The following is a 262,557-nucleotide window of genomic DNA, read 5'->3' on the forward strand; positions in this document are numbered from 1 at the left end:
ATAGAGGGGGAAATCACAACCTATCATAGCAGCTGGCAACAATATCCCTGCAGATGCTGTGAGAATGTGATGCCACTTTCTACAGATGAAAAACCTGCAAATTAGTCTTCAGTTAGAGAAGAATGACCAGAAGTGATTGGGGATGAGGTACAGAACAGCCTGTAGACCTCCACTGAGGGCTGTGGATTGGTGCCTTGAAATGAGAAGAAACAGGGGATTCTTTTTTTTAGTCTGTGGATGTAATTGCAATGCCAAATCTCCTTTAGATTCCTAGAGAACAAGAACAGGATTGATCCAGGTGGTAAGTGACTGGCATTATAATTGGAGTATTTTTTCAAAGAGCAAAAGCAATGGGATTGTAAATTTGCAAATAAGAACTTTGCTGCAAATAATCCAACTCAAATTCAAAGTAAATTCCCCAACCCTTACCTAGAACTTTAGCAAATTGAAAGAGATGCATCTAGTTATTTCTTTGGTAGTCTTTGAAATGAATACCCAAGCACATCATGAGCATTTTTCAGGGGCTCAAGAGTCTTGGTAAATATTCTGTAAGCCGTGGAAATTCAGTATTATTCCTGGTCACAATCATCCCAGATGTTACACATCCAACTCTCATTCTCAGGTACATAGTAAAAATAAAAGGAAAAGCATCCTTCTATTTATGAAAATAAGGGCAAAGAAGGTAACTGCTCTGACAGACTATCATTTCAAAGATGGCAGGCCGAATAGTTTTCCAGTGAAGAAAAGTGCATTAAAATGGCAAATAATGGCAGTGTGAATTGATCATATTCTGATTTCCCCACACTCAGCTAAACTTGAATTCCACTTCATTCACAATTTCAGAGGAAAACTGAGAGATATAACCTCTGTGGTAGTTAGTGGCAACTTTCTATGCAATTGGAAATGTATTCACTGTTAAAATATTGAGTCACTAAGCCTTACAACTGCATTCCAAAAGTCTGCCAGGGACATTTCAATCAAGGGTGTGCGAATGGGACAGCCAAGACCATTTCAGCTAAAAAGCTTCTTACAGAATTATGTTGGTGAGCATGGTGCCCTCTAAATGACCTCACATGTGGCCACGGGATTAAGTCGTGGGGAAACCTACTCATAGTGGATTCGTTTCCGAAAAACAACAAAAAAAGAAAGGAAAGAAGGAAGGAAGAAAAAGAATAACTCTCAAGTTCCCAGAAAGAATGCTAAATTACCCCATCTCCCAATGGAATGATTCACTTTCATTTCTGATATGAGTAATTCCTATTGACCCCCATGGTGTTATCCTTTTTTGCTGTTCATGCAGTATTTTCTTCAATCTCTCAGATCAAAGATTGGTCAATAAAAATCATCTCTGCTTTTGAGAGGAGCAAACAAACAGTACCCAGTCCTAAGATAATTGTAAGTTTTCACTAGAAAAAGTATTCTCCTGTGCTGTTATTAAATTGCTAATGGAAAAGGTGGGGAAATAACAAAGTGTTTTCTATTCAGTGATTCCATTTAAAACATACTGGGTTTTCCAAGTCAAAAACATATTTCTTCCTACGCTGATTTTTTGTTGTTTATTTTTCCTGCTTCTTCCTAAAAATTTTAAATGAATTTTGAATCAGTGAAAGATCTCTTACCAATGACCCTGAACACTGAAGTCCAATTTTTCTGCCGAAAAAAAATTACATGGAGGTGTCATTTTGAAAAAAGAACATCAATATAAATGACAGCCTCAATATGAACTGCCCTTTGCAATAAAGGAAACATGCCTCAATCCCAAACGAAAAGGACAACTTCTTTGGTGAAAGTGTAGACCAGTTGTTTTCTCTATTAAAGTTTGGTCAACTTTGCTAAGTGTAAGTAGTAAGTTTCAATATTAGGTGGAATAACATCTACTTTTTTATAACAATTAGTTGTAACTAGATCCCCATTCCCTGACTTAATAAACAATGTATAAAATCCACTCCTGGGAAGTCATGATTCTTCTTGGATGGTAGGTAAACTGGCAAAGTACAAGGGCATAGTTTGCCAAACCCATCATTTTTCACATTTTATTTCAATGTCTTGGTTGCTTCTTCTTAGAGAAACATAGCCTTTTCTGCTACATTTCTACGTTTGTTTACATATTTGAAAAGCAAAAAAAAAAAAAAAAAAGAATTTACTCTTAGAAGGAATCCTATGAGCACAGAGACAGAGGGAGGGCATGATAATTCTCCAGGGAATACCATTGTGTTGAGAACAGCTTATAGAAACTGGTCAAGTGCACTAGGGACCTCAAAGCAACAGCTCCTAGGATATTTTTGCTCAAGGCCAGAAAAGCAACAAGGGTTCTGCTTCTTGTTTCACTGTTATCTCTTACTCTCTACTTGAAGCTGCATCTAAAGACCTGAGAAGAGGTATCTGGCTGGCCTAATAGGGCTGACTAAAACTTTCCCTTCCCCACTGTTTATCCCAATTTCGGCGAGTCCTATAAAAATCCCCCAGACTAGGACCTCAGTGTTATGCATCCTGGCACTAAGCCTGCTATGCAGGAGCTCTGTCGTTTCTCCCTTGAACCTATAATAAACTTCTTTCTAAACTGGCCTCTGTGACCACTGAATTTTATTTTGAGACAAGAACTGAAAACTTCAGAGCAATGCTTAGAGCAGAGTTGGTGGATGTTAAGATTTTCGGGACCCTAGGTTCTCCCACTAAGTTCATCAAGAGCCAATAAAAAAGCTCCATCAAACTCAGACACCCCCAATCTCCTATATCAAATTGGAGGAAAGTAACATTCAAATTCAGTGTTATTGTAGAAAAGGCCAGTTATTGGCAATAGCTATTATAAATATTCCCAGATATTCTATAGAATGTCTCAGAAGAAAAGAAGTAATTGAAGTAATAAAAATCTATTAGTCTATTAACTCTATAGTATATTAAATAGATATTTATAAAGATCAGTTCCCAAAGATGCAATACAATCTCTACCCAGCTTTACATTTTACATATTTAACTTTCCATGAAAAATGATATTACTTCTGATTCTTATTTCATATACTCATTTTCAATAACATTTTAGTGTTACATAATAGTGTTACCTATTATTTTATAGGGCTATGAGAAAGTCGAATGAAGGGCTGGTAAGAAGCCCAGGGACTTGAGGGCTTGTACATTTATGATGAGTTGAGTCTGAGTCCTGCCAGAAACCCACATGAAAATTCAGATGTGTCAGTGCACTTCTCTGGCCCAGTGCTAGAGAGACAGAGGATGACAGCCCACTGGAGTTCACTCACTGGTCACTGCAGCCTTTCCACAAGCTTCAGACTCAGTGACAGACACTTCTCCAAAAAACAAAGACTCAAAGTTGACAAATTATTAAGGAAAGCATCAGCAGTCTACATATTCACACAGACATGTGTTTAGACACCCAAAGACATAAATAGCATACACTTACCCACAATTTATTAAATGAGAATATACTTTTTAAAAATAGCCAGAGGAGTTAGATTCTCAACCCTCTCCACACTCAGGAATTATCTTTACTTACCTGAAAATTGAGAAAATAATTCATTAAATATTCTCCATTCTTTATTTAACTACTTTTATTTTTTTTTTTTACAGTCCAGTCATTACCCCTCTCCTGGTCTGCCCTCCCACAGTTCCTCATCCTACTCCTCCTCCTCCCACCCCCATCTCCAAGACAATGTCCCCGTACCAGGCTAGAAACCATGATGTTTAACATAAATATAATTGAGAGGGCTTTGAACTATGTGAGACTTGAGTTTTAAAAATATCCCAGATTCATGACATATTTTTACATATTTCTTATATTTGCTGAGTTTTTGGGTTCCTTTTTCCATAAAATTGGAACTTCAAAGCATGTTTCTTCATGGTATTAGTAGAAATTAGTGGTGCACATGAAATTCCAAGATTATTCCAGGCTTAAGGTAAGCTCTTTAAACTGATTGCTTACTACCGTCAGGCCTGTTGTGAGTGCTTTTCCCATAGCTACGCTTTTGAACTTCAAGTTAATCTATGAAGTAGACATTAAACAACCATATTTACCCAGAACCAACAGAGAGTTTGAGTGTTCCAATCTAATAAGTGGCAGAGGCAGGTTTGGAAGACAGAATGTCAAGGGCTTGACCTCTTGATCATCATACAATATTGCCCCGTTAGTTAACAATGACATCCAACTTGTCAGCTATTTGTGCTAACGTGTATAGCCCTGTTGAATAGAAAGTACTTGAGGTTTGCACCCTCTTAGCTAAGGGTCAAAGGCTGGTTTGGGCCTTCTCTATTGACAGGCACATGGGCAGGCCACTCAGTGTCTTTTATCCCTTTGTTTTAATATGAGTAACTACCTCTAAATGCTACAGAGAAAATCATGAAAATAATATATGTGAATAAATTACATGAAGGTGGTATTTTAGTGGGACATGTACTGTGAAAAAAAAATATCACATTTTGACTCAGACTTCAGATTGCTTCAAGACCACAAAACACATGCACAGTTTGCAGGCTGACATCCAACACAGAGTCCTTCAGATGCTTCCAAAGACATCTGAGCTATGCCACCTTAAACAATCAAAGCTTAGTATTGCTACTTATACTTTATTTGATTACAAAGAATGAATTTTATAAAATATAAAAACTTAAGAATACTTAAAACTTTTTAACTTTGTGGTCTCTATGTTCTAGTCAAAGCTCAGATATTTGATGAACTTAAATGGTCCCATCAAATGTTAAAACATTTGGAGATGTCCATTAATTTCAAAGTAACTTCATCTGTGAAAATATAGACAAACAATACATTTTAAGTTTTCGCATTGTTTAGGTAAAGAATTCCTATACAAAATGTTGGATGGATAGAAATATTTGTCTATTGTAATTCACTAATTTGGCCTGATCATAGAGCTACAAATCACCTATCAGAAGCAATCACTATGGATATATCTCAAGATACATATTGCAGGTACTTCTCTAGAAGAGAAGAGAGATAGAGATAAAGTCAAACAGAGAGACAAAGACAGAAATGAAAAGGGGAAAAGGAGGGGAGAGAGAAAAAGAAAGGGAGAGAGAGATACAGGAGCATAGTTAAGGATTCTATAAGTCTAAATAACTGGCCCTCAAGACTAAGGCTGTAGAGCAGACCCAAACTATCTTGGGCTATGTTCAGTGGCTTTGAAAGCCATACATTCTGCCTACCTGTGCTGTCCTAACGTCTTTGTGTCTATCAATACTTTGTGATATATTCTTAACAGACCACTTGTGTTCATCAAACCAAAAGCTAAGAATGCTATCGGGCAGCCTTTGAAAGGCACAGGGGCAGGGAATTGTTCCTGCTTTGCACTGCCTTCCTCTCTGTGGTCAGCAGCAGTGTATTTTGAAATTACTTGAATTTACGACTTTCTTTTTTCTGTAGGGAAGACAAACCTTATGTAATCACATCTACAGTCAATTACAGTATATGGAAAAGCATGGATCTATGTTTCAGGACCATGGTTGCTCATGTTTAGCACCAGGAAAAAAAACCTTTATTTCTTTTTTGAGATGAGAAATATGCTCTGTATCAACACACTCTCCTCAGTCAGCCAAGGATTCCTTCAAAACACTTGTGAACATTGTTTGAGGCCCTGTGGAAACTCCTTTAGAAAAATCATATCCAATATATAACAAAATCTAATAATGCAGGAAAGTACAGGGAATATTTTAACATACCTTGCAACTTTCAAACATTTTCAATACTTTCATTTCAATGTATGAACAAGACTCTTCAAGTTATGCTTTGAAAAATATGATTTTCTGACTATAAAACTGACACATACTTTACTACAGAAATATTGGTTCATACTGAAAATGAAAAGAAAGCAAAATATCTAATCCAGAATCTGGGTTGAATACCTTAATTAGTAATTGGTAGACTTTCTTAAAATGATATTTGCTCAACACTTAAAAATATTGAAGTAATTTGTAGGTTCTAGGTGTGAAATATAGCTAAATAGTCCTTCAGATAACTGAAACTGAATGTTGATAGGAACGTGCACAGTAAACACTGAGCTCTTGAGGGGAACAAAGACTCTATAAGGAAATTGTTTGGAGTCATTTGTATCATATTTAAGAAAAGAATTTGGCAGCCAGGCAGTTGTGGCACATGTCTTTAATCTCAGCACTTGGGAGGCAGAAGCAGGCAGATTTCTGAGTCCAAGACCAGTCTGGTCTACAGAGTAAGTTCCAGGACAGCCATAGCTATACAGAGAAACCCTGTCTCAAAAAGAGAAAGAAAGAAAGAAAGAAAGAAAGAAAGAAAGAAAGAAAGAAAGAAAGAAAGAAAGAAAGAAAGAAAGAAAGAAAGAAAGAAAGAAAGAAAGAAAGAAAGAAAAAGACTTTGGCTATTTTTTCCCTGGGTCCTGAAAGCTCTAGTGGGGATGAATTGAAACATGATTGACTCATTTATCTGGTAGAGAAAATTTCAGGACAGCATCAGAGTGAGGCTGTGGCATGGTTATTAATGAGTACTGTTTTAAGTCCAGACAGTGAGACATCAGAAGAGAAAGCAGAGCAAAATGATATGAAGAGCATAGAGTTTAACAAGGACACACCAGGGCTGTCCTGGCCAGTTTTCTGTCAACTTGATACAAGCTAGAGTTATCTGAGAGGAGGGTACCTCAACTAAGAAAATACCTTCCTAAGATCAGGCTGTAGGAAACCCTATAGGGCATTTTCTTAATTAATGATTGAAGGACAAGGGCCAAGCCCATTGTGGGTGGTGCCAACCCTGGGGTGGTGGTCCTGGGTTCTATAAAAAAGCAGACTGAACAAGCCAGAGGGAGCAAAGACACTAAGTATCACTCCTCCATGGCCTCTCCATCAGCTCCTGCCTCCAGGTTCATGACATTGAGTTTCTGTTCTGATTTCCTTTGTTCGTGACCTGTGACCTGGAAGCCCGAGTAGACTAAATCCACTCTTCCCCCAGTTGCTTTGGTCATGGAGTTTCATCACAGAAATGGTAACCCTAAAACAAGAGCAAACAAGGAGGGCACAAAGAACTTGTAATTATCAGATAGTACCTCTATTGAAGCAAAACCATATACTTTCCACAGAAACAACAGAAAGGGGACCTTGTTGACTAGACCCCTCCCACCTACTGTTCCAGGGTACAGATCTGATCTTTTCATTTAAAACCAATGTATTTTGGGCACACTCCTGGGGAAGTGTTTGCCCTGGTTCAGCGGCTCAAACATCCAACAGAAGCTGTAGCAATGGTCCAAGTATGTTACATCTTGAACTATTAGCAGAATATACTATCATCTAATATGGCACTAATTATGCAAGCATGCATAGTGAAGAATAAAAGCATATAACTAAGCTTGTGCCCCCCAAAAAAGCTTATACCATGGAAGTTTACACCAAAATTCCAGCTTGAAACTAATGAAGCCTGCCAATTGGTAGGGATGCTAATAATCTCTACAGAGTCCTATAAATCCAGTGCACAGGGCAGTGAGGGTGAAGCCACTCCACAGAGGAAACCCTAGGGTGTTGGCAATTTCCAAGTCTGATTTCTCCTCAAAGGGCCAAGTTTCTTTCATTTTGGACCTGAAAATTTTCATCCTGCCATTTTGATATGGGAAGTTTCTAACCTTTTTTTTTTTCTTGTTCAGATTTTTTTCAGGGGACCTCAGTTTAGAGTTTGCCTTTTGTTTCAGAAAAGACTTTAGGCTTATTCACCAGTGTCCGGACTGTTAGGAATTTGTGAATTCTAGCAGTTGGAGTAAAAGAATATTCAGAGATGCCTGTGAAACATGGGGCAATGGGCGAACCATTATAGTCTGTATATGAAATATCTTTCACAGATTAAAGTTTGAAAACCTCTTCTGCAGCTCTTGGCTTTGGAGCTCTGTTTTTTGGAGAGTGTGGGGCCCAACTGATGGAAGCAAGTGGAACATTGTCATTGGGCCTCTCAAGGCTGTAGTCTGTTTAACTTCCCATCTCTTTCTGTATTTCCTGGTCCAACACCATGATGTGACTGAGCTTCCACACTGCCACCTAACAACAAAATGGCGCTCTCTACCTTGTCCTGAAATCCCTTCATACTACATGCCTGGATAAACTCTTCCTCCTTTAAACTGATTTTGTCATATATTTTTGTACAGTACAGAGAAAAGTAACAATGATGTCTTCATAAGGTTAGTGGGGTGTTACAAGAAGCACCAACAAGGATGATTAACTCTTTATTGCTTCAACCAGACATTAAAAACAGAATGGAGTACAATTAGAGTTGTGTCTATATTAAATATTACATAAATTGTAAAAGAGGACTGTCCCCAAAATTATAAGAATAATGGCTCTCAAGCTGTGTGCAAAGCTAACTTTTTACTGCTCTTTGATTTAATTCAAAGTTTTCAAATGAGATTAGCAACTTAAAACTGGGCTTCAGACAGGTGTGTAGGCATTTCCTGGGAGAGCTCATGCCTGGGGCCAGGCCCAGATGGTTGTCAGTGATCCTGGTCAGCACTAAAACTCCAGCTGCATGAGAAGGAAACCAGAGTACAATTTATACTACATAGCAAATAAAGTAATCAGGAAGGGGATTCATTTCTAAATGTGCATGGGCCAAAAATAAAAAAATAAAATAAAAACAACCTAGCAGCCTAGGATGACGTCCCCCTGAGGCAGGTGATTGAATCTATGCATCATCAATTGGTTTCTGAACTAGCTCTGCTCTCTAAGCCAACATAATTACATCCTGTTCTGTCTAGAATCAACAGCTGTGGGTAAAATGACCCCTGAAGTCCCAATTGTGGTAATGTAGAAGCTGGTATTGACTCCCTTCAGTACAACCACAGACTTGGTGATTGACACCTTGTGTCAGCAGGTGTCATTCTTGAACCCTTAGACAAGAAGGACTGCTAAGAAATGCTGAAGATTTCCATCAGGTAGCTAGCTAAAGGCATTAAGACACTACTGCAGTTGTTTTCAACCTGTGGGTCATGACCCCTTTGGAAGAATCAAATAACCCATTCACAGGGGTAAACTAAGACCAACGGAAAATATAGACATTTACATTAAGACTCATAATAGTATCAAAATTAGTTATGAAGTACTAATGGTTAGGGTCATCACAACATGAGGAACTATATTAAAGGGCCACAGCATTAGGAAGGTTGATAGGCACTGATCTAGAGCGTATTTGAAGCACTGTGGGATATTGTATTGATTGTAAACTGACACCATTTTTTAAGTTGTAATTTTTATACAAGATATATAGACTCAGAGATCTTAAACACTTTCACAAGTAGTTCAGTCTTAATGGCTCTGATCAAATTAAGTAAAACTCTAATTTTGAATTAATCTTAAATCTCTAAAATGGCATCCAGTGAGTTTTATTTTAATCATATATATTGTAAGATTGGATAAGTTATCCTCTATGCAGATGGTGACTTTTAATCAGTGCCGATCCCTATCCTGAACACCACTTCTGATAATAGCTCACAGTCTTGGAAATGTGCTATGGGAGCAAGTCTGAAAGAGAGACTGGATGGTTTTCTAAATCTAACATGAGGTACTGAAAAATAGCAAATTGTGATGAGCTGATAGGAATTTCAGAGGCCTTTATTCTTTTGAAGAAGGGAAGCTTGGACATTAGAGGTATGTGTGGCTTAGACCAAACAGTTAACTTGGGGTCAGAAATCTGAAACAACTCTGCTACAGACCCTTTTACAGACCCCTCAACTTTCCTGGATATGATTTAACAGCTTCAGGTTTTTCCTTTGTGAATCAGTGGGTGACTTCTCTTGTTTCATTCTACAACTGACGGTGTGATTACTCACGGAGAGAAATCAGTTTTTGGTCTCTCAGGAATCCACCCCACTTTTAAACTTAGATCATTGCAAGCAGTTACATCTGAGTATAGTTATAGGATATATTTTAAATAAATTTTTGTGCTTTATGACATTGATCACTAACCCTTTGAAAGACTGAATATTGTCTAAATAGATTTTTTAGTAGAGTTCCTATTAATTATAGAAATAATTCATTTAACTATTCACACTTTTCAGTGAACTCTAGGCTTTGTCTGTGGCACTGATTTCTCATTGTTGTACTACCTTAAGCTAAACAAGCAAATTGGTCCCATGATATGAGTGGTAAGAGAGGAATAAAGATTCCCGATTAGTAAAATAAATATCCCAGATAAAAAGAATGAAAGCCAAATATATAATCAGGTACTTAAAATATTCTATTACCTGTTCAACCACAAAATGCAGCTCCCTCAATTACTAACAGAGTCCATCCATTAGCTCAACAATTACATTAATGGAAGCCTGATTTAAGGCATATGAATGCTTAATGACTTATTTGTGTGTGTGTGTGTGTGTGTGTCTGTGTCTGTGTGTGTGTGTATATATATATATATATGTATATATATATATATATATATCATATGATATGAGTGCCTATATATGCCATCAGTAAATGGTACCTAAAATTTTTTATTTTATATTTTTTTCCAAAAGAAATAGAAGCAACCCATGAGAGGATATCAAGGTTTATTTTTTAAACAAAGCACTCAGATACTAAAAAACTGAATTCTTCATAAAGAAAATAGGTTGTTCACTCCTAAAATTGCCTCTAATGTTAGCTGAATATTAATAAAATCCATAAACCATTAGTACATTATAGCTGCTTTGTTCTGAATTACATAGACCTTTTATGTTTATTCCTCAGTGAAAATGCATAAAAAAATGAAATCTACTCTAATTGTACTCTCTGAAGATAGCTGGTAAAATCATTTCTAGCAGCTATAAATCAATTGTAGTATTAAAATGACCTGCCAGGTGCATCTTCTGGGTATCAGACTAATTAAGGGAATGTATTAATTGCAACTATTCATCAACACCACCAACGTAGTTAGGTAACCCTTACGATGAATCTTCTTACCGTATTCTAGCAATAAAACTGCACTTTTATAAAATGCAAAGAAAAAAAGGGAGAGAGGGGAAAGCTGGAAGAATGCTTTTTGCTTCTGATTCACAAAGGTCTGGCACAATAGAAAGGTATCACATGGAGAGATTATAAAATTCTTGATCTCACCCTCATACTGTTTCTAGTATACTTTGTTTGGTAAAGTAATTATATTTCTTAATAAATTCTAGGCTTTCTGAAACCTGATTATTTCATACCTTTTTATTAAATACCAATGCATCCCCATCTTTAGCCATATACATTATAAATAGATATGTATATATCCATAATATTGTGAGTAAAGCACTGTACTGACTTGTGTGTGTGTGTATGTCTCCTTCCATGATAAAAGACAATTAAGCTGTAATTGTAATTAGCATCAAAAGAATGTCAGAAAAATGTAGGTTTTGATCTTAACTAGTAAAGTGAGTAGGCTTCTGAAATTAATTTCAAATGACAGTCATATCATTATTACATTTTTCATTTCTCAATGGAAAAAGGAAATGTAAAACCTTGGAAATTATTACAATGCATCAACTGTTTTTCCTCCATCTTTGCAATCCAAATTCTTGGGAAGCAGTAAGGGGCTCACTCATTCAATAGTCAACATTGATTTCCTCAATAATTCACTTTTTTTCCTTATGATAGGAGTTTTTTATACCTTTTTCAAATTTGGCTCTCTTCAATGTACTAAATAATATGAGTCACAAGATGACAGATTCTAAGCAAAAGAAACATTTTTTTTTCAGATGTGTATAAATCACTGGGAGATTCTAAATGGCCCTGATTTCCTGAATAACCAGTCACTCAAACTGGGTGTGAGCCCCTAAAGATGTGGCTCCCTTCAGACAGGACCCTGACAAACTGCCCTCCAAAAACATCTAATGTTAATATTATTCCAAGTGCCTAAGATGGGCCATAGTTGGGGTTTTAAAAAGCAAGCCTTGGTACCTGTAGGCGACCTGGTCTCCCTGTGCTGTGGATAGAGAACAGTTAAATCACTGGAGAAAGGCAAAAAGCAATGTTCTGAACAACACTAAGAAAGAGGGGCAGCCATTCCCACACCATTGCCCCAACAGGAAATGCATGTTTTCAATTGGTCCTGACCACTCAACCTTGAGATAAGCTTATTTTTCCCTGTATGCTTCGGGTTTTGAAGTAAGAAAAGAAACTTGTATCTTTGACAGTCTTCTTAAGGGTAAACAGCTCTATTTTATTCATAAAACAAGCACATGGGAGATAAGAAACTCATGGACTGTGCTTGGAACTTTGGTTTGTGTGAGTAAAGTCTTTAACACAGCCATGGAGAAGAACAGTTAGAACCTGCACATAGGGACCTGTAGCTGTGAATTCATACCTGTTCTCCATTACACAAGTATCTAAGACAGAGACACAGAAAGGAATTGACCTCACAATCTCAGAGCCACTGGTCCACAGTCTCTGTCTGGAGAGCAATCACTGCAAATGGAAGCAGATTTCTCTCAGCTTTCCTGCTTTCCCCAGGCAGCTATGAGGCATGTGCAAAGATCTTTTAAGAGTTCATCAATCATATACATGGCAGAGGATGGCCTTGTTGGACATCAGTGGAAGGCATGGCCCTTGGGCCTGAGGGAATTCAATGCTCCAGTGTAGGGGAATGCCAGGGCAGCAAGGCATGAGTGGGTAGGTGGGTAGGCAGGTGAGCGAGCACACCCAGAGGAAGGGGAGTGGGATAGGGTGTTTCTGGAAGAGAGACCTGGAAAGTGGATAACATTTGCAATGTAAATAAAGAAAATATCCAATTTTTTAAAAGTGCTCTCTCTCTCTCTCTCTCTCTCTCTCTCTCTCTCTCTCTCTCTCTCTCTCTCCTCTCTCTCTCTCTCTCTCTCACACACACACACACACACACACACACACACACAAAGTCCACCAACACTCTGAAGTTTGAAGAGTGTGCAGAACTCTGATCTTAGTTTGTTAAAGGAAATATTTAAGGCCGTTGATCTCTAGTGGCATACAAAACCACAGAGAAAAACAAAAATAGAACAAAACTAAATCTCCTGCTCAGGATCCTGGAGTGTTTCATTTGGATTGAACTCTCAAAGTTGGTTCAGAAGAGTGAAATTCACAATCTCAACGTCAGGAGCATGTTATTACTGACCTGTCACCATGCCAGGAACCAGGTTCAGGAGCTTGAAAATGAATCCCATTCTGTTTCACCCTCGTCACCATCTCAGATGAAGGAACCGATGATACTCTGCAGAAATGATAATTTTCACAAAATTCCGAAACTCTACAGTGAACAAGGAATGGAATCCAAATCTGTTTGATGGTCAGCCAGTGTCCTTTACCAGTAAGCCCTGGGTTTCAGATATCCCCCGTGGGGTCTGGAACTGACTGAGCTCATCAGGAGTAAACATGCTCAGCTCAAACTAGTCTGGCTGTACTGTGGTGATTTGGTTAGCTGTGCTCTGCCCACCCTATGCTGTGAGTTGTCTGAGCTTCCTTGGTATTTCTAGGAATGCATTCTTCATGCCAAAAATTTCAAACTTTTATGCCTCTCCAAGGTGTAGCCGGGAAAACTGACATTCCCCTTAAACAAAAGTTAAAATTCCCTGTAAATGCCATGTTCTATCAGGTCTTTGTTTACGCACTTGGGTATTTATTTCATGTAATTTTAGGGATAATGTATTCTCTTTCACTAAAACAAGGGATTAAAAAAGAAAATATTAACAATCATCAAATGTTGTTCTACAATAATCTTGATATCAATAAAAACACCTCTTTCTCTTCCAAAGGTCCTGGAATAGCTAATATTGATGAACTAAAAATCAAACCAGAATATATGAAACTATCCCTATGAAAGCTATAGATACCTCATGTATACTATGGATACTTCAGTACAACAACCCTGACTAAGGTTTCACATTCACATTAAAGAAACAATGGAATGCATTGTTCAGAGAACTTCCCAAACGTGACCTCAATTCACATATTGATACTAATCTTGAAGGACAGAGGAGAGTGGGGGGGAATAAACACAAGACCATTTCAAGCTGAGAAGTGTGTTTGTATGTTGCCTTTAAAAAAAAATACGGGGCTATTGTTTAGATTTCCCTTTTCTTGACAAACTGAAAAAGAGAAAACAATCTTGCCTTCACCATCCCTGCATCTTCATAGACAATATTTCTGTGTGCACTATGCAAAAAAGAAGCAGACTCAATTCAGAAAATGCTTATAAACTATTCAGTTTTACCAGTCTGCTCTATTTCTTGACAACTTAGAATTCTCTATGCTGGGAATAATTAAGTCACTCAAGCTGACATTTTGCATGGCTCTTCATCTCTCTGTGTACACATCAAAGACACAATTATCTCTGACAACATTCAGGCTTATAAATATATTTACTATGTCTCTTCGTTTACCTTTGACACAGTGCCCATCATCCATTATTGTTTCCAAATTCACCCACAGTCAGTCCTATCCTTCACTTCGATGATGTGAAATGGTTTTGTTTTGATTCTTTCAGATATGTCTACCATTCCATGCTCCACTCCATCCTATAGGTAAAGGAATTTCTTTGCCTTATATTGATCCTTCAGTTCTATATAAAGGCTCTTGGACCATAATCCTCTGACATTCAGACTTCAGTTCCAAAGGGAAGTGGAGTTTTAAACCACACCTTTTAGAGGATGCTTTCCCTGGGCTTATCAGGAAAGAGCTCCTTGCTCACCGCCACCACCGTCCCTTGCACACAGCTCTATTTTACAATGTGTTGCCATCCAAAGAGCATTGGTACATTATGTGATGCCTCATTAACCGTGAGCTCCCTGAGTGCAGGAAGCATGGTTTATAAATCTTTTCAATCCAACCCCTTCTACCTTGCTTGGCATAAAGTGGCACTAATTAAATGTTTGTTGAGTAAATGGTCACCATTGTGTATGTCCACTTTTCCCCTCCCCCCAGTCCTGTCTAGGGAGTCCTGTTAAAAGTCCCAACTGATTTAAAGTAAATGTCTTGGCTCCAACTTAGAATCTCTCTCTCTCTCTCTCTCTCTCTCTCTCCCTCTCTCTCTCTCTCATATGGAGTAAGACCCTTTTAAAGTGCTGGTCAGTCTTTTCCTTGTATTTTTTCTTAAAGATCCTTAATCAGACTAATTTCATATGTCTTACTGCAGTTCTAGTCGGGGATAATGACGATTGCAATGATAAAGAAGATCAGCAGAAAGTCTACAATAGTAATTTATTTTCTTTTTACACTTATTTATAATATTAGTGTGTATGTGTGTATCTGTGTGTATGTGTGAGTGCGTGTGTGTGTGTGTGTGTGTGTGTGTGTGTGTGTGTGTGTGTGTGTATGTGTGTGTATACACTATACACTTCAACTTGCCCGGGAGATTAGAAGAAAAGTCACAGGAGTCAATTCTGTCCTTCCCACCATGTAGTTCCCAGGCACAGAACTCAGGTCTTTGGGCATGGCAGGAAATGCCTCTCCCTGCTAAGTCACCACACTGGTTCTTCAGTACTCATTTCTTTATATCTACCATCACTTGTTCTTTACAACAGTTTGGATGAAATAATTGAGGCGAGGACCACTGATAATCTGTGAGCTTCAACCTTTTCCATCACTGTCCAGAAAGCAGTGTTGTGTTGAAGAGAACACAGGGTGTGGGGACTTCAGAGTCTGATAGGTCTCATTTTAACTTCTATTTGACCTTTATAACTTACAGGACTACTTATGGACTCTGGATTTCAATGTTCTAACATTGTGTAAGTGACAAGAAATCCAAGTTTTTCATGTAGCCCCTCCATTGCTTTCTACAGTCATGAATGTGTGCCTTTGTTAAGGGAGGTGTTGGTAACAGTGTGTCTGCCCTCTAGAGTTTCTATGCCCAGTTGAAGGAAGAAAAGTTTGTGTTTCATCACCACCAGACTTCCAGGTATCACCTAAGCATCTTATTTATTATATAAACACCAATATAATGGCTTCTATTTTGTCTTCTTCTGAACAATCACTCTATCTAAAATTTTTTTTTTAAATTAGTGAATGAACTGTTGGAATTCTAAGTCTTGGAACTGACGGTCTAATTGGAATTATTACTAATACCTACCCCCAAAATAAGCTAAGCTGAAGCTGAAGAGATGGCTCAGCAGTTAAGAACCCTGGTTGCTTTTGAAAGAGACCTGAGTTCAGTTCATTGCCTTCTATAGGTCCTGTTTCAGGGCATACAATGGTAACTTTGGCCTCTGCAGGCACCAGACACACGTGTGGTACACAGGCATACACACAAGCAAAACAGCCATAGACCTAAAATAAAATTTTAAAATAAAGTAATTAAATAAGCTAAGAGTGGTAGAATTGTACTACATCAAATAATAAACTTTTCTAGATGAAGTGAGCAAAAAGTGTTCAAAACTAAAGGCGCTGCTTCCGTTTCCCAAGGAAGGGGTGGGTGGCTTTACCAGGCTCAGAACATCGAAAATGGTTTTCTAATGGAACATTTTAGTATATACCTGGATGATCGTTCTTCCTCTCATGGGTAGATTTGACAACTTCAATTTCTTAATGTAGCTGTTAGAAACCCACGTTCATCACACTCCTGCCTCTATGTTTAGTTAAAGCCCTTCACAGCCTTAAAATGGGAACCAAATGTCTCCTGTCAAGAACGAGTCTTAGCACATAGTAATATAACCAAATGTTACAATTTATCTTTTGACTGCCCTGGAATTTTCCTGTCAGGGTGCTATTTCTAACTGGGTAGGTGCCATTCCTTAGGGTTTGCCTCTGACAGACCTAGAAATTATTGATCTGCCATTGCCCTGCTGTGACTGTGTGAATGGCGTTCAGTGACACCTCTGGCTAGGAAAGGAGTTAGAGGCCCTCAAGCTGCCCCAATATTCCCATCATGTTGAGGTCTCTTCAAGTTCACTAATGCCTCCAAAAGAAGTTCATACAACAGAAACTGGACTGAAAAGGCTGGACAGAGAAGAGATGCAGTTAGTACTTAAGGGTAAAACCAATAAAGTATTTTCGAGAAAACAGGAAAGCCTCCCTTACTGCTCCCGGGCACCCTTGCCAGCATGGCTGGCTTGCACAGCACCGGCTCCCCTGCAGCCCTTTATCCCGAGGTCTTCTCAAAGGGCTAGTGAGCCATAAGCAACAGCACAACAGGGAGTACTTATGTCAAGCCCTATACCCGTTCCTGCACACTGAAAAATGAGGTGTGGCTAAGGAGACTCGGTTGGCTAGGCTCTACATACCTTATCTGCACACTCCCTAGAACTGTTTTTCTATTACGGACCTGATTGTGTAGCAACAACAATAAATGAAAATATGCTGAAAGATGAGAGTCTTGAGTCATAATGGAAATTACAGGCACATAAAGTAACAGCAAAGTGCCTACATGGCCATTTGACTCGGAGCACAGATGTTCTCCCCAGAGGAGCGGCAGCGTCTAGGGTCCAAGTCCTCCTCCTCTTAGCTATGGAGCTGAGAGCTTACAGGAGAAAATCCTGAAAAAAAAAACCTTTTCTTTCCATCTTTCTTTGTTTCTCTCTCTCTCTCTCTCTCTCTCTCTCTCTCTCTCTCTCTCTCTCTCTCTCTCTCTCTCTCTCTGGTGTGTGTGTGTGTCTGTGTCTGTGTGTCTGTGTGTGTCTTCCTCTTCCTCTCTCCTCTCTCTGTCTTTGTCTTTTTTCCCTCTCTTCTCCTCATTCTCTGTCTCTCTCTCCCTCTCTGTCTCTCTTTTTCTCTCCCTCTTCCTCTCTCCTCTGTGTGTGCGTCTTTTTCTCCCTCTTCCTCTCTCCTCCTCTCTCCCCCCTCTGTCTCTCTGTCTCTCTTGTTCCCTCTATTCTCACTCTGTCTCTCTCTGTATCTGTCTCTGTCTCTCTCCCTCTCTCTTTCTCTCCCTCTTCCTCTCTCCTCTTCTCTCTCTCTCTCTCTCTCTCTCTCTCTCTCTCTCTCTCTTTCTCTCCCTCCCTCTCTCCCTCTCTCCCTCGCTCCTTCTATTTTGTTTAAAAGACAACTTATGCTATAGAGTACAGGCTAACTGAACTCACATCTTCTGCCTCAGTCCCCAAGGGCTAGAATGACCAATGTGTACCCAAACACGCAGCCAAAGCGAGGGAACCCTTGAGGCTTAGCTTTCTTGTAGTGACTATGTGACACCTCTTTAACAAGGGTACACAATATGCCTCAGATGCTGTCCACCAAAAAAGTCAGTACAACTTGAGGACATGCCCCTGACAACATGGTGCAAATAGTTGAATATCTTTCATGTGACACCTACACTATCAAACCCCATGGAGAGATTAGATGTGTTGAATTGTTTTCTAGTTTCAAATAGGTAAAGTCAAGGTAAATTCTGACCACCTTCAGAAAATAACAGGGAAAGAATTTCTGCAGTAATCTTAAGCTCCATTCTGAAATACAAAAGATGAGATTTTATGGGGGTGATGATTCTATGACCAATGTATCTGAAGAATTCTCTTTTGCCCTGGGACATATAAGGAAATAAAGTGTTGACATCCATTATGCCTGGAATGTACTTCTGTGTACTAGTCTATAAATGACAGGTTGAAAATCAGTGTTTGTTCATCTGAGACAGTAAATCTTGTGGATCTCAGGAAATTCTTAGGCCACCCATTTTTATTCTCTTTTATAAACTTATCTCCATTCTATTGTATTGCCAAACCAATATGCTAAAGTCAAGTCAAACTTGGACTATACCAAGTGATACTGAGAACTATTATTCTTAATATCAACAGTAGACTTTCTACCAGGGTTATCTTTAGAGTTTGCAATCTATGAAACAGCTCATTTAAAGTTCTGAAACCTAAAAAGCTATATCCTTATACTAGATAATGCTAGTCAAGCTTAAACTATATGCTATTTTTATTCTAAGACTTATATGTCTTTGGAGATAGTGGAACACTAATTTTAAATTTTATTTATTTTTGTTGAGAGAGAGAGAGAGAGAGAGATAGATAGATAGATAGAGAGAGAGAGAGAGAGAGAGAGAGAGAGCTGAGTATCACAGCTTAAGTCACTGTGCATATCTGTATTCTAAAATTCTACCCAGTGTTCATTAGGTAGTACAATCTCTGCTTTATCCATGGTTAGAAGGTGAGACTGAGTTATCCTGGTCTCCAAAAGCCTTCCATGGAGTGCAATGATTCCTCAAGTTGTTGGTGGTGTTTTTTTTTTTTCCTAGCCCACCGAACCTAAAATACTTAGTGGCTTTTAGCACCAGTTGGTGAATTTAAAATGCTTTGAAGAGCTGGGGATGCGGCTCAGTGGTTTAACAGAGACAGGTGCCAGGCCCTGACGTTCAAGCATCAGCAGTGTAAAAACAAAATAAAAATAGCAAAGCAAGATGCCTTGGGTGTTTAGTTTCCATTCGTAAACTAAACAGAAAGAAATTCCTCGTTCCTTTTCTCTTCTTACACCTTCTGACAATCATGCCTTTGTCCTCTCTCTCTCCTTCTTATCCTCCTCACCTTTCTCCTACCTGCTTCCCTCTCTTGATCCAAGGGACAAAACCCAGCCCTCTCCTCTCTATACCTTAAAGTAATTTGGAACAGAAGCAAAGGCCCTGGAATCCTTGGTAATCCGCCCCAGATCCAGCCACTGAGCACTGGTTAGGCTCCAGTACAGCCGACAGTCTTCTCGGGCAGCTACCTTAGAAATTGAAAAACCTGTTAGAGTATCAGCAGGATAACATGAGCCCTGAAACAAAAATCATACAAATAGAAAAGAAAATGTCCTTTCAGTGCTAAGTTAAGGTTGGAAAGGAAACGGGCTCTGGGTGATCTCTATTGATGAGCCTCGAAGTGCCTGGCGCTTAAAGGACTGGTTATTTTGCCTGCCTTTCTGGTGTCATTAAGCCTCTGCCCTACAGGCCAAACAGCTTACTTGACTGCACACAGCCTCCCGTTTGAGAGTGAATAGCAAACCTGAGATAATGCATATTTGAGAGAAGAAACTCAGCCATAGAACAGCCTAGCCCAACAAGGGCGGCCACTTTGTGTGAGAGACGGCTCCTCAGGCACATCCGTTACCACTTTGCCTTCTTCCCTTTCCTGACACAAATGCCCTTGGGGGGTGGGGGGAGGAAGCTGTGAGTCCTTGCCCTTCCCCCTCTAGGACATGGATCCTGCTGTCTCCTGAATGATTTTCTTTTCCCAGTTCATTCTCTCTTTTCCATCTCTTCCTTTCCCAAATGGCACCATGCCAAACGGTTAGACATTCACATTTTTTAAGAAAAAAAAAAAATACAAATGTGATGTGCCAGGCAAATATTTCTGCTAAGAAAAAGTTTACAATAACGTCTCTCTTATGGGTGGAGATCACCTTGGAAATTATTCCCATGCTCAATGTTTTCCCTGCTACTGGTGCACAGGATATTTTAAAGCAGATTTTTTTTTCTATCATAGTTTTCCAGCATTAAGGGCTTCTAACATGATAAAAGTAGTGCATCCTGAGAATTAAAGTCACGCCAGGACTGTTCTTCTTGTCTCCTTGGTACCTTTTAATCTTTGTTTCTCACCCAGTTCTCACCCTTCACACCAGTTCCTTGCCTTTCAGTTTTCAAGTCGCCCCTCCCCACATTTCTAAGCTTCCAAACTAAGATGCCCTCTTTTCTATCTGAGCACCTCTTGCCTCCTTATAGGCACACCATCTTGTCTTTCTATTTCCAGCTATTCTTCACCCAGACTCGTCCTCTGGTCCCAGCACAACCAAACTCTGCAAGACTGGGACACAGATCAGGAGCAGGAAATTTAACAATGGCAAAGCTGTGACAAGTTAATTCAACTCCTGCTGTTAAATTAACCAGCGTTCCAGCCGAGTTAACGCGTCACCCAGTTTCAAAAGGTTAAGCTCCAAGCTTAATCTTATTCATCATTATGAACTCTTCAAATTGGCTGAAATATTTAAAATTCAGTGAAATGAAAGGATTGCAGGAAACATTTAAGAGCCAACTGCCCAGTCTTCAAAAAAAATGGAGAAATAATCTACAAAGATTAGCAAAAGAAGGTTTCTGAATGGGTGAACGGAGCCACCCGAGAACCAGGTTAGAGTGAACAATGAAGGGCACCGAGGACAAGGACATCTTATCTACCCACTATCGAGGAGAGATTCTGGCGTTAGGAAGAAATTTAATAGAACACCCTGAAAACGCTAGTCCTCTCTCATCATAAGCAACAGACCAAAGCTGAATGCTAATGAAATGAACGTGTTCAGTGATACCCATTGTGCCTCCTGGATTTCAGACACAGACGGAAGGTGGGTCACAGGGCGCTTCTCACTCCAGAGTCTCGAGTATGCTCTGCTCTGGGTTTTATGACCATAGAGGACACATGGGAGTCTTGAAAAAAGAAGCCTGTGATTCAGCAAATACCACTAGAGGCAGTGAACCCTAACATTTCTTTTCCTTCCATTTTATTTTAGTGTTTAGGTTTTATGTTTTTTTGTTTTTTTCTGTTACAGGTTCTGTCACAACAACGCTATATAATCAAGGATGACCTTGAACTTCTGATCCTTCTGCTCTGCTTCAACCTCCCAAAAACTGATAGAAGGTGGAAACCACAATGTCTGGTTTCATGTAATGCTGCGGATTTCATCTCGAGATCTGTGCATGCTGGGAAAACACTCACATCGTGCAGCTCAGCATGTAAATTTTCTTTTTTACTCAGCAGTCTTTGGTAGCCTTGATATAGGATGATTCTACTATTGTCTCTCTAACATGCCTGTTGGCACACATCCCTTGAGACTTTGGAATGGTGTAATAATTGGGGATGCTGGGGATGGATGCTCTTCTTGAAAGTCTACCTCAACCTCTCATTCCATCCTGGACCCATTTACAATGTTCTCCACATGTGCATGAGCTCTGGCTTCCATACAAACAACAGGCCTCTGGCAAACTGAGTCTCATGACCAAGTCTCTTTCCTCTCCTGCTGGCAAATTAATGTGTGTTTTTCCAAACTCCTTCATGTTCCACCTCCTTCTCTGAAGCCTGTTATCCTCGGGGTGTCTTTAATCACATTTCACATATTTTCCTTTGAAAGAGGTTGTTTTAGGTTTTATGCCATTGCTTTGTCAATTGTATACTTTGTGTATTTTACTGTAGGATAGGTATCTGTTGTAGGGCAAAGACTAAGCCTATTTTTATTACATACTCTGCATGTCTAGAAGAATATTGCTGCAATTTTGTACATGTCTAGAAATCCTAATAAATAAAAACAGGTCCATGAGCATCCGTATGCCCTCTACATTAATATATAATTTATCTTTGTGCCAGATTTACCTAATTCTCTTCTCCCTCCCTCTCTCCTTTCATCCGTCTCTCCTTTTCCCTCTCCCTTTTTCTCTCCTCGTTACTTTGTCTCTGTCTTAGTCTCTCTCGGATTTCTCTTTCTGTCTTTCTATCTCTGTGTGAATGTGTATCTCATAGATTCATAAGAAAATACTTTCTGATTCATGTGCTATATAACCTATTATTTGTTCCTTCTAATTACGTTGGCAGAAATTCTCAATATGTAGTTAAAGAATAATGAAGAAAATGAACATCCAGTCTTGACTCTGGCAGGCAGACCTTTCATGTCTACATATTAAACAAAATACTGAAATGGTTCTCATTTAATAATAATAATAATAGTAATAGTAATATTTACAACACCCTCACCCATCCAGACTTCATGTCTGTAACATGATATGGTTAGTTTCTCAAGGAGAGCAGTTATTCACATCTTCCTCAAATCTGTACCTGCCTTGAGTAAAATGAGGCTCAGGTAAAGCTGTATGACTTCTGAAGCAGGGTCAATAAGAGCCTTTGAGTTAGCTCTTTATGGTACCCACATAAGTATACACACTGCTAAACTGAAAACAGGCTGGAAGAAGCTCAGACCCAATAGAGTGGATGTTCATGGGTATTCTGGTAGTGATCCTGAGTCCAGCCTTGACCCATCTTAGTACAGTTGCCAAGCATTTGAGAACAAATCACAACAATGCCTCTAACACACAGCCTCTGGCCACCCCTTGCCATTTTACTCCCCAGGAGAGGTCCAGAAATAAAATGTCCATGACAAGCTATCAATACTAAGAAGTCCTGAGCCACAGCACTGGGTATATAAGAAAATAAAATAATATTGATGTGCTTGCTAAATCAGAAAGATTAGAGTTTGCAAAGGGGCTTCAAAGTTTCCATGAAACATATGTTTTTATTTTCCTCCTTGGATAAGTAATATGTTGACTCTGTGGATAGATTTCTTAACATCAAGTCAGTTTTGCATTTATGAATAAATCTTAGTCACAACATATTAGGTTAGTCTAGATTCTGTTTGCTACCATTTCATCTGGAGTGTTTGCACCCACAGTTGCCAGTGACACAGGACTTTGGTGATTTTCTGGTTTTCCAGATTCAACGTTGGACTTGTTTCATATGAAGACCTATATACTACTCTGGCTTTACCTAATCCACTTATGTTTCCTGGGATATTTTCAAGTATTTCTTAGGATTATTGTTTGAGGGAGACACAAATGTGTGAGCCTGATGCTTTTCCCCAGAAGATGCATTGACTATTTAAAGACATTTTAAAATAATCTAATCCTATTAAAATAAAATTTGATGACATATCTATCTGGGAAATTAGCCATTCTAACACAATGATGAAATTCATACATGAGTGAGAATGGCGAATTTCCCAGATAGATATAAACACCAACTTTGCTCACTCTCCCTTCTCCTTTTTACACTTTTAATTTGATGTTTTCCTTTGTCTAATTCTTGTCACTGCGTTCATAGGATCTCAAAGACTGACATGTTGTGTTTCCATTCTCTTCATTTTTTTAATCCTTTTTCTGTTTGATCTAAGACTCATTGTTTCAACATCAGCTTTAGCAGATCTCAAACAATGGTTATAAAGTGTGTAATTAGCTGCATATTTATATGCATGTTTATTTCATTTGACCACAGAATTCCTGTGTATCTTCTGTTTTATAAAACTTACTGGCATTTGTATAGTTTCTTTATTTTCTTTATTTATTTGTTTGGGATATATAGTCAGATTTAATGCATAGTTAAAGTTTATGTGCACCTACAAAAATGATATTTTCTTAATTTTAAAGAATCTTGACTTATAGAATACTGAAAAATTAAGTAGAATAATCTGTGCTAAAAATTCTATACATACATATATATTTATTTTATATTAAAATGGATTTGTATAGCATACTTAAGAACTCACTCATAGTGACTTATATGTGTGGTCTGTAGAAAGTATGCTATTTGGCACCTAGTGTTGTATAACAGTTCCCTCTGAGACTAAAAGATTCCATCGTATAGGGAAGCTCCTTGAACAGAATGGTACTCTACTCAAAACAGCTTCAGGAAGTACCTGACACTGACCAAATTCACTAGGCCCCTCTCAGAATAAACAAACAAAGCTAAGAGTGGCTTTCAAACAAGACAAATTGCAAAGAAGATGCTCAGATCCAGTCAAAATGCTAAAGAAGACTCTGAACCCAAACCAGCTTCCTAGAAGGAGCATAAACCCCCTGAGTTGCCTAGAAGAGGTTTGGACTAACTGAGACACCAGGAGAGCTGGTCTCCAACCTGTTGAACTACATGCAGGGCATTCATTGTGCTCTAGGTTCTGAACTTTCCTGAACTGTCACACCTCCTGGGATAGGTCTTGGTAATATAGCAGTCTCTGAATCATTTATACCCCTGTAAGTACCTCTCACTCATATTCCTATAAGTAACCCCTTAGCTATATCTCTGCAAGTAACCTCTCAGCCATATTCCTAAAAGTAACCCCCACCTACATTTATTCAGTAAACCCGATAAATTGGTTCACCATCTTGGACTTTGGTGTTATACTTGCTTTGGTCTGTTGTAGGCTCTCTGCGAACGTGGACGTGTGAAACATCTCCACTGAAAGAGGTTTGTCACCCAACATGCATGCAATCATTGTAGTTACACGTGCAAATTGTAGCTTCTGGTTTCATAAAAGTTCTTTCAGTTCTTGTTTAATGGTTTGAATCTTGAATATAAGGTCGGTTGTAAAGGCCACACAATCCAGTTATATTGGCTTTGTGGATTGACTACAACCCTGAATAATGAGTCACAGAATTTCAGAATATCCTTCGACAATTTCTAAAATACTTCTCATAATTACTTAGCCCCTATTAACATCAGTAATTTCTAAGAAAGGATTAACAAGTGTTAATTCCCTATATGCTGTAGTCATGTATGATCTCTGGGCAGATAGACTTATCTAGCTATCTCATGGAACCACATATGCTCTCATGTTAGAAGCAGAGCAAATGGCATGTTCACAATCAAAGCCCCACTGGGCTCACATAGGTGCAGCCCTTACATGGCACCCATAACCTTAGCTGTGGTTGAAGTCAGAAGAGGAACAGAAAAGATCAACAGTAGGGCACTAAGGTTTCTTTTCTATTTTCCCCTCTTTTTATTAGTTGCTTTTTTTATTTACATTTCAAATGTTATCCCTTTTCCTGGTTTCCCCTCCTAAAACCTCCTAGCCCCTCCTTCTCCCCTTCCCCCTACTCACCAAATGACCCATTCCAGCTTCCCTGTCCTAGTATTCCCCTATACTGGGGCATCGAGCCTTCTCAGGATCAAGGGCCTCTCCTCCCTTTGAGGTCCAATAAGGTCATCCTCTGCTACATATGCAGCTGGAACCATGGGTCCCTCCATGTGTACTCTTTGGTTGGTGATTTAGTCCCTGGGAGCTCTAAGGTTTCAATACATAATATACTGTCAAGAATTTCTGTAGTACAGTGACAATCATGTTTGTGTCACATAATCTACTGCTAACTCTCATTAGTAGACCTGAACCACTATATTAAAGTTATATCACTTGCATACACTGGGATTTTTCTTTCCAATTCAATCTAAAAATATTTTTCCAGATCTGGAGATATATTTTAATCAACTTTTGTTTTATTTATTTTGATGTACTTATTTTCATGTCCACTTTCTTGGAAATGTGGACCATCCTTTTTAATATTGGCAATGTATAAAATTCACAGTTGAACATTTTATTCTTTGTGTTACCTCTGTATCAACAACAAGAGTTTTGTTCAATTTTGTTTGTGTGTCTTTTTGTTTTGTCTCTCCAACTAGTACTTGGTTGCTTCAATTCCAGACTTGCCCTAGCTCTAATATTATCTCAAGATTGACTCAGCTTCTGTTCCTTTATTTTCTAAGCTAATTCTTTAATGACTGCAGATGTCAGCTGTGGTCATTACCTTCCCACAATAAGTTACAGTCCTCTTCCAAAGTTAAATAAAGCGTGAGTGGTATGGTTTGAGTCATATAGTTCCCCCATCCCAATCCATTGTTCATTTCCTCTTTGATGATTTTTTACTTTTGTGGAGGTTCTGGTCTAGTTTCTTACTCTGAATGTCTTTTTTATTTCTATGTTCTTTGTTTACATTCCAAATGTTTTCCCCTTTCCTGGTTCCCCCCTCCCTATAAGTCCCATAAACCCTCTTCCCTCCTCCGATTCCCCAATCAACCCCCTCCTGCTTCCCTGTCATGGCATTCCCCTACATTGCTGCATCAAGCCTTTCCAGGACCAGGGGCCTCTCCTTCCTTCTTCTTGGGAATTATTTGACATGTGAATTGTGTCTTGGGTATTCAGAGCTTCTAGGCTAATATCCACTTATCATTGACTGAATTCCATGTGTGTTCTTTTGTGATTGGGTTACCTCACTTAGGATGATATTTTCCAGTTCCAACCATTTGCCTGAGAATTCGTTGTTTTTAATTGCTGAGTAGTATTCCATTGTGTAAATATACCACATTTGCTGAATCCATTCCTCCATTGAGGGATATCTGGGTTCTTTCCAGCTTCTGGCTATTATAAATAAGGCTGCTATGAACATAGTGGAGCATGTGTCCTTATTGTAAGCCGGGGAATGCTCTGGGTATATGCCCAGGAGTGCTATAACAGGGTCCTCCGGAAGTGTCCTATTACTTGGCTACAAATTGCCATTTTCTCTCCTTGCTGCTTCTATCCATGAACATTGGCCATGTCTCCTCCTCCCCTCTTACTGCACAGTCTCTGCAGGATTATATTATCAAAGACCTGAAGTTTTAGATTGCTTTGAAGGAAGCTTAAAAACCCAGTATGACTAGCAAGCACTTTATCAGTGAATGGAAAAATTTGTGAGTAAAGGATTATCTAACTTAGAAATGATACTAGGACTCAAAATTAATAAAAGGAATTAAATAAAAATAGTATAGAGTATGTTCTTATATATTAATATTTAGTTTCTACTGATGCAATTTCTCTGAGGTTATAATGTAAGGTATATATTATTACTCCTACTGTGTAGAATTATAGTTTTAAATATTCTATCAATACAATGACCTTATATATTTTAGACAAGGTATCTACATTTTAAAATATAGCATCTAAACTACAATTTTTAAAAGGTGTATTTCTTTCCTTTTATATGTTTTTATTTTTTATTTATTTTTTATTAGATATTTGCTTTATTTACATTTCAAACGTTAACCTCTTTCCATGTCACTCCACCGAAAACCCCCTATCCCATCTCTTCTCCCCTTGCTCAGCCCCCCTCCCTGCCCAGTTTCCTGACTTGCATTCCCCTATTCTGGGGAATCAAGCCTTCACAGGACTAATGACTTCTCTTCTCATTGATGTCTGAAATGGTCATCTTCTGCTACATATGTAGCGGGAGCCTCCACATGTACTCTTTGGTTGGTTGTTTAGTCCCTGAGAGAGCTGGGAGTACTGATTGGTACATATTATTATTCCTCCTGTAGGGCTGCAAACCTCTTCAGCTCCTTGGGTGCTTTCTCTAGCTGCTCCACAGGGGACCCTATTCTCATTCTATTGGTTGGCTGTGAACCATGGGTGTTTTGATCCCCTTTCCAATAAAGATCAAAGTATCCACACTTAGGTCTTCCTTCATCTTGAGCTTCATGTTGTCTGTGAGTTGTATCTTGAATATTCTGAGCTTTTGGGCTAATATCCACTTATTAGTGATTGCATACCATGTGTGTTCTTTTGTGATTGGGGTACCTCACTCAGGATGATATTTTCTAGCTCTATCCATTTGCCTAAGAATTTCATGAAGTCATTGTTTTTAATAGCTGAGTAGTATTCCATTGTGTAAATGTACTACATTTTCTGTATCCATTCTTCTGTTGAGGGGCATCTGGGTTCTTTCCAGCTTCTGGCTACTACTATAAATAAGGTTGCTATGAACATAGTGGAGCCTGTGTCCTTATTACATAGTGGAGCATTTTCTGGGTATACACCCAGGAGTGGTATAGCTGTGTCCACAGATAGTACTATGTCCAGTTTTCTGAGGAACCACCAGATTGATTGCCAAAGTGGTTTTTACCAGCTTGCAATCCTCTGAGTGCCTCCAAAACAAAACTGGAAAGAGCATACACTAACATCTTAACAGCACAGCTGAAGGCTCTAGAACAAAAATATATCCAAGAGGAGAACATGGAAGGAAATAATCAAACTCAGGACTGAAATCAACAAAGTAGAAAAAAAAAAAAAAAACTATACAAAGAATCAACCAAACCAGGAGCTGGTTCTTTGAAAAAAAAAAACCCAACAAGATAGATGAACCTTTATCCAAACTAACCAGAGGGCACAAAGACAGTATCCAAATCAGCAAAATCAGAAATGAACATGGAGGCATATCAGCAGATCATGAGGAAATCCAAAAAATCATCAGATACTACAACAAAAGCCTATACTCGACAAAAGTGGAAAATCTAGAGGAAATGGACAATTTTCTAGACAGATAGTAGGTACCAAAGTAAAGTCAGGATCAGATAAATTTTCTAAACAATCTCATAACCCCTAAAGAAATAGAAGCAGTCATTAATAATCTCCCAACCAAAAAAAGCTCAGGACTAGATGGGCTAAATGCAGAGTCCTTTTATATTTTTTAAAGCAGAGGACAAGCATAGATGCCCTGTGGATGTGTCCTGGGTAGTGTTGCTAAAGACTTACAGTTCCCACCCTGGATCTCTCCTTTAACATGTGCCAACAACACTCCTTTCTTTCATTTTCAAGACTCTGTATCTACAAGTGCTCTTTCCTTATAGACTTGTTTCATTCTTGATTTCTTAGTAAAATATCACTCATTCCCGCAATGGTTTCTTATTGTTTTTCATTTGGAATATGTTCCATATCTGATTTCACAAAAAATCACTGTACTAGACAGACATCAGTACCTGAACCTTGAACATTTTAGGAATGAATCTGCTTTAGTCATAAAGAAAGTAAAGGTAGGGATAGTCAGTCCAAAAGCTTTTCACACCAGGGTGCTTCATCCTCTGCACAATGGGAACAGTGAAGTCCAGCTTACATATTATAGCTACTTTAAAATAAGTGATCCTTATGATTAAAATTACTGGCAGGGAACTTATTTAAAATAACATACTATGTAACAAATATAGGCACAAAACCATACAGTGTGGAAATATTTAATTATTATTTCTTGTGGGGGAAAAACAGTTCAACTCTACCCTTGAAAACAAGGGCACAGATAGTTCTAGTGACTCTAAGTCTAATGTCAATGGTAACAGTGACATTTCTCAGGATCATTATTATGAAGTTTCTTGCCCACATTATGTAAAACATTGTCATTTCTCCTATTCCAAACGATGTCCCTTAAGCAAACGTGACTGATCATTTTTGGGTTTTTTGGTTTTCACTTTGTTTTTGCTTTATCTGATGGAAAACGTTTGAGATCCATAACTGTAAAAGTGTGCTGTAGATCTAAGGGAAGCAACACTTAGAAGAAAGCTCCATGTGGTGTAAAACTAACATAGCATCAAATGACCAATGACATGGGTGTACCACACCCAGGAAGGGAAGGACTTATGCCATAATTTTTAAATATCATCTTGAAGAAGGCATCCAGAACTTATGCTATGATTTTTAAATATCTTCTTGAAGAAGGCATCCAAAAAGCCCCAATACTTCTCCTGTCTTCACTTGCAAATGCCAATAGCTATGGAAATCACAGGAACCTGGAAAGGAGAGTAACAGTAAACAATGACACAAGACCCTGGGTTCACTTCAAGAATGAACAATGTTTATCCCACTGGTATTTATATACTGTTTAGGTAGTTAACAGAGATAGCACTGAAATAGAGATTTATCAAACATCATCTGTGATCCCTTTATCTGAGTTCTTCCTTCTGCACTTTCCTACCCTAGTGGCCTTGTTTGGCCTCATTGGGCAAAGTAGTTTTTATTTCATGCCTGCAGTTTTCTGAGGTTACAGGGTCACATCAGGAGTTGTGCTTATAAAAGGAATTGCATACCAGCTGGACCCCAATATGTATCCCTCCATAGTACCAGAGTCCCAGGCACACATAAGACCAAGCCCAGCCTTTTAAATGAATGCTGGAATCTGAACTCAGGTCATCATGTTGTAGCAGCAAGTGTTCTTAACCTGCTGAATTACTCCTCCAAACTTGATGCAAACACTGAGAAATAAAAGGGCACATAGGTCCTAATTCTTAAGAAAGATCTGCTCATAGTGGGATACATTCTAGTTCAATTCTTAGTAATATCCTTAACTATTTAGACTAAATTATGTGGATACCATAGACATAATATCCCATTTTTACAACTGTGGAAATCAAGATGCTTACTGAGATTATAAAATAGACACAATATTAATAGAAAGCCTCTGTTCATTTTGTTTTAAAGTTATATTTTCTCAAGGAATAAGGCTATATTTTTCTTAGGGCTTGTTTCAGATTATAAGAGAGGATTTTTTCCATTAAAAAAAAAATGAGTCCTCATTGGTAACCAAAATTTCAGGCTTAGAAATGTTTCAATTTACTGCAAGACAATTCTGTTGATGGATAGGAGACAGATTACTTCAGTTTGTTGAGAAGTAGATCAACAATTCCTCTCTTGATCCTCTCCTCTCAGTGAAGTACTCCTACATTCACTAGTTTGGATCTGGATAAACCCCGGCTATTCTATTAGGATATATTGGAAATGGTCCCAGATCAGTTTCTAGCCCAAGGCCTTGGAAGACTGCATCTTTAATGCCTTGCCTCTCAGATAACTTTGAGCTCTTATGTTGAGTCCTTCAACTCTGAGACCTGGATGCTAACACACAGGTAATATATTCAAGGTATTAAGAAGGGGCAAGCCAGTCAGCCACCTCTGCTTAGGCACCAGATGTGTTTGTGAAGTATCTTAATCCTCCCATCCATTCCATTCACTATCAAATTGCATTGTTTGATATTACATAAAGAAATATAGTCTGGCTAAGTCCATACAAGATCATGAGATATAGTAAATCACCTACAGTCTTAAGTTTCTGAGTTTTGGAGTGATTTCTTTTGTAACAAATAACCAGGGTAGAGTTTGACACTGGAAAGTAAATGTTTATGGTAACAAAGTTTCTAAAAACCAAAGCATTGTTAAGACTATATGTAAGTGACGCTGGCAGAACCAATGTGTGAATCCAGGAATGAATCTCAGAGACTGTTAAGCATTAAGAGCCTAAGGAAATATTAGAGGCCAATAAAAAGACCCATCAAATTATGTACAGAGGCCAGCTAACAAAACTATTGTTTATTGTTCTAAAGGACTGGAACAGCAAACTTTGTTTCTGAAATCATGATAAGGAGATTTCAAGGCAGAGATTCTTCTATCTGCTGGTGACAAAAATGAAAGATAAGAGACCAAAAGAAGAGGGAAATCCTTCTGTGTCTGCAGCATAATGTAGAGGAAATAGGAAGAGCTCAGGACAGACAGTCTTTCCTAACCAACAAAAACTGCTACCTGTAAGAAATAGCCTCAGAGAAAAGATCAAATTCATGGCCCGCTCCGTAACGCATGGGTTAGAAGGAAAGATGAAGTAGAGGGCGAAAGTGTAAAACCCTTTTCACAACCTCAGAGAGACCAAAGTCTGTGCTTCATGGGTCCTTTCATCTGGACAAAATGACTACTAAGGACAAAAGGCCTTCTTAGACAAACCCTGTCCTCTCTTTAAAAATATTTGGCTTCTGAAATTTTTAGTGCATTATTCTGGGTTCACAGAGTACCCCAGGTGAAGGAGAAGCATTTTGAAGGAATTGCTTGCTGTCTACAGAAATAGATTATAAACTAATGCACATCAAGATCACAGTACTTTTAAAAGAACTAAACAAGTAGGATGGAAAACAGTCATACTGTGAAATGAGACAGATGTGCTAGGGATTTTTTTTTAAACTGTTCCTGTAGTCAAAAATTAAATCTGAAATAATTATGTGGCTCCAATAATGGGCTGGTTTTTACCAAAATGAAAAGTATGTTCAATATCAAAACCAAGAACTAAAAAGTTGAATCAAATGGACCTAGAGAATCACTGCCAAGCAGCAGTGTTGGCCTCTCAATCATTTAAATAGTTGCCTGTTTGACCTGGTTAGCTTTAGCTGTCAATGTGACATATCCTAGACTCATGAGAAGAGAGCTTCAGTTGAGGAATTGCCTAGATCAGTTTGGCCTGTGGGCCAATCTGTGGATTGATATAGGGCTGACCAGTCTATTCTGGTTAGCACCATTTCCTAGGTAGGTAATCCAACCATATAAAAACAAGCTGAGTAAAACCATGTTAATAAGCCAGTAACCAGGACTTTCTATGGTTCCTGCTACACCTCTTTGGCTACTCAGAAAGTTTCTCATTTGAAGGCCATATTGAGTGGGCTAGGAAAGAGGCCTGCTTTCAAGTTCTTGTAAATTCCAGCCCTGACGTCCTTCAGTGAGGGACTTTGACCTGGAGTCATAAACTAAACTAAACTAAACCTGTCCTTCCCAAGATTTTGATCACCACAACAGAAAGGAACCAGAACAATATGCCTTGACTAGATTTCAGAATTGCCATTAATCAGAAATTATTTAGAGTTATGTACCACTTCTAGATCTTAACATTTTTCCATTATCTTTTCCATATAGATCCATGATCCCAAAAGGGGAAGGATTTGATGAAGGCATCCCATTTAAGATTGAGTTCTCCAAACTCTCTCTCTCTCTCTCTCTCTCTCTCTCTCTCTCTCTCTCTCTCTCTCTCTCTCTCTCTCTCTCTCTCTCTCTCTCTCTCTCTCTCTCTCTCTCTCTTTGCATATTATCCAGTTGTGGGTCTCTGTGTTAATTCCTATCTACTCCAAGAACACTCTGATGAGGACTGGGCAACACAATAGGATAACACATATGAGCTCCTAGAGAAGGTGGCAGGATGCACAAAACCAGAACAAGCACAAAACGCACAAAATCTACTACTGAGAAGAGGAAGTGGACACAAAGTCCCACAGCTAACCAAGATGCAGTCTTTAACTGATACTTCCTGAGAAGAGAAAAGCAGGACTCACCAATGGACCACCTTGCCCAGTGTGGTTGGGCAACACAAAATGAACTCCATGGTTCTTTGGTAAGCTTGTTTCATTCTGGTTTTGTTTTTTGTTTTTATTTTGGTATGTTTTTTATTGGTTTTTTTTTTTTCTGTTTCTTTGTTTGTTTTGACTTTCAATTTGGAGCATTTTGCTTAAGAAACAAAGACAGAGAATGAGAACATGAAATTGAGCAAGCATGGACATGGTAGGGGTCTGAGATGAGTCATGGAGGAAAATCATGATTAACATATATTAAATGGAAAAGTTTGGATTAAATATGGCTGCACATTCTTTAAATCCTTGTCACTGAGTGGACCTGTCCATTTTCTCCTTGTGTCTACTACTGTGTTCACTGAAACAATTCAATTGAAGGGACACTAGAACTATTTTGACTTGATAGGTTTCTGCAATTCAATAAAGACCATCTATAAGAAAAACCACAGTAAGCACTGTAGCTATTAATAAAAGATAAAATACTTTTCTCCTAATACTGGGCACAATGCCGACAATATCCATCTTGTACTTCTATGCAAACTCTAAATGTTTTAACTGCTATAATTATATATGTATTTATATATATTAAAATTCAAACATAATTTATATAAAGAAAACTGTCAAAGTATGTGGGAGGCAGGTTGGAACCAACCAGTAAGTGTATAAACTTCCCAAGATATAATGTCAAAAATTGCAGAATGATTAAATTGTTAGAAATTGTGGAATAATATAATTTGTAAATATCAAATCATTTAAAAAGTCTATACATTGAGTAAAAGAATATCCAAATCATTCCAAAATGAAGTAGAATGGACCAGATTGCTCAACAATTAGTAGCATGCACTGTTCCTAAAGAGGGTGCACATTCAATTTCCACCATTTGTGTAGGATGGCTCACAACCAACTCTCTAGGTACATGCACCTGAAAGCACACACACAGATATGCACACGAGCGCAAGCACAGATTCACACACACACACACACACACACATACACATACACACACACAATTAAATGTAAAAATAAGATTAAAAATATTTTAAAACAAAATTAAAACTTCTAAAAGAATTCTGTATATATGTCTAAATAAAGTAACAGATTGTACACCTTCCACTAAAGCAATCTCCAAGTTTTGGACTTATGTAGAATTCTTTAAGGAAAAAAAAGGCAAGTAAAAACAGATAAAAGAAATATAAGAAAACTCTGCTGACCTTCAGTTAGCAATAAATTCATAAATACAGTACCAAATTCATGGGTCTAAAAGGGACAGAAAGGCATAGCCTGCGGGTCAGTAATGGAGCCCAGCATTGTACTAGCACCCAGGTTCCATACTCAACACCTCAAAATGTGAGAGAAGGGTGGGAAAATGGAGGGGTAGAAGACAGAAGGATGAAAAAAGTAAATATTCTCTGTGTTCATGTCCTAAAAACATATACTTTCATTCTGATCATGAGAAGAACATTAGCAAAGACACACCGTATGCTGCATGTGATGAGTGCTATGCAACACTGTCAAGGTCATGGCCAAGAAGGAAGACTGAGGATCCACCAGTTATAGCTCAGTGTCATGTGGTTTCCTGTAAGGGATCCTGCAACAGAAAAAAAAATGACATTGAGAAACAGCCAAGGAATCAGGATAAATGTGCATTCAATAATAAAATTGCATATTTAATGACAATATGCCAATAGTATTTTATTAACTGCAACAAAGGTTACACTCTATTTTCTGAGACTAAGATAAGAAAAACTGAGTGTGGAGTTTATGGGAACATCTGCACTATGCTCTCAATAATTCAGAAATCTAAAATTCCTCTAAGTAGAAAGGCAATTTTTTAAGAGAGTGAGTTTAGAATATTTATGGAATGAGATTTATATGTTAATACAGTTATTAGCTATAATAGTTAATACTTGGATTGGTGTCTTGTGAAGAATACACAGAACGATAAAGTATAGTTTTAGAAATGCACTAATACTAATATAGTCAATTGATTTTAAGCAAAAATAATAAAAAATTCAAATATAAGAGATGTTTCCAACATATGGAGATGGAAAATATGGACATGCATGCATATGAGATGAACTATGATCTTTATCTCTCACTGATGTTAACTTACAGTGTAGGATGGATCATCTTGGTTGTTAACTTGACAAACCTGAGAAGAATCCCCCAGTCTCAATTGAACCGGTTCCATCAGATTGCCCTCAGCACACGTTTATGGATCATTTTCTTGATTCCTAGTTGAGCTGGAAGGCCCAGCCCACTATCTACACTCCCAGCCCTAGGCAGGTGGACCTGGGCTATATAAGAAAGTCAGAAGAGCAAATCAGTAGGCAGCACTCTCTGCTTGAGTTTCTGTCTCCACGTTCCTGCCTTGGCTTCTCCTGACGATGGACTATAAAGTGTAATATGAATTAAACCCTTTTGTCCCTTCCTTCCTTCCTTCCTTCCTTCCTTCCTTCCTTCCTTCCTTCCTTCCTTCCTTCCTTCCTTCTTTCTTTCCTTCCTTCCTCAAGTTGATTTGGTTAGTGTTTCATTAAAGCCATAGAGAAGTAAAATAGAAAAAGTGAATTGTAGATCTAAATATATAACCTATAGGATAATAAAAAAAAACATGTGTATATAAATGTAGACTGATGTTGGAATGTGTAAAAGACCTTATATTTAGAGAAAAAAGATGTCAAATGCTAAAAATTAAATAATAAATATATGAGTGTTCCCTTCATTATTCTTAATTTTTCTATAGGTCTGAAATTCAAAACTTAGCATTTAGGGAGGTAAAATTATGTTCTGAATTGCCTGGAATAACAAAATTTGAGAATATTCTGGCTATAGAAGAAAGACAAAAAAAAAACAAAAAAACAAAAACAAAAAACAAAAGCAAAAAAAAAAAAAGAAGAAAGCTGAAAAAAAGCAGTAAACAAGAGACTAGAGTAAGGTAAACAAGGAACTAAGAGTCATAAATTTAACACCCTAAGGGTCATTAGTGGCTTAGATAAAAGTAGTTTCATGCAATACATAAAAAAATGGAAGGATTCGACTGTGGTGGGAGGGTACAGATTATGCATCTGTTCATTTCTATTCTTTCAGTGGCGAGTTAAAGGTCTTTACGTGAAGCTTAGTCCAGGGAAATTTGAATTTGCATAATGTCCATGGTTGTACACAAATTATTGTTATTATACAGCAGCATCGCATTAAGTGCCTTTCTCTGAGAGAAATTAAAAGTATGCTCACTCAAAGTGCTGTGCAGAAATCATGAGCACAGATTTATTCTTAGTCACTTAAAACAACTCAGCCACCCTTCAGCTGCTCGTGAAATGAGCCTCATTTTCAAAGAAAGTGAATCCTTCATATGCGCATGCACACACACACACACACACACACATGTTTGTTAGAATATGAGTGTTTAAAGGCATTGTGAGGCCGGGAGCCAGATGCCAATGAGTTAATAATATGTAGTTCTACTCTGGAAGATCCAAAGACTGAGGACAGAAAGAATATAGAAAACAGGGCAGTAGTTTGTTGGAGTACAGTGTTAATATAGAAATAATCTAAAGTCCATTGTTGGGAATTTCATGAACTGCATATATGTTCTGCCTCTCAGTTGTGAATTTATGAAATCTCAAAAACTTAGCACACCTATTAGAAAGGATTTTACTATATGCAAATTAAACTGAGTATTTTAAAGCAGTGGTAACTATGGAAGCCTGACTTCTGACACTGCCTGGTTTGGAAAGTACGTGACCATGTGATGACGAAAGTGGCCTTGACTGGTTCTCAAAGTAGAAATCCCCAACTGTTCTGCCACAAACAGGACACAAGTGCGTCAAGACATTTATCTTGTTCAGGCCCAGAGCTAATCTGGCAGGCCCTGGATCCAGCACTCCCGAAGTAAGAGCGTCAATTAGAAGCAACCTTAACAGTTGGCCCATAGGATTGAAGTACATATTGTCACTTGGGTTCACAATGGTGAGTCACCAGAGCACCATCATAGGACTCTTCATTCTGAAAGTTCCTGACTGTGGAGGGCTGTAGTGAGGATTGGAATACCTGCTCACTTATCACTTCGAAATCTTGTCACGACAACAGAAGAATGCACCGGTCTTAATTCCTGTGAACAAATAACAGTATTCTCAACCTTCCTAATTCTGTGACCCTTTAATACAATTCCTCAAGCCATGGTGACACCAAACCATAAAATTATTTTCATTGCTACCCCGTAACTGTAATTTTGCTACAGTTATGAATTGTAAAGTAAATACCTGTGTTTTCTAATAGTCCTTGCGACAGAATTACTAGACCCCAGCACAGTTACAACTTACAGTATGAGAACCACTGGCATAAGAGATGCAATATGACAAAGCATGAAGTGTCCAATACTATCTGTGTTTGGAGAATATAAATAGCCCTAAAATACCTTCATGATGTAATAAGGAAATTAAAAAGTCAACAAACTTAGCATTTTATTCAGTAGCTATATATGAGAGATTGAGGAATAAAATATAATTTAGCATAAATGAAAGGAAGAAATAAATTAAAATACATTTTAAGAAGAAATAAATTTAATATATTTTAAAATAAAATAGATACTGAGGATTTTGCTTGCACACAAATGAATACGCAATTAAGATAGAATTCAAATAGAAGTAAAACATTAGGTAGAGTTACTACAACAAATAAATACAAAATTTTCAAAAACAGATTTCTAAGTATGTTTAATCACTAAAATGGAGCCAAGACCTTAAAATGTAAATAAATTATTAATCTCCAAATAAATGAGAAAGGGGATCCACAGTTGAACTCAAATTCCTGTTCTACTAGGACATCTGGTAAGAGAAGGCAATTTTCATCTTTTCTTTATTTCCCAAGTATTGAGGTCAACATCTTGCTCTTGAAATCAAAACTAAAGCACTGAACTTTTTTTGGCAAAGCTGTAATCTCAAATCAGCTTCTGTTACTATTATTAATGAATTCTGAATTTGGGTTTTGCAAGCCTCCTACCCCAACAAACTGTAATGGCAGCTGAAGGCTAATATATTGTTTTCATTTTTAAACAAAATTTGTATCCAGTCAAGGACTCTATCTCACAGTCTGTTAAAAGAAAAGAAAGCTAGAGCTTTGGTGTAGAGAATACATTGTGAGCATTATAAAGTAAACAAGATTGCAGAGGCTTGAGGATTGCATGTGACCATGAACCCCAGGAACTGTCAAATGAGTCTGTTCAAAGAGCCTGTCCCCACATCCTGGCCTATCACTTAACTGCTCCCAGCAACTGAGAAGCAGAACTGTCAGATGACAAGACGTGTTGAAATACAAACGCCTTCTGAAACCCAGGTTGCGTTTTTGCCAGATCTAAGTAGTTTTCACAACTCTGACAAAGTAAGAAGAAAGTTATTTTTTCTGTAAACAATGAAAATGTAAAGGAGAGATACCACTACACTCGCCCTATGCACATGCTGACAGACAAGCCCCCACTTGTCATCAAGGCAGCGGGTACAGGACAAACAAGACAGAAACTGCTTGTACAAAGTCTGTCCGGTGACTGTTAAGGGGTGAGGTAAGATGTCACTTTTCCTAATGAGACAGGAATGAAGGATGGAAGAGCAACATTAGAGACAGAAAAACAGTGATATTGTTGGAGCACAAAATCTCCGGTCCTTATTTCCTTTTGTCCTTTTTAAAGACTTGAAAACTTAATGGCAAATTTCAAAATTATCAAGGACAATAACATGCTACTTTAGAGACAGACAGAAGAAGATACCTCACTGACCGTAGGTCTCAAATCAGGAGTACAAAACCCATGGCAAAGCAATGTCAATCTAGGAGAAAAACTCACCTCTTGTGCTGGCTGGTTTTGTGTGTCAACTTGACACGGGCTGGAGTTATCACAGAGAAAGGAGCTTCAGTTGGGGAAGTGCCTCCATGGGACCCAGCTGTGGGGCATTTTCTCGGTTTAATGATCAAGGGGAGAGGGCCCCTTGTGGGTGGTGCCATCTCTGGGCTGGTATTCTTGGGTTCTAAAAGGGAGTAGGCTGAACAAGACAGGGGAAGCAAGCCAGTAAGAAACATCCCTCCATGGCCTCTGCATCAGCTCCTGCTTCCTGACCTGCTTGAGTTCCAGTCCTGACTTCCTTTGGTGATGAACAGCAATGTGAAAGTGTAAGCTGAATAAACCCTTTCCTCTCCAACTTGCTTCTTGGTCATGATGTTTGTGCAGGAATAGAAACCCTGACTAAGACATCTCTTAAAGCAATTACAGGTGACCTAAGAGTCATTCTGAGGAATATTTCGGGGCATGAAGGATTTCAGCCGTGGTTGCAACAGCATGCACCAGACAAGGTTTATGTACGTACAGTTCTTTCCTGTGAAGGAGAATTGTGCCAGAAAAGATGCTGTCAACACCTGGATGCTATCTCTCAGGTAGCTCTAGCAGTGTGAAGAGTCTGGGCTGGGTCCAGAGAAATCAGGAAAGGAAAATGTATCAGAAGCTTAGAATCAGGATAGGTGAACAGAGTTGGATTTAATTTTTTATCAAATATGTAATTTGTATATGTACTAAGTATAAATTGCAATTAGAACAAAAATCAATAGGAGTGTATCCATTCATCACATGCAGAAGAAGACCATTTTAAAGTGGACTTTGTCCATAAGTTGACATGTAAGTTCATCATAAGATATGATTCATCCACACTCTACTTAAGGACAATACTAAATAAGGGGCTATAATTTTAGTGATCATAGAATGAAATCATCAAATACAGACATGTAGCAAATACAGATGTCTAATTTCTAAGTCAAGGAATAATATGGATGTACTTACTAACCAAACAATTTCTAAGCATGGAATACATGTCAGCTCCTAGGATAGATGTGACAAGCACACACTGACAGGAAAACCACATTCTCATTCACATACTCAACAGAAAAGGCCAGCAAAGACCATGGTCTTGGAAACAGAAGAATTCACTATGGTTGGAAATAAAATATTAGAACTTCCTTTAGTGTCTTTTACCCTATAAGTAATAAAGCCTTGAAGATATTCCAATATGGAATATGCAAATTGGCATTGATGTCGTCACTGAGCCCAAATGTGAGTCCAACACGTTGCTGTCTAGTTCATCATGATGTGCTCATGCAACAGTGACAGTTCAATAAGACAAGTAGCCTTTGATCCTGTTAGAACTGTTGTAATTTAAGTGCAGCCGTTTAGCAGATTGAGGGCTTTAATGAAATTCACTCACCCCTTGTGAAAAAGAAAATTTAAAAGACTTTTGCAAAAAAGCTCATATAGAGAATGCAGTTCTCTGAATGCAGGTACACCTGAGCCATTGCTGGTGCTGTTAGTTCTTGGGGACCAAAACACTTGGGAGTTAGAACGACAATAACAATTTCATCAGTGCTGAATAGTCATGTCACTTTTACCTAAATATTCCAGTCAATGATGGTTTAATATTGTCTATAAGATACATATTTAAATCCAATAAGAAATTGTATTGCACTAAAATCTATTCAACACATTTCAATTCAACCCTAATCATTCCATTTCGATTCCTATGACTGGCTAAGTTTCATAATATATCATAGTCATAGTTGGTTACATTTGTATTTTAATACAAGTACATGATTTATACATAATGTTACATACATTAGAATGTAAACTAATAAAAGCATTTTACTTTATGTCATGCGCCATCAAAAACATTTGCAAGTCATTGATCTGCGAGATATAAATTTTTGAAATAATTTCATGAAACTAATATCAAGAATCAAGAATATATTAAAAGGGATTTTTGAACATTTGAAAAGAAATGTGCATACAATAAAAAATGCAGTGGTCATTAGAAAGCAGTGATATTTCCTGAAAATATGACACACCTGAATTCAATATCTTTGAAATGAATTTCTCAACTTCTAGAACATAGAAAATATTATTCTACACTAAGCAAAATGCAGGATGTGATGGAAGTTGCAAAATTCAGGAGACACTTCAGATACCATCAGACTGTGGTTTTTGCCTACTTTATGAATGAGATCCACAATCAGCCAGTTCTCCCATCATTCATCAAGACACAGTTGATACCTTCCCTTCCTTCCTGCTGCTGCCAATCCCATCACCATTGCCACCATGCCCTCACTAGGCTTGGCTCACTCTCCTTTTCCTGGCTTCCACTACTCAACTTTCACACTCAAACACCAAGTCTGTGCTTGAATCTAAAAACAACTTCAGCTGAATTACCCACAGCAACTACTCTACTTTTTCTTTACACTCACAAGCAAGTGGTCCCTATTAGCACCCAAAATGGTCTTCAATTTTGTAGTTTGATCCTCATTCTTTCTTCTTAGTCATTGCTTCACACTTTTACATATTTTAGGCCATGAATAATTTCTCTTCCATCTTTGCTATATTGTCATAACCTTGTTTCCCGGTTAAGTAAGATAATTGAATTAATAACAGCCAACCACCTGCGCCTATAGCCATAAACCCTATTTACTTGTATGACCAGATGAAGCATGTCCAAAGCACCTAAATAGGATCTATTGAAATTAGGAAGATATGAAAAGGTCGCTTATAAACACTGCGAGAGACCTGAGTTCTACAGAACAGAACACTGACCCTAGAAGTGGTATAGCTTGTTCCAATTTTAGTATATGTGCTGCCGAAGCGAGCACAGTGGTATAGTTTGAGTATGGTTATTTCCCTGATGTCTCCAGGAATGGTTAATTTATTGTGTCAACTTGGTGAAGCCACAAGGCACTCAAACATTTTCTGGGCAGGTCTGTAATGGTGTCTCTAAGAGAGATGACTGCTCGGGTCTGGAACTAACTGATGCTTGCTCTCCTCCCCGTGCAGGTGGGCCTTGAACAGTCTGTTCAATGCTTGCCTGAAAGGATGGATTAGAAAGCATTCTCTTCCTCTGCTTAACCGCTTTCCAGCTCGAATCCTGATCTTCAGGCTTCGGTTGTCAGCTTCACTCTTGGCTCTCTTGGTTCTACAGCCTTTCGCTTGTACATCTCAGACACAATTCCCAACCTCCATAATTATGAAAATCAATGTCAGAGAATGATTGCAGAGATGACAGACAGACACACAGACAGATCCATAACCAGTTCTTCTGCTCAGTTAGCATTCATGCATTCACATGACTCCCTAAGCCCCCATTCCCATTGGACAGTGTTTTGAGGACCAAGTGACACCAGTGTTTGCAGTAGGTTGCTTTTCATGAGAGGAATTTTGAATGTGGGGAACCTGAATATTTTATAATGGGTGGTAAAAGCAAACTCCCCTGACCTTCCTTCAGAAGGAGACATTTTCTTTATTATACTGAACAGTAAGCAAACCTGTCTTCTCTCCAAAGGGAGACAGATACTATCTAATATCAGATGTTCTCTGCTGTACAAACATCCCTGGAAAATAGTCCAGTGCAAAAGGGCAATGAGTGGCGGCTCTCAAGACAAACAGAGATTGGTGAAATATATGGAGAATTATCTCCTGACATGGCTGACCCCTTCTACCTGCACATATGCCTTAAGACTCTCTACTCAAAAATCTGTTCTTAGGAATTCTCCCTCTCTTACCTGGAGCCTGTATTCTTAATAGACTCATCTTTATTTACATACATTTCCCCATCTCACAAAAAGAAGAAAATCAAAAGGTTTCTTTTACTTCTCATCACCATCCTACCTCTTTTGTGGCAAATCTCATGAGCATAAAGACCATCTGTATAATGCACTGGCCCGCAATCTTTCTTCTCCCACTCATTTCAGAACTCATTTTACTTGAGCCTCTCTTTCCTGTCTCTCTAACAAACTCTAGTTATCAAAGACCACTGCCAATGAGTGCTAAGGAAAAGTGTCCTCTTTCCGACTTCACAGAGTACTGTGGGCATGCCCTGTCTTCAAACCATGAAAGGAGTGAGCTAGTCTTAAGTAGTCTAGTGTTTCATAAGAGCGGTAACATTCCTCAAGACCTAATGACCTTTGAAAAGGCTCAGTTTCCTGGGTAGAGAGATGGTTCAGTGGTTAAGAGTACTTGTTCCCCTATCATGAGGACTGTAGTTTGAATCCCAGCACCTACATCAGATAGCTCACTGATACCTGGTTCCATGAGATCTGGTGTGCTTGCTTGGCCTCCACTGGTCCCAAATACATATATGTATGGATACCCATACATTTACAATTACCTTGGAGGTTAGAATTTCAAAATATGAATTAGGAGTTGATATAAGGATCCAAACCATAGGAATCACAAACAACTTTTATGTAGCCAAAACTCTATGGTTCATTGAGTTCTTACTTTGATCTATCAGCCACATTTGATGAATGATGTTCTTTATCTCTTTTGACCCTATGATTCACCAAACTCTCTAGAAATAATTTCTACCACACGGTCACTACTCTTTCCACAGTCACTTGAGTCTTCATTCTGAGCTCCACATCCTCATTCTAACCTGCGAATGGTGAAGGGTACCTGAGCCTCATGGATCTGTTTTCTGACGATACTCATTTTCTGATAGTTCATCTGGCTTCCTTGTTGTAAATAGCATCTAGTATCTGCTATTGACTCAAAAGATATATTTATCATCCTATCTCTGTTCTATACCATGCCATTTGTTGTAGAAAACAGTAATATCTTGTCCACAATCATACAGCATGTTGTAGAAGGCTTAGACATATGATTTCCTTATTTTTGGCCCATTGTTCTTGCATTTAAAGCTTCCTCATCTAACTTTGAAAAGTTACTTGATATATGGCTTTTTTTTTCAGGATTTCCATGTATATATTTAAGACAAAGAGTCCTGTTTTGTTTTCTTTAACTAAGTAAAATATCTATTGTATATGTCTATCTAATATTCTAATATTTCTAGTTTGCTTTTTTACCCGTGCCAGAATAGACTTCTAAAACTTATAAAATATTCTGGGCTTGACTCTTAGGATCAACTGACATCCTTTATTTCATTTTTCCTCAGTCTCCACTCATCTCCAGAAGGTACCTTCAGACATAAATTTCCATCCATGAGGATGTTTTTCCTGTTCCTGATTTTAAAGACTCTGGTGCATTTTAAGCCATTCAAATTGGATGATTTAAATAGAAAGTCAAAATCTGCAGTAAATCCCCTTGCTCAAGTAACCTAAATAATTTCATAATCAAACCATGTTTATATTTAAGAACCTCCATTTGTGTCTAAATATCACTTTTTTGTTCATATATTCATTTAGTCATTAGAGCTGAAGAACAGTCCTATGTTTGCATGTTTATATTATTAATGTATCAAGTTAGCACAGTATGCAAAGTGTAATTTTCTCTAAATTTTGAGTGACTTAATATGCTCGCCTGCATAAAATACAACCACATTCCAAACTCGGAGCTTAAAACGTTTCTCAGATTTTCTACTAATCTCAGAACATGAATATATCAAAAAATGCAACACAAATCCTAAAGAAGTTGCACGGCGATTTCACTTGACTCCAGAGACACGGGATGTGGACCACATACATCTTTTTAAGTAAATGAGGAAAAGGAATCTAGATCATAACGTTTCCCATTTGTTGTCTCAATAACGATGACGAAAAGGAGGGGAGCAGCCATCCATTCCTTGGACATGTTAGCTCAACAAAACACACTATACTGAGGTGCGCCGTGGCTCCCTGTAAATCTCACCAATTTTTCCAGCCTTTCTGGGTCCCCTGATATTTCTTTTGCACCTGTACCCCCCCAAAGCCCCCTCCACATGCCTTTCCCCCTCCCCTTCTTCTTCCTTTCCCTCTCTTCTAATTAGGCTGGCTCTTTTTTCCATCCATTCTTGTTCTAAATAGATCAGCTTGGTCTAGCTGGCTGCTAACGCCTCTCTTCTACCTTATCTTTTTTTAGGCACAATGCCAGCTCTGCTTTTCTTGTGATTTGTGAAAGTCTTTCTTTCCTCTGTCCCTGCCCAGGCCTCCTACCCCCTGCCTAAGCTTTTCCTTTCTCCTCTATTATCTAGTATGCTCTCTGTTATATTTCTAGCCCTTAAAGTTCACAGGGCTCCTAAGAAAGGAAAGCTACAGCTGTGGAGAAACAACAGAAGTTTGCCCAAAAACCAGTCCTGGTGATTTGTATCTAGTTTACTGTGGTGCTTCTAGGCAACAGCTTAGTAGCTCAGAAGTCAGGGGAAAAAACCCTCTAAACCTCAAGCAAAATTCCTCAAGAAACCACTTGTAATCTGTTTCCTCTAAAGTCTCATGGGTCTTCTCCAATTTCCAGCATCCATATGATAAAACAAGACATATTTAGATTTTCCCTTGTCTGCCGTAGAACTACCTGGTTGCACGTAACTCACAATAAAAATACAATTCCAAATGCATCCCGTCCCATCTTGAACTGCAAGTTGTAATTAGGAGAAAGAACTGTATTTTATTTGAATGAGATGTTTGTAATCATTTCTAGACATGGGGAAAGGTACTCAAATGCCTACTGTTTAAGCATAGTGACTTGCAGAGATTCTTACAAACAAGATATTCCCAGAGGAGAATTCTGCAACAGAAGAGTCAGTTTGGATTTCTACATTTGACCCATTCCTTTCTTTGATTTTCAGCAATCTGAATAACTTAATTGTTCCATTCTTGATTGTTGTTATGTATTTTTGTGTTTCTATTACATCTTTTATGTTTATTTTTATGGCTGGGTTAGTCGCATAGAAGCATTTTCTTTACAGTGCAAACATAAGATGCCAGGTGACTTTGCCTCAATACTGATCAGCATTGTTGCTTCCATTGCACAGAAAATTAATTTCTTCATGTGACTTGAAAGCAGCATGAAAATATTCAAACCTTAATAGGGAAATTGCCCATCACAAACTTAATTGGATCCCACCTCCCTTCTGAATTCCAAATGCATCTGCAATATTCTACTCTCCTTCTGACCTGCAGAGGAAACAAAAATCTTCCTGATTATAACTGGGAATGTTTTTAGTCTGATACTTGCAAAATCAAAATTACAAAAAAGAAGGAAGAGGAGGAGGTGGTGGTGGGGAGGAGGAGGAGGAGGAGGAGGAGGAGGAGGAGGAGGAGGAGAAGAAGAAGAAGAAGAAGAAGAAGAAGAAGAAGAAGAAGAAGAAGAAGAAGAAGAAGAAGAAGAAGAAGAAGAAGAAGAAGAAGAAAAGAAACAAAATGAATAAAGCAAACAAAAATGGCCAATCACAGTGACACAGAGAATGCCAAACTGAGCAGCCTTCTTGCTCTAGCCAGGAGTCATCATTACAGAGACTGTGAAGTGAACCAAACTTTTCAGACAAGTACTTTCAGTAAACTACACTTGAATTAGTCTTATAAGACAGGACGGATACAGAAAATATGTGAATTCAAATTAGAATACAGGGCAGTGAAAACTGAACAGAACAGAGAATAAAGAAACAGAGAAAACAAACTATAGGAGCCCTGCTGTCTAAAACCCAAAATAGTAAAAATCTATATTTCAAGAATTTGTTGAAGGGAAATATCGCCAGGATGAAGAAGGAGGTGCCTTAACGCTGGAGAGCTTCTGCACAGCTATATTTTGCCCCGTGAAATTCTGTGAAAACTGCGCTGTACCAGTAATATTTAATTGTAGCATAAAAATTCAAACATCATTTACTTGATATAGAATAGGGATAGTATGTAAATTAAGTAAGTTTCTATTCATGTCTTCTTACTCACATCTGTTGGCAGTTTAAATAGTTTTAGTGTCATTAATTGTTATAAAAGTGCAAGATTTGCTGTATGCTTGCCACTTAGGACCAAAGGCACAAAAGTCTAATTGAACTAAGTAATTAGTAATTTGTCATTTCCTATTGTCAGCAATTACTTTCCATTAGAAATCCTCACTGAAAATTCTAATTTGAAGTGAGCTTTGCATTTTATTGCTGTCCATCCAAATTAGTTTAAAATTGACAGCTCCATTTTCATTTAAAAAATTTAAGGATATTAAATATGCTTGAAGAAGCTGGGCAGAGAAGTGCATGTACTGCCTGCATCCACACGCTAATGAACGTGTGCGCATACACAGACACACATACTCACACACGCAAACACATATATACAAACACACACATACAGAGATAGAGCTAACGCCTTTTATTTCCAAAGAAGGAAGTTGCTCTAGAAGCCCTCACATTCTCTGTGCCTCCGGAACACTACAGATTTCGGGTTTTTTACATCCGCTCACAGCCCCCAGCTGAGCTGCCCTATCTCACCTGCTTGCAGAGGGCAAGGGAACGGCGTACTATTAGGCTTCTTTCTGGGGTCCCAGTCTCCCTCTGGGACAGGGCTGTTGAACGGTTTTTCATTTGTTCTTTCTTCATGCTCCACTGGCCAATCAACACTCCCTTCCTTCAGTTCTGAGCACTGTGTAGAGCTAAGGGGGAACTTACATCAGCCCTCAAAAGTAACGCCAAGCAGGTGATTTATCATTAGCGTCTGCCCACTGATTTGCTTTCAACTAAGGGTGACTCAGTGAGCCCGGATGATGGTGGGTGTCTTTGGAAAGGTTAGAGCCACGTGTGTTCTCTCGATGGTCTTCCTCAGCTAACACAGACACCAATTTTCTTTAAAGTCCAGCTGCGTTTCTTGAATAAGTAAATCAGGTGTCTGTCCAGGTGGCAAAAATTTTAAAGGAAGAAGTGAAATATACATGTTTCCTGCTCATCCCATTATCAACGATACAGCAGGTATTTAATTAAGAGGCTTGCAGAAATATCCATGTACACAAAGGCCCACACCCTTCGGTGAAACAGAATTTACTTGAAAAAACCATATTCAGGTATTTATTATAAAGTTGTTCATGTCCATATAGAACAGATCACAATTATTTTCCTAGTGTTAAAATTACATTAAAAGGGAAAAACAATGAAATTTCACAATTACATTTCTAATAAGTCATTAGTTGGAGTAGTGTTGACTGTCTATGTTAATTTAAATAATCTGGCTTGCTAATTTATGTTTACCTAAATCACATAAATGTTAAAAATGACTCATAACCCTGGAAACTGTCAGAAATTTCTCTTCTCTGTACTGTAGTTATTAATCTTAGTTCACGCACTTTATTTTCTCAGAACTACTCTTACATAGTGACTCCTTTGTTAACAGACCAGCTATATCACACATCTGTAACATTTAAATGAACATTGATTAATGCTAACTTACCATCAAAACTAATGTAGAAGCAAATTTTGCTTTCTTGAGCATTGAAAGCCCTTATCTTGCCCATTTTGTTGCAGAATCTCCAGTACATCTTAAATACCTGCCTGTAAATAATATTTCCCACAAATCTTCAAAATGCACAGAAAACTCTAGAAAGAAAAATGATACCAGTCTCATTATAATTTGACTTTACTTGTAATAATCTAATGTGTGTCCTGTTTGCTTTGGTCACTGTGCTAACAGTCAAGATCAAGTCTTCCCATAGGATCTACTGAAATGAATTTGAAAAATTTTCATTGTTCTGCTGCAAGACTTTCTCACATAAATCCAGGATTAACCATAATATCTCAGTTTGACATAAACTTCGATTATTCAAATTATAAAATTGTTGCCCCCTCCCCCATACGTCACATGTCAATACACCCACCTAGTTCTAAAGCAATGGGATTCATAGAAGAAAAATAAGCCACAGATTCTAATTCCTTTCATTCTAAAATTGTATGTAACTGCCAATAAGGCACTGAAGAGAAGAGAGAATTAAATTAAAAGTTCAATAAACACTGATCAATATGCTTGTAAATACCAAGTCTATAAAAATGATCTTCCCTTTAGATGCAATTCTATCACATGAACACATTCCATGTTTTGAAAATTGGGCTGATCACTTTGAAATCTACTTAAATTTATTTCTAATAGGAATAAGCCAGAAACCTAGGAAGACTGCTAGGGAGGACAGAGGTAAGAGAGAGAGAGAGAGAGAGAGAGAGAGAGAGAGAGAGAGAGAGAGAGAGAAGCCTGGTTTGTCAAACTGTCGTTGCCTCCTGCTTCAGCATTAGCTCACAATCAGCTGAATAAAGAACTCATCTGTGTCTGAGGTGTAAATAAATCACAGGCCTCAGTTACTTCACCACTGGCTGTTTGTCATTGAGGAAAATAATGGTTAATCAATGTCTAATCAATGAAGATGTGTAACATATTAGTTTGCAGTCCTTCATCATCCTATTTTCTTCAATTGCCTGGGGGTTTGTGTTCAGTACTTACACAATCGATTACAATTGAGAGTGATCACTCAGCTCATGTTGAGAGCTGTCAGCTGTGCTTTCTAAGAGGCAGCTTTACCCTGGCGTTTAATATGAGATGCTAATATTTAGCTGCAGCTGACAAGCCGGGTTCCATGGTGGAAGGTTTTATGAGAAGCGCTTAAGTAACTAATTGTATCACTACATGTCACTTGATGAAACTAAACTTTTCCTGACTTCACAATAATCATAAGCATTACTGGCTTGCTGTGGAAAATTAAGGGAAATAGCCGCCTGCTTGAGTCTGATCATGCCTGCAGGGAAGGTCTACGAAAGGCAACTACCAATGATGCCTTTATAAATAACTACGGGGGCCTGGCGGAGGGGACCAGATTCTTCCATTTTCATAGAAAACAACATTTTTCAACATAAGAATCCTTTACAAGTATCTTTCAACTCTCCTTCGTCTTTTAAACACCACAGCCTGTCTGCACATTTAAATAATAATAATGAAAAAAATTGCATGTGACTTTAAATTAAAACAAAGATGTTAATTGTCAGATGCACCCATTTTCCTCCCCCCTTGCAAAAGGGCGTCCCCAGTGTGCTTATGCAGAGGGGAGGGGTCTTAAAAGGTAGAGGAAGGGGCAGTATCTTGATCATACCAACAAATTGTTCAAGCCGTGAAGCCTTAGCTTGAATTACTGTTTGGGAGATCTGTTTTGGAAGTTTTGCTGATGACAATCATAGAGACCAGTGTCACAAACTAATAACAATATAGTGTTTCACTCGTTTCACACCAAGCCTTTTTGAATCTTGATAGTACTGATTTAAAAGAACAAGTTTAGCTACCTTTTTGTTAGTATCAGTGCTAAGAGCGCCCTCTAGTGCCCAATTCTTTACAACACCCTGGACAGGAGAATGAGCCGTTTGCGCGCAGTTGAAGCTCATTGACACTTGCTTTAGAGCCAACATTAAGGAACTTTAAAACGTATATCTATCATTGCAAATGACCTAAATGTGCTCTTAAACTTAGAAATGCTTTAATATCATCCTGTGACCAACCGTACCAGAAAATTGTTAAGTGATCTGCATTTTTTTAAAGTTATAATAGAGCATTAATTTTATTACAGTATTACTACAATGGTACATTGTCAAATTTTATGGATATTTCGGGATATATTTTCATTGTCTGAATTTCTGGAATACCCGGGGAAATATTAACCAATGACAGCATCTTAAGGAGGAAGGTCATTGTCCATTTGGTACCTTAATGTACAAGGAGTGTGGAATTTACATTGTTTCCAGTAACAGTGGGAGAGAAATAAAACCCTTTATCTTGCATCCAAATGTTTAATGAATATCATACGGTTTAATAAAGAACCAATTGTAAAGGCAATCAAAGAGCAGCCCATCAAGTGATGCATTTATCACTTTTGATTTCACTTGATTGAAATAAAGACAAACCCCATTTGACTAAAATAAGCCTGACCCCAAGGGGAAAAATAAGAGAATCAGAAAGGAAATACACAATGCAATGAATTTGGTTGCATTTTGATGGAGAATCTTAAAGAAGAGAGCAGCGGGCACAGGGCACAGAGAAGGTACGCATTCCATCTTAAATGAGGAGTGTTATCTTCCTGGGTTGGTGGGCTAATTGTGCAATGAAGGAATCAGAAACCACAAATTTATACTAAGACTTTATACAGCTATAAACTAGGTTCGTCACTGAAACACAATTTAACTCATCTAGCCTAAGGAAGAATAAAAGAGGAAGAAAAATCAGTCTTCAAATGAAGCAAAGCTGTCAGACTCAGGAAATCTTGAGCTTAGAGACATTAGAAGGAAGTAATAAAAAAACCAAGTGGCTACAGGTACCCACCAGATCCAGGAGAGAGATGTGGCCCACCAAAATGCTAGGATTTCATCAACATACATTTTCCTACTTTACACCCAAATTTCCTCAAGGGAAAAAAAAAAAACAGTCCCTATCTCTACATCCTGAGGTGTCCCCCAAAGTTTACTAGATTATTTCTTATATATCTTTCTAGAAAGCAATCAAAAGATAATAAATATTATTCATTTATAAATGGTCATTCTCTAGGGAAGTCAACCATTCTGCATTGTCTCACACAGAATTAGATCAAGCACTGAAAAAATCATTGGTCAATATTTCCTAGGGATTTCTCTTTTTCCTATCAGACAAGCCGTGAGCTGGATATCTGATAAGTTAGCTCGCATAGCATATCTGTGAGCTAATACTTACAGTCATCTTAAATGACATTTTTATACCATCAGTCGTTCTGAAATCAAGCACAAACACTAAAAAAGGCAAACCAACAAAGGGGTATGTAAAAGATCTTCATCTGCCTTGGTACCAACCCCAGGGGAAGCGAGCTCACCCCATGGACATTTGCACTTTGATACACCCGCTGTGATAACGATGAAAAGTTAATGGAGTCTTATCTACATCAACCTGATGATCATAGACTTTGTTATTTTTTTTTATTATTTTTAAGGAAGGGATTTGTGCTGCATGAATATGAAGGCGTATATTCGCAGAATTTCTTAGATTTACGAGTACAGGCGCTACAAAGCCTTCTCCTCTCTGAGTAGATGAAGTGAGTTCCATGCAGTTACCATGTAGGGGTCTTTCAAATGAGACCACAAAATGGCAAATGGTTCCCCTTCTGTGTGGACATTAAAGATGCCTGAACCATTTCCAGAGGAGCAAGGTTTTACGACCGCGCTGCTGTGTGAGTTCCTGGGACCTACCTTCAAGTCTAGCAGGCAGTGTCTCTCCACAGGCTGCTTAGTGCTTCAGATAACCTGAAAAGTTCAATATATTTACCAAATTTATTTTAAAAATGTTCTACTGATGGTTCTGAAAAATCTTTTTAGGACAAAAAGCAAACAAAAGGTCTCTTTAGGTAAACTTATATGAAATCCAACTTGCTTCCAAAATATTCGATTATCCCTTTTTGAACATAAATGCCTCGCTATTAATTCTATTTTGAAAAACAAAAACAAACCAATATGTAATAAAAAAATCTTATAATCCATGATTCATGCTTTCCGATACAGGTAATGTAAAATAAATGATATAATCTACAAAACAATGACAAATGAGAGACTTGGGAAAGGTTATGGTTTGACAAGGTAACATTTTTGAGATCTGGACACCGATCAAATTGATGCACGTATTGGTGATGCGGCACTCCCTGACAGTAAAGTCTTTACAGTGTCTACAACATATAGAAGAGCCCATTGTGATTGCTTAATGTCAGCTTTTGTTCATAAGCTCTTTCATAACACTGAAACCAGGAAAATGATTTAAAGCAGTCCAATTTGTCTATTTACCTTAATCTTTAACTATTCCCATACGTCTGGCTACATGATGTATGACTCTTCATAAACCAATTTTTCAAAGATGTATACGACAGGAAAAAAGGCAGGCTCCTAACCTTTTATGTGTTGAACTTTATAAAGCTCTAGAAAACAAAATGCTTTCAGCTTTCAGAAAAGGGGGGAAAGTGTATTGGGAAGAAAACGGTTATTTTCGTTTTCCTTCTAATTTTTTTTTTATTTTAGCAAATATTTACAATCAGTAAAAGAAAAATGAGTAATTTCTAGGTGAGAAGGCGATTTCTGCTGTCCCACCCAAATACATTTTTGAATTTTTAAAAAAGAAGGTGTTTCAAAGCAATATAATTTAAAATGAATGTCTATAAATTAAAACCTTAAGTTTGTATGAGTCCACAGCCAAGGTGTGAGTGCTGAGCTAGGAATGAAACCAGACTGCGAGGCTGAGTAGATTGGAGGGAGTACAGATTAGAAGCTCTTCGATCTAAAGAACCTAAATCTTTATTTTTTTCTGTTATAAAGGAGGGGGGGTAATCAAAGAATTCATTCATTTTTGTCTACTTAAAACTGAATGCTCTGATATTTAAATCACACCATAGCCAGACTGAGTTATGCAAGCCTGTACTCCCAGGTTGCTCATGAAGCTGAGGCAGAAGGATTGCCTCCGACACTACCTAAGTCATTTAGTGAGACCCTGTCTGGAAGCAAAACATTTTGAAAAGTCTAAGGGTGTAGCTCTTTGCTACAGACATGACTTACATGAACAAGACCCTAGATACAATGCCCAGCACTAAGAAACCGCAATTAAACGGCATTTAGATTAATGCTTAATTAACTAACACTATTGTAAAGAGTTTGAAACGAAGAAGAATATATCTCTTTATGCATGAATGTAGCACATATTTGCAGGGCAGGCACCTATTGTGTGCTTGAAGCTGGATAAACAACTCTAAACAAGATAAAGTCACGCCCTCTCCTCTTGGAGCCTATATAATTTTAACTGAAAATTCAGCTTTAGGACAATTACTACCAGGTTACAATTATGAGCTAGTCAACAAGCAATTTTTTCCCCTCGTACTTTTAGTCTTTAAACCCTTGCGAGCTCGGTCCTTATGCAAATTTTGTTCTGTACCTTGTGTTATTTTTAAGGTACATTCTAATTTCCCAGCTGGTTTGGCCAAATTAGAAAATGGAGCCTTCGTTCATGAAAAGACACAAAATATTAGAATCCTTGTGATGAATATAGAATGCAGAGTAGACTTAGCAGCTTTCGCGCATCTAATGAGGTGCCTAGTCTAGTTCCTGGCACTTTGCATATGTCCAACACAAATGAGTTCACTATATGCAAGCATCATTGTGTTTACTGCTAATATCCACAATGTTTCTGAGCAGGTTCATATCAGATAAATTATTTTATAGCATAGCATAGTATATCTTAAAATAGAAAAGGGTGCAAGGTGGGAGCGACCCAATGGGATATTAAAGTTACAACTTTTCTGTGTCTATTAGTTAACTCTTATTGTCCCCGAATATATCCTACCACAGACAGATAAATACTATTTTCTCATCTTATGATGGGTCTTAACAGATTATATAATAATTAATGAGCTATGATGCTTAATGCAATTTCCCTAAGAAGTTGCACCTACATGAAAATCACAAAAGAGCAAACCTGTCAGCCAGTATGGAAGATTTTATCATTTACTACCATTCCCAGGCACTGGTGAAGTCTAACATACAAAAACTGCACTTCAAGGACATCATCAGGGCATTGGAGATTTAGCTCAGTGGTAGAGCGCTTACCTAGCAAGTGCAAGGTCCTGGGTTCAGTCCTCAGCTCTGGGGGGAAAAAAGACAAAATAAAAAACATCAACAGATATCTGGGGCTGTGAAATGTGAGTTGAGAAGAACTTGTCTGAAAACTAATTAATAGATTAAAAAAATAAATAAATATCAGAAAGCTGCAGTGTGAAAAGAACATCACTGCAGAATGTTCTATGATTTTTTCCACACTATTAAACCAAATTATCATAAATGTCAAACCAATATCTTAGCATTTGGCTTCTCAAAACAGAGTGGATTTATGTCTCATGTTTCATTCACCAAAGGAAACATTGAAATTACATCTCTCAGTATGCTTGCATGTCTACACAGGAATTATGTACATATATGTAATACTTACTACAGTAATACGATACAGTGATTCTTCATATAAAATCATTTTTCAAGGCAGAGATCTAACATGCACAAAGTCAGGGCCACAGTTTATCAGCTATGAAACCATTTTAATGTGTGTTTGTAATTTATGAGCCTGTAAGGACAAAAGTCACAAGATGTGTCTACTTCCCCAAGCTAAGAGTATTCCAATTTGTGTTGCTTTTTATTGCTGGGAATTCTAATTTTTAGCCTTATTCCAACCGTGGGGTAACAAAGTTGTCCTCTTCAGGTGATTTGGAATAATGATAGAAATCACAGGGCCTAAGAGCTATGCAGTGTGAAATTGATGTGTGTTTTAACTAAGATACGCTGGCAGTTCTCTGAATAAAATACAAAGCAAACACACTTACATGGCATTTGGTAAACTGCTATAATCTCTCTACTTGGAAATCTTAACCCTTATCATTTCTAATGCACTGACAACTATTTTTAAAAATCAGCATAATAAGAAATTTTATCCCTAGTTATGTGCTTATAATTGAATGTTTATTTTGTAGTAATACTTTGGGGAAGTAATATAGATAACATTCATCTATATTTATACAAATATAAATATTAGTTAACTTTAATTCTAATTATTTGGTACCTTTACATATTTTATACAATTATTTTAAAAATTAAAAAATTTTAAAAACACTTCGCCTATAAGAAAATAATTACATTTTGTGATGTAGGTCATTTGAACTAACACAATTAAAATGATTTCAAACACAAAGCAAGTTTGAAATGTTTTCTTAAAATTTGTGTAGTTTTAATCATTCTTTTTAAAACTTCCCATACAGTTGAGAAACTGATTGTGGATCCTGTCTACAATGTAGGGTCAATGCTGTATTGAATTTCCAGACCATTTTCAGACTACCTTCTGGCAATGGAAGCATTTTGACCACTGACACTCCCTATGGGTATATCTGACTATCCTGGTACAATACACCATTCCCCATTATTGAATCTACAACAAACTGCTGTAGGTTATTCATTGATTGAGTGTTTAAGGATATTCTTTAAGAGCAAATAGAGAACTAATCTGTAAGCAATCACATAAAATAAAAAAAATTTCAGCAGAATTCCGACTTCAAAGATGCTTTGAGCTACAGCACTTAATTATGTTCATTCTTTGATTAGACTGTGTCACAGTCAATAAACACATGCAGAACCCTCTGTCTTTATATCACAGGAGATTCCTCTCAGCATTTCATTGTGTCTCCCAGAGATAGCATGAAAGCACCTGCCAAATGTGCTGTGCAAGTTAAGACAGCATTAGCTCCTTTTTAGAATCGGATTTGTTGGCCTGTTTGCAGAGAGTGTTTCTAATTTCTCTAACACACATGAAACTAAATAACAGATGAATTGTTTCCAGTCTGAAGACAGGCAGGCTGGTCAGCCCATGAGTCTTTATTTAAGCATCAGCTCAAAGAACTCTTGCAGGGTCTTCTTAACAATGCAGAATCGGGGAGTATACGTGGCAGCATGGGGGAAAGCGGGCAGCCCTGTGTCCCTTCTGCCAGTGTGTATTTAGGGCAGCTTTCTGCCATGACCTCAGCCCAGCTGCAGTGTGGATGACAGGAGTTCTGAGAGCCAGAGCAAGACACAGTGCTCCTTAAGAGCATCTGCTATCCCTCTTTCTTGAAACCAAGGATGAATGTTCTGCTTTCTTGGAGCAAAAATTATTTGGGTGGGGGGGACGGGAAGCATCTCTGCCATTATCAGAATGGGTTGGTTTTCTTTTCATTTTAATTAAATTGATAGGGTTTGAAATGTTTTAACAAAATAGGGGTTAAGAAATATAAAAAATAAGGTTTTTAGGTTCTATCCTTACCTTTAATAAAAAAGCAATATAGAATGATCTGTGTGTCACAAATACGCAGGCTTTAAAAAGCAGGATAGAAGGAATGTGCACACATCACTGATTTGGGTTTGTTGTTGCATATTTTCCTGCCTTTTGCAAAGTATCTGACTGGTAGTAAGGTCTTATTTGTGTGTTCTTATCTGTTGCAATGAAGTCATTATGAAATCCCTGCTCAGTTGGCACCAAAGAAAATAGAAGCCCAAAATGTTACTAGCAATAAGCATTTTTTAAAAAAACAAAAAACAAAAAACCCACAATCTTTTCTATGTTTTTTTTCTGAAATGCAACTGCAACACGGTTAAATGTTAGTGCTTTTTACTTAATTATTTTCATGTTAATAGCTGCATGGAATACATGAGGAGGAGGGTCTTCATCTGCCTGCCGCCTTCCTAATGCAAGAATCAGTAAAGCCTAACGATCATTCCAATTAGTGGCATGCTTGTGTATTTTGAGAGATCACTGAATGCAGAAGTAGACTTTGCCTAATACAATGTTTCCATAATATTGCTGTTCAAGGAAGTAAATAACCAGGGGATAGAAAACAAATTTTAAACTACAAGGAAAAAAATCAGAAAAGAAAATGTCACGGTCAATGTCACACTACTTGCCTCTCCTGTAAACTTTTTTGAGTTCTACCGATGTGTTAATTAATGACCTAGGTCAGTTATTCTCTGTGAGTGATTCCTCTGCTGAAATCTGTATCTGTGCCTATTCACAAAGGACATTGCGCTATGGGACACAGGCAGAGAAATGGAATTAAGTTGTTTATAAGATCGTGGAGGAAGCATACTGGCTGGAAAACCAAAATATGCAGCTGGTGTAGAGTTGAAGACGAATAGTGTGCTCTGTTCATCCAGAGATCTGCTTCTGATTAATTGTGAAAAACTCTGAAAATGAAAATGAGGAAGAAATGCTATACAAACACTTTTATAATCTTTTGACAACATCATAAAATGTCATCTTATTCTTTTGTAAATTGTAGTTTTGGTTGGTTAGGTTTTGCAATGCATTTAATAGTACTTTCCAGCTTGAAGTGAGGCAGTTACTTCTCTCTCTCTCTGTGTGTGTGTGTGTGTGTGTGTGTGTGTGTGTGTGTGTAAGAGAGAAAGAGAGAAAGAGTGAGAGAGGAATGAGAGTCTGTACACATAATAATTTTATTGTATGCAATTTATTAACTATATGTTTATATTCTTTAAATGAACATATTAATCAATCTGCTCACTGAGAAGGGCATTAAAGAACTATAATAGTTTTAATTGTATAGCTTTGATTCTGTCAGGAAATTTCTTCCTTCAATTAAAGAAAAGTCCAAGCTAAAGGTTAACACATCTGTAGAAATGACCACATCAAACAAAGTTTTACAAAGTCAAGCCACTGCCTTTATCACATTGGGGTATTTACATATATGTATGTGAATTAGTGTCCAGGATGACAACTTTTCCAGGATCAAGAATTTCAGCATGGAAGGGATAGCCTGGCATGTGCTAATCCCTAGGTTCAGTCTCCAGGTTCATAAAAAAAGTTCACCAAGGAGTCCTATGACACATTTTATGAAGGTGAGCATCTGTTTTCATTCACATGAAGAAGCTGTGCTCCACCTGCCATTGCCTAGCTTCTGGCCTATGTCATCAGAGCCTCCTATCACAGCAACCATGAGCCACTGTGTAGGATGCATTGGATTGCAGCAGCATCCAGACTACAGCTGAGCTCAGAGACCTTCCACATAGGCAAAAGGGGCAGGCTCCTCAGGAAAGAACCTCGAGCTGTGTGCTCACCCTACAGGAGAAGCTGAAAATACAACCTATGTCTCCTAACAGTGGGTGCACAGAAGAATCAGCACATGTGCACAACATTGGAAAGACATTTCCTTGACCTCTCACAGAAAGCTATCATTTTTCTCTCTGAAATGCTAAAAACGGTAGCATTTGTATGAAGCGCTTTCAAACTCTGAGCATGCTTAAATTTCATTCAGAGACTAAAGTTCTAGGTGCTATTCTTTCCATTGTGACAATAAGCAGCACATTTTCTTCTCAAATCTACTCTGGACTCAATGCTACCAGACAACCTCCGAGTCAAGTTAGAGCCTTTGGCGGCCATCTTTGATTTGTTGTGGGAATAAACACATTGCCAAATATTACACGATGCATCTCTCAACTGTAAAACAAAATGAAATAAATTCCCAGGTACCAATGTGTAGTTGACATATTTAAAAAGTAAAGGTGCTACAAATACAGAAGTTTCAGAAAATACATTTAGAATAACCCTATAGGCATACAGGGAAGAAGAGAAACCTAATGGAATTACATTCTATGAAAGGAAGAGCAAAACAGAACTTGCCCCTGAAAAAAATTATATATTAACTTGTTTTGAGTCTTCTTAGTTTTATTATGTTTAGACAATTCAGATAATTTCTAATATCCAATCATTTACCTTTATCTACTATTTATGTAGGTTGGTTATATAAAGCTTGAAATAAGTAGGCCCCTGTTCTTCAGTATTACAGCTTAAAGCTGCATATATACACAATTCCTGATGATCTTGTTGGAGACATTTGAATCCAGTGAGGCACTCTGTAACTTTCATCTGGTATACAGACAGTGATCATGCAAGTTGAAAACAGTGAGCAGGATTGTGTGAATCTGTTTGTGAAAAAGAGAGCGTGGTTGAAAGAAAATCATTAACCAGATAAGCTTGAAGCTTAGCAGAGAGAAGCTTGCTAGAAGGTTCCACCGGGGTTTATTTGCTATTGACATATACATGTATTTCCCTCTCAGCTGGAATGACTCCAAAAGGGCTGTCATGGTTGGTTGAGTAAATAATACATGCTTTAAAAAACAATTATAAATCTGTATTCACCTGATGGACTTTGTATTCATTCCAGTCAATTGGGCATATAATACTCGTTTAAAAAATAAGTACATATAATGCATTAAAAACTGCTTAAACGCCCATTTAACCGGAGGGGCCAAAACAGCTCTAAAATGGAGCATGTGATTAACACTAATGGAACTTATGCATATGTAATGAAAGGAGAACCCCAAACCCTTTTAAACGGGGCTGTGACAGGAGAATGACAGCTAGGAAATACTAAGGTTTGAGGCTCCCATTGTTTGTACAGGCATCTCTGCCCTACCATAACCAATAATTCCCACAGTGGTGAATCTTGGGGTCCCAGGCAATCAGTGCCCTGATACTGAAGGTAAAGGAAAGGCAGTAACAGTCTGATATAAGTAATGTGGTACCCTAATTGGATGGCTCCCCCTTGCAAACAGCTATCTACTTCTAAGTCCTGTTGTACATGAAGGTCTTACTCAGGATTACTTTTTATTTTACCAGTGTGTTGGCGGGGTGGCAGTATGGATGTCTGTGTGTTTGGGTGCATGCATGTTTATGTGTGTAGATGAGTGAGTGTGGTGAGTGAGTGTGGTGAGTGTGTATGTGTATATGTGTGTGTGTGTGTATGTGGGTGTTTGTGTGCGTGCGCAAGCATTGGAATATGGAGGATCGAGCTTAGCATCAAGTATCTTCCTCAGTCTTTCTTCAGTTCCCTTTCTCTCACTGCACACAGATAACTAGTTCTAGTTAGTCTATGTAGACAGCTTGCCCTGATGATCTTCTGTATCTGCCTCCTGGTGCTGGAATTGCAAGCAGATACTGCATTTACCTTTCTTTTCCTTCAGTTACAGGGATTTGAGCATCTGTCTGAATATTTTGCCCAGAGAATGCTTTATCCACTGAGTCATTCTCTCTGGAGTAAAAGACTGTGTTTTTAATGTTGTCAAGCAAAAGAAAATCCTGTACAGTTCTCTGAAATATAATCTCAAATTCTTTAAGATTTGGGGTACTTTTTCTTTAAATAAAGCAAAGAATAAAAGCATCAGTCAGCATAAAAACAGACATGATTTTGGATTATTTGTTTTTTGGTTGCAGTTTCAATAAAGTATTCCTTAATGACTTTGTAGCTGATAGAATTTAAGAACTAATTTAAAAATTTACTGGTGACCAAAAGACTTCTCCATTAGCCTGAAACACAGAGTTGAAATTATCAATAGAGATGCTTTGTAGTGAGATTGATTAGTGTGATAGGAATCCACAACTGAAAGCAAGCACATCTGTGGAGTGGACATTACTGCATTCCCTCTCTCTTTGTAGTTCACTTCCTAGAGAAAATATTACTGAGCTATAATGACTGGGTGGTTCTTGATGAGGAAGGGATGAAGAAGAGAGGGGTTCTGATAGGAGCCAAAGCAGAGGATGTCGGTGCACCTTCAGATATGAGAAAGAAGATTCGGGACAATCAATGGGTAGATAGAGGGCATGAGATTCTCAAGACAATATTTCTATGCATTTTATGGATAATTTTCACTCTAGATGTTTTGAATAAGTAAACACTTTACATGATTTTAAAAAGGAAATAGAGAGTACAGAATAATCAAGTGGGTTGATTGGAACAAAATGGAACAGATGAAAACAGACAAGAAACTTTGATACCTTCGAGTGCCATTAACAAAACACACACAAAAAAATGTACATAAAAGGCCCTTAAACATCTTTAAAGGTAGTTCTTGTCTCTGCAAAGCTAGCATGTTCCTTGTACCACTTTTATATTCCCATGAGACAATTGCTGCCTCTCTAACTGCCAGTTGTAGCCTTAACAATAAATCCCTATAAATTGAGCATTGCAAACTCAAGGTCCCAATCTGCTGAGGGTAATAAAATATGGACTACTAGAAAGAGGGCAAGGAAATCTCCTTTCAAACTTTGTGCTGCCTTTCTTGTCCAGGGACAGTACCTTGCTGAAGGGCCATCACCTTCTGCATTTCACTCTAGTCCTAGACATGTGAATTAGATAGATGGTTGGAAGGATAGCTGTGCTTGATTCTCCTTTCATTCTTGCCCCCATGTATCATCATCTAAGTAAAGTTCTGAGCTAGGGCAGTACAGTGTAATGCCCATGTAAATGAAAACAAAGATTGGGGGATGTTTGGTGAGAGGATGTGTAAGCAAGAGTAGGCTGCCAGAAAGTCCTGTTGCACAGGTACGGTGTGAAGCTTACCACGTCTTCTCATTATCCTCATTTTTGTTGTGTGAAAACAGAAATGAACTTGAAAAATTGTGTAACTTGCCCAAACACATACTGAGCATACCTCACACTTTCCAACTGGAAGTCAGAGGTTCGGCTAGAAGTCCATAGCCCTTACCACTATGGAGCATAACGAATACAAGATCTGAAAAGGCAGCAGTAAGATTGCACTAAATGAGCTACAGAGAACCTGGAGGTAAATTGCTAGAGAAAGCTAAAAGGTAGATTGGAAACAGCCAAACAAAGAGGCAGTGGGGACAATTCTTGTGTAGAAAATAACACACACAAAAGACAAGAAGACATGAAAAATTGTAAGGTTAATAATTGCAAAAAAGAGAGAGAGAGAGAGAGAGAGAGAGAGAGATTAAAAAGCTCAATAGAGAACCCTTCAGAAGGAATTTGTATATTATCTTAGGTTTGGAAAAAAACATTAAAGACAGTTAACAAGACAAAAATATAATTCTATTTCTATTATTCAAGTATATCTAACTTCAATGTATAGCAATTTGAAAAGGAAATAATTTAGGTTTTACTAAAAATTTAGTATGTACATCTTTATCTAAAAGAAGTGCCACTTTAGAGGGCTCTGCTTTAGCTGTTAACACTGTTGTTACCATTAAAGCAACAGAAAGAGGATGCTGCCTATGGCTTTGGTAGGTTATGTGGGGACAATACTTAGAGAATAAGTGAATATAGTTAAAGGAAAGAAGGATAGGCTTGAATTCCTCTTTCTAAGTTTTTTTAAAAAAAGGAATTGGGCTCATGCTAATGTCAAAACTCAAAAGAAACAGAGAAAAGGAGAAGACAAGAGAAAATCACAAAGGGTTATGTTGCTCGATGACTTATCACAGGACGTGAATTGAAAAATATGGTTTAAATGATAATTCTGATTTAACAAGCTGATAATGAATATTTTTAAAGGTCTAACAATTCTTCATATTTAAAAATGGCCATTCTACCAAAAGCAATCTACAGATTCAACACAATTTCCATCAAAAGTCTAACACAATTCTTCACAGACATGGAAAGAGCAATTCTCAATTTCATATGAGAATATGGAAAAAAGAAAAAACCAGGGATAGTGAAAACAATCCTTAATAAGGACAAAAGAATTTCTGGAGGAATCACAATCACTGACCTCAAGCTATACTACAGAGCAATAGTAACAAAAACTGGATGTCTTGGTACAGAGATCAACAGGTCGATCAATGAAATAGAACTGAAGACACAGAAATAAACCCACACACTTATGGACACTTGATCTTTGACAATGAAGTCAAAAATATACAATGGAAAAATGAAAACGTCTTCAACACATGATACTGGTCTGTATGTAGAAAAATGAGAATAGATCCATATTTATCACATTGCCAAAAGCTCAAGTCCAAGTGGATTAAGGACTTCAACATAAAACCAGATACACTAAATCTAATAGAAGAGAAAGTGGGAAATAGCCTCGAACTTATTTGCACAGGGGGGAATTTCCTAAACAGAACTCCAATGGCTCAGAATCTAATATCTAACATTGAAAAGTGGGACCTCACGAAACTGAAAAGCTTCTGTAATTCAAAGGACATAGTCAATAGGACAAATCAGCAACCTACAGATTGGGGAAAAAATCTTCACTAACTCTACATCTGATAGAGGGCTGATATCCAAAATATATAAAGAACTCAAGAAGCTAACCTCCAAAACCAAACAACTCAAACAAAATATGGAGTATAGAGCTAAACAGAATTCACAACAGAGGAATCTTGAATGGCCGAAAAACACTTAAAGAAATGTTCAAAGTCCTTAATCATCAGGGAAATGCAAATCAAAACGACCCTGAGATTCTATCTTAAACCAATCAGAATGGCTAAGATCAATTATTCAGGTGACAGCATATGTTATAGAGGATGTGCATTGCTGGTGAGATGGCAAACTGGTACAACCACTCTGGAAATCAATCTGGAGGTTCCTCAGAAAATTGGAAATAGGTCTACCTGAAGATCCAGCTATACTACTCTTGGGCATATACCGAAAAGGTACCTGACCATACCAAAGGGGCATGTGTTCCACTATGTTCACAGCAGCCTTGTGTGTGATAGCCAGAAGCTAGAAACAACCCAGATATCCCACAATAGAAAATGGATACAGAAAATGTGGTTCATCAACACAATGGAATATTATTCAGCTATTAAGAATAAGGACATTAGGACATACTGAGTTTTGCAGGCAAATGGATGGAACTAGAAAATATAATCCTGAGTGAGGTAACTCAGACCCAAAAGAATATGCATGATATGAACTCACTAATAAGTGAATGTTAGCCAAAAAAGTAGAGAGTACCTAGGATACAATCCACAGAACTCAAGAAGTTTACCAAGCAGAAAAGCCCCTGTGAGGATGCTTTGGTCCCCTTGGGAGGGAGAAGAAAACAACCAAGGGAGGCAGAGGGAGGAAGAGACCTGGGTGGAAGAGAGGAGAAGGGTCATTAGATGAAATGCCCAGAAGTGGGGAGAGGGAACTCGTAGAGTCCACTCCAGTAGAAAGACAGGGCATCAAGTATAGAGATTTGGTTGCCATCCCACAGTTAAAACTCTGACCCAAATTTTTTCCTGTCTAAAAGAACTGAAGGGAAAAAAATTTAGAAGAGACTGAGGAAAAGGCAGTCCAGTGAGCAGTCAAATTTGGGATCCATCTCAAGTGGAGGCTCCAAGGCCTGACGCTATCAGTGATGCTATGGTGTGATTACAAACAGGAGCCTACTAGCATGGCTGTCCTCTGAGAGACCCAAAAAGCAACTGACTGAGACAGACACAGATACTTATACCCAACCATTGGACTGAAGTTGGGGACCCCTGGATTGAATTAGGGAAAGGCTGGAAGAAGCTGAGGAGGAGGGTGACCCCATAAGAAGACCAGCAGTCTCAACTGACCTGGACTCTTGAGATCTCTCAGGCACTGAGCCACCAACCAATCAGCATACGGGAGCTGGTATAGGGCTCCTGACACATACACAGCAGAGAACTTCGTGGTCTGGCCTCAGTGGAAGAAGATGCACCTAACCCTGGAGACCCTTGAGGCCCCAGGGAATATGGAAACCTGGCAGGGCAGCATCCACTTGGAAACAGGGAGGAGGAGGTATGTGATGAGTAACTGTGGGAGGGTGGACCTGGGAGGAGCCAACGAATGGACTGTAAAACAATTAAAGAAATAATAATAACAAACACTGAAGCTAAATTATGAATTCTGGATGTTTTATAAAGTAGATTTCCCCTTCTACTCAGAAAATACAAGCTTTTATTTTTGTCTAGATTCATAATCTGACCTTCTCCAGGTTGCCAATGTCTAAGAAATAGCTTCAAGACTGTAGATTAACCTGTATTGGGTGTACTTGACATGAATTTTTAAGAGAAATAGTGTCCTCAAATAAATGATCCCAACACAAATTTAAGATTCAATCAGCATTAATGGTGGTATTAGCAATGATAACTTCAATTATAAGCATAATGCATTTTCCTTTCAGAGATTAATTTATGTAGAGTAGGTACTTGGAGTTTGCCCTGCCAGAGACACTCTTCAAATCTGCTCATGATCAAAGGAGAAGCATTTGTGCTAGCTTGATTTCAGATAAAGGAAAATGTTCTTTAAATTTATGTAAGTCATTTTCCAGAAATAGTTTCTTCAGTCACTAGACAAAAGGGGTGTAAGTTGAAATTAAACCAAATAAGATAAGACATTAATAAAAAGAAATCTATAACATACACCAATCTGCATTTTATATTCTGTTCAATATGTAGATTAAGATAGCTATAAAAATAATGTGCTATACAATAATAAAAATATGCAGTTGTCTTCAGTATTATTTTGTATCATTTTACTTTCTAAAACAAAAATTCTTTGAGCAGATATATTACTAAAATAATAAGGCAATTTTAGGGACACTGACAGCTATTTTTAAATGAAGGTCATGAGTGCTCAAAAATGAAAACAAAAAAATCTGTAGCATTGAAATCATCTAAGATAAAAGCTCCGAAGAGTTGTATTCTCTAAGTAATTTGCAGAAATAAAATTAAATTTTCCTGTGTACTTTGACAAAATGGAATAGAAAGATACATTCTTAAAATGCCCTTTCAAATATGTAGGTTGCTACCTATATGTAATCTGTAAAATTATATTGAGTTAAATAATTAAGAATTCTTTTTCAACCGCAAGGTTCTAGCATGATAGTAATGGCAGGCAACATTTGTTAAGATATTTTTTTCCTGTGCTATACAAAGTATATCTGATCTGTTAAGTCTCTTGGCATAGCTAAAATAACTACACCATTTTTCTCTATGAATAAACAAAGCTTAGAATTCATTCTTCATCTAAATTTACCCAGGTACAGCATGGTAATTAGATTTTGATCCCCAAGGACATGCCTCTCAGTATGATCTTCAGCCTAGCATGCTATCTCTTGCTGCTGTAGTATTTCCTGGTCCATTGGGAATGGGTGAAATCTATGTAGCAGCTTCACAAGAACCTAAGGTGACCTAGTGTCTGTGTGTTTAGATTGAACAAATGTCTTATTGGCAATGCCTTATCTAGTGGTGGAAAAATTATCAAATACTGCCCTGGTTTGGTCATTGAGGTTATGCTAAATGCAATACTTACGCATTTAGTTTCCTGTGCGCAAAACGGCTCTGGACTAAACAGATTCTGTATTAACAGTATTTCTAGTAGTGGTATCTATTACTACATGGACCATCATATAGTTTCTAAAACTAAAAAAATCTTTCATAAAGCCTTGTTCTTAAATATTTGAATATCATAAACATTAAGCAGTTCAACAGATGCTTGTTATAAAGTCAAAAAACCCTTAGTAGGAAGCTCAAAGAAAATAAAAGTCAAAGACAGTCTATGATGACTATGAAACAACCATCTCCTTGGAAAGATTTTTAAAACTCATCATTAAAATGCTAAGTGTATAGACCAGTACAGGAATTTAATGAGAGGTTATGAAAGAATACCATAAACACTGTGTGGTGCTAGGAAAAGAAACAGTGATGTAGACAACACTGAGAAAGCAACAGGAGGCAGGGGAGTGGAAGAGCTTGCTACAGAAGAGTGAGAAGTTCAAATCGCCAATACAAACAGGAAAACCATAAGCACAGTGTGAGCGTTTTAATTCCAGCCTTTCTCCAGGGAGAAGGAAGCAGAGACAGGAGAGTCCCAGGAAGCTCCTGGTCTACACGTCTGGAATACACATCCGAAAAGAAAAGAAAAAAAAAGAACAAACAAAACAAAGAGGTCCTCAGACAAGGTAGAAGGACTAACAGCCACCATGGTGCACCCTTACACACACACACACACACACACACACACACACACACACACACACACCAATATCCAAAGAGAAAAGACAGCAAAGCATTAAGATTTAAACTACAGCTGATGAAAAGGACACAAGAGCTGGAAGGTTGATGGAAGGAAACTTACAGATGAGATTTAAGGTCATAAAATACAGATTTAAGCAAAATAAAATAAAACTTTTTTCATCTGGCGCTTATTTGTTTTTTTTTCTTTTTTTAATATTTCTTTTTTTTTTAATTTTCTATATTCTTTGTTTACATTCCAAATGCTTTCCCCTTCCCAGGTTCCCCCCTCCCCATCGGTCCCATAAGCCCTCTTCCCTCTGCCCATTTCCCAATCACCCCCCTCCCATTTCTCTGTCCCCTACAATGCTTTTCAGAACCAGGGCCCTCTCCTTCCCTCTTCTTGGGTATCATTTGATATGCTAACTGTGTCTTGAGAATTCAGAGCTTCTGGGCTAATTAATATCTACTTGTCAGTGATTGCATTCCTTGTGAAATCTTTTGTGATTGGGTTACCTCACTTAGGATGATATTTTCCAGTTCCAACCATTTGCCTATGAATTCCATGAATTCATTGTTTAATTATTAGGGAAATGCAAATCAAAACTACCCTGAGACTTTACCTCACACCAGTCAGAATGGCTAGGGTTAAAAACTCAGGAGACATTCCTGGGCATATACCCAGAGGATTCCCCAGCATGTAATAAGGATATATGCTCCACTATGTTCATAGCAGCCCTATTTATAATAGCCAGAAGCTGGAAAGAACCCAGGTATACCTCAACATAAAAATGGATGCAAAATGGAGTACTATTCAGCCATTAGAAACAATGAATTCATGAAATTCTTAGGCAAATGGATGGAGCTATATATCATACTAAGTGAGGTAACCCTCATCTCAAAAGATCAATCATGGTATGCACTCACTAATAAGTGGATGTTAGCCTGGAAAACTGGAATACCCAAAACATAATCCACAGATCAAATGAGGTACAAGAAGAATGGAGGAGTGGCCCCTGGTTCTGGAAAGACTCAGTGTAGCAGTATAAGGCAAAGCCAGAACAGGGAAGTGGGAAGGGGTGGGTGGGAGAACAGGGGTAGGGAAGGGGGCTTATGTGACTTTCGGGGAGTGGGGGACCAGAAAAGGGGAAATCATTTGAAATGTAAATAAAAAATATATCGAATAAAAGAAAAGAAAAGAAAAAAAAGACCTCAGGAGACAGCAGGTGTTGGCAAGGATGTGGAGAAAGAGGAATACTCCTACACTGCTGGTGGGATTGTAAGATGGTACAACCACTTTTGAAATTAGTCTGGCAGTTCCTCAGAAATTGGACATGACACTTCCGGAGGACCCTGCTGTACCTTTCCTGGGCATATACCCAGAGGATTCCCTGGCATGCAATAAGGACACATGCTCCATTATGTTCATAGCAGCCTTATTTATAATAGCCAGAAGCTGGAAAGAACCCAGATGTCCCTCAGTGGAGGGAAGGATTCAGAAAATGTGGTATATTTACACAATGGAATACTACACAGCAATCTTGTTTGTTTTTTCGAGACAGGGTTTCTCTGCATAGCCCTGGCTGTCCAGGAACTCACTCTGTAGACCAGGCTGGCCTTGAACTCAGAAATCTGCCTGCCTCTGCCTCCCAAGTGCTGGGATTAAAGGTGTTCACCACCACTGCCTGATCTGATTCTTTTTAATATTTTGATTGGATATTTTCTTTATTTCCATTTCAAATGTTATACCTTTCCCACCCACAAGAAACCCCCTAATCTCATCCTCCATGCCCCTGCTTCTATAAGGGCATTCCACCACCCACCCTCCTACTGCCTCCCCACACTCACATTCCCCTATACTGGGGCATCAAGCCTTCACAGGACCAAGGTTCTTAACTTGGTTTCAGAAGACAAAACAAAACAAAAAAGTCCTAATATGATACACCATTGCTCTAGGCATATTCAGTAAGAAAACTAAAAATCAAACACACACACACACACATAAACATATATATATATATATATATATATATATATATATATATATACATGCTTGTGTGTGTGTATAGGTATGTGGGAGTTCAAACCTCGAGCACCCACAGAAAAGCCAGAAGCATAGCATGAGCATCTGTAATCTCAGCATCCCTCCAGGAATATGGAGGCAGAGACAAGAGAATCCCAAAAAGATTATACATACACATACACATACACACACATACATACATACATACATACATACATACATACATACATACATATGGAATCATAAGTTTTCATTTACCCAGAATTATATATAATACATGTGTGTGAAAATATATATGAATGCATATACAAGTACAGTCTAAATGAAGTTGTGCCACTTGGGATGATGATATCAAATGTTTCTAGTTTAAGTTGAAAGTTTCCTAACCAAAAATTGTAAAATAGAAATATATATATACTTATATACACACATACATATGTGAATGCATCTTTAGATTTTAAAGTAAGCAATACGAATGTGTTCCCTCAGTCATTTTAATGTCACATAGTGGCAAGTTGGGTCTTATATTAAAATTTAATCTTCCTTTTTTCAACAGCTTTTATTGCTTTTTTGTTTTGTGTTTTGCAAAATGCAACAGTTCAATTTGAAACAAAAAGAAAGAAAAAAAAAGAAAAGAAAACAGAGCTTCGATGACTGCTGAAGAGTTTGCGATTAATGCAGGAAGAAATTACCTTGGTTAGCCCTGCCTGTTCTCATTAGTATTTTGAAGTTTGACTTTGCTGAAGAATTTGTGGGAATTTGATGGAAAACCTAACTCAGTACATCAGGTTGTACAGTTTGAATTTTAATTACTAGATTGAAGGAGATGCTAGAAATGACTTCTAAGTGATTATGTTGTTCATGCAGCTGACTAGCTGCAAACCAGGTAAAATATTAATGCATGTGTGAGTCACAGAAATGAAAACCATCATACCTATTTAGATAATGTCAACAAAATAGATAAACACTGTGTTATTCAAAAGCAGTATAAAAGATTTGTTAGTGGAATCCTGCATGGACATGCCATGACTTTTTTCCTAAGAGGAAAATGTTGTGGACAGCTAGTCCAACATTAGCATTATATGGAGGGAAGTCGTGATTGCTCTCAAAGAATATTCTATGAACACTGCCATGTTTAATCAATTAATCATGTAGCTGCTGTTATGTAAAGCTTCTACAAGGTGTGCTATGAATATACACTCACAGTGCTCAAAATCTGAGACAGAGAATAAAGGAAAAACAGCAATGAAGGTTTTCCTCGAAACCTATTTCTTCTTCAAATTGAAACAGAGTAAGGCTAACTGAAAACCTGAACTATGAATGTTCACACATTGGGGGTGTTAACGGAAGCTAGAGTCAACCCTATTTAATATCTAATAACAGTGCTCAGATTTTTACTAGTGGTATAAGTATAAACTATTTACTGAGAACTAATACATGGGAGATATAATCCTAAGTACTTCGTGTAGAGCATTATCATTCCTTACAGAACATCACTGTGGTCTTTAGCTAGAACTGTCTTCTCCAGGAAACATGTGAGATTGTCAGAACGTGAGTTGGAGACATGGTACTATTACTATGTAAGAGGTACATTCCAAGGGCAATGCTAAAATTCCTCAGTGGACATATCAGCCCCAAATATTTATCCAATTGTCATCCTCACTTAACAGACAAGAAGTGTGAAGTTTGAAGCAGAAGTATCCTGCCCCAGCTCTCACTAGAAACAAGTGACTGATCTGGGACTCAGACACAGCACTGTACAGTTCCAAAATCCCAACTCAATTGACACCTCTCTGTAAATTCATTACCTCCCCTATTTATCATCATACGATGTAGCAATCTCAAAACTTTTATTCAGAGATCAGCCTGGGCGGCGGCACCACATCTCCAGGTCCTGCAAGAGACTAGAGGGGCTTCCGGGCGGCCAGCTGGGAGAAGTCGGTGTGCTCCAGTGAATCCAGCATGCCCCAGCGGGAGCCTTCGGGTGCCTGCTTCGGGATCTGAACAGCCTGGGCAGCAGCACCCTGTTTACAGGCAGTGCAGGAGATAAGCTGTGCACCAGAGGCCAACTGGGAAGGGGCAGCTTGCACTGGTGAGTCCAGCGCTGACAAGACAAACTAACACCAGTGAGAACTAGATGGCAAAAGGCAAACGCAGGAACGCCACTAACAGAAATCAAGGCAATATGGCAACATCTGAACCCAACTCTCCTCTACCAACATGGCCTGGATACCCCATCACACCAGTAAAACAAGATTTGGATCTAAAATCACTGGTCATGATGCTGGTACAGGAACACATGAAGGACATACATAAAGAAATTCAGGAGAAAATGGATCAGAAGTTAGAAGCCCTTGCAAGGGAAACACAAAAATCATTGAAAGAAATCCAGGAGAATACAAAAGCCAACAAGGAGGAAACGCAAAAAAACACTTAAAGAAACACAGGAGAACTTTGGTCAACAGGCTGAGGTCATGAAAGAGGAAACACAAAAATCTCTTAAAGAATTACAAGAAAGCACAAACAAGCAAGTGAAGGAGCAAAGCAAAACCATCTAGGATCTAAAATCAGAAATCGAAACAACTAAGAAAACTCAAAGGGAGACAACTTTGGAGATAGAAAGCCTTGGGAAGAAATCAGGGGACAGAGATGCAAATATCAACAACAGAATACAAGAGATAGAAGAAAGAATCTCAGATGCTGAAGATTCCATAGAAACCATGGACTCAACAGTTAAAGAAAATGCAAAATGCAAAAAGCTTGTAACCCAAAATATCCAGGAAATCCAGGACACAATGAGAAGACCAAACCCAAGGATTATAGGCATAGATGAGAGTGAAGATTTACAACTTAAAGGGCCAGCAAATATCTTCAATAAAATTATGGAAGAAAACTTCCCTAACCTAAAGAGAGAGATGCCCATAAATATACAAGAAGCCTACAGAACTCCAAACAGACTGGACCAGAACAGAAATACTTCCTGTCACATAATAATCAAAACACCAAATGTTCTAAACAAAGAAAGAATATTAAAGACAGTAAGAGAAAAAGGCCAAGTAACATATAAAGGAAGACCTATTAGAATCACAGCAGACTTTTCACCTGAGACTATGAAGGCTAGAAGGTCCTGGGCAGATCTCATGCAGACTCTAAGAGAACACAAATGCCAACCAAAACTACTATATCCAGCAAAACTCTCAATCACCGTAGATGGATAAACTAAGATATTTCATGACAAAACCAAGTTTACCCAATATCTGTCCACAAACCCAGCCCTGCAAAGGATAATAGGAGGACAACACCAATACAAGGAGGGAAACTTCACCCTGGAAAAAGCAAGATAGTAACCTTTCATCAAACCCAAAAGAAGTTAAGCAATCAAATTTTTTAAAAAAACGTCAAAAAAGATAGGAAGTAACAATCACTATTCCTTAATATCTCTTAACATCAATGGACTTAATGCCCCAATAAAAAGACACAGACTAACTGACTGGATACGAAAACAGGACCCTACATTTTGCTGCTTACAGGAAACACACCTCAGGATCAAACACAAACACTACCTTAGAGTAAAAGGCTGGAAGAAAATTTTACAAGCAAATGGTCTCAGGAAACAAGCTGGAGTAGCCATTTTAATATCAGATAAAATTGACTTTCAACCCAAAGTCATCAAAAGAGTCTCTGAGAGACACTTCTTGCTGGTCAAAGGAAAAATACAACAAGAAGAACTCTCAATCCTGAACATCTATGCTCCAAATGCAAGGGCACCCTCTTTCGTAAAAGAAACTTTATTAAAGCTCAAAGCACACATTGCACCTAACACAATAATTGTGGGTGACTTTAACACTGCACTTTCCTCAATGGACCGATCAGGAAAACAGAAACTAAACAGGGACACAATGAAACTAATTGAAGCTTTGGACCAATTAGATTTAACAGATATATATATAGAACATTCAATCCTAAAACAAAAGAATATACCTTCTTCTCAGCACCTCATGGCACCTTCTCCAAAATGGACCATATAATTGGTCACAAAACAGACCTCAACAAATATAAGAAGATCGAACTAATCCCATGCCTCCTATCTGATCACTATGGAGTAAAAGTGGTCTTCAATAGCAACAGAAACAACAGAAAACCCACATACACGTGGAAACTGAACAATATTCTACTCAATGATACCTTGGTCAAGGAAGAAATAAAGAAAGAAATTAAAGACTTTTTAGAACACAATGAAAATGAAAACACAACATACCCAAATCTATGGGACACAATGAAAGCAATGCTAAGAGGAAAACTCATAGCCCTGAGTGCCTCCAAAAAGAAAATGGAGAGAGCATACATTACCAGCTTAATGAAACACCTGAAAGCCCTGGAACAAGAAGAAGCTATTTCACCCAGGAGGAGTAGAAGGCAGGAAATCATCAAACTCAGGGCCGAAATCAATCAAGTAGAAACAAAGAGAACCATACAAAAAATCAACAAAACCAGGAGCTGGTTCTTTGAGAAAATCAACAAGATAGATAAACCCTTAGCCAGACTGACCAAAGGGCACAGAGAAAATATCCAAATTAACAAACTTAGAAATGAAAAGGGAGATATAACAACAGAAACTGAGGAAATCCAAAAAATCATCAGATCCTACTACAAGAGCCTGTACTCAACACAACTGGAGAATCTGGAGGAAATGGACAATTTCCTTGACAGATACCAAATACCAAAATTAAATCAGGACCAACTAGACCATCTAAACAGTCCCATAATGCCTAAAGAAATAGAAGGAGTCATAGAAAGTCTTCCAACCAAAAAAAGCAGAGGACCACATGGTTTCAGTGCAGAATTCTATCAGACCTTCAAAGAAGAGTTAACACCAATACTCTTCAAACTATTCCACAAAATAGAAACAGAAGGAACACTACCCAATTCCTTCTATGAAGCCACAATTACGCTGATACCAAAGCCACACAAAGATCCAACAAAGAAAGAGAACTTCAGACCAATTTCCCTTATGAACATCTATGCAAAAATATTCAATAAAATTCTTGCCAACCGAATCAAAGAACACATCAAAACGATCATCCACCATGATCAAGTAGGCTTTATCCCGGGAATGCTGGGTTGGTTCAATATACGGAAATCCATCAATGCAATCCACTACATAAACAAACTCAAAGAACAAAACCACATGGTCATTTCATTGGGATGCTGAAAAAGCATTTGACAAAATTCAGCATCCTTTCATGCTTAAAGTCTTGGAGAGAACAGGAATTCAAGGCGCATACCTAAACATAGTAAAAGCAATATACAGCAAACCAGTAGCCAGCATCAAACTAAATGGAGAGAAACTTGAAGCAATCCCACTGAAATCAGGGACCAGACAAGGCTGCCCCCTTTCTCCTTATCTTTTCAATATTGTACTTGAGGTACTAGCTCGGGCAATTCGACAACATAAGGAGGTCAAAGGGATACAAATTGGAACGGAAGAAGTCAAACTATCATTATTTGCAGACGACATGATAGTCTACCTAAGTGACCCAAAAAACTCCACTAGAGAGCTCCTACAGCTGATAAACAACTTCAGCAAAGTGGCAGGTTATAAAATCAACACAAGCAAATCAGTGGCCTTCCTATACTCAAAGGATAAGCAGGCTGAGAAAGAAATTAGGGAAATGACCCCCTTCACAATAGCCACAAACAGTATAAAGTATCTTGGGGTGACTCTTACCAAATATGTGAAAGATCTGTATGACAAGAACTTCAAGACTCTGAAGAAGGAAATGGAAGAAGACCTCAAAAAATGGGAAAACCTCCCATGCTCATGGATTGGTAGAATCAATATAGTTAAAATGGCCATTTTGCCAAAAGCAATATACAGATTCAATGCAATACCCATCAAAATCCCAACTCAATTCTTCACAGAGTTAGAAAGAGCAATTATCAAATTCATCTGGAACAACAAAAAACCCAGGATAGCTAAAACTATTCTCAGCAACAAAAGAAAATCTGGGGGAATCAGTATCCCTGACCTCAAGCAATACTACAGAGCAATAGTGTTAAAAACTGCATGGTATTGGTACAGTGACAGGCAGGAGGATCAATGGAACAGGACTGAAGATCCAGAAATGAACCCACACACCTATGGCCACTTGATCCTCGACAAAGTGGCTGAAAACATCCAATGGAAAAAAGATAGCCTTTTCAACAAATGGTGCTGGTTCAACTGGAGGTCAGCATGCAGAAGAATGCGAATTGATCCATCCTTGTCTCCTTGTACTAAGCTCAAATCCAAATGGATCAAGGACCTCCACATAAAGCCAGACACTCTGAAGCTAATAGAAAAGAAACTGGGGAAGACCCTTGAGGACATCGGTACAGGGAGAAAGTTTCTGAACAGAACACCAATAGCGTATGCTCTACGAGCAAGAATTGACAAATGGGACCTCATAAAATTACAAAGTTTCTGTTAGGCAAAGGACACCATCAAGAGGACAAATCGGCAACCAACAAATTGGGAAAAGATCTTCACCAATCCTACATCAGATAGAGGGCTAATATCCAATATATATAAAGAACTCAAGAAGTTAGACTCCAGAAAACCAAACAACCCTATTAAAAAAATGGGGTACAGAGTTAAACAAAGAATTCTCACCTGAAGAACTTTGGATGGCGGAGAAACACCTTAAAAAATGCTCAACTTCATTAGTCATTAGGGAAATGCAAATCAAAACAACCCTGAGATTTCATCTTACACCAGTCAGAATGGCTAAGATTAAAAATTCAGGAGACACCATGTGTTGGAGAGGGTGTGGAGAAAGAAGAACACTCCTCCACTGCTGGTGGGGTTGCAAATTGGTACAACCACTCTGGAAATCAGTCTGGCGGTTCCTCCGAAAACTGGGCACCTCACTTCCAGAAGATCCTGCTATACCACTCCTGCGCATATACCCAGAGGATTCCCCACCATGTAATAAGGATACATGCTCTACTATGTTCATAGCAGCCCTATTTATTATTGCCAGATGCTGGAAAGAACCCAGGTATCCCTCAACAAAAGAGTGGATGCAAAAAATGTGGTATATCTACACAATGGAGTACTATTCAGTCATTAGAAACAATGAATTCATGAAATTCTTAGGCAAATGGATGGAGCTAGAGAACATCATTACCTACTAAGTGAGGTAACCCAGACTCAAAAGGTGAATCATGGTATGCACTCACTAATAAGTGGATATTAACCTAGAAAACTGGAATACCCAAAACATAATCCACACATCAAATGAGGTACAAGAAGAAAGGAGGAGTGGCCCCTGGTTCTGGAAAGACTCAGTGAAGCAGTATTCAGCAGAACCAGAACGGGGAAGTGGGAAGGGGTGGGTGGGAGGACAGGGGAAGAGAAGGGGGCTTTCGGGACTTTTGGGGAGTGGGGGGCCTAGAAAAGGGGAAATCATTTGAAATATAAATAAATTATATCGAATAAAAAAATTAAAAAAAAATAAAAAAAATAAAAGAAAGAAAGAAAGACAGAAAGAAAGAAAGAAAGAAAGAAAGAAAGAAAGAAAGAAAGAAAGAAAGAAAGAAAGAACTTTTATTCAGAATTCCTCACATTAGTGTTGGAGCTGACTTTTACCTTATCATTCGCAATTCAGATTCTTACCAGTGTCTCACAAATATCTGTGATTCTCACCATGTGCACTCCAGAAAGGTTACCTAGCTGTGTCCCCACTCCTTTTCTCCCGATTAGAGTTTGCCTCACTAGGACATTTCCCCTTATTCTATTTTTACATCTCAACAAGCAACAGGGAGTTCTCTGGAGAACACCCCTGTTGCTTTTCCTTGTCTCCTCTGTAGAATGGAATTCTGAGTGTCCCAATTACCTTCCAAGAAACACAAGGATTTGCACTCTGTTCTTTCTATGCCACTATAGTATCAGACATTCCACAGGAGAGCCTCTAAAAGTTGACTTGCCCACTCTGTGATAATTAAGGTTTCAAGAAAAGGAGATCCACAACCTAACTTTCTAATATAATGGCTAAGGGCCCAATGAACACCTTTATTTCCTACATGAACCCATAAAGTAACCTAAATAAAAATAGCAACCAACTTGATACAAGATTCTCCACAATCTGAGTATTAGTTTTATACCTGTTACAGAATTAGCAAACTTATCTCCAAACTGGCTGCTTTTTAAACTATAGTATCAGTGGATAGAATGTGTCTTTAAGTGTAGACTTGGAACTAAAACTATAGTTTTCTTCTTCTACATCTCTTTGAGAGTCTTTATTCCTGAAAAGCTAGGATGGACCTTGAGATGTTTGGAGATTCTAGAACAGGGCTAACAACTACTCATATACCTTTGACTGAAGACTGCTCTCCCACTATTCAGGGAAGGTCTTCCTCTTTGGACAAGCAGGGAGCTTCTGGAGGGATGCACAGGAAGCAGTTAGGTTGAACGAGAACACCTGCCTAGCCAATCAGAGCATCTGAATCAATCCTGGTGACCAATGGGGTGAAAGATACCATAGATTCCTGAAAGTGGGTAAAAACCTTGACCTCATCGGTACAGGAGACAACTTCCTGAACAGAACACCAGTGGTTGAGACTCTAAGATTGACAACTGATAATAGGGCCCCATGAGATAGAAAACCTTCTGTAAGGCAAAAGACATTGTCAATAGGACAAAATGACAGCCTACATATTGGGAAAGGAAATTCACCTACCCTACATCTGAAAGAGGGCTAATACCTGAAATTTACAAAGAACTCAAGAAATTAGACACCAACTATCCAAATAAAAATGGGGTACAGGGATAAACAGATAATTCTCAACATAGGAATCTCAAATGACCAAGAAGCACTTAAAGAAATATTCAACGTCTTTAGTCATCAGGGAAATGCAAATCAAAACAACCCTGAAATTCCATCTTATACCTGTCAGAATGGCTAAGATAAAAAACTCAAGGGTTAGCACATGTTAGCAAAGATGTGGAGCACGGGAAATACTCCTCCATTGCTGGTGGGAGTGCAAACTTTTAATCCACATTGGAAATAAATTTCCAAGTTTCTCAGAAATTGAGAATAGTTCTACCTCAAGACTTATATATACTTCCCCTGGACATATACCCAAAATATGATCCACCAAACAACAAGGACACATGCTCCACTATGTTCATAGCAGCCTTATTAATAATAGCCAGAAGATGTAAACAACCCAGATGTTCCTCAATCAAATAATGGATGTAGAAAATGTGGTTCAATTACACAATAATAATACTCAGCTATTAAAAACAAGTACATCATGAAATTTGAAGGCAAATAGATGGAACTAGAAAATATCATCTTGAGTGAGGTAACCCAGACCCAAAAGAATGTGCATAGTATATAATCACTTATAAGTGTATATTAGCCATAAAGTATGGGATAACCATGTAATACTTCACAGACCCAAAGAAGCCAAACAAGAAGGAACACCAGAGAAAGGATGCTCGAATCTCACTTGCAAGGGGAAATAAAATAGTCGTAGGAGGCAGATGAAGGGAGGGAGCTGGACAGGAAAGAGTATGGGGAGGGGAATGGAGCAGCATGCTCAGGGGCAGGTATGGGGAAAGTCAGGAGAGAGGGCCAGAGGGCTGGAAAAATGAATGGAAATCAGCAGCTGGAGGGGATAGGGGCCATCTCTAGGATGTTTTAGAGACCTGGGATGGAGGGTTCCCAGGAGTCTATGGGACTGACCTTAGCTGAAGCTCCTAGAGCTGGGGACATCAATTCTGAAATGGTTACCTTCTGTAGGCAGGCAGGACCCTAGTAGAGGAATAAGGACACCAACCCACCCACAAAACTTTTGACCAAAAATTTGTCCTATCCACATGAAATGCAGGGACAGTGGTGGAGCAGAGAATAAAGGAGTGGCCAGCCAATGACTGCGTCTACTTGAGACCCATCCCATGGGCAAGCACCAATGCCTAACACTATTAATGATCCTCTGCTATGCTTGCAGACAGGAGCCTAGAAAAATTGTCCTCTGAGAGGGTCCCCCGCTCCCTGCAGCTGACAGAAACAGATGTGGATACCTACAACCAAACATTGAACAGAGCTCTGGGAGTCTTAAGGAAGAGTTGAGGGAAGGATTGAAGGCCCAGGGGATAGGAACTCCACAGGAAGATGGACAGAGTCAACTCACTTGGACCTTTGAGGAATCTCAGAGAGTGAACCATCAACAAAAGAATATACAAAGGCTGGACATAGGGCCACTGCACATATGTCTTCATATGGGTCCCCAGCAACTACAGTGGGGGTTGCCCCTAAAACTGTTGCCTGTCTATGGATCCTATTTCCCTAACTGGACTGCCTTGTCTGACCTCAATCAGAGGAGATGTGCCTATCCCTACAGAGACTTGATATACCAGTGTAAGGGGGTGTTCCACCCTGTCAGAGGAGAGAGGAGATGGGGGAGGGGCACAGAAGTAGGAAGGAGGGAGGAAGCAATCAGGATATAAAGTGAATAAATGTATAATGGAAGAAAAAATGAAGTTGGAATAGGAAAGAACATTCAAGAAGGAACAAATGCATAACCTAAGTGAAACCAAACTCAATCAGGTGGATTCTGTTCACAGCATTTGCAGGTTGCTGCCTCTTGACATCTGTCTACATAGCCATGTGTGTTGGATCCTTCCATCCTGGTTGAAACACAACACTGACACACAGTTTCAACTATATACAGCCATACACAAAACAGACAAGTGATCATAACTGAGCACTTGAAATGCTCCAATGACTTCAGGTCCAAACTAACAGATAGCTTCTTTAAACCTCCCTAAGTAATTTCTTTGGATTGCCATAGATTAGAATTATCCACTGGTGAATGCAAGGCCTTCATGTCCACCAATCCAGTTTCTCCTTAGTGATCAGGCGTGAAATGGGAATCCTGTGTCATTCAGAGACTTCAAACTTCCATGAAGAAGGGAAAATGAACACTATCTGAGTTTGCCACACAATGGTATCATCCTTACCTACTTCTCTTTCCACTGTCACATGCCCCTCTTGGCAGGCTGGTTCTACTGCTTGCTTTAATTCCTCCCAGGGGAAGCAGAGGGATGATCATTGGAAAGATCAGAATTGTTCAGAAATTCAGGCATACTTCCCATCATACAGACTCTCAAAGAAAAAACGATTGGAGCCTATCTAGGGAACCACTAGAAGAAGCAGTGTGCCCGGAATCCCAAAGGGGAGCAAGTGAGTGAGACACTGAGTAAGTACCACAAGCTTCCAGATACTTTCTTCATCATCTGCCAACCAACCAAATTTTCAGGAATAAATTATAGTACATTTCCAACAGAAATCAGGTGTTTCTAAAGAATCCGTGTGCCAACTTGACTTAAAATTACTAGTTGTTATTTTCTGCTAACCTGACCCAGCATCTAACCTAAAAACTAAACAACACACACACACACACACAGAGAGAGAGAGAGAGAGAGAGAGAGAGAGAGAGAGAGAGAGAGACAGAGACAGAGACAGAGACAGAGACAGAGAGACAGAGAGATGCATTCAGACACACACATACATGGGAGAGAGGCATGCACACACATACACACACAAACATGCACAGATGCACACCATTTATCCATTTATTCAGCATATTTCTCAGTGTTTAGATAAAATGAAAGCAAACTGGCTAAACCAGGCTACAGCTTGTGCTGCTGAAGCATTCTAGAAGAGTCTCTCCCAGCACATGTCTGCCACATTGCCATAATCATCTAGAACTCACTTATCTTTTCATTTGTCATGTGAAAGCAGGGACTGATGTGCAGGGTTGTTGTAGAAGGTGGACAGGAGTCTTCACATCCAGGGGAACTCATCTGAGGAGCCCCTCTGTCCTCCCCAAAAGCTCATGAGTCCTTGAAGGGTGGAGTACGTGTCCTCAGAGGTGCAAGGAGCATAGATTACCCCACTCCACTGCTTTGCCCAGGGTGTAGTATAATATTAATTAGTCACCTTCTTGATTATTCAGTCAAAATACACCAGACTGAAATAAATTACATTCTTAGCACATATTTCCCACCCCTGGATCAAGTCTTGCAAGGGTTTTCTTTTATTATTTATAAGATCATGTGCTGTCTTCCTGCAGAAAATGAGATGGTCTGCATCGAGGAAAAGGTAAAAGAAATGCAGAGAAATGAAACAATCACATATTCCCTAATGATATTTAAAAATAGAAAACTTGCTACTGTTACATACGGCATGTTCCATCTTTTGAGATTTAATGGCTCTCTTGTGGTTTAATGGAGAATTACTTTCGGTAATTGATTATTAAAATTTAAAATTGCTAACCATCTTCATTATTAGATGAGCGAACATGTTATCCTTGTAATTAAAAAAGCCCGAGACTCCCTTTCATCCTGTTGACAGAGCGGCCAGACTGTCTCCACACTCAGACTTGATGGTTTCGGGCTTCTTGTTTGACAAAAATAGCCAGCCAGTCATTTGATGATGAAAATGCAGAACATCCACAGAGACTGAGCAGAAAACATAATGAACAAAAAAATAAATAAAATAATAAAAAGCCCTACAAGCTAATTAAAGTTTTCAGTCCCGACTCATTAAATGCTATGCATCGCGTATGCGCTATTTCAATGTACTGCACTCAGGTAACAGGGGGCACTGATCTCTTCTCTTCAGCCTCCCTCAGTGTGACCTCAGGAGACAGTCCAGCAGTCCCTCCTCCATGAGCAATAGTGTGTGATATTTCACCTCAGATGTTTACTATTACAAAATTGGTGGCTTCCAAGAACCAGCTCTACAAAGAGGACACAGGAAAACTCCATTGTCATATTGTGTTATATTGCATTTGCACAGAGTATCTTGCATACAGAGATCCCAAGGCTCAAGTCTCCCACTGAGAAAAAGGGAGTACCCCTCCAGTCCTCAAGGAAGTTCACATCCAGAGTTATAGAGACCTGACAACCAGCTTTCCATGCTCTGGGAATAGGGATTTGCCTGTGTAGGAGTCTGCATTTCCTTACAAGTTCTTGTCATGTGAGAATGTCCGTTCTGTGCTGGCAGCACTCAGTGGCTTCCAGAGATTTTATGACTGTCACTGGAAAAGTCTATCCAAAAAGACACCGTAGCCCCTCAGCAGTTAGACAGATGTCAGCCTCTAGGATAGAAAAATCAGCAGTCTTAAAATGTAGAAACATGACTGAAGCAAGAATTTCTGTTCGTGTGGATTAATGCTGGAACCTAAGGAAAGACATATAGCCTCAGCCATTTAGCTCAGGAAACCATTGCTTTGAGTACCGATATCAATGAGTTACTGGTGCTTTTTCTGAGCCAGTGTCACAGGCTGTCCTCTCTGACTCAATCTGGCCATCGCTGATTATTCTCAAACGCGAATCAATATGCTACCCTTAGCCCACGTTCTGAGACTGCAGGATGGGTGGGTAGTGTGATGATCCAGCTGTGGAACTGTGCTCACATGTTTGTCCTCATGTTTATCTTCCAGATTAGATTATGGACCCCACAAGACTGAGAGCAATTGCTTTTGCTATGTTCACTTAGCCATAGCCTCGCCCCTAACGTCGGGCTCACCTGACTTCAGGCTGCGCCCTCACCACATCTTATTTGTTTACAGGATTAAGAATAGACATTTGCCAAGAATGGGGGCTCCTCTCATTAAATATAATCTTAAGCTTAGATTCTACATAAATATAATCTTGAATTGAGGACCTGTTCTGACTAGCGGTAATTTTTCAACCAGAGAATCTTTCCCTCATACTCCAAAGCAAAGAAAATAGCTAATTCTTTCTCCGTGCACGAGATAAAGAAAAGCATCGCGTTAAAGAGTGTCGGGGAGTAATTCTCTCAGCTTTCCACAGCTGTTCTCCATAGTTCCTTTAGATCGCTTTCAACAATTTCACAAAGTCATTAACAAATAAGAAGATGCCTTCCACCTTCCACAGCCTCCCTGCTTTTGATGATGTGGCCGTTTATCTGAATGTAAAATGCCAACCTGCTTTTAAGGCTAGCACATGTTACCCCTCCATAATCACTTTCCTATGCCCAAACATCGTGGCACTCCATCTACTGTAATGAATCACACTTCAGGTGCCACTATTAAATTATATGTGTGCTAATAGCATAATTCCCATTTGATCATTTCCCTACCTTTTGCAGCACCTAGCAGAGTGCTTTTAATGTATAAGAGGTTACAGTATATATTACCTGAATGTTAAATGAACTGGAGAAAATGGCCTCACCCTGGACTTTTATCCGCTTTTCAATTTCCTTCCTTAAATTTAAGTGTGAATGAGAGGAATTAGTCAATACACGTACACCAGTAGCTAAAAGTTTTAAAAATACTTTCTTTGTCATAGAGGATTGGAAAATTCTCTTAGATAAATTCTTCATATTCCCATCCTAGCCAGCCAATGGCTGATGTGTAGTTTCAGTTTCTCAAGCACAAGCACAAGCTCTCTCTCTCTCTCTCTCTCTCTCTCTCTCTCTCTCTGTGTGTGTGTCTGTCTGTCTCTCTGTGTCTGTCTGTCTGTCTGTCTGTCTGTCTCTCTCTCTCTCTCTCTCTCTCTCTCTCTCTCTCTGTGTGTGTGTGTGTGTGTGTGTGTGTGTGTGTGTGTGTGTGTGTGGTTGGACTGTCTCCCTCTCTCTCTTTACTCAGTTCAAAGCACATCTACAAACTAGGCCTCATCACATCCATTACCTTCTCCTGAAGCATCACCTGCCACCTGCCCAGTTTTAATCGTCCCTAAACAGCTGTCCCGATTCATCATTAGACACATCTAATATCTAAAAGCTCTATACTGCAACACCAATGCTCAAAGTCATTCCTATGCACAAACCTTCCAGAAGAGACCCCTGCTCCCCACTCAGTACTACCACCTGTGGAGTCCTACAGACTCTGCCTACTTCAGGACTCCCCTCACACACACACACACACACACACACACACACACACACACACCCTGCCCCATTGGTCTTTCTAACAGTGCTGTACTATGCAAGAAGTGTTCAAGGCTTTTGTACCTCCTAGTTTCTCAGCCCTGATACTGGATTAGAAACTGTTCAACTGTCTCCTTGTCACTAAAATCTTCAGAGATAGATAATATACACTTATATGTTTTCCCTACAACTAGTTGATTCATTTAATTAAGGAAGGCAGATTTTAAATGAAGGAAAAAATGAAACTGTAAACTATTTGCTAAAACAACACTATGTGAGAGGAAAATCCAAGGGTCTATATAATTTGGGTACTAACTATGGGCACATAATTTCAGAATACTATGGTTTCCTCAAAGAAAAATGAAAATACATTATATTTTTATAGTGTAAACAATTTAAGTTTATCCTTGACTAGCTTACAAATAAATAAGACTCAGACTATGGTTATTTTATTTGACTTCCACAATTCCTGGGGATCACCTCTAATCTACTTTTCTAACTGCAGGCCTGGCTACCAACCCAGTGGTGTTCTCCACATGTTTGCTCTTTCTCCATGTGATCATGGTTCCTCTCCCCTCAAGGTGCCATTCTCCTCCTTCTCTTTCTTTCCCTTTCCTGCCGGTCTCTCCTCCTCCAACCAGGTCACTCCTTACCCACTTACCTCTAATCTCTCCAGTAATTGGCTGTAAGCTATTTCTTTTAACCAATAGTTGTAAATCAAGGAAAAGGGTTTGCGCAACAAAAGCTTTTAACCATGAGAAGTCACTGGAAGGCCTCGACCTTCAGGTTTAGCGTTCAGCATTACAATACACAGCAACAGAACAAACCTCAGGCCATTTTATTTTCCTTTCATCTTTTTCATCATCCATTTCTGATAGCACATAGGACAGATTCTTGGGAAGTTGCTAGCAATTGATACAGTTTGCCATTCTAAATTAGATTCTGGGATTGTTTGATTTTTCTATTTTCCTATAAGGAATTGGGCTAGGAAAAGTGGAAGGAAGAGGGGGAGACACTAAGGAAGGAAGAGAGGGACATAAGGAGGGAACCAGAAAGGGAGGGAGGGAGGAAATTAAAAGAAAATAAAACTTGTATTTATGTATTTATGCATTTATTTACACATGCGTGATTGTACAACTCAGAATGAATGAAACCATCATCAAACTGAGAATGTTTTCCCTCAGCTTCTGCTTTTATTTCCATCCTGACTTTTTTCTAGCTCAACCTAGGCTTTGTAATACCCTGTCAGCAGTAAGACTGACAGCACTCTCCTGACACTGAACTCACTCCTAGAAAATATTTCAGTTTCCCCAATTTCTTATAAGGCACCATATTATGGGGTTGAAACTAAAACAATTTGTGTGTGTGTGTGTGTGTGTGTGTGTGTGTGTGTGTGTGCGTGTTTGAAAGAAATATTCTAGTTATAGAAAAATTCCCAAAGAGTAATTTTGTGTATATTAATATGCACAAATTTCTAAACATTGCAATGGATTTGCTAACTTACCTTCATTTTATAGATGAGATATCAAAGATCTTCTGAGATGGAGTATTTTCCCAGTGTACATTATTTGTTAACAACAGAGTTGGCAATAAAACCCACACTGCTTAATAACAAGTCATTTCCCTTCCTCACCTTGATATGCACCTTGCTCATGACTGCCATGTTGGTAGTAACGCTGAAACTCCAACTCATGTCAGTCCCTACTTCCCAGGAAGATAAGATCTAAATCTTGAATCCAAACCATAGCATGAAGACAATCATAATTAATATAAATTCATCCTCTCCCTCTGAGTTATAAGCTTTACCTTCATATGTGCCACCTTATTTTATCCTCAGAAGAGTACTCTGCAAATTGTATGGTAGGAAACATTGCATAAATATTAATGGTAGCATTTAAATAATCCAGCATCTCCCTGGAGGGTGCTCAGGATAAAAAGTCACAGAGGTTTCTTACACATGTGACTGAGATACCACCTCTGCTGGAAACCAGAAAGCTACTGTGGTAGCTTACTTTTACCTATGTAAGTATTTATATGCATATGTGTGATTTTAAATATCTAACTTTTCCTCTTTGTTCTTGTATTTATATTTGGAATCCATGAATGCTCGTCGCTATATTCCATGTGTCAGCAGAGACGAAAGCCATCTCAGGGCTCTGGAAATGGCAGAGAGTGAATAATTAAGATCAGGCATCAAGACATTGACATGTCATTCACGGGTAACACGGAGGGACGGGATGCCAATAGTACTTTCTAAATATGCCACCAAGGGAGGGATTTTCCAGATCCTTAATAAAATTGGCCCCCATACATAATGGATACTACCAGTCAGTACCTGCTTGCCACTGCACAGCTTGTGTCAAAATTACGGAGGGGAGAAAAAAGTAGAAAATGATATTGTCCATTTGCTTATGGAGTAGTCAACTATCAACCCTGTGAAAACTGAAGGGAGTGAGGCAGGGCTTCTGGCCAAAAGCACATCCCTCAAAACTTGTCACATTGCCTGAAATCATCCCATTATTGATTCAGTCCTTTGAGTCATTTTTTAGGTCCTAGTCAAGCATATTAAAATACACACACCTTTAGAAGATGCACATCTTCTCTCAGTTCCTTAATAATTGGTCCCCAAAATAACTGATGGCCATGGAGAGTAAACAAATGGATGCTTTAAAGATTATTATATAAAATAAACAAGTGTATTTCTGTACACAAGATATATTCTTATGTCCATCATACATATCAGAATGTTGACTGGGCCTTTTCCAATTGTTTCCAAATGAGCAGGGACTACATTTGAAAATAACAGACAAAAAAAAATGCCAAATTCCAAAGAGCATCACACCAGGCAAGGCAGACTGGTCCCAGGACTGTTGAAGCATGGTAGCCTTGACAAATGACTAGAGTCTGGTTCTAGAAAGGATGCAGAATGATCCATCATAAAGATGCTAATCTAGTCTACCCTCTTGATAGGAGGAAGCCTCAACTATTTTTTTTAATCATGAATTGTTTTTTTTTAATTTTGAGATTGTAATTACAATTAATTATAACACTTCTCCATTCCCTTTCTCCCTCTACAATCTCTTTTTTTTTGTAGTTTCTTTTTTTTAATTTTTTTTATTCGATATAATTTATTTACATTTCAAATGATTTCCCCTTTTCTACCCCCCCCCACTCCCCGAAAGTCCCGTAAGCCCCCTTCTCTTCCCCTGTCCTCTCAACTATTTTTTAACTGACCGGAGTCCCTGTTTGAACTCCTACATATCTACCGGTAAGCGTTAAGTGCCAATTATGTAATTACATATGCCTTGTTTTTTCTCATTGAAGCAAAATGTATTTGTTTCTGAATAAAATTCCATGTGTATATACTACTTTTTATTTATCCATTCACCTCTTGATGATTGTTCCATATCATAACTAGGCAATAGGGTTTGGGGTGATCTAATATCCTAAAGAACTCATCAACTGGGAAGACCTAACTCTAGCCAACTCAATATAATGAATACATTCCTAAAATCTGTTAGTTATAATATGTGAATACAAGTGAGGTCAAACTATTTAGTGTAAGAATAAGACATAAGGCAGAAAAGGCAGAAATGGCGTTCTAGGAGGGGAAGTTGAGGTGGAGACAGCATGGCTTCACAGTGCTGAGACGGGCAGCGACAGCTGACACCACCAACTGCCCTGTCATCTCTTTGCATTTACTTTTTCTAATTGAAAAAATTATTTTAGTTCAATATATTTTAATCACACTTTTTCTCCTCCCCCAACCTCTCCCAGATCCTCCCTACCTCCCTACCAAACTCCACATCTTCTCTCTTTCTCTCTTAAAAAAAAACAAAAAAACAAATGAATGACCAAACAAAACAAACATAAAAATAAAAATACAAGAAACCCACACCAAAAAACTATAAAAACACAAAAACCTATAAGAAACACAAACACACACACACACACACACACACACACACACCACAAAAACAAGGCCCAATCAAAACAATAAGAGACAAAAAGTCTACAAAGATAAAGTTCCTTTTTTTTTGGTGGGTGGGGGGGCAGAGATCAATAAACTCTTTTTAGACATGGTGCTTACCCTGAAAGTACACACTCAGTGAGATTCCATTTGAAAAAATCTTTTTTCATCTCCCCACAGGTACGAATTGCAGAGAGCTCCTTGTTTGGGAATGGGAACGCATATCCACATCCCCTTCAGAGAGCTTGTTCCAGCATGCCTGACTCAGGCTTCATAACTGTAATTTAAGCGCCTCATGCAAAGAACCTACAGAGGACTGAGGGATTAAAGCAGCCATTGGTGCAACCCGTCAGAGAGCAGAAATTGTTTTGTCTTTTTACATGTGGTAATTTGACCACTAGTACGTAATTTGACCCCAAAATCTCTATGAGTATTATTTTTCTTAAGATTAGAGAAGATACTGGATGGTTTAAACCTACTTGCAATATTTTAGAGAAAAGAAAAGGTGTTTAAAATCCAAAATATAATGGAGCCTAGTATATATTCTTTCTGGCAAACCCACTTCAGTTAAACCACAGTGTGATGACTCTCAGAAAACAGTGCCTTCTCCTTTACAGAGAAGACACTCTATGGCCCCCAAGAGGATAATGCTGTGACCAGGGAGAGATTCCACAAACCAGGACAGAGTGGGGAAAAATTCTATCACTTCCATAAATGTCAATAAACACTGGTCTAGGGGCCATACGATATCCCAATATATTTTCCTATAAAAGCTGTAACCAGAAGGGTCTTAAAATAAAAGTACTGGAGGGAACCCAAAGGTCTAGTGGGGAAGGATAGGCTATTCTGCAGCCTGCACATAACAGTAGAGGAGACTCCTATGCCCCTGAGCCAATTGAATAATCTGTTTCATTGACACAATTATTAAATCATTGATTAGTGTGCTGAGTGGTCCTGTATCAGTTGTCTTTAATGCAGGTGAATTGTAGCTATCGCCAGCTGTTTCTGTGGCAAGTTCTTCAGCTGCACAGGAGCTGGCATCGTGCCCAGATGCAGCCTGGGTGCCCCCACAGCTTCAAAGTGTTTTCTTTCCCCCAGTGAGTGCTTCTCTCTGTCATTACACGGTTTCCCTGCGCTCTCGTCAGTACAACAATAGAATTCATAAAACTGAACTCAGAAACAAAGAGATAACTTATTGGCAAGTAATGAAACACAGAGAGATTGTTCAAGCAGTGTAAATGCAAAAGGGCTTTGAACCAGCTTAAACGATCTACTCCTACCCCATCGCCCCATTGTCAAACATGGCATGAAATAGGCAAGTGCCCAAAACCCCCAAAACGTACACTATCTTTGCCTTAAAGTTTGTTCATCTGTTGCCTCCAGATTTATACTCAATTCTAACTACCGGTTTACCTTTGGCCTACATGTCCAAGTTGTGTCTACTAAGGCTAGCTCAACCCCAAATTTCACTGAGGAATATTTCCCAAATAATGCAGTTTCTACTGAGCTGCCCTTCCCATTCCTTTCAGAATAATTCCATCACTTCTGAGTGATGTGCCAATCACTCAGCTGTAAGATGCTAGGGCAAGTGTGGGAACAGTGAAAAGGCACCATGCTAGTGCACAAATGGTGAGAGGCGCTTCCTCTGATGCCAGAGGAACTCTGGGAAACTTACTCAATGACTTGCATTGATAGACCTATGAAGTCTGCTGCCATCTCTGGTGGAAAGGATGTGGTATAGGTATTGATTATCAGATTCAGGAGGATTCAAAGTCTAGGTCAAAAGCTTGTTGGGTATGCATTTTAGTACCCTGAGACTGAGAGTCTTAATTCCTGTTATTTTATTTGGGGGATGTGTGGTACACGTATGTGGTGCATGCATGTGAATGTAAAGATATGAATGTCTATGGGCAAGCATGTAGATGGCAAAGAGGTGCACTGAGTGACTTCCTATATGACTTGCCGCCTTATTGCTTTGATATAGGGTCTCTCACTGAAACACGGGTTTGCTATTTGTAAGTTGTTTGCTAATCACTGAGCTCTTAGGATATGTCTGCCTTCCCTTAGGATATGTGTGCCCCAGTGTTGGGGGCACAGCCGTTGGGGGACAGAACAACAGGGTAGACCACCTCCCTCAAAACATGAATTAAAAATACAAATCAATACTAATCTCTTCAGTTTGAACATCATTCACTTTGCCTGTCTTGAAATCAAGCTTTTGACTCAATAATACAACATTTCAAAATTTCCAAGTACAGCTCCCTTTGTTCCACTTTCACATAAAAATAGATGAGAAACCTTCAAGATTAAGAAATAGACTGAATAATCACAAGAAGTGCAGACGCTTCAACATAAAGGAGACCTAGGGAAGCATTGACTCTGTCCACGCCCTCATTCTTAAAAATGAAGAGGCTGATGTCAGTAGAGGGGTAGAGCCCAGGAACAAACCAGAGTTCGTTAGCTAAGCACAGATAGCGCTTGCTTTTGTTGTTAGAATAAGGGATTAAATGATTCCAATTCGTGCCATCTCCTTTATTCAGAAAGTTTACCATTCCTCATCTCCTTTTGTCTGTGTAACCATGACAATTACTGGGAATAATATAGTTATCAGTATAAAAATAGCCTCATTAGAACCAACAAGGAGCTCACCAATCAGCTTAGACCTATTGAAGGCCTGATAACCATTTTCCAGCCTTCTAGTTTGCCACGCACACTCTCTCCGGACTCCTCCCTTAGGCTAGTTCTTTCCTTGTCCGAGCTGTCTCTGTCAATCAGTTTGACAGCTGGGATTTACAAGTAGAATCCTGTCTGAGAAAGCTCTGCTCTCAAGCAGGCTCAACTGGATCTTGCCCTGGGATTTGTGACCCACTGCCGCTTTTGAGAACCCCTGATGTCATGTCTAAGGCAAGTGTGAACATTTCCCTCTGTGTATCCAGCAAAGGAGAGAGAAAAACTGGGCATCATTTGAAAATTGACACACTTATTAGCAAGATTCCTTCGGAGAGCATTGATTGGGGTTTGGTTTCTTTGCTGGTAGGCAGTTTTCCCTATCCCTCTGTGATGTTAGAGTATACTGATCTATGCAGCTTTGCACACAGCAGAGAACAGTTAATAAAAGGAAATTTGTGATGTACTCACATTCCTCTCAGAACAAATACAAGCCAGGGAACGTGAAAACTCAGAACTAGAGAAAAGTAGAAAGATCCTATAATGTGGTCACAATCATTGAATAACTTCACTTTGTCTGACCAGTGAAAAGATGTTATACTGAATTCTCTGGTTGAGCTACATGAAGAAATGGGAAGAAATGATGGAACAGAGCTCAACAAATTGTCTCAAAATTAATGTTTTATTTCAAGTTAGACCTGGTTTTAAAAATAAGCAGATGCAGTAGCAAAGCAGATTGGAGAAAAGTCTAGATCTGCCCATGAATAAGAAGTAAATCTGGTCTGGGTCAGATGCAAAGGAAATTCAAAAAATGCAAACAAAATAGGATTTCATAACATAGCACTACTGCAATTGAATATCCCTTATCAGAACAGATCACAGATCTATAGGTAAAATGAAAACCCACAGGACAGCCCCCAAAAGACACCAAAATAGAAGACCATGACTGAGTTAGAGAAAGACCCATGAAAGATAAAATTGAATTGAAACTTCTCCTAGCTAAGCATGTCTGCTCAAAAGATACCTACCATAAAAGGAATGGAAATACAGATACAGATGGGGTGAAAATATTTACAAATCACATTTCTAATAAAAGATTTTTTTTTAGCCCAAACATGAGTAAATCTTATATACTCTTGTGGTAATACAAACAAGTTCAGTAATAATAGTAAGACAAGTATTTCAACTTAAAAGGAGGGAGCAAAATACTTGCAAAGACAGACTACCAGACAGGATGTGAAAATAGGGAAGAAGGGTGTGGTCAGATTTAGAGAAAGGAAAAGGGAAAACAAAATGCCGTTTCAGAACATTCTTTTTTCTCTCTCTATTTTTATTGGTAATTTTATTTGGTTAGATTTCAAATGTGCCAATACCATGCAGTTTTTTTTTAATCTTTTTTTTTATTCGATATATTTTTTATTTACATTTCAAATGATTTCCCCTTTCCTAGCCCCCCTACTCCCAAAAAGTCCCGTAAGCCCCCTTCTCTCCCCCTGTCCTCCCACCCACCCCTTCCCACTTCCCCGTTCTGGTTTTGCTGAATACTGCTTCATGGAGTCTTTCCAGAACATCCCTCAACAGAAGAGTGGATGCAAAAAATGTGGTATATCTACACAATGGAGTACTATTCAGCCATTAGAAACAACAAATTCATGAAATTCTTAGGTAAATGGATGGAGCTCGAGAACATCATACCATGCAGTTTTTAACGCTATTGCTCTGTAGTATTGCTTGAGGTCTGGGATACTAATTCCCTCAGAAGTTCTTTTACTGTGGAGAAATGTTACCTTTTTCCTGGTTTTCTCTCCACAAATCTCCTATCACATCTCCCCTCTCTCCTGCTTCACAGGACCAAGGATCTCCCCTCCCACTGATGTGGACAAGGCTGTCCTCTTCTACATAAACAGCTGGAGGCACGGGTCCCTCCACATGTACTCTTTGGTTGGCAGTTTAATCCCTGAGAGCTCTGGGAGATCTGGTTAGTTGATACTGTTGTTCTTCCTATGGAGTTGCAAACCCCTTGAGCTCCTTCAGTCTTTTCTCCAATTCCTCCATTGGGGTCCTTGTGCTCAGTCTGATGTTTAGTTGAACGTGTCCAAATCTATTAGTCAGGCTCTGGCAGAGCCTCTCTGGAGACAACTGTATCAGGCTCCTGTCAAGAAGCACTTCGTGGCATCTGCAATAGTGCCTGGGTTTGGTGTCTGCAGATGAGATGGATCCCCAGGTGAAGCAATCTCTGGATGACCCTTCCTTCAGTCTCTGTTCCACTCTTTGTAAAGCCGAAAACCAAAGAGCTGGGAGCTCCTGGCATTGTTGAGAATGCCAGCTAAAAGTTTCATCTACTGAAGGAGGAGATGGCAATCTGAAACAGGTCTTGGAAAAAAAAATATCAATTTAAACACCCACTCCCGTATGACCCCAATATTCTACTTCGACATTTCCTCAACAGAAATAAAAATTATCATTACAAAAGCTTGCATTTGAATGCTGATAGTAAAGATATGTTCCTAAAACAGAAAATAACCCAAAAATCAATCAATTAGACAGTTAGTATTTGAATTTTTAAAAAGTGATATTTTTATACAGTAACTGTTAGCCAGCAAGAAACAATAAATTACTAGAACGAAAAAAAAAATTCTTTGCTGGGGTCAAAATATTTTCTTTAAAAACCACATTTCCAATAATCATAACAAGTGAAACAAAGTAGACTGAGCCAATAATAAATAAAATCGTGCACATGCATGGCTTCCTTTATACCAAATCTGAGAAAATGCAAACTCATTGTAGAGATAGACAGCAGATGGCTCATTGTCTGGGGATGGGATGTCCCCTAGAAATAGGGACACAGGAAGAAAGGACTAAAGACACCAGGAACCCTTTCCAAGTGATGGGTAAGTGCCTAATTTGATTGTAGTTACAGGCTTGTAGGGTACACATGTGTTTAATACATCAGATTTCAAAGTTATGAAAAAAAATGAGGTTATCATGACTCTACTGACAGGGTGCCCTGGTGACAACTTGCCACTTTGTGAGGCTATAGGTGAAGGAAAAATCACATATGCAGGAAGGTTGTCCACTTCTTCAACTTGTTCTCATCTTTTCAGACATTACTCACTACTGAGCATTTACTCTGTGACAAATCTTCCCAAGTGTTCCTGTATCCATTGTACAGGTGGGAAAACTGGGGCTGTGAAAAATTAAGTAGAACACCTTCTATCATAACTAATATGTGTCCAAAGAAGCCAGTTTCCACAGTAGGTCATAGCATAGAACTCTGTGGCCCCAGATGAGCTGGACTGGCTGGCTTGTTCAGAAGATAGGAGCAACCTACTAAGTGTAAAGACAGCATAGTCATTTGGACTTCATGAATCTACCACCTGAATGAACTGTGCTGCTCAAAAATAGGGCCTAGAACTCTCAATAAAATGTTTTCTGTTCCAGAACTCTAATAAGAACTTCCCTCTTCAGTGTGCTGACTTAGAAAACTTGCTTCTCCCTGATAACATAATGTAATCATCTGTGAATGTATAAAGAAAAATAGGTGGAGGTTACTAAATACAGAGGTGTGAAACAGGGAAGTGGGCCACAAGCCACTGGGCGTTGACTTGCTTGAGTACCTGTCTGGTATTTTAATGGTACAGAAGCTTCTGGCTGAGGGACAAATGAGTGTTTGTGCCCTAACTCTAGATGACACTTCCATACTAAGGCCCTGGCCCACAGAAGGCTTCCCCAAAACACAGCAGACATTCTAAACATCTGCACCAATTTACCCAGAAGCTAGGAGTGGCCATGAGGAATCTATTCCCTTTGTTTTCATCTTTTGTTCTTCCTCTGTTTTTCAAAATTCTGGCCTGTCCCTCTCACCCTGGATTCTGTATTATTCATGCCAAACAGTCCTGCTAAATAACAGAATTTAGAGGGTCCAATCTGAAACACGGAAACTCAGGTTTGAAAAGAAAAAAAAAGATAATGGCATAAATGATAAATGAAATAAAGATTTTTTTAAAAAGAAATTTTATGGTATTTAATTAATCTACCAGTTTTCCTAGGTTGCTTTCAAGTGAAATGGCTCCTTACCAGTGCCTTTTCAAAAGGTTAGAAGTGAATTCCCTGAGCTACAATCATTAGCATATAGATGTCTCTAAGTGTTAATTTCTGTTTTCACTGAATGAATGTAATTTAAAATGAGGCCCTTTCAAATCAGTTAACTTCGGCCATTTGAGAAAGATAAGAAAAATGGACTCCAGCATGAACCCCCAGCCGAACCTGCTTCTTTCCGGATAAGTATGATCTGCCGCAGCCACGCACTACTTTGGGAAATTACAGATCTGTTCAAAAAGAGAAATTGGGTTTGAGGTGAGCAGGTTAAAAGGACCCCAAACATTTGATTTTGATTTAGCTAATCATGAGAAGGAAATTGAAAATGAATGAAGAAATCAATTTCAAAAAATATGGCAGTTGGATCCGTTTGGAAAACCCAGGGGCATTGTTGATGAAATCCAACAGCTCCAGCTTGGGTTCCCTTCTGCACACTGGCCCATACCATCACTGGGCACCTTTTTGGCTAAAATTTGTCATATAAAGGGAAAATCCCAAATATGGTTAGGACTGTATGAGATGTGTTAAAGGCCCGAGATCTCTTTCTCAGTTTGGGGGTGTGGGGAATGCTGGGAAATAAAGACTTGCAAGTGGGATGTCTTTTTCACACACTCTGGATACCCTACTGCTGAAGAGCAAAGAGCAAAAGAAGATCTCTGGAAGTTCCCTCCCGCTAGTTCTCAGGCACTTACCCATCCAAGAGAACAGAGTCTCCCTAACTTAATCACTTCTCAAGAGGCCCTGCTCCTTAAGACCACCAGGGGCATTTTCAGACTGCAGAATGACATCTCCTCGTCAATTTTAGTAATCCTTTAACAACAAATTTTTGACCCCTGCCACCTTCCTCCAGGAAGCCTCTCCTGTCTACCTAAAGTGACTCCCACTCCAGTGCCTCTATCTCCCCACTTTCCATACTCTGACATTGTCCTTTTCCACGACTGTCCCCTCACAGACAGACATAAGAGCATAGTGAGAGCAGATCCCTCCCATCTCCTTCACAGCCAACCACTCTGCCTAGCACAGGTGGCCCAGCTCTTGACTCCTCAGAGAAAATCAGAAATGTTTTCCTGGTTTAATGAATAAACGAAACGCAAATTCACTAGTTCTAAGTGAGATTTGGTAATAGCATCTAGATCTGATAAGTACATAGAGCCCACTGCTTGTAAAGAACAGAGTAAATGAGAGACGATGAAATCACAGACTCTCCAATGTTATTTGAAAAAACTTAGGAAACATCTTTGTCCCCACATCAAAATTACACACACAGTAGCAAAATAGTAGTTAATATAGGGTATAGATTGGTCTATCACACTCATTTATACTTACCTGTTTACAGGACTACTCCCACGCCTAAATTGGAAGATTTACTAGGAAAGATATCACATCATGCTCAAATTTGGATCCCCCAGAGTCCCTTACATATAACAAAAGCACATTAAATATTCAATTAGCCGTCACCTTCAGCAAAATTCAGACACACTGTCATTTGAGGCCCTTTTCTAAATTGGCTTCATACTCACCATTAACTGAGCCATTAATGGATGACCCTCATAAACACACAAAGCTATTGGCTTGGGGCTCCAAACCAAGTGACTGATTCTCCTAATAGAACTCCAGGAGAGCAGCATCAGTTCATCCACTCATTCTTCATCTGTCAGTGGCTGCTGAGTACTCACCCACACTGTAAGTTCTAGGTAGTAAGGTAAGCGCTGGCTACATGGAGCATCAAAGGACGCCCAGGTTCTTCTTAGACCCAGCAGCCTAAGATAGAGGAAAGTCCATAGCAGTATCAAGTTGATTTCCCCATGCACCCGGTCCAGAGTTTCTTCAGCAATAAGGTCTTACCACAAAGTCTTCATGGGCAGCTAGGGGCAATGACAATGGCCTGTATTGTTTGGGGATTATCTGGGACAATCCTGGCAGACAAATCAAGGAGGGTGTTCATATCTGGCAACCTATGACTCCTAGGAGAAGCAGTTACCCCTGTGCACATGACTTTGATTAAAAGCTTTTTATATAAATACATACTCGTATGTGTGTTTGCACACATATAGCAGGTTTCCATATAGATATAACAACTATTCTTAGTGTTAGCTGTCCCTCTTCCCACCCATCCCTATCCTCCATCCCCCTTCTGCATAAACCTCCCTCTTTCAGAGTATTCTCCTTTTCCTCTTAGTATCACCTATACTCTACTATAAATCTTCCCTTAAGATCTTTCCTCCATCTTGCCACTGATGGTATCATTATAATATGTGAACTGTAAATTAATTTAAAGGTGTGGGGAGATGGCTCAGTCAGTAAGGTATATTTCACATGATCATGAGGACTTGAGTTTTTATCCTTCTACCTCACATAAAAGCCAGGCACAACAGCATACGTTTGTGACCCAAGCTTAGGGATACAGAGATAGGAAGATTCAGAGAGCTCAATAGTCAGCAGGCCCAGTTGACTGAATTCTAGGTTAAGTGAGAACTCTGCCTCACAAAATAAGCATATCTGAACTGGATTTGGAAAGGAAAGTAGACCCTGGATCTGGGAGAGCCTTGCAGGTCACAGTGGTAACTTCCAGTTGTACTCAGTGTAACAGATGGTAGTATAGATGTGGGGCACTCTCCTTGACTGATGTTCAGGAGTGTTCTGGAGTCTCCCCAAACAATGCAGACTAATGTCATCGCTCCTCATTATCCACCAAAACTTTGTGGTATGACCTTATTGCTGAAGAAACTGTGGGCTCAGTCCACAGAGAAATCAAGTTGGTACCGCCTGTGGAGTTCTGTCTGTTTTAGGATCTGGGGTGTAAGAAGGACATTAGCTTCTTTTGATACTTGAAGGATGGTGAATAAATGTTAAAGAGAGTCACACTGTCATCTGCAGAGGATCTGAGGATGTAGATTCTTAGGTGTCCTTCAGCCTCACACAAACATTATGCTATCCCTAGGAAAACCTTTCCTCGTGAAGAGGATGTCCCCCAACACTCTTGGAAAACTCCATGGGAGTCCCTCACATATCTGGGTGTTTGATGACATCATCTTTTATGCTCATCATCACATCTAAGTGCACAGGTACATCACTGCTGGGGGACTTGGATGAATCCCTCCTGCTCTGACATTGGATGCAAGATGAACATCATGGAGTTCTTTATCCTTTGAAAAGTGCTCATTTCTCTTTGGGCTCCCTTGCTTCACATTTATATTTTATTTGTTTAGCTAAGTTTTAGATTTTTAGCTGTCAGGTCATATTTGAAAGGCCGAAACTTCAGACATGCTGTTTCCTACCTCTCTCTGTAGAGCTCAGCTGATTCTCCCAGTTCTTATTGACAAAAATGATGTGGGGCTGCACTTGTGTGCACACAGACATAGCACATACACACTCGGGACGGTGATGAAGGAAACTAAGAGTTTTATAGTTTTGTTTTCCTTTTTTTTTTTTTGAAGGGTAACTAGAATGAAACCTTGAAGGTCACACAGCAACCCTATGGCTCAGATCGCTCATCTACAATAGCGCCTTCCATCTGCTTGAAGATCTATTTAAAGGACTCAATTCTCCCAATGTCCATCCCTCCTTCAGTTCAGAAAACACCAGTACAAAAAAAAAATCTACTCTCTGTGCCCTAAATAATATCCTTGGCAGCTTGCTTTAATGTGTCAGATAAGATGACAAAGGTATCTTTGGAGGATATAGGAGGACCCTATGCTCAGGACAGCACAATTAAAGAAGGGTTACTTCTCTATACCAGAGGCTAAAGTTTCAAGGCTCGTGAAACAAATGTGTCACTAGCTTGACAATTTACTGTACAATCCTCTCATCTTTGTCCCTTCATATCCTGTTTTCTGCAATAAATATGGATTTACCACTAGACCAGCACTAAACGTAGATGATACAAATGATAATTTTATCACAATTAATTTGTATTAAGTAATGTATCTAATGCTTCTCAAATGACATGATGATAAAACAACTATTATTATTTCCATTTTATGGATAACTCAAACCGAGCTTATGAAGTAATTTGTCATAGTGAGGTTTTAAACAACTGTAAGACTTGGGATTTTATATGCAGACTTGTCTCATCCCAAGTCAAAACTGTGAATTCTATATAGTACTTTAAGGGTCTCATGAGTGGGGGAGACATAAAGTAGATTCAATATTCGCTACAGGACAGGGTATGTATAGTGACCTGGTATATGCTCAGAAAAGGTGCACCTGCTGATCCTGTGCTATCAGTGTAACACAGAGTTCATGGTGTTCCACAGATATCCATCTGAGCTTTAGTACCATATTGTCATCTTGGAAAAATCAACTTGTTGTCCCATCATTTCACATTTCCCAGCTATTAAACAAGATTGTAAAGTGCACTTTACCAGGTTAGCCTAAGGACTTCATAAGTTGAGTCCTGCCATACACAGTGTACTAGGTCACTGCTTGGCATGCAGCAAACATGCAGCATGTTTCACTAGTTCTAAGTTTTCAACCAAGAAAGTATAGGAAGTTATCAGTGTAGATGAGGCACGAGGGAAAATGGCACTCCAAAGTAAAGGAACACTTCTGAAGCCAATAATGGAAAGCATGTGACAAAGAAAAGGATCTTGAGAAATTATGTACATAGTCATGTTAGGGGTCTCCTGTGATGAGGCAGGAGGTGTTATTCCAACAGGAAGTAGAGGGAGACAGTTCCATGGCATCAAAATGATCTCATAGGTAACTGTCAGATTAAAAAAGAATTTGTATTGGGTGGTGCCCTCAACACAATGACAGGATACGTCTCTCTTTGCAGTTCTCATGTATACCGAAAACTCTGTACTCTGCTGGAAAAGTGCCACTGCAAGATTTCTTTAAGTCTTTTTTTTTTAATCTACCTGGCCACTGGCAGTTTTTATTACAGAATTCTTAATTAGCTAATGTAAATAGTTGACTTCACAAGTCATCAAGTTCATATATTCCCTAGAAGATAACCTTGAAGTTATGAGTTTTCCCCGGGCCCCCTTTCTTCATGTGGGTCAAATTTCTGCTCATCAAAATTTTTTCTCACCACAATACTGCCAGTTTTGTAATATCACAGTATATAATCAAGCTTGTGGGTGACCATAAGTATCCTTCAGAAATAGTAGTACAGAGGTGCATTTGGGAAATGAAATACAAACACTGGTTAATGCCAAATAGCAACGTTTACCTAACAAACATGCAATACGTGCTTAACATTTTCTCTAGTATCAATTTATTTTTATTTAGTTTTGTTCACTTATGGCTGCACAACTGCATTTAAATAGCAAATTTGCTCCATACCCAAAACATTCATACCCAATCTAAATTCATATATATCTTGTTTTAATTCCACATTGACACATTTATTAGAGATAGATCAAATTCCCTCTATTCTTTCAAAGACTGCCTCTTAGGGAAATCATTTGTTTCCAGGAGTTCCAATCTCTGCAAACATAGGAATTGCCATTGTGCTGTAGATGGCACATTATGTGATTTATAAAGTGCCGCACTGGAACAGAATAATGCCATCCATCAGTATCCAATCAGCAGTGAAGTTGGCAGAGGAAAGTGCGGTGTACAAGAATGCATTGGCACAGACCATTTAAACAGGCGGATTCTCAAGTTGGAACTTGGCAATGGCTTGCGAAACTAATTTATTTGTTATTTGCGGGAAAAGGTTGCCACTTTGAAGCACACTCAAAAGTTTCCAATTTCAGAGCCCTGCAGTCAAACAATGCAACTGGCATTCTCTCTCCTGTGAGAGCATCCTAACACCCCCTCCCACCGTCCACACACCTGATAACATTTCATTTCATTCTCTGCCATGGTTATGATGATTTTTTTGCGCATTCTCTATTTCTGTTTTTAAAATTGAATCCTCTCCAAATTCTTTCCCAATTTTAAACACCACCTGCTCTTCTTGCTACCATACCTCCAACACAGGTTCACATTTCTTGAGCATCCCATAGGTTTGAAAGTGATGTATATATGCCAGTTGTTGCTTAGCATTAGAGGCACTGATTTTTTTTGTCAGATATGTTATTGGAATGCAGACACGTGAAATTTCCATGGGCACCTTTACTCAATGGGGTTGGAATGAAAAGCATTTTGGGGAATCTCCATATATTGCTGAACTTATTCTTCTTTTTAAGTTATTTATTTGTTTTTATGAATGTGGGCATTGTGCCCATGAATGTCTGCACACAGATGCAAGCAGTGCCCATGGAGGACAGAAGAGGGCATCAGATCCCTTGAGACTCGAGATATAGATAGTTGCGAGCAGCTATTTGTGTGCTGGGAATCTAACACAGATCCTCTGGAAGAGCATCTGGTACCCTTAATCACTGAATCATCTCTGCAGCCCTCAGTGTTCTCATAAACTGAATCTTAATCCCATCACAGAGTATAAAGTTTCAAGACTAGCCAATTCTGGAAGAAGAGCAAGGTACAAACAGATCTTGTTTCACCAGAAAAAATTTTTTTATATAGTTTGGTTATTTTATATCATGTGTTCATAGACTACAAAAGACAAGTTGACTCAAATGAGACACTAATGAGAACCCGAAAACAGAATCAGTGATTGCAAATTGGGAAATGGTAAAGAAGGCACTTAACTGTGTCCTCTACAAACGACTTCAGAAATAGCTTCTGAGCAGGGTGTGGTGGCACACACCTTTAATCCGAGGACTGGGGACCAATATTCAATGAACCTGGCAGGAGACGAAATTTAATGTCCTCAGAGAGGACAGTGTGTATAAAGGTGGAAGAGAGGACAGAGAGCACAGAGAGAGCAAGGTACCAAATCTCTAAAAATGTGTTCACAGAACCAGCATTTGACTAGGGGGCAGGAATTAAGGAATGAATAGCATAACTGCAGTTGTTAGTGTAGAACATCAGTGGAAATGTGCAAGGTGCCCCAACCCCAAAACAGCTCATAGATTCTTAGAACTTTTTTCTCAAACTATTCCAATCCAGGGCTGCCATCAGCAAGCAGGTAGCAGGTCTTTGCTAATTTCTTATGTTCAAATGGAAATACAAAAATCGAATACAGGTAATTCCTTCTAATTCCTTCTCTTTATTGGACTCAGTATAAGGAATGAAAACTTGTTCAAATTCTAAGGATGCTTTATACAGATTTTTTTTAATCTTTTAAGGGGATTTTATGTTGTTTATCTTCATTGACGCCTAGGTTTGTGCAATTAAATCTAAAATTAATCTCATTAGGGTGAGTCTCTTTACAAAATTCATTAATCCCCTGCCTTCTGTAATGGATTTGATTCTCTGCTGGCCCAGCTAAACTGTAGTCATCTGTGCTGGCAATTCCCTATGAGAAGTTGCATGGCAGTTATTTTTAAATCAAAGGCAATTTAATGCCAATGTGTACACGTGTTCTGTAACAAGCAAATGTAACCAAGCATGTCTGCTTCTTTATCTTATGTCAAAGGAAATATTTTTAAGCTACTGGGAATTGTAAAATTAACCTGTTCTCAAGCACATTTACCTGTTGGCTTTAACTGTATTAAGTTCAATGCAGCAGCTATAATGAGTGTGTATTAAATTCTGTGTTCGAAATGAAGCTCTCTGGATTAAGTAATCTTACATTGCTATTCATGACTGTAATCCAGAACATAATTATTAGACCCCAAAACTTTTCTACCTTAACTTTGGTAGAAGAGATCCAATATAACTCTCTAGGAATTTTTGTTTCATGCAGTTCATAAAGATTTTGTGAATGTTTCAGACATGTCTTGATGGAAAATTGAAAGAACCCCTTCTTCCTCACTCCTTTTTGACAGAGCAAGAAAGCAGAGGAAAGAGAATCCTTTCTTCTAGAACAGGAGGAGTGGTTCTCCTAGCTGACCTTCATTATTTCATGTGGTTAAGTGTTCACAGCTCTCAAATTTATTGGTACAGCGATCAACACAAACATTCAGGTTGATAATAATGTTCCGGCTTAAAGAGGTCTCTTGAAATTATTTATTATTAAGTTTCATTACTTCCTGCAAATGATCCTGCTGATTAAGACCACCCTTTCAGGCTCACCACACCTAGACTAATCACAACATGACGATGAAATTTGAGCTGACTTGCTTTCCGCAGCACCTATCTCATCAAATCTTTAAGTATAATTTAATGAAATGTCTGTTGATATAACTATAAAAGTGGAAAAACTCATTTATAGAATCAGCCAACCATATCTGAAGTGCATTTGCAATCTTTGACAAGTCAAGGATCACGTAAACATTTTGAATTGTCTTTGTGTTGAAGAGGTAGCTCTGTACTCGGCTCCTTGCAATAACAAACATGGTCTCTCTCTTCTGGGAAACCTGATTCCTCAGACACAGACCTTTAAAAATATATTTTGAAAAGTATCAAGTGATAGGGGCATATAAAATGCTATAGTCTGTATGGATATTCAAAGACCTTGTCCAAATTCTTGTAAATCATTTGTAAAGAACTTTATTCTTGTAAAACACTAAGTGCATGCTATATAAATTAATTACAAATATTATCTTATAATGGAAACTTGAAGGTAACTTCATACACATAGGACAGAGTTTTATTAATACAATTCCTAAGAACAAAAGTATAAACATATACATATATATGGTAAATTCTTTAGAATATGAAAGTTGAAAAGTTGAGATTCTATGAACTCATGAAAGCAATAGTATGAATGAAGTTAAAGGTTTAGACCACTCCCACTAAAATCTGCATAGACAAGACACAAGAGAAGAACATGCAGAGTGCAGTTAGCCTGTTGGAGGTGAAGTTACCCATTTGAAGTCAATACATTTGTGATCTATTTATCTATATGTATAGCATATTTTCATAATTACATATTTATATCTTTATCTCTTCCTTTTTTGTGGACAAAGATCTCGTCTCTTTTTATAGTTCGGTTCCTTAGCACACATGATAGTTCCTGAGATATAAGAAATGATCAGTAAATATCAAATAGATAGATAGATTACAGGAAGAAAAAAGTAGCCATAACCAATTTCAGAAACGACCTTATGCACAAACTTAACATTATTTTCATATATTGCAAAAATGCTACCAAAGGAGAAAAGAAATATTCAAAATTAATTTTTATACTATTTATATTTATTTTATGTGTACGAGTGTTTTGCCAGAATGTATATATGTGCACCACATATATGCCATGTGTAGAGAACAAATAGTGTGACAGATCGTCTGGAACTGGAGTTATAAACACCATAGAGGTGCTAGGAATAGAAACCAGGTCCTATGCAAGAGCAAACAAAGCTCCTAACCACAGAGCCAACATTCCAGCCATCAAAATTATTTTTTTTAATGCTGAGGAAGGATTATGTTCTATTTTTGTATGTTATAGTAGGAGATGTATCTATTATTCAAATCGGACCGTATTTGCCTGCTTATCTTGGCAGACAGCTTGGAGAGACTAGACAGTAGCATATGAAGTGCATTCCTTGTTCAAGAGACCCTTACAGCCTGTTCCAAACATGCTAATTGGACAAAGTACATGTGTCAATGTGTACTCATAAGTGTAAACTTTTGAAAGAACAATTTGCTGTATAAATCTAACTTTCTTTTTCTTGGATGGTTTCAAAGGAAAGGTATATTTTTGTGTTGCTCATTGAAGTACAGTCAGACTATGAATAGCAAAAGAAATGCTGGGTGAAAAAAAAGTCTACTTAAAGGAGAATAGATACATAAAGAGGGCAGGGGAAGCTACCCAGAACAAGTACAGTAAGCAGCAAAAGCATAACCCAGAAGTGTCGCAGAGAACTCAGGCTATTTATGTTTCTGTATTCTTTTTGAGTGTAATATTGGTACTGACTATGAACCAAGGTTCATGTATGCAAGACAAGAGTTCTCCTCCTATAGCCCTACAGCCACCTTAAAAAAAAAACTAGAGAGAAAAAATTAGAATACAAGACACTGAACAAGTTTAGTTAGAATGGACATAATAATCCTGACATGAGTTTAAAGTCTGTGTGGTTACAGCAGTGACCATTTTATCCTTTTAACCAAAAAGTATAAGATGCTTGTTATATTCACAAGGAGAAAAGACAAAGAAAATTACATAGAAAGTAATATTTATTGAAAGAGTTTATTCTATAATTGAGGTCTTCTGATTTGTGTCTATTATCTGGATACATATGACAATTCTTTTTGTAAAAGTAAAATGAAGTGAAGTTATTCATCTCAAGTCAGTGAGATAGTAAGCAGGTTTGGTTACACAATCTTTCTATGCTTGAGATGTAAGGTCTTCTTTTCCCTCTCCTCAATACATATCGACCCCCCCCCTCCCAAGTTCTATACAGCTAAAGTACCTAGAGACCAGATTCCTCTACTGAAAGGCTTTATCAGCCAGGTTTAAAAGAAAAGATAAATTAATTAAGATAATCTTCATTGGGCCACTGAAAATCAGCACATTTGAGCAACTACAAAATGATAGCTTTAAGAAACAATCCTTCTGGACTGGAGAGATTGCCCAGTGGTTAAGAGTACTTCTGCTCTTCCAGAGGTCTTGAGTTCAATTTCCAGCAATCACATGTTGGCTCACAACCAACAAGTTGGAACCTGATGTCCTCTTCTGGAATATAGGTAGACATACAGATAGAGTACTCACATGATAAAATAAATAAATAAATCTAAAAAAATCCTTCGAATATACCAATAAATCCTAATTATTAAAGAAAAGAAAATGAATCATGCCACCAACATGGTTTTTTTGTAAATATAGAATTTTCATTCCTTAGATTTAAAAGCATTTAATAGTTATGTGGTGTCTTAGTCAGGCTTTCTATTCCTGCACAAACATCATGACCAAGAAGCAAGTTGGGGAGGAAAGGGTTTATTCAGTTTACAGTTGCAAATTGCTGTTTATCACCAAAGGATGTCAGGACTGGAACTCAAGCAGGTCAGGAAGCAGAAGCTGATGCAGAGGCCACGGAGGGATGTTTCTTACTGGCTTGCTTCCCCTGGCTTGCTCAGCCTGCTCTTTTATAGAACCCAAGAATACCAGTCCAGAGATGGTACCACCTACAAGGGGCCATCCCTGCTCGATCACTAATTGAGAAAATGCCCACAGTTGGATCTCATGGAAGCACTTCCCCAACTGAAACTCTTTTCTCTGTGATAACCCCAGCCTGTTGTCAAGTTGACACACAAAACCAGCCAGTACATGTGGTTTGCCCATAGTGGCTTTTCCACAAGTCAAATAATGTTATGCCATTAGAACCCATAGCTACTAATGACCTAAAACACCCTTTAGCTTGAAAGCAGTCTGTCATCCCTTGATATTGACTGCAACAGCTCATTTCTTTCTGTAGCAGAAGTAAGGTTAATATACAACTGCATACAAGTTACATCCATATATTAGTAGGAGAAGAGTTGATTGACCCTAGAGCTAAGTTCAGATTGGCCTGGAGTTAGAAGGGTATTAATCATATTCATTTGCTGTTTTTGTTTTGTTCATGATTAAGATTGAGAACATTCCTCCCTGGCTTCAGAGATTAACCAACAAACATTAATGTTCCATCCATTGTGGTAACTAGATAAAATCTTGTGGATCGAGACAGAAAAGGCCCATATCAGAAGGCCCTGGAAGAGACTTAACAGGTACTTTCTGTCCCATAATATCAAACTTGGGTAACAATAATGTTCACACGCACTGCCAGCCCCTAGTGAATGCACTACCTATGGAGGGTATTCAGTGCAATGCCTGGGCCTTAGAAATCATGGCAACAGTATAATCTACTAAACCGATCCCTTTTGAAATCTAAGGTTAATGAATCAGACACCCTGAGGCTTGAAAGCAAGCTTGAGCCCTTCTGTTTTCTTCCTTATTGTATCTGAACAGCACAAATATACTTAGAGAACTGTTTTCTTCAATAAAAAATACCTAATCAAAGAACCAGTATAAGGGCTGAAAACATAGCCAAGAAATCCTTGGCTGGTTATCCCTGCCCTTGTTTTATTTGCACAGTACCACAGGGGAAAGAAACGAGCACCAGTAGTTTAAATGGCTTGTATACTAGGGACAGTGGCAAGACAGGGGTAGAATCTTAACTCCTTCCTACAGAGGAGAGGCAGCCATGGTCTGGAGTTGTATACATTTTAAAACCTAAAAGCTGACATTCAGAGTTTCTTAGGGAGATGTCTTAACTCCATTGTCAGCTAAAATATAGCTGCATTGTAAGCTATGGATATGGTTTCTCAACAGTGGTCTCAATGTGATGGGGACAGTCATGTCTTACTGCTAACAGCACATCAGACCTCTGATTTACAAAATATATTGCAGTCACTGAGATTTTTGAATTAAAGCAAAAGTATACCTTTACAAAATGTACTTAATTAGCCTTCAGATCATTCAGTAGTTAAACATGAAGTTTAAATAACCATTGTGGCATTCAAAAATACACAATTTTCTGGGAAGGAAATCATTTCTTAAAATACCTATAGCTATCTCACACAGTGTCTTAAGACACTATTCTTACTTCTTGACATTTACCCTGATTCTCTCGAAAGACTCATGCTTTCTTACATGCTTTCCAGCTTTTTTATTAATTAGACAAATTACTAGTATTAAAAGACAACATAATAGTTTCAAGAAATAACTTCACAGACTAGCTGCATATTTAATCAACTGCCTCTAAATTTTTAATCATCTGGGTCCAGGTTCTTGTCTTGAAGCTTAACTTGATAACAAACCTACCAACTGGTAGGACTAATTGGCGCAGAGTCAGTCAATAATTTATAAGGAAAGGGAAAAACATATTGGATGTTACGAGGTACAAGACCACCAGCCAGTTAATCCTGAGAGGTAATAGGGAAAACAACAGTTGATTCCACAAATCCATGGCGCGCTGGTGACATCCACTGGCTGTCCACTAGCATCACCTGGATTCTTCGGTATTTTCCTACATGGATTCTTAAAAGAGAACTGGTAGGTTTTATGTGTTGTGTTTTTATGTCTTTCCTTGATGTTAACCATATTTGTACTACCTATATATAGTCATCGCATTTAATAACCAAATGCATCATTTCAAAGCCATAATTCAGTCATAGATGGGAACTGTCCTGTGTAAAGTAGATATGATAAAATTTCCCACTGTTCTGAATTTGAAATAAGAAAACTCCACTGAGCAGAGAAAGTATTTTCCAAGTTACACAATGAACATTGCTTCTTGAGCATCTTAAACTGCTGAGAACTGGGTGGATTTTCTTGTAATATAATTTGGATGGGGGAGACCGATGTGCCAAGAAACATCAGATAAATTAAGATTTGGGAAGTTAAGAAATGGTTCCAGAACTTAGTTTGATTTTTTGAGTGAATCCAAATGATCTGGAAGGCTTTACGCCCCCCCGCCCTGTAAATTTGAGGGCACCACCGCAGAAGTAGAGCAGAATGCTGAGAGAATTTCTCATCTATTTAGTTCACAAAGCACACTTCAGGGAACACTGCATTAACATTGATATTTCTGCCATTACTGCTCCAAGACCAACATCAAACAGATCAGAACACAAATTCCCCATTAAAAACTGCATAGAACAGAGATGCAACTTCATCTGTGGACCAGATTCTTCCATAGTAACATACTTTATATTGTGCAGTTTCCTAAACCTTCGTCACCATATCAATCAAAACTTATTAAAGGGGTTGACGAGATGGCCTAGTAGATAAACTGCTTGCTGCAGAAGTATGGGGATCTGAGCCCCAAGCCCCAGGACCCACATAAAAAAGCCACTGTTGTGATCTGTATCTGCAATGGCACTTGAAGAGCAGAGAAAAGGGGAGAGTTGAGACCAGAGTTTAATAACCAGCTAATCTAGGGAAATCAGTGAACTCCAGGTTCAGTGGGAAACCTTTTTTACACATGAGATGGACAGCTACTGAGGGAGAGAGCCTAACTGTGACCTCAGACTTCCACTGGTATGCACACACATGTGCACCCGCACAGACATGAACATGTGGACACATAAAACCCGCAGACATACACATATGCATAATCATCTAAAACTATTTCCAAATCTTCCAGGCAGTTTGTAAAGCACATATACAACAGGAATCATTTATGACAACTTGTAAAAACAGAACAAGGGTTACAAATGAATTTAGCTTAGCTAGGTGAGGGGAAACTAATCGGAAATGTTGAGGCCACAGTGCCTGGGGCATTCTCATTGTAATACCAGTATTAGCAGTCTTGTGTCTAGAGTTATGAAATTCCAGGTGGATTTGTTTGTTTGTTTGTTTGTTTTGCTACTGTTACCTATTTTTTTTCACTCATGAAGATAATTTTTTGTGTGTAAATTGTTTTAAGTATACACCTTCCAGCTTCCAGGGAGTGGATAGGTATTGAGGAGCCCTTGGTGGGAGTCGTAGCAGCATTCTCTCTATAAATCTAGTGACTAAACTCCCAGTTCTTCAGACATTTCACAGATGATTTTGGCTAATGTGCAGGGCTGTGGAACTTTCACAAAAGCACAGAAGTAACGAATTTATGTTTGTAATTATAGCATGGAGAAAAGGAGAATTTTGAAAGAAGATAAGACACACTAAGGGAAAGTAGTAGAAGAACAGAGTTGTGATGTGAGCAGAGGAAGACTACATTGTTTTCTCTAAAGGAACTGAATATTAGCCCTATAGATTACAACTCCAGATGAGTTACTTTCCTTTATGGTGACTGAAACATTCTAACAGTGTGATGTGCATCAACAAGACATCAATGTCCTTTCAGATGTGCTCAAACAACCTTCAGACTCCCTGCATCTCATTCTTCTGTGCTCAGGATGCCACAGGTAAAGGAAGCCTGAAGAGCTTCCTGTTGAAGCACTTTGTAGTCTTTATCAGATGACGAAAAGCTGGGAGCTAAACTGAATTCGGGAGTTAAAAGCAAGCCCTTGTAACGAAATTCTCCAGCTCCTGTCAGTAATAAAGACTAACTACAACCTAAGGAGAGAAGGTAAATTTCAACTTCATATCTTTCCTTGAGGAGCATACCACACATGTTAGGCAGTCATGACAATTATTTGGAATTAATGAGTCTATGTTTCATAAGAGTCCAGAATGTAAAACTAGACTTGGTGAAAGAATACTAGAAATGTGTGCTTTAGAGAAAACAGTATTAGGTCAAATCTGGTAATGACAAACATAAAATATTGTCGAATTTGGAAAGGTATCGAGAATGTTATCTGAGGGACTGGAGAGATGGCTCAGCAGTTAAGAGCACTAACTACTCTTCCAAAGGTCATGAGTTCAAATCCCAGCAACCACATGGTGGCTCACAACCATCTGTAATGAGATCTGATGCCCTCTTCTGGAGTGTCTGAAGATAGCTACAGTGTAGTTATAATAAACAAACGAACAAACAAATAATTAGGGTGTTATTTGAATAGTATTTTCCTGAACAACGTATTTAACTAATATGAAGAGAAATTTAGATTACTAAAAGTATAATTATTCATTTTTAAACTATAAAAAACGATAAAACAAAATATCTTACCATCTCATGACATTTCTGTTACAGGGGTATCTGGTTCAATTGTTTCTGATACCATGTTCATGAACATGCTGATCCACAGTCAGAGATAAATCTTTCATTCAGGGTCGAAGACATTTTTTCACAGCAGCATAAGCATACACAGGATTATCCATTATCATTATGGCCAGTCCCATTTGCATGGTTTAATTTTTTCACGGTTAGGAATGGTGCCTGTTTCCTGTGCATGTTTTGGGAAGCACTAAGAGGGGCCCTACCCCAACGTAATCTAATCTTGGTTCTTTACATTCCCACACATAGCCTTTCTCTTTCTCTCATAATGAAGCCCAAATCACATTCTATGTTCTATAAGAATCTACGTGATTTAGCATCACCTGTAACTTCTCCTCTGTCATTCTTGTGGGTCCCTCACATACCACGGCTACTGATGCTGGTCTTAATTTATTCCTCAAATATATTTTGCCATCTTTTGCCATAGACCTCCCGCTACAATCCTACAACACCCACCACTCCACTGCTTAGTCTTCGCCCACAGAGTTCTACTATCTCAACAGCCCTCTTTCTCCTTATGGCCCAACTGCTCCGCCATTGTGCCCCAACTCTTTTATTCCTGTCTCCCATCATCATTGTGTGCTCTAATTCTAACCTTCCTGTGAGAAACAAGTTTCCTACATGTCACTATTCCCAATAGCATCTGCCTCAAGAACTTAACATGTCACCTTCCTATGTGAGGAGCTCTTTAGGAAATCAATTTTGTTCCAAGAATTTTGCTGTCCTCTGTTAAAATCACTTATTTTTCATCACCATCAGCAATTATTCCCCTGGTGTCCTTAGTTCATTCTTCATCCCTCATCTCACTCATCGACTCTTTCCCTGTCCCCTCCATACAACTCTCTTTTTATGCCCTGGCCCTTGAGTGGGCTTTTCTCATTACATATATATCATATATGCAATATATCATAAAATACGTTTCAAAGGCTTCTATCTCCCATCATCCTCCCCATTCTCTTCTCCAGATTCGGTCACCATATCAACAACTCCTTTGCTAACTCTGCACCATTAATTCAACTTTAAGATAGATATAGAATGAGTCAACCATTCATTTAATTTTGGAGATGCATAAATAAGAAGATAACGGGATAGATCATATTTATGATGTCTAATAGGTAAAAATAAAACCAAGACTTGAAACATCTTACTATGGTTTTACCTAATGGAGGCAAAAACTTGCTTTGCCTCACAGTGAAATGCCCTAATACAGAAGGAACTGGCTTTCATGTTCTATTTTCCATAAGTCTGTTATGTGTTGTCATAGCCCATGCACTAAAGTTACAAGGAAGCTATTATCATTTGCTGAAAAATTCTTAACTTCTATCTATAGCATGTCTAGGCTGCCAGGCACCATGCTTGAGCCTTCTGATGATATCACTGAGTTCACTATCAGAGGCTTTTGTATCCCCAACTCCTACCAGCCTTCCAATAGCACTGTTATTCAGAGTACAGCACTTAGTCTGTTTTTTAGGACAGACATTTATAACTCAATACTCACCTTTGCATGTCTAAAAGTAACTCTCACATAACAGTCACTCAGGGCATCCAGGAGTGAATGTAGTGAGCACATAAGGCAATGACAGCATCTTATGCTCCTAATTGAGTTTCTGAGAGTACCAAGGGCAATATGAGCATAGACCCATACAGAGGAAGGGCACTCGTATGCAGTTCTGAGCATTGAACAAAGCAGCTGAGGAAAAACTCTTTCAACCTCCCCATCTAGCCTGGTGTTCCCTCCATCTTCACCCTGCCCATGCAGTAAGTTTTCCTTCTGTCTTTCCCCTGTGTCAGTCACTGCTACTTAGAAATGGGATTCAGCTATTGAGAATGCCAAATCCAGTGCAGTAGGTGAAAGCAGTTATCAATTTCTGTAGGATCTGGTAAAAATGGACACAGTCTGAGCTATCCTCCCTGGCCCTACAGAAAGATGGGACTAGCAGTGGCATTCATGACTACATCTAAGATACAGCCTTGATTCAGGTGTAGACCAAGTATTGGGGCACAGCAACACAAAGTGTAATGTATCACTCCTGACATGAAGGGCAAAAGAGAAGTAAGCACCAGAATGGCACCACACAGCTAATAATGCAGTACAAATTCTAAGTATTAAGAGTCCAAATAATTGGCTATGCATTTTACATGAGTGATTATAATTGACAGTCAAGACGACTTGGCGGTGGTGGTGATAAGGGTGATGGAGCTAGTAGTGGAGGTGGTATATTCTACAGAGTTGACAAATATCACTTGGCTAAGGCTTCATAGCTACTCGAAATGGTTTGAAATTCAAACCTATAAAATGTGAAACCTGTACTATCATCTTAGCCCTGGTCCCTACCACCTTGAACATTGAGTGAGGTTGAATTAGAAAGTTTAGAATTCTGTAAACTTAGTTCTTTGCAAAAAAACTGATCGTATGATGTTACAACTACACAAATGTTCATTTATGCTGGTGAAAAACACACATAGAATTTCTGCAATATATTTGAAGGTGATTATTGTGACATGCTCAGTCAAGATTTCAGCTTTTCTTTTATGCAAATACCACACTTGTAGCCCAAGGAACACTGAGGTGGAGACATTACTAGCAATACCCCAGTTATGTGCCTACCTAAATGTCACAGATGGCGAAAGTGGGAGCCAAGACTGGCAAAGATGATGTATCCCAAAGAGTAGGCAGGGAGCTGTCAGTGAATGCTCACCAAATGTTATAGGGACATTCCTCTAAAAGAAAACTATTCTATGCCACTGGTAGTTTAAAAAGTGTGAATCAACCACTGAGCCTCCAGGGAACACAAGATAGAAACACAGCGGACTTACATAAGAAATAGACACTATTCCAGAAGTAGACAAAGCAAGAAACCATACATAAGGGTTTGCAGTAGGGTCATCTCCATGGAGAAGTAGACAGAACCAGCCTGACCAGAATCTGTGTAACCAGCTCATTATCTATTTAATTTACACATTTCATGGCTTTCTATGAAAGCTTTCCAAGAGCTTCACCTGGATGCTGGATGAATCCACAACACCTTGAAACTTAAAAATGAACAGCAATAGGGAGAACATATTTTGAAATAGTGAAGCCAGTTCTGAGAACTGTTCTGTAACATCCTCTCTGCCACAAGAATACTATAATCTGAGGACTAAACATATAAATAAAATGTCTGAAGTTGTTATTGTTGGTCTTCGAAAGTCAGAGGCCATGGAGTACCCCAATTAACAAATAGTAAGCACCACGAAAGGGAGCTAAACCGAAACACCCATCTAGTCTAGTCAAAGAGCTGAGGCCTAGACTCTAACACAAACAAGCAATTAATTTTAAACAGAACACTCCTAATAATTTTTAACTTTTTATCTTGGATATTTAAATATTTCATAATAATGTCCTTATCCTTCAGTGTCAGGAGATACAAAAGAACAGAGAACAGATGGTCTACCCCATCCCTTCCTTTCTGAGAGAGTGGAACACTCTTCAGCAGGTGAACAGACAGAGAAGAATGGAACTGATTTGTCCTCATCCTTTTCCAAAACTGGACACATTAAATGAACAGAGCTAAATCAAAGTGGAAGATAATCCAAAAGTAACTCATATTTTCTAGGAATATATTGAAGTTATCTGACAAGTGGCTATGTCTGGCATCATCAGTTTTAACATCACATTAAATTCATACCCCACCCACACACACACATACACACACACACACACACACACACATTTTCAGAAGGAATAAAAACTAATGACTTCTCTTCACCAATCTTTCCTCAGTAATTCTCTCTGTAGATTATGAGTACAGTCAGAAGCATAGATAATGAAGAGAAATGCAAATTGGCCAACTGATTAGAGTTTAGCATTGTGAACAGTGTACTTTATATCATCTTACATTATCTATTTGTGTACAAAATGAACGAACATGTTCTAACCCAAAACACAAAGGGTTTTATAAATTGGAAATAAATCAGATCTACTTAGACCTGTTTTGGAAGATAAAGAGGAACTGAGAAACTTGAAGAACCTATATCTTTAAGTCTTCATAGAGACTTGTCAGTATTCTTTAACAGAAGAATGGTCTGTTTTAGGTACTTGAGGAGTTAAGTTTGTAATGTTAAAGTAAGCTGGACATTTTAAAATCCAACCAATAATTATTTCTTAGAGATGGCTGATTTTATTAGCATCTTGGGATTATATCCCATGCTCCTTTACCAAAATACATCACTGTTATCTAAGATTAAATTATATACTTCTGAAATATTTTTAAAGAAATCTTTAACTTTCCCACGATGTTGATACAAAGGTCAGTTAGAAAAATGAAAGATATATTAATGTTTGCTGTTGGTTTTGTTTTTCATCATTTCTTTAAGAACAACTATTATCATCCCCACAAAAAGGGAACAAAACTTATAGAAACAGAAAGAAACAAAGTAGAAGGAGGGGGAGAGTGGGAGAGGCTGAAGGAGGAAGGCAAGGGAAAGGAAGAAGAGGAAAGGGAGGGGGAAGAGGAGGCTTCTTTCCAGAAGGTTCTCAAGCTGATGAGGAAGGCTAGTGTCTCAGTTCCTGAAGCTTGCAGACTGATTAGCTACCACAGTGAGAAGCTAAAGGAAGACGTGAAGAGAATGAAATCCTTTACCTGCTCTGATTGGGATAATTGGATATTAGTAAAAGGATCTAGAGTATTCTGCAAACTAGAACACAAGATAAATGTGAAATATTGACCAGCCACAGAACCACAGGTTGTAGGTCATAATTATTAATACATTTAAGTAGCATGGCTGAAGTCAAGTGTTTAAGGGATCTTTGTGAAGCGGTTTATGTCTTTCATTTTTGGCTGTGCTGAGGATCAAACTCAGGATTTCAAGCAGATAGAACCACTTTTTCATTGAGTCAGGGTCTCCCATGAGACCTAGTCTGGATTTGATCTCATCAGCACTGAAGCTATAAGTATGTGCCTGCAACCCTGCATATCCACCCCAGCATCCTTTTGTAATTCATGGTGAGACTAAAGTAAGTGCTTAAAGTTTTACATTTAACAAAACCCCATAGTCGTGTAAAATCACACAAGAACACAAGTCTATTTTTTAATAAGGTTTAATTTTAACTAATAAATTTAAAGTATTGAGTGTAATACGAATCCAAGTTTTCACTAATTTGCAATGTGTGACCTATTTTTTTTTTGTAACCCTCAGGGAAATCTTCTTTTCACCATGACTTGTTTTCAGCCTTGTGATCTCCCTCTCTCTCTCTCTAATCATTCTTCTTTGTATCCTTCTCCTTCCATAGTTTAATGAGTCACATACAGTTTGGCTAAACAGCCATCCTAGCACAGTAATGCTTCAGCTTGCAAGGAAGGACCCCCTTGTTGAGCTGGTAAAACTCCACCAGCTGGATGAGATCTGTGAACTTTGTATGGCCGTCATCAAGGGTATGGAACAGCTCACCTTCATCTTCCACCTTCAAGAGAAGAAGCAACAGACTAATAAAAGGAAATTCCAATGAACAAATAAGCAAAAATATAAAATATAACAAAGAAGAGGATCAACTACTTAGAAGACCAAGTGTAGTCCCTGTGATATTATGTGTTCGTAAGCCTAAATCAACAACTAACTTAGTATATAACACTAAGGACAATGAGAACATCATCATGTCTACGTTCCCTGGCATTACTTACATTCCAAAGTAGCGTCTGCTCTTTGGGTAAGCAATCTGCTTCTTTCTTCTTCATCTTTTTTTTTTTTGGAAGATTTATTTATTTACTTATTTATTTATTTATTTATTTATTTATTTTATATGAGTACACTGTAACTGTCTTCAGACACACCAGAAGAGGGCATCAGATCCCGTTACAGATGGTTGTGAGCCCCCATGTGGTTGCTTGGATTTGTACTCAGGACCTCTGAAAGAGCAGTCAGTGCTCTTAAATGCTGAGCCCTCTCTCCAGCCCCAGGCAGTCTGTTTCTTTCTCAGTTCTCACACTGTTCTGTATAGCTCTGTATAGCACAACTATTGCCTGTGCTCAGAGAGTATTCTGTACTCTTTACTAAGCAGAAAGCTGCGAATGATTTCACTTGATGTTCTTTGATCCTTTTAAATTATTATTAAATTTATATTTGCTAGGGTTGTTGATCATATAATTTTAAAAAAAATCAAAGAATCAGGGAGGACACTTTAGAAAACTATTGGAAAAATCCAGAAAGAGGCATCTAGAAAGAAATTGCTAGCATTCTAGCAGTCGTACAAAACAAATCTCTGCAACTTCACAAGCTACTAGTATGCACTACACACACACACACACACACACAGAGAGAGAGAGAGAGAGAGAGAGAGAGAGAGAGAGAGACAGAAAGAGAGACAGAAAGAGAGACAGAGAGAGACAGAAAGAGAGACAGAGAGAGAAAGAGAGAGAGAGAGATACAGCAGCAATGCAAGAGAAACACGAAAGAGGGCTATGCCAAAGATGTTTCTTAATGTTCTAAGAACAATGTAAATGTGCACCAGCTATACAGCACCCGTGATTTCATCCGGCTAAAAAGAAGTTAGCAGGAAACTTCAACAAAGTCATATATTTTTGAGAGGAGGAAGGAGGCAAAAGCGGTTTTCAAGCACTGCTTTTTCAAAGTCTGTTAGTGACATTCATGGAAGGATTTCTTAGTGGCCTTGTAACAATAGGTGGCATGAGGTCTATACAATATGACTAAATCATATTTCATGGAAAAGGGGGAAATTTAATTTTTTGCAATTCCTGTATTTCTTATATTAATTCAGGTTCATAAAACCATTTCTGCCAAACTTAACTTCGGTCAAAGCACAAGCTTCCAAATTATATTTAATAAAAGGAACAAAAGAAACCCCAAGTTTCCCAAAGCATATGCATTAAGAACATCTCCAATACAAGAACCTGAAGTCACAATTACTTACGGGTATAATTTGAAAGTGTTTTATCTTTTGTCCATGACTCATTGACAGTACAAAAGTTCTGGGGTTACTCTGACTATCCCGTACCAAGAAAACTCTGAAGAGAGAAAAGGAATTCCATTATGTATCTCTGCACACTTAGATTTCATAGAAATAGTTTTATGTAGAAATCAGGAAAGCATACATATAAATGGTATAGCCCTGGCCTCCTTTACCAGGTGGTCAATGGGTAAGATTATCCAACTTGACAAACAACAGGTAATAAACTTACGCTGTAAAACTATCATTATACTAATGGATATAGCAGGGTAAATACACAAATCTTTTGTCAGATTGTGTGATCACGGCTGCCAATATAATGTTAAAATGGCATCAATAATTTCTGTTATGTCCTTTTCTCACTGAAAAACTAGGTACTCTCTCATAACCATTCATCACAAAGAATGGGCATTGCTATTTTAACTGACAGGACATGACAGGCCCCTGAAAGGAGGAACATATTTGGAATTAAATAGGTTTTACCCTTCTTCTGCAGTGGATCCTCTTGTTTTTACCACTATGAACTCATTAGGAAGAAATGAATATGTTCTAGCAAATTAATCTTAAAATTGTTTGTGAAATGTTTAGGTAACAATGTTTTAAGTAAAAGAAATAATCCAAACAATATGCACTTTAACCTTGAAGAGTCCAGTAGAAAACCTTTATAATGTCAGGCTAGACAAGCAAGATGTGACCTAATGGCCTAGGGGAAAAAAGACTACCAGGCAGGGATTCGTATTTCCTGGCAGTGCTGTATAAAACCCGTTTTGTATTAATTATTGGCAAGCACACTGTGTAAATGTCCCTATGCTGACTCCAATACTAATCTCACTGTGCCTGGGCAAAGAGGCAGCCAATGTCTGAGGAAAGCATCCATTTCATGCATACTGTGTGAGGCTCAGAGATTACATCACTGGAGGACAGGACAAAAGGGCATTTCAGTGGTAAAGAACGCTGTAATTCTCTTCCCAAGAAGATCAGCACTACCACCTAGTGGGCTACTTGTCACCATCACATCTTTCCAAAGAAATAAAAAAGAAAAAATGTTTTAAAAAACATACTCGAATGTTATTCTTTATTCTATTATTTTCTGTTTTTAATTAGATATTTTCTTTATTTACATTTCAAATATTATTCCCTTTCCTTGTTTCCCCTCCAAAACCCCCCTACTCCATCCCCCCAACCCCTGATCACCAACACACCCACGCCCGATTCCCTGTCCTGGCATTTCTCTATGCTGGACCATCAAGCCTTGATAGAACCAAGGGCCTCTCCTCCCAGTGATGACTGACAAGGCTATCCTCTGCTACATATGCAGCTGGAGCCATGGGCCCCTCCATGTGTACTCTCTGGTTTGTGGTTTAGTCCCTAGGAGCTCTGGGGGTATTGGTTGGTCAATTATTTTCTTTAATCTATAAACACTTGACTCCAAAATTAAGGAAATTGTAATCTTCTATTATATATTTACTTTTTTCTCTTGGTCTGTTCTCAGTAAGACTGGAGTTCACTAAATTTATAGTCACGAAAGTTGTGCTTCACGTAGAGAGGCATAGCCACATCTCTTCTTAGAGTCTAGTGAAATGTGCAAATATGCATCTTTATCTGAACATCAGCATCAAACAACTCAATGAAATCCCATCACCATTGATTACTTAAATGGATCCTGCTTTCTCCCTTCTTCAAACACCAACACAACCCCCTAATTTGCTCTGCAGTTATGAAAGAAATCTGGCTAGAATTATACAAAGTGGATGTAATATACTAAACAAAACAGAAAAGCCTTCTGATTTGAATGCTCCATAACTCCTTTTAATCCTCCTCTCTTATATTCTATAAGACCCATTAAAAATAATGAGATATCACCAAAAAAGTAATTTTATAGTTGTACACTATTTTACAAAGGGCAATAAAGATATTAAAATATTTATTAAAACAAATAAGGCAAGAATTCAAAATATATAAGAAAAAGCATTTCAATTAATGTATTTTGAACCATACCCAAGAAACCCAATTCAGGACAACCTCATGCTATGAAATCTGTTTGGCATCATACCTATTATATGTGCAAACCAAATTGACATCTCAAACAAACTTGGCTGCCCCCACTCATACATTAGTGTCTGAGATGATAGAATTCACACAAATAAAGTGAATATTAATGCTAACTAGTCGAGGATAAAGTATCCTGTTATTTGGTCATTTTGTGTACAAATATTAAACACCGACAGAATACAATGACAACAAAAGTGCTTCTGCTGTGTGATAAGGCACAGTTATAATTTCATAGCATGTGCTAAGTAATTATCATTCATAGATAGAAAAATTCCAAACATGATCACTCAGACTGCAAATATCAGACTTACCCATCCACAGGCCCCTGCCGAATAATCAGCTGTTGAGCCTCATCTCTAGAAATTCTGTGGTGAAACCACGGCTGGGACCGATGGAGAGCTGGAGGAAGACAAAGGTTTGTCTGACATGATCATGATTTCACTGCATGCAATCCCATCCTATCCCATGGGACTGTATCTAAAGGAACATAGGCAGAGGCAGGAGGATGTCTGTGAGTCTGAGACCAGCCTGGTCTACAGAGGGAGTTCCAGGACAGCCAAAGCGATACCGAGGGAATCTGTCTTGAAAAATCAAAAAAAAAAAAAAAACAAAACAAAAACAAAACAAAACAAAAACCAAGAGGAAGAGGAGGAAGAGGAAGAAGAGAAAGGAGGAGCGATCTGACTGAGAGCAGACATACCCATGTTCACAGCAGAGCTCTGGGAGGGTGCAGTGGGGCTCCCGTGATTCCCTAGGCGTAAACATCCTTTTTTCTGAGCAAGAAAAAAAAAAGTAAAACTCAACTTCTTGGATAAAATGACTCAAATCATGAACATTTGAGAAAAAATGAAGCTACTGGTACCCTCCAAGCGAGTCCTTCCTCAACAGCAACTGAAAGAGCCTCGGTGGGGTTGTCTATGACTCTGCTCTTCTGACCTGAGAAGTCCATTGCTACTAGGGAATTCTCTGATATGCTTCTCTGAAAAATACAAACAATCAAACATAAACATTTGAACTACCAATATATAGTTAGTTCATCATTAAACTTCAATGTTGGACTTGGCCATATGTGTCCATTCTGGGCTAGCATGTGTCAGGAACCCTGTAAGTGCAGGGAAATGATTGCACTAGGTAAAGAATGAAACTCTAGTCAGCACCACTTTAGCACTGGGGCAAACTGCCACAATCTGACTTAATGGTTTTATTTCTCTTACACATTTAATCACAGTAGGACTTTGGGAAGAGTTTTCCACGTGGCACTCATCACAACAAAGCTCTAGGCATAGCTACGTGGACACTCCCCTGTGAAGCAGCAAAGCACCTGAGACCTGTATAACAAGGATCAGTTCTGTTGACTGACAGTGCTCAGGGCAAGAGCCTAAAGAGGAAGCATCAGGATAGATTCTATTGATAGAGGATGCAAAATACATGGTACCATTTCTCGGGTTCTAGTCACCTAGGAACTAAGCACAAGATATTGGGGGATTTGTGAAAGCTAGTTCCATAGAACAGCAAAATGATGATGGGTTGCTAGGCAACATCCAGTCCTGCCTTGGGTGGCCAGGCATCAGTCATTGTCTCCTTTGGAGAAAATAGGCCCCCGTATTTAACAAATCTGGTTTCTCTGATACTTTCTCCAAGCTGGGCCTCTTACAGGATTTCAGATGTGGCCAATCTAAAATTTAAAAGTTAAAAATATACAGAAGAGGTAAAATGGTGATCTCATATCCATTCACTAGTCCAGCGGTTATCTGTCAAGACAACTGAAGGGGATGCTGAATGTATGGACTTGGGAAAAGATTGGAAAGGAGCTAGCTCTTTGTATTTCCTAGGAAGACAGTAAAATGTCTATTGATCCATTACTTCATCTTTCTAAGCATTAAAATTTGCCAATTAAATGTCAAGTGCAACTACTTATGAAATATCCTTTTATTTTATGTGTTTTGTCTGCATGTATGTCTATGCAATACATGTGTAGTGCCTGGGAAGGTTAAAAAAGGAGATTGGATTCCCCAGGACTGGTGTTACAGAGGATTAGTGAGTCATGATGTGGGTGCTAAAAATCAAACCTGGATCCTATGGAAAAGCAGCCAGTGTGCTTAACAGCTGAACCATCTCTCCAGCCTGGAATAGTTTATTTTAAATCTCATAGCTAACCCAAAGTGTAGCTGTTAGTCCACCCATGTTTATGTGCAAATCTGTTCATTACAATGAGCCATTAGTCTGATTTGAAGCCTCTGACTTCTTCACCATCAAAATTGGGACCTCCCCAGGATCCTGTCAGTTATCCTGGTGTTGCCCTGTGTCATGTGGGTCTTACAACTTTGGATCTAAAAAAGATTGCCCTTTCACATGCTCTTGCAGTTCAAAGATTAGGTAGATTTTGGGATGGGCCAACTCAAAGCCCTGGATCTGGGCCTGCGTGGTAGCTGAGTGGGTCAGCCCGCCAGTTCTCCTGCATCTACACCACCAGAGCAAGCTCTCCAGCACTGCCCTGGCTAGCCCACCAAATGTGCAGCTGGAAAGTAGCAAGGCCAGCTCTCCCGGTCTCATGCATTCAGGGCCAGCTCACCCACAGCCACACCAGCAGAATCAGCTCTGCTCTGCTGCCCATTGGAGAAGTGTGGCCCACAAAAGGATATACTGTGGACCACGCCATGTCACAGTACAGCTTCCATGATTAGATGTTTTCTATGCTTTGCTCTAGTTTGTTTTTCTATACTTATTTTCTTTTCTCTTTGCTCTTAGTTCGGAGGTTGCAAGGGCAGAGGACAGATAGGAAGAGAAGGGGAGATAAGTGGAATTAGGGTACATGAGGAGAAACTCACAAAGAATCAATAATTAAAGAAAATAAAACTCACAGCAATGCAAGGTATATATAAGTATATATCCATAGAATTTGTATTCATGTCTTGTTTTTATTCTTAATTTGAAATATACATATTCTTTCCTTAAACATGAATTTTAGCTATTGAAATATGATAGTGTGGGGATTATTAGAAATATCCTTAAAATAAATTCAATTCTGAAGTTTCTGAGAATTCCAGGAAATGGTGATTTATTGTCTCTGAAACTTAAAGAGTATGATATCAAGAATTTAAAAGTACTAAGAACCTTGCACGTTTCACTGTGTGTTATGATTCTAAATCGTATCACTGCTGCTGAATCAAAGTGCCCATGTTTTATAATGGAAAAAAAAAAACTTGAACGCCTTTGTTTTTGAACATCTAAGATTTAGTGCAGCAATTCTGATTTTATTCAGAAAGCAAAATTCAGTAGAATGATAATTCAGATCTAGGCCCCACCAACTTCCTCTGTGGGGAGACATGTGGGAAAGTGGGAGGCTCAGACACAAGCCTGAACCCAGCTGGCACCACAGAACAAGAATGTCCTAAAGATAAAAGGTCATAGTTCCTTTGCTAATATTTTTTAAACATATCCTCTAAAAATAAATCAACTAATGCCTGGATTGTAGTTTCATTTACGGGGTTGGGAGGATTTTTATCTCACAACTACCATTATTATATCTATATAAAATTTTCCATGATAATCTTCAATTTTTTTTCAATGTTTTTCTACATTTTTCTACAACTTTATTGGAAATATTTCCCATGTAAATCTTCAATTATATCATAAAATGTTTCTACTTCCTTTTTCAATTAATTTAGCAGTGTTTTTTATGTCTACCACTTTACTCTTAAATTTTCCATGAAAATTGTAAATTTTAACATGCTTTTCTATATATCTCTTCTATTTTTTCAGAAATATTTTCCATGTAAATCTTCAATTTTATCATAAAATGTTTTACTTCCTTTTTCAATAAAAAACATGCTTTTCAAAAAAATAAAAAAATTAAAAAATAAATGTCTAAAAAAAAAAGTATGTCACCTTTCCTAGCCAAGAATCTCAATCACTCTTTCCTAGTCAAGAGAAATAGTTGTCAAACTCTCTAGTCAAGAGCCTTGCTGCCTTCATAAGTCAGGAAAACGATATAAAAATGTTCGCAAAGGAAATGCCACACGATAGAAGCATTTAAGTTGTTTTCTACTAATTATTAGAGGAATGGAAGTCAAAATGGAGTCATGGTGGTAAAGGCAAGCCGGACTGCACACGGGGCCATTCACGGGGTCATCGGAGAGTACCAAGCCTCTCTGAGGATTCAGCCAACAGACTGTGGTCACGTGTGAACTTCAAACAAAATGTTATCCACGAGAAAAACATTTGGGGTTTCTTTATCACTGCATCACACACCCCTGTTTATTAGCATCTGATATTTTCCCTGCAAAACACGAGAGAGGAGCGGCAGTCTTATTACGGCTCCCCTCTATCCCTGAGACCCACATGCAATCTCCTGTTTGTTGCAGGAGTTTTTATTACTGACAGCTGCTCTTTCCTGGCAGATGCTGTCTCTGTAATCTCTATTTGCTGTCACACTTTAGTTTGCCCTTCTCACCCCGTGATCTTCTGTGCCGGGCTGGGGACCAGTCAGATATGCCTTTGCTTTGCCGACCTTAATGAAAATCATCTACCTGCCTCAACCACAGAGTAACTGGTCTCGATCCTAATGATAGCTTGATCCTTATAATATCTCTATTTCCACACGCCAAGAGAGGTTCTGTACTCTCAAGTTCCTGATAACATAAAAATGATGTTAGGAAAGAGACACAAGTACAATCTTTTTTCTTCTTCTTCTTCCCTGAAATATGCTAGACAAGGATGTGAAACAAGATCCAATGTTCATAATTATCTGGCTAATGCAAGGAGATTACAAGACAAATGGAGGACATTTGTATTTGCTATGGAAACTATGCTGTGGGAAAACAGTATTACAGCAAATGTTTTCCTCTGAATGGCAGGGGGTGGATGAAAAATTAATAGTTTACCTTTAGTGGACAAAGAAAAAGAAGCGGAGCAGAGTTTGACAGACTGGAAAGGTCATTTTCAGCTCAATTTCCTTCACATAGGAAAGCAATGTCGATAACATTCAGAACCGGTTGGATTTCGCAAATATTTGCCTCAAATTCTCACCCATTCTTCTAGAGATGAATGAGCCTTTCCCTCAAGAAATACAGTCCATGATTGTAATAGCTGTGCCTTCTTCCTTCCAAAGAAGAAGGGTTCAGGCACCCACCAGCTTGGGTTTTACAACTCAGACTTTGAAATCAGATCCACCCCTTCCTTAGTGCAGGTTGCATAATGTGTCTGTCACTCTGGGTGCTTAACTCCAAGGCACATAGCAGCCACTGTCCACCACTCCCATTTGAAGGAACTGGATGCATATATAGCCTCCTCATTACAAAGAAGCCGTGGAATTTCTCCTGCCTTGTCATTTCAGCTTATTCCTACAGAGCCACTGGACAGTGGAGATATGATTGCCCTCAAAGACTACAGTAATCCCTTTATCACGCACAGTAGGAAGACAGTGGCTAGCCAAAGCCATGCAGTCAGCTTATGGTAACAGGGCTAACTGACTTGCTGTGTTCTTGTCTAGGGTTCTTTTATTCACCACAAAGTAGGAGGTACGGGGATGGACTTTAGTTTAGAATGTGTAGGTCAGGGTCAGAGTGGAGAATAGAAGGAACACGGGTGAATTAACCCTGTCTCCTCACTTCAGCTAGGGCCCTATCAGCAGCCCTACTTCACATGAATCCTAACTTCACCCTGTAAAGAACCAGGTGTATCTGGCCTCCTGAAATGGCTACTGCTGATTGTCATCTCAGGCCAATGAAGCAGGATAGCTATATGCAGTTTTATAGCTATGATGTTCATTATGGTGTGTGAAATTTTTCATCATTTCTCTTCTCATAATGTATATGTGAGAAAAGCATAGAGCATCCCTTTGGGTGTGTAACTGAGTATTCTCTCCTTTATATGTGACTTCCTCTCAGTAGATCCTGATTGAAAAGCAGCTAAGGTAGGGGACAGATAGGGCCTGGTATCCACTAAACCTCTGATGTTTTCACAATTATGTAGAAAAGTGGGATGAACCATAGGCACCAAAATAAACAAAATGCTCCCACACCTTCTATGTCTCCATCACAGAAATTATGAACCACAAAGATAAAAGTGATAAACACTTCCCTTTCTGATCACAACTCCTGCCTCCTGGACAGGTGTTTCTCACACAGACATCTGTGTGTCCCTCTGTCCCTCTTAGTCTCAAAACCCAACTACAGAATTTGTCCTCCTATACATAGTGATCAATTAGCACTGTAACTAAAATCTCACACATACCTTGACTGCCAGCACTTCCCATATTACACAATTTCAACAGACAAAGGTAACAGTGATCCCCATACTTGAATGTTAATGACAGCGATGAAAATGGAAAGGAGTTTGATTATAACATTTCCTTATGATTAAAAGGACATTAGAAAATAATTGTCTCCAAATGCTTAGTTGCTGTTAACACATTCATCCTAATAACTTCAGTCTCTGAAAGAAATTTGCAGGGATTTAGGGAAGGATTAAGATAATAAAATTCAATATGATATATAGAGAGATAGATAGATTGGAAGATAAAAGTATGCTGACAAACTGTAAAAGCATCCACCTTATAGAAATTGCTATTATAAAATTCATTACATGCTTTAGTCTCTTATTTTAAGGCTCATAAGAATATGATACAAAGACGAAAAGTTTATCTTTCTACAACTTAAGGGAACATAACTACAAAGTTGGAGAGCTTTTCCTCTACGGTCCAATCAGGATCCAGTCAGCACCATTTCATGCTTCCTTCCTAGAGCCAGGCACCTCATCTGCTACCTGACACGTGGGACACGTGTGCCTTCCTTGGCCACAGCCATGAAGAATGTTGTTTAACCTCAATGGAAACACATTATTTCACACTACGTAATTCGTACCACAGGCACGTATGTCTGAATTTTGAATGCACTCAATAACAGGGAGTCCAGCAGCAGAAGGAGCACAATGCAAACTTTATGTGAGAAATATATTTTTGTGTGAATGCACAGGAAATTGAAGTTTTAAAAGAGAGCAGAATGTGTGTATCTGTGTGTCTTTCTGTGTGTATGACTGTGTTTATCTGTAGGCGGCTGCCTGTGTCTGTATGTATCTACAAATGAATATTCAAGATAGAGTTGGAGAAGCAGTTCTTTACTGATGTCATTCATGGCCTCGGTTTTGGCTTCCTGTTTTGTGATTTTTCTGGAAAGCAGCTATTTTTAAGGGCCTAGAACTTAAAAAAAATATCATTATTAAAAAGTCAGAATGGAGGAAAACTTAGATATTTATAATGTACTTTCAGAATTCTAAATAATTCTATCTTATGTGGCAAAAACAAAACTAAATTAATATTGAAAAAATCTATAACTCTACAATCCAAACCAATGGTTTTTAAGTCATAATCCACAAAGTCAAGAAAAATATTCTGCAAACTATCTTATTATTGCCTAATCATCAGATGTCATAATGGCCCAGAATGGCTTACAGAAGTCTTTCAATTCATTTTACTTTAACACATAAAATTATTGGCTTTTGTTGAATGTTTCCTATTTTTCTGTGTTTTATTTTTAATAACATGGACTGAACATATACAATATGCAAAAACAAACCTTCTTTTTCACATAATTTGAGAATATTACAGAATTTCTGTATTTGACCACAAGGCAAAGTGTAAAGACATTATATGTTTAGTGTAATATAGCAGTAAATAATGTATTTATGAAGTCCAGATTCAAAACCTTGTTCCTTACCATGGGTGATATGCTCTGAGAATTGCAGGCGCTTCTACCTTGGTATGGGTGCATATAATTCTGGTACAGCTGCATGCCATACTACAGAACAGACAGAAAAAAACAAAGGTTCTCAAGACATCAATTCATTGAATGTCAACACCTTCATTAGTGATATTATCAATACGACAAAGAACTAAAACATTTTCTTTTTTATGTTTATTCATTTTTCCTTCACACATATATCCCAACCACAGCTTTCCCTGTCCCTACTCCTCCAAGTTCCCCACCATTTCCTCCAAATCTATACCCTCATTTAGCCCCAGAAAAGAGCAGGCCTCCCAGAAACATCTACCAAACACAGCACAAGATACAAGACCAGCCACAAACCCTTACATTAATGCTCATCAAGGAAGCCCAGTAGGATGAAAGGGTCCTGAGAGAAGTGAAATGAGTCAGAGACATGCCCCCCACACACACACACCCGATGTCATAAGTCCCCCAAACACCCAGTCAACAACCATAACACATAATCAGAGGACCTGGTGCAGAGCCATGCAGGCTCCACAGTTGCTGCTCAGTCTCTGTGAGCCCCCAGGAGTGTTGCTAAGTTGATTCCCTGGAACGTTCTCTCCCAGTGTCCAAGACACCTCTGGCTCCCACAAACCCACCTGACTGCTTCCTCCCATTTCATTTTTTCATTGCTGGTCTTAGTACAAACTTGTACAGTCACTATGGAAATCAAAATGGCAGCTCTTCAGAAAATTGGGAATCTGTCTCCCTCAAATCCCAGCTATACCACTCTTGGAAATATAGCCATAGGACACTCCATTCTACCACAAGGACACTTGGTCAAAGATGTGCATAGCAGCTTTACTCCCAATAGCAAGAAACTGGGAACAATACATATATCCCTTAACCAAAGAATGGAGAAAGAAAAGTGTGGAACGTTTATACAATGGTGTATTAGGCAGGTAAAAAAAAATGGCATCATGAAATTTGTAGGCAAATAGATGGAACTAGAAAAAAAATCTGAGTGAGATGACCTAGACCCAGAAAGACAAACATGGTATGTACTCACTTGTAAGTGGATATCAGCTGTAAAGTAAGGAATAATCAAGCTATAAGCCAGAGACCCAGACAGGCTACCAGGGAAGGCTTTGGGGGAAATACAGGGATAATATTCCCTTGAAACAAGTAAGCAACCAAATTTCTGAAACATTAATTTCAGAACCATAAAAAGATACATTTTAAAAGGCAGTGTTTTCACTTAGACCTGAAGCTTTTAGTTTACTTTACCAGAGCAAAGCTCTAAAAGTCACAGTTCGCCTTGGTGCCAAACTGTTGTATAAGCATTTTGACTGATACACTGCCTGGTGATGATGCTGACCTGGGAAAGATACTACCCTTTTGGGGACAGTGATATTTTTAAAATCTTACACATCTTAAATATCACTGAGAAATACATTGAGACACTGCATTGTTGATTAATTAAATTATAAATGTAGTCTTATATGGAAGAACCCTTAATAGTAAATACATTATCCTTCGTAAATAATTATATGTATGCATATGCAGACCTATGTCTGTCCCACTCCCCACTGTGTGTGTGTGTGTGTGTGTGTGAGAGAGAGAGAGAGAGAGAGAGAGAGAGAGAGACAGAGAGAGACAGAGACAGAGAGACAGAGAGACAGAGAAACAGAGAGAGTGTGTGTGTGAGAGAGAGAGAGAGACAGAGAGAGACAGAGAGAGACAGAGAGAGACAGAGACAGAGAGACAGAGAGAGAGAAAGAGAGAGAGAGAGAGAGAGAGAGAGAGAGAGAGAGAGAGAGAGAGAGAGTGTAGTCCAGAAATCAACCATCATTGTCTTTCCTTGAGTACTGTCTTTTCTTCTTCCTTTTAGAAAATGGTCACATTCTGAGAACTTGTGAGGTGGGCACACCTGGCTGAGTAGTAGCCTCGAGCCTGCCTCTGCCTTCCCAGCACTGCTATTACAAATGCATGGCCTTTTGCACGTGGGTTCCGGGGATTCCACGTGTCTAGTGACTTTGGTCCTCCCACTTGTAAAATCGCTTACTTGGTTGAAGTATCTCCCCAGCCCATTTTTAAATTAGGTATTCTTATGACATTTTCTTTTTACTTCACGCATCCAATTTATGGGGAATCACTTGATTTCAGGCAGAGAGGTTCAATTTCCCATAAAATAAAGGACGGCAGTGTCTTTACTTTCAGGAGACAGAATCGTGGAGGATGAACTAAAAGGCTACGGTGGGAAGGTGGGCCAGGATTGTCAGTGTAAGAAGCAAGCATACCAACATGGCTGCTTTCCCCTTGAATTTGCCACTTTGCTAAAGGATAGAAAGCAATGGGACAGACAGCTTAACTAATTTGTTTCCTCACATTCTTCAAATATTAGTATTGCATGGAGTTGCAATAAACCCTGGTTAGGTCCTAGCCAGTGGATTCTAACATAGACCTCCACCTCTTTCCTAGCACCAGTTTATGTCACAGCAATTGCCTCTGAATGGCTCTAGCAGCACCTGAGGCAGCAGTGCTAAGAAACAGTGCGGATCTAGACAGGAAGGCTTAGGCAGGCATGGACTCTATGGACAACAGCATTGGGGAAGCAGATTATACCATCAACTCTAAGCTGAAGATCATCATTTCTCATCTTTTCCACTCTGAAGAGAAGAGTGACCAATGCAATAACTACCTCCTGGAGTAGTTGATGTCCAACCATCAGATACATGATACCTGCCTCTTTGGCTTGGGAAGCCTTGACCTGGCCTCAGCCGGGGCCAGAATATAGCTTGGGTCTCCCTACCTGGCTCAGACCCCTGGGTGGGTTTTCCAGTCTGGGCTACCTTCTAACATATACTTTGCCTGCCTAGGCCAAGCCCTGTGTCTTGCACTGTCACCTACGGGCAAGTGTGGGCTTATGAAACACTTGTCTGCATGCCTACACAAAACTGTTTCCTGAACTGATAGAAGAACTGAGGGTGAGGTGTCATGTCCAATATGGAAACTGGATAGAAAAGTTGAAATCAAAGAATAATACCCCCACAATGAATACTATTTAAACATTCCAGAACAGCTATTTTTCTACTGAAGACTATGTCCTTAAAGTAATTCCCACAAAGTGAATATATTTGGTAATTTAAAAGAAAAAAATTCAGAGAGGAGTAGGAGAATAACTGCTCTCAAGATTTTGATTTTAACATGAATCCAAACCCACACCCATTTTTGAAATCCTCTATGCCGACCACGTTATCCAATTATGTCTCTACTTCTAAAAATTACTTTAAAGTTTGAGTGACATTAATGGGGCCCTAATGAAATTTAACTTGAAGCCAACAATAACTTCATAAACGCAGAGGAGCTTAATTCCTAGATCTGTTCATTTTAGAGAACAGATGGTAACCTCAAACCAACACTTTCACAAGAAACATGCTGCCTGGCCACCTTTTATTTATCAGCCTTGAAAAGCCAGCTACCTACTAATAAGACGGTTTTCTTCAAAGATGTATTGTCCCTAGTCCTGGCAGTGCCTCTGTGCTGCTGGGGGTCTTTAGAAAGCATTTAACTCTGGCCGAGGGGTAGGGCATGGGTCACCTCAACATTTGCCTGTCTCACAGAGGGGCAGATAGGCACCAAACTAGGCTAGAGAGAAGCTGGCCGAGTTCTAATTGATGGGAACGGAAAGAGCTGACATTTAACCAGGATACAGCGCAATACGGAAGCAATGATTCTCTTTTCTAAGCCTCAGATTTTCTATACTTCGTTATATAACTAGAGTAGTTTCCAAAGAAAAAAAAGAACTTTTCCTGTGCAGCTTAGGTCGGTATGCATGTGTGATTTTGCGTGTAGATGAGTACACATGTATAGGTATGCATGTATTTGGAAGCCAGAGGTTCACATCCTAAGTCTTCCTCAATTAGTTTCCATTTTGTTTTTAGACACATCTCTCTCATTTAACCATAAGCTTGTAGATTTGTTAGGCTGGCCAGCCACCACATTCCAGAGACTGTTGTGCCTCTGACTCGGCAGCTATAGAATTGCAAGCATACCACCAGTCAAAATATAGAAACAGCCAAAATGGTCCATCAGAGGATAAACAAATGGCAGTGTAGAGGGCTTCATTTATCATTCCAGTCACAGGGTAGATGGACTCAAAAAGACAGCTCAGATCAGTGGCTACCAAGGCCTGGGAGAAGCTACTTATCGAGAATGCTACCTTCTTTTGAACCTCAATGGAAGTTATGGTTGCATAACATACTGAAACACAAATTGTTCATATTTAGATAACTTGATGAACTCAATGAAAACCTTAAAAACTACAAAATAAAGCTTCTCTCAGCGCCTACCATGACACGATCCAGTTCTCTCTACTCTGCTGTCTTTGCTCCTGTCTCACGCCCATGAAGGGTACCAGGAAAGGGTTAAAGCATTAAAGATAGAAAGAACACCATAACAAAGACAGGAAGGAACACAGGTCCCAGACCCTAGTCCAAGTGTAAACCAAGAGGGAAGTGAGTCAGCTTCCTCTGCCTCTTCTTTTTCTGCCACAGCTGAAAGAAAATGAAGGGCACCGAACATTCCGAACTGGACAAAGGTTTTTTCTAATTTTCATTTCTGAAAGCAGCAAAAGGCTAGTTTTAGTATACACTTAGTTATCTAAATCTTTCTCTGCAAATATATTAAATGATATGAAACATGATAATTAGTATAACATGTGCTATATGATATGATATGATATAATTAATATATACACCTGATTTATACATTGGCAAATCATCCCAGTTCTCAAGTATGAATTATAAAGAATGTATCAGAATATGCTGAAACTTCCATTTTATACGCAAGATTTAAGGACAGTAATAACCCACGCATTTGTGAACCTCACTAGCAATGGAGACTGACTATATGGATGGTCTGTGCACTGTGCCTTTTTCAATGAACACATTTTTTTTTGTAATTTCCACAATTATTACTAACAAAGCAGTATTTTCAGAAGGAAATGGTTGATCATTTTCAATAATGAGAAAATTAAAGCTGCAACAAGTTTACTGACAAAAACACTTTAAAATAAATGTGCTTTTGAAAATTTTTGTTTGCATTTTCATCTCTGTATTTATTTATTGTGTATTTGCGCGTGCATGAGTTCTCATATGCACATGGAGGTAAAAGACAACTTTTTGGGTCTCTGATGTCAAACTCAGGCCATGTTTGGAACAAGTTCCTTTACTTTTGAACCATTTGAATGGCTCCTAAATAGGTGTTTTCAACACAATTTGGAAGACAGCAATCTGTGTCCTCCTTATCATTATCTACCTTTGGAACATTCTAACCCTCCTCAAAAGTTCCATCAACAAATTATACTGACAAGACTTTCATTTCAACATGGTATATAAGATATGCTTCAAAAACATTCAAAATTAAGTAGTACTCTTTAAACTACAAAGCAGTTAATAAAGCAGTCTCTTCTGGAATGGGGTGGGGGGGTCAGTGCTGTTTAAGAGCGCCAACCAGGCTCCAGGGTAAAGCCACACATCTAAAAACACTCACAGAGCAAAAACTGGGCTTTACGGAGGTGGGTGGGCGGGTGGAAGAACACAGCCATGGATTAGAAGGGAAGCAGGGTGGAACCAGGAAGAGTTGGGGGAGGGATGACAAATATGATCAAATGATCAAAAGATGTAGGAAATTCTCAAGGAACACACACACACACACACACACACACACACACAAATAGAATGTAAAGTAATTACAATTAGCAATATCCAAGGGGAATTTTTTTTTCAATACAACTCCCTGTGGGTTTGGGGCAATTTCACAAACATGCGCTAAGTTGTAAACTTAAGAAGTCTTGTCAGTCAGCTACACCCCCTATCTATATGAGACCAACAGCAAAAAGTCACTTCTATAAACAGAATACCTATTTCACACACAAAAGACTCACAGATTAGGGCAGTCATGCTATCCTGTATGTTCATCTCTTGGACTAAAGACAGTGGTGGTTGGTTTTCTTTTTCTCTAACAGCCACACAGATGAGTGGAACATCTTCACATTGGGACGTAGATGGGTCTTTAAACAGTCATAGATGTCAGAGCATTTCACAAGCCCACACCCGTCCTGAGAGATTACCTTAAGCAATCTAATGGCGGTCACCCAGCATGTCCTGCTCTGCTCTTCTGCTGCACAGAGCATTTTCAGGTCCCGGGGCCCTCCTGTTCTGTTAGGCTAGAAGGCCACAGCACATTATTTATTGTTAATGCATATCTCGAAGGTAACACCTGTTGAAATAAAAGCCACTAAAATTCTCCTATACATAAGAGAACTCTCTCTCTTTTTCAAAAGAAATCAAAAGAAACTCAGGCTTACCTAAGCGGATGAGACTTGCCTTACTCATCTATCAAAGCAGTAACCCTGTACCTTTAAGCAGAATCCATAGGGAGTGGGCGCTCCATGTTTTTTTTTGCCTGCCAGTGACATGTAAACATTACTAGTGCTGAATTCACTGAAAAGCTGCAAATGTCGCGGTTCCTTTAAAAAAAAAATACATGTGAACATTAACTTGGATGCACAGTTCCACAATATCTTTTGCATTTCTCATATTGCACAGTTTATACCTTGGCCAAAATAACATGACCTCAAGCAAAATCCCACACCAATGTCACAAAAAAAAAAAAAAAAAAAAAAAAAAAAAAAAAAAAAACAAGAGTTGAGTACAATTTCATTTAAATTGACAAGGGTTTAAATTGACAAGGGGTAGTTTGTTTATTATTTTACTTCTCGTAATAGACAAATTCCTATTTTAGGAATACTGGGCACTACACTTTCAGAGGACCCCACTATACCACTCCTGGGCATATACCCAGAGGATTCCCCAGCATGCAATAAGGACACATGCTCCACTATGTTCATAGCAGTCTCTTTATAATAGCCAGAAGCTGGAAAGAACCCAGATGTCCCTCAAAGGAGGAATGGATACAGAAAGTGTGATATATTTACACAATGGAATACTACTCAGCAATTAAAAACAATGAATTCATGAAATTCTTAGGCAAATGGCTGGAACTGGAAAATATCATCCTAAGTGAGGTAACCCAATCACAAAAGAAGACACATGGAATGCAGTCACTGATAAGTAGATATTAGCCCAGAAGCTCTGAGTATCCAAGACACAATTAACATATCAAATGATTCCCAAGAAGAAGAAAGGAGAGGTCTCTGGTCCTGGGAAGGCTTGATGCAGCATTGTAGTATGCCAGGACAGGGAAGCTGGAGGGGGTTGATGGGGTGGGGGAGAACTGGCAGAGGGAAGAGCGCTTATGGGACATATGGGGATGGTGGAACCAGGAAAGGGGAAATCATTTGGAATGTAAACAAAGAATGGAGAAAATAAAAAAATAAATGGCTGTACGGGGTGGAGGGATAAATACATAATCAATATCCTTTTGTAATTTTTGTAATGATTCTAACTTGTTTTTGAAGAATGAGTGTGATAACTAGAAAGAAAGAAAGAAAGAAAGAAAGAAAGAAAGAAAGAAAGAAAGAAAGAAAGAAAGAAAGAAAGAAAGAAAGTGTTTCTGTCACCTCAGTGTCTAGTGGTCAGTTGTGCCACAGGAGGGAATTTGACTTCTTGAAAAGACAAGGAAAAGAAAGAAAGAAAATCCTGCTTCTTTCAGAGACACCCATCCCTCACACGTGTGTGTGTGTGTGTGTGTGTGTGTGTGTGCTGACAGCTGGCTGTGTGGCCATCTTGTTCCACAAAAGGAGAGAGGCCTGCATGGAAGAGTTCAGGGAAATTACCTGGGATGCAATGTGTCTGATTGTCAGGGTAAAGGGGAATCATGAGCAGCTATTTCTTCTCTAGAAAACCTGAGAGATTTGGAGCTGGCCATAGGAAATTCCTGGGTCATAGTACTCTGTGACAGGTTAATAACTTGGAGAAGTGCTTAATTCTGAGGTTGACTATATAATCAAAACTGGTCAAAATGCATTTGTTCTCCAAAACGTTGAGACAGACTAGCAGTGTGGGCACTGACCCACAGAACCAGTCTCACCTGGAGCTTGTTAGAAAGGGAAAATCTCATTGCCCACATCAAGCCCACTGGTTCAATATCTGCATTTTGACATGATCCCAGTTGATCTCATATACACAGTGTTTAACAGCAGTGCACACACACACACATACACACAAACATGCACACACACACGCGCACGCGCGCGCGCACACACACACACACACACACAGTACATTCAGCAGTGTGAACAACCCTGTCCAAATTGGAAAACATGTTATTATCATTTACCAGTTGTACGCTATTACAACTAAAAAGATGTCATTGTGTGCCGTTGTTCCTAAGCATGGACTTCTTGACTTCTCTGGAAAATAATGCAGAATATTTTTTTTATATTTATTTACTTACTTAGTTTGGGTTTTTAAGACAGGGTCTCTCCATGTAGTCTTAGATATCGTGGAACTCTCTAGGTAGACCAGACTAGCCTCAAATTCACTGAGATCTTCCTGACTCTGCCTCAAAGATCTAGGATTAAAGGCATGTGCAACTATGCCTGGCCAGAATAGACCTTTTTTTTTTTTTTAATAAAACCATTTGTTTAAGAAAAAAATGAGGAATTGAAACATAGAAAGGCTTTCTTACTATTGTGACTTTTTAAACTATAATATATTATTCACTGACAAAAATGGATTTGATAATCAATTTATTGTAAGCGAGGAGAAGGAAAGATGGTACTTAGGGCTTTCACTAACAAGTAATTTACAGCCATACCTCGAAGCCTATAGTGGTGGTTAGTCACTCCCACACAATATTTACTTGACTGGAAGTGAAAGTATTCAACCAAGACCTCCTCATAGGAAAAATAAGACACAAAACCAAGAAACCTGTAGTTTTTCAGGTAGCAGATATATTAAGGTCTAAAAAAAATCAAAATGTTCTTTTGTTCTCAATTTTTTCTTACTAGGCTAATTTAGAATTATCTCCATGTATAAATTACATTGTGTGTTTGGTTCATTTGCGCGTGCATGTGTGTGTGTGTGTGTGTGTGTGTGTAGCACAGTGTGCTTGTGAAGTTCAAAGGAAAACTGGGAGTCAGCTCTTTCCTTCCAGCATGTAAGTTCAAATGATCTTGAACTGTGGTTATTAGACTTAGCAGTGAGTGCTAAGCCAGTTCACCTGCCTAATATGAGGATTAGAGGAATAGTATTTTATCTATCGACAGTCAATATTTAAAATACTGCTACTCCAGGTCTTAAGATAGATTTTCCTGCCTCTGGAGTCCAGTTATATGAAACAGAGTTTTTTTGTTTTGTTTTGTTTTATTTTGTTTTAAGGTATAGGGGATGCAGAAATACCTCAGTGGTTGAGAGTACTTACTACTGTTGTAGAGGACCAGGTTTAGGTTCCCAGCACTCATTCAGCTGCCTAAAACTCTAAGTTCAGGAGACCCGGCACTTCTTCTTACCTCTACAGTGTCCTGCATGGATGTAGTGCACAGACATACACTAATGCACACAATATAACATACACATAAAGTAAAATTAATATTTTTTGAAAAGAAGAAGTGTAAATCACATTAGGTTTCTGAAGCCTTTAATGAGAAAGAACCAAGAAAACTCAGGTTGGAGTGGGAGGAATGGATGCCTTTGATATATGAGTAAGAGCAGTCAGAGTCATAAATTCTGTAGAGTAGACAAGACTTGACGTAAAGCAAATCTGAAGACATATAAAACCTATTATAGCAGATGACAAGGATTCAAACAAATTTCCAGCTCTCGACATCACTTAGGAGAGTAATCATCATAACATTGATATCATAGAGCTAATAGATAGTTCATAACATACCCCAAATACCGTGTCTTACCTTGGATGTGCCTTTAGTAGAAAAATATAAACCAGATCTTCTGAGAAAAAAGTAAGCTTTTTTCCAAGACTTCTTTCCCTGTTCCTTGGCATGTAAGTAGCCATGGATTTCAGGATATGTGCTTGAGCTTAAAAACACCTAGAAGACACATTAGATGTGGTCCTAAACTATGGGAACAATGAGGCCAACAGTCTTTTCCTTATCAGACACAACCATGAAAACTGAAACAGTAGCGGTGGCATTTGCACTGCTCCGAGATTACAACACATGTTTGATGGAACTCAGTCAAAAAGCCTGGCACAAGTTCCAATTTAAGGCTGTTCAGAAATTATACATTCAAATAATCAATAAAATGGGTGAAAACCAACATCACACCTATTTGAATTCATATTTGAAGGTGGACATTATCTAGAGAATTAACTCTAGATGTGTTTCATCTTCTTCTACAGATTCCCATACAAGTATTTGGCCTGTAAATTTCATTTTGTAATGCAGTATACTGTAAGACTGTCATCCTGACTTCAGTCATTAGACAGTTGAATCAAGCTTGCCTCCCTAGTGAGGATAAAGCATGCACTCTATCTTTATCTCCTGTGCCTTGGGTTTAGGTGGGCATAGCAGACTGGAGTTTAAAGGTGAATTTTTATAGCATCGTCTATCCCATGTGGGCTTCAGTAATGTGTTCTTGGCATTGAGTCATAAAGAGGTGGAGTCGCTTTTCCATGCCCTAGAATCTGTATAAGTCTGTCACCCTTAGAATTTGGTTGGAGAAACAAGAAATAACACCAGTTCAAAATGGGCATCCTAGCTTAGTGGTTTCCATGAACTGATTCATAGAAGCTACCTGTCAGATTTTTTTTAAAAAATGTAGTTACCTAAGACCACCATGGGCAAAAGGCCTAACAGAAAAAGTGGAAAAGTCCTGGAGGATGAGACACCATCTAGAGAGACAAAGTTCACTTTGTGTTTCCAAAGCCAGCACCATCCGGCCACTAAGCCAAAGGCATCAGAAATGTGACCCTGGCAGCAAATTCCTCCCCAACTCATACCCCAGAAAATCATTGGTAAGATGGGAGCAGGTACTTTAAGCCATTAAGATTTGGAAGAGTTTGTTACAGAGCAGTAATTAGTAGAGACACTGGGCATGTGATGGTGGGAAAATTGAAAGGGAAAAGGACAGTCATATGTAAGTGGCAATGCCTGGCCCTTATTATGACAGTAAAAACACATTAGTGTCTTCTGAGAGAAAACAGAAATCCCTATGAGATGCAAATGCAAAAATGGAAAAATTTAAAGTAGCAGAAATCATTAACTAAAATGGGGTAAAATATCCTAAAGCCCTATACTACATCCAGGGAAATGCTGAGAGGAGATATTTACATTTTTAAGTAAATCACTAAAAAAATTTTGATGCAATGAGCCATTAATTAATTGATATGCAAAACAGGCAAGTGGGTTCTTAGTTTGAGTGCTTTCCAAGTTATTAAACCAAACCAATTAAATTTTTAAAGAAGAGTCAGAGGGGTCACGCTAGAAAGAGAAGAAACCTTTTAAAAAGTAGAAACATTGCCTCAGTGGAGAGGAGAGGTCAGGGCACATGCTGGACTATCTGATTCTAAAGCCTGTGATTTCCCTTTTTATTATAATTTAACATTAAAGCAAGAGAATCATAGGAGAAGACAATTTAGGATGAAAAACCACAACCACATCACACAAAGCATCCTCTGGCAAGGCTTTAAGGGTCTACACGAGTACTCCAAGGGATCCCTCTATGGACCCTACAGCACGGAAGCTGCTTGTAAAAAAATAATTTCTCTTAAAACTAGTGATATTTATCAAATATTCTGAAGGATAAAAAGTAGAGTATATCCTGTTTTAAAATGCACAGGAAAGAAATCTGTGATAAGCACCTTTGTCTACTGTATAAAAAGGCATGCTATACTGGGCCAGACAACATTACTATTAATTGAATTTGTGAACTCCCAGGTTTAGCTTCCACAGCACTAATGAACCTGTAAAAAACAACTGTGTTTGCCAGATCTGATAATCTATTGAAAATAAAATTACCCAAACAATTGACTGACTGCAGAGATGATGCCTTGGAAAATGACCATCCCAAAGAACAGCCCAAGTGACAGAAAGAAAACCAAACCAAACCAAACAAAACAATAGTCATAAGGTGGATTCTCTGTAGAGCTACAACTGTTTTAGGATTGCTTCTGTTTCCCTCTGTAAGTGCTGGCTCACAGAGTATGTTGAGGTTTTGTATTTTGCTGTTCATTGTAATGAATGCTAAGTGCTGGTCGTCAAGATCTGGAGTCTGCACTTAGCTTCTGGGGACCTGCCCCCAGTAAATTCTGATTGATAAATAAAGATGCCAGCAACTAATTGCTGGGAAGAAGTGCCAATGGCAGCATTTAGTATTCCCAGGCTAGAGACTATGAGGAAGGAACCGGAGGGACAGAGTCACTATAGAAGAAGAAGAATGTGCAGGAGGGAGAAGGAGAGCCGCCATGTAAAAGGATCGAGAGAATGGAGCCGGAGGGCTGCTCGGTTGGGTCAAGAGCAGCCAAGCTGGAACATAGACATTGGTAAATAGTAATTCAGTGTTATCAGTAAGAAAGTGTCTTCTAACAGCCTGGAGGATAGGCAGTTGCCCAGCTATTGTGCTCCTTAAGGCATATTAAAATATAAGTCTGTGTGTGTGTGTGTGTGTGTGTGTGTGTGTGTGTGTGTGTGTGTGTGTGTTTCATTCAGGAGCATAAATGGTCAAAAGAGGGAAGGAGCTCTACACAGGGATTTAAAGGAATGGGTGCATTGCATACACCTACTCTTCCAATCATTTAACTGCTATGCATTTTCTCTCAAATAGCACTGAAGTTATTCATTACAGAAGCTATACTGAGTCTCCACCAGTACCAGGGCCTGCAGTTCACTAGGAAGGTGGAGTTTTCCAAAAGTTGTGTACTTATTAAAAAATAAAATACAAATCACATGCAAGTTTTCTGTGACGGAAAACATCTTTAAATGCTGAAAATTCTTTCCAATGAGGAAGAAAATGTTATTGAATAATTTCATCAATTATTTATTTATCCGATTTTTTTTTATTTTTATCTTCTGGGAAAAATGTATTACATAGGCTACAACATTTCAAACTCTGGTTAAAAAAAAAACTTACAGCAAAAAAATCAGTTTTTATTTTTGTGCTCTTACATATGTTAACGAAAACATTTTACCTGTAGTATCTGTGTAGGGGATCTGTCACCGTTCATTTCAGTTGCAAAAGATACCATCTTCTCTGGAAAGAAATACTGACCAAAGATAAGTTAAATTAATCTCAAACCTAGGCCAGGCAAGTTTCCATGATGACCAATATAGTAACCTAAGCAAAACATCTATAAACCAACATGTCTTAAATCCCTATAAAATTATTTGGAAAATGCCATTTCTAAACCTAAATTAGATGGCCTCTTTATGAACCTTGGTGGCAGCGCGTACAAAGATCAGCAGACGTAGCAATGATATTCATGGAGAAATCTTACCCCTTGAGTTTCAAGAGAGTTTGCTCTCACCTCTTCATTCAGTCCTGCAATCACCCTACCAGGTGCTGCGGGAGTCCTGACCCACTGCACAAAGTCAAGACTCATAGACGTAAGGGGCAAAGGCTGTGTCAAAGGTCATAGCCCAGAACACTGACTAGCCAGGACTTAGCCGAGAAGCTAAAAGGCCACTCATTTCCAACTACTGTTTTTCCAATCGTGTGTAATCATAAAATTCACCCCAGGAAGCTGTTAGAAACCCCAAGCTTCGTTCTCGACTTTTCTGATTCAGTAGGTCTGAATAAGTCTTGAAGTATGTGTGTTTTTAATAAGTTCTGGGGCTCTCCAAAGGTAAAGTTCATGATAAGAAAACTTTGGAAACATGTTTTTTTTACTATATTTCCTCCAGGAGAGGATTTGTCAACAACCATCTACTAACACTACAGTGGGAAAACTCTGCATTGTTGGGACTGAATTGTGTGTTCGAATGTTGAATAGTTAGCTTCTTAACCTGACACCACAGCTGCTCTCCGACTCATCCTGTGTTAATTACAAAACAAGCAGCCCCCACACATCATCACGTCACCCCCAAGTCAAGAACAACTACGCAGATCTACAGAAATGAATGTCAAGCCTTATTTAAGCAAAAATAAATAAGATAAAAATCGTATACTAAGCCATCATAGTTCCTTAAATATAACTTCTAAATGGATGTCTTAATAAAGGCTCTCAGGAAGAATATACTCTTCCTTCAAATCTAATTCTATTTCATTTTTATTAGAACTCTCATTTTCTTTGTCAAAGATCAACCCATTATGTTTCTATTAATAAGTTACAATAAAAGAGAACATAAGAGGTCTTCTAGGGTTTGAAAATATTCTATTATGGTGTGTATCATATATTTTTCATAAAGGATCATTTCAATCCAATTATCCAAAACTTAGTATAAAAATACACCACAGCTGCAGAGACAAAAACAATTTAAAATAATGAGCCCAGAGGCAATTCTGACTTCTCTGGATCTGCAGACTTCATTAGGAGAACATGCTTACTTTCTTTTAAAGAGAACTGTAATGGAGGGAGTGTTTACCGAGGTGGTGTGCTGTGCCTTACCTCATATCTACCTAGTTTAGCAGTTACTGCACTGAAAATAAAATAATTTAAAGAAAGACACATATTAGTCTCAAATGCCTGGCAAAGCTATACTGCTCACAACCATTGCCAATTTACTTTAGAAAATGCCTTATTTTCCTTAATTCTAGGAAATGTACTAAACAGTAATGTTGTGGAAAACACTCAGGGACCAATACAATTCATTTTCTAAAGCAAATACAGAATTTCTTTGACTTTGTGTCTTAAACGACAGGAAAGAAAAGAAATAGTAAATCTCCACATTGATTTTTCCCAATATTTAGAAATTAAATAACCAAGTTCATCTCCATTCAGAGTTTGCCAATAATGTTAAACTGTTTTATCTGTGAATGTAAACTACCGGGCCTCATGTTAGCTCATCGTCGTTAAAATAGGACCTCAGAGCAAAAATTCAAAGCAACTATCTCTGTTTTATTTATAACAATGTTCTTCTGTACATTAAACCAACTGACTCATTTAATTCCATAACTGTTAACAGAGAGTCCACTCACCATTGGGTTCTTAAAAAATTCATATTTGGCGTAATTCTTTCTAAGATACAGCTTATTGTCTTCATCCATCCCCCAGTGAGACAGCACTTCCATCAGCAACTCGTGGTCCTCCACAGTTCTTTCTGTGAGAATATTTCAATGAGTATGTTGACACATAAAAAGTTCAACAGACCAAAGATCAAAATACACACAAATGCATCAGCATGCAAACATAGAAAGCAACTGATGTATCATTCACAATGTATTATTAAACAGCAAGTTTCATCTCAATTCTTAAATATCTATACTAGCAAGGTTTCTGTTCATTTTAGAATTATTACGTTGACTTTTATACCAAAGCAGTCATCTAAAAGGAAAATTACATAAAATATCACAAATGCCATTTTTGCTAATTCTCATGCTCTTTTTATTGCTATGCAAATTACAGTATAAGTTTGATAACAAATCTGAATTAAGACGTGAGAGCTATTCTTCCTTTAACTCATCATGGTGCCAAAATTAAAATATTTGCTCCAGGTTTGAACAATTCACCTCATTAAGAGATGAAGAATTTTGACAGGTTCACTATGCATTTAAGACACATAATCTGGATAGCTGAAGAAATTAAAATAGATGCTTTAAAGAAGAAATTTCCGCTCAAGTGGATACAGTTTTTTTTTACAAAGCTCAATTCCTTATGGCACTTTATACTTTCAAATCTAATTTAAGAAAAATAGATCCTGCATTAACAATGGAGATAATTAAGTAAGGTAGAAAGATACTTAGTAGACAAGAATTTCAGTGAACCAAGCAACAGCAACATTAAAGAATTCAAACATAGCCTGCAAAGTTTCTATTGTAATGCAAACAGTGATAGTGTGTGTGATTGCATAATTTATAATAGCCTAGAATAAACTAGAAACAAACCAGAATAAACTACAAACTACCCATATATTCCTTGACATGAGAATGATTTTAATAAGAGTACACAGTACACATATTCTACAATAATCTCAAACAGAAATCCCTTAGGAACAAAGATGTGTATTGCATCTTTCTTCTCACATAAGCTCCAGTGTAGGAAAAATCCATCCAGGTGGCAAGGAAGTGAGACAAATGGGAAGCAGCAGGGTGAGGTCACAATTCTGTTTATTCATTCATGTAGGCGTTAGTTACTCAGGAACGTGCAGTGTCTGAAAAGTCACCAAGATGTCCCCATGGGAAGTACTGAGCTTTCTTAGTGTATCTTATTTTTCAGTAAAAAGTCAGGAAAATTTAATAATGAAATTGCCAGTGCAGAAAAGAAAGTGCAGAATAGCTAAAAGAGGAATGTGAACTCCTCTGTTTTTATCATGTTCTTAGGTCCTTTTTAAAAAGAAAAAATCAGCATCTCAGAAATTTAACACATAGACATGATTGACCTGTGACATACTACAGGGAACCCTTGTAAGCAATCACACTTAAATTCTTCAGAAAGGACTTCATCTCAATGAATATAGGTGAGTTGTAGTGAGTACTCATTCTGGCCTTAACTGAATCAGATACCTTTGTTTCTGTCTCACTGACAAATTCCTTTCACTTCTTACCTTTCCTAAAATTCAGACATTTGCTTTCTCTTCCCAGACTCCTCTATATGAAGTCACTCTTTTTCCCACATGCACCCAGTTCCCTAAAGGGAAACCTCTGCCTAAAATGGCTTTCCCCAGTGCCAACAGTTCTCCACTTCCTTGAATAGAATTTGTTGAAAGCCATGGTTCACACCTTAATTTTTCAAACCAGTAAGCATGGAATCATTCAATGATTCTCCCTGTGCCATATCTGGCTCTAAGTCCCAAAGATGAGAAAGTAGAGACTCCAGAAGATATTTGTACCTAAAAGCAAAACCAATTCCACACCCATGGGGTGGGTAGTGAAAATATACACAAAATAGAAAATCAACCTTAAAAGAAATGAAGGTATGATGCACACTAAACTAGGAGTAAATTCTAAAGACTCTGGTGCTAAGTGAAATCAGACAGACACAAAAAGACAAATACTATATGACCCATAGAAGGTACCAAGAACACTCTGATCTGCAGTAACAGAGTATAGAGTGGCAGTTTATAAGGCTGGATACAAGTAGGGAAGAGTTTCACTGTGAAAAGAGAGGGTTCTGCGGAGAAATGTTGTTCTATGGGGCTATAGTTCCATGGGGCATATGCTGCATATAATCCCACTAAACTACATAGTTACATTGATTAAGATGGCCAATTTTACTACCTCCATGTAATAGTATGCCTACTATGCTTACAGTTATCTTCCTTTCAAACCTAGAAGTACTCGTTCTTCTAGAATTCTTATTATTGTGACTGTTAATATCATTTTGACCATATTCTTTCAAAGAAATGTAAAGTTACTAGTCCCTTCTGCATCCTTTTCTGTGTCCCACGCTGTGTCCTTTACTCCTGATATTCCCAACTATCAGTTGTGGGATCTCCATGTGCCCCTCAAAAACAACAAACCACCCAAGGCCATTCCCAATATCACCACTGAAATGGACCCCATCTTCTCTCACAGAACCTTTTTACGAATCCCAACTTCCTGTTGCTCTTTGACCTCTCACCTCCAGCCTTGACACTGGTGTCAGGGCAGTTGCCCTAAACCATCTGTACCCATGGGAATCATGCCCAAGAGGCATATCAATTTCTACTTCACATGAGCTAAAACTACAAGATCTGTCCATTACACCTTACCCATTCAGCTCTCCCTTCTAATTTGCCTTCATGGGTTCAGTGCTTCTATTGGACGTGGGAGTTTTGAAATGGACAAAACCAGTTTAAAAAAAACATTCAATCAAATGTGATCCTTTTAAAGATTGCAGTAAACTTAACAGAAAAACATGGAACAAGGAAGACATAATATGCTAAGACATAATGGGCATGAGGGAAAGAGTCCATTTCCAGTGGCTTTACAGAAAAGTGCTTGATTTTCCAGCAAATATGCCAAGGAAATGGCCCGAGCCAAACACATGCAGCAGAGTAAGAAGTGAGCCCCTGGAGAGAGGACAAGGTTGGGATGTTTGAAGCACAGCATCTAATTTACCATAACTGAGGGTGAGTGAGTGACAGGGCCCCACCAGGAGAAGAGCATCTAGAGTTAAAAGAGACAGTAGGAGGTGGGGTTGAAGGCCTGCCCTCCATAGACTTGCAGGACTTATAGGAGACTATATAATGACAGGTCTGAATTGCATCACAAATGCTGTTGAGTGTAGAACTGATTTTTAACACAAAGTCCATTTAGGAGGTTAATTGGAGTTAACCAGGGCAGCGATGATGTAGAGGAGATTAACATGGTAATAGTGGGTTTGCTTAAAAAAAATAAAAGAGGAACGAAGAAGGAGGAGGAGGAGAAGGAGAAGAGAGAGAAGAAGAAGAAGAAGAAGAAGAAGAAGAAGGAGGAGGAGGAGGAGGAGGAGGAGGAGGAGGAGGAGAAGAAGAAGAATAGAGAAACAAAAAAGAAACAAAGAAAGAAAACACAATCTCAATACATTCTGAAGGTCTAAGCAGTGGGATTGGAAGGAATACTCCAAAAGTGTGAAAACGGAAGACGAGTCACGGAAGACAGTGAGCTTCTCTGTCTATACTTGGAAGGATTGTATAGTAAGATGGAACTGGTAAGCTGGGTGACAAGCTGGTGAGACCCAGAGATCAATGAACTACAGTGCAAAGTTGTACTGTTAGCAGTCTCTGAATATTACTGACCTCTCTTTATCTTTCTCACAAACCATAGCTGATGCTTCCAAGCTAAAATGAGTACACGTACTATGTCCTTAGTGTGTTTCTATATTCTTTGTAACTGCCAGGAAATTATTCTGCCAGGGAAAGACATTCAGAGTGACAATAATGATTCCTTTGCTGGCTTTCAGCAACCTGTGTTTCTCCGTAGAGTTCCCTTTCCCTAAAAACAAGGAAGGAGTTTATGCCATGATCTGAATGTATATCAATTCAGAGAGGGAAAAGCAACAGACATTTTCTTGATGGTTAAACTTCAATATATATTTAATCAATCTTTGGCAGATATAATAGATTTTAGAAAGAATCATGGTCCTCTGCTGCCCCATAGAGGGACCTCTCCTTTCATGAGATTGGGGTTAGAGGGAAGACAATAATGAAGGAGAGAGAGTAAAGTCAGACCCTGGATCATGACCAGTGACCCTATCTGACCCCATTGAGAAGTAGGAACACTTTCAGGGTATCAGGTTCCCCAAAAGTTAAAATGTGCTGAGTAGGTTGAACCATTGGCTTGCTTTAAAATACAATCCTCAAGAAGTCATGTATCAAACAGAAGCAAGAGCAATGCAAGCTCACAGCCTCCCGGTATGGAGAAAGGGAGGGAGAGTATTAAGTCCACAGAGGGAAGATGGGAGAGCTAAACAAAGACCCTAGGCTTAAAAGGCCTTATGCTTTTCAGAAAGAAACAAGCGGGAGTTTCCAGGACATGAAGAAAACAGTGAATAAGACAAATACCTTGGTTGAGAATGAAGTGCCCCACCAGGATGCTGAAAAGGTAAATGTGGTCTCAGTTGTCTAATAAGCATTTCAAACCAAATGCAACTCACAAGCAGAATCTGAGTTATTGACTCCAAAAGAACAATCTGGACAACACCCAAACACTGTAAGGTTAAATTCTCTGCTGTTCTGAAGGCAGGAGATACCAGGTCCAAATTTTATTTCAGTTACAGAAATTACAACTCTGCAAGTCGCAATCTGTGAGTATGCTGCTGTATTTAAATTTTATAATACCTCAAGAAGACTGAATAGTCTCCCTAAAGATATCAGGGCCTAACTCCAAAAACCTGCAAATGTTATCGTACATGAGAAAGCATTTGCAGATGTCTAATGACAAACATATGGAGTTGAGAAGTAAAGAGTTAGGCTCTCAGTCCATCTGTAAGCATCCTTGAAACCACAGACAGAAGGGGATTTGAAGCAGAAAGCATAGGGTACCATGCATGTTTACCATATACACATGCAAAACAATTAATTGCTAAATAAGCAATAGGACCACAAGCCAAGAAACATCAGTTGCACTCAGAGCCTAGAAGTATCAAGAGTCAGGTTCCCAGGCTGGAGAGATGACTCAGTGGTTAAGAGCACTGACTGCTCTTCTGAAGGTCCTGAGTTCAAATCCCAGCAACCACATGGTGGCTCACAACCAACCGTAATGAGATCTGACTCCCTCATCTGGAGTGTCTGAAGACAACTACAGTGTACTTAGAGTCAGAGCGAGCAGGGCCTGAGCAAGTGGGCCCTGAGTGAGCAGAGGTCCTGAATTCAATTCCCAGAAACCACATGATGACTCACAACCATCTCTACAGATACAGTGAACTCATATGTATAAGATAAATAAATAAATTTTAAAAAAAGAAAGAATCAGGTTCCCTTAGAGCCCGTTGAAGGAATGTGACCCTCCAGAATTGTAGAAATGCACACCTCCATCTCCATTGGATGGTTCATCAAGTTTCTGGTAGACTGAGCCATCTTGCCTGATCCAAACAGATGACCTCTGTCCTGCAGAGGACTGCTTCTTCCTGCATAAATTTCCTACAATAGGCATGCTCCTTGCACCTCACCTGCTCCTAATTCTATAAACAGGAAAAGGATATGTCACTCTCTCGTTTCCTATAGTTTTATTAACATTTGTTTTACTTTCAAATGTGTCCAGTAAATATTTGCTGCTCTTTTGAAAATACACAATCATGTTCTGAATATAAGGAGAATAAAAATAAAAGTCGGATTTCGAGTTATCCAATTTTAACCTTCCATGAAAGTAGTTTAGGCCATTTGTATGTGGGGTGCATTCAAAGTTAAAGACAAAATTGGTTAGAAAAAAAACCAAGCTGTATTTGAGCAACCACCATGAATAAGAAACTAAAGAATATAGTATGGTGGGTATGGTCACTGAGTAGAATGTAGTCTGTGCTTGTGTTGTCAGAGAGCATGTACACACACACACACACACACACACACACACACATTCACACCCCACAGCCAAGAATATAAATTTGCAAAGAAAAGATAAGCAAAAAAATACTTCAGAAAATCTCACAGATCTATAGTACTAAATATTTCAATAATGCAAACAATAAAATTAGACAAAATATCTTCACAATATTAAGAAAAATGCTATAAAAGGGCAATCAAAGTTTAAGATTATAATTAAGGAAGCAAAATATATTTGTTCTATTCATTTAAAGAAATGATCTGGTTCCAGATCATGTAAACAAAGCCAGTAAAATTCCATGGGGCTGAACCCAGCTATGATCTTTTACCTCATGTACAAGTCTGACAATGAAGTTTTCTCACCATGGAATTTGGCTCTTAAAAATATGCCACATTACATATTCTTTATACATTCATAATTCATCATCTCAACTTAGATGCACTGCTGCGTACCATCCCCCAGTGAATTTCATTCCACTAAGGACTTCAGCTCCAGAGATCTAAATAACCCTGGCACAGACCACTGATGATTAGCTAATCACAGCTTACAGAATTTGTTTTCTTTTAGTGAGATAGCTCACTAAACACAGGTGCGAATAGGCATTACATTCAACAGAAAGATACAAGATACTGAAGCAGAATCCTGAAAGGAAGACAGGTCATGTGTAGAGAACTGGAACCGTTCGGAACACCAGTGTAAAAGCAGAGACACAGCCATATCCATGCTACCAAGACCTAACAATGCAAAGAGACAAACGGTTCCCTGGGCACCTAATGAATTCTTCTCACAGCTGTCCTCCTTCATATTCTAAAGCCAAACCAATTTTAGCCAACTAAATAATCCGTCTAAGTACACCAGATTTGAAATACAAAAAAAAGAACCCATTAATTCTCTAAAATCCCAGAATGAACTCTGACCTTTGAGTCGCCATTCCAGAAACAGTCATAAGTGCTGTTCGTGCAGATCCATCTCTATTGTTTTAAAGGCCTTGTTTTCTGGGGGGTTTTTTGTTTGTTTGTTTGTTTGTTTTTTGTGGTTTTCTTTTTTTGTTGTTTTTTTTTTTTTGTAACTTCACAAAAATCAATTTAAATACTCTGTTAAAATGGTTCTAAAAGTTGACAGTAGTAGCCGTGGTTTGAATCATGAAATGATCCATACTGGCTCATGATCTTCCAGTTGGTGGTGTTATTTTGTGAGACTTTGGAAGTAAGTGTTAGAAAGTGGCACAAAGCTGGAGGAAACAAGTCACTGGAAACAGTAAGGTCATCTTGCCCCTGGTCCCTTTTTGTTTCCCTTCCTTCTCCACATGCTCCTGCAGCCATGACAACCTGCTCACTACATAACAGAAACATGGGAGAAAGTGACCGTGAATGGAACCATCCAGAACCATGAGCCAAAATAAAGGTTTCCTGCTTTAAGTGGATGGTCATTTGGCCAGAGTCACACAAAAGCCATCAACAGGGACACATGTTTAAAAATCATTTTATCCCCAAATGCTATATTGCCCACCTCTTTAAATGCCTAACAAATAAATGGTTACTTATAACATCATCAACAACAACAACTTCCTGAAATTGGAAAGTGGAGCAGCCAGGTACACAGGGAACACCCAAGTGTAAGATCACTTGGGACAGGGCCCACTTGGGCCCCACCTGCATCAGGAGCTGGGCAGCACCACCACAGCCCACTGTGCACCTACCCTGCGGGGGAACATCTGCTCTACAGGAAGTCCCGTGGTTAGCTGGAGTCCCATGTTTAGAGGTGAGGCCACCACCATCTTTGCTGCTGTGACATAACAGACAGGAGCAGACAGGTATGCAGGGAACACCTTAGTATAAGATCACTTATGACAGGGCCTTCCAGGGCCCCACCTGCAATCAGGAGCTGGGCAGTGGCTGCCACTGCCATCTGTGCACCTATCCTGCTGAGGACATCTGCTCTGCAGGGAGAATTGTGGTTAGAGGTGAGGCCACCACCTTCTCTCCTGCAATTGAGTAGGCTGTTAGAGCCAGGAATGCAGAGAACACCCCACCACTTGGGATTACTTGGGACTTGGACCTCCACCAACCTGCAGCCACGAGATAGGCAGCCCCAGAACACTCTGAGCCAGGGGAAAGCCGGTCACCCAGGGGTGCTGAGATAAGCTTGCAGGCACACAGGAGGGTCAAGCACCAGCCAGTGACAGCAGGATCAACTAACACCTGAGATAACCAGATGGCAAAAGGCAAACATAGGAATATTACTAACAGAAATCAAGGCAATATAGCACAATCCGAACCCAATTCTCCTAGGACCGCAAGTCCTGGATACCCCCAACACACCAGAAAAGCAAGTTTAGATTTAAATGCTCATGATGCTGTTAGAAGGCTTCAAGAAGGACATAAATAACTCCCTTAGAGAATACATGAGAACACAAGTAAAAAAGGAGAAGCCCTTAAAGAACTACAGGAAAACACAACAAAACAGGTAAAGGAATTGGACAATACCATCCAAGATCTAAAAATGGAGGTAGAAACAATAAAGATATCACAAAGGGAAACAACTCTGGACTTAGAAAACCTAGGAAGGAAGGCAGGAGTCATGGATCCAAGCATCAACAAAAGAATACACGAGATAGAAGAGAGACTCTCAGATGCAGAAGATACCATAGAAAGCATTGACGCAACAGTCAAAGAAAATGCAAAATTCAAAATCTCCTGACCCAAAACATCCAGGAAATCCAGGACAAAAGGAGAAGACCAAACCTAAGAATTATAGGTATAGAAGAGAATGAAGATTTCCAACATAATAGGACCAGTAAATGTCTTCAACAAAATTATAGAAGAAAACTTCCCTAACCTAAAGAAAGAGATGCCATGAACATAAAAGAAGCCTACAGAACTCCAAATAGATTTGACCAGAAAAGAAATTGCTCCCATCACATAATAATTAAAACACCAAATTTACTAAACAAAGAAAGAATATTAAAAGCAGTAAAGGAAAAAGGTCAAGTAGCATATAAAGGTAGACCTACAAGAATTACACCAGACTTCTCACCAGAGACTATGCAAGCCAGAAGAGCCTGGGCATATGTCATGCAGACCCCAAGGGAACACAAATGCCAACCCAGACTGCTATATACAGCAAATCTCTCAATTACCATAGATAGAGAAACCAAAGTATTCCATGACAAAAACAAATTTACACAGTATCTTTCCACAAATCTAGATCTTCAAAGGATAATAAATAGAAAACACCAACGAAAGTTGGGAAACTACACACTAGAAAAAACAAGAAATTAATCTTCTTTCAACAAACCCAAGATGACGACACAAACATAAAAATTACATCAAATCTGGAAGGAAGCAACAATCACTGTTCCCTAATATCTCTTAACTTCAATGAACTTAATTCCCCAATAAAAAGACATAGACTAACAGACTGGATACATAAACAGGACCCAACATTTTGCTGCATACAGGAAACACATCTCAGTGTCAAAGGCAAAGACTACCTCAGAGTATAAGGCTGGAAAACAGTTTTCCAAGCAAATGGTCCCAGGAAAGAACCTGGAGTAGCCATTCTAATATCCAATAAAATAAACTTTCACCTGAAAGTCATCAAAAATGACATGGAAGGAGACTTTATATTCATCAAAGGAAAAATCTGTCAAGAAGAAATCTCAATTATGAACATCTATGCTCCAAATACAAGGGCACCCTCATTAGTAAAAGAAATTTTACTAAAGCTTAAAGCACACATTGCATCTAACACAATAGTTGTGGGTGACTTCAACACCCCACTCTCCTCAATGGAGATCAGGGAAACACAAAATAAACAGAGACACTGTGAAACTAACAGAAGTTTTGGGCCAAATGGATTCAATAGACATCTATAGAACATTTCATCCTAAATAAAAAGAATACACCTTCTTCTCAGCACCTCATGGTACCTTCTCCAAAATTGACCATATAATTGGTCACAAAACAGAACTCAACAGATATAAGAAGATACTTCCTATAAGATCACTATGGAGTAAAGGTGATCTTCAACAGCAACAAAAACAACAAAAGCCCACATACACATGGAAGCTGAACAATGCTCTACTCAATGATAACTCTGTCAAGGAAGAAATAAGGAAAGAAATCAAAGACTTTTTAGAATTTAATGAAAATGAAGGCACAACATACCCAAATTTATGGGACACAATGAAATCAATGCGAAGAGGAAAACTCATAGCCCCGAGTGCCTCTAAAAAGAAGCTAGAGAGAGCATACACTAGCAGGTTAGGAGCAGACCTGAAAGCTTTAGAACAGAAAGAAGAAGCTAGTTCACCCACGAGGAGTAGAACGTAGGAAATCATCCAACTCAGGGCTGAAATCAACCAAGTAGAAACAAAAAGAAGTATACAAAGAATCAACAAAACCAGGAGCTGGTTCTTTGAGAAAATCAACAAGATAGATAAACCTTTAGCCAGACTAACTTGAGGGCACAGAGACAGTATCCTAATTAACAAAATCAGAAATGAAAAGGGAGATACAACAGAAACTGAGGAAAATCAAAAAATCATCATATCCTACTACAAAAGCCTATACTCAGCAGAATTGGAAAATCTGCATGAAATAAACAATTTACAAGACAGATACAAAAAACATAGTTAAATCTGGATCAGATATACCATCTAAATATTCCCATAACCCCTAAAGAAATAGAAGTGGTCATTGACAGTCTCCCAACCTAAATAAATAAATAAATAAATAAATAAATAAATAAATAAATAAAAATTAAAAAAATAAAAAAGCACAAGACCAGATGATTTTAGTGTAGTATTCTATAAGACCTTCAACAAGACCTAACACCAATATCCATCAAACTATTCCACAAAATAGAAACAGAAGGAACACTACCCAACACATCCTATGAAGCCACAATTTTGCTGATACCAAAACCACACAAAGATCCAACAAAGAAAGAGAACTTCAGACCAATTTCCCTTATGAATATCGATGCAAAAATATTTAATAAAATTCTTGCCAACTGAATCCAAGAACTCATCAAAACGATCATTTACCATGATCAAGTAGGCTTCATTGCAGGGATGCATGGATGGTTCAATATATGAAAATCCATCAATGTAATCCACTACATTGGATTTTCAATGTAAACAAACTAAAGGGAAAAAACCACATGGTCATTTCATTAGATGCTGAAAACTCATTTGACAAAATTCAGCATCCTTTCATGTTAAAAGTCTTGTAAAGAAAAGGAATTCAAGGCCCATACCTAAACATAGTAAAAGCAATATACAGCAAACCAGTAGCCAACATCAAACTAAATGGAGAGAAACTTGAAGCAATCCCACTAAAATCAGGGACTAGACAAGGCTGCCCTCTCTCCATACAAGTACTGTATTTATTTAATACAGTACTTGAAGTTGTAGCTAGAGCAATTAGACAACAAAAGGAGGTCAAAGGGATACAACTTGGAAAGGAAGAAGTCAAATTATCACTATTTGCAGATGATATGCTAGTATACTTAAGTGACCAAAAAAAAAAAATCCATCAGAGAACTCCTACAGCTGATAAACAACTTCAGCAAAGTGGTCAGATATGAGATTACCTCAAGCAAATCAGTACCCTTCCTATATTCCAAGGATAAACAGGCTGAGGAAGAAATTAGGTAAATGACACCCTTCACAATAGCCACAAAAAATATAAAGTATCTTGGTGTGACTCTAACCAAACAAGTGAAAGATCCTTTTGACAAGAACTTCAAATCTCTGAAGAAAGAAATCGAAGAAGACCTCAGAAGATGGAAAAATCTTGCATGCTTGTGAATTGGCAGGATTAATATAGTAAAAATGGCCATCTTGCCAAAAGCAATATACAAATTCAATGCAGTCCCCATCAAAATCCCAACTCAATTCTTCACAGAGTTAGTGCAATTCTCAAATTCATCTGGAATAACAAAAAAATTCAGGAGAGATAAAACTATTCTCAATAGTAAAAGAATTTCTGGAGGAATCAGTATTTCAGACCTCAAACAGTATAAGTAGAGCAAAAGTGTTAAAAACTGCATGGTATTGGTACAGTGACAGGCAGGCAGAGCAATGGAATAGAATTGAAGACCCTGAAATCAACCCGAATACCTACAGTCACTTGATCTTTGACAAAGGAACTAAAACCATCCAGTGGGAAAAAAGATAGCCTTTTCAACAAATGGTGCTGGTTCTACTGACAGCTAGCATTCAGAAGAATGCAAATGGATCCATTCTTATCTCCTTAAACTAAGCTCAAGTCCAAGTGGATCAAGGACTTCCACATAAAACCAAATACACTGAAACTAATAGTAAAGACCTAGGGAAGACCCTTGAGCACATGGGCACAGGGGAAAATTTCCTGAATAGAACACCAATAGCTTATGCTCTAAGATCAAGAATTGACAAATGCGACAAATTACAAAGTTTCTCTAAGGCAAGAGGCACTATCAATAGGACAAAAAAGACAAAGAACAAATTGGGAAAAGATCTTTACCAACCCTACATCTGATAGAGGGTTAACATCCAATATATATAAAGAACTCAAGAAGTTAGACTCCAGAAAGCCAAATAGCCCTATTAAAAATGGGGTACAGAGCTAAACAAAGAATTTTCACCTAAGGAATATCAAATGGCTGAGAAGCACCTACAGAACTGTTTAATAGCCTGGCAGTGGTGGCACACTGTAATCCCAGCACTCTGGGAGGCAGAGGCAGGCAGATTTCTGAGTTCGAGGCCAGCCTGGTCTACAGAGTGAGTTCCAGGACAGCCAGAACTATACAGAGAAATCCTGTCTCAAAAAACCAAATCCAAAAAAAAGAAAAGAAAGAAAGAAAGAAAGAAAGAAAGAAATAAAGAAAGAAAGAAAGAAAGAAAGAAAGAAAGAAAGAAAGAAAGAAAGAAAGAAAGAGAGAGAGAAAGAAAGAAAGAAAGAAAAATATTTAATAGTCATCAGGGAAATGCAAATCAAAATAACCCTAAGATTTCACCTCACATCAGTCAGAATGGCTAAGATCAAAAACTCAGGAGACAGCAGGTACTGGCAAGGATGTGAAAAAAGTGAAGGAACACTCCTCCACTGCTGGTGGGGTTTCAAGCTGGTACAGCCACTCTGGAAATCAGTCTGGTGGTTCCTCAGAAAACTGGGCATGATACTACTGGAGGACCCCATTATGATATACCCAGAAGATTTCCTGGCATACAATTAGGACACATGCTCCACTATGTTCATAGCAGCCTTATTTATAATGGCCAGAAGCTGGAAAGAGCCCAGATGTCCCTCAACGGAGGAATGGATACAGAAAATGTGGTATATTTACACTATGGAATACTATTCAGCTATCAAAAACAATGAACTCATGAAATTCTTAGGCAAATGGGTGGAACTGGAAAATATCATCCCTAGTGAGGTAAGCCAATCACAAAAGAACACACATGGTAGGCACTCACTGATAAGTGGATAAGTGGATGATAAGCCCAGAAACTCAGAATATCCAAGACACAATTCACATATCAAATGATGCCCAAGTCGAAAGGAGAGGTCCCTGGTCCTGCAAAGCCTAGATGCAGCAGTGTAGGGGACTGCCAGGACAGGGAAGCGGGAGGGGGTTGATTGGGGAACAGGGGGAGGGGAGAGGGCTTATGGGACTTTCGGGGAGGGGGGAACCAGAAAAGGGGAAATCATTGGAAATGTAAATAAAGAATATATTTAATAAAAAAAAAGCAAAAAAAGAAAGAAATTGGAAAGTGAATTGTAATCACCAAACATCACTCATATGTAAGTTAAAAAAAAAAAAACAGCAGAAATGCCTCCTTATTTCAGAATAGCCAGTAATAATGTGAAAGGGGAAGAAAAAAATCTTCAAAGAGTTTTAAATGTTTACAACAAAAATGAGAACTTCGTGTTGTTCTACATTTTATTTTTGTTTCTAACTTATCTGCAGGATCTTGCAGGAAGAAAAAAATGTTACCAAGTAATTCTGTTTTCTGCTTAATTTTTTGGAACTTTTTCTTTAAGAGAAAAAGAAGAAAAGTGTCTTCTGAAACTGTTGATTTAAGTTCAAAGTCTTTTAAGAAACTTCAATCCGCCAAGAATGGAAGAGCTCACCTGTGACCTTCTGCCTGGATTTGTTCCCTGAATCCACTAAAAGCGATGCATTTGGGCTCAAATAGAAGCTGAGCCCCTGTTCTTCTCATCACTTGATAAGAGAAGAAACAACGTGCCTTTTACCTCTAATGCACCCAGAAACAGTCTTCCTACACCATTGTTACAGAAAACTCCAGGCCACAACTGTCCCTCATACTTCCCAGAGCTGGATTGAAACCACCTATATTTTGCCAATCTTATTTCCAGATCAAAATGAACAGCCTCTGACCAAGCAAAACAAAACCTAAATCTGAGAAGAATAAACTGGAACTCAATTTCTTTCTTTTTTCTTTCTTTTCTTTTCTTTTGTTTTTTTTTTTTTGTTGTTGTTGTTGTTGTTGTTGTTGCTGTTTCTGTGTTTTGTTTGGGGGGGGTTGGACCTTGATTTCTAAAGGACTTCTTAACCCAAGAATGCTACTTAAGACCACCAAGAATCCCCCAGAAAATCCCCAGTCATATTAACTCCCTAAGGAAAATCAGTATTAAGGCTCTTTATCTAAAAGGTTCACAGGCCTTTAAATTCAAGTTTCAACAAATCAAAATAATCTGTACATTAATTCACACCCACAATGGCAACTTATACCCACATACAGACTCATCTTTCTTTCAAGGGTTGTATGCATGCTATCTCCAGTGGACCAGGAAAGCATATGGAGCAGTTACTAACAGGCAACCTCGGGAGGTAGGAGGTTGGGGGACCCTCCAGAATGTAATGGAAGGTAAGAGACTCTCAGGACTCAAAGGAAGGGACCTTAGATGAAATGTCCAACAATGGGGAGAGGGAACTTGTAGAGCCCACCTCCAGGGTTGCCATCCACTGTCAAAATTCTGACCCATAATTGTTCCTGTCTGAAAGAACTGCAAGAACAGAAATGGAGAGAAGGCTGAGGAAAAGAAGGTCCAGAAGAGACAAGCCCAAAGTGGGATCCAGCTCAAGGAGGCCGCAAGGCCTGGCACTATTACTGAGGCTATGGAGAGCTCACAAACCGGGACCTATCGTGACTACCCTTTGTCGTGCTGTAAGACCCAACAAACAAATCTGAGTCAGATGGAGATATTAACACCCAAACAATGGACAGAAGCCGGTGGCCCCTGTGATTGAATTAGGGGAAAAAATGGAAGAAGCTGAGGAGGAGGGCAACCCTGTAGGAGGACCAGCAGTCTCAATCAACCTGGACCCTGGAGATTGCTCAGACACTGAACCACCAATCAGGCAGCATATACCAGCTGCTATGAGGCCCCCATCACATATACAGGAGAGGACTGCTAGGTCTGGGTTCAGTCAGAAGATGCACCTAACCCTCAAGAGACTGGAGACCCCAGGGAAGTTAGAGGTGTGGTCTGGTGGGGATTAGGGGTGGTCATAGAGACAGGGGGTGGGGAGGAGGTATGGGATGGGGAACAGTCAGAGGGTGGACCAGGAGGGGAATAAAATCTGAAATGTTGAAAAAAATTAAATAAAATTAAAAAAAAAACCCTATCAAGTCCACACCCAGATGGATAAACTTGGTGCACAATCGGGAGAGGGCCAGCTGTAAGGTTACCGTAATACCTGAAGTGGGAGACAGCAGGAATTCAGACAGCTCTGGGAACCTGTCAAAGAACCCGGATGCAGTTTTATTCTCATGCTGTCCCTACTTTTTTCCAGTAAAATATTTTTACATTTGGGGACTGTACATACCAGCAAGACACCACATCTGACAGCACAGGGCATCAAGGTGCATGATGCTATATAGGTCCAGAACATGTCGGGTAACAAGGGTAGTTAGAACTCTGAAAACTGCTAACTTATAAACAGCACAGAAAGCACATCTGCAAATGCTGAGCCTCTTTTGTTTGAAACAAAAGGGGGAAAATGTTCAGTCTTAGAGCAGGTAGCAGGAAGCAGCCCACACGCCACAACTCCTCCTGGCTTCGAGAGATGGTGTGGACATGACTGCACATTGTAAAATGGTTTCATTAAAAGCCTCTGATCATTCACTCTGCTTACTAAAGCCACTCCACAGTGGTCTCCACAATGGAAGCCTCGGCCGCTATAGCAACGATACTAAAACACAATTAATCCTTCCTATTCCTGAAGACGGTGTAGGTATGTGCTCGAGGTATTATATTAATTGCTGCTGCCTTCCACCACAGCTTCAATTAGGAATCCAAATGTGAGACAAACAAGGATCCCATTAAGTTCCAGAGGAATTGAAACTGATGCCACACCCAACACACACACACACACACACACACACCAACTCCACTGTGGCAGCAGAGCAGAGTGCTCCATCTGGGGAACTATAGTGACATCCAGTGGCTGTCAAGGAAAGTACAGAGCTGGACTATTACAGTATGGTGATACAGTGATGTTTTAAACTTGGTGTCTGTAAATCGGCATTATCAGAACCCTGTCATACTATACTTCACTACTGGACAATTCAAAGACAAGATGAGAACATGTGCTTGATCTCAATGATTTAGCCAATTAAAAATTTCAGGAATATGTGTGTGTGTGTGTGTGTGTGTGTGTGTGTGTGTATGTGTATTGGGCACAGGATATTGAGGCATGGGCCTTGGGGTGGTGAAGCCATCCCAGCAACACGCAGTACACTCCTTTCTTTGTGGTGTAGCTTTTTTGTCCCCAGGATGAGTTTCTGTTCCTTGTGAGCAAAGCTCTTTTGCCCCTGGCATGCGGTGGGTCTCTCTGTAGCTGTTTCCTGCCAAGAGCAGAAACCGAGCGAGCACCCAGTCTCAGTGCAGCCAATCAGCAGCTGCAGAGACAAATACTCACCCCCTGCCTCACAATGGTGCCCCAGACAATGTTAAATGTTAGAGAAAGGATTGGGGAAGCAGGTGGTAGGCCACCCTGAGTCTGGATAAAAACCTAAAGCCCTATAGACTCAGTGGTCCCCAGCTCTGTCTTTTAATCCTTTAACTGACAGAAAAAGAAACCACTAGTGAGCTGGTGCCAGAATGAAACATTGATACTGGGTTCAAAGTTTAAAAAAAAATAGCTATCTATGAATAGCTGCTGGAGGGTTCAGGAGAGGCAACCAGTGGAGGGGGAGATTTCCTGATTTACAAGTAAAAGGAGAGGCCTAAAAACTCCACAGAGCACATTTCCATGGGCTAAAACAGTTTATTCAACTGAATACAAGTTAACAGCCTCGCTAAAACAACACACAAACTCAAGTGTGCAGGAAGACACCTGTAATCCCAGGCCTGGGGGTGCCGAGGGAGGATGATAGCAAATTTGGAGCTAGGCTGGGTTAAATAGTCAAGCTGATGGAGTAGGCAGAAAACATCTCTAGAGTTTTAAAATGCTAGTAGAAGTCATCTCAATGTTGCAAAACTATTTACATTTAATTTTGAATTTCTGTTTCTCAGTTATGTAAAGGAAGCTGATTATTCCTGTGTTTAAAAATATTTTTCACGATAGGGAACGCCTATTCTTGGTTCAGGGCTTGCCTAGTGGGCACTAGGTCCTGGTTTCTGAAATAGAATCATAGCCTTTCTCTCATGCGTGTGTGTGTGTGTGTGTGTGTGTGTGTGTGTAATGAGAAATACCACCTACTTCCTTTTATAGCCTATTCAGGGACTAAACACAAACTCCTTGCACCAACCATGGTTAGATGCAGGGAACACTGATAAGTGTCTCCAATGCAAATATGACCAATAAACACTTGCCTGCATCCGATGCTGAGGAAGACCACAGGCAACATCCCCAAAGACTATTCCAACCTCTTTATCTATTGCCAAATCAGTAAGTGCTCAAGTAAAATTAGTGTTTACAACAATTTTGCTTGGATATGTAACCTGGGTAATAATAAAGCTGAAAGACAGTCAATGCAGTGAAAGTCTTAAAGAAAATGTCTTTCTCATAGCCTTCAACCTGACATGTTACTCATCATTAGGAGATGATGTTCAGGTATTATGACTTTATGTCAGTAAGATCTAGAAAATGCATGAAGTCAGGAAGAAGCACATTCATAACAATGCCTAAAACTTTAAATCTAGCGTGGGGCTCATGATTATTTCTTTTTTTATTTATTCAATATATTTTTTATTTACATTTCAAATGATTTCCCCTTTTCTGGCTCCCCACTCCCCGAAAATCACATAAACCCCCTTCCCTCCCCCTATTCCCCCATCCACCCCTTCCCACTTCCCTGTTCTGGTATTCCCCTATACTGCTGCACTGAGTCTTTCCAGGACCAGGGGCCACTCCTCCATTCCTTTTGGACATCAATTAAGATGTGGATTATGTTAGGTATTCCACATTTCTAGGCTAATATGCACTTATCAGTGAGTGCATACCATGATTGATCTTTTGAGACTGGATTGCCTCACTTAGTATGATGCTCTCCAGATCCATCCATTTGTCTAAGAATTTCATGAATTCATTGTTTCTGATGGCTGAATAGTACTCCATTGTGTAGATATACCACATTTTTTGTATCCATTCCTCCGTTGAGGGACACCTTGGTTCTTTCCAGCTTCTGGCTATTACAAACATAGTGGGCTGCTATGAACATAGTGGAGCATGTGTCCTTATTGCATGCCAGGGAATCCTCTGGGTATATGCCCAGGAGTGGTATAGCAGGGTCCTCCGGAGGTGTCATGCCCAGATTTCTGAGGAACCGCCAGACTGATTTCAAAAGTGGTTGTACCATCTTGCAATCCAAAATATTAAAATAGAGCCTTTGAAATAATAGTGAGCCTCACAATTATTTCAAAGGCTCTATTTTAAGATTTTGTATTCAAAAGTGCATTTCATTCCTTACTATAAATACTCGGCAGGTTTTCTGTACGCACGGTGCCTTTGTTTACAGAATAGATTTATTTCTGAATTTTGAAGCTTTTTCTCAGACATAAATTATATTGACTAAAATCCAAATTTTTCACAGTACTAAAAGATGAAAGAAAAAAGATAATGTGTAAGATATACCCAGATGAATAGATAATGAAAATATTTGGAATATGGCAACTATCTACTGGGAATTAACCTTCTTGGAAATTAATTATCAGGAGTAGAAGTTAAGCTCATCATAAGTGGCAATGGAAAATGCCATTATTTAGTGGAGGCAGAAGATGCCACTGGCAACTCTAGCCCACCTTCAGAATTCAGGTATCCTCAGAGGGTATTTTGTTTCATACTCCATTGTCACAATGATCAAAACCAGGATGCAATAATATAGGTATCTGTCCCCAGGGGTCTTCAGGACACACTCTGTCTGTGTCAGTGTGCTGTATAGCAGTTTCTTCCAAACTGAAATATCCCCTTCTGGAGAGGGGTTCTGGAAACTCAGGAAATAAACAACTCACAAGTCTGGGGAAGTTCTTGAAACCTTCAAGACTCACAACCTACCCATAACCCATACCTTGCCCCAAGTTCCAGTAAGCAGTAAGCAACTGAGGGGAGCCTGAGCAGCGAGGATAACAGAGAGACTGACCAGCTTAGCTGCCTGGACCAGACTCTCTGATCTGCCAAGTTCCTTGCAAGCCACAGAGAGGATGCCATGCTATGCAGCTTTTCCATTATGCATCTGACCACACTTCTGCCCCTGTAAGTAACCTTCACCCATACTTCAGTGAGTAAGCACAACTCTTTAGACCTCCAAGTGTAGCTTTGACGGAATGGATACTTTGTCTATGGCCAGCTCCCTTTCTTGGATAAGGAGAAACTTGTGAATGTCTACCACAGGAAAAGTCACACAACAGTGTATGTGTATAAGCATACCGCATACATATGGAAGTGAGAGTAGGGAATCAATCTGTCAGGATTTTTGCTTGTCTGTTTGTTTAATTTTACTAACGGTTATGTTACTGAGCCATCTCCCCAACCCCAGAATCTTTTCAATGCAAGTCAACCAAGGACCTCTGTTGTCTTCATCATATTTCTCAATTCTGTCATGAGGAAAGGGCAGAGCTTTCATCAGAACTGGACCTGGCTTTGGAATGCTTCTTTGGCAAATAAACCCCAGAACAAATGAAGTAAAGGTAAAATTTTATGCTTCAGTGATTATATCAGAAAGGGAAAACTGTCCTGAGTATTATAAAACTCTCCTACAGTTCTCTAAATTAAACATTGGAAGTAACTTGGATGTCAATCTTAAGCTAAGAGAAATCATTTTGATGATAGTTTAGTGACTTAGTTAGGGTTTTACTGCTGTGAACAGACACTATGACCAATGCAAGTTTTATAAAAGACAACATTTAATTGGGGCTGGCTTACAGGCTCAGAGGTTCAGTCCATTGTCATCAAGGCAGAAACATGGCAGCATCAAGGCAGATATGGTGCAGGAGAAGCTGAGAGTTCTACATCTTCATCTGAAGGCTGCTAATGGAAGATTGACTTCCAGGCAACTAGGGTGAGGGTCTTAAGCCCACACCCACAGTGACACACCTACTCCAACAAGGCCACACCTCCTAATAGGGTCACTTCTTGGGCCAATCATATGATCAAAAGAGAAGCAATCTGTGGCACCTTGAACATCTTCCCTCAAAAATCCCGAGATCTGAAACGGCAGCCCTGCTTCAGGTGATATAGGAGGCCCCAAACATTACTGGGCCAAAACCAGGGGACTCAACATAGACAGAAGAGAAGTAGGGTAACTGGCAGAACACGATGATCAGAATAATGTACCTTCAAGCCAAGGGATGCGGGTAGACGTTGAGAAGCTGAGAAGAAGCAGGGAGTGGAAAGGAGAATATTCTATCCTAGAGTTGTCTCCAGGGGAAGCATGCAAACCCTGATTTCAACCAAAAGAATTGCTTTCATGCGTCCAGAAGTATGAAACGATAAACTGAATTCTTTTAAGCAACCAACTTCATGGTAACTTGTCATGGCAACTCTATGAAGCTAACACAAAATTGAATGAATAAAATAACTCATCATAACTCACTCCTTCCTTCCTCGTCTACTTAAACACAAAAGCATTCCTTCCCACCTTAGCACCTATAAGAAGAAGAAAGTAGGAAATAAAATTGTGGCCAAAACCTGTTTTCACTCTAGGGGGCCACTAAATCATTAATATTTAATTAAAAGAAGAAATGCATCTGACTAAATATTTGAAAAAAGATTACTATTTTAAAATCTTGGATATAAAAATGCTATTTATTTCTCTAAGAATAGAAGAATTAGCGCATACACACCCAACCAACTCACAAGGAGACCAAACAAAATCTCTTTCAACTGACTTCTTTAAAGGCTTTCCTATTTTTATATTTACCTATGAAACTTAACCCCATGTTTTGGTTCCAAAATCGATGTATCTCCATCATGGCTTAAATGGTCTTTTATTAGTACCATCATGATTTAAATAGAGATGACAAATTAACAGCATTTCTGCCTTTCTTACTATTTTGTATCTTCTTTGTCCACAAACTAATGGCCCTAAATAAAACTAGGACTGGACTCAACATAATTTGTCTGTTTATCTACATGGGAAGAAAGTCTTCGCCATGTGGCAGGTTGTGTATCCAGCAGGAAACCCATTAGACAGACAACCTGTGTTCTTACCTGCACCTGGGTTAGACAGGTGCTCAAAAAGGGTCCAGCTGTTGTCGTCAACATAGTGGTTCTTCAGGATCAAGAGCTGACAAACATCGCGGGCTGTGATGTCACTGGGCACCTCTAATGCCCTGCTGGTTTCATCCTCGCTGTAAACTTTAATCACCTGTGTTTGTGAGAAACAACAGAATGAGCTAAGATATTCATGCTTATTGTCTTGGTTAGTCATTTTATGATAAAACACCTGTCAAAAGCAACTTGAAGAATGATGGGTTTATTTTTGGTCCAAAGTCCCAAGAGATTTGCACTATCTTGGTGGGATGTCATGACAACAGGAGCTGGAAGCAGCTGGTCACACTGCATCCTCACTCAGGAAGCATAGAAAAAGAGAGGGGAGGGAGGGAGGGAGGGAGGGAGGGACGGAGAGGAATGCTCATGCCCAATGCACATCTTCTTAGTAACTCAATTCAGGGTTCACACAGCCTGTGGAATAGTGTCATTCACTTTTGCATGGATCTTACCATGCCAATCGTCACATCCTTAATAATTCTTCTGATATATCAAAACTTGTTTCCAAGGTGATTCTAAACATTCTTAAAAAACAAAACAAACAAAAACAGCCTTTCAAATGCTGAAATTACAAAGTTACTATACTCAACTCAAGATTCCTCTCCTTTTAAATGATTAATAATATTCCATTATGACTATACACACACATACACACACACACACACACACACACACGCACACACACACATGCACATACATACATACATATATACAGCACGGTTTTTTTTTTCACTTCTGTTCCCATCAATAGGACACAGGCAGTTTCCATATCATTGCATCATTACAGCATGAAAGAAACTACAAATTTCTATAAGAGAGAGTGATTTCAGCTCCTTTGAGTATATGTCCACTGGGTCATGTGGCAGTTCTGTGTTTAATTTCTTTAGAAACAGTGCCATTTTTCATAATGCTTATTAATATGCACTTCTTCCTGCATCAGAATGGAGGCCTTTCTCCCTATGTCTATATCATCTCCAGAGCAACGCGACGGCTTCTGGTTTCTGGAGATGCCGCCTAAAAGAGTTTTTGATATCTATTTTTCATTGCTCTGTGCCTTCCCACACATCTATTAGCTGACCGTGTGTCTCTAGAGACTTCGTGCAGTTCATTTCTAACTCTGATTGCTTCCTTCTATTGAGTTGCAAAAAATAGATAGGTAGTGGTGGCACACTACTTTAATCCCAGCACTCAGGAGACAGGGGCAGGTTGATCTTTGAGTTCAAAGCCAGCATGGTCTACAGAGTGGGTTTTAGAATAGCTAAGATTACACAGAGAAACCCTGCCTTGACAAAAGAACAACAGTGAAGAAAGAAAGAGAGACAGAGACAGAGAGACAAAGAGACAGAGAGACAGAGGGGGAAAGGAAGGGGAGGGGAGGGAGAGAAAGGGGAACAGAGGGGAAGAAAAGGGGGTAGGGGAAAGAGAGAGACCATATAAAGTATATGGCTTTCAAATATTTTCTATTCTATAGGTACAGTTTTTATTAGCTGTTCCACTCAAACATCCTTCTTATAAGTCATCGAATGTGTTGACTGGCATGGATTCTCTGTATAATCCTTTGTGTGTTTCATTTTCCTACATGTTGACAGAATGCTGTGCATCCATACCTTTCTTAGTACCAAAGTCTCTTTATTCAACAACTTCTATCCCTTCTGTATCATCTAAACTAAGTTCTTCAATCACGACTCTTTCATTTCTTTACCTTTCTGGTCTATTAAAGCTATGAGCCTCTTATCAATATTCTACATTTGCATATTCAGATTTTGTAAATAAGCCAAGAAATTTGGGTTATTCTACATTAAAATATGACCATGAAACCCAGAATACAATCAGACTATCTAGAAAGATATTCCCAGTTCAGGTTCAGAGGCTTGGGCAAGGGCTGGCTACAGATGTTTATATCCTTCATCCCTTTTCTCTCTTCCCATCAGTGCGGCCATGGAATTGCATTTTAGTCAGCAGAACACAAGCCTGTGCAACAGTGAGCCTCCCGATCTGTCCCATAAAATTCTACCACAAGCCCTGACTGTCTTTCATCACCCTCCCATGGAATGAAAACAACTACACAGGCCTTGAGGATAGGAAGGCCATGGGCCGAAGGAGTCCTTGTCTCTAAATGACCTCAAGGACAATGCCCCACTAGGAGTATCCATGTGATCAAGAAGCAATTTACACTGTGAACACTCTGTGAATCGGAAGTGAGATATTAGCACACAGAAGGTCCAACTTGGGTAACATAATATTTGCCAGGTTGTACTCTGCATTAGAATTCCCAGGATCAATTATTATCTGTATTAAGTTAATAAGATAAGCAGGCACATGGAAATGGAGCAACAATATAGGTGGGAAAACATACCAAAGTGAAAAGCAGAAAATGCAGTACAGAAAATATTCCTATCACAGGAATATTCACATCCACACATGGCCAGTAATTCAAACAAATGCAGTAGAGAACATAGGCCAGTGCTGTCCCATCATTTTTTAAAGTACACACTTTATTATATCACAGTGAGGTAAGTTCTCTCTCCCAGTAGAGAGGTGACATAAGAAGAAAAAGTATTCTGTGTATTAATGGGAGGATATTTATTGAAAGGATTAAAAGACTCCTTCCTTTGACCCAACAATTTCACATCAAAGCCAAAGTTGTCAAATATTTTTTTTGCTAACATTAGAAAATGGCTTTTAGGAATTGACGTGGTCAACAAAGCATTATTCATAATTCTAGTGGTATGTGTTCAATAATAAAACTATAGTATCTGCACAGAATAAACCATTTTTGTGAGCCTTGAAAACATTATTTGAAAAGATTATATAAGAATTTTTAGAACCAGGCATAGTAGGCCAGGGATGTAATCCCAGGACGTGAGAGGTATAGACAGGATGGTCCAGAATGCAAGGCCAGCTTTGGATACAAAGTGTGCTTGAGGCCAGCATGAGCTAAGAGAGACAGAGAGACAAAAAGAGAAAGACAGAGACAGAGAGACGGAAACAGAGAGACAAAGAGACAGGTGGAGATATAGATGGAGAGAAAGAGGCCGAGAGAGTCAGAGATAGACAGTGAGTAATTAAAACATTTGTAGGACACAATGTAAGCTTCCTTCACCTTGGATCCCAGCCTCTTACCCCTCTTCTTGGCGTTTTGTCACTTCTTTTTGAAGCACTCTCTTGCCCATCACCAGATATCTTTTCAATATGACAACTCCCCTCTCTAGCTCAGTGATGTTGGGCTAGAGTTCTGGCACTGGCTTTAATGGAACTCTATAACCTTGCAAGCCAGGCATTTTGAAATCAACTATGACAAAAGTAGTTATTCAGAGACCAGTACTATAAGAACTCATTCAACAATCTTTGTATGGAATCTCTTTTCTTCAGAGCTATGGATGAGGAGGTGTAGACCAGAGCTGTTACTGATCACAAAGACACTGGCTTTGGGCAGATGCAACCCATATGAAGGAAGCACATGACAATATGCTAAATGTTTGTGCCCAACCCAATTCAAATGTTGTAATCCTAATGTCCGAGTGATGAGTTGACCTGTGCTATGGCCTTGGGGAAGGGAGTGATCAGACTAGGATTTTGGCTCTCCAGGATGCAATTAAGATTTGATGGAATGGATGGCTTTATGATCCTAGGCTGGCTGTAATCCCAGGACGGGAGAGGTATAGACTGGATGGTCCAGAATGAAAGGCCAGCTTTGGATACAAAGTGTGTTTGAGGCCAGCATGAGCTAAGAGAGACAGAGAGACAGAAAGAGAAGGACATAGACAGAGAAACAGAGACAGAAGCAGAGAAACCAAGAGACAGGTGGAGATATAGATGGAGAGACATATCCCTGCAAGCCATCGTTCTTGTCAGATATGAAGCTCCACCTGGAATTCTCATCTGTGTTCACACACACACACACACACACACACACACACACACACACACACACACAAACTTATTTTGGAAAATCCCTACTTATGTTTCACCTGAATTCCAATGAACTCCTTTTCAGAAGGTTATTTGAATGCTCAGGGCTTTGTGGTATGTCCTCTCACCTGTTCTAGCAAACATCCCCCCTGCCTGGGAAAGTTTTCTATTTATTCACCGTTTACACTTGTACCACTACAACCTAGCGTAAGTCATCCTGGCTTAATCAAGCCCTGCTGAGCAGATTCATCCATTGCAAGCCCAGGAGCATTCTGCACAGTAAATATTCGATGTACTTTCCTGGCATCCAATTTGAAACTATTTTCCACTATTGTAAATATAATTGCTTAAAAATGTCTCTGTTCAGCAAAGTTGCATGTACATACAACTTTTCACTGGGGAAAAATATTCCAAGTACGAACTGATTCAATATGGCAGTCTTGAGATACAAAGCTGATGTACGAAAGCATGTGTTCAAAGCCAGTCGAGATTGTCACTGAACTTTCCTTCTTATCATCTGGTTTTTAGCAGCCCCATATATGATTTTTGTGTCATCTCATCGGGTCATGTTATCTAACTAGGCTGTTGTTCATAAGGGCATGCCTCCTACATCTAGGTCTGGAGTAGGTCAGGGCTGACTTTCTAAGGATGCTCCCACTGCTCCCCATGCTGCCATGCTTACAGTGGACTGGATCAAACTCTGGAGGGTGTTCCTGCCAGCATCCATTAGAGTACAACCACTGGCTGAGCACCAGTGCACCTGATTCAGTGGAGCAATGGCGTGTCCTGGAGATCCAGGAAGGGTGACTGAGGATGGATGAGCCCTCTCAACCTCCTGACTACCCCATGTGTTTTCTTACAGCAAATTCTCATCACCTGCGTCAGAGAAGCCTGCTTCTCATTTTCCAACTCCATCTATGATTTCAAAGAAACTATGAAAATGCAAAAGTGAGAGACTCGAGGGAGCTATGCTAGATTGAAAATAAGGGCAAGGGAAGTCCAGAGCGGGCAAAGGGCTGAGAAGAGAAAATGTTAATAACCCATCCTGGAAACGCCATTGCTTTGCGCAACCTGCATTGTGACAGATTTTAAAGATTGCAACGTGTAAGCTAAGAGCCTCATTATTTTATTACATATTATCAATTGTATCTATCACTAGCACATAGGTGCCAGAAAATTAAATTTCAGGAGCAATATCAACAGAAATTTCCCTGGAACAAGGCTTTAAAATGAATTTTAAATTTCATTTTAAATTAAAATTCCAGTTGAAATTTATGGAATAAGTGTTAATTGGTTTTAATAAAAAACAAATACTTTGGTTTGAACTCCATTTCAAAGACAGATTTTGCAAAAACTGTATTTTAATGTTGATGTTTTTCAAATACACACTTTGTGCATAGGTATTTATGTGCATATATGTATGTGTGTGGTTTGTGTGGACACATGTATATATGTATGTGTGCATTCCTATGTACAAGGTGTATGCATGTAAGGTGTGTGCTGTGTGACCTATGTGTAGTATGTGTTTGTGTGTGTATGTGTGTGTTTTTGTATGTACATATACAGGGTGTATGTTGGTGTATGTGTATATATGTTTGGGTAGTGTGTATGCAGAGTGGCTTGTGTGTGTGTGTATGTGTGTGTGTGTCTGTGTCTGTGTGTCTGTGTGTGTGTGTGTATGTGAGACCAGATTTCACCTAGGTTAGGCTTCCTCTGCAGCACATCCCTAGGGTCTCTGGAACCCACTTGCTTATAGAAAAATTTTTTATGTCACTAGTGCAGAGAGGCTGTTGAGAATTCTGTTCTATGTCTACTTATCTCCTTTAAATACGTGACGACAGAAAAGATAATGTAAGCTTCAGCTCTCAAGTGGAGTTAGGCCTCTTGCAAAGAGCATTAGTACACTAAAACCTTCCTATCTAAGAAAAGGAAATCAGTTCCTTGCAGAAGACATGGGACTGATGTGTGCAGACCTCAAGCTGGGACTGTTAAGGATCGTGGGAAAACAAACAGCACGCTGCCCTTCAGGACCCTTAGAATGGAATATCAGTGTCCTGTTTCCGTTGCAGCCTGCAAGATAAAAGGGGCTGGGCGTTTGAATGATCACACTACTTAATAACGGTATATATCCATTTCTAGTTAAGTCCCCCGAATTCCCAGCTTGCTTTATAGCGTGAAGAAAATAGGATGAAAAGACTAATACCATTTGAAACTGTACACCAAAAGAAATTCTGCTTGAATCCAAAGAATGGGAACAGACTTTGCTTCCCAATGGATTAGACAGTTGAGTAACAAGAGAAACACTGATGGGGTCTGTTTGCAGCATCTCCCTAGCATAAACAGACTGGCCAAAGCATGCCACCGTATACACAATGGCATGATGGGAAATCCCTCCCTGTGGATGGATGATTGACAAACTGAACTGTCTCTGCCTTAGGAGCACTTTTCAGCTTCACATCTGTTCTAACAGTGCACCCTTGAAGCAGAACCACTGATTACAGTCTGGAGGGTCGGTGAGTGTATCCATTTACAGGGATAGACCTGAATGTCTTTAGACTCTTGATCCTGCAACTCCTGTTCTTCCACACAACGTGAGTAGCAGAAAGAGATTTCAAAATCCACCTATTTTTTTCTTTTTAAATAAAAGACACAACAATAGAGAGGAAACAAAAAAAAAAAAAAAAAAACTTGGTTAGCCTCAGACAAACATGTGAGGGCCTTATAACCTCTAGACTTAAAGACAAAATACTTCAACTATAAGCCGAAGGTTGTGTCTCAAAGAACCAAAATAAAAAGAGGCTGAGAGTGAGGGCAATATGCACTTCCATGCTCTCAGAGAACTCTGGATTTCTGTGGAATCGCTTGGAATTTGATTCTAAGAGAAGACTATTATATGGAGAAGCCCAGGAAGATAGAGCAGACACTAAGCAAGGCCTCTCTCTCTCTCTCTCTCTCTCTCTCTCTCCTTCCCTCCCTCCCTCCCTCCCTTTCTCTCTCTCCCCACAGCTGACCACACCAATGGATGCTAAGGGTATCCCCAGTTCTTCCCAAACTGGATGCACTCAAGAGCACAGGGGCTGAGTCAGGATTGTCCAGTGAGTATTTGCCAAGGACTCTCCAACCTGCCACTGTGGGGAACTGATAAATGCCCCACAGTCTTGCCCTCACTGCCCTCAGCTTCTTCAGCGGATAATGGAGAGAACACAGCTTGTCACCGTGGGGAAGTGTATTATGAGATGGATCATTAAAACCAAAAACATATAGAATGGAGTGAGAGAAAGAAAAAAGAGCAAACATAGAGCGTGACTGGACCCCACTTGCTCCTGTGCTGAAGTGCCTAGTTGAGGAAAATCTGAGCTTGATTAATATTAACTAGTAGTGAATTCAAAATAATGTGACAAACATTTTAAATGGATCCTACTGCAATTACAATTATAAAAATGTTTAAGTTTCATTATTTAATCCTGTGTACCCATCCTTTTTTTTTTTTTTTTTTTTTTGATTTTTTTTTTCCGAGACAAGGTTTCTCTGTATAGCCCTGGCTGTCCTGGAACTCACTCTGTAGACCAGGCTGGCCTCTAACTCAGAAATCCACCTGCCTCTACCTCCCAGAGTGCTGGGATCACAGGTGTGCACCACCTCCGCCCAGCCATTATTTCTATTCATAAGGTCTAATTACCAGAAGATTAAAGTTAAGACGGAAAGTCCACAGAAGCGTTCGCTGAACTTGGACCCAAAGTAGAGCTTATTTTGTTTCTATAACTCTTCCAAAGTTATCACCAACAAAAGAAAGATTGTAAAACATTTTCTGATGCTTCAAGATTTCTTGCTGCTTTTTTTTTTAACAGATAGCAAATGTACTTAAATCATACGAATATTTTTATAGCAAGGTCAGAGCAGCCTTGGTTCTCCACATTCTTCTAAATAAGGAATGCTTTGGCCGGAGATAAGAGGAGACAGTGTAGGGATTTTGAATTAAACAAGCCCGTGTGTTTGCTTAAGGGGATGGAAAATAATGTGTTCATTAGTTCTTATTCCATATCTCTGCTTTTCAAACAATGAATCTCAACAACAACTCTGCTCCAGCAGCCCCCAGTAACTGGAGCAAAACTGCTGCTTCCGTGCCCTTTCTGTACTTTTTCTAGGTGTGAAATACTGAGAGTAAAGGAGGACGTAGCTTTGAGACACCGCATAACCAAGTCTTAAATTTGAAAGAAATATTCAACGATCATTATGCCTGAGCAGAAACTATGCATTTTTAACACGAAAATGTCACTAATGTTACTTTCAGGAACTGACACAACAAAGGCCATTGCTTATCCCTAGTCTGCTTTTTAACTTCATTCCACACAGCCTGCTCCTTCCTCCCTGATCTCACCACCACCACCCTCCCGCTCGCTCGCCCTCAGTTTCTTACAAGTACCTAGCTCCTTCCAGAACACAGTAACCTTTGACATAGTGCACTTACTACTGGTACTGTCTGACTGAACTATCTCCCTGAAACGTGCTTTCCTTCCCTAAAGTCTCAGATACACCATTATTTCTATGAGGGAGATTTCAATGCTTTTCCAGCTTAAGGCCAAAATGTCTATTCTACATGTGGCGTACTTGTGCCATCAAATTCCAAAGCCATCGCTACCCAGAACACCACACAACATCGGTCATAGCTGCTTTCCGTGTTCTCTCCAGGAGCCAGCAGAACACGAGGCTCACAAAGGACAAACGAAGCAGTTATTCTATGGTGAATGGAGTCATTGTCTACAACCCCATGTGAGACGTTAGGGATCCCACAGCAACACTATTGAGCTCTCAAGTTTGAAACCACACATGCAGACCAAAGAAAAAAATATTAGCAAGTTTTCATAGAATTTCTCAACTCAACAAAGCCTGATCTGGGACTTAAAGTGGCCTGTTGTCATAGTAGAGGTTATGTAAAAAGTTAAAACACATAGGGAAAAACCTGGGCAAAGCAAACATGAGAAAAGCTATGAAGGAAAGAAAGCAAATAATAACAATAACAACAACGATAATAATAAGACTGAGCTTGCTTTAGCAGAACTAGTGACATCACAGTTGCCAGCAGACCAAGGAGAAGGGTGGTCTATCCCAGTCATGCTGAGCACCTGTTTCCCTTTGGACCACTAAAATGGAGAACAAAGTCTACCACACCCAAACTACAAAACACCTCTCAAAACTATTTGGGAATACAGTAATAAGGTTTAAAAGAGAAGCTTTGCATGGTTCTGCTCAATAGGGACAAGAGAATAGACCGCTCAAGAGCTGATGGTAGTAGAACCATCACGGAAAGGGGGAATAGCTACTAATAGCGGATCTGCCCCAGATCTCCTTTTCTCACATTTGGAAGATCAGGGTTTAAGTAGTCAGGTCCCTCAAATTCCTAGTAACCCACGGACTTTAACTTCATCCCTAATGTTATTTTTAAGACTCCCTAATGTTAATTTTACTTTTAAGACTACAGAATGGAAGGCTGCCAAGCTTTCTGTGTAGGAGCCTTGGCTAAGCAGTCATTTGCTTGCTGTTCTGCTTAATTTTGATAGTTATAAAGAGTGTCTCACCAAAGAGAACAAACTCAAGACTCAAGAACCTGAGTAGCCAGGGTCTAGTTCTGCATACTAGGCCCAGAATGCAATAAGAAAAGTTTTAGAACATTTCAAATTAGTTTGCATTCCTGCACTGAGCAAAAGCAGCTCCACAAAGCCTCACTAGTGGGCATATCTTAAAACTGACCTGGAAAGAGATTCCAAACGGCCTCATGTGAAAATCCAGCTTATCTATATAGGCTTCCGCCCAAAGCTGACCCCACATACATATGGGGTATGCATGCACGTGCGTGTGCACGCACACACACACATAGACTTCCATCCTAAGCTACGCCCCCATACATATATGCACATGCATGCACAAATGCACACACACATACATACACACCGAGAGAGAGAGAGAGAGAGAGAGAGAGAGAGAGAGAGAGAGAGAGAGACTACATTTCTGTGCATTTGAATCCAATGTGTATTATTAGAGGGTCAAGTCAAAAATACCATGCTAAGTTCCCAATGACTTCATCCAAGACTTGCCTCTCAATAGTCAGTGTTTTAATACACATGTAATCATTTAGGGTTGATTCCTCTTTACAAGATGCCAACCTTCCCAAATGCTAACACTTACCCACACTTAAGGCAGAAACCACTGGTTAGGCTTACATTGGGCACAATGTTATCCTGGTGTCTCCTTTCAGTTTTTAAGTAATCATTTATTCCCAGATTAAGGACTATCCATGTCTAAGCGAAAAGGTGCAAATCAGTTCATACAGTGAGAAAGAAGGACAAATGGAGAGGGGTGGAGGGGAAGACATGTAGAGATAAGGAGACAAACAAGAAGAATGCCGATGTGGTACATATGACAGCATCACGTGTGTGGAGACAAACGGGATCCTCCAGCCATGCATTGTTAGGAACCATTTGTCTTCATTGATTTTTGAAGTTTTTTCCCATAATTTAATCTATTGGAAACTCACATGAATCTTACTATAAAAGGTCTTTTGGAGTTCAGTTGGAGATGTGTTGAATGACATTATTATATACTATATAGTGCCAAACAGCAGATGGAATATGCTATGTGCAGTCTCTCTGTGATATTTACGTGTTACTCTATAGACTTTAAATTGCACTCCCCCCCCCCCCCGAAAAAATCTCTTTCCAAATCCTAACTTGTCCATACTTTGACAGTTCTAGGGGACAACCAATTTATATCCAGGCTTTAATTCTGTTTCTTTTAAAGGTTCCCATGTATTAGTGTGAAAAGTGGCTGTGCATATTCCTATTTTAAAAAAAAAATTACAGTGTTGTCAGAATAATAATATAATTAAAATTAGCAGAAGTCAAGCTAAACAACTGACAAACACCCTCATCTTAGAAAGGAGGAAGTCAAGGCTAGGGAAGACACGACTTGCTCAAGTTCTACCTCCCTGACAGAACCATGGAACCTGTGTAGGCTCCCCCTGGACACTGTCTGAATTCCTCCCCTACAGCTAGTCCAGTGTCCATGCCTTTTTAAGCTGCGACTGCTTCGTGACACATTCTATAAAAGTATTAGTGAGCTAAGCATTACACCAGAATATATAAATGAGATATATGTCACAAAGCACCCAGCTTTTGAATGCCAAAGAATGGTTTGCTTTTTTCATCCTTTTCTGAGTGTGATGAAGCATGCAACTATAGAAACAGCCAGCAGAGGGAGTCTTTATTCTGAGTTGGTACAAATACAGACCCCCAAAAACGTTTCTCCGTCTGGGGCAATGGCTCAGCTTGTTGCTAAGTCTGCACACTTAAATGAAATCCTTGGGAACATACCGTGGATACCTTCAGAGAGGAAGGAAAGAATTGGCTCCCCCAAGTTATTCGTTGACCTCCTCAAAGATGCCCACACTACCCGCAACACACATAGACAGTAAATAAATAAATGTAAAACAAAAAAGCAAATATATATCTTGAAAGCTACAACCAAAAGATTGTTAATTGCATGAAGTTCCTTCTTGAAGTATTTATAATCTTGTATCAAAGTATAATTTTTTTTAGTTCTTAAACATTTGAACATTTAAGATTAGTTGCTTCTATATTAAGATTGAGAAATGTCCTCTGAGCACATATATAGGCATGTATACACATGTGTGTGAGAGAGAGAGAGAAAATATTTCTAAGATCCTGTGATTTAGAATACTGATAGCAAAATTTCTCGCTGATGGATTTAATTGACTTCAAATACTACTGTCGATATTTTCCAAAATATAGAGGCATAGGACTGATCATGGGGCCACAATCACTTTCTGACAATGTTATGATTGCCAACATAATATTTCAATTTCTTTTTTGGAACTGTATGAAGACTGAGCATTTTTAATACCCTACCAGGGTGGAAATCTTTATATATTCAGAGGGAGGCAGTATCTGAAATTGTCAAAAGTCCTACTTCTTTCCTTGCCAACAAGAGATTATTATTTTTAAATTCTGGCTCAGGGGACTGGTGTGCAGCCAAAAGAGCCAGCCCTTCAGACTGTCCCAAGCAGGAGTCTGAGACCGCCCATCACTCCAGCTATTTTTAATCAGCTGTGAGCGCCAGGCATGAACCAGGCATTGTGGTTTACAAAATAACGTGAGGCTTGGTGCCTGTTCCCATGGAGTTACAGCCCAGGTGTCCACAGTGCTGGGAATACTGGAATTTGATCTGGGTCAGACTGGTGGTGACCATCAACAGATCATCCTCTAAATCTCTGACTTCTCACACTTCAAAACGTATGAAGAGCTAACAGCACTCAGTGTTATGTGTTTCATAGCAATCGGATTGTGAATTTTAAAGGAAATTAATCTACCATGACCGGGTGCCATGACATCCTTATAGCCCCAGTGTATTCTCAGGGTAGCTTAGTCACTGGCTTAGAAGGAAGGCTGAGGACACAGCAAGGAACACTAAGTCAGGGAGTAAAAGTAGATTGGAAAAAGAGGTGACAAGTGTCCCACGTGAAGCATACAGGTAAGAGAAGAACGTAACACAGCTGCTCTGTGGAGCAGGGCATGCAGTGTGTGTTCAGGCTGTTATTCTGTAGAGCAGGCCCAGGCAGTGTGTGTCCAACCTGTTCTATAGAGCAGGGCATGCAGTGTGTGTCCAGGCTGCTCTGTGGAACACGGCCATGCACAGGGCGTTCCATGAAGCAGGGGGTACAGTGTCCTCTAGAATGCTGTGCAGAGCAGGGTGTATAGTATGTGTGCCCAGGCTGTTGCCACGAGAAGCATGGCTGTGTGGTATGTGTTGCACACCTTGGGCGTGCAGCTCGTGTGCCCCCATTGTGCTGTGACAGTTGTCTTTCTGGGAAGACGGGTCTAGCTTACAGCCTTGCATTCGGCCATGTATTAATAGGAGCTTTGAGGATGACCTTTCTCCAACCAATCTTCCTCACCCAAAATGGGTTCAACCAGAAGCCTTGTGAGGTTCTTGTGAAGACTAAAAAGAATCTGGACTCAGTGCTAAGCAGATCACAGCTCCTTTGATTTTTTTTTTCTCCTTTGATTTCTACTGGTCTATGGGGATGGCAGAACGTCTTCCATTTGCCAAAAGCCACAAGTTGTAACTGGATAAAGATAATAAAAAGGCCTGGGACTATGGCTTTGAACCCTAAGGGCTAAAGCTCTAAGAAGAATAAAGAGAAACAACATTGAGAAATACCAATTGTAGGTCAGTAATCTTGATTTCACAAAAAAAAAAAAATATTTATGCACAAATAATAGTAATTTCCATCTGAGTAGGCCTTGTTTAAAGTGCTTGAGTGGAAAGTGTATTGGATTTTGTTTCATCTCTCTCTTTCTCCCCCTCTCTCCTCTCTCTCTCTCTCTCTCTCTCTCTCTCTCTCTCTCCTTTCTCTCTCTCTCTTCTCCACCCCACCCCTGGCTCTGGAATATTGCAAACACAATGAGCTATCCTAAAAAAAAAAAAAAGAAAGAAAGGATCCCTCTGTAAACATGGAATTCATTTATATTTCATTAATATACAGAGCCTGTGGGCAATTCTATTCAGTGCCTTTGGTACACATGATTTTTCCTGGTGACAACATGCAGCTTCACAGAAATCTTTAAATGTAGGAGTAGTTCATATTTGGGCTTTCAAATTAAGAATGCTCAGCTTGCCTAGACTATGAAGGCTCTCATCTGCTTGGAGGAGAAGGAGAGGGGGAATGGGAAAAGGATTGTGGGTGGGAGAGAGTGGCAAGGATGGCTACAGTTACATGTTCTCATGTTTGGGTCTTCTTTTCTGTTCTATTTATCTTCATGTCTGTTTCTGTGCCAGTGCCTTACTGGCTTTGTTACAACAGCTCTGTAACAGATCTTGAAATACAAAATGATGATCCTTCCAGCATTGTTCTTTTTGCTCAGGATTGCTTTGGAGTCTTTGTTATTAATATGCCTTTTAGGATGGTTTTGCATTTCTGTGAAGAATATTGTATTCTGGTAGTATTGCACTGAATCCGTAAATTACTTTTGGTGATGTATAGTCCCGACTGATCAGGAACATCGCAAAAAAAAAAAAAAAAAAGGTTCAGAAAGATTGTAAGAGCCAAAGGACCAGGATATCTGCTGTGAGACAGTGACATCTATATATAAAAAAGAAATTGTACCCACACAATGTCAACAATCTGATCGTCTAAATAAGTCCTAAACAATCTCACCACCAGTTAACAAGCCAAAACAGATGGGGCGGGAGGATCTCAGGTCTTTATCTCTCGATGAAGAGCTATAGAAAATTAATGACTTCTGAAAAAAGGTAGAAAACCCCAATATGGTAGTCCAATACCAAATGGTCAGCCCTGTACATATAAACACTACTAAATTGTTCAACAAGATGTATTTATTCATGTATGTGTATGTATGTCTGTATGACAATAATAATTAAAGAAAAAGAGTCCATGAAGTTGAGAGGGAACAGGAGAGAAGGGAGGATATATTAGGGGTAAGAGGAAGGGAGGGAGGGAAAATGATGTAAATACACTATACACTATGAAATTATTAAATTTAATTTCAAAAGCATCCTGATGTTACTGATGTAGTGTGTTGAGCTTCAGAAGTGTGCTTTGAATTTGGTTACCCACAGGGTCCAGGCACAGCCAGTATAAGCTTAAGCTCCTGTTTGTTCCTAAATCTCGCATTAACATGAGCTAGCACTGGCCAGCTAGCCTGCCTGCCTGCCTGCCTGCCGTGTGCATCTATCCTCAGTGCCAAGACTATGAGCAGGATGCCCGGGGATTCACATTTATCACTCCATAAAAGGGAAGAGGACCCACATCAGGGAGCATATTATAAGCGAGAGAGAATTTGGTTGCCCGAGGACATTGCAGCACTGCAGGACTGATTTTTACCACAAAGCTAAGAAAGCAAATCCCTCTGTTTGATCCATGTCTTTGTTCCTTTCTCATTACTTAAAGCTAAATTATGCTTATCAGGAGCAAAATTCTAAATTAAAATTGCAAGATAAAATATGAAACCTGAATTGCAACAGAAAGAATTCTGAAAACAAATGGTGAAAAAAAAAAAACAAGAAAAAACAAAAGACAATAAGCAAAACACACAGAGAAAATAAACTCTAAAAATTTCAGAAGCATGGGATAAATACACATTTTTGGGTACTAAGATTTCAGTATTGTAAAAGGCAACAGTAAAATGATGTCACAGGATATGGTTTCTAAGTAACATCAAATCCCTACCTTTTCATTCAGAATTAAGACACTGAAGAGAAAAGCAAAGAGAAATTTTAGAGAACTAGAATAAGTCTACAGTTTGAGCAGAAACTTAAGACAATAGCATTTGTGAAAGAAAGCAGCAGGCACTGCAGACCACAGAGCCAACCTGGGAGCTAGAACACAGAGCCCTTGGGGTTAAGTCATCTCAAATGGGAGGGGCAAAGGCTCCCTTGTAGGCTGTTGTGAAGTTAACTCCAGGGCCAGCCAGGCCTGGGCATGTGTTTACTGAGCAACTATGAGTCCACTCTGAACTTTCTGGGAAAAACAACAATATGATAATATGTAATCACATAAATGCCTGGCTGTATGAGAAATGTGCTCAGGGCATGATACTGTCTTGTATCAATGTAGAATTCCAACTTACTAACAACCTTGGGTCATAAGAAAAAGTATATTGTATAAATTGGGTTTTTTCCATCCTCTTTCATTTCTGAAATTACTTTAGTAGGAATCTGTGCTTCTTATGAATGTTTTCTACAAAGGGAGAATGGATAAAAATGCAAAATTATTTGCAAGCATAATCTGACAAGCAGTATGAATCAAACAGAGGCATCAAATTGCAGAAATAAAATATGGTGTTAGGTCTTCTAATCTTGCAGACATTTCATATTTTATTTATTTTACACATCATAACATTCAACTGTTAATTCTGTGACCTTAAAATGTTCTTTTTGGTGTAATTAATATGCCAGGCTAGAGTTTCAGTTCAGGTGTCCTACTCTACCCTGTGTGTGTGTGTGTGTGTGTGTGTGTGTGTGTGTGTGCCCCGTCTCTCTCCTCTCTCTTACATACATAGGGAGACAGACACACAGACAGACAGAGAAAGGGGTACAACAGCCACTTTCTATATAAAACATATTCTACACTAGAACATTTAGAAGTTGATGGATGTGCAGAGAAAAATGAAAGAATTTGCCTTCACTAAACCCAGAGCTGAGGTTAATGCTAACTGTACACACCATAAGCCAATTTCATTTACAGATTGGCTTCAGGACATAACACACACCTAGGAAAAACACCATGGAACTCACCAAGCCTGGATTCTATTTCTAGTGTTGTCATTGACCTTCTGGGTGACCTTGCAGAAGATACTCGACATCCAAGAGGCTCAGACAAGGGAAGGGAAAATGAAGGAGGCAGAGCAGGGAGAAGGGGGAAGAACAACCCAGTAGATAATCTGGAAAAAAATGCTAAGGTGAAAGATCCAGAGATCTGATGAAACATTAAAATTTTGACTTACTGAAATCAATGATCTTCAATCATTACAGAATCAGAGAAAGTCAGTTTTCTCTTCAGTCTACTAGACAGAATTTACCAGACCTCTCTCAGGCTCAGCTCTGTGTAAATAATTACTTTTCAAATTCAGCCACTAATCACTCCAACAGAATCCCAGGGCCACATCAGAAGGACACAGTGACTGATAAGAGCCCCTTCCTCAGGCGCCTTTGAGCATTTTCAGAAATGTCCCTGCCCTTTTGAACGATAGGGATTCCAGCTGCTCAACTGTCTGGCAAGGACCGCTCATCCAGACCTTGAGCTCTATGCAAAATGTGTGAGCAGAGCCTTCTGGGAAAGAGGAGAAATTGTACTCCCTGGCAATACTCTAAAGTGTTTGTGTTAATTTGGAAGGTCTGTTGGGGAGGTGGTGCTAAAAACCAAATTGAGACTTAATGAAACACAAGCTAAGTGCAAAATCATCTAAAATTTTAGGACATGTGAAAAAATGGCGATTATAAAAAAATTATTATATCTTCAAAGAAGAAACAAAAAAAAACCCAAAAAAACAGTAATTTTGTGACCATCACAGGTGGATGACTTTTAGTTCAAAAAGTGGAATTTTCTAAAATTTTTTAAGGAAATTTAAAGAAACAAAAAAATTAAATAAGGTTTTTCAAACCAATTGAGTAAACAAATAGATCCTTTGTGGGTAAAGTAGCAGTACAAATGGCATAAATATGTTCAGAAAACAAGGGTATACTAGGTTGTGTGTGTATACACTCACAGAACTGGCCTTTGGGAACCTTTATGTACAATGCTATAATGGCAATCTGATAAGATATTTATTACAAAGAAAGCAGAAGAAATTACAGCTTTCTGAATCCACCTTGTTTTTTGCTTGCGTAGACTGTGTTTGAAATTGTTTTCCAGCCACGTTTTGCTCCGACCTATTGTACCTTTGCTACTCGGTCGAGGTCCTTGAAAATGGTGGCATGTTTTTGCATTGTTCCATACTAGCTGCTGAAAAACTGGGCAGCTTAAAATCTCAGCTAGAACCGAGGCAATGTGAAATCTACCCTTAGGGTCACAGACTACCATCCCCCCAATCCTGCCCCAGACATCAACTACCTATACCTCAGATGTCCCCCCACAGGTCAGAATGGGAACCAGGGTGATGTGCCAACATGACTCTGACAGTAAGAGAGTCCAGACAGTAAGCAACCAATCCCATTAACGGGCCATAAAACAAAGTACAGGGTAGAAGTTTGGTGATCCTGTGCAGTACCGTTAACTGGGTAAAGAAGTCAAACAGAACAGGATTGGGTAAACATTAGCGTGCTGTTCCCATATGCCTCTCCCTCAGAGAAGCACCACGGCCATTAAATTTAAGTGAAGATAAAGATTCAAGATCAGAGCAAACTGTTTTAATTTGCTTAAAGCAAGAGAAAGGCATGAAGGAAAATAAAGAATAATAAAGAACACACATTGACCACAGTGAAGCCACACCAGTACCAAGTAAGGTGGACTTAGCAACTAGTAACTGACTGACTGAAAAAATACGCTGAAAGAAAAAATTAAAAGTAGCAACAACAACAACAATTACAACCACAAAGAAAAACCTATTTTCTTTCTTTTTTTTAAAAAAAATTTTTTTTGTTTGTTCAATCTGTTCTGTTTCAAGTAAGTTAAAACATGACCTTTGGCTTAATGGAATCCACTAATAGTTAACAGTTAACTTTTAAAGGATTGAGTAGAGAAACACTACACTGTCTTGTGTCACTAGACCCACTCGGAAAGGTTATTTTTGCAGTAACATGTCTCCAGGACTTCATTCCTCAGGACACAACTGTGGTTCTGAAAGTTTGGAGCATCTAGTTGTACTGGCAAGAGAAGCTTACTGTAGCTACATTGCAGTGTACAGATACAGTCTTACCAAATGAAATGTCCCAAATTAAACATGAAAGCAATCTTCAAAAAAAAACTACTATTTTCATACATGGGCTTCACTAGATTAATAATTAATAGAAATCCCTTTCCTAGGAGAATGTAATGGGAAAAAGTTTCTTGAGCAAACAGAAACTCCATAGAAATGGGTCAACACACATGAAGATAATTAATTGAACTTTTACATAGTTCTCCCAACAGTGACGAGGTGGTTGCGTTATAAGTTACAAAGAAGTCGCCCCTTCACAAATGGAAAACACAGTAGGAGGCAGATTTCCTGCTGAACTAAAGGCAGAAATGCCTGAATTTACAGAAGACAAGAATGAAAGGGAGAAGCTCACTGTGTGCACGGTGTCACATCGGACGGTAACTGAGAGCAGCGGCTTTTACATAGAGGTATTTTTACCACGGAGATGTTCTGGCAGCATTTTTTCCTGACTTTGAGTCCAATAATATGTCTTTTTAAAGTACCTCCAGCCTCAACGTGTTCCACTCTTTTCTCACAGTTATGCAAGCTTCAAAGTTGTTAGTATATACACAGTAACAGAAAAATAAAGGCAGGAAAAAATTGCAAGGTTGGAAGAAGCAAAGCAAGGCACCTACCCTCTTCTGCAGAACGATTGGTGTTATTGCAGGCAGGGTGACCCTTCTTGCACTCAAACTCATGCTTGTCCTTCTAGAATGATCCCTCTCAGAGATCACAGACGAAATGAAAGGAGCCCTTGATGGTTACCCCTCGGGAATCTCAAGGCTCAGTGCAAAGAAACTCTAGGGAAGTAATAAATGTCACCCTGCTTCTGCGATCCCAGGCTACCCAAAGCCAATTAAGGATGGCTGCGGACAGGACAGGGCTGCAGCCAATCACAGCTCTCAGAACCCCGCCTTTGTCCTTGGAGACTCATTCGGATACTTTTGTTTATGATATTTAAAGAACCAGATTAACAGGCATCTAGTTCCCTTCATTTTTTTTTTCCAAAACAGTGCAATTCAATGCCATCTTTGTTGACTAAGCAGCTGTTTCGCTAAAGTGTTCAACACAAGGCAGAGGAGAAACTCTGAACATTATTTACATACACTACATTAGTTATATATGTTAAAGTATATCAGTCTGTAAGTGAACCAAATTTACTTATGCTACTCACAAAATTCATAAATGCCTCAACTGTAACATCAGGTATGAGGGAAACCCTCGCTTAAATCAGGCAAAGCATTTTAATTTATGCCATGAGTTTCAATGCTAGATTTAACATAAGCGATGTATATCACGTCCTATGCAGCTAAAATATTTCTACCATGAAACTTCCAGCCATTCTCGAGGTCATATCCTATTGCCTATTAAGCACAAATCTGGCAATCAATATAAATAATGTTAAACAGAAAAAGAATTCATGATGTCTGCTCTGATCTTCACACATTTGGAAAAAACAGAGGTTTGCATAACTTAGCATACTTCAGCATATTAAAACACTTTTTAAAAAACAGCTGCTGCTCAAAGTGATCTTAAACCTTTAGTGACTTTTTTTGCAATTTTTTTTTAAATAGCTGTCGTTTTTATTCTGGTATTTTAGGGGTTAGAGAAAGTTGGCGAGTAAAACACAAAACGAAAAGACTAATCCTTAACCAGGAAGTTTCGAATGAAGAATGAAACACTCAAAAATATCCCCCTCCCCAAAAAAAGGAAGTAAGAAGGAAGGAAGGAAGAAGAGAGAGAGAGCAAAAGAAAGAAAGAAAGAAAAAAAGAAAGAAAGAAAGAAAGAAGGAAGGAAGGAAGGAAGGAAGGAAGGAAGGAAGGAAGGAAGGAAGGAAGGAAGGAAAGAAAGAAAGAAAGAAAGAAAGAAAGAAAGAAAGAAAGAAAGAAAGAAAGAAAGAAAGAAAGAAAGAAAGAAAGAAAGAAAGAAAGAAAGAAAGAAAGAAAGAAACAAAGATTGCATATAAAACCTAAACTGAGTTGTCACAATGATAAAATCAGTCTGGATTCTCCCACTGATGAAGCCTGCTGCACCATGGTGTTTCTCAGCAGTGACCCACAGATCAGACACTGCCCCCAGTGCAGAGGTTCTGTCCTCTGCAGAGAGTGGCATGACAACCACATCAACAGGACAGATGGGACAGAGATGGCTATGCAGACACACACCTTTTATGTTACCATGCCAACTGCATCCACAGGGGGAATGCCTCACTGCCTCGCCTGAGTCTGATTTCTGCACAGGCTAAGTTCATATTCCTCGAAAGGACTCCCTACTCCAAATTCCAAAGCCCAGTGTCTCCTCAGTTCAGCGTCTAGGAGAAGGGTCATTAAGTGTGCTTAAGGTAGGTAATCTCAGACAGGTTTAGTTTGGGATTATCAGTTTTATCCTTATCTAGTCAGGTTTATCATGCTAAAAGCTATCAGCATATATTCACTATGCAAGGTAGTGGTTTCATGATAATCTTTACATTCAGTTATATCCTATACATTTACCACATTCAGCCTCATGAGGCTCACCTGTCTCCCACTCTTTCCCACTAGACTCTTCTTCCTCTCAAATACCCCACTTCTAATTTCATGACATTATTCATTGTACATATGTGCATATGTATGATTACATACATACGATGGCACTTGTGTAGTGGTTAAAAAACAGCTTGTAGAAATCAGTTGTCTTCTGCGGCTGACGGAGTGGGTCCCAGGAATTGAACTCAGAACCTCAGGCCTGGAGGAAGTACATTTGCCCCCACTTCAAACCCTCAAGGTGTGTGTGTGTGAGTGTATGTGTGTGTGTGTGTATAAGAGAGAAAGACAGACAGATGACAGACAGAGAGAAAGAAAGAAAGAAAGAAAGAAAGAAAGAAAGAAAGAAAGAAAGAAAGAAAGAGTCTTTTTTAAAGAAAATTACTAACAAAATTACTACAGCGAGAGACTACCATCTGTGAAATAAAAGGTTCTTATATAATCTTAAGCTAATATTGACAAAGCCTTCAGCATATACATAACTTCAAGAATATTAACCATTTTATACCTTGCTGCCTACTCAGTTTCAGTGTAAATAGTATATAGTATTATTTTTAGTGTTAAATATCTTAACAGTGTTTCATCAAAACCAAAATTATTTATTTCACTATATCACTTAAGAAAATAACATATTGTGTGTTAACATTGTTAGATATTAGGTATATTATTAAATAATTATGTATGTTATTAAATAATAAATAATAAATAGTAAATATTTAATTAGATATATTATTAAATAATAAATAATAAATTAAATAAGACATTGCATGCCCACATTGCTAGATAATAGGAATATTATTAAATATTAGGCATATTGTTAAATATAAATACCTAACTATTAAATTAAGTATAAGATTAAATAATCTTACTCAGACATCTGATTACAGAGACAATCTGACTCAGACATCAGCTGATATACAGACATCAGCTTTTAAATTAAACATTGTCCTCTCAAGTACCAGAGAGGCACCAAGGGAGAAGAAACTGCATAGTAGGATAAAGCAGACTCTGAGAAGGAAGCCACATTTGCCTTCAGAAATTAAGAGAAAAGAGCGCAGAGCTTGAGTACGGATGTGAATGTCTCAGTCTCACTTGCAGGTTTGAAGTCTGGGTACCTTCGGGCTAGCATTGCTTCGCATCACACCCTTGAGCATGCTAAACAATAATGCGACTCCTTTATGTTAAGACAGAATCTAGGTCTTGACTTTACCAATGTCCAACATATCAACCCTGTATGGATTTTTAAAATCATTTGACAGAGAGCTAATTGCTCAAGTGTGAGTGACAGACCCCATCTTTGGAACACGTGGAAATCACAGTTTCTAAATATTCAGTGAAAAATAAAAGGCATTTTGCAACTCTGTGATGCTAGAAAGGTGACTGTCTCTGAAAAGTTAAACATACAAATACTTTTTGCTATCCAACATACTAAAAGAAACTCAGATGGCATGCAGACTTAAGCCAGGTAATGTCCATTGTCAGTAATCTCCTTTAGGTGCCTAGGTTGAGTGTGTTCCATCGGGATTTTTTAGTTATTTTAGACATAGGTTAAATTTTAACTTTGGCGAACTCTTTTTATCAGTATGAATTTCCAACGATTTTTATTATTCACTACCCTGTCACCTGAACTTTAAAGTCTTCACAGGCTATAGGTTAGGACCCATGACTGATGCTTTCAGAAATGTACTGAAGATCAACGAATCCGGGCTTGTATTTACACTCAAAAGAGACCATGACTAAGTGTTGAGGAAACCCTTCTACAATTCTTCTTAGAGGCAGAGTGGCCACTTATCTTCACAATTGCAATTTTGACTTGCAAAGATTTTCCTATTATAACAGGGTCAATGGGCATCATGCAATAGCCCTGTATATTTTCTTATTAATATTTTGGCAGAGCATGAGAAATTTTTTCCATACAAAATATATCAGATTAGGGTTGTAGCACAGCAGTAGGGTACTTGTTTAGCATGGGTAAAACTTTAGCTTCAATCCTTCTGCCCCCCCGCCCCCGTACTTTCAAAAATAATGCACATATCAATGTTTCAACTGAAAATATCAAAACAATTACTACCAAGGTTATTAATATTAATAGTCAGTATGTTTTGGGTACTATGCTACCTTTAATATTTAAGTGTCCCTCCTATAAGGTAGCACTGGTTATTCATTGGGAAAAAATAAGCTGGAAAAATAGCAGATAGGAAACCATGTCAGAGATGAGTACACACTTAATTAAGCCAGTTTTTGAGTTCTGCAAGCCCGTGTGCCAATAAGCCAGAACAGAACCCCACCTGGACCTCTCCAAGAGACCCAGACTGCCACTGTGCATGTTCATTCCCATTCTGAACTACATAACTCAATACAGATTAGCAAAAGTAATACTCGTCATACAACAATTGCTTCTGATGGACTTATTCATCCCTTTCATTAACTTGCTTAGTAAGTACTAAGCCCTATTTTTACTGTGGCCCTTACTATATGTAAAGAAAGGGCTACATGGCTTTCGACGGGAAACTTAAAGTTGATCAAATCCTAAGCATCATTTGCCAATGGAACTGACAAGTGAGCAAGTAGTCACAATAGTTCAAGGGGCATGTGGGCAGAGCAGGATGCTTGCGGAGTCTCAGCTAACCTGTAGTATGTCCAAGCACACACTTTCTCCCTCTATACACTCAACAGCAACAGCTGCTCCCAGAACTCCACACAGTCTGCACCCCACCTCTGTCCATGGGTTCATTACGTCACCAACCCTCACAAATCTCTCACAGCCTGAGCAAAGGCACACACTTTCCAAAAGTTTCCTTTTTCATACATGCAATAAGGGTCTCTCCAATTGTATAGCACAAATTGTCTCAGAGCCAAGTGGTGTGGTGTATGAGGGAAAATTGCCATGTGTCAGCTCCTCATGAATCTGTTAGGAATTATAGATATTTTATTTCATTCTAATAAGTCTGCAAAGAAGATATTATTTAATCCCATTTCACAGATTCAAATCTTATCTGGCCTCTCTACACTGGTCTTTAGCACAAGCTAGTTCATTGACGTTCAGCTCATGTCTCCTATGTATGTGTGCTTCATTCATGATGAATACAGCTACACAAAAAGAGGGACATGTCTAGCTTCTAACTATTCCAGTCTACAGAGTGTCTATCCACAAGGCAACAGCTGTAAGGAAGGAAAGTACTTTTTCTTTACCAAGTCCTACATGTACCTCTTAGCCGAATAAGGTCTTGGTCTTACTTACCCAAGACAGATTTCTCTGTCCCTTCATGTTTTTTTTTTAATTCAATGTGTTACTGTGCTACCCACCTGAGGGAAAATATTCCGTGTCCAGATGCATTGTCTCTCTCAAAAACCCAAGTCAAAGTTCACTCCACCAGAAAGTCATCCTTCCATCTAAGTCATAGAGGTTATTGTTTTGTGCATTTTTATACCTACTTCTTGTATTTGGGCCTGTGCTTAACAGTGTATTGGTTATATAACTTATACATTCTTTCATAATCTGTAGACAGTTCTGCCTAAGGAAACTACAATACTTATTGGTGGGGCTCAGGCTCTAATTCTCCCTGCTCTTTCCAGAATTTCCAGCAGAGTACTCTCTTGTGCACAGTAGATGATACCTTCATGTAGAAACAATGGGGAAAAAAATCACTCTCAGCACAAAGTCAAGCCTCCCTTCTTAACTAATGGCTAATTCTGAATAAAAACACACCTGGTTACATGACTTTGGAAATTTTGATGGTTTTGTTTTTTAAGACAGGGTCTTACTTTGTAGCTCTGACTGGCTTGGCACTCACTATGTAGACCAGGCTAACCTCTAACTCACAGAAATACTCCTGATTCTACCTCCTGAGGGCTGAAGTTTCTTTGATTTCTGAGGCTTTGGATGTCCACTGGTATGAATGGTAAATCTTCACAGTGTTCCAAAAACACAAGTTTCAGAATCAGATTGTTAGAGCAGTCAGTGTGCATCACCTCTGGCTTGGTATGAAAAGTCAGAACCTCTGGTTCTATCTGCTTCTGTTCTGTGAAGGTACACTCCTGCTCAGGCCCATGATATGATGTCACATCATACCTGATGAGCCCAGTGTTACCCTTAATGCTTTTCTCTCTTCACTCTTTGAAAATGCCTAGAACGTTTCACCAGTCTAACCACTCATGGGAATTTCTTCTTAAAAGAAGTTACTGAGTGACTCATGAACCCTCAGGACAACAGGAATCACAGTGTGTACTTAATCTAATTATCTGAAAATGCCTCCACCTGCTCTATGAGTGTTGATCCATTATCCCTTCCTGTCAAGGAGGTATATTGTCTCAAGATGGGTAAGTGAGGGAGGGGGAACCATTTAAACAATGGATTTAGTTCTCTAACTGGCTGCAAATAAAGTACAAAAAACTTAAAGCCGTGAAATATTAGATAAGTCCCCCAAATGGCAAAGGATTCAAGACTGAATGTAACTCCTCATGAAAAACATACACAGCTGTTCAAGAAAAGTTTGACAAAATAGGAGGTAAGGCAGTGAGAAGAGGCATGCTATACCATGAAGAGTACAGTTCTCATCTGTAGCATGATGACATACAGTAAGGTATAGATTTTATTTTCGTGTGGGAGATGATCTTTATTTTTATCTAAGAATGCTATATAGTAAGATTAATGACATAAAATAATCTAACAAAAAAGTGAAAATTGCCAGCTTAGAAAAAGGCAAACTTTCAGAGAAACCAGGAAAGTAGAGATAGCAGAATGAAGGTGTCTCACAGATACAAAGCCATCAGAAAGATTGTTCTGTACACAAGTTTGTGGCCTAAATTGTGATCCATAGAGTGTAGGCCAGAAAGACATAAATATCTTGGCTATACATCTTCAATTTTCATTTCCCTGAAGGTTTTTCTTAAGAAAAGTAGACTGCATGTGCACAGCAAGTGCTCACCTTTCTTCCCATCCCCTCAAAACTGCAAACGATCTGAGGAGAACGAAACACAGAAGGGGCAAGAGAGCAGAGAGAATACCTTCCTTCCTGAGAAAGAAGACGTCTCATCCTTTGATTCCAGGATGGGATAAGCATGATGCTTTATGGAGAAATGAAATTAAAAGAATTTCTAAACTGAGAAGATTCTTGCAGTTGCATTAGTTTTAAAAAAAACAGAATTAAAAATGAACACTTACTTTCACATGAAACAGGATAGGAAAAATTCAGAGAGGCTCAGGAGAGAGGGAGAAGGATTTGAGGAAGGGGGTAGAAATGCTGGGAGGGGTGCAGAGAGCTGAAAGGAAGAAGTCCTCAAGCCTCTCCTGGTCTCAGGGCAAAGATCCTGCAAACACTCTTCACAACCAGTCCCAGCGCCTGAAGTAAGGACTTAATGTAACAGGAATGCAGCAGAGGCAATCCACGGCCTCCAACAAAGGTGTGCCTTAAAGATGCCTACATAGGTGCCAGCACGCCGGAAAAATCGTAGCAAAGAACATGGAATTTGCACAGGCAGAATGTGGACATTTAATTTCAGTATATTAAGTTACCCATGAAAATTGCAATCATAGGCAAAGAGGTGACAGAAATAAAAAGCAGCCAAAGTGAGAAGTGAAAAGTATCTAGTTTATTTTTGAAAAACTTTCAAATGTGAGAACTGGGCTGATAAGATGGCTCAGTGAGTAAAGGGCTTGCCAACAAGACTGGCACCAAGTTTGACCACAGGACCCATAAAGCGGAGAAGAAGGAGACACTGCGAGCTATTCACTGACTTCTCCATGCATACCATAGCACATGCCCCACCTCCAAAACCAAAACATTTAAAAGACAAATCTTCACAAAAGAAAAAAAGAACAATGGGAAAGGACATACATAAAAGTTAAACCTAAGAACATTTTCATAATATGATCTTAGCATAAACTTTGAGCACTTGGTCAAGGAGGCTCCTGAGGACCCCCAAAAACAAGTCAGGCAATTACTACTGCTGTGGGTTACACACCAAAACTATATGAAAGAAAAACCCTACAGCTGAAGAAATCATATAGAGGACAATATAGAGAAATCATGCTGTGACTAAGAAGTGTCTCGTCTGCTGGCTATACCTCATAGCACCAGAAGGTGCTGTACAACAAGCTGCTGGCAGAGAATTGGCATCAGCCATCTTCCTCAGCTATGGACTCTTGGCACAGCATTACTGACTAGTCAGGCAAGATGTACTCACTACAGCAATAGTGGCAAATATGCTAAGGATGTAACCAATCCCTTTACCTTAGGTTCAACACCCGCTTAACAAGAGGGAAGTCTGAGGACGTCACTGGCTATAATAGGGTTACTGTTGAGTTGATAGATGACCCTGATATCCCTGCCAAATTAACCTTCTAAATCACTGTGTCTGTCTGTGCCTTGATGAGTGTCTATTCACAGGTTAGCAGTTACTGTAAAGACTCAGAACTGGTCAAAGGAGTGAAAAGATACAACTTTTGAATGTTCATGTATAAATGGGACATCTATGCACTCCAATGTTCAGTAAATAGAGAAGGAACAAAAAGAAAATTACAGGAAGAGCAAGGGGATAGAAGTGTGATGGGAAGCACTGACTTCTGCACATGCCATGGCATGTAGACTCATTCATTTACAGCAACTACAATTACCTGCAAGATCTACATAAGACAGAGACCTATATTACTCTGTCAAGGAGCAGAGGTGATTCGTGGGTCCCATCCCTCACTGAGGAGTCAACCCCAGTTAATGGCTTATGAGTTTAAGGATATAGCCATTGGTAAGGTGCCTATGAGCCTATAAATGAACCCTCACCCATGATGCTAGCAACTCTAATGAAATGTATCTCATTACAAAACAAAGCAATAAATAAAAACAGAGAGAAATTAAAGTAGAGGGGGCTTGTTTGGAAAGAAGAGGAGATCAACAGGGGTGAGTATAGGACAAGAGGAGAGTAAGAAAGTAAAAGTTATATATATATATATATATATACACACATATACACACACATATACACACACACATATATATATATGCACACATATACACTTTATAATAAAAAAAAGCATTAAGAAAAAATGTTTTTCAGAAAAACTTTACACTACAACCCTTCCTCCAAACAGTTAAACTCCTTGATCACCAGCAGGAACATTCTGATAGCTACTCACAGGGATGGAGAAACCCATCCCTAGCATATTTTAGTGGATTCAGCTTGATATCCTTTAACGAGTCATTCTCATGAAACAATTGAAGAGAAAGAAATGTGGAGGTTTAAAAACAGAACAACTCGTTAGTGATAAATGTAACAGTGTTTAAAAGTTTACACACTAGAGAGCCTTGCTCTCTGGGGATCCTGAGTTTGCTAAAAGATAAAGTGCAGCAACCAAGACATGGGCAGAATACACATGAAAGGGCCAACAGGTCTGGAACAAACAATGAGATTAGCTTGAGTACTAAGGTTCAATCAAGTGTGTGACTGTACTGTCATAACAAAATGCAAATAACATAGACCACAGCTGTATGGAAATGGAAAAACAAACTTTCTGAAAGAAAAAAGAAAGGATTGAAGTTTAAAGAGGAAGGACATGTCCTGCAACAAACAGCTGAGTCCCTTGGAATATAAGATCAAAAAGGGGTAAAGTGCTAACTCACTAGGGAACTGTACATAATTTATTTCAGAATGCTAACATAAGCTGGCAGAAAAGGGAGGTGTACAGAAAAAAAATATTAGCTTTAGGATTGATCTTTGGAGAAAGTGGTGATTTTAAAGGTCATTTAAGAATATCTTTCTAATTATCTTATAATTACTAATATAAATGTTATAAAACCACCAAATTTTTTCTAATAAAAAATAAACACAAAGTTCAGAAACAATAGAAAAGGCAATAATTATACCATGCTTCCTTGTTGTTTCAGAAATATTACACAGTTAAACTTGCCTACCAAAAGGAAAGATATTTTCACTTTAATTATAAATCGCTTCTGCTTTATTCTATGGGAAAGAGAAGCCCTCTATGAACCAGTGATCCACAAAGTCAGAAAACAAAAGTATAGGAAGACTTGTAGGGCAAGGAAGAGAGGAACAAAGGAAGGAGTGGAAGGAAACAGTCATGAATCTCAGGTCATAGTGAACCCTGGGTAAACATTCAAGAGGAAAACAAGAAAACACTACAGTGCAGATTGGTGTAATCTACCCCAAAGGGAAAGCAAGGATAAATATGTAGCACACATTTGTACAGCAAATGAATGCAGGTAAGGGAGAATCAGATTGCAACAATATATTATTAATAGACTCTTATCCAATCCTCTCAAAGTGTGAATCACAAGGGAGTTAACGACAGATATAAATACAAACAGGCATCATCAGGATAACATAATAAACTAGACTGAATTGCTCTGTATTAAACTTCAAGGTAAATGTATATACTTTCTTTTCAAGAAACTGACTTGAGAGAAAAAAAAAGCTCTCATACAGTATCCAGAATGAAACTCTGGTCATTTAACCATGGAAAGAATCCATCCATCTCTCTCTATATACAAAATAATAAGAGGAAAACTCACTTTTAAAAAAAAATGAGCTATAAGATTTTCTCCTGGCATCTGAAAAGTCTGACTCTAATCATAACATAATTAAAATGCAATGCATTATATCATGAATTATATATTGACAAAACTGTTCTATGACTATAATTCATAGTCATAAACCATCTCCACGGAACAAGAATGAGAATAGCTATATACCAGTCAAATACAGTGCACTCAGACTAGAGAACGTCGGGCAGCAATAAAGAGAACTAAGAGTCGGCCCAACAAAAAAGGAATGCCAAAGTATCGTGTTAAAGCAAAAGAAACTAATTAATAGGAGTTGTTTAATATTATCCCCATTTGCATAAAATAAAGCAAAACAGATATGTTGGATGTATACATAAATATAAATATGCCAGTTTAAAAGGTCTTGGGAAATCGAGCCAGTTTTTTCTTTAGCAGTCTTATACTCTAGGGAAGACAGGAAAACTGGAAGAAGGCATCATCATGGCATGGCTATATCTTTATTTATTGGCTTATATTAGCACATATTATACAAAATAACAGGGATCGTTATAAAATTTCCTTTTGTGGCTATTTTAATGTATTTATTTTTGTGTCCGTACTTTTATGTCATACTTAGGACTCCTTAAGATGAGGGGTAAGTACTCAATAAAAACAGAGAGCCATGGGCTCTGACAGCTGGAAAATCCCAGCAGTGGCTTATGTTTCCTTTTTTTCTCTTTCTCTTTTCTTTTATTTCTTTTTTTTTTTCTTTTGAAATGGTCTTTCAGTGTAGCGCTGACTGGTCTGGAACTCACAGAAATCTACCCGCCTCTGCCCGCTGGGTGCTAGGATTAAAGACGCGTGGCACCATGCCTAGCTCGGCGAGCTCTTCTTATTAAGTCACCCACACAGCATTTGCAAGTAGACAGTTGCCTCTGCTATTTACATGCTGTGCATCCCGTTCCTTCAGCGTGCATTCTATCTAGGAGGGAGTCATCACATCACCAACAGGTTTCAGAGGTGTTTATGAGGTCATCTCATTTATCTTTGGACCCAAGAACCTAATGGCAGAAAGATAAGCATCATCCTGTAATGGGAATCTCTGTGTCCCTGTAACACTGGGATCCTGGCTCACAGCAGGCTTGTGGTGTATACTATATGAAGAGTCCTCCCCTGAGCCTCCTCCTTCAAGTGAGTGAAATAGACTCTTCTTGACTGAGCAAGAACAGAAGACACATTTTCTTCCTTGCAGATACAAAACACCTAAACACAGGAGGAGACCATGTATAGTAAGAAACACACAAGTGGCTTGTGGGCTCTGGCCCACAAAGAGAAGATGGAGTTACAGAGACTGGCAAAAGCTTTGTGGGGGAAGAAACCTGTGAGCCTAATTGAAAGAAATTGATCTCCTTGGTATAAGTGGGAGGGAGTATCTCAGAAGAAGGCAATAGAGAAGCAAAACTGACCCAGGAAACAATATAAAACATTGGGTATGACAGCAGGGCTCTGGAGAGAAGAGGGGACACAAAACTAGAACATTATACTAGTGCCAATGTTCGGCATAACTTGAAGATTCAACTGAGGGGTCATAATACCATTATCAACAAGTGGCAATCTAATGAAGTCTCTTAAGAAGGAACGGAACATGACCAGAGCTATGCTTCTGAAAAATGCTAGGTGAATCTATGTGAGAATCTCATAGATCCCACTGTTTATTTTAGAGACATCTACCTTAAAGCAAGTGCTAAGAGTAACCTTATCAGTCAACATTCTTCTCCCATTTACATATACACTTTTATCCTCTCCTTGGGATTGACCTCTGTATTTGCCACATAACCCACAGCTACACTATTCAAAGGGCTTTCACAAACAAGCCAGTGCTACCTTGAAGACCTGAGTCATGTCCAATAATCTTCTTGCTAAAAACAACCTAGACATCACTGCAGGAGCCTGAGGTCTATATTTAGCTTTGAGTGGCTTGACTAAAAGAATAGGCTCAGAGCTGCACAGCATCTGCAGGGAGGAAATGATTGACACGGTGAGTCCTGACCCCTCCTCCCAGGGATTATAATCTCCACTTTATAATAGTGCAATTGATGGTCATAGATGTTAGAGGTTAATGCTTTCAAAATCCCAAGCATAATGGTTGGCAAAACTTGGACCCAGAAGGGGAAAACAGAAAAGAATAAAAATGACAAAACACATCATGTTCTCTGCCCTGAATCAAAGACTGTGGGCTTACTTGAGTTTAAATGAGTTTACCAAGGACAAAGCAGGAATCACTTTGGGTTTTTTTCTAAACACAACAATTTTAGCAAATTGAAGGGAAATATCATAATCCCAACAAGTGAAATCTACAAGGCTTCCAGAGAAACATTTAAGAACCGGCAAATAAATCAAAACAAAAAGTCTTAGACACAAACAGGGCTCACATTGCAAGTGTTCTGTTTTGTTTTAAAATCCACAAAAGCCGTTATCAGATGACAAAAGATTCAAAACTTCAATGCTTTGGGAGCAAAATTATTTTGAACTTGAAATGCTATACTCAGCGAAGCTATGAAACAAGAGGAATCATCAAACAAAGGCATCCTGTAGAAGATGCATCTCACCACTGAACACTCGTTCATTCTGTATCAGGTACCATGTTAGGCAGTCCTCACTTCAGGGAGATAATCAAGTCAGTTTTTCTTTCTCTACATAAAAGAAGTGCACTTTAGCTGATCGTAATAATGATAAATTAATTTATTGGAATATTTCCCAGTGTTAGGCTGCAAGATCTCCTCAGTAATTGACTTTAAAATATATTGGTATAATAATGTATTGCTTGCAGATGTTAAACTCTCTTACTATAAACTAATATGTCATACTATAACCAATGAAAGAGAAAGGGGAAACTGGAGTTTGTTAGTCTCTATTAATTAGTTTGAACTCAAATAAGATATTCAGGAAAAATAAAAAAATCTTCACTAATTTGTATTTGAAAGATCAGAGAGTGATACTTAGTTTTACTTCACAAGGGAAACATTTATTCTAGGTATCAGGACAAAGTGAAGACAAAAACTCACAAGGCATAAAATGTTTCTCACAGAAATAAAAGACGCAAGCATAGTATCTACCATGGCATTTTCTGCAGTAGATGCCCAGTCCCAAAGAGACTTCAATTCTTTCCTACCCTCTATAACACAGTCATGATGGTTCTATCAGTTATTTTCTTCCATCGCTATAAAAAAATCCTTGATAAGAATAATTCAAAGAAGGCTCAATAGAGGACTTAATGTGGGGAAATCGAGTGAGGATTGTGGAAATGGGTTGGGTGGAGGAGCATATTCTTGAAGGCACGAGGTGGTAGGATGGGTTGGGGGTTTGGGGGAAGGGGGAAACCCGGAAGGGTTATAACATTTGAAATGTAAATGGAGAATATATTCAATAAAAAATTTAAAAAAAAAAAAGAATAACTCAAAGAAGGAGGGTTTCTTTTGCCACTATGCAGAGGGGAGATATAGCATCTGGTAAGACACAGTCAACTGCAGTGGAAGCAAGAAACAGGAATCCCAGAAGATTGGAAGCAGTGTTTGGTTACGATCAAGGACTAACCCTCGTGGCCTGTGGGCTGTGATAGGCAGCTAACCTCTTCTCAAAGATTTCACAGCCTCCTCAACAGTGCCACCAGCTGGGAATCAAGTGTCCAAACGCATGAGTCTCTGAGCAGCACTTCACTTACAAACCTTAATGCTGGATCTGAAAATTAAGCCAAATGTGATTAATGGTTCACTTGCACCATCATCCGTTAAAGGATGCATCTATTTCTGGTCTTCTAAAACTCTACAGGCCATAGACTTTATGCCTGCAGACTTCTCTCTAAAATATTATGCTCTGTGGGAAAAATGTGGCTTTATCACTCAAATGATTCATTTAGAGGGCCTACTAAGACAAGAAAATTAAAATCAATGCCAAACCAAGGAAGGGTAGGAAATGCAGAAATGTTGCCAAAGAACTTTGTCTTCTCAGCAGTATGCTTATGCTCTCCCATTAGATGCTCCTGGGCAGATAGAGGTGAGCTATTAAATTAAAACAAGGGCCAAGGAATTGCTCTACTCAAATCAGCAGACCATCTGGTCTTCTAAGCTGCTTCCGCCAGTGGACACAGCAGAAGACTTGTGGACACCATTAGAGACCCATGCAAGATTAGCGAGAAGAAAGTGTTCTCAGTGGTGATTGTGGGAATTTATGCAATGTTTTGACCTCAAAGTTCAAGTATTGATGAGGTGTGACTTTGTGATAATGATGCTGATTTAAGAAATATGCCAGAAGATCGGAAACTAGAAAATGAGTGAAATGCTTCAAAGATGATTATCGCAGATATAATTCACGTGTCAACATGGGAAGCTTTACACAAAATTGTTTAAAACATACCTAGATTTTATTTCCAACCTCCCTTTTCCATTCCACTGATCATTTACAAAGTAAAGGCCACAATTTTTTTTGCCATGGATGAAGAGAAATTGCTACCTTTTTTTTAGTAAAAAGGCTCTGAAATCGGTGCAATAAATTTTGAATGCTCAGCTTGCTGCAAGGAAAGCTATTTTAAGAAAAACGATGGCTTCTGTTTAAATATCCAAGACTCTTTTGTTAGAATTCCTTATGTGAAAAAGTCATTCCAGAGACTTCTTTGGGATAAGGTTCAGTTGGTAGTAGTCCTGACATTATTTGCAAGTGAAGACTGATTGACATTTATAGTTTCTATATGTCAATTTACTCATCACAGTACACAGAGCCTTCCCATCATTCAGGCATACATCCACAAAGTTAAAATGTAAAATTAGTATTCAATTGCTATTCATAAAGCTGTATGGTTATTAAAATTTTTCTTACAGGAACCCATCCTGCTAGGAAGTATTTTTTTCAAACCACAAGAATACTAATGCTTTGAAGAAATCCTATTCTAGATAAAGTATCCACAGAAAGATTAAGCAGAGACTACGTATATTATTATTCTGTAATAGTTTTTATATTAATCAGTTGCATTGTAACCAGAGATAAACAACTGATAAATAGCAAAAAAAATGTTTTTCTCATGGTTCTGGAGGCAAAAGGCAAAGCATTCAAACTGAAGATGCTGCCAGTAAGGTTCCACAAGAGCCTTCATCTTTTTCCTGGGTCTTCATTCAGCTCACACCCTAGGGTGCTAATTCCATTCATGAAGACTCTACCCTCCCATCTTCTGACCTAATGACCCTCCATAGCCCTCACCTCCTAACTCCATCACAGGGGAGTACATATTTTCACACAGAAAGTTGGGAGAGACCATACATGCAGCTCTTAGTTTGCCTTTGCACATGTATGTTATTGTTCCCTATTGCTGATACTAAGCTCTACAAGATCAAGAAGTACTTCAGGGTGTCAACACCATCTCTCCCAGTAGATCACTCATCTTCTTCCTCAGAACTGGCTCTCCACAACTCTATATTTTCTCTAAAGCAGATACTCTCCCAGCATCAATATTGATCATCAATGAGAAGTTTGAAAGTTAGTCAGTGATCTCTAAAACCCAATTACCTATTCCAGATTAGGTAACTACAAGGCAATAATACTGCCACTAGGACCAAAGTCCTTTCCCAGTTATTAGTTTGAATGGGGCTGTCTTTATCCAAATGTCTTTTCTGACATAAAAAAAATTAATAAATCACAGACTTTAAGTTGCATTAAAACAAAGCAAATCCAACAGTTTAGAAAAGAGAAAGCAACCAGATCATTGTCTTTACATTAAAAAAAAAAAAGTGACACAAACTGGCATTCAGTTACTGCTACAGAGAGCATATAGCAAGCTTTCCACTACAGGGCCAGCTATGTCTAGTGAATTAAGATTTCACTTGTTTGGTTTTGATAGCACTTGGTTCTACAGCCAAGACCCAGACACATTCTTTGCATAAACAGAAAATACCATCTCCACTGTTTTGATTTAATGTTCTAAATACACAACAGCACAGTCTTGCTTTCTAATCCATATTTGCAAACATCCACTTGATTTATGTCAAAAATAGCTACATGACATGTGAAAGAGCACTCGATACATGGCTGTAATCCTATATCAATTACAGTCTGTTAACACAGCAAGATTTCTTGACTGAATGCATATCTACGGAAACAGAGAAATTGCTTTCAGTGCTAATATAAGCTTTTTGAAGATAATAATGCTTTCTATATATTTAATTGGGAATTCCTACCAACCCTAGTAGTTAGATACTCTGGCAATTACAATTCCCTTCTACTACTAAATTTCTAAGGAAGTCTATGGATGGAGGAAGAGCACAAGGAACCCTGGCACTTATCTCCCATGCCATCAAAACACATGGTATATTCCACTTCTGTTCTAACACACCAATGAATTATCTAATAAGTAGAAAGGGCCTTACAAAGCTACAAAGCCATAAAGAACAACAATCTCTAACCCTCTTTGATCTTCCAGTGAAGAACATCTCTCTAAAGGAGCCTCAGACTCCGATACTACAACTGTTTTTGCCCTTATTTTTTTCTTTATTTTGCCAATAAAAGAAGTGTGAGATGAGCTGAGAGATGACTCAGTGAGTTAAGTGCCAAGGCTGTTCTTCTGCAAGACCTGAGTTTGTTTCCCAACCCTCACAGGTCAACTCACAACCATCCATAAACTCCAATTCCAGAAAGTCTAAAGTCCTCTTTTAGCCTCCAAGAGCACCAGGCATGCCCATGGTGCCTAAACATGTACAAAGACAAAGCACCCACGCGCATAAAGTAAAATTATGAAACAAACAAAAAACCAGCATGTTTGGCCAGGCATGGTGATGCACTCCTTTAATCTCAGAACTCGGCACAGAGGAAGCAGAGGCAGGAGGGGCTTTGTGAGTTCCGGGACAGCCAGGACTACATTGAGAAAGCCTAGGAGACTGAGACTGTGGGACCAGGAGTGGCTGGAGGATATCACAAAGCCCCATCTCAAAATCAAACAGAAGAAGTCAAAGGTCCTGCCCTGTTCAACAACAATGCCAGTTGTTTTGTAATTCTCAGAGAGGAGACACAGGGAAAGTCAGTCTCCTCCAAGCCCCGGGACTGTTGATTTGTAAAGGCCTCACACCACTGAATTGTCAATCTTAGAGGATGTCTATACCAATTTGGGGAGCTCATTGCCTTCTCTAGCATAGTGTCGACTTTCTGAGAGTCTGAGCAGACATGTTTTGTATACTTTCTGATAAAGCCCCACTCTGATTCATACCAGCTCATCTTGAAATTCTCTTCTGCAGGAAGTAAAAGATCTGGCTCTACCTAAGGGGGGGGGGTCTCTCAAAACAACTCATGGTAGTTCAGTGCAATCTAGACTATGACTCTGGTTTGCCCTCTATTGCCTCTGTAATAGGATACTGCCCCCCCCCACCCATCTGAGCTGTTGAGCATTATATTATGGGCTCATTTTAAAATAAAAAGAAGTAGTCACGTTTTTGATAACTCCACCGGAGAAGAAAAGGACCACAGCAACTGGTGGAAGCGTTGAAACCATTAAATGCGACAGAGGTAACTTCAAAGAAACCGCAACTAATCTCCTGAGAGAGTTGGCAGAAATAATACAAGAGATTATATGAATAAAAGAAAGCCCTTAGAAATGAGGAGAAATAGTTCTTAAATATTAGAGACATAATCGCTGAAAACAAAAACTTTATCTCAAAGTAAAAATGAGAACTAATTCCTACAAAATAGAAAAGAAAAAAGATTAAGGGAGGAAAGTGGTAAGATTAAGTCAAAACACCCAACATCTGATCCACACAATTTCACAAAATAGAAGGGAAAAACAAAAAACATGGGGTAGGAATATGCTGCACAAAAACACAAGAAAAAATAGAAAAACAGAAAGATAAACTCTGGATTTAAAAGGTCATAAAGTTCCCAACACAATAAATCCTTGAACAAAATCTCACTCTAAGCCACTAAATACCAAGATAAACAGATGGCTCTAAGAGGAATAACCAGGTCGCAAAGGAAGCGCTCATAACAATATGTCAAGAACGAGAGGGAGAAAGAGACAGAGAGAGAGAGAGAAAGAGAGAGAGAGAGAGAGAGAGACATAAGAGAAACACAAGGAGAGACACAAAGAGAGACACATAGAGAGACAGAGACACAAAGAGAGACTGAGACAGACACAGAGAGACAGAGAGAGAGAGAAGGGACAGCCCTCCAAAGGGGGCCAATTCTAAACTCAAGCAAAATTATTGCTGACTTCAAACTGATAAACACTCAGATAAACAAAGAAAAACCAAATTACTTCTTCTCAGTTTCCTCTCAGCAAGATACTCCAACACAAAAAGAGAAAAAATGAAGAACTCATAAGCCTAGGGTAGGGGTGTGATAGGGGGCATCTAGCACAGGAAGGAGAAAAGGGGGATTCATAGAATAAACACAAAGCAGACAGCCAAGGGGAGAGCTCTGGAGAGGGTAGACCGCAGGAGAGGAGTGCATATTCTGAGAAAAATTCTGGGATGGAAAAAAAACTGACAAACTGCCTGCACTCTGCCCCTCAGAAAGTTCCATTGAGTTTAATCCTTGGAAGGATTTAGAGGTCAGTTGAAAGAAAAAGAAACAGAAAAAACAAATATGCAACTATTAATATTAGGAAAACCAGAAAGTTTCATTGTGAAAGCAATACAATTATAATGTACTGTTCAATATTGATTGGTATGTGCACACTTAACATAAATAGAATTACAAAAAAAAATTATGTGAACACATCAAAAGAGAGATGCAAGCCCCTCAGTCACCATCATGTCATGGTCCAAAGACTGTCCAAAGACAGTCTTAGGGAAGGACTGTCTATTTATTCTTCCCAATGTACTCCCACTAAATATATCTTTCTCTGCTTTCCACCACTATATATCTCTTTCCTTGGCTGACTGAGGGGTCAGGCATAACTTTTTCCGATTCCAGGACCCAGGTTCTGCCTCTAAGAACTCCAGTGACTTTCCAATACACAGCACAACATTAGATATATAGTAATTGAAAACACTCCCAGTCCTGTGGTTTGTGCATAGTTTTAACCCCAGAATTTGAGAGGCTAGGGAAAGGAAAAAAGGAAGGGAGAGAGGGAGGGTGGGAAGGAGGAGAGAGGGGGGAGGGAGGGAGGGAAGGATAGAGGGAAAGAGGGAGGAAGGAAGGGAAGAAGGAAGGGAGGAAGGGAGGGAAGGAGGGAGGGAGAAAAAAGACAAAATATGAAATTTTTACATAGCAGGAAAAAGGGTTAAGTCTTTGGCAGCATATTTCCTATGAAATAAGAAGATAAAAAGAGTTTTTTCATTTCTGTAAGACTTTATTTATGAACTTTTGAACCATGGATTATATAAATAAATTAACTTCATGTATGCACAGGAATACATTATATTTAATTTTCATGGCACAGGAGGAGATAAGCACCTTAGTGTCTTCTGCTACCGTGGTTACAGAAGCACATATGTCTGCTGGCTTTCCGGATGATGTCCGGCTACTAAGCATGAGAGCTTTGTGGAAAAACTAACTTTCTTCCATCTTGTTCACTGGCTGCATCGTTCTACCGTGGTTTTCCTTGTAAAGCACTCCAGTTGCACAGGATTGTTTACTCAAGAATTTTAAATAACAATTGTTATCAACCTTAGGAACCCAGACAATTCTTGAATCATCTGTAATATAACTCCCGGACGCTAAATGAAGTAGCCATCATCAACGATAGGAGGGAGCAATCAATTTCTCCATAAATGATTGTACAGCTGTGTTTTTTCTACTGGGAATTTAGCGCACACATTTTAACTTCCTTGAAACTTTCAATGCAGAAGGAAAATTTATAAAAATTAAAGTAGTGCATACACAGACAGGCTTCATATTAAACAGCAAAATTAGTTCCTGACAGGCCTCAGATGATGGGTCTTCATGAAAATAGTTGTATTCCTCAGCTGCCATATTGGACACTTTAATAGATCCACATCAGTTGCACTCACTATAGTCAGCTCAGTATCTGTATACTGAGGAAACAGCATTTTAGATAGGTCAATGAAGCAAGAGAGATGGCCCACAAGACCAGGAATCTCCAGAATCTGAGATGGAATTTATAATAAATCAATGTTTGTGAATTCAAACAGATATTATGGGTTTTCAGTTTGGGGGAATAAAAACACTCTTTTATTCAAGAGACTCTTTTATGTTAGGGACTAGGTTTATGGATGGCTGGAGATATAATACTGTTCTTAGACTGATGGTCTGCTGGAGTAGACAGATAGATCTTAAGGGCACAGATATTGCAAACACTAAGAAAAACAAAGGCAATGGTTGCCACAGAGAATGAATTTGATTTTCGTTGAAGCTATTGAGATAATGCTTTTTAGGAAGGCCAGTAAGCCATGCTGGGGTATCAAACTATTCTTAAACTGAGAAGAAAGATGTAGGTAAAAAGGGACAATATGCAACAGTAGGCTATTTAGACTAGATCACAGGGACCTGGCAAGCAATAAAAACCTTGAGTTCTACTGGACACACCATGAAGACACCCAAAGTTTTATGGTTGGTTTTTGTCAACATGACACAACTCAGGACTTATCTAGGAAGAGAGAACCTCAAGTGAGAAAGTGCTCCATCAGATTGCCTGTAGCAGGGTCCAAACTACTGAGAGCAGTGCCGTCTATGGACTGGCGATCCTGGGATTACAAAATCAAACTTGGCAACCAAGAGGAGTAAGAGAGTAAACAGCTTTCCTCTATGGTGTATGCTTTCATTTCTGCCTCTACATTCCTGCCTTGAGTTCTCATGATGATGAACTGTTGTACATGGCAGTACAAGATGAAATAAACCCTTTCCTCCCCAAATTGTTTTTAGTCATGGTCTTTATCAAGGCAAAAGAACCCTAAGACACCAGGAATCCACACAGATGATGGTGCATTAAAAACTAAGTAGAGAGAGAGAGAGAGAGAGAGAGAGAGAGAACTGGAACTGCATCTTAGGTAAGAAGAGACAGTCAGGATCTAAGAGCAGTTGAGCAGTGCCTGGCAGTAGAGACTACCACAGCAATGCAGAAGGCTCTTGAGTCTAACTCTATCTGAAATTTGTCTGGTGGGGTAAACATAGGCTGAATTCTCGATACCTTGATATTAACTACTGATTGGAAATGTCTATTTGACTCTATGCATAAATGCAAATTAACTTTTCTCAGAAGCAAGATTTTTGTGCCACAAAGAACATAAGCTTCTATTTGGATGTGTAACAAACACATGGAAGATGCAATTGCATTATTTCATGTTTTTAAATACTTAGCTCCTAAGTAATTTGTGCCTTAATGAAAATATGAATCATCCCAAAGTCAAACAGCATATGAAGAAAGTAATGAGTACTCCTTGTGACATTAAAATGCAAATCTCCTTTAAAATGGGAGCAAGGGAAACAAACCTATAATCCTTGGCACACATTTTTCTTGCATAATCTAAACATCTCCTAAAATTAGTATGTAGGATTCTCTCATCACTACATTTCTCTTCTTGGTTACTTGATGAATTATTTGAAGCATATTTAGTCTAAGAAGATAAAAATAGAAAAGACTTTAGAATAGCTAGAGCAAAATCCCTGATAACTGCAAAGGAAGATAACAATGTAGAATGATTTATTCTCCACTTAGGACTCTTTAGAATCTTATTTTTACACGTTAATCAGGCTCAAGGCAACATCAAATTCAAAACTTACCTTGAACTTTTCCAGCAACAATTTTCTTATCCCTGGCAAAATCTGAAACTGTCACATTGTGCCTTATTCAACTTGAGGAAATAACTGGGGTTTTTTTCTTTTCTTTTTATTTATTACATCCCCATTAGCATCACCACTCTCAGTCCCCCCACTCCCATAGCCCCTTCCTCATCTCCTCCTCTGAAAGGGTAGACTGCCCCCTGTACATCCCCCCCACAATCCCAGCACATCAAGTCCCTGCAGGGCTAGATGCTCGCACTGAGGACCTACAAGAAAATGGAGTTAGGGGAAAAGATTAAACAGATAGGCAACAGGATAGCCCCCACTCCATTTGTTCTGGACCTACATCAAGACTGAGCTGCATATTTGCTACTTATGCATACCTAGACTATCAGAAGAAAAAGCTAGAAAAGGCGAAGAAAAAGACTCCCTATATGGAGTCTTTTTTTTTTTTTTTTTTTTTTTTTTTTTTGGTGTTTTCGAGACAGGGTTTCTCTGTGTAGCCCTGGCTGTCCTGGAACTCACTTTGTAGACCAGGCTGGCCTCGAACTCAGAAATTCACCTGCCTCTGCCTCCCAAGTGCTGGGATTAAAGGCGTGCGCCACCACTGCCCGGCATCCTATGTGGAATCTTAATGCTCGAAATCACATGCAAAATCTTCCTTTACTTCTTCTTATTTGATAAGTGCTTAGTGTCACATTTTCCCTTGACGTTAATGAACTGACCACCAACCCGTAGCACGTCACAGTTCCAAGGTCTGAGGATATTCTAATGAGCACCAATCCTTGAACCAAGGTGAATGAAAGGGAAAGTAAAGGAAACGCCAAATACAATGTTTAATCTGGCAACCTTGCATGTTCTTGCTCCATGCAGCTGCTCTCAGGTTGGAAACATGCCAGTCTGCAAGTACCTATGAGATGTCAAGATAATTCCAAGTCCAGTGCATTTCTATAGCAGATACATAGTTACTTGCACACAGGGGTTATTGCTCTCAACTTTGCTCACTTAACTACCCAGTATTGTTAAGTATTAGTGATTATAATGACGAATTAACTTCAGTCCCTCTTTGTAGGTGGAGGTTCCCTAATTGTCTCTTGATTGGGTAAATAAAGACAGCAGAAGCCAATCATTGGGCTAAGATATAGAGGCAGGTTTTCCAGGTCCCAGGAGGAAGAAGAGGAGATGAGTTAAAGAAAGGGCTTTTGGAGGCAGGCTTTGGAAAAAGATAGACACCATGTAGGACTAGGGGCTATTTGAACCAGTGGTGGCCCCTGCCAACAGATGAACTCTAATACAGAGCAGTTGCTGATGAGTTTAGGACAATAGATTCCAAGCCCAGCAGTTGTGTCATCTAGCTTATTTTAAAATATTAAGATTGTCTAGTGTTTTCTATCCACCACAACTCAGGTGAACAGAAGAAAGGGTACAACCACTGGCTGGTCATTGGTGGCTGGTGATGCAGGTGGTGGTTGGTCTCAGAGCATAGCCGAGATCTTGGGAAAGCATTAGCTAGCCGTGGTGGCTGACTAGACAGTAAGCGAGTGGTTGATAGAGCCTAGCCAGAGCAAGCATGCATTTTTAAAATTGCATGCAACACCTCTTCTTATAAGTTTGCAATCTAGGAGAATCTGTTTAAGCTATGAGCTAGGTACAGGCCAGCAGAAGAATGAGCATAAGAAAGACCCTATGATCCATCCTCAATAGTATACACAGTGAGAGGGAGAGAGAGAGAGAGAGAGAGAGAGAGAGACAGAGACAGAGACAGAGACAGGAGACAGAGACAGATTTGTTTTTGTCTTAGTACTTAAATTATTTGCCATAAGCAGTGAAGATATATAATGATATCACTCACATTCCCTAAATCTAAAAGAAAATTGAGGAATATAACTGACTATATCAGCCAACAGTTCCCAAGGCATATAAAAAACTAGATTGCTTTAAGGGAAAAAAGGACAGTGAATGGGATGAAGGGAGAAAAAGGGAAAAGAAGAGGAAGGAAGAGATGAAAGGAAGGTGGAAGAAAGGGTTAGAGAAGAGGGGAGAGGAGGCAAAAGAGACAAGAAGAGGGGGAGGAGAAGAATTAAAGAAAAGAACAAAAAAGAAAAGAAAATTAGTTTTCCCTCTAAAAACATCAATATAGAAAGTAATAACCTGCATTCTATTTCCCTTAGGAAGAAGAGAAAAAGAACAGAAAAACAAACGAAGGAAGGAAGGAAGGAAGGAAGGAAGGAAGGAAGGAAGGAAGGAAGGAAGCAAGGAAGGAAGGAAGGAAGGAAAGGAGGGAGGGAGGGAGGGAGAGAGGGAGGAAGGAAAGAAAGAAGGAAAGAATGAAAGAAGAGAAAAAGAACAGAAAAAACAAGTGAAGGAAGGAAGAAGGAAGCAAGGAAAGAAGGAAAGAAAGGCCCAGGAAAATGCATGAAAAAGAGTCTTTACAAGTATGAAAACAAGCAGGAGAGACGTGTGTCAGGTGTTTTCTTGAAGCAATAGTGCTCTTTTCCCTCATCATGAAGTAGTAGAGCACACTTCTCCACACAGAGCATGAAGAACATTCCTTCCTGCTGCTGGACATGGTATTGGGATACCAAGATGCAATTTGGAAGGCATCCCACTCAAGAACTGATAAAGACAGTGTACTGGCTAGTTTTGTGTGTCAACTTGACACAGGCTGGAGTTATCACAGAGAAAGGAGTTTCAGTTGAGGAAGTGCCTCCATGAGATCCAGCTGTGGGGCATTTTCTCAATTAGTGATCAAGTGGTGAGGGCCCCTTGTGGGTGGTTCCACCTTTGGGCTGGTGCTCTTGGGTTTTATAAGAGAGCAGGCTGAGCAAGCCAGGGGAAGCAAGCCAGTAAGAAACATCCCTCCACAGCCTCTGCATCAGCTCCTGCTTCCTGACCTGCTTGAGTTCCAGTCCTTACTTCCTTTAGTGATGAACTGCAACGTGGAAGTGTAAGCTCAATAAACCATTTCCTCCCCAACTTGCTTCTTGGTCATGATGTTTGTGCAGGAATAGAAACCTTGACTAAGACAGACAGTTCATAATGGCTAGTGTCATAATTTAAGTATAACGTGCTAAATCCAATTCCGAATCAATGCTTCTATGCAAAAGTACATGCAAAGGTGTCAAAGGGATGTCCAGGATATAAACTGCACAAACTCCTGCAATTGCCTAAGTATGAGCACATATATCACGAGCATACATTATTGGTGTGTATTGCCCTTGTTTAGCTTTCTGTAGCTGAATGTCAAATAAGACAAATACTGGAAGGTATCTTTCTACAATCGCTTGTAAGAAACGCAAAATGATTGGGTTGCTTATGTCCATGGTATAGTCTGTTAGGTGACCTATCTAAGACTAGCCAAGTTCTTCCTGACATAGTGGTTGCTCTTAAGGTATCCCTAAGCCATATGTCTGTTGCTTTACTCTCTGGATATGGCAGGCAAAGTTAACGGACTTAAGGACTCTCCAGCATGGAGCTTGTGATGTCAGAAGGCTCAGATAATGTAGCTCAAAGTTCCAGACGCTGTTCCAAAGAGCAGAGGAGAAAGATGTCAGCCTCCCAAAGCGTCACACCAGAAACTCACACTGGTACTTCCACTGAGTTACACTGTTCAAAAATTAGTCCTCCAAGCTTCCAGCGGTGATGTGGGGTCCTCCTCGAAATGGCAGGTTTAACAAAGGGTTCCTAGTCATTGTTCATCCACCAAAGTGTGAATCTAAGGGTTGCTACCAATAGTGGCATTTGCTACTCTGTCCAACATTTCACAGGACCTGAAAAGACTATAAATAAATGTGGAACAGTCCCTTCTCCATCTGAAACCTTGTGAACTAAAAAGTTCACAGTTCAAAAAGAGAATGACTAAAAAAACAGTTTTAATTTTGCAATCAGCTTAGCTCAAGGCTTTCATTTTATTATAATTAACAGAGAGCTGGTCTTTTAAAGCTTATATGAAATGATGTTATATAAAATAGGCCACTAAATTATAAATAAAATATCTGCATATGCAGTAAGTCTAAAAGAAAAAGTAATGCTGATGACCTACTGATATAGGTCAATTCTCAGGCAAAACACCATAAAGTTTTCACTCAAGTAATAATCTATAGGTGATATCTGCCAATTATAGTTTCAACTCAATGAGGCCCTTAGTATATAAAAATTTAAACTCTCACAATTAAAAAAAAAACATAAAAACTACAAAAAACACCAGCTTTAATCAGATGCTATCTGAGGCTAGTGCCCATTATTACAGTGTGAAACCATACCAAGAATCAGAATTACTTAAATATGATTTTAAAATACTTTTTTTAAATAATTAAGTTGCAAGAACTTCACATAGTCCTTTATTCAAGAGATCATTTATTTTAACAAATTATATTGCTCCAATAATTCAAACAAAATGAATTAATAATGAGATTTAGAAAACTTTTCACTGGAAAAAAAATGAAATTAAATCAGGCAGTAGACGTCCTGCCTGTGTCATTGAAAGCATGCCTCCTTGGTTGTGTGTCTCTGGATCTACCCAGGTCAAAGCATATTCACACAGCGCCCCCTGTATGTTCAACAGCCACTCAACAGGCTTGGAAAAAAGGAAAAAGACAACTCCCACAAGCCAAACAAGTTCCTTATCCAACAGGAAATACACTTTAATTTTAAAGGTGACCTCATTTTAAATCCAAGGAAAAGCTAATCAGTTTAAGATGGAGTAAAGAGTTAGTCTATGTCTTTTTATTGGCGAGTTGAGTCCATTGTTGTTAAGAGATATTAAGGAATAGTGATTGTTGCTTGTAAAATATGAAGTAATTTTATAATAATTAGAAATTGTATATATCTTCTATATACCATATTATATTTATAATCCTATAAATATAACTATCTCATCTTATAATCCTGTAAAAAATGGAGTAAAGAGGCTTAGAGAAGAATTGACAGTCAAAAACTTACAGTCTATTCAGTGAGTATACAATAAATAAAAAACACTTCCTCCTGTGAGGATAGCTGATTATCCAATGTTTCTAGGAAGGGAAGGGCTATTCTTACAAACCTGCACTGGAGTTGCAGCAAGATTTCTTCACAGGTGGCCTAAGACATGTTGCATCAGAAATAGAGGGTTCTTCTAGCAGGTACTACCTGCAGGAACAACCAAGGTTGTTCAAACTCCTTGTACCTCAGTCTACAGACACCAGCTCTGCAGGGTGATGTGTGAGGATGTGTACTTCTCATCAAAGGCTCTAGGCAGGTCCTTGTTATGCTACCATGAAGCATCACACGTAAAACAACCTGTTGAAGACTGGTGGTATTGGTAAGTGAAGGACTATCAAATTCTTCTCAAAATGGATTTCAATTTAATCACTAAGTACCTGACTGACTTCTTAATTTCTATGCTTTTAACAACAGTATTTTTCTGCAGTCATAACTATAGACCTTTACTTATTTTGGCTGTGGCTGGTTAAGGACTTGCATAGATTAGCAGGACAGATTCCTTGCTAGATCATGGATCTCTCTGCAGGTGCCCTGGCTCTGTCCAAGTGCCCCTGTCCTCTCCACCTTCCTATCTTCTCCAGTGGTTCTCTAGGGCACTGAGTAGGATGTTTTTCCTGGCTTAAATCTCAGACAATTATCTGTCAATGAAACCTAATTTAATAATCCAGAGCACAGATTCTCATTCAATAAGAATACATCCTGATCTGAAGATGATTCAATTTCTCTTCTGATCATGAAAAAAAAATCATTCAAAATCCCACACAGTGCAAAATCATGAAAAAGGTTTTTGACATTTCTTGAATCTGGAACAAAAATGTTTTTTTTTTTTTTTATATTTCTTAAAAGCAACATACTTACTTCACAGGAAAAATACCACAGTGAGAGGCTCGGGAGCTAACCCAGTCAATAAAGTCAATAAAGCTGACATGGATAAAGATTGCCATTTTGATCCCTGGAACCCACATAAACAACAACAATAACAAACAAAAAGCTCAGTGTGGGGAGATGCTTGCTTGTAATCCTAGTAATGGAGTCATGGGGTGGAGATAATCAGATCCCTGAGGGTCACAGGCCAGCATGCCTACCTGAAGCAGAGACCCAGATCCCATGAGAGGCCCTGCCTTAAGAAATAAGGTTTCTTAATTCATGGCTGTTCAGAAGAGCAACATCTGAAACTATCTTTTGGACAGTTCATATATGTGTTCCACATGCATGCATACATACATACACACACACACACATGCACACATATGCATACACACATATACACATCCCCTTCTATTAAGATATCTTGGAACAAATCCTACTCACATTTGAGTTTTATGAACCTCCTGTTTATTCAACACGTATTTACAGAGGACCTAGTCTGTCCAGGTACAATGTTAGTGTCCAGAAATGTATTGATGTCAAAGGCAAACATGACTCCTGTAACCTGGGAATGCTTCCCAGATCATGGGATAGTGGTGAGTAAACAGAATGATAGTGTTGTGGAGCTGACCAGGTAGATCGTCTCCAAACACAGCAGCTCATACCAGTCTATCAGGGAAAGAGAAAAATCTCTGAGCTGACACTTCAAAGAGATGCACTTCAGAGTAGCTATTTAAAGATTAAGGAGCAGAGGGACACAGGAAGGCAAAGCATCAGCTTCGTGAGAAGCCTCAACTCTTGTCCCATGTGTCAAGGTGTGGCTGAATTCCATGATTTTATCAGAGAGGTTGTGTAGGAGGAAACTAAAGATGTTCAGTGCGGTCAAAGCATGGGATGTAAATAAGAAACCAACATGATAGAAAAACGTAGATAATCCACAAAGAAGACAAATGAGTAACAGAATTAGAGCGTGGGGGCCAGCCACATAGCATCTCAAGGACCTCAGTGAAATCAGTATGTGAACAGAGATGAAGACCCACGAAATGGTTTTAAGAAAGAAATGTTATAGCTGGAGGTGCTTTCAAAATTATTGTTTCTATAAGAAAAAGTGGCCGTGATGAAAGAGAATTTTCAAAGCTCTGAGAAAAAATAAGGGGTGATTACTTTAATATATGGTATGTTAATGCTAGTAGGAGATGGTACTCTTTTGAAAAATAACAATTGAATAATGCTGTGTTAAGGGTCTTTGCATGCTAACTCAAATGTTAACATGGCTAGATGAAAATACATTTAAGATATAGAAATTTAATTTTCTCAAGTAAGACACACAAAAGCACAAAAGTGGGCAGCAGTCTATATCCTGAGACACTGTAATGTAAGCACATTTTAGCCAAATCACAATTACTGAGAAAATGTCATCATAATGCTTACACTTGTCAACAGGGTGTACTACTAATGTGCTATAAGTGACTCTCACAAATCATTCTGAAAAGAAAAATGACAGGACAGAAAAACATAGATAATTCACAAAGAAGAGAAGAGCAATCAGAAACTACTGAAGTCATCACAATCAAGGAAATGCACATTAACATATTGCTTACATGTCATTGAATGTACCAGCTTGAAAAAAAAACTTAAAATTGTGAAATATCAGCTGTTGAACAGAAAGAACAAAAACAGCATCATATAGAGTGCTGGTGGCCACGGCTCTTCAGGATGGCAACTTGGCTGAATCTAGTGATACCGAACAATGCACAGACCTCACATCCCAACAGTCCCGTTTCTGAGAACAGAAAGAAGAGAAAGCCCTGCACATTTTGTGATGGAAATTGTCTAAAGTGCAGAGACAATAAACGAGGGTGTGTGCAATGCAAATAGACCAGTTATACAATCATTAATATGGATTAATAAAAACGTCAAGTGAAAATAGAAGGTTGAAGTATACATACAATTTAAATATTATATTTGTTTATTGATTATTGGGGGCTATTTGTGGGAGGATGTAGCCATACCTAAACACACATGCACAAAGAGATCAGGAAGTAAGTTGTAGAAGCCGGTTCTGTCTTTCCATCATCTGGGAGCCCTGTCATCAGACTTGATAGCAAGGTTTGTAACTCATCAAGTCATCTTGCCACTCCCATTGTACTTTTATATAAAGTGAAATATGCTTTAGGGCTCTTTGTTGTTAAGGTATAAAATAATGGAACAAAAAGATGATACTCACCTACTTCAAACAGTTTTTTCCTCAAAATAGAAAGAAAAGAACAAAAAGGATGAACAGAGAAATGAGCATGAATTGGTAGCAATCTCTTGTTTCTTTTTTTTCATTTTTGTATTTATTCGATATATATTTTTATTTACATTTCAAATGATTTCCCCTTTTCTGGCTCCCCACTCCCCAAAAGTCCTATAAGCCCTCTTTCCTCCCCCTACTCCCCCATCCACCCCTTCCCACTACCCTGTTCTGGTATTCCCCTATACTGCTGCAAACTAATTAACTTCTTGGCAGACAAAGAGTATTTCATGGCTTGAAGCTATTTTATTACACTACAAAATAAACAAAATCAGGTTGACTGTAAGAAACAAGATTCAAAGGGCCACATGGTGTAGGAGTTCAATTTTATGAAATTTGCAGGATTTGTAATGTCATAACGAGGAAACATAGTGCCAGGCGGTGGTGGCGCATGCCTGAAATCCCAGCACTCTGGGAGGCAGAGGCAGGTGGATTTCTGAGTTTGAGGCCAGCCTGGTCTACAGAGTGAGTTCCAGGACAGCCAGGGCCATACAGAGAAATCCTGTCTCCAAAAAACCAAATCCAAAAAACCAAAAAACCAAAAAAAAAAAAAAAAACAAAAACAAAAAAAGAGGAAGCACAGACTAATTCCTGTCAGTGACCAAGAGGGAGGAAGAGATGGAGGGATAGTTTAATGAAGAGAGGGTTTCTTTCCAGCGATGAAAATGTTTTGAAAGTACAGGAATACATGGTGTCATCGTGAGAACATTAAATGGAAGTCAACCAAACACTGTAAACCAACTATTACTTTCATGGACTTGACCTCCATAGCAACAGCAGCAAAAGCAAAATTAAAGAGTATTTCTAAGAGCCGAAGACTGAAACAAAATAATGTGCGAGAAGACCCTCCAGATGCTTATGAGAGAGTGATTTGGCCTGACCTACTAGCATGGAGCACAGGTTATAAAAATGTGGATAACCCGAGACTTGTCTTCTCAAGGGAACTTGGTAACCAATCAATGGAGAAGGAGAACTAGGAAGAGAGAAGTTGAAGGTAAGATAAGATTTGTGATTGGCTAACATGCAGCCATGGAAGCTGGCGAGATCACATTGACAGTAAAATGACAACAAATTCCAAGATAAAACCCTAAATAGTCATTAACATCCTACAACAAACTCTGTGAGAGTCAGAAGTGAAGAAGGTGTCTCAAAAAGAAAAGTTGTACAAAAAAATCTAGAGCCATCAAAATAAGGGTAGAGAAGCTGGTTGCTGGAGATTAGTTGGTCTTCAGATATATTACAGAGAGCCATTTTCCTGTCAACATAAAGAAACATAAGGCAAAATCAACTTTTCTAGTCCAACAAAACCCAATAACCTCAATACTAATGACACAGATATAAGTAAAATTAAAAAAAAAAAATCTGGCCAAGAACTTTGGCCAAAGAAATGGAAAGAAAGAGATAGAGATTGGAAACAGGCCTACTGACAGAATTGAAAGCAAAGAACTTTGCAAATGTCTCTACCAGAACTCCCCAAAATGGAAGAGAGACTAGTTGTACAGCCCTTAGCATCTCAAAGAAACCAATATTACCAAGCTACTTAATTTGTTCTTGAAAATCCCTGTTAACTGTCATCTTTCTCAAATATATCCCCTAATAAAAATTTCTTTTCCATATTTTAAATTAAAATTAATTTAATAATCCAGGTGACATATAGTAAGTGCATACCTTTAATTTCAGTACTTGGGAGGAAACAGAAAGCAGATCTCCGTGAGTCCAGGCCAGCCAGGACTATCTAGTGAGTCCTTATCTCCAAAACTCATCATCATCACCAAAGAGTTCTCCATGGTTACAATGCAACTTTTTCTCATATGTCGACCCTTCCCCAAGCTTCTCATACAACGTGTGCATGCAGAGCCCATCACGAGTCCTACTATAAGGAGGATTTTCTCTCATATCTCCTCAGACTGACAGAACATAAGACCCATACCAGTTGCTGGCACCATAACAATTTCCTTTTTTTTTTCTTTAAACCATGCATTTCATAGCTGAGGAGACAGCTCAGTTAGCTAAGTATCAGCGAGGAAAGTTTCAGGACCTGAACTTGACACCACAGAACCCACATAAAAAAGCTGTAGCTAGCATCAGCACACACCTCAAATCCAAGTGTTGGAGACAAGAAGATCCCTGGGGTTCAGTGGCCACCTAACCTGGTTTAATCAGAGAGCTCTAGGCTCCAGAAGAGATCCTATCTCAGAAGCAATAAAATAGAAGGAATTAAAGAAGACACCCAGAATCAACATCTGATCTCATATACATATACAAATGCACATGAACTTACAAACCAATCTTCAAATGATCCTCCAAGATCACAGGACTTGGTGGCTAAGCCCATGCTGAAGAGACTTGGTGCCTACTCTTTATCTTTCTCAATTAAATGTATTATGCACTCCATACTCAATGTTGACCCAAATATCTTCCACTATTAAGTCATTTTTCTCTGAACCTCACTCATGTCTTTCTTTCTCCCAAGTTGCAGACGTGGTTTTGTAAAAAGAGCCCTTATGTTTTGGGGACAAAGGCAGGTTCAGCCTAAATGAGGTCATCAAGTTCCCAGTGCCCTAAGAGTCCAAGCCAATGACCAACTGAGTGTTCCAGCTGATCTTAATTTCCTTGGCATAGCACAGTCAGAGTACTGTAATATAATGCAAAATGGCTCCAAAGAGAAACCAGACACTGACCAGAGTCTTGCCAAAACACAGTTAAATAATACCAAAGTGGCCCTTTCATCAGAGTACTGAGCCTCTCATGCCCTCCCCAAGAATGAAAGTAATCTTCCACTGTGAATGTGGGCTGGCTGAAAACCAAACCAGACTCAGCCCCATAACATAGGTGTGCTTTTTAATTGGCACATGTGTGCTGGGAAGGATGAAAATGCTGACAAGGAGACCAAGAGACAAAGAACAGGACTCACTTGGAGCAAGGGTGATCCAAATTTAGAATATGCTTATAGTGCTAAAACAATACTCAAATGCTTATCCTGCCCAGGATCTCTTTCAACATCTTACAATAGCAGAATCTTCTCAGAGAAAGAAGTAGACTTAACATTTCTAAGTTTTGTTGTAAATTAAATCGTTTATATTAAATAATCAGTAGGCTCTCAGGTAGATTCTCACTTGTATCAAGAAATCAACAATTCTCTGTTTCTTCCTCATTTATTTATTCTGATTTGTTAAGCCAAAATTTCTTGAGAGCCTACTAAAAGCCAGACATATTTTACTTCTAGAAACTAAGTATAGAAAACACAAGGGGTTAAAAGCACACTGACCTTATAAAGGGCTGGGTTTCTAGCACCCACCAAGGGCAGTTCCCAATGACCTGTAATTCGAATTCCAAAGGTGCCGATTTCTTCTTTTGTACTCCATGAGTACCTGCCCTTCATACACACATATACATATAATTACAAATAAAATAAACTTTAAAATATTAGGACAATGGAGTCTCTGCCTTCATGGAACTTCTGTTGTACTGAGTAAATGCATGAGCAAACACATACATGTGAACAAAGAGTACCGGGAGAGAAGACGTAGAGGGAGACAGATTAGGCTGGGGAAACACAACAGTTTAGATCTTGACTGTCTCCCAAAGGCTGGTGGATTAAAATCTAGGTCCCCAACACATGACAGCATTTGAAAAGTAGCAGAAACCTCGAGAGGTGAGGACTAGGAAGAGGGAACAGGCTGAGGGCTTTGAAGTGGAGACTAGATTAGGGGCCTTCATGTCCACCAAGTGGTAGACACACTGCTCTGTCATGGACTCCCCACCATGATGTGCTGACTCATCACATCAAGGCCATGATGTCAAAAGAAACCTTCCCAACTATAATCCAAACCTTTTTAATTCTTAAGTTGATTACCAGATATATTGTTATACTAATAAGCGCTTGGTGATGTAAAGGAAGAAAGAGAATGGTGAAGTCATTAAAGACAGTGTTAACCTTTAAGACTGAGCTAAAAATCATTGGCTATCCATCAACTGCAAACTAATCAGGGCCTCCTAAATGTATATTAACTAGAGTGAAACAGATATGTTATCCAATCAGATTAACTCACTTTCTTGTTTTCTAGATATATTATTAATACAACTTTACCAGTAATGACTTACAGTCTTTTACATAAATACAGAATTATTCAAACTATTATTCATAGAAAATGAGTGATAATTTTATCATACACTGGCCAAACCAATTCATTCATAAGGCTCTTGCATGAATTTCTTTCAGCCTGTTATTTTCATAAAATGCTTTGGGTGTTTGTTTGTTTGTTTGCATATATTTTCTTCAAAAGCTTAAAACCTCAGATTTAGTTTGTTCAACTTAGGGAAAGTAGTGACCATAGGAGGTAATGCATGATTATAAACATGGCAATCGGTAAGAATAGGGTCAGAACTCTGTGGCCAGACTAGGCCACCGAGAAGAGCTCTGCTGAGAGAAAGAGACACAGAGACAGAGAAACTTAGCAGTCTGTCCCCTCTCCGATAAAATTCAATTTTACTGTTCACTTATACAGTGATGTCAATATCATTCTGAGTCAAAACATTTTTTAAATGACACAATAAATTATTGGTTAGACTGAATAATAGAAATGTCTAAAAAGAGACAAAATTTAAAATAGCCCAAGACTTCCAAGCATGGTGGTCCCTGCTTGTATTTCCAGCATTTCGGAGATGCAGGAAGGAGTGACATGAGTTAAAGAACAATCATGGCTGCATATGAGGTCTGAGCACAGCCTTAAAAAAAAGATAAGAACCTTCTCATTCATTATTCCAACAGTAAAAGTAATGATGATGAAAGAATAAGACTTCTGCACTTTCTTTTGAAATCCTACGAAGTGCACATATCTGCTCTACAAACTGTGCAATGTCCTTTTCACCTCTGGGATGCAACTTTGAGGTTAATTAAGTAAAAGTCCAGTACAAAATTAGAAAAATCTAAATTAAATATCATTCCAGTCATGGTAAATTTTTCTAATGTTGTTGATGAAAGAAAGCAAACAATGTAGCTGCAAAAATTAACCCACTCACTAACATGTGACTGCTTTAGAAAGCAGAGCATATTTAAATATTCTGTGATGAAACAGGATTCGAGCTGAGCAGCGTTAGAATTAAACAATTTATAAGACAATTCTTTGGCGTATTGTTAATCACATTGTTGAATTGCACACAAAATTTGAAAGAAATCATCCATAAATTTTATATTTGATTTTTAACCAATTTATCCTAAAAACTTACCATTTTCAGGGGGAAAAATGTTGCTTTTAGAAGAATAAATCACCAGCCGTGTTCAATGCTGGCAACCACCCAATCCTGCTCTATTCAAGACTGAAGTTCTCAGTTTCCCAGTAGCAGTCGGTAAGGCTTTGTGGCTCAGACTTCCTTCCCTGCCACTTCACTCCACTAAAGGGAGCTACTACGTCCAAAGCCAGGCATTTCCTAAGCAGCCCAGCTGCTGTGCCTCAATTCTCCACAATTCTCCAGGCCCTACCTGGCTCCTGAGTGTCTAAGGAGTGGATTGAGGGCTTTGTTGCAACTGCACCATAGCCTGACTTTTCTTGGTATCCACTCCCCCTGGTACTGGCCTAGTTTGCTTCCAATTGCTGAGCTAGCACACTAACCAAAAGCAACCTAGTGAACAAAGGGTTTATTTTAGCTTGTAAGTTATGGTCAGTCATCCAGAAAAGCCAAGGCAGGATCCTGAAGTAGAAACCACAGGCGAGTATTGCATTTATTAACTTCTTCAGCTTGGCTTCCCACACAGTCAAGCACCACTACTTACCTACCCAGGGGGAGGCACTGCTCGCTATGTGTTGGGCCCTCCAACATCAATCAACAATCATTAAAATACCCCACAGACTTGCCCAAAACCAGCCTGATGGAAGCGGTTCCTCAGATGAGGTGCCTTCTTCACAAGTGACTCCAGTTAGGGTCAAGTTGGCAATGCCCTCAAGGATTTTTTTTATCCCAAGACAAGGAGCAAAGTAGAAAGGCTCTATGTACATGGTAAATTCTAAGAAAGGTAAGGTTTAGGTAATGTATGCATAGAGAAGACCTGGAAACCCAGTCCCTCACATGTCTGAGTTCTCCCAGCTCTGGCAAAATATTGGCATGTATCTAAGGGGTCTGTGCCTTCTAATCATGTGATAAACTCTGATCTATGTAAGTCACTAGTGATACTATAACTCAATAATTAGTTACTCAGGAGGCACAACCAAGAATATCTCTGAGAGCTTGAGGTCTGCCTATTCTAACAGAACAAAGTCTAGGCTGACTAGAACGACACAGTGAGACCCCATCTCAAAACTACACAGAAAATTAAACAATTGAGTAGAATATTTGCTAGTGTCTTCCCCTCAGGCTGAGAGAAATATAGGCAAAGGACAGTTGCACTTAAATGTTTCTGTGAAGACTTTGTAAAAGCAGTGGAAGCCAGATGAAAGTCTAGTAGTGCAGTGAGTACTTATCACTTACAAGAATACCAAATTAGAATAATGTGCAAAATTGGAAATGTCTCCACTAATTTCATTACAGATGACAAACAAGTCCTAATAACTAAAGTAAAAAAAATTATATTAAGTCCAATTAGTCCTGATATATGTCTGTTTTGTAAATAGAATATTCTAAGACTGTGGTTACTTTTAAATTTTAATGAAGTTAATTGATTGTGGTTGGACTAGGACAGGACACAATTTGATGAAATTGGGTTTCCATTGTGAATTACCCTTCAATAATCCATTTATCCAGCCATCTTTCAATAAATGAACCCAGGAACAATGAACCCAAGATCATTCATTTGGATGGAAAAACAATAAATAGAGCAGTCAAGAAACTAAACTGAAGAATGTAAAGGAATAAGAAAAGAAGAAATAGGAGGAGGAGGAATAGAAGGAGGAGAAAGAGGAAGAGGAGGAGAGGAGGAGGAGGAGGAGGAGGAGGAGGAGGAGGAGGAGGAGGAGGAATGAAAACCACGCCCATGCCATGCACACAGCTGCCAATGGGTAGTGGTAATAGTATATTATGCCAAAACCTAAATGAGTAGCGTTGGCTCTATACAGAGCTAGGGAAGAGTCTCCAAACACAGAAAACAGGCCATGAGACAGAATAAAGAAGTTTGCCCAGTTCACAACAGAGGGAATGACAGGCCTCTAAATATAGTAGAATAAGCAACAGTAATAAGTGTACATGAGGTAAGAGAGTTACAAGAGCCGTGATAGCCACAAGACAGGACCAACCACATACAGTACCGCAGGCCAAAGGAAGAGATGTTATCTTTAAGTGGTCAATTTTTTTTCAACCAGAGAAAGACAGTGGAGTCTGTTTTGTTTTGTTTTTCTATAAATGTCTTATGTATTTATTTACGGTCCTAGGCTTTGTTAATAAGTGCTAGCAACCTATCTTGATCCATTTCTCTTTGCAATATCCTGGCCTGTATTTTTTTTTAAGTGCCTAGTAACAAATACATATAGAAATGGGTCAAGATAGAGTATTACTGAATCAGGGCCATTTATGCTCAGTGTAGTTAGCTTAAACTAGGATGGTAGTGGCAGAGAGGAAGGGAATTTATGTAGGTTCTAGACTGTTTTATTCAAGGGTATAGCCAGTGGAAAGAAAAGTGGTCTCCTTAGTGTTTGCCTTTAACAACCAAATGAAAGGTTAGAGGGTGGAACAGAAGGAATTTGAAGAAGAATTTGGGCCACAGCCAATCCACACCCAGGAAGCCAACTGGAGTTAAGTGCAGACTGGGTCTATGACAACCTCAAATGTTGCCATCTAATGTCATGTCTTCTCCCTCAATGTAAGCACTTGGCTCAGCACCACAGCCCTCTGCCTCCCAGATGCAATGACCCCTCTGGTTCTCATTTTGATAGCTGATTCTTGACTTGCTGTTCAATATTTACTTTAACCAGGCCTTCCTATTCCTACTCTCTCCATGTCCAAGGATCTGTGGTTCCTTGGCCCATCTCACCACTAATGCGTTCTTTATCCATGGAGGTGGTACAGTGACCATGGAAGAAGATCAGAAATGAGACTTAGAGACCATCTAGGGAGAACATTAAAAAAGACATCCTCACATGACTCCTCGGTCTACTACATAGGAGTCATGAGTGAGTTAAGAGCCATAGGACTCACCTATTCTGGGAACCAGAATAAGATGGAAGAGCTGCAAGACCTGGGAAGTGTTGGCAGTGGTCTGATAATGCATTTGTCAGAAGCAGTAGGATGGTATGACAACACAGGCATGCTAGTCCCCACCCTACAACCTTTCAATCACCCTACACTGACTCACACCAGCCCACAGATACAAAACTAAGTATGGTGCCCAGAATGGTGTAAATACACTACACTCTTGAGTTAACAGGGATTCCAAAACCACCATATACAACATTTCACCTATGGAATAAAGTGTGTGGATAACTCTACACTTTACTAATGACTATTAGGAATAGAGACATTTGTGAACAAACTAGGGATCTCAAGTCTTCCTTGTATTTATTTTCCCTGTGGCTCTGAAAAGCCTTAAATATGCAACTGCAAGAAAACCTATGAGGCAAGGGAGTCTCTCTTTGTCTTCATTATCACATCACTTTTAAATTAACAGAGAATTCTTCCTTCTGTTTCTTCGCCAGGGCAAAAGCCTGTGATCACTTCTAGGTTCTCCCTTGATCTGACCTTTAAGTTCATAAAGAAAATTCCTCAGTGTGTTAATCTCTTGTTTAAATACATGAGTATATACACAATAGAATTTATTACTGTTCTATATAAATTAGCATTTTCTCCCAAGAAAAACGTGAAAGTCTGATGAATTATTTTATTAATATACACATTTATCCTGAACGATGAATGACTCCAATTTTCCCTCCCCTGATAGAACATAATCTATACCTTGAGGAAAAAACAAAACAAAGCAAAACAGAAACCAAGCTTTTAGAAAGTAAAAAATGAAAATGGACTGCAAATGTGCCTTCAAAATTAAACAAGTGTTGGAAGTGGTCTTTAAACTAGAATCCTCTGAGGTAGGTGATGTGCCAGGAATGCTGTAGAAGGTGAAGAGACAGCCACCTTCTTTTGTACATGACCCTTAGTTGATAGCTCCCTTCATTAGAGGCCGGGGTACCCCCTAAAGCTTGAGACAATGGCCCCTGAAGCTGATCTCCTCGGAAAAGGTGTCAGGAACTGAAACCACTACTTAGTAAATGGCCTTCATGTAAGATACATGAATTCGAAGCAAACAACTGGACATTAAAGAGCACACACAAAGTCAGACAGCAGATTAGCAGTCACCACCTGTCACACATGTCTGTTAATGGTTAGCTTTGGTGTGCTCTCAACTGCACACTCTGGTACAGTTCTTTTTTTATGCATGAGGTTGTTTTGTTCCTCTGTCTCTATCCCACACCTACTGAACCTCCTGCTTCCCGGAAGAACCTCCCACAAGCTAGCTAAGCAGTGTGATCTAGGGCCCTCTGCACCCTTGACCACAACTGTTTCAAAGCTGGATATACAAACTTTTTACATACTGAACCATCACTAGGAGAGTCAAGGAACAGCCCTCTGGTCAACAAGAATACAGTATGTAAAAGGACAGAGTGACGTTGTTAGAAGCATAGGCTGGTTGATGTGTCTGTGGGAGGAAAGAGAGAGAACTTGGTTGCCATGTTTATTGTGTGGGGTTTTTTTCTCCTGACATTTTCCTTTGCAATTCCAATTTTTCATGAGACCATTGAACTTTTGTTCTTTGGACATTAAAACATAACTTTCCAGACCAGTTCATGTGAGGTTCTGTTTCCCCTAATCAATACATGGCTAAACTACCAGCCAAAGTCCATTAGCAGTATCCCCACATTCTCTCAACTGAAGAGATTTCTCCACAGTTTTTCAAAGGCATATTGACAGAGTCTAAAAGTGGCAGGGGAGAGAATAGCTGATTTTGTGCAACCAGGAAAGGAAACATGGTAAGCGTTCATTTCCCCTTGTCCTTCTTGGGGACATAATTCTTCAAGGATGTCTGTAAGTAGTCCAACTTCTTCATGAAAAGGGCTTTTGGACACACCTATTGAGAAGCCGTGGCCCTTATAGGCTGCTTTGATGGTGCTTTGGAGATCTGCACAATCTTTCATTCTCCAAAATAACAATGATATTCATCAAGTAGCAGCACTCAAGAGTAGCAAAATGCTGTTACAGAGATAGATTCATTTAACACTCTAACAATAAAACAAGAATGGTTTCTATTATTCTTTCTGCATATGTGTGTGTGGGGGGGTGTGTGTTTCATTTTACATTAGGTGGAATTTTATAAAATAGCTTGGGGGGCCTAAATACAATTTATGATGTTGTTTTCATCTGAAGATGAATTCAGACTTTCAAAGGGCTAATTCTTAGGCATTTGAAGTATAAACAATACTTAATGTGAGGATTTCACGTCTTGTTTCATCTGAGGAAATTTGATTGTAAGTGGTTTCAGATGATATCAAGGAATTATAATCGTTAGGAAATAATATTATTCAGGTTATAGCTTTTTGATGTATTTTTCAGGGCTCACAGATAAAAACTAGGTAGGCCAGAATGCCTGAGTTTTACTCCCAAATATTCCCACAAAGGAAATCATATTTTCTTAAAAGAATAGATGAAGTAAATTGAGGAAAGTCTTGATAAGCACTAAGCCTCGAAACTAAGGGCATGAAGATAGAATTTCTTTCTATTTCTATTCGTGTTAGGGAAATGAATATAGGAAAGTATACACAAATAATCTGGACCACACATACAGGCATAATACAAACATGGTGAGATAATTATTAGCATCACAGTGACATAAAAAGACATTTAATTTAGAGACAGAGATCTAGTTATCTTTTTAAACATCATTGACATAGTAGAAGAAATCCAAGCCAATGTATATGGAAAACTCAGGAGACATTCCTGGTTTTCCTGAGATATATTTTAAAAGGCTGCAGGGGCCAAGGGTTATATTCCTCACCATTACTCCCAGCTCTTGGGAGGTAGGGGCAGGTTGATCTCTGTGGATTGAATGCCAGGGTTATCTACATAGTGAGTTTCAGGTCAGCCTGGACTACATAATTAGATCCTGACACCCCCACCCCCGACTAAGAGAGAGAGAGGGGGGTGGGAAGAAAGGAAAGGAGGGAGGGAGGGAGGGAGGGAGGGAGGGAGGGAGGGAGGGAGGGAGGGAGAAAAAATGTTACAGACCAGACCAGAAACAGTATGATGATCCACAAAGCACACAGACATTATAATTTTAGATGCACTATGCATACCTGGTCTGGAGCTAACAATTCTCACTTCTCCTCCTAAGTAGTAGATTAACAAATCAGACTCCCATGACCAACTACTACACTAATATTATCCTGGGATATTTTCTAAGTACCACGAAGAGCATAAAAAAGTTGGTTACTAACAATACTAACAAATACGTGTTTGAACATGCTAACTGTTTAAAGTATCCCTTCCTTTAAAATCTGTGATCTAGAAAAGTTACTTACACTCAAAATGATTTTTATTATGTGAAGAAATGTCATTTCTAATTTGTGATAGAAATTTGCTAGGGAATTTAATGCAGCTGATCATTTGATTAATTTTTCCTATCAAATTTGGGAAAGCAAAGCCATAGAGAAAAATCATAGAGCTGTAATTCAGAAAAGGGAGAAGAGGACAGAGAAATGCCACCTCCTTAGATGAATATTAACAAATGACATTAGTCAGGCCTGCTATGATGTTTTACAGGTAGACCTGTAGCTAAGAATGTTTGTCAAGCGTTTATTGCTTTTACTAGTTATGTGGTCCTTTCTGTCTTTGGAAATTGTGCCTTCCTGAAAAATATACTCCTATCAAATCCTCAAAACTACAAATGCCAAGTCCCAGTTACATCACTGTTAAGCACCTAGCAACTCTTAGACACAATTTACAGATCTGTGGAAGTAGGGCAGTAGATGATGTCAAGCCTCTCTCTCTCTCAACTCCAGCATTCAATGACACAGTTTTTCACTAGGTTGGATCTCTAAAATGTCCAGGCACTTTATTCTGCAGTCCAGACTTTATTAGACAGTCCTTGGAGGCTTCCAACCAGAACTTACACACAAGCTGTGTCTAGGCTCAAAATTATCTAAGGCCTAGAGAAGAAAGAAGACAAGAAATGATTCTTCAATGAGAACCAAAGCCTCTTTTTTCTTATTCTTCAAGTAATGGGTCTTTAGCATCTGTCAGTAAAGAATAATTTCCTAGCAAATTTCTGTTATAAATTAAAAATGACACTTCTTTACATAATGACAGTCATTTTTAATGTAATTTTTCTAGATCACAGACTTTAAAGGAAAGGATACTTTAAATACCTATTATTGTCAGACACAAAGAATTAGCCTTATAATTTCACATGATGAACATGAGAGACAGACAAAGAGAGAGAGAAAGAATAAAGAAGCAATTTTCATTCTAGCTCTCCTATAATAACACTAAAATCACACAGCACTACATGATTTGGCATATCTTACTTGCAAAAGAGACAAAGCCCACCCTATTGTGGTATATTGTCCAATAATCCAATCACACATCATGTAAGCATCTCAAGATGCTTTCTAAAAGCGTACTTGTTGCCTGGAAAGTGATTTTGACTGAGGTTTTGAAAGGTCAAATGAAATTTAACATTTCTAGACTGGAGTCTCTCAGTTTCTGAGCATTGATTTGTTAATAACAAGTAACAATTCTTTATTTTTCCTGGAGAGAGAAAAGAATTTTCTAGCATGTCTCGAATGATTTAACAAGTGCAAGAAACTATGAAGAAAAGAATAATATTCCCACATTTCATCCATAAGTAATATTGAGAGGTGCAGTGTAGTCACATACACATATATACAATCTCATATATATTGAGATCATATATACAATCTCAACCAAAAGGCAGCAGATCTTGACACCACAGGTACTATCTTGTAACAAGGGGGTGGGGCGTCCATGTGTTTGACAAAGGTACTAAGTCTAGGGAAATGGCTGATGTAGAAAGCCATGAGTTCTCAAATCCTTTTCATGCCGAAGAACTGAGAATGCATATTAAAATAAAAGAATCCATTCTCCATGAAACATCTAGGTGAATTAAAAAAGGAAACATGAAAAAGGAGAAAACAAATCTTCCTCGACAGTAGGATATCCTCTACATGATGTTGTCAGTCCTGGGACTAGGAAGACGTTTACAAAAAGTGTCTTTGAGAGGTAAGACACCCCTCAGCGACTGGACCCCGTAAATCAGCTAAATCTAGCTCATAAGTAGGCACAGATGCCTATGAGTATGTACAATGTTCTCTGTCAGGCTAGAGACAGGCTGCAAGGGCAGAGAGGAAACCTGTTGAAGTGAGCAACATGATATCTTTCTTTTCACTGCTTTGGAACTTCCAAATTTGAAACCCACTGCCCTCTGCTGGACCGCCTGCCTCCCCCTGGATCTGAGACCTAACTTCCTCTCATTCTCTTGGAATCTCAGTCTCTTTCCCTTTGCTGTGATAAAATAGTTTAACAAAAGCAACTCAAGAAGGAAAAGGTTTATTTCAGATGACAATTCAATGTCACAGTCCATCATTGCCAGGGATGTCGCAGTGACCAGGCTTGAGGTAGTTAGTCCCATGGCATCCATGAGAAAGAGAGATGGATGGATGAGTGCAGGCTTGTTCAACGTTCTCACTTTCTCCATCTTCCCCAGTCCAGGATCTCTGCCCAGAGAACAGTCCCAGCCACAGTAAGAAACCTTCCCATTTCAATTAGACCAAATCGAGATGATCCCTGTAGGTATGCCCCAAAGCCTATCTAGATTTTGTCAGGTTGAGCACGTTGGCATGAACACACTATCTAGTCTCCCTTTGTATCCTGAACCTGGCTTGCTCTACTGGTATTTCTTTTAGACAGAAGTATCCTGTGTTTATTCACAAAATAAAGCCCTGTCAGACCGCTTTCTCTTCTGTTCTTCCTCTCCACCTCTATCCCAAGCACAAACCCTTGCTATGCCAACCACTCTTCGTCACGCAGGGGCGGGTGGGGTAGGGGTGAGGGGAATCTCTGCCTGACTTGGTGTCTACTGTCTAGGAAAAAGTGAGAAATGTGTGGCTTGAAAAAATTGTTAACTAAATTCCCCCACCTGAATATTATGCCAACATCATTGACATGCTTGCCCATCCAGAATGAAAGAAACAACCATACAAAGCCCACAGTTAAATCTGTCGTCCCTAACTCCATACTCAAATTGTGAGTGCTTGGATATTTTGGAAAAGCTATGTGCAACCTTACAATCAGACTTTTAAGATCTCACTCTGATGAAAAAGCTCTTTAGAATGGACCAACTTAATCTTTCCCAATCCACTACCAGGTTTCAATCCTGTCCCCCAAATTGTGTACATACCAGACAGCAATGAAAATTAGATTTCCAAAAGTCAGACATCATAGTTTGCATTTGTAAAATTGGGGACAGTTAGTTCCCTGGGGCTCACTGGGCAGCCAGTCTGGCAAAATTGGTGAGTGGTACTGTCTTAAAGAATAAGGTTGGGGCAGAAGTTACAAGATGGCTCAAGTCTGATGACCTGAATTTGATCCCTGGCACCCTGGGAAGCACATAACAATTCTGAAAGCCGCCGTCCTCTAAATTCTACATGAAACTGAATGTAAGCACATGAATAAATAAGTAAATAAATGTAAAAAACAGGGCAGGGAGTATTTGAGGAAGACACTTGCCCATTGACTTCTGGCTTCTAAACCACACATTACACAGTGCTTGCACACCTGTGAAGCTCCTGCACACACACCTCCTCCTGTTATCTATTGCTACATAGTAATAAACATGTCTGCTACCCAGAGTATTTCCTGCCTTCCCCTGAGTAAAACTACATCACTGAAACAATCAGAGGTTAATATATATATATATATATATATATATATATATATATATATATATATTACACATGCGCAGCACGTGTGTGTGTGTGTGTGTGTGTGTGTGTGTGTGTGTGTGTGTGTGTGTATGAAAGAGAATAGATAGGAGGCTACCTGTCTCCTCCCCTCCCCTCCCCACAATTATCTGAGTGTTGATGTTGCCTCTTCCCCCCCCCCCCACACACACACACACAAAAATCCTAAAACACTAAAGGGGGAGGGAAACAGATGGGTTTTGACAAGTGAAGCTGTTCTTTATTTTGTTAATTCAAAACTGGAATAAGTCCGTGAGAAAAGATGAATAATTCTAGGATGGCTTGCTTTTTTTCTCCTAAAATGTATAGTCATGAAGTATCATCTCTTGGTTGCTTGGTCTTTTTTATCTGATTGGTGTAAGTCAGTCTCAAACAAGAAAGACCACAATCCTTTTCCTTATCATTGCTTCCAAGTCAGATGCCTTCTGCAATTGGAACCTCCAAAACATAAAATGTAGTGGAAAGTGTTTTGAGCTCCAAACTCCAATTACCTCATTCCTTTTTTAAAAAAAAATTATGGTGTGTGTGTGTATGTGTGTGTGTGTACATATTCATGCCCCAGAACCCATGAAGAAGTTTGAGGACAACTTTTGGGAGTAAGCTATCTCCTTCTACTTTATGGGTCTCAGGAATCTAACTCAGGTCCTCCTCAGGCTTAGTAGCAAATGCCCTCACCTGCTGAGACATTGGTTGGTCCCTATCAGATTCTTTAGGTAAAGGAGGTCAGCCTTATAGCAAAGACCCCATTAAATGTGTATAAGGAAAGACACCATGAAATAACAAAGAGCCAATCCCCTTCTCACCGGATACTATAGTCCCACCCCCTTCCAATTAAGACTGATGTGAAAGTGACGCCTGTTGTCACATGGACCTGTCCTGGCTACCTAGGCAGTCAGAAAAAGGTGCACTTTCAACCCTATTCTCTCCTAAGAACCCAAGAGCGAACTTTTGATATTCCCACGACACAGCTGAGGAAACTAAATCCCAAAAGGAACATCGTCTCCAGAGCCCTCTTCAGTCAAGGGAAATGGAGCATGGGCCAAGCAAATTCTCTTTTGATGCTTTTTTTTTTTTTCCAAAACTCTTGAAGTCTGTGTGGGCATAAGCCTTGGAAGACATCAGAATTTTACAGATCTGGAAGTGCATACCTGTTTCTTCCTTGAATTTGCTCTGGGAAACAGGCCTTCTGACAGCACAGAGGTAAGTGGCGAGGAGCAGAGCTCAGGAAAGGGGTTGGGAATGGGTGGCCCTTCCAGAGCATCCAGATCTTCCATTTCTCTCCTACACCAAGAGAACATAGGACGCCATTTACATAAAACAGAACATAAAATATAATTGCTATCAGGGGAAAGAGCATTGCTAAGGCTAAGGTGTACTGCTTGGTGACAAGGCTAATACTATATAAGTAAGTGTACAGGAAAGAGCAAGGATATAGTATCCATGGGTCAAAATAAAATATGCCAATTACCACAAAGAATTCTATAGCATCTCCCCCACCCCACCACACAGAAAAAAGGAAGAAGAAGAAGAAAACCTCAGGGGGCATGGACAGTCCATTTCCTGTACTTAGGATTTTCTTGGACACCAACACACACGGCTACATTATGATTTATGCAAATATTACCCAGAGGAGTTTGCCATTTCCTGGCGCCTATTAAATTGACAAAATCTGTAAGTTACATCCAGTAAACTCATCCCCAGGAAATTTTTACTCATCACTGCTGGAAGTTATGATTTATTAAATATAGATGTGGTTCATCTCACTTCGAATTTCATTCACAATGTTGCCCACACACAGTCTGTTAATGTTTCAAGTGCTTATAGATACAGAACATCAAGGCAGTCCTTCTGGGAAGGTAAGTCAATAGAATGTGTTAGCACGAATGTACGCTAGGCCACTGGGGAGTTCTTTTAACTTGACTGAAGTCAGAGAGCTTTGCAATCCTGACAAAGAAGCAGGAGTGGTATTTACATGTGTGACTGCTAAGGGCCACGGATTCTTAAGCTGTTCTCGCCTATTTTCTTTCCTAAGTATGACAACTCCAAAGGCATTTAATGCTCATTGCTGTGGAGATGAGAAACCTTGGAAAGCCTCTGCTCTTTCCGGTGGAACATAAAGGCTGCTCAACCGTCAATCCCAGCTCTGCCTCTCCAGGGTCCTTGGAAGACTCTATCTCCGTGGGAGGTGAACACATTCAAGCTTGGATTTTTGAAGCCTCTAGTGAGGTAGGAAAAGGGCCACCCAGCAGCCAAGTGTGGTCAGTCTGAAGTGTAGCCTTCTGGTTTATACCAAAGGGCAAAGGTGAGACAGACAGCTCTCCTCCACCCCGCGATGCTATTTATAACAGGGCACCTGGAGATCGCGATGCCCTGCTGACCCCGCGGGAGGCAGCTCCAAGGGAATTGTCTTCAGACACTTTCCAAACTTGGTCGGGCTCTGGGCACACACTCACCCCTTGGCCGCCTCCATACCCCAAGCGCGGATTGCTGACCCGGACACCCCCATGAAGCTGCCTACCTGTCTATGACACCGGGGCGGGTCGCATCGGAGGCAGGGGACAGAGCGTGCAGTCCTGGGACCTGCACCGGGTCCTGGGCGTCTCCCTTGCCCTGGGCAACCCGGCACACCTGCACTGCCAGTGGCGAATCCTGGGCTCCTGCCCGGCCGGCGGCGCTCTGCCCGTCTTGCGGGGACGTGGTCATGGTCGTAGGCCAGGGGTCTAGGGAGTCATCAACCGCAAGGAGAAAGCGACGAAGGACTGGGCTCGAGCAGTGCTGAGCGGTTGCAGGCAGCTAGCTCTTTGCAGGTGCGGTGGCAGGGCCGCCTGCGCTCTCGGCCGGGGCGGCTAGGACGCGGTGGGGCGGGGAGCGGGGGAGGGGCGGGGGCGGAGGAGGAGGAGGGTGGGGACGTAGAGGGTGGGGACCGGGAGGAGCGGTGCGGGGGGCGGGGAGGATGGGCGCGCCAGCCTGGCGGGCCCTGCGCGTGGCCCGGGCACTCGGGGGCGCTGGTGTCACTCTCTTGAAGCGTGGGGACCTCGACCTCAGGCTCCCTAGGTCCCACCATCGCTTTCCCAAGTGGGTGACCTAGCACAAGTCTGAATCCAGGAGTCCCGAGGGCCCAGAGTCACTCTGGGCTAGGAGGACAGACCTCCAACCTACGTGGGTCCAGGCAGAACTGATCCTTAGACCCTAGTGGGCCACCGGAGATCAAGCCGTGGTTCGATCATCAAGAACAGACCCCTATGGTACGGGCAAACCAGGGGGAAATCTTAGGGCTATGTAACTCCAGTCCCCGCTCTGCGCCCCTCCCCCACCATCCCTTTCCTTTCCCTCCGAGGCAAGAGATGGAGTAAAGTGAGGAAAAATCAGGGTTGCTGTCTTAGGAAAAAAAAAAAAAAAAACTCCTTTGAACTGGTGAGAATTCTCAGTAAAAACTGAATGAGCCTGAAAGTGCCTGGGATTATTAAAAGACTGATTTTTTTCCTTCTTGTATTTTTTTCTTTTTTGAATGAGAGCATTTTCCTATTTTCCACATTCTGCCTTGCTCTCCCAACTATTCCATGAATCTACTACTTGCCTCATTTTATACATAAGAATATTGGGGCCCCAAGCGACCCAGTGCCTAGTACTGCTTAGCTCTTAGTAACAGACACAGTCAGGACTCATCCCATAAGCTTCCCTGTCAACCCAGGCAGAGAAACAGTAATGGTATTGTGTTCTTCCAAGATGCAGCAACCATGCCCTGAACTCCGGACTTCTGTTCCGGCTTTTCATGAAGTGCCCTACATTCTGTGCACCGTGGGGGACTTTCAGATAGTTTACACTCTCTGTTCATTGACCAAATTAGGTATCATCTGGTCCTGACACCTGTTTGACTAAGTTAACCTCCAGGACCTCTGTCTGTGGCAAAATAAACATCCGTCCTGAAAAAGTAAGCACTAATAGGAGGTGTGGCCTTGCTGGAATAGATGTGATACTGTTGAAGGAAGTGTGTCATTATAGGCAGGCTTTGAGTTCTCCCAGTGCTCAAGCTTTCCCCAGTGCAAAAAAGAGTCCCTTCCCGGCTGCCTCCAAGAAGACAGTCTCCTTCTGTCTGCCTTCAGATCCTTCTCCCACATCATGTCTGTCTAGACACTATCATGCTTCCAGCCATGATGATAACAGACTGAAGCTCTGGAACTGTAAGCCAGCCCCAATTAAATCTTCTCTCGTTTTTAAAAAGTTTCCTTGGCCGTGGTTGCTTCTCACAGCAATAAAATCCTAACTAAGACACACTGTTATGTATTAAAGCTATTCCAGCAGAATCAAAATGGAGTGTGTGCTTGTAGATATCTTGAAGGAAAAAAAAAATTAACTTTGTCATTCTCATTATCTTAATTTTACCCAAAAGGCCTTTGCAGCTGTTTCTCCTTTCTAAAAATAATAGGGTGTGAACATTGTCACAGCAGAGTTAGTCAGTGAGTAAAGTTTGTCCCCTCCCACCACACACACAAACACACACACACATACACACAAAATGACACACACACACTCATAAACAAATGCTCTCTAGTACATGCACGTGTGTTCTCACACACACTTTCTCCTCCTCTTCCTCTTCCTCCTCCTCTTCCTCTTTTAGCAAGAGAGCACTCTATTTTTATCTCCTGGAGCGCTATAGAGAAACTATATACCTCTTAAGACACTGGGAAGACCACTATCCAACAGTGAATTCTATTCAGCTTCCCAGGATACCTTCTGGACCTGAAGGAAAAGCCTTTGCTGATTAAATGAGATTCCAAATATGTCTCCCCTCTCCATGCATCCTTATAATTAGTAAAAATCAAAGGAAGATCCAGGCTCTGTGGACCTCCTGTAAGCCCCATGAGTGGAAATTATAAGGCCTTTACAAGGCATTACAGGGAGAAAGAGAAAGGGGATAAATCTCTAAGAATAAGATTCTAAATGCTTTGTCTTGTGTCAAATTAATTACCACTAAGACCTTGAGTACTTGTATGAAGAATTATCCAAATGTTTTTGAAGAAAAATGAAGTTGTTTTCATTTCTAAATTTGCAAGAAATTATTTGAAACAAAGGACTATGTGTTATAAAAGATATAGGACTCTGCCAAAAGTACACAGAGATTTTTTTTCTCACAAAAGGGAAAAAAATGAAGGGATTATTATAGATTTTTTTCCTCCCTATAACTGACAAAGTTTTCTGAAACACTGCAGCAGATATGTTGATACCAGAATGGCCAATCTGGGTGGTTTGGGCTCTTCAAATTTGAACCTGTCAACTTGATAGGTCCAATTCTTCCCTGTTCCTCCCCAGCTGGGGCCTTTTCTAGCATTTACAATCTCTATCCTGCCTCCTGCACTTCCTGTCCTGAGGACCCCAGCCTTCTCCTACCTTGTTCCTCATTCTTCTCTCTCCTTCTGCTCATCAATCCTTTATATAAGGAAGGACCATACACTCCCAGAAAAGAAATACACCACACCAGTGCTCTAAATGCCCCACCCCTTCTCCTATCAAGATTGTCATGGCAACCAGTCCCGCGTTTTGCTTGAATTTTCTATTTTCCCCTAAACACGGTCAGTTAGGTTGTTTGGGTTTGACCTTTATGCAGATTGATTCATTTTGCACTTGCTTCCATTTCCTTAACATTGTGTTTGTGATGTTTCTCTACCTTTGCATGTAACTGTAGGCTTGTACTTCTTTGCTCGGAATATAACACAATGTATAGCACAATGTACACACATGGGATAATGCAGATAGGCATCTAGGCTCTCTGCAGTTTTGACATAATTAAAAATACTACAAAGTTCATGTTGTACCCTGGGTAGGCATATACACATATACACACATATACACATATACACACGTTCTGGAGAGCAGTGGTACTTTGAGGTCATAGTATGTGAGGGTCAGCTTTAGTCAATGCTGCCAGTTTCCAAAATCATTGCAACAGTAGTCATCACTACCATGAGCTTCAATAATTCTTCACAGCCCTTGAGACAGGGTCTATTATCAGAATTTGCACAACAAACATTCTCATGACTCTAACAGCAATACTTAGGAGTAGAATTCAACTTAAAAAAAATACTAGCACCCCCAACCCGGTGCACGCATGTGCATGCTCAGGTATAACAGCAGTAGGCAAAGATACCTTGTTAGTGGTGCTATTCTTATATCAGTTAGGAGCAGAGTAGATGGCAGGTTTTTTGTTCATCTAGCTTGGTGCCTGGCTTGGTGGCCAAAGCTGTTTTATGCCTAAGACACATAAAAATCAAAACAAAATAAATCCAGGCAGTACAGTATGGGGAGAGGAAGACAGAGACCCGCAGACCACAGACCTCCCCTTCAGCACACAGCACAGCAGGCCACCAAATCAGGCAGCATAGACAGAGCCACTTGGCCAGTCTGCAACAGGAGCCACTACAATGTGTGAGGATGCAGAGGGTAGATGGGAAAGGGAAAGTGTAACAGCTTGAGCTTTATGAAGAGAGATGGGACTAGAGAGTTAAGGATAAAGTAGCCTGTTGTAAGTGGCCAGCCCCACCAACTGGGGCCATGGTGAGGTCCTAGCCCAAGCTGCTGCTGAGGGTCATGGCTGGGTGTGTGGCCACACAGAAGCAGAGGTCAGTGTCCACAGCTCATATTACCATGGGGCAGCTGTTAGGAACCACCTGAATGTCTAGGGGTTGCACAGAACTGACCCTGTTCATCACTGGCCAGAGCACTCTGGAGAGCTGGCCCTACCTCTTACCTGCAACAACACTCCAGGCAGAGGGTCCTGAGCCTAGCCCCAAAGCACAATGGTGGGGTAGGGGTGGGCCAACCCCAAGTGTGGGAGAGCTGACCCTGCCACTTGTCTGCTATTGGATGGCACAGGTTCAGAAGTGACACCACTACCATCACCCTTTGCCACCTGCAGCAGTTGGTAGAGCTGGCCTGGGATCAAAGGAACAGGTGAGATGGCCCTGTCTCTCACTGGCTGCAGCAATTAGAGAACAGGTCCTGCACCTCACCTGTGAAACACAGTGGAGCTAGCACTGATGGGAAAGGCATGAGAGAGAGAGAGAGAGAGAGAGAGAGAGAGAGAGAGAGAGAGAGAGAGAGAGAGAGAGAGAGAGAGATGGCCTAGCTAGCCCCTCTCTTGCTATAGCACTTAGGAGAGCAGCCCTAAACCTTGACTAGGTAGCAAAGTGGAGCTGGCCATGGAGGTATAGGTGTCGATGAGCCACCCTCAAGGCATAGAGGAGGAGAGCTGACTCTTCTGCTAATGGTGGTACTGGGTGGCCTAGCTGAAGCAGTACTGGAGAACTTGCCCTGATGGTGCAGAAAAGGGAGATCCAGTGGGCTGGCCACCTCAACTACCACCCAGGCCCAGATCCAGAGTTCTGATTTGGCCCACTTCAATATCTACAGCATCTGCAAACAGATAGGACACATGAAAGGGCCAGTCCTGCTGATCCAAAGCTGCAGGATCTCTGTGAAACAGGGCAACAACAAGATAGATAACAAGAAGGAAGAGGAGTGAGAACTCAATATTGATGGTGGTACAGAGATCTCAAACCAAACCAATAATGCATTGCAATGATCATGTGCAAGTGAAGATGTGTAGACAGAGGGGTGTATTGTGGGAGACACTGTGGCACGCTACAGCTTCCACTAGGAGAGGTTTTCTATGCTTTGTTGTTTTGCTTTTTGTTTGGTGTGTGTGTGTGTGTGTGTGTATTTTGAGAAAGAGGTTGCAAGGGTGAAGGGAAGATATGAGCAGGACTGGGATGCATGATGTGAAACTCACAAAGAATCAACAAAAGGGTTTTAAAAAAGCATGCTACCGAATGACAGACTGGCATTTCCTGTACAAAGTCAACCTAATTTAGCACCTAACATGAAAATAAAAAAACCATTGAAGTTTTCTTGTGCTTATTTTCAATTTTGATTCAATTCAAAGATCTTTTGCAGAATTTTATCATTGGTTATGTTTTTAAAAATATTTTAATTGGTGTATTTATTTTATGTCCATGAGCATTTTGTCTTCATAGGCACACAGCCTGTATGTGCCTAGTGCCCTCTTAGGTCAGAAGAGGGCATCAGAACTCACCAATAGTTGTGATCAGCCATATGGGAACCAAACATGGGTCCTCTGAAGAGGCCAAGGACCTTGTCCACTGAGCCACTCTTCAGTCACAGTTGTCTCTGTAAAAACTCAATTATACATCTCTTTGTTTTTCAGTTTGCTAGGTCTTTGTTAGTTCCAATGTTCAAAGTGTCTTCTTCCATTCTGGGCCTAAATTTTGAGATCAGTAGTTCTCAACCTTCCTAATGCCAAGACCCTTTAATTTAGTTCCCAATGTTGTAGTGACCTAACCATAAAATTAGTTTTGTTGCTACTTCATACATGCAATTTTGCCACTGTTAGTAATTAAAATGTAAATATCTGATATGCAACCCTTTTGTGGTGGTTTGAATATCCTTGGCCCAGGGAGTGGCATTATTAGGAGATGTGGCCCTACTGGAATAGGTGTGGCATTGTTGGAGGAAGTATGTCACGGTGGGGGTGGACAGTGAGACCCTCATCCTAACCATGTGGGAGCCAGCCTTTTCCTAGTAGCCTTCAGATGAAGATGTAGAACTCTCAGCTCCTCTTGCACCATGCCTGCCTGGATGTTGTCATGTTCCCACCTTGATGATAATCAACTGAACCTCTCAACCTGTAAACCAGCACCAATTAAATGTTGTTCTTATAAAAGTTGCTTTGGTCATTGTACCTGTTCACAGCAGTAAACGCCTAATTAAGAGATTCTATGAAAGGGTCATTCAACCGGCAAAGGGGACTATGACCACAAGTTGCTTTAGATCTATTCAGTCATCTAGGTATCTCACAGTAAACAGAAGTTTTTAAAATATAATATAGTCAAATTAGCCTATGTCATAATTACATTTTTATATCTGAATATAAAGCTCACCCATATATTTCAGAAATATATTATTTAGCTCTGGCATTTAAATATGATAAATTACTCAGGTTAAATTTTTGGTTTTGTTTTTCATTTTGGTGTAAAGATGGGATAATATGGCAAGATTTTTTACTTCTTTTTTTTTCCAGTAACACAGTCACAGCCACATTCAATGGAAGAATCATCTTTCATTTCAAATTTAAATGCTTATCTATCCTCAGATCTATTCTTCTATTTGCTTAATTGTCAAATTTGTCAAGATCTTCATGTCCTAATTTCTAAGTTTTAAAAACATATCTTAATAACAGTTAAAGGAAAACATTTTCATTTTGTTCTTTCTCAAAGATTGACTTAGTTTTAGATGAAATTCACTCCTTGAATTCTACACAGGTCATTTAGTATTTTCATAGGACTGCATTTTGTCTTAGGGTATTATTGCTGTGAAGAGACACCATGACCATGACAAATCTCATAACAGAAGGGATTTAATGGGTGCTGACTTACAGTTCAGAAGTTTAGTCCATTATTGTCATGATGGGAGGCATGGCAGCATGCAGGCAGGCATCATGCAAGAGAGGTAGCTGAGAGTTCTACAGTGACACTGGTCCTAGCCTGAGCACTTGAAATCTCAAAGTTGGCCCCTAGTAACACACTCCCTCTTACAAGATCATATCTACTCCAACAAAGACATACCTCCCAATAGTGACCCTCTCTATTTGCCTATGGGGAGCCTTTTAATTCAAATCCACTCATGTTTGATCCATGGCAGTTTGGTGAGAAATCATATTTTTATTAATTTATTAATTTATTCTCTTTACATCCCAATTGAAGCTCCCCCTCCCTCCTCTCCTCCCAGTCCCACACTCACAAATCTAACCACTCACAGTCTCCTCCCATTCTCCTCAGAGAAGGGGAAGCATCCCCTTAGAATGCCACCCAGCCCTAGGACATCAAGTTGCAGCAGGACAAACTGCACCCTCTCCTGAGGAACAATCAGGAGCCCAGCAACAACACCTCTGTCCAACATCTTCATCTAGGGAACATCCAACAGCAAGCAACAGAGTCAGAGACAGTTCCCACTCCAATTGTTTTGGGACCCACATGAAGACCAAGCTGCATATCTGCTACTAATGTGTAGAGGACCTAGGTCCAGCCCCAACATGATCTTTGGATGGTGGTTCAGTCACTTTGATTCTCCAATGGGCCCAGGACATCTTCTTGTTGGTGTCCTTGACCTCTCCACCTCATTCAGTCCTATCTCCAACTCTTCAATAAGACTCCCAAGCTATGCCTAATATTTGGCTGTGGGTCTCTGCATCTGTTTCAGTCTACTTCTGATTGAAACCCCTTCGGAGACAGTTGTGCTACACTCCTGTCTGTGAGCAGAGTATTATTAACAGTGCAAGAGGTTGTCTCTCTTTCATGAGATGGATCTCAAGTTGTACCAGTCATTGGTAGCACTTTCCCTCATTTCCTCCATCTTTTTGTAGGCAGGACAGATTTTAAGTGGAAGATTTTATGTGGGTGGCTTGTTGTCACTCTCCCTCCACAGCAAGTCCCACCTGACTACAGGACATTTTCACTTCAATCTACATAGACTCCTAGCAGTCTGCAGCTGCTAGGAGTCTCAGCTAGGGTCACCTCCACAGACTCCCAGGAGCCTCCTCCATCCCAGGTGTCTAATTAATCCCAAAGATGCCCCATCCAATTTTCTTTCTTCCAGCCCTTTTCTACACCCTCTGCACACCCTATCCCCATTCTTACTCTCTCTCCTACCCAATACCCTCCCTCCCTCTATCTCCAATCTCCTCTATGTCTCTTTTTTCCCCCTTCTGAGAGGGATTCACAAATCCCCTCTTAGGTCCTCCTTATAGCTTACTTTCTTTGCTTCTGTTGATTGTAGCATGGTTATCCTGTACTTTGTGACAAATGCCCACTTATAAGTAAGTACATACCATGCATGTCTTTCTGGGTCTGGGTTACTTCACTTAGGGTGATTATTTTCTAGTTCCATCCATTTGCCTGCAAAGTTCATGACATCCTTGTTTTCTATGTCTGAATAGTATTTCATTGTGTACATATACCACATTTTTCTTTATCCATTCTTCAGGTGAGGATCATCTAGGTTGTTTCCAGTTTCTGGCTAATATGAATAAAGCTGATATGAACATAGTTGAGCAAATGTCCCTGTGATATAGTGGAGCATCTTTTTGGTTTATGTCCAGGAGTAGTATAGCTTAGTCTTGGCATAGAATTATTCCCAATTTTCTGAGAAACTGCCAAATTGATTACCAAACTGCTTGTACAAGTTTGCACTCCCACCAACAATTAAGGAATGTTACTTTTGCTCCACATCCTCGATACCATGTGCTGTCACTTGAAATTTTTATCTCAGCCATTCTGATAGGTGTAAGGTGAAATCTCAGAGTCATTTCTATTTGCATTTCCATGATGACTAAAGACATTGACAATTCCTTTAAATGCTTCTCAGCCATTATAGATTTCTCAGTTTAGCTCTGTACACCATTTTTTAAATTGGGTTATTTGGTTTGTTGGCTTTTTGTTGGTGTGTTGGTAATTTCTTGAGTTCGTTATATATTTTGGATATTAGATATGTTGAATATAGGGTGGGTGAAGATCTTTTCCCATTCTGTACACTACTGTTTTGTTCTGTTGGTGGTGTCCTTAGCTTGCAGTGCCTTTCATTTTTATGAGGTCCCATTTATTAATTGTTGATCTTAATGTCTGAACTATTGGTGTTCTGTTCAGGAATTTGTCTCCTGTGCCAAGGTGTTCACGGCAGTTCTCCATATTCTCTTATATTGGATTCAGCATGTCCAGTTTTATGTTGAGACCTTCAATCCACTTGGACTTGAATTTTGTGCAGGGTGATAGATATGGATCTATTTGCATTCTTCTATATTCAGACCACCAGTTAGACCAGCACTACTTGTTGAAGATATATTATTTTTTCCACTGTATGGTTTGGCTTCTTTGTCAAAAATCAAGTGTCTGTAGGTATATAAGTTTATTTTTGGGTCTTTGATTCTACTTCATTGATCAGCCTGACTATTTTATGTTAGTACCATGTGGTTGTTCTTATTATTGCTTTAAAGTAAATCTTGAAGTCAGGGATGATGATGATAACTCCAGAAATTCTTTTATTGTACAGGATTGTTTTAGCTAACCTGGATATTTTGTTTTTCTACATGAAGTTGAGAATTGTTCTTTTAAGGTCTGTAAAGAATTGTGTTGGAATTTTGATGCTAATTGCATTGAATCTGTAGGTTGGTTTTGGTAAAATGACCATTTTTACTATGTTAATCCTACTGATCTATGAGCATGGGAGATCTTTGCATAATTTAATATCGTCCTCAATTTCTTTCTTTTGGCAATGGTGAACAGTACTACAGAAAACATTTGTGTATATTTTTTCTATTTAAAAATGGATTTTACTTTTCTTTGCAATTGTCAGGTCCTGTGGTAACTCTGTGATTAATCATTTGAAAAGCTTCCAGACATTTCTCAAAATGTCTACACCATTCTAATTTTCAACTCATCAGTACATGAGTGCTCTAATTTCTACAAATCCTAACCCTTACTATCTTTTAATTTCAACCAGTCCAGTAAGTAATAGGTTCTACTGCTAGATTTAATCCGTATTCATCACAAGGCTAATTGTCTTAGTTACTCTTCTATTGCAGTGACAAAACAACATGATGAAAGTGACTTATTTAAAAAGGCATTTAAACTGGGGGTGGGGTATCATTGCTTACCGCTTCAACGGCTGAATCCATGAACACCTTGGCCTGGAGCAAGGCAGCAAGCAGACAGGTGTGGCTTTGTAACAGAAGCTGAAAGCTTACATTTGATCCACAACAGTGAGACCAAGAGCACTCTAACTGAGAATGGTATGGGTTTTTGAAACCTCAAAGTCTATCTCTCCTCAGTGATATACCTCCTCCAATAAAGACACATTTCCTAATCTCTCCAGAACAGTTCCATGAACTCTGGACCAAGCATTCAAACATATGAGTCTGTGGGGGCCATTCTCACTCAAACTACTATATTAATGATTTTTAAGTACCTTTTTACGTGCCTAATTGAAATTTATGTGTTCTCTTTGGGGAAATGCAAATTCAGACCCATTGGTCTTAGTTCTTACTTGTTTCTTTAGTTTGTTTATTTGTTTTTGCTATGTTTTATGTTGGTATGCTGCTGAGGATAAAGCCATTTGTACTTGATATGCAGATGTTCTGTCAGTGAGATTCACCCACTTTATTTTCTCATTTTTAATTGAGCCATTTCTATTTTTATTATTGGCACTAATCATCTTTTGCATAGTTTACATGAAAATTCTCTATCCAGTTTATGGTTTGCCATTGTTTTTTTTTTACATTTTTGATGACATTTATGAATCACAGTATTTTACTTATGATGGAATTGATTGTTTTCTCTTGATTGTGTGTTTGGTAGCATATCTGAGAAGACTTCTTTCCACTCTTCCTAAGTCCCACAGATTTACACTTGTCTTTCTTCTAGGAGTCCTAGTTGCATTTCTTACTTTTAGATGTTTTCTACTTTTGAAAGTTAACTTTTCTATATTATACAGTATGAAGAGACAAACTTCATTATTTTGCATGCATATAGACAGCTTCCTCACTCTCATTCATTGGAAAGTCTATTTATTACATACTAATTCCATGACAGCCAAGTAAAAAGACAATGTGTATATCCCATAAATAAAAGGATTATTTATATAATCTTAAATCTAATCCACTAATCTATATGCCTGTTTTATGGTAAACTGAATTTTTTATTACCTTTATAGTAAGTTTTCAGTGTTTTGCATCAAGAATTATGAACCTTCTTCTTCTTCTTCTTCTTCTTCTTCTTCTTCTTCTTTCTTTCTTTCTTTCTTTCTTTCTTTCTTTCTTTCTTTCTTTGAGAAAAATGATTTCATCTATGTAGACCAAGCTGGTCTGGAAGTCAGCTACCCACATGCATCTGCCTCCTGAGTGCTGGAATTAAGCATGTTTACCACCACTGAGAAAACAAAACACACCTTCAAATATCTAATACTTACTATATAAGAATAGTCAATGTTATTATTGTGGTCCACTTGTAGGTGGCACTTAGACACCCTAAAACCTGTATTGTGTGAATGAATGATATAAATGATTCCCTTCTATTTGTTTTCCTTTCCTTACATTCTGATTTTTACTTCTTGAGTATAATTGTTGCAAAAACAGAGCAGGACAACAACCAAACCAACAGGAACAACAAAATTGAATAGTTTTCCCTCGGTTTGATGGCACATGGCTCCTGGTTAGATCAGTATGAAGGGTGAATTTGTCATCCAGTGTTATGGACAGCACAGCTTAAAAAATTGTTACACTGGCTTCATAAATCAGCATGCTGGAGTCTCCCATTACACAGAGAGAGAGAGAGACAGAGACAGAGAGATAAAGAGACAGAAAGAAAGAGAGACAGAGGCAGAGAGAGACAGAGACAGAGAGAGACAGAGACAGACACACACACACACACACACACAGAGAGAGAGAGAGAGAGAGAGAGAGAGAGAGAGAGAGAGAGAGAACCAAGTGAGCTCAAAGGCCTGATTTAAAGTACATTGGATTCCAGATGGCATTCCAGAACCATTATGGAGCATGAAGGCTGGAGCCTAGGTTTTTTTGTTTTTTGTTTTTTGTTTTTTTCTATCGGCAATTGACTTGCCTGGCCTTGCCCAATTCGTAGGCTTAGTCTCCTTGACTGACACTTTGAAGTCTGTCATGGAATCAGCCTAACCTTCTCAATAAGCAATGGTCAGTCAATTTTAGGTTAAGTTTCTGAATTCTGGAAATAGACTAGGCTTAGGTGTTAGCTTGAGCGTCATCAGCCAAGGAAAGCAAGGGCTATCATTCTCTTGTTCCTTACTTCCTATGTTAAAGTGCTTGCTTCACACGTGATATTAGATCTATCTGAAGGCCTGAAAATTCTATTTTCTTGGGCATGGTATAGACAACTCTGTTGGCTATCTACCAGTGACCTCAGTCACACTGCAGAGTTCCTTTTGAACTTTTTTGGTTATCCCCATTTTGTAGGTGACAAAACCAAAATCTTATTGTAGAGAGTAATGAATTTCAACTTTAATATATAAGCTATAACATCTAGGATAAATAGAGAACAGTTTGAGAGATTTTATCATCTTCCCAAATATCAGAATGGAGAATCAGCTTTACTCTCTACATAATCAGAACCAAACAGAAGTTCCAAAAGAACATTTGAAGTACAGCATGAGCCAGGCATTGGAGTGAGGAGGAAAACTGATTTATTTCTCAATGGAAAGCAAAGAGATTAGGAGACAATTGCTAAAAAAATAGTGCTTGTGGCTGCAGAGTGAGTGGGGCTGGAGCACAGAGGAGATGGGGGATTAGGTAGGTAGATGATGAAGGAGTGTCAGCAGAACTAGAAGAGTGAATTAGGAAGTTTGGGGATGACTTTTGCATGGATGAACTTTGAACCATTGGGGATTGTGCAGATGTCTGAGCAGGAGGTAGCTGGAATTGTCACATGAGCCTTTAGTGTTAAGTCCCAGCTACCATTACTTATTCGAGACCCTTCTGCAAAGAGGCCATATACAGAAGAATAAAGTAGATGAAGCTACCAGACACAAAGGTCTGAGAAGTAAAGACTTAAATAAACCTTAGGCAGGAACATTTGTGGGCAGGAGAGGAAGAGACCTCAAAGTATACAGAGAAGGTGTAGTCAGAAATCTAGGTAGTTATTACTGCCCTCAGGGGGTTATTTCTGCTAACTTCAAGACTGAGTCCTACTGTCGCAGTTAATCATAGAAGTAGAAGAAGAAAATAGGTAGAAGGAGGGGACATGGTAAATATGGATTAGGCCAAGGCAGTGCAATGGACTGGGTAGAAATCACTTTTGTTGCCATTGGCCTTCAAACTTCTTTTTACAATGTTACTTCAAACTTGTTTTATTTTTCCAGTGTCCTCATCTTGAATAAATCTCGGTTGGCTAAATCTAGACAAATACTCGCAGTTCTAACAAAGTATTGCTATGTAGCATTTAGGAAAAATCTAAGCCATGTTTCAGGCTAAATTATTAAAAACTGAAGTTATAATGGAGTTTAAATTGAATATAATTAATTGCATACATTCATCTCAGGCTATTATACTGTAATTTATTTTTCTAATGCTCTTTGACTCAGGGATTGTCAACATTAAGATAGGGTGAAGGGACATTCATTAAGTGGAAACCATACATCAAAGTTTGAACTTTTATGTTTCCTTGGCTGAGGAGAATAGACTAAGTTTATGTCTCCTGCCTTAGCTGCAGGCATCAAGCAATTCCAAGAGGAATTATAAAATTATCCACTATAGCAAACTTGGTTGCTAAGATGTTCAGAATGTAATGTGTACTAAACTCATGTCTGACTTAAGATATTTTCAGCTTTGAAGGAGTTTGTTAGGATACAACCCACAGTGATAGAAGATCAGCTGTCTGCAAACCTATACTTATTTGCATATTTTTATGAAGATGACTGGCTTCTTTCATCAAAAGTTTTCTCCAGGTTTTAAAATAACTTTCAATATTATTTGAAATCTTACAAGTGTTGACCTAGCTCCTATCCTTCCTGTGCCATAACTGCTAGCCATCATATATCAATACCTCGGAAGATTTACAGAGCTTCTGGAAGGCTCCCACTCACCTTCCTCCTGGCTGTCCACCATGGCAGAGGAGCCACATGTAAGGAAGGATGCTGAGTACTTGTGAGAAATGGCTAGTAAGCCAGAGCATGTTTTCTTCAAATAATCCTTCAAAGAAACAAAGCTATCCTATTTGAAAGATGGTAGGTCCTTCATAACAGTAGTCCAAGGGACTGTAGCCATGGGCCTACTAACTAGGACAATCAGAGAAAATAAAATGTGCAGAGACTACCAGAATTGGCAGAGCAAGTGGGAGTGGTCCAGTCTTCAGTAAAACTAATGTGCAGTTTGGTGACTATCTAATCTGACACCACACCATCCGCTCCTGTATCTCCACTCCTTCTTTCTTTGTTATCATGTCTCTTGCAGTTCCTCAGACACACACGTACAAAGCTCACTCCAGACTACAGACCTGTGCTGTGATGTTTGCCCCACATTAGGGCAAAACTTTCCTACTGGTATCTCTTTGGTTTCTGCTGTGCTCCCATCTCAGGGAGCCTTTGATCAATGACACTTTCATGCCACTTAGCAAGCTCCATTTAATTTTCTTTCCAGCCACCTGAACTGCTTCAGATGACTCATTGCTTATTGCTTTTTCCTCACTGTGTTGCAGAAGGCAAGTCTCCCTGCTTCTCTCCTAGCTCCCAGCATTCAGCACAGGGCCTAAGCACTCAAGAACTATGAATCAAGTGCATGGTAAATTCATCTGGACACACCCCTCTCAATCAAAATCTCCCCTGCTTCCCTATAGCAGTTCAAACCAAGGCTCTTACTCTTCCCCTCAATCTCTCCTTGCAGGGGCTCTAAATCTAATATAATGGCTATTCTAATATGTCAGAAAACGAATAATAAATAGTTTTTCTTTACCAGAAACTGACTTTGATTTCAGTTACTTCTCTACTAAAACCATACTGATTTCCCTCTTACCCTGATCATAATTACACATAGAGCTATAAACCACTCAACTACCAATTATTGATTTACTACAGTACAGTGACAAGTGTGTATGTCAGCCTTGTTTACAATGACAGATACCAGAGAAGTCAAGATACAAGGAAAGATTCATTTTGGCTCACAGTTCTGGCAGTTTCAGTTGGTACTCAGCTTGTTTTTTTTTTAAGCTTGTGGCATGGGTGCTGACTGCAAAAGTGGGGAACAAAATGTCCCCCTCATGACTTGGAATTAAAGATGGACAGGAAGAGACAGGATACACAGCTCTCTTTAAGAGTATGCACCCAATAATCTAAGATTTCCCAGTGGCCTCCACTTCTAAAGGACTCTCCTACCACCAAGGAGCACCATAAGCCAACAATCAAGTACATAGATCCTTGGGGAACATTTATAATCCAAACTGTCACATAGAACTTTAGGGATACGGAGGTAAAATACAACGACCTCATTTTTTTCTGGAGTGCTTATGGTTCAGATAAGGCATGAATAATATAAAAACCAGCAAAGAATGTAAAAACTTCACCTTCATATCTGCAGAGTTCCATGAGGCAAGAACCATGAGGGAGAGAGAGAGACAGAGAGAGAGAGAGAGAGAGAGAGAGAGAGAGAGAGAGAGAATGGTGAGAGGGCCTCAAAACTGGCCCCCAGTGACACCTCATCCAAAAAGGACACACCTCCTAATCCTTTCCAAACAGTTCTACCAACCGCAGACTAAGCGTTCATTTAAGCCATCACACAAGTAGAGACAAATCTAGGATTCAAACTGCTAAGAAAGAAAATCATTTCAGGCAAATTAAATATGCTTAATAAGGATAAATGTAGCATGCCTGTTGATTTTGAGGAGGCTAGATAAAAAAAAGAGTATATGCTGGAGGGGAAAGCAGAAGTGTGGTTGGTTAGCAAAATTGAATATGTGAGACATGAAGTGTACTGTAGAGCATTGAAAGTATAAGTACAGTCACCTGTTTCCCTACATAGGTCTCCCCTATTCATAGAGAAATGAAGACTTCCATTGTTCACTAATGCCTTCCAGTGTGTCTTCTATTTGTAGTAATAACTGTCAAAACCCTCTGAAAGTATGTTCCTGTTAGTGCTGAAACCTCAAGCTGAAATTTTAAGGATTTATATGTGGTTTTTTTTAAATAAGGCACTTCTGCTATTTTTGACTGAGATAATTTGGTTTTGAGGAACGAGAAGGGTGATCTTTCGTGAGTGGCTCTGTGACTGTGAGTGGGTCTTTCTGCTAGCTCAACATAAGATGCTTTCTGAGCTGTCAACCTCAGCTTTTGCGTTGTCTAGGAGTTTGAAACAAACATTTACAGTAAGTAGTCTGGTAATGCATGGCTTAATTGTATATTTTTAACTTAAATATTATTTCTATTTCCCTGTCTTTCTTAATGTTAAAGGAAAGAATATAATTTGCAGAGTACGCATTCTAGATCAATTAGCTAGACTGAATACGTGCTGCCAGAGATTTATTTATTCTCAGGTCTCCATGGATTAACAAAACAAAGCTATCTTTCCGTCACTGCATGGCAGAAGTCCTGCTTCACATAGTTTTTCAGACTCCCAGATGACAGCGTGACATCATTTACAACTCAAACATCTAGAACACATGATCTCCTTGGCCGCAGTTAGGGGGCGGGCCATGAGGAGCAAAGCCTGTGTATTGTGGGCTTTACACATCTGCCAGAACTGACCTTATTTTTTTTGTTTGGAGATAGAATATCTTGTTTATTGTTTGAATGATGTAGATTCTTATAGTAACATTAAAAACAAACGTTTTTTGAAACACCAATGGTATATCTAATATCGGTCTGGTCACTACAATGAGATAAAAATGGACAAATAACATACAAATAAGAAAGGTAAACGACCCCACTAAAAACAGTGAATGACTTAAAAATTGATCAAATTAAAACATCTTTTTTCCTTTTTATTAGATATATTCTTTATTTATATTTCAAATGTTGCTCCCTTTCAGAGTGCCCCCCCAAAAAATCCCCTAACCCATCCCCCCTCCCCCTGCTCACCAATCCACCCACTCCTGCTTCCCTGTCCTGGCATTCCTCTATACTGGGGCATCGAGCCTTCTCAGGACTAAAGGCCTCTCCTCCCTTTGATGTCCAACAAGGCCATCCTCTGCTGCATATGCATCTGGAGCCATGGGTCCCTCCATGTGTATTCTTTGGTTGGCGGTTTAGTCCCTGGGAGCTCTAGGGGTACTGGGTGGTTCAAATTGTTGTTCCTCCTATGATGCTGCAAACCCCTTCAGCTCCCTGGGTCCTTTCTCTAGCTCCTCCATTGGGGACTCTGTGCTCAGTTCAATGGTTGGCTGAGAGTGTCCCCCTCTATATTTGTCATGCACTGGCAGAGTCTCCCAGGTGACGGCTATATCAGGCTCCTGTCAGCAAGCACTTGGCATCCACAACAGTATCTGGGTTTTGTAACTGTATATGGGATGGATCCCTAGGAGGGGCAGTCTCTGGATGGTCTTTCCCTCAGTCTCTACTCCATAATTTGTCTCTGTATCTCCTCCTGTGGGTATTTTGTTCCCCCTTCTAAGAAGGACCAGAGTCTCCATACTTTGTTCTTCCTTCTTCTTGAGCTTCGTGTGGTCTGTGAATTGTACCTTGGGTATTCCAAACTTCTGGGCTAATATCCACTTATCAGTGAGTGCATATCATGTTGCTCTTTTGTGATTGGGTTACCTCACTCAAGATGATATTTTCTAGTTCCATCCATTTCTAGTTCAATCCACTTAAGAATTTCATGAATTCATTGTTTTTAATAGCGAAGTAGTACTCCATTGTGTGTGTGTGTGTGTGTGTGTGTGTGTGTGTGTGTGTGTATCAGACACTTTCATATCCATTCCTGTTGAGGGACATCTGGGTTCTTTCCAGCTTCTGCCTATTTTAAATAGGCTTCTATGAACATAGTGGAGCATGTGTTTTTATTACATGGTGGAGAATCCTCTGGGTATATGCTCAGGAGTGGTATAGCAGGGTCCTCTGATAGATTTATGCACAATTATCTGATGAACTACCAAACTGATTTCCAGAGTGGTTGTATAAGCTTGCAATCCCACCAGCAGCAGAGGAGTGTTTCTCTTTCTCCATATCCTCACCTGTACATGCTGTCTCCTCAGTTTTTGATTTTAGCCATTTTGTCTGTTGTGAGGTGAAATATCAAGCACCTAAAGAAATGTTCAACATCTTTCATCAGCAGAACTGGCTTTATAACTCTACATAGCCGTGGGGTCTAGGAAATGTAGCTTTCCATGCATACAGAGCAGAGGAGTGGAGCCAGGTCTTGCAGACACTATTGAGTTACACTATTACCTGACATGAAGGCAATATGCCTCATATGCTTTCTATGAATAGCCAGGAAAGGTTTAGGAAGTAATACAATTGAAAGATTAAAAGAGAAAAATGCATAGGAAGAACACTATGGGAAGCCTGAGGAGGAGATTAAATGATGAATTATCAAGTAAATATGTTGAATACTAAGGATTTTGGGCACCATTATAAGCCTGGGGCGGGACATGAAAATCTCTCCTTCAGAGGCCACAGGAGAACAAGACACTGTGGTCCATTTTTGTAATTCAAGCACTTAAAACACTTAAAAAACTGGCAGGAGGATTGAGATTTTGAGGCCCACCTCAATTCTAATTCCCTCTCTCTCTCTCTCTCTCTTTCTCTCTCTCTCTCTCTCTCTCTCTCTCTCTCTCTCTCTCTCTCTCTCTCACACACACACACACACACAAAAAAGACAGGAAATAGACAAAAATAAATCAATATATCTACAATTTGTAGACTAGTAAAAAGAATGGAAGGAAGGAGACAGAGTCAGAGAGAGGGAGAGAAGGGAGGAAGGGAAAGGAAAAGAAGGGAGGAAGAAAGAGTAAGGGAAAGAGGAGGAAGAAGGGGGAAAGGAGGGTGATGAGACGATAGGAAACCACAGAGGTCACAGGGCTTATCAGATAAATATTCTTGAGTCCGCATCTCAGTTCTGGTATACACAAGCTGTGAAACTCAGGAGTTGACATCTCAGCCCTTCAATGATGGCTCTCCTCATCCCTCTTAGTGTGCGATCTGTGCTATTGTCCCTCCTGGGTGCTGCTGTCTAAGAACTATTATTAAGCAATGTTCTTCAGGAAATGCATTACATTCCTAATTTTACTTCTTGTGCTGCTTCATCCAGTCATAAGCATCTCATAATGTGTATTGAGAGATGTATAGCTTTCCAAGCATCTTTTGGTATCTCAGATCAGGAGATAGCGATGTTGATAATGACACCAAAGTACCTTGCATAATTATAGGAAAAGGCCTAAATACAATAAATGGCTGTTGTTGTTGTTGTTTGGTTTGGTTTTTTTGTTTTTTTTTTGTTTGGTTTTTTTGTTTGTTTGTTTGTTTGTTTTTTAGGGTTATTTATCCCAGAAGGTTACTGAGTTGTAAGTATCTTTACTCTGATATTAATTTTATTAAACTGAAAGAAAAAATTACTAGAAAGGGAAACTTAAAATCGAAATGCATTAGTATACAAATCTGGTGACAAGACATCAGAATTCCAGCTGTCAGCACTTTGGTTCCACTGTGGGATCTGTTTCTTGCCTGTCCTCTTGGTCTAGAGGCACCAATGATCCTTGACATTCAGCATTCTGGGCTTGATGACACATCACTGCTATCTTGGTCTCAGCCTTCACACGGTACTCCTGCTACATGGACTTTTCTTCTTGTCTATTACTGATGCCAGACAAGTCAGATGATGGGCCCTCTAATGATCTCGTTTCAAGTTGACTGTATCTGCAAAAACCTAAGACAAAGTAAGGCCACTTCGCAAGTACCAAAAGTTAGGTCTTCAACTTACATTAGAGAGGGATAATTTAAACCAAGACCAACTCTGAATTGTATTTTTGTAATGTTTTAATAAATGTTGATAATAGATTTAATTTTTTTTAATCAGATTTTGACTTATCTTAAAAATCACACTCCCTTCCCTCCTTTTCAAAGTAAGCTGGTGGATTAGTAGCTGTCTTCATAATAAACTAGATGAGAAGAGGCAGGATAATAAAAAGTGGAGTCTATTATCAAAACGCTAAACAAAAACAAAATATAATAACAATAGAAAACATTATCTGTTGATTAGCTAGATCTAATAATTTTACATTGGATTCATAAGTCAAATTCAATACTGTGAATAGCAAAGTAATTACAAAGTTTTTATTCAAAACATTAATTTATTATATTTTTAAAGTATTACTAGTGGAGAGCAATATACCACTCTCATTGTCGTTTCTTATGCATCATAAAGTGATATTACCTTCTTCTGTTTTACTTTATATCTAGTAGACTTTATTTTATAATGATATGCTTTGATTCTCTTGGCTCTTTTTCCATTCAAGCCCTCTAAAGATGACTTCTCTGTAGGTACCACCGGAGTTACATAAAATATCTACCATTGTAGCAATTTATATTAATAAGAATATTAATTATGCATAAGACCTGTCCTTCAAATCTTTGTAATTTGAATCCATTAAGATGACTTTACAGTTATTTTTCTTATATTCTATACCTAGCTTTGTGTAGAGCCAGTACAACATTACAGAATTTTGCATTTGTCTGCACATTTTCTTTAGCAGAGAACTTTAGAGTTTAATATGGTTTTAGTTTTCTATATATCATCCTTTCCATTCAAATTGCAAAACATTAATAATTCTCATAAGGCAGTTTTAGAGACAAATTTATTCAGCCATTGTCTACTTAAGAAAGTCATTATTTCCAATTTACTTTTAAGAAGTTTCCTACATAGTGTTCTCACTTAACATTTCTTTTCTGTAAGTACTTTGGGAATGCCATCCTATTTGGCTGGTCTGAAACCTTTGCTGGTAAACCTGTTTTTACTCTTAGGAGACCTGTCTCAAAGCTATGGAAAATTTTCTCTTGATATTTCCAAAATTATTATACTCATTGTCTATGATTTTTGACCTCTTGTATATACCGTGTCTGGTTGAATTAATCAAAATTATTCCTGAATGTCCTTTCTCCATTTGGGGAAGTTTTCAGTCATTGCCTATTCAAATGAGCTCTGCTCACTTCTGTCTCCTCTCATTCTCTGCCTGCATCTTCCTTTTCAGGGTGGTTATTCCCCACAAGTCCCTAAATCCCTTAGGTTTTCATCACCTAAGGGAAGCAACCAGTGCTCTTAACCTCTGACCCAGATCTCTAACCCCTTATCGCATCTCTTATTCTTTTGGTATTGTTATTCCTTTTAGTAATTTTAAATGACATTTTACTAAGTTCCTTGAGTTTTTTCCCATTTGATGAAGTTTGAAGTTAAAAATAAAATGTTTATTTTGTTATTTCGTCCTGAAATTACTGGAGGATTTTGCATTTGCCTTCTTTCTGACTCTATTACTCTACTTCCAGTGTTATTTCTTTTGTGGTATGGTTTTTGTCTCTTGTGGTCTACTGTGATTCTTTAAAACAAAATGTTTTGTTTTGCTAATCAAAAATACAAGGATTTCTGGTTTTGTACAATTGGTCTTTGAGGATTTGACTTCATTCTTTTCAGATTCTTAAAATATTTTTTATTTATTTTAAAAACTGAGTGAAAACATTTTTTTCTTCAAGGAAGATTTATCATAGATAGTAGCCATGAGTAGGATTAAGAGAGCAATTTAAATGCTGATTTTGACTTCATTTTCTTTTCTCTCAGCTTGCACACATATTGAAACTAATTACTGAGCAAAAGATGAAAGCCAAATACCTTAAAATATAGCCCTACATTTTCTTCTTTTATTTTTCTCTTTTATTTTTATTAAACTAATACAAATTATTTTGAAATATACAACTCAGTATTGACATTTTTAAGGTATCAAAATAATTTATAATAGTTAATGCCTCTTAAATATACATGACATCTTCTGAAGCTAAAAGTAATATGCACTCAACCAGTTTTTAAAATATATTTGGAACATTAAACATGATGGAAGTAGAAAAAACATCTCTTATAAAGTCCTCTATGAGAGGTAATTGTGAAAAGTTCCTGATTAAACAGAACTGTTCCATCTCCATCACTCATCGTAACTGTGGCTTTATAGAATGAATTGGATAGTGTTCCTTCTGTTTCTATTTTGTGGATTGCTTGAAGAGTATTGGTAGTAGGTCTTCTTTGAAGGTCTGATAGAATTCTGTACTAAAACCATCTTGTCCTGTGCTTTTTTTTGGTTGGGAGACTTTTAATGACTTCTATTTCTTTAGGGGTTATGGAACTGTTTCGATGGTTTATCTGATCCTGATTTGACTTTGCTATTTGGTATCTGTCTAGAAAATTGTCCATTTCATCCAGATTTTACAGTTGTGTCGAATATAGGCTTTTGTAGTGAGATCTGATGATTCTTTGAATTCACTCAGTTTCTGTTGTTATATCTCCTTTTTATTTTCTGATTTTGTTAATTTGGATACTGTCTCTGTGTCCTCTGGTTAGTCTGGCTAATGGTTCATCGATCTTGTTAATTTTCTCAAAGAACCAGCTACTGATTTTGTTGATTCTTTGTATAGTTCTTTTTGTTGCTACTTGGTTGATTTCAGCCCTGAGTTTGATTATTTCCTGCTGTCTACTCCTTTTGGATGCATTTGCTTCTTTTTGTTCTAGAGCTTTCAGGTATGCTGTTAAGCTGCTAGGGTGTGCTCTCTACAGTGTCCTTCTGGAGGCACTCAGAGCTATGGGTATTCCTCTTAGCACTGCTTCCATTGTGTCCCATAAGTTTGGTTATGTTGTGGCTTCATTTTCATTAAATTCTAAAAAGTCTAATTTCTTTCTTCCTTGACCAAGTTATTATTGAGTAGGGCATTGTGTAGCTTTCTGTTGGTTTTGTTGCTATTGAAGACCAGCCTTAGTCTGTGGTGATATGCTAGGATGCATGGGATTATTTCAATCATCATATATCTGTTGAGGCCTGTTTTGTGACCAATTATATCGCCAATTTTGGGAAAGGTACCATGAGGTGCTGTGAAGAAGGTATATTCTTTTGTTTTAGGATGAAATGTTCTATAGGTATCTGTTAAATCCATTCAGTCCATAACTTCTGTTAGTTTCAAAGTGTCTCTGTTTAGTTTTTGTTTCCATGATATGTCCATTGATGAGAGTGGGGTGTGGATGTCTCCTACTATTATTGTGTAAGGTTCAATGTGTGCTTTGAGGTTTAGTAGAGTTTCTTTTATGAATGTGGGTGCCCTTGCATTTGGAGCTTAGTTGGTCAGAACTGAAAGTTCTTCTTGATCGCTTTTTCTACCAAGTATGAGTTATGAAGTGTTCTTCCTTCTCCTTTTTTGGTAACTTTTGGCTAAAAGTTGCTTTAGTCCATATTAGGACCATTTGCTTGGAAAACTGCTTTCCAGCCCTTTACTCTGAGGCAGTATCTTTCTTTGACACTGAGGTATGTTTCCTGTATGCAGCAAAGTGTTGGGTCCTGTTTACATATCCAGTCTGTTATTCTATGTTTTTTTTAAATTGGGGAATTGAGTCCATTGATGTTAAGAGAAATTAAGGAATAGTGATTATTGCTTCCTGTTATTTTTGATGTGATTTTTATGTTTGTGTGGCTATTTCTTTTGGGTTTGTTGAAAGAAGATTACTTTCTTGCTTTTTCTAGGGTGTAGTTTACCTCCTTGTGTTGGTCTTTTCCATCTATTATCCTTTGTAGGCCTGGATTTGTGGAAAGATGTTGTGTAAATTTGTTTTTACCATACCATCTATGGTAATTAAGACTTTTGCTGGGTTTAGTAGCCTGGGCTGGCATCTGTGTTCTCTTAGCATCTGTATAACATCTGCTCTGGATCTTCTAGCTTTCATAGTCTCTGCTAAGAAATCTGTTGTACTGCTTTCTCTTATTGCTTTTAATATTCTTTTTCGCTTAGTGCATTTGGAGTTTTAATTATTATGTGACAGGAGTAATTTCTTTTCTGGTCCAATCTATTTGGAGTTCTGTAGGCCTCTTGTATGTTTCTGGGCGCCTCTTTCTTTAGGTTAGGGAAGTTTTCATCTATAATTTTGTTTAAGATATCTACTGGTCATTTAAGTTGGGAATTTTCACTCTCTTCTTTACCTATTATCCTTAGGTTTTGTCTTCTTGTGTCCTGGATTTCCTGGATGTTTTTGGTCAGGAGCTTTTTGGGTTTTGCATTTTCTTTGATGTTGTGTCAATGTTTTCTATGTTATCTTCTGCATCTGAGATTCTCTCTTCTCTCTCTTGTATTCTGTTGGTGATGACTCTATGGTGATGATCTATGAATCCTGATCTCTTTCTAGGTTTTCTATCTCCAGAGTTGTCTCCCTTTATGATTTCTTTATTGCTTCTATTTCCATTTTTAGATCCTGGATGGTTTTATTCAATTCCTTCACCTCTTTGGTTGTGTTTTCCTGCAATTCTTTAAGGGATTTTTTTGTTTCCGCTTTAAGGGCTTCAAGCTCTTTACCTGTGTTCTTTTGTATTTTCTTAAGAGAGTCATTTATGTCCTTCTTAAAGTTCTCTATCATCATCACAAGATGTGATTTTTAAATCAGAGTCTTCCTTTTCCGGTGTGTTGGGGTATCCAGAGCTCGCTGTGGTTGAAGAACTTGGTTCTGATGATGCCAAGCAGCCTTTGTTTCTATTGCTTATGCTCTTGTCCTTGCCTCTTGCCATATGGTTATCTCTGTGTTAACTGGTCTTGCTGTCTCTGACTGTGATTTTTCCCTTCTGAAAGCCTATGTGTCACTGTCCTGGGAGACCAGTTCTCATAGGAAATGGAAGAATTTGGGTATGGACAGCTGTGGTACAGGATCAGTTCTGGGAGCAGATGGAAACTGGAAGGATCCTGTCCTAGGCTGCTTCTCATTTCCTCTGTCCTGAGGGCTCCAAGCAGGTCCCTCTGAACCGAAGTGGTGGTCTTATCTGTGCTCACAGGCTTGTCATCACTCCTAGTAGACCCACTTCCAGGTAAGGCTTGGGTAAGGCTTGTCTTCATTCTTTGAATGTGGTCATCTTTCCTTGTTTCATTATGTGTCTTATTAGTTTTTGTTGTTGTTGATGGTGATTTTTGTATTTAAACACAACCATTTCTTCTAATCTATATAGACTGGTATTATTCAAAGGAAAGCCTTCACCAATCAGTGTATTCTCATAACTCCATACATCTTGTGCTGCTTCTCTACTCATGCATATATGTTTCCATTATAAAAGACTTGCTGATTTTCCTTCCAGGAGTCATAATCCCCTGTTCCCACTAGTGTCTAGTGTCTCTCTTGAGCATTGCAGGATCTCTTGCACTGATATAATTTGCTTTAATCTCTCTTGTTGTTGAGTTCCCCATGAATCAAAAGTGTGTGGCTCTCATGTCATTATCCATGTTAGTAAAGACAGAAACAGCCTCTTCCACATCTTCCCCAAATTTGGAACATTGGATATATCATTGCCTTCTCTCTTCAAGGTGGATGCCAAATACTGGATCTTCCTTTTTTAAATCCTAACTCTATCAACTTGGCAAAACAGCTAGATAGATGACATCAAACCACTTTTGTTTTCTTTTTTTCTCTCCAATTATTTTAAAGGTGTATATTAATTGTACTAAGTAACAGATTTCATTATAATTTATCCATATGTATAGTATATATACATGCACATCAAATTAGCAAATACTTTGGCTACATTCATCTATTATCTGTCCTCGGTCTCTGTTTCTTCTAAAAATGTTTTTAATTTATTACTTAAACATTTGTAAATTTATACATCAAAATTCCCCAAGTGCCCCCTACTTCATCTTTCTCCCAACTTCAAGTCCTTTTCAACGTTTTCTTCTTTTTTTATTTTTTTTCTCTTTTTCTTTTTTTTAAAATGACTTTTCTCCTTCCTGTCCGTGTAGCTGTTCTTGACTTTGTAGACTTGTGCTTGCTTGTGGCACTTCAGCTTCCTAGTTTGTTTCTGGCATCACCATAAAGGACTTGAGGACTGTTTGCTGTTCCAAAGCCAGTGCTTTTTTATGGAAGAGCAAGGTTAGAGGCTTCCTGTTGTGACATCGTTCTGGCAAGACTTCTAATACTATTAAGAGTAATAACAGACCAGTTTAAAGAACATACAAAGAATTTATAAACAAGAAAAGGAATTTCTTAAAGAGACTCATAATAATGAGGTCAAAATGTTATTTCTCAAGGTTGTTTTTTGTTTATTACTAAAAGAGAAACTATAATATATGCACCATTCAAAGGTAATGAACTTTAAAACAGAGAAGCAATATCATGTGTTAGCTAGTTTTCTGTCACTTTACAAAGATCCTCTGAGAATGTTAGTTTATACAGGAGGTTTGGGAAGGAGGACTCACAATTTGGTTCAAGTCCATGATTAATTAATTGGCCTGTGGTTTTGAGCCTGTGGAAGTATCACACATAATTAATAGATGGCAGATGAAACCTGCTCCCCCTTCCCTAATCTAATTCCATCTTGTGAGTCTTTTTTGAGGAGCAAGAGGAAATTCTACACATCCCACTTCACTCACACCTAAGTACGTGCCTCTATTTTGTGGAAGACTCCACGAACATAGACGTGAACCCTCTGAGGCCTCAAAACTATCATTTCAATTGTGCACTTAGGACTTGTGGGATGTACAACCATGCCAGGAAGCTTGGCAAGGTAGAGCAGTTCGAGACCCAGGTATTGGGTGGGCACACACCTGACGCTTAGGTGACTCCCAGCTCCCTGCCAGACTCCTGACTTGGAATGCATGCCATGCTTCTCACATGTGACCTGTGGTACATCTGATGAGGTACCTAAACACCCACCAATAAGCTTCTCTTCTCAGACATTCCTTCTTACAAAAGGTATTTAATCTCAGGCCCACGCTGAGAAGTGCGGTATGGTTTTAGGAATCCACTTCCACCATGACAATAAACTGTTCTAAACTCTTAAGACCGGCGGTGGGGAGCCAAGTAGAAGGGCTTTGATTATAGAGCTGCAGCCTAATCTCCTGTAGAAAGCTTCTGATCTCTGCTTTTTTGGGGACTCCCAGAAGCCCCTGAATGTCCAAGAGCCTGAGAATCCCACAGCCCAGCCTCATTGCAGACAGGGGGACCCCGGGGCCAGCTCAGGCTATTCCCAGAGCAGCGCCTTAGAGCTTCTCCACAGCCTAGCACCTGCCTGGGATAAGTGTACTCTAACTCCCTGAGTTCTGCCTCCCTAAACAGCCATGCCCTGTGGGAGAGCAGATGTGGGCCTACAACCCTACAAAGGCAGATGGATATTTTCTTTTTCTCTCTTTCTTTTTGTGTTATTTAAATCCTGATGCTTTATTGTTCAGAAGTCTAATACATTATTGTCGTGGTGGGAAGCATGGCAGCATGCAGGCAGACATAGTACTGGAGAGGTAGCTGAAAAATTCAACATCAGGATCAACAGGCAGCAGGAAGAGAGAGTGACACTGAGCCTGGCTTGGGCCCTCGAAACCCCAAAGCCCACTCCCAAGAACACATTTCCTCCAACAAGGCCACACATCCCAATCTCTGTCCAGTAGAACAACTCCCTAAGGACCAAGCATTCAGCTATAAAAGCCCATGGGGGCCATTGCTACTAAACCACCACAAAGAGGCAGAGCGTGGAGAGGAAGGGTGGACAGTTTAACAAACAAGAGTAACTCAGAGGCTACTGCATTCCTCTCTTTCCCTTAACAGAATGAGAGTTCAGATTTGATTAAGTTTATCAGAAAGTGACTGCCATCACCAACTCTCTGAGCGAGGTGCCCACAGCTATTTCCCTACCAGTCTCGTACCCTCAACAAAGAAAACATAGAACCAAACTTTTCTACTGGCAGATATTTTCACTGTAAGATAATAAGGAAAATGAGCACCTGCTATTATTAAGAATGGTCAGTTGAAGACAAGAGCAAATGGTGAATTAAACATCCTGTGACAGGAGCACTAAATTATGAAGACAGTCCAGCTATCCAATTAAAATAATACTGGCAATGTAGTTAAGAGCTCTTGCTGCTATTACAGAAGACTATGGCTCAGTTCTCAACACCCACATGGAGCACACAATGGTCTGTTTTTCAAGTCCCAGTGGGGTAAACTCCCTATCTTGGTCCCTGCAAGCACCTTGTATGCATGCAGTACACATGCATGCAGGTGCACACATATTTACACATAAAATCAATATCTTTTAAACAAAGAGAAAAGAACGCAGAGGAGGATCTGCACAGTGTGGACTGCTTTCTTGGAAGATTTGGACTACTTTCTGCATTGTAATTATGTCACATTTTTCTAGGGTTCACTACAGAGTCTTCACGTTTTTGAGGTTGTCTCTGCTTTTACAACTATCCACATACTCTAGGTATGGCTTCCAAGACTATAGATGATAAAACTGAGGTACTGAGAGCAAAACATTTGGATGAAGTTGCACAGTTAGGTGGCAATAGCTGGGTTCCTAAAGGCAGCAGGAATTGCATGATGTAATGTTTGTTTTGTAAAGATCCATCTGACTCAAGTATGAAGCAAGAATTTAAAAAAGCATTTCAGTAATACAAATGAAACAGCCTGAAGGTCTGAGCTAAGTGGAAACAACATAGAAGGAATCGAGTGGTGGAAAGAAATGTAAGCGGCTGGGGTAAGAATTGGCAATTGGATTCTGAAGCCAGGATGGAAGAAGCCAATAGGCTTCTTGAAACCTAACCCGTGAGTCCCTGTGTAGGATGAAAATAATCAAATGTACTTCTCTGGAGGGATTTTTTTTAATCCAAAGTATAAAACCAAATTGTTTAAATATGTACTACAAAATAATATTCTCAGAAACCCTGAAAAGCAATATGGAATAGCAAACAGATAGAAGGGTCTATATAAAATGGCAACCATTTCTGCAATAGGAAAGCTGTGTCCTTCAGGTTTGGTGTAATGGCATTTTTCAAAAGTCACATGATTTTTCAAGCAAGTGTATCCCCATTAGGTTGATCTTGACTCTGATTGGTAGAGGGCACTGAAGTACTTCCTTCCAAAATTTGTTCTGGCTTCGTGGGTCTGTATCCTGGATGCAGGCTCTTACACCTTAGTTTCTCCCTTAGCAAGTAGATTTAATAATAGCTTATGATGTTCAAGAACATACATGTTAACTCACTACTATGACAATTTTTATGCATGACCCTATGAGAAAAAATTATTTTTATTGAAAATAAATTTTTAAATACAGTATATTGTGATTATGGTTTTCCCTTCCCCAACTCCTTCCAGACCCGTCTTCCTATACATGCAAATCTACTCCTTTCCTTGCTCTCTCATTAGAAAACATATGTGTTTAAAATAAGAAAGGAAGAAAGTAAGGGAGAAAGGAGGAAGGGAGGAAGAGATAGAAAGAAAATAAGGAAACAAATGAACAGGAATAAAAGTAGATTAGAAGAAAACAAACACAAGCATCACTTATAGATACAGATGAACACATATTTGCACACACAGAAATCCCATAGAGACAAATTTGAAATGAGATAAACAACAACCTCTCCAAAACACCACTGAGACCATTTTATGTTGGCCATCTACTACTACCGCTAGGCACGGGACCCTTCAGTTGAGTGTCGTATTCTCAGTGAGGCCCCCCCATTAAAGAAAACTAATTGAGAAAAAAAATGAAATAAAGTGTGAATCATCATTTATGATCTTCTCTTTTTTTCCTCTATCAGTGAATTAAGTTGGTCATTTCACTGGTCCCTGGAGCTAGGACAGACTTCTAAAATCATGGTGCCTCATGAGAAAAACAAAACACTTTCATAAAACTTTGTCACACTTAATGAAATTTACCCAGGATCAATCTATGATAAATCTTCAGCTAACCGATAGTCTTCGGTTGTGTGTGAGTGCTAACATATAGCTACTGTTAGCTGCCATCATTTTGGGAACTAGTGTAACTGATTGCAAAGCAAATTCTGAGTGTGTACTGCTGAAGCCATACTGCTAGCCCCTTCACATGCTTGTGGTGGTCAGTTGGACCACATGCTTCACTGAATGAATCTCTGTTCTGATCTGATGTTGGTTTGAGAAAATTGGAAAATACGGTTTTCAAACCCAGCACTTCTGTGGGAATTTCTCTTTAACACACACAGACATGACTCAGAAGAACTAAAAAAAAATTCAACGTTATTGCTGAATGTCTGTTACTGTATGAACAGTCTGTTGTATGAGTTCTCTGTCATAATCCTGTTTGAAAATTTGGATCCATTATGCAGCAAATTGCATAGCAAACTGTGGAATTTTTGGCAAAATACAGTTTTGTCCAAAAAGGCAAGCATTCTCCTATGAATTCATGAAGCACGACTTTGTTTTGAAAGTACTGTGTCATTTATGTAAGAGGTCCATGGAGGCTATTCAAATTGAGATTTTTTTTAAAGATTTGGTTCTCAGTCAGTACTGGTCACCAAAAGATTGGCTTGGGGAATTCCCCATTAACATCTCCCCCATAACGGATACATTGTGAAAAGGAATGGCAGCCAAACCTGAGTCCTATCACCTCTCCCTTCGTGAATATTTGTGGTCTTTCCAGGAGAGAGGAAAGATCCTGTGTTGGCTTGGAAAGACTGGATCACCCTCGGAGGTAATGACCAGGCTGCTGAAGAAATGGCTCAGATGAGAGTAGTTAAACAGAAAGTCCAAAATTAATTCATAAGGAACCTTGAATCTAAGTTTTTCATGAAAGGATTTTTTTTTTTTAAACCCAGGACCTTCACATGATTGGCAAGCATTCTACCACAGAGCTACACCCTCAGCCCCCAGGAGATTTCTGAACCAAAATCTACATGCTCATGAGAAGACCAAGCTGCCTATTCTTTAATCTGTGGGCTTGTTTCCTGTTTTTTTAAGTTTAAGAAAGAAACATAAGAGCAAGTTTAAAAGAAAATCCAAATTTCAACTTTTGTTTAATAAAAAGTTAGATGCATAACCATTCAGAGGTGACTATTTGTTTTTACTAATAATCTTTAATCATACACACCCAGGGAAAAAATTCCACTCAGATTTCAAAAAGTTCAAGTTCACAAATTTTGTTAAGAGTTTCTCTAAAGCCAAAGATTCAACATGTGGGACTTTATAAAATTAAAAAGCTTTCGTATTACTAAGGAAACTGTTAATTGATTTAAGAGGCTCCCTATAATATGGAATGAATCTCTTCCAGCTATATGTTGGAGAAAGAATGAGTGTCTAAAATATGTAGAATTAAAAAAAAAAAAACCCAAAAACTAAACATCAAGAAAAACCAGCAACTCAAAGAGTGGGCCACACAACTGAGCCCAATTCTCAGGAGAAATACAAAGGCTCAGAAATATTTTTTAAAGTGTTCACCATTCTTCACTGTCAGTGAAATTTGAGTTAAAACTACTTAAAGATTTCGTTGTTTCCCAATCAGAATGTCTAAGATTAAGAAACAAAAGACAAAGACAGGAGGGGCGGGTAGGGAACAAGGCTGAACAGGACTGGAAAATCAGGACCTTCAAGCAAACTAAAGTAGCCACTGTGGAAATCAGTGTGGTGGCTCCTCAGAAATACAGAAATAGATCTCCCATATCACCCAACTCTACCACTCCTGGGCATGTGTCCAAGAGACTATTTTCTACTACAGAGACACATGCTCATCCATGTTCATAGCTGTTCTACTCACAACATCTAGGATATAGAAATAGCTTAGATGTCAGTCAACTGATGAATGAATAAGGAAAATGTGTACCTATG

The 262,557-nt window shown here is 39.1% G+C and overlaps 1 protein-coding gene across 2 annotated transcripts; it reads right to left on the reverse strand.

The window, feature by feature from the left end:
• Nucleotides 1-115,657: 115,657 nt before the first annotated feature.
• Grb14 (growth factor receptor bound protein 14) lies at nt 115,658-231,052 on the reverse strand. 2 transcript variants are annotated; one of them, XM_052182581.1, is made up of 14 exons: nt 230,713-231,052; nt 229,343-229,475; nt 163,967-164,123; nt 142,337-142,458; nt 140,391-140,465; nt 137,155-137,292; nt 133,699-133,809; nt 133,411-133,506; nt 127,287-127,367; nt 120,434-120,550; nt 120,272-120,344; nt 119,883-119,970; nt 117,484-117,577; nt 115,658-116,019 (listed from the first exon to the last, which is right to left on the reverse strand). In XM_052182581.1, exons 1-14 carry the CDS (start codon nt 230,895-230,897, stop codon nt 115,873-115,875), a joined length of 1,617 nt encoding a protein of 538 aa, XP_052038541.1. In that variant the 5' UTR covers nt 230,898-231,052; the 3' UTR covers nt 115,658-115,872. The 2 variants fall into 2 exon arrangements, with proteins under 2 accessions (XP_052038541.1, XP_052038542.1); XM_052182582.1 differs by lacking the exons at nt 229,343-229,475; nt 230,713-231,052 and adding an exon at nt 183,003-183,200.
• Nucleotides 231,053-262,557: the final 31,505 nt, after the last annotated feature.

This window comes from Apodemus sylvaticus, chromosome 5 (genome assembly GCF_947179515.1).
Source record: "Apodemus sylvaticus chromosome 5, mApoSyl1.1, whole genome shotgun sequence".
NCBI lineage: Eukaryota > Metazoa > Chordata > Mammalia > Rodentia > Muridae > Apodemus > Apodemus sylvaticus.

Excerpts from the sequence above, each read along its gene's own strand:
- Grb14 (XM_052182581.1), bottom strand. The coding sequence starts at position 230,897 with ATGACCACGTCCCCGCAAGACGGGCAGAGCGCCGCCGGCCGGGCAGGA. Across the intron at positions 140,466-142,336 it reads AATTTTTTAAGAACCCAATG|TATTTCTTTCCAGAGAAGAT; the intron begins GTGAGTGGACTC and ends ATCTTTGGTCAG. Across the intron at positions 120,551-127,286 it reads CTCAGAGCATATCACCCATG|AGAAGCATATCAGAGAATTC; the intron begins GTAAGGAACAAG and ends TGTATTTTTCAG.